The sequence below is a fragment of the Astatotilapia calliptera genome, chromosome 23 (assembly GCF_900246225.1).
Source record: "Astatotilapia calliptera chromosome 23, fAstCal1.2, whole genome shotgun sequence".
NCBI classification, from domain to species: Eukaryota; Metazoa; Chordata; class Actinopteri; order Cichliformes; family Cichlidae; genus Astatotilapia; species Astatotilapia calliptera.
Genome location: NC_039323.1, coordinates 20,494,145 through 20,716,448, shown reverse-complemented (window position 1 = coordinate 20,716,448; position 222,304 = coordinate 20,494,145). Strand labels below are relative to the sequence as shown.

Below are 222,304 nucleotides of genomic sequence, written 5' to 3'. Positions count from 1 at the left end.
CACATGTAACAAACACAGCATATTTCATGCCAGAAATAAAAGGTCAAACATTCTGGAAAATTATTCTGAAGTGAAACAAACCTTATTTCATGGCAGAATCATAACTAATGCACTTTTGTCAGTTATTTCAGCTCCTAAACAGTGGCCGGAGGAAAGAATTGGCAGAATTTCCTTGTAGATACTCTGTACAAATATTAAAACCATTAAAATCATAGAATTATTAACACCTGTTTTGAATTTCCCCAAAAAGACAAGAATGATCACAAAAGCAAATCAAATATAGACCAGAGTCATCCAGCTACATATAGATCACTATCTTTCATAGATACTGATATTAAAAAACACCGTGTTTAGTAAAAGTCATTCCAGCACTCAATAAAACACACACACACATTCCTCCCCATCCCCATGTGCCTCCTACTTTCCGCTCCACCACACCCACCCACACATGCAGAGCCTTGGGGTGCAGGTGTGTCACCAGGGTGGAGGGGAGGCATTCCTCAGCACACACAACACACATTCCCATACCGAGTTTTTCACTGAGATGAGACAAAACCTCACAGCAATCATTAAATAATGGATGAATTGTATTTCGTATGCATTATTTATTAATCGAAGAAGAGTTCAGTCTTTTTTTTATTACACAAAGGTTTTCTCACATTGTTTTTGATCAGTTTGTTATTTGATGATATAAAAAGTACACACAAATTATATACACAACGTTAGCGCAAAATAACCACAGACCAGCTTTTATACACGCTCTCTACTTTCCTCTGCATCTGGAGGGCTGTGTTGACGGAGCTCATGCTCCAAGTTGACTCTCCTCTATCACATTTATCTTCACAAAAACAGACTGAACATCCAAATGATGTTTACCAAAGCAAAGGTAAAATAATTCCTGCTTATTAACCACAAAATATCTTCACTGATGACCTGACTGACCGTGTCCTCCAGAGCTACCCTCTGGGTATCGTTTCTAACTGAATTCTCTGTCACACCAGTGCTGCTGACTGCGGGTGGATGTGCAGATATCCCTTATGTATTTTCCCATGGTTGTTTTTCTGCAGTCGCCTCACACTCCAACTCACACTCACCGTACATCATATGCAATCACAGATGCATTTCATCTAATACTCTGTGTCAGTTTTCGCTTCTCTTGTTCTTTGTTCATCCTTAAATGTTTTCTCTGAGTGGCCGGAATTTGTGGGGGTTTTTCTTTTTTTAAATTAAACAAATAAGCAAAGAAATAAGGAACAGGATCTGATTCCAGTCAAACCAGCAGGATACAGCAGATTTCACTTTGCATATGTTAAAAGTCTGCATGTTGGATGCATTCCTGTTTTTTTGAAGTATATGGATCTACTGCTTGTCAGTCAGCCACTGTTGTCAACAGTAACAGGCAGCACAGGGACAGCTGCCTCATTCCTCTCAGAGTCATCCCCATCATTCTTCTTCTCTTCCTTCCCCTTAGCTTCTAAACCAACCCTCAGAAAAGATGCCAAGCACGGCACTAGATGCACCTCGCCACTTTCCTTTAAGAGCTGGACACAAGTGTAGAAGTTTTGTGGTGAGTGGCTGGTGCTGAAAGTGAGTTCTGGGACCAGGACAGTATTGGGACCACAGGAATATTGCATCATGCTGTAGTCAGTCCCGGGCAGTGATACGATCTTCAGCATCGGCCATGGAGAAGGAATACTCCGAGGTTTGGTGAAGGCTTCAGTGGGAGAAGAGCTGTAAGGCGGCACACTCTGCACAATCAATGTAGGGTTTGGAGCCGTGAGCTGATGGTGGGCGGACACTTCCATGGGTGCCGGGTTGCAGGGAACTAGTAAGGTGTCCCTCTCTGATTCTGTAGGGTTGCGTGGGTCGCTGTTGTCCTTTGGTGTGTTTAGATAGAGGTCATTGGCACTCACATGGTCCCAGACGTCCTCGGAGGAGCTTGGAGGCCTGTAGCTGTGGAAGTTACTGAACTGACAATTGATTTCATCCAAGTTCCCCTTCTATGGATGGAGGTGGGGGTGGGAGGAGGAATGAAAGACAAAATTGAAAAAGTAATGAAAATTAAGATACGGAAGAAAGTGGGAAAAGAGGAAGAACAATAATCTTAAAGGAAATTACAGGAAGACAAAGTGATAAAATAAGAGGAGAATGGAGCAGGGAAAAACATATATGGAGTGAGGCATGAGAATTAAAAAAGAAGCGTCCTGATGCATGCTCAGGTAAGTAAATCCCAAAAAGTTGATTCTGTTCATCTGGACGTAGCGTTTTCAGTGGGAGAAACATTTCGTCACTCATCCAAGTCACTTCTTCAGTCTGAGCTGACTGCAGGTTTCCCCAATCGTATAAAAAGTATATTTGCATAATGACTGAAACCAACCCACTGAAGGAGCAATGGATCAGTATTTAACTCATTCACTGCCATTGACGTCTATAGCCGTCAATAGCAGTGAATGAGTCAATGGGTTTAACTCATTCACTGCCAATGGCTGGCAGTGAATGAGTTAAGGTTTGACTCTCATCATCCACTGGAGCATAAACTGGATGTCATCAGGACGCTACAACACAGAGCGAACACCATCCCCACAGACACAGCGGCCAGGAAAGCAGAAGAACATCAAGAAGGCCCTGAGTAAAAGTTGCTATCCAAGCTGGATATTTATGAAAGCTGGGAAGGCGCCAAAAGAAAGCTCCAGCTGATCCAGGACAGAAGGACAACTGCTGACTAAGCGAAAACCTGTAGGGATCCCGAGTATCGGAACAGTTGAGATGCATTTTTTCTAAACACCGTGTTTCTGTGGCTTTTAAATCCCAAAATACGCTGCGCCAAAAATTGGCCCACCCCAAGGATCGGGTCCCCCGACACAAACAGCACAGAAGAGCTACCTCATCAGGCCAGGACTCTGCAGTCTATTTACACCTACAGGCCAGTGGACACTCTTTCAAGGATGAGGATGTACACATCCTGGACAGGGAGGAACAGTCAGGGAGGCCATTTACGTGAAAAGGGAAAGACCATCTCTGAATCAAGGAGGGGGCCTAAGTGTCCATCTTTCACCATCTTACAATGCTGTGATTGCAGCCATTCCCCAACTCTCTGTGAATGGTACTCATGGCCATTGATCAGTGGGCTTTGGTCAGTGGTTGTTCATCAATGGTCATGAGAATTTGCATAATTATGATTAAGGAACTGACCTCCCAGCCCATTGTTCCTTCAGTGGGCTGGTTTCAGTCATTATGCAAATGTACTGTTTATAAGATTTGGGGAAACCTGCAGTCAGCTGAGACTGAAGAAGTCACTTGGATGAGTGACGAAACGTTTCTCCCACAAAATGCTACGTCCAGATGAACAGAATCAACTTTTTGGGATAAGAAAGGAGAGAGAGATGAGGGAGGATATGGGGAAACAAATTAGCCTTAAAATGTAAATATAAAATTAAGCAAGAGGACATGGGAAAATTATGGAAAAGAAAGAAAAGGGCAACAAAACTGGACTTGACAATACAATTAGAAAAAGGGGGGAGAAGAGATTTAAAAAAGAGACAAATGGAGGGAAGAAAAGAAAGGAGCAGAAGTACAAGGTCAGAACAAATGGCTTAAACCCTGAAAGCAGCGCTGCACACAGGCAAGTTACCTTCAAAAGCACGGGGTCAATGCCAATAATCTGTGATTTTGGAATGGCCGGCAGGAAGAACTCTTTTATTCTGAAGGTGAACGCAGACAGGGAGGAGGGTTGAAAATAGCAAAAATGAAAACAAAAACACACAACACATTCATCCTCCAACACTGTGACTGTGTGACAGCAGTAACTTCTGCTAACTGAGGTTCTAAGGGTTCTAAATAAGGTCATTGTAATGTTATAGCCATTATAGAGATCAAGGTAAGACCAAAACCAAGTTAATGACTAGCATTTGATACAAAGTCAGCAAGTAATTTTATTTTGAAGGAAAGATGTGTTTTTTCTCACCTCTTGGTCTGTAGAACAAGACTAAAGGCGATAACAAGCAGAGCCAGAACACCAACTCCAGTCTCCAGAATCAGCACCAACAGTTTACCTGCACAGGTAAAACACATTTACTCAGCTTCTGTTTCCTGCTCTCCATCAGCTTTATGACACAGTGACACATTTAACTGGAAAAGTTACAGTTCTTATAGAGATTCTGTGTGTAAGAAGCTGTCATTTTTTATTATTATTTTAGCATCTATAATGCATGTAACAGAAATGTGCTTAATGCAGTTACATAACTTATCTTTTATTAGTCTGCAGGATTAATGTCTTCTGTCGAGCTCTACATGTTTGACACATCTGTTCTTTCCTGCCACAGCACAGCTGTCATGGACTTTGTGTTCAAAGGATTTTGTTTTAGGTGATTAATGTCTAAAAATTCTGTGCACAAAATGCAAAGGGATTTTACGCCTGCTTAATAAATTTTAGTTAAGCACTATCATAAAAAAGTGCCTACATCTTTTTTATGCATAGCCAAATTGGTTTTACATGGACATAATGAGAAAAAATATCAGAAATTTATAAAAACCAAACATTAAAAGTAGAAAGACAACTGTATTCACTACAATTAAAACTAAAATAATGGTAACAAATAAAAACAACTTACTAATCATCAAAAAGTATGTAAATCAGCACCATATTGCCATCTGCCTGCTGACATACCTGCAGACGGTTTTGGGGGGATGCTCATCACCAGCGTGGTGCTCCAGTCACTCCACAGCTTGGAGTGCTGCGCACGGCAACGAACTCGGACCACGTAGTCGTCAACAGAGAGTCCAAGCAGCTCCACCTGAGGCTCACGCAGAGGATACTTCACCTGCAAACAGATAGCATGTTTTATGACATGCAGACTATAATGAACTACTTTATTCTTGAAAATATGTCAGCAGAAAAGTAAAGAATTCAGTCTAATGAATACATTTTTTTAAAAATCTACGTTTTTCATTCTCTCTTTTTCAAAGTCTTAGTCTCTCACAGTTCGGGGTTTCTTTTGTATTTTGCTTATTTTTTGTTTTATTTTATGATGCTGAGTTTGGGGTTTTTGTCTGTATGTTATTGAGAGTTTTTTGTTTGTTTGTTTGTTTGTTTGTATTTTATTGTTTTTGTGATGTTTCTTTATACTTGTGTTTGTTGATTTTTGTGGTATTGTGACTGTGATTGTCAGTTTTGTGATATGTTATGTATTCTGTTTTGGTTTATTTTTACTCTTCAAGACTCACAGATCTTCCTCTGTCTAACCTTTGTTGTTTCTTTTATTATTCCCCCTTTTTCTCCTTGAGACTTTGTTCATCGAGTTAAACATGCTCACTTTTTTCACACAGCACTGATCACAGTTTTTAGAACTTTGATCTTTATACATAGTTGTGCTTATCATCTTCTGTGCAGATGTTACTGTAGAATACCCAACATCTTCCTCACAGCCGCATCCTGACTTCAGTGAGCTACAGTAAACTCTTATTCATCCGACACCAGAGTTAGAGTCAATGAAATTACTGTCATCTCACATCTGAATGGGTTTTCTGCACAAATGCAGAAATGAATACGTTGAAGACTAATTTAACCAGATACAAATACAGAAAGGGCTCAAATGTTATGTTTTATATTTTAATGTTTCTTTTAGCATATTTAAAACCTTAAATATCTGCTGAAAACACCTTAAGCCTCTTAACCCAGATCTTAAATATAAATCTTACTTAAGAAATAGCAACATCAGCTCTGACGTTCCTTGATTGAATAATCAGATTAAATTTAAAGTCCAATCTCTGCCCCTCCTGGAATCGCTACCTTATCGTGGTGGAGGGGTTTGTGTGTCACAGGGATCCCAGGGGCTATGTTGTCTGGGGGCTTTTGCCCCCTGGTAGGGTCTCCCATGGCAAATTGGCCCTGGGTGAGGGACCAGACAAAGAGCGATTCATAAGACCCTTATGAAAAGGACACCGAGGGAACAGTTTACCCTGCCCGGGATAGGGTTACCGGGGCCCCGCCCTGGAGCCAGGCCCGGGGAGGGTGCCCGAGGGCGAGCGTCTGGTGGCCGGGCCTTAGTCCATGGGGCCCGGCCGGGCACAGCCCGAAGAGGAGACATGGGCCCATCCTCCCGCAGGCCCACCACCCGCAGGAGGCGCCATAGGGGTCGGGTGCATTGTGTGCCGGGTGGCGGCCAGGAGCGGAGGCCCTGGCGGACTGACCCCCGGCTGCCAAGACTGGCAATAGGGACATGGAATGTCACATCTCTGGTGGGGAAGGAGCCTGAGTTAGTGCGTGAGGTTGAGAGGTACCGGCTAGATATAGTCGGGCTCACCTCTACACATGGCTGGGGCTCTGGAACCAGTCTCCTGGAGAGGGGCTGGACTCTGTCTCAGTCTGGAGTTGCCCCTGGTGAGAGGCGGCGGGCTGGGGTGGGTATCCTAGTATCCCCTCGGCTTGCTGCTGGTACGTTGGGGTTTTTCCTGGTGGACGAGAGGGTTTGTTCCCTGCGCCTTAGGGTCGGGGAACGGGTCCTGACTGTCATCTGCGCGTATGCGCCGAGTGGCAGTTCAGAGTACCCAGCCTTCTTAGAGTCCCTGGGCGGGGTGCTGGAGGGTGCTCCACCTGGAGACTCTGTTGTCCTGCTGGGAGACTTCAATGCTCACGTGGGTAACGACAGCGAGACCTGGAGGGGCGTGATTGGGAGAAACGGCCTCCCTGATCTGAACCCGAGCGGTGCTCTGTTATTGGACTTCTGTGCTAATCACAGTTTGGCCATAACGAACACCCTGTTCGAACATAAGAGTGTCCATAAGTGCACGTGGCACCAGGACGCTCTAGGCCGTAGGTCGATGATCGATTTTGTAATCGTATCACCAGACCTGCGACCATATGTTCTGGACACTCGGGTAAAGAGAGGGGCTGAGCTGTCAACTGATCACCACCTGGTGGTGAGTTGGATCAGGTGGCGGGGGAAGACGCTGGACAGACCTGGTGCACCTAAACGCGTAGTGAGGGTGTACTGGGAATGTCTAGCAGAGGCCCCAGTCCGCGAGATCTTCAACGCACACCTCCGGCAGAGCTTCAACAGCATTCCGAGGGAGACTGGGGACATTGAGTCCGAATGGACCATGTTCAGCGTCTCCATTGCCGAAGCTGCTGCATTGAGCTGCGGCCGCAAGGTGGTTGGTGCCTGCCGTGGTGGTAATCCCCGAACCAAATGGTGGACACCAGAGGTGAAGGGAGCCACCAGGCTGAAGAAGGAGTCCTATCGGGCTTGGTTAGCCTGTGGGACTCCGGAGGCAGCCGACAGGTATCGACATGCCAAGCGGAATGCGGCTCGGGCAGTGGCTGAAGCAAAAACTCGGGTGTGGGAGGAGTTCGGAGAGGCCATGGAAAAAGACTTTCGGACTGCCTCGAAGAGATTCTGGCAAACCGTCAGACGTCTCAGGAGGGGAAAGCGGTGCTCTACCTGCACTGTGTATAGTGCTGGCGGAGCGCTGCTGACGTCGACTGAGAAAATTGTCAGGCGGTGGAAGGAATACTTCGAGGACCTCCTTAATCCCACTGACACGTCTTCCGAGGAGGAAGCAGAGTCTGGGGATGAGGGGAATGACCCGCCAATTTCCGGGGGCGAGGTCACTGAGGCAGTTAAACAACTCCTTGGTGGCAGAGCCCCTGGTGTTGATGAGGTCCGCCCCGAGTTCCTGAAGGCTCTGGACGTTGTAGGGCTGTCCTGGTTGACAAGCCTCTGCAATGTTGCGTGGAGATCAGGGGCAGTACCTGTGGACTGGCAGACCGGGGTGGTGGTCCCCATCTTTAAGAAAGGGGACCGGAGGGTGTGTTCCAACTACAGGGGGATCACACTCCTCAGCCTCCCTGGGAAAGTCTATGCCAGGGTGCTGGAAAGGAGAGTTCGTCCGTTAGTCGAACCTCGGATACAGGAGGAACAATGCGGTTTTCGTCCTGGTCGCGGAACACTGGACCAGCTCTTTATCCTCTCCAGGATACTTGAGGGTGCATGGGAGTTTGCCCAACCAGTCTACATGTGTTTTGTGGACTTGGAGAAGGCATTCGACCGTGTCCCTCGGGGTGTCCTGTGGGAGGTGTTGCGGGAATATGGGGTGTCTGGCCCATTGCTACGGGCCATTCGATCCCTATACAACCGTTGCAAGAGCTTGGTTCGCATTGCCGGCAATAAGTCGGACTCGTTCCCGGTGGGTGATGGGCTCCGCCAGGGCTGCCCTTTGTCTCCGGTTCTGTTCATAATTTTTATGGACAGGATTTCTAGGCGCAGCCAAGTGGCGGAGGGCTTTCGCTTTGGTGGCCTCAGAATCTCATCTCTGATTTTTGCAGATGATGTGGTTCTGTTGGCTTCATCGGGTGAGGGCCTCCAGCTCGCACTGGAACGGTTCGCAGCCGAGTGTGAAGCAGCGGGAATGAGGATCAGCACCTCCAAATCTGAGGCCATGGTTCTCAGCCGGAAAAGGGTGGAGTGCCCACTCCGGGTCGGGGATGAGTTCCTGCCCCAAGTGGAGGAGTTCAAGTATCTCGGGGTCTTGTTCGCAAGTGATGGGAGAAGGGAGCCGGAGATCGACAGACGGATTGGGGCTGCAGCTGCAGTAATGCGGACGCTGCACCGGTCCGTCGTGGTGAAGAGGGAGCTGAGTGTAAAAGCGAAGCTCTCAATTTACCGGTCGATCTACGTCCCTACCCTCACCTATGGCCACGAGCTGTGGGTAGTGACCGAAAGAACGAGATCGCGGATACAAGCGGCAGAAATGAGCTTCCTCCGAAGGGTGGCTGGCCTCTCCCTTAGAGATGGGGTGAGAAGTTCGGCCATCCGGGAGGGGCTCAGAGTAGAGCAGCTGCTGCTCCACATCGAAAGGAGCCAGCTGAGGTGGTTCGGGCATCTGACAAGGATGCCCCCTGGGCGCCTCCTGGGTGAGGTGTTCCAGGCATGTCCCACCGGGAGGAGGCCCCGGGGCAGACCCAGGACATGCTGGAGAGATTATATCTCTCGGCTGGCCTGGGAACGCCTTGGTATTCCCCCGGATAAGCTGGAGGAGGTGGCTGGGGAGAGGGAGGTCTGGGCCTCTTTGCTTAGGCTGCTGCCCCCGCGACCCGGCCCCGTACAAACCGGATGAAGATGGATGGTCCAATCTCTGGTCTCACAGTATAAATTTAAATTTATACCCATTAGAAATACCTGCTTTTACCTATAGACACCACCTATGAACCTGAATAATGTACCCTCTAACCACAAAGACAATGTTTTTGTAATACACTATATTTAGTGTATTTGTGTGTATATTTTACACTCAATATCACAATAATTATAAGTATTTGTGCAACAAATCTTCATAAATGACCAATTAAACGGCCAAATTTGACTCAAAATTTGACTCAAATGTTCATGTCCCCTGTGAATGTTCATGTCCCCTGTGGGACGTGAACATTTCTTTTCTCCCCTAAAGAACGTTACCAGAACAGGAAATGCAAGCGCCTTTACCCAAGTCCATTGTATTATTTTTATGACATAAGACTGCCACAGTAAAGAGAAGTCATATTTGTTCCTCTCCATGTTTTCTCCCCATACCTTCCAGTTGTCAGACTCTGTAACGTGTCTGTACTGCAGCTCATAGACCAGTGTGATCCAACCATACTGCACGTGGCCGGGCACCGGGTAGGTCCAGGAAATCAACGCGTTTTGGCCCATTTCATCGCTGCCTGCATTTGTCAAGTTGTAAGTCACGTTGACTGGAATTTCAGTCTGAACTGTTAAACACACACAAAATGTGTTTTGAAACATTAGCTGTGTGTCAGTAAATAGTTCTAGTTTCTATTTCCTGTCTTTGGTGCTCAGGAAAACAAAAAAAGAACATCTATAATGAGACGACAAATTTTGATGCTAATGTTGAAACTCCAGCTTTCTCCTGCCGATGCTTCCAGACATCCATCCTTGTTGAGACTTTTTCTAACTGCAGAGTCATGAACTTTAACATGTAACATGCTACATGAGGCCTGTAGATTCTTAGAGGTAGCTCTTTGTTTTTCTGCAGCTTTTCTGAGCTGTCCACTCTTGGCATGATTGGCAGCAGTTTCTAAGATCATTGTTGATGTCTGTCCTCTTTGGCTTTATGTGAACACACACCTGAATCATCCAGATCAAAAAACTGCAAAACCACTACTTTTACAGAGGTGCTCACATTTTGTGATCATCAGTTAGTCAAGTGATTTTTCACCTGGCTTCTACTTGTCCTCTAAATTCCTATGGAAGCAGTAAGAGTGTGCATAGTTTTTCCACACACTGCTTCTGCATTTTGGATTATTTTTTGTCAAATTAATAGTGTCAATGTCTAATATGATATAGTTCATCTGAGGTTGTATTGAAAAAAATCATCCCCCGGCTTCCAGTGTTGCTATAAAGTTTGCGATTTGGAGTTTAAAAATAGTCAAATAGTTAAATAGTCAGATATAATGATAAAAGAGGTGACCGGCTAAAACACATGTGCATAGTTTACTCCCAAGGCTAATTTAGAGCAAGGAAAAATCCTACCATTCACTAAAACCTAAAGGTCACTAAAGGTCTGCTTGCACTAAAAACATATCAGATGTGTTTTTTTGGGGGGGGACAGTCATGGATATGCAGACAATTATACATGGATCACGGTGACAGTAAAGAAAAGTTAAAGACACACACAGGAGCACAGATTTTTTAGCTGGTTGGCGGAGCATGAGGACTCGTTTCTGGTTTAATTAATTTATAGCCTCGAACTTACTCTTTTTTCATCTGTTTTCTTTGTATCATTTTGTTCTTCAGTAAATAAGCAATAACAAGGAGAAATTTGCACTAATATCTGATTCAATTCAGAATCAAACTCAGAACAGAACCGCTTTGGTTTGTTTTTTGGGGTTTTTTTTGTTGTTGTTTTTTTGCTAAATAACAAACCAAAAACTAACTACAAAAAAGAAACTGAATTTTGTGTTATGGAGTAATGGAGGTAGTTTGAATCAGTATTGATAAGCCAATATCATCTCCATCTTTACCTATTTCTGCCACATCCAGGCAGTGCTGCTGGGAGGTGTAGTTTCTGTGGGTGGTTATGGCAATCACGGTCAAACAGTACACCGTCCATATAGACGTATGGCTGCTGTCGAAGTGGCAGCTGTTGGGGCCGCCAGTCACATAGTCTGGACATTCAAGGTTGGATTCCTGCCTTCAAAAAAATCAAAGAAAAAACACATTTAGATAAGCACTAACACACAAAAAGGAAATCAGTAAATTAACACTGGACATTTTTTTATACAATACCTTTCTTTTGTTTTGTTTTTTTTCACACTTTTTGTTTAACTTCTAAGCAGGTGTGCAGAGTTTAGTGGTGTTAGACAATTTGATATATAGCCATCATGAAGCCATTGTTGTAGCTTCACTCTGCAGTTCAGAGATCCACCCAGAGTCCTGAAGAACTGTTTACAACCAAAAGAAAAACAAGGAATCCCACAACAGATGGTCTCACTCCTGAGGACCTGAGGTTAATTTGTCTGAGACTGAAGTGATGCTCAGAGACGTTTTCCATCATACCTCAATACGAAGACTAAACCAAGTCGCCACCTGGTTTTCCCAACCTCTAAAACCAACTTAAAACCAGTTTCAGAACTAGTCCAAAGACAATGTCAAATCATATTCCAAATGCAAGAATGTCAAGGAACCTGTCTTTAAGTTTCCAAACTTTTGTATATGGAGCATAATCCCAAAATTGTGTTTAGCCTCATTGACATGCAGCACAAACATCAGTGGTGAGGTGTGCCTGCAGAGTGTAATCTCCCTCTCTGAGCTGTGACTTTATTCCTAGTTGCTTTGCTGTTTGGTGAAATTTTGTCTTTTATTTGTCAGATAATCACTGATCTACATTTGTTTTCCCAAACAAGCACTGGTGGGTGCGCTGAAGCCACGTGGAAGTCAAAAGCACAATCCAATTTCTCCTGATTAGTGGAAGTGTTTTCTTTGCTGTGGCTGCCATCTGGGCCAGCTGGCATCTGTTTGAGGCCACGTCTGCGTTCAGGACTTCAGAGTAGCTAAAATGTGAACGCTTCCCAGTGACACGAAGCACGAGAAATCAAACTGCACAAACTCACCTGACCCAGAAACTTCAGTGTGCTGCTGATCTGGGGCTTCTTTTATAGTTTCACAAGGCTAAAACAAGGCTCTTATTGTTTGTTATGGACTCTGGCAGATGCCAGTGCTTCTCACTGGGCTCTCCTCTCAGAAATCTGTGCCCAGTCTTCAGTGAACTAATATTGCTGTCTAGCCTCCACTCTCCTTGTCTGGATCCTTACTCCCCTGTTCCTCATTTGCTGTTCCATGGAGTCCAGTGCTGCCTCCAGCTCTTGCTTCTGCTTAGCCACACCTCTAACCTGTACTCAAAGGACTTACCTGGATACATCCAGATTCCTGCTCTGCTCGGAAAACCTCCTCCCTAAACTGAAACCTCTCTATTCACAGGTAAGGCTATTTCCATCACTTACTCCACAATCACATCTACACGAGCTTGCCTCCACCTAACCTTCTCCTCTCCTCCCCATCACAGATCTCCCAGCTGTTTGTCTTTGCTCAAACTCTGCACCAGTTTTCAGTACGTCATTAGTTGTCTTTTCAATAAACCTTTTATTTAAAGAGTTTGAATTCTGAGTCCTAACCTGCCAGCATGACATGTATAAAAAATCTCTAGGGAAGTTTGATTAAAACACATTTAAAATTTATACCCCAGAATAAGTTTTGACTTTGACATAGCGGGTTTATGCCTCTTGCATCTTTGCTTTTGTGGAGCATTTCCATTGAGTTCAGTTCAGAATTTTGGAGAGCCACATTTGTCAGTTGGTATAATATCCTGCCATCCCTGTAGGATGTATTTTTGTATATTTCTATGTATTTTTTACAATGTGGGCTAGTTTTACTTATAAAATATTTTTAATGTGCAGTGTTCATACTCTGTAGAGTAGGTGAGGATGTGGGTGACTTGCTCGCCATCTGTCAGGTTGCTGAGTGGATGCCACCAGCAGGTGAAGTCCTCCATGTTGGGCGAGCGGCAGAAGTAGATGTGAGGCATCACTGTGGGGCCACCGGTCGCCTCTGTGGAGTCAGACACAGGTGGAGTTACAAGCAGCATGATGCAGTAACACTCTCTGCCAATTATTCATATTTTGCTTCCAAGAAAGATCCTGGGAGGTTTTATTTTAGATTTATCTTGTTACTTGCAGTTGCAATACTTTTTAGTTGTTTTTTGATTCTGATGGAGTAACTTTGTATTATCAAAAAGTGGAAAAATGTTAATTTCTCTTACTGTTATCTCATTTTGTGTCAATTTATCCGCCTTTTAATCTAATCCCTTTTGATTATCCAGCCTTTTTTATTTCAGGCGTCCACTTTTTGTTTAATGAAGCAATGAGGCAGAAATCCCCTGCCTCCAAAAAAACAAGTAAATCACAGTGTTATAATTGTAAAAATTGAAAGTATGCTACACAGATTCTTAAATATAGGATTAGAGGTTGTGTATGAAAGGTTTCTGCAGTCACAGTGCTGTTAAATAATAATCAAAGCTCTGATAGTAACGGATGCACACAAACAGCAGAATGAAGTTTGTAACCAGAAGAAAAGTAACTTCTCTGATACTGCAGCACATCTTTACCCTCTGGAGCTCTTATCTACTGGTTGCTGGTCAGGCTTTTGCTGCTCCTCTTCCCTCAGCTGTGGAACTCCTACAGAGTTTATGTAAAGATGGGCGTAGCTTTTGGTTTCTGGATGCTGTAGTTTGAATCCTTTTGGTTGCTGTTGTGTTGGTTTTATGGATCAAGAAGTAACGATATGTGTATGAAAGAGTGGAGTACTCAGTTATCAGCTAATCTATAAAATGTATGAATGCAACACCCAGACTGAGATACCTGCCAAGGAGTAACTTCTGTGTCCTGTTAAAGATTTATTACATAAAACATGGAGACTTTAAATATAATTTTGTGCTGGGTAACTGTTTCACTGAGTTAAAAAAAACAAAAACAAAAAATATTTAGGCTTTTTACTCGAGTAAAAGTTACAATCCTAGTTAAATAGCTTAAAAGTAAACAAGCTCTTAGAATCAAAGTAATTCGTCTTGTGAGATTAATATAAGTGTCTATGTATCAGTCTTAGCTATAAAGAGCATTCTGTTTATGTAAAATGACCATTTCATATACATTAATGAGCTATATGAAATGGTCATTTTACATAAACAGAATAACTTTACTGCTTTACAGCATAACTACCTCTAGGCAGTTTAATTCTTAGCAGGGCCTCAGTGTGGTGATTAATGTAGTGAAACCCTGCGTGCCCATCAAGATGATGCCGTGGGAAGTGAGCAGTAATCCATTGGAAAATCTGTGGCGCTTCAGTCTGCAGCAGCAGGGAAAAAAGGGAAGGCCATATGTTTGCATCCAGTATGCAGTTTTATGGCTTTTCCCTTTGATTTTCCCTCTGAGATTTCGCCAAAATGCTGGAATAGTTTGTAAATATAGTTTTGTATAGAATAGTTAGTACATAATTATTATATACTATGATTAGATAGTCTTTGCACTTTTAAAATGAAGAGCCACCAGTTGTTGTTCCACGATGCCTGTTGATACTAGTTTTTTACAAATTGGTGAAACTGCCTTTATTTGTGCAGGAGTTTCACACCCTGTGAGGTTCAAAGAGAAATTTCTAAAGAACAGAAAGAATGGAGGGATGACTTAAAATAATCATGCCCTGGATTGATGTGAATCCTGTCAGAGGATTTACAGTAATAAATTTTAAGAAACACATTTTTCCTTAAAAACGTTTTATTCCTCTCAAATTAAACTGTTATAATTTCAGCACCATGGACCGCACACACAGTTTTTATGTTGATCTCATAAGCAGTCATCTTACACTTGACTTTTGAGTAGTGGACCTAACATGCACAAAATAAAAAGAAATCACCAGTTTGAAAAACCGCCAGTCTTAAGCAGTTGCGCTCAGACTCACCATGGTCGTGTCTTTCTGTGTGAGCGATGTTCTTGGCGACGATGCTGCCATTGCTCACTGGAGGAAGCAGAAAGAACAGCAACCACAACATCTCAGATCTATCTGGTAACCTGTCAACACAAACAAATAAACATTCAAAGATGAAAACTGGAGAAAACGCCACTGAACCCCTAATGCTCTTAACACTCTTACTGTGATTTTTTACTGTGATTGAGTCTCAGTGTCCACTTGTGTCTGTGTCAGGCCAAGAGGCCAAGTACATCTAAGATTTTCTTAGGTTGTTTCAAGTTAGTGTTTGAAAGCTGTACTACCAACCAAAAGTCAAGAAACAACCTCACTACTAGACACTGGACACATAATATTGGCACCATGTTTTGAAATTTGAGGGCTTTTTGCCTATGTGTCAAGTAAGATACTGACCATTTCAAATCCAATCTGATGGGTTCATTTTACCACAGCCAATATTACATTACTTAAAATCACCTAACTTCTTAACTCAGACTTAATTATCACTCCAAATACTTTAAGTTGCTTTAAAAACATATCTTCTGTGCATTTAAAAAAAGAAACTTGGTGTATATTCCCTTTCAAATTCTGGATGATTTCCAAGCTGTTGTCTTTTGTTCTCCTCTGTAACCCTGACAACAGCTGCTGCTCATTAGCTCCAGCTTACATTCAGATCTTTCTAAAAGTTAATAACCCTGCAATGTTTCATGAACTAAAAAATATTTCTGAGAAAATATCATTGCCTTTAGATTTCTGTGTTCAATCATTTCTATCAAAAACATCAGATATTAGAGGTTCTGTTGAAAGCTTATTATTTTAAACAGCTTAGTCCACTGAACTGCTTCCTCAGGCTGGGCATGTGCAAGAAGTCATAGATGCACATTTACACACACTGTTGAAGGACCAGGAGAGTGGACTTGTAGAAAAACCACTGTATTTCCCTCAGCAGGTGGATGCGGCGGCATTAGAAGTAGATGAGACTTTAAACCAGGAGTCTCGGACATTTTCCTTTGCTTTCTTCTCCTCTGTTTTATTTTTTTTCCTTGTTTGTCTTTTTCCATCCTTACTCACTTTCCTTTTCATCACATTCCTCTTCCTTACACTCCTCCTCTTCTTTTTCCAACTTTTCCTTATTAATCTTTTCCTTCCTGTTTTCCTTCCTTCATTTTTAACTCATTTTTTTCCTCTCTGTGCTTGCCTCTTCCTTTTCATCCTTGCACATTAAAATGTTCAACCTTTTCATCCATCATTTCACTGTCCCTCCTTATTTCTTCCCTTCCCTATTAAGTCCTCACTTTAACCCTTCATACTTGCTTTTCAGCAGTCCTTTTCCCTCCTGACCTTCTTTTCTGTCCTTACTCCTGCCCTGCTTCCATATAATCACTCCTGCTTATTTTGTTTCTTTACGTACTTTTACCCGTCTTTTCTTCTTCTTTATGTACTTTCGCTATTCATCCCATTGCCTCCCTTTTTCCTCTAAATCCCTTTTTTTACTACTCATTTTTATTCTCGTTTTTCAGTTTCCTCTGATCTGTCCCACTTCATTCACCTCTGTTGACTCTGCCTTTCCAGCTCATTCTTGTCCAGCAGCTCAGCTCTATCCTGGAGTACTAAGACAACAATTACCTCGAATAATCCCCACCTTGATCTCACAGGATTACTGCGAAGCCTTTTTGGGTTTTATCTGGCAGCCTCGGCTCACACTGACACGCCACAAGGTGCAACATGACTGCCTCAAAAAGCACAAAAAAGAGTGTCTCGTCCTTCAGACTGACCCACGTCAGCAAGCACGCAAACTTCTTCTGCAGGTTTCTAATCCCTTGGCGTCCCTCACCAAACATCTGACCTACAAAAAGCCAAACACTTGTTTTAAAAGCTTCAGATTTTATGTTCCCCAAAATCAAACCCCATGCTCTGTCTTGTAGAATTTAATAGGTTTTTTGTATTTCTTTATGAGATTTTAATATTTATGTAACAGCAACATGTAATTTGCTACAGAGAAGAGGGCTATCTCTCTGCTCTACTCATCAAAGAAAATGAGTGATATGAGTTTGACACACCGATGTGCTTTGCTTTGAGATGCTGACAGAAAGTAAAAACCCCAGACTAAATCCAGTTATTTGGATCTTTAAAATCCAAAAGCAACAGGAGGAAATTTTTGCTAATAACCCAGTGAGCTCATAGCCTAATTAGAGGGGGAAAGTCTTAATTGACAGATAATTGCATTTGAAAGCTTTGTCACTCAAGCATGACCCACCTGGAACTTGTTCAAAATGCAGCCGCAAGGCTCCTGACGGGTACTAGAAAGAGAGAGAATATTACCCCAGTACTCGCATCTCTACATTGGCTACCAGTTAAACATAGAATCGATTTTAAGGTTTTACTATTTGTTTTTAAAGCTCTCCATGGTTTGGCTCCAGGTTACATTTCAGATCTTCTTAGCCTGCACTTACCCACTCGATCTCTGCGCTCCTCCAGTCAGATGGTTTTATCAGTTCCACACTCCCAGCTCAAATCTAGAGGTGACAGGGCTTTCTCCATTGCCGCCCCGAGACTCTGGAATAGTCTTTCCCCCTTCATAAAATCCTCTTCATCCTTGGAAGTCTTGAAATCGAATCTCAAGACCTACTTATTTTCCAAGGCTTTCGGATCTCTTTGATATCTTTTTTATTCTGTCTATTTGGTCTCTTATCTTATTGGATGGTGTTGTATGTGTATATACGTTATGTTCACATATGTGTGCTTGTGTGTGAATGTGTACAGTTTTGTATATGTATGTGCATATTTGCATGTACATTATATGCTATATACTCTTACATGTCTTACAATTCTTTTTTAAAATGTTTTCTTTCTATTTTAATTCTTTTATTATATTATCCCTCTGTTCAGCACTGTGGCCGACACTTGATGTCTTTTAAATGTGCTATATAAATAAAGATGACTTGACTTGACTCCAAAATGAACTAATGGCACAAACACGCCTAACAAGATGAAGTTACGTAATGCCAATTAGAAGAGATGAAGGGCAAGACAGTCCTCCTCTTTAAAAAACACTGGTACTCACACTTTAAGGTGAAACAAGCATCGTTATGACTGAAACAGCTGGCTCTGATGTAGAAATAATCTGAACTTTCCAGATATTGTCACTTTAATATATCAACACAATTTTGACACTTTTTTAAATCAAAGAAAAAAAACCAACAAATTAATTATATGTAAATTTTCCATTGTTTTTTGTAAAATGTTACATTTATTGGATTCGGGTCAAATGAAATGTAATTTATTGATTGGCATACATTCAGTTTATACCTTCTGAGTGCACTCAGTAAATTATAATCCCCGCTGGTTTCATTGATGTCTCTGAAATTTTTATGTTTTTTTCATCAAACAGAAATGAAAATTGGACTCTGTGCGATATTAAAAAGGTCAACCATGGAACCAAATAATTATAAGAACTTATGGGTAGATAACTAGTTTAACTCCACTATTTAATTAAATTAAACATGTAAAACAAAGTGTACACTCAGCTGGGAGAGGATCCAGAGTCCTACTCAACATCAAAACTGGATCAGCGTCTACAGTTTGATCAAACAGACAGTCTGAGACACAAGTAACAGATTCACGAACAGGCTGAGCGGGTGTACATGTGTTAGTCAGACGGCAGTTTCACTGTCCTGTTTAAATTGATTAATTAACTAATTAAAACTTGGGTTGCACTTTCGGCTTTGCCTTAATAGGTTATTGATATGTTATTAAATAGAAACAAACAGTTTTGAATTTTGCAGCACTGTTTCCTGCATATTAGAAAGAAATTACCCCAGGTAAATGAGTAGTAATTACTCAGAAATTACCACATTATTAAATTCTTGTTTCTTCCTTGTTACCCTACTACTACCACTTTATTAGCAAGCTGTAGTTCCATATCCTTGCCCCCAGTTTTAGGGCCCTTATTCTCCAATCACACACATTTCAGCATAATACTGTAATCACTGGTACTACCATGATATTACTTGGATATTAAGTGGTTATTACTTTGGTAAATTTATGGTAACAAATTAGAAATTAGTACATTAGTACATTATTACATTCTTATTTCCCCTTGTTACCCTACTATTACCCCTTTATTACTCAGCTGTAATAGAAAGTATTATTATTTATATGAACTGTTAATAGATCAGCATGTGCTGTTAAATTGCAGCACACCAAATAACATCGGTTTTATAAGTAATTTGATTTCTTGTCCTTAAAAAAGGTCCATGGTCTAAACGAATTGCTCCTGTGACGCTACACCAAATAATAAGATGTTGTAGTAAACAGTGGCTTGCTGCTCTAAACACTTAATTAATCCTTCATTAGTTCGTAATGTTAAGACTTTAAGGCATTTTGGATCTGGTTTAAATTAAGTTTGTAAACTGGGATCTTCTTGTTAACCTTACAAACTAGCACGTTTGACTAGCAGATTATAAAGCAGGAATCCATCTTACCAGGAGTAAGCCTCTTTAACGCCTCATGTGGCGCGATTCCTCAAACATGAACCCACACCGGGAGCAGGAACCGGCTGGAGGCCCGTCGATGGATGAAGTCCGTACAAAGAGTCGGGACCTGTTCTAACAGCTGCTGATGCTGCTGCTTGGTGCTGAAGTGCCATCCATGGAGCAAGTGCGCCTTTCACCACTCTGTCACAGTATATCTGCCCCCCTCCCCCCCATAAGACGCTTTTCCTCCACCTGATCCCGCGTCATAAACACCAGCTGGAGCTCCGGACCCCAACCCTTCCCTGTGTGTGTCTAGCACTGCCAATATTAGAGTATATAAGTGGCACGAAGTAATTAAAATTATACTGTAAATTTCAGAATAATTTAGGTACAAATATAGTAATATAGTAAATGAAAGAGAAACAAACAAGACTATTTTACAGTATGGTTAATGTAAAAATCTTTAAAGCAGGAAAAAATCATGTAGCAAATGTTGCTTACAGTAAAAGTACTGTAAATTTCTTTTACTGAAAATTAGTTGTAAACTTAATTTAAAACAAGATTTTCCTTGCTACAAATTACTTTCACAGATGATTACTGTATTTTCTTTTACAGTAACTTACTGACACCGAGCTGCCATTAAGTTATTCTAATATTACAGCAACCTGTTTACATGAAATTTTGGAAGAACAACTGTGTGTGTGAGAAATATTAATAATATTAAATATTAACTATAACCAGGAGATGTCATGTAAATCAAATAAAACAATAGCGAGAGACAGCTGGAAACAGTGATGATGTCTAAGCATAAACTGTGCTCTCCCGCTCCCCCTACACACCAAAAAGCTTCAAATTTATAAACAGTTAGCAAACTCTAAACCTGCTTCAAAAAGTCCAGATTTAAGCTCAAAAGAACACAAAAGAAGAAGATGTTGTAGTAAATAGAACACAAGATCCACTTAATGGTTAATTCATCCTTCATTGGATTATAACGATAAGACTTTAAGGCATTTTGTCTTTGGTTTAATTGAAGTTTGCAAACTCTGATCTTCTTGTTAACCTTACAACATTGGCATTTGACCTGCAGATTAAACAGCAGTAAACCATCTTACCTGAAGTAAGCCTCTTTAACACCATCTGTGGGGAATTTCCTCAAAAGTAAACCCACACTGGGAGCACGACCGGCGGGTAGCCTGCCGGTGACCTGCCGATGGAGTGGATAGTGTGGCTGAACAGACGCTGACCTCACAGCTGCTGCTTGAGGACATGCAGTTATCAATTACTGGTTAAAAATCTGCAGTTTTTTTTATAAACTGTTTTTATTCATTATCAAGAAAAGCATAAAACATGCAGACAAGAAAGAAAGAAAGAAAGAAAGAAAGAAAGAAAGAAAGAAAAGAAAAGAGAAAAAAACCCAAAGGGAATATTTCAAAGTCATTATATACCTGTACAAATATACATATGGTGTAAAGAGGAGAGAGAGAAAAAACAACAACAAAAAAAACATATTTTCGCTCAATTACCCACAGATTTAGAAAGAGAAAAGGCTAAACTCCAAGAGTGAATTATTGTCCTTTACGCTTACTTCCTATTTAACTGAGAACATCTTAATCTCAACCATCCCCCCTCAACAGTTGGGACAAATCATTTGGCAAATAAGAAAGCAAAGGGGACCAAACATTGAGACCCTCATTTCCTCCTAAAATAGCAGAAGTTCTTTTGTGAGGAATAACTTTTAATCTGTACCACAAAGTCACAGAGGGGGTTTATCCTTAACCCAATTAATTAAAATACATTTCCTAGCTACCAGCAATAGTTTGTCACATAATTTGCACTGCAAGTGATTCATCTGCAGTTAAAAAGAGACAAAACTGCAGGACTGGCAGACATAGGGAGCTGAAATGACATTGGAATATTAAGCATTAGATTAGATTATTTAGCTTTATAATTACAGGCCCTGGTAAAACTGTGGCATCAGTATAATATGAGATTCGTGAATTAGCTGTATTAAGAGTATTATAGTGGTTATATGATGCTAGGAGAAAAGCTGTAGCTGTAATGGAGTGAGATTTTCACATATCATGCTGCAGCAGTCTTGCCTTAATGCAGGGCTGGGATAGATTTGGATGAAAACAACAAAAAAAATCTGCTGAAAAAAGCCTAACAAATTGTACGTCTAATGTGTTTTGTTAGGTTTTGTGCACACAACATATATTGTACAATGTAATGCCATGTTTTAATGCATTTTTAACCTGCTACTGACAACTCAAAAAATAGAATTTGCAAAGTGTTTTAAAGACACATGTAAAAATAAAAAATAAGAATACAAAGATTTTCATTGCTGATTTCCTGCTTTTTCACTTATTGTCCGTGCAGTCATCATACCTGACCATTTGCCTTAACAAACAAACAAAACAAGCTATAAAAAAAAAAGACAGACAGCTTAGCAAATAACCCATTTTAGGTCCTAAGATACTGGCAGCCAGCCACATCTGTGACAGATCTTCTGACAGATGGTGATCATCCTGAGACTCCTCCTGTTTATTTGGGATCTCTTCCTGCTTAGAAGTAAGAGCATCACCTTTAGCACTAGTGACTTTGTCGGAAGGCTGAATTTTCCTGGATGTCCTCCTTCTGACTTTGTCATCTTCTCTGCCTCCTGCTAAGAGCTCCATCATGTCGGACTGGAGTTAATTCAAAACTGGAAACTTAAGGTTTTGGATATAGGACTTCACATAAATGTCGAGAGTCTGGCTGTTTACTGCCATCATCTGTCTTTTACTATTTTCTACCCTAATAATCTCCAGTCACTGGCGCAGAGAAGTTCATGGACCAATGCCAGCAGGGGTTGTTCTAGTTCTAGTTCTGCTAATCAGCTTCTCCTGTTTATGTAGTAGGATCCTGGGACCTTGATGCTGACATGGATCGTGCAGCAGAAACAGCCTTACCAGGCTGGATAGATATATAAATGCAATCCATTATTATTATTATTCATTTATTTATTTAAATAAAGACTCCTAAACTTCTGCTGTGCTGATTGAATCCATGGTTAACAGGGTCAAGCTACAATGATATTTCCTCTTACATTGTGAAATTAGAAAAAAAAATATCAAAATAACAGATGGGTTCACTTCTTGTTTACAGTGGTAATAAACAGGTTGACAGCTGAGTTCAGGCAGGAGTTTCTGTGGACTGATGTTTGTAGAGACACTGTGAGCTATAGCGAAAGAAGAGGGCCTGGCGAGGTGGAGGTAGGAGAGCAGAGAAATGAAAGTCAGCAGAAGTAAGACAGAATTCGTATGTGTGAATGAGAGAGAGACAGGTGTAACAAGGAGAAGATGTAGTGAGTCCTGCCATGATGTACAGTTTGGAGACAGTGGCCCTGACAAAAAGACAAGAGGCAAAACTGAAGATGATCAAATTTTCATTTGGAGTGACCAGGAGGGAAAGGATTTGAAACGAGTACATCAGTTTTTCTAATCAAAGACACAGTCAGTTCATTTCTGTATAATCAGAATCAGAAAGGGTTTTATTGCCAAATGTTGAGCAGGTTTACAGCATTAGGAAATTGCTGCGGTGCTTAGTGCAAACATACTGTCAGATAACGCTTAAATAGACATAAAAATAAAAATTAAAAGTGCTAAGTAGATAGATATATACATGAGTGCAGGTGGTGATCAGTGCAAACATGGAATGAAGCAGTGAACACAGCGTAGGGTCATGTGTTAGGGGTGGGAACAGTCATATGGTTATTGTTCATGTTTCCAACAGCAGAGGGGAAGAAACTGTTCTTATGGGGAGAGGTTCTGGTGCGAATGGACCGGAGCCTCCTGCCTGAGGGGAGCAGGTCAAACAGACTGTGTCCAGGTTGAGAAGGGTCAGCTGAGATCCGAACTGCACGCCCCAGTGTCCTGGAGGTGTACAGGTCCTGCAGAGATGGGAGTCTGCAGCCAATCAAGATGAAGACTGTATTTTGATTTTCTTAATGAGTCCTAAGTACAAAAAAACTCTTCTCTCCTCTTTCCTAGGAGTCTGTAATTGAAACATAACCTTCGGTCCCCCTCCTTAAAGTTACGAATCACTGCCCAGAGCTGTCTGTTATCATTCTTCATTCAGCCTGTTTGTCTTACATGGAGAATCAAACATACTGTCATCACTTGAACATGAACAGGAGATATCTATGTATGTTTCCTGCATGATAAGGTGATACTGATGAGATGTACTTTGAGAAACAGTAGCTCCTTCCTAAGCTGAAACCCGCCGCTGGCAGCTTCCTGTAGTTAGATGGTGGAGGCAAAGGAGTTTTTAGTTTGCTCTGTCCAGCTGAGTGATTAGTGTTAGAAATATAGAGTTTTATCTTAGCTGTCATTATGTTGAGTGTCTTTAAAAGTCATAGTATGGGCCAGTATTTCACCAGAAGGTTTTATTGAACATTTCATCTGAAAATCACTCAGGGTACCAGCATGTTGGCCAACTATCATAAATTTGGTGATTATGGAGGCACTTCTGTAGATACATTTTACAGACAAACCCAAAAGTAAAGAAACAGTTATTTGGTTTTTAAGGAGAAATTACAGTTTTTTCTGAATGCTTAAAACCCTAACTGTGATTCTTATAGCACACTTTCAAAAACTATTGATACTTATAGCAAAACCACTCACTGAGTTTGTAAAACTAAAAGCACAAACACTGCTTTGCACTCAGTTTGCCATTTTGTAACACACACTTTGCAAACCTGTAGCTACAATCGACTGCACAGCACTCTTTTTGCAGAACTGTAAACACAACTCACTGCTTTACACTCAATTTCCAAATGATCAACGCACTCCTAGCAAAACTATACACATTTACGGCCATTATTTATACTATTTTGCCAACTGTCTGGCACACTGTCAAATGTGAAAACTGTTTTAGATAATTAGTTCACTTTGCAATCAGCCTAAGCACTATAATACAGGTAAGCTCTGTGTGTGGAGTACAATGGAGGGAGCAGAAAGAGTGAGAAGTAGAGGAGGCTGAGGAAGAGGACGTGGAGGTGAAGAAGTATAGGATGAAGAGGACGACAAGGACAAGGAGGACCAAGAGGAGGACGAGGAGGGGGGAGAGGAGGATGAGGAGGGGGGATAAATGAAATTTATATCTAAATTTATATAAATTACTTATATCAGCCAGGGTTTCGGGTGAGCTCATTGTGAAACCTGGCCCCACCCGCTTCAGATCTAAACTCCGAAACCATCTCAGAGACGAAACTCACCCTCAGGTCTGATCCTAAACACCTTTTTACACAAAGGACACTGACACCTCTCACTGATATCTCAGTGTTAACTGATGCAGTTTTTGCAGAAGTTGTGTCCACATGGTGTGGAGACTGGATCAGTGAAGACATCCAGACAGATGAAGCACAGAAAATGTCTTCAGATAGAAGACAGCTGGCAGCAGACATGTCTGCACTCTGAGTGAGAAAGAAAAGAAACTGATTTTATTTAAAATTCAGTTTTCATTCTATTTAATGTGGACTTCCATTCTGCTTTTCCTTCTTTCCTGCCACATATGTCCTGTTCCAGTGGTGGATGTTCATGCTAAACATGACCAAAGTTTTAAATAATGTAATCGAGTAATCCGTGTGAGCCCAAAGTTTACACTTCAGACTGCTCTAAAAACTCAGTTTTACACAGTTTTTTTTAAACTGTTAGATCTGTTTGATGACAACACCAGTTGTGGGTGTTAGATAGTATCATGAGTCCAAAAGGGTGATGTTGAATGTTGTCAGTGTAAATACTCAACAGTCAGAAGAGAAAGAAGAATTCTGGAGTAGGTGGATTAAGTGGTACAGGGTGTCTCCAGTGGGGGAGAGAGTGCTGATTGGAGCAAACTTTAATGGACATGTAGGTGAACGGCATAGAATTATAGAGGTGTTGAGGAGATGCTGGATATTTATGATGTTAATGAGAGAGAAAAGGAAGGACAAATGGTGGCGGAGTTTGTGAAAAGGATGGAAATATTTGTGAACACATATGAGATGAAGGAGGAACAAAGGAGTAGAGGAATATGTCCACAGTTAGACTACATCATAGGCAAAAGGTTCAATATGAAAGGGGAGACATTAGGGGAGAATGTTGATTGGCAGCAGTGGTGACTTTGGACACCAAGAAGAGGAAGAATGTGAAGGTAGAGCAAAGTACCGAATGATGGAAGTTGAAGAAGAAAAAATGGTCCATCTGTCCTCTTGCTGTGTTGTTGCTCTTTCTCTTCTTTTCCTCTCCTACCTTCTTCTACCTGTTCATTCTGTGCAGATAACCTGGAGATCATTGATAAGGAGACTTTGGTTTCTGAGAGATTCTGTGCAAAAAGGAACTGTTGAATTGTCTGTGTGTTTGGAACCTGGACTTGACTATGCAAAACTTTTACCTGAGCTTTTGTGAACCTTAAATTTTAAACAGAACTTTGTTAAACTTTTTTCTAGAGTCCTGCATTTGACTCCAACCTGTTTGGTGGCCCCGAAATAACAATATAGCCAAGATATGGATCTGTGACTAAATGACAACGTTAACAATGTGAATGAACAAAGTGAACTGAAGATTTGTGCTGTACCAGTAAATTATGATGAGTTGCACTTACCAGTGTTTGTAAAGACGGCTGCGTTATTGAGGAAAACCCGTTGATCCAGTTGACCCTGAGAGTAGACATTTAGCTGCATGCTTCTTTGTCTCTAGATGATGATCCACATTTGGACTTTCAAACTGTTCAGTCATAATTATCTGTACTCACCAGTGTTGGAGAGAAGCTCCGTTGTGCTGTTATGAAAGGATCAGTGAGCCCAGTTTAATGTTCCTTTGGAAAGAAACTGATTCTTTTCAAGTGAAACTCTGTTGTGACACAATTTCATCTGGTAAATGTTGGAATGCCATCCATCTAGAGTTTTGTGTTGACTCATGCCGCACCTTTGCTGGCTGGTTGGATTCCTCCTCAGAAACATTTGCAGTGCTCAAGTCAGTTTATTTTAATGGGAATTAGAATCTCAATCCAACATTTACAATGCACTGCATCAGTTCCTAAATTGTTGAACAACTAAAGACAAAAAGTTAATCACTTTTAAGCCAATCACAGCTCAAGATTAACTGTAAATTATTCAAATGAGAGAATTCATGTTTGTCAAAGAAGTGGACTTTGCTTGTCTTTGTATTCTTTGTTTGATTCCTAATTTGTGAAAGAGGAGAATTTACATTTGGTCTTTTCAACCAGCATCATCATGATCACCTGTGTTGGACAGAAGCCCTGCTGTGCTTTGTAGCAAAATGTTCAATGAGCTCAGTTTCTCATTCCTCTAAACAGAAACTGAATTTCTTATGCTGCATCTCTCGCTTTCAGGTTCACTTCTGAATTTCTAGTCAGGTGAGACCCAGTGTTTACCAGTAAAGATTCAAATGTAGTCTGATTTCAACTGAATTTCAACCTCTGCCTATGGTGCCTGCAGGTATTTATGGACCTTCAGCTGTGGAAAGGAGTTTCAACTCATCATGGCCATGAATCCAATGGTAATCTTATGCTTTTAATGATTTCCTTGAACTGTATGTTTTTGTTTTTTTAATGATTGTACAGCATACACCTTTAATAATTTCAAAAACCAAGAAGTTTCAATTTATTTTCGATTTTCTCTAATTCACATATGGTCAGAAGTTTACATACAGCCTCAAATATGAACATACATGCCCATTAATATCTGGTTAAATTTTTAGCAGCTGCACCTACGGCATCAATTTCATAATCCTACATCACCTTGTTCTTGAGTGAACATTCAAAAACTTTGGTGTTTATGCTGTCTGCCTGCAGAGCAGGGTGACAACAATATTTCATCAGCCTTTTACAATGACGGGTAATAAAAACAATTTAAAAGCTTATAAAATGGGAAGAATTTTCCTCCACTTGTCCTTTAAATCTATTAATATTTAGTTGAAATTTGCTCTTCATTAGATACCTGTGACCAAGATTAAATTGAGTTTAGACGTCAAATGAATTCGTAGAAAACTGGACCTGGATAAAAAACACAAATGTTGTAATAAAGACAATAGAGAAAAGAAGTCTGATAGTTTATTTCAAGTTCTGCGAAATCTATCACAGGTGAAAGAGAACCAAACATGTAAATATATACAGTCATACACAGGGAAATAAACAGAATATAAATACTGTGTAGCATGAAAGGAAACTAACCAACTAAAAAAACCAAACTGGAGCCATGCACTGTAAGTCGTTTGAATGGGGAAAAAAAAAGCTTGAAGCGTATTTACAGCATCATTAAAAGGTTTTCTTCTCGCCTTCAGAAGCAGTGAATCATAGTGTTAGTACAGGTTAGTATTGGACAGAACAACCAGGTGTATTGCAAGAAATCTTTCCTCAAAGGCACTCAATCAGGAAATCAAAATAATGTTCTCAAATCTTAATTTCAAGTTGACTACATTTAACGATTCCTGTGACACACTCATGCAGACGCAGTTTCAAGTTACACTGTAGATTGAAATAAAGGGAACTGAGTTTTAGTTGCCAAAACTGTAGCCTAAACAAGCAAGTTTAACACCGGATCAGCACCACTGGACTGGACACGCTATGGAGGACTTCGACATTCAGTTCAGAGGGAAACGCTGATCAGATTCTCAAAGCTGAGAAGAGTGACAACGGCCACTGGTACAGTACATTTAACAGTCCAAGTAATGTGTCGGAAGAGATTCAGTAAGGCCTGGAAACATCCTTCACTTTTAAAGACATTCTGGGAAATGTTTGCTTTTTACTGAGAGTCAGATGTATATGCAGGAATGTGCAGAAATAAACACTGGGACCCTCGAGAGGGTGGGTATAGCATTTTGGAAGAACAGAAAGCATTTTTATTTCTACATGCATCCGACAACACACTACCTCTGAAGATGTAAACACAGATTCCATATTGGCTTCACTTTTCAGCCCCAGAGGTTGGAAGTAAAACTAATGCTGAAACTGAAAATCCTCTAATGTGTGCTAGAGGCAGTGTCCCCATAGACTACTGTGGTAAAATGTCCAAATTTATAGCTGAAGTAAACATCTTCACAGCTGCTACAAAAACAGTTTTGGTCAGAGCAAGAGCTGCAAAGTTTTGTAGGTATTGTAATTTCATAAAAACCAGACTGACAGACAAAGCTTGATTTCACTGAGAAATTCCACTAGTTTAAAGTAGAGACCATGCTACACTGGGATCACCTCTTTCACATGTATTAAGGCGTGGCCTATCTGCTTGATGGCCAGATGGTGTGTCACAGGCAGCTATAGGTTTTAGCTGTCTGGTAGACTTCACCTCAGCCTATTGGAGTTCCTAAACTGGACCTCTGGCTTGAGGTGATTAATATATTTGGATAATAAATAGAATCACATCATCAGCATGTAGTGGCAGTTTGTGCTCAGTCCCTTTTGGAGCATTTTAATGCAGTTATCTGACACATGATATGCATTGTGTTGCTGTGATTAGCTGTTCAAGAAGTTTTCGTTTTACGGAGTCAAATTCTAGGATTTTACTTGGATGTTCCTTAGCACTGTCTACTATTGTATGTTAGTTAGTGAAAATGTAGTTAAATTAAGCTAAATGCTTAGAAAAATCAGATAAAGTTCTGACATTCTTGTAAATATCTAAAATTTAGCTTGTAATGATGGATGATCTGTAATGTTCGGATCCCCACGCAAGCCATTTCTACACAAGGGAAAAGGGTCCAAATTTACAGAATGGAATCTCTGTAATCTCATCTGACTCTCAGCAAGAAAACAAATCACTTTGCTGGAAATGTTGGATTATTTCTCATCTTCTGCCCCCTCTGGAGCATTTGTTTGGACTCACTTAGTGTGCGTGATGGGCGGAGTTCAGCACCAGGAAAGTGCAATCAGTCAGTCGATCAATCACTATTAAAAATTTCAGTCGTTTTTCCATCGTCATCGCTTCACCTACACTTCCTGCTGAGATAAAGTACATACACCAGAGTGGTTAGGCGCGTTTGTTAGTATTATAATAAGCAGCAGAAGGTTTAATTATAGGTGCGCTTATTTGAAAATGACACTTTTTTACACTGACCGGCGGAGCGTCTCAAAGGAGGACCTAAATGGGAATCTACAGTGTTTCCACAAGGAAATCCCAGCTGGATTTCTTGAAGTTTATTGCTAATGTCCACTCTGTTTCTTTTTTTACCACTGGCACTTCACCATTCAGCAGTTCAGCATTGTCGCGCTCATGTAGTAGCATCTAATGATTCAGATCGTCAATCTTTCCCACAGGTTTGTCATTCACATTTTAAAGGTCAAAAAAGTGACTTACATTCGATTTGGGAGCCGCTGATGCAGAGAGCACGGCCGCTAATACTATTTCTGAGATATTTAGGCCTTTATTTTGACCTTCAGCTTGAGCTTTAATATATATATTACAGTATTTTGGAATGAAAGTCCCCTAATCACAGTAGTCTAAACTTGACAGCAGTCATCAAAACTAATCAACTCCCAGTTTAACCCAAGCTGGGCCGTTCAATTCACAGGAGAGAGCAACACTGCTGTCATTACAGTGGTTTTAATTAGGAGCTGATTGACCTTTTAGTTTTTGACAGCCACTAAAAACCCACCATAGCTGAAAAAAAAATTAAACTTATGTGACACTCATCAGCTTGATTTTCCATTTAAAACTCAATAAAAGACAATTTAATCTTTTTTGTTCGTTATATCAGTCTCATATTTACGTAGGACGATGAGAAGCTTTCTACCTTTGGCCTGAAAAAAAAAAAAATCATAAATCTGTATTTAATTATTGTCTCCTTTTGGTCACAAAATGTGCATTTTTTTTATTAACATTTACAAAGTGAGTTCAGTCTTTACGTTGTCTAACATAAATTAGATGATGGTGAGGATATTTACAGTCCAAATGAGTGAACGACCAAAGCAATCACCAAAAATATGTTTTCTTTGGAATTTTTCTTATTGTGGTCCTCAGTCTGTCAAGCTGACAGTCATTTTTTACATTTTTTAATAAATAAATACTTCTTTTTTTTTTTTTTTTTTAAATAAGAAGATGGATTAGTGCTATACTTGAAATTAGTGATAATATTTAAATGTTTGTGTGTAATTGGAAAGTATTGCTTTAAGTGTCCTGGTTCTTATATCTACTTTTATGAAAGTATGCATTTAAAGTTCTGACCGGAAATAGGGGAAAAGAAGAAAAGCTCTCCTTAAATTTAGGATCAACCCAAAAAAGTACTGGGCAGACCATCCATCCATCCATCCATGTTCTACAGTTGTGTGCAAAATTTCCTTCCTATCACAACTTAAAAGAAATCTTTGTCTTTCAATAAATCTGCCTGCTATGTTCACATCAGCAGAAATGCTACAGAGAAATCGACACGTGTTTAGGTCAGTATTTTCTGCTGCCGAGTTATCTTTGTGTCATATGTAGAGATCTGTAATGAAAGCTTAAATGAAGTCACATTTTATGTTGATAACTGGAACACATATTTAAACATAAATATTGATAATTTAACGATGATTTAAAGACTAATTACACTATTTTTCAAACTTTTTCTAACAATTAGAAATGAAGTCCAACGCAGTATTTTAACAGCTTGTTTCTCAAACACTGCAATATATTAAAACCTTCTTAAAAACAACATTTATATAAATAAAAGGCAGCATTAAATTTCAAAACTTCCTAAACTAAAGTTAAGATTACTTAAATCCTACAATCAGCTCTTCAACATGCTTCTGTAAGCTGTTTAATCAGCTGAAATTTACCCTGCTGCTGCTAAAGCTTTTATTGTGAAAGTCACGTATACAAGAAAGTGCTGTTCACGCGCATGTAGGACAAATCTAATTTCCAACACTGAATATTAAATCTGTGCAGAGTGGTCTGTCTCTTTCAAACCTCCACCTCATCTCCAACAGCTCATTTAGACAGCTAACTAAAGCAAACCTGTGATTTCAAAATAACTCTCACTCACAAGTCTAGTTCTTCATCTAAAAACACGGCCGTTTCCATTTGACATTTTTTTTCCAATTCAGGTAGAAAACTGTGATCTGTGAGGTGAAATATTTAGCCTTGACTATTAAATGGAAATCTAACTGATGAGTGCCACAAAAACAGAAATAATTTGTTCCTTCTTTTTCACACCTTAAAAAATGACTTTCAAATATAAACACTGCTGTTTTCTGCTGGTTCTCGGGCCCAGAACAATAAAACTTTGCTGATTTGTAGTGCTTAAAATCATTGGCCAGCCAAATGATCAATCACTGTAAACTGAGACGAGCTTCACATCTTTTGAAATAGATTATTCCAGGACTGAGTGCAACCCCGTCGATTCTCCCATCGCACTCACAGAGGCATGAGCCCATTTTCAAAATAAAGCTTGTGTTGATCTTTCGATTATCTCTGGGATTCAGCCTTTTAAAGACCGTAGTGCCACTTTCTGTAACAACTCATTCAAATGTTAAAAACTGGAAAACGTCCCATCGATGAGGCAGTAGTTCACGAAGGAGACTCGCGCTCACTCAAAGCTCTTTACATTCAATAAAAGGTTTGATGTGTCAAAGCAAAACAGTGTCCAGGAAGTGGATTAAAGGTACTAAAAAGGAATAAAAATACTGACAGAAGGAGGAAGCTACACTGCAAAAACTCTCCTCTTCAGGTCCTTCATGGTTCCACGATCTCCTCGGCTTCAAACTGCACCTCACATCCAGGAGATTAAAGACGACGATGATGAGATGAGGAAGAGGAGATCTTGGTTTCAGGCACACGGCCTCTAAAAATTGATCATTTCCATACTGGAAGATGGAAGATGAAGTCTTAAGGCTAATGCATCTAGTGGTGGATCTTCATGAAACGTCTCAAAAGCCAGGGTCACCCTACCTCCAAAAAACGAGCTGAACTTTATGGATGATGGACATGAAACTGGAGCCGTGACAGCATGAGCTCCTCAGGGACTTCAGCTCCATCAGCAGCTGAAGGAATGAGATGGAAGATGGTTTGGGAAACAGAAGCTGGTCAAGAAGATGAGGTGCCAGGCACCTGGTCCTACAAAGAAACTGATGATGATCCCACTGGTGGTGACGTCGCCCCTCAGGTCGATCACCGGCTGATGGAATGAAACCGTTTATAAGCGTGTCTGCGAGGATGGAAGCTGCAGGAGTTAGTAGGAGGAGATGTCGGAGGAGCTGCTGCTGTTGCTGGTGGAGGTCTGCGCCCGCTTGATGTACAGGTTCAGCAGCTTCATCTGCAGGAGGGAAACAGCGGCGCGGTCAGAGGACTCCAAGAGCTCTGCAGATAATCTAAAGCTCACTGCTCTTTAAACACTATACTAAAGTTAAGTTATTGTAACAAAACTTGATTTATATGACAACATTCAAACAGGTAAACACAGTTTAGGTTAGTTCACAATTAAGAAAAAAAACACTGGGAAATTTATGAAAAAAAAATATAAAAATGCAAGAAAAATACTGTTAAACAGATAAATTTATGAGAAAGATTTACTAGAAAAAATTGTCAAAATTATGAAAAAAGAGCAAATATCTGTCAAAAATTGAATATTATTAAGAAAAAATTTAAAAATTAAAAGCTTTTGTCAAACTTACAAGAAAAAGATTTACTCACAAAAATAGTGAATTTAAAAGAGGGGAAAAACAGGCAAACTGCACGATTGCAAACGCCCTTTCACTGTACTTTTAAAGACTTAATATTTCTGCGGTGAATCGTCTCTACGTGTAGGATGCCGTTTCAGCTGTGTAGTCTGAAATACCTTGCTGCCGGTCAGCTGAGCCAGGTAAGGCTTCAGCTCCTCTCCGATCACAGAGTAGATGGCCACCAGGCAGAAGACGCTGGCCTTCCTCACGCTGCTCTCAGTGTTGTCGTAGCCCTGAAACAGCAGAAGGAGAGACTGATATCAACACAATTGAAACAAAGAAGAGTTTATCTCACCGATGACTGTGTGAATAATTTCTGGGATAAAGCTGATCATACGGCAGAGGAAATTAAAAAGATATTTCAATATGTGTCTAAATTCAGTCTTTTCAGGTACAACATGAAACACACGAGTGCTACTGACACTAGTTTTATTTCAGTATAAAAAACTGTCTAAAGGCAGTCTCGGTCTATTCGTGTGCTGCATGGTTATCTTACCTGTACAAGTCTCTGGATTTTAACCATATTGTATTCTTGTGTTTGTAATAACACAGTTTAACCATTTTTAAGTGTTTTCATTTACTCAAACATTAAATACATTTCAGTTCACACATCCTGCATCCTGAGCCCAAATGGTGGATACAAGTCCGTAACATGAGCTAATCTTGCGTGTTCATGAGCAGTTAAAGCATCTACAAATTTAAAGAATGAAAAACCTGCAGGAGTCCGGGGATGATGTCGGGCAGCAGCTGGTGCAGCGGCTCTCTGGTGATGCGTTCGATGGCCCTCGTCTGCATCTTGATGGCGGCCAGGTTGATGGGGTAGTCGGCCGTCTGCACGATGGGGCAGAGCACCTTGATGCACTGCTCGGGGTGGATGGAGCCCGCCAGCGTGGAGGCCGCCTCCTCGGCCGCCCGCACCACCTTCAAAAGAACAAAGGAGCGCCATGAGGGTCAGAATCACAGGAAGACCGGAGGAGTGGCCTCTGGTTTCTTTTTCATCCTCACCTCCTTGTGCGAGTCTTTGTGGGCCTCCAGCATCTTCATGATGGTGAGCTCAGCGTAGTTCTTGAAGCGGGCGGGCTGGTTCCTCAGAATCTCCTTTAGGACTCGCAGGGCGAGTGCCCGGATTGTGTGCTGGGACAGCGAGAGGAAACAAGTCACTCACAGGACATTTACAGCAGTGGGGAAAAAAAATCAAAAACAACGGAAGCCTCGCGTCCTCACGTCTTTGTCTCCCAGCGTTTCGAGCAGGAGCAGCAGCATGGTCTTAAAGTGCTCTTCCCACACCACCAAGCTGTCCTCCCGGGCCACCTTCAGCATCTCCAGCAGGGTCCCCCGGCGCTCCTCAGGGCCCCGCTCCCCTGCCTGGCCCTGGGAGAGCTCCTTCAGCAGCTCTCCGACCAGCTCCAGCTGCTCAGCAGCCCCGGCTGTAGGTGGAGGGGAAAGAGGTAGTTTTTAAAAAAAAGTGAGAACAAAGATCAAATAAATAATTTGTTCACCTCTGAGGTTTTCTGGTGAGTTTACCTGGGAAACCTTTGGGGTTCAGGATCTTGTTTTCCACACTTTCCTGCCGGCGGCCTGCAGAGTGGGACGGGAAAGACAGAAAAACTGAATCTTTACCGACGCAGCAGGACACACACTCCTGCACAGCTTTTGTCCTAAGGTCCCACCTTCTCGCAGCTGCTCCACAGCGTCCTCGTACAGCGCCTCCTTCAGCGCAGCTTTATCCATCGTACTGATGCCGTCCGTGTAGTTGTATGGGTTGTACTCTCTGAAGCGCGGGCCGGCGAAGGATCGAGGAGACGGCGTGTTCAGCAGAGAGGTCTTGTTGTCCAGGGCAGTGCGCCCGCCCTCCACTGCATCACCGCTGGGACGAGGTTCGGAGTCCGAGGAAGCCCCGCCTCCAGTCTAAGATTCAGTGACAGCGGAGCAGATGAGTTATTCTGGAGTCTTTACTCCAAAATAAAATAATCTTTTTTTTTTTCTTTTTGACCAAAAAAAAAAAAACAACCCAAAAAAAAATAATCTGTATTTGAATATGTTTAACAGTTATTTCAGTTATCTGCCCTCTGGTTCCTCCCTGTAACTCCTCACCATAACGCCATCCTTCTTGCCGTCCCGCCTCAGCGGTTCCACCAGGTCCTCCTGGCTGCGGAAGCTGAAGTTCTGGATGGCCTCGGTGACACCGCGCAGCGAGCTGTAGATCTCCTCGGAGTTCAGGTTCTCGCTGTCGTACTCCAGCATGCTGCAGCACGAGACAAGTCCAATGGGCATTTTAGACAGGATGTAGGCAACATCGTCAGGGGATCGTCACTTAAAGGGAGAGTTCATTGCTAAATCAGATTCACATGTTTTTCCTCTGGCCTGTAGAGCGTGTTATCCATATTTACCTGGAGCTGTAGAGGCGTCGGCCCCAGCACTAAATCGCCCTGAGCTGCTCCAAGCACCAAAAACACATTTGGAAAACTCAGCAGTAATGACTCCAGACCTGTTTGGGCTTTTTGGTTTTTTATATCCCCAAACACAGAGGTACTTTCATCCATTACATCATGTTTATCCAGGATCTTCAAAGCAGGATTTTCTTGTATGCAATTGGAATTTAATGCTATAAATATTTTTCTTTCCCTACAAACTAATAGTTGTCCCCATTTTACTTTGGTGGTCAGTTAATCCACTCGAGGTTTGAAGAAAACTGGTGTTTAGATCAGACTGTGCTGTGTTACTTTTTGTTTGTCTTGTAATAAATTTCTTAAGAAAAACTTTAAAGTTACAGTTTGTAAAAACTCACCACTAGATGTCAGTAGGCTGCAGAAACTGAGTTCTGTTTTCTTACCCCTGACATGTTCAGTGCGTAATTCTAGCTACAGTGGCCACTGTAGGACAAACAGCTCTGTCTGCTGATCATCTGTAGTGAGTGTAGGCTGTCAGTCAGCCTCAGCTGTCGATATGTGTCCACATCTATTAACTCTGGAGGAGGGTATAAAACTTGTGTGAAAGTAGTCCGATACGAGTCGATATAAAGGACATGTGAAACTTGTCTCTGTCTCCTGCTGCAGTTAGCTGCTGCTAGTAAAACTTTGAACTTTGAAGTGGAGCGTTAATGTTAACGCTGTCTGGCAGGTGTGAATGCCAGAGAGGCCGAAAAAGATGACTGGAAAGTTACTGAGGGCTTGTGTCTGTTTACAAGGAATGAGAACCTCGATCAGCGCAGGAGACGTGTGGGAACAGTCGATTAAATCAGAGGATCACTGCCCACATAACTGCTTCTAGAAGGACATTTAATCATCAATATATCCAAAGCATCAAAACAGTGGAGATGAATAAAGAGCACCACAGGTCAGAGGAAGAACGTGTGCCTCTGTCTTTGAGGTGGACTGTCCCTCTAAGAGACGGGTGGAAGTACAGAGGCTCTTCTTCTTAACAGCACCTATGATCCCTTTAATGTCAGCGACATGAAGCAGCTCCATTTTCATCTTGAAGATTGTGAATGACGACTGAGGGCATTTTCCTTGACATGGATCAAACACAAAAGCATCTGCGTGCCAAACAAATTAGTCAAATCTTGTACCAAGGGATGGTTTGTCCATGACCAGGAAACAGGAAGTGCAGAGCCGTGCATGTTGACGAGCGCACGCGGACAGATGAGAGACAGAAGGAAAGCCACCTTTCAGTCACCATGACGACAAAAAGAAAAACAGACACACGAAGCTGATGGAGGCACCGAGGCAGCAGAGGTGACGACAGACTGATGGAAGCTCGAGGTTTCACAGAGAACTCCAAAATATCTTTAAAAATAAGCTTAGAAATCCATTCATCACTACAGAGACAGATCCAACTGTTAAACTGTGAAACCCCGTACAGAGGAGGGAGGAGGAGGAGGGGGAGGAAGAAGGGTTACCTGGGTGAGTAAGCTCGCCGCAGGGCCTTGAGGGAGGAGTGGGCAGTGGGTGGAGGAAGAGGGGAGGGGAAGGGTGGAGGAGGGAACTTGGAGAGGCCGTCTGCGCTCCAACCCCACAGCCGACTGTGACCAGCCGGGGAGGAAGAGGTGGAGGAGGAGCCCGGAGAGAAGAAGAGATGTGAAAAGAGTGGAAGATAAGGAGAAGCAGTGCTCTCAGTCAGAGTTAGTACAGGCGGAGGGATCATTAGTATGACAGCTGTGAGGAAACCTGCTGATTGGCTGAGAGGAGAAAACGTCTTAAATCACACGAAGCTTCAGGAAGAGACGCACGGAGCCGAACATGAGCCTAAAATTCTGACGTTCATTTAAAACAAAGCATCAAACCGCAAGTTTAGACTTTGAGCTTTGGCTCTGATTTTGAGCTCTTCAATGGCTCCACAGTGGAGTGGTCAACATCTAAACTCTGTGGCGACCCCTCAGTGCAGCTTTACACTCCTCTGTTAACGAGCGAACAAAGAGAAGACACGGGGAAATACGCCCGCTGCGTTATAACCTGAGCTTCAAAATAAAAGTCTGGACGATGGCAGAAATGAAGGATGAACTGCTGAAGCCACAATTTTATCGGTGTGGATAAAATTATACACAGGAAACGTGGTTTGAATTTTAGGTGTGGCGATGGCGGGGCCGTTTCTGTACCTGGGGGAAAGGCCGCCGTGGGAGCAGTTTGTGGGGGAGGTCAGCGGGCTGCTGCGGCTGCTGGGCTGTCGCAGGGGCGTCCGACCTGCCGAGTTACTGGGAGACGCCTGCGGATCCATGAAACACAAGTGTCTGGATTTAATGTGAGAACATTCAGAAAGCCACAGCTGTGATGATGTAAGGATAAGAGGAACAGCACACATACAGAAACTACTATATTTATCAAAACAAGTGTGTTTGTGCATCTATACAACACAAACAACAAAAAAGCCTAAAACTCTTCTTTAAAATGATTATTTTGTCTAATCAATAATCTTAAAGTCAATTACAAACATCTACAGCCATGTGACATATTTATTGTTTGAGTTAAAGTCCTAAAGTGTGTTACGATATTAGTTATCAAGGTCAGGCTACGATGATTTATCAATATATTCTGGTATAGATCAATAAATAAAGGAATAAGACCTCCTGGAAATAAAATCTTTAAAAAAACATCCTGAAAGAATGTTGTTTAAATGAATCTGAATGCAAACATCTCCATATTTGAGCCTGTGTGTGTGTGTGTGTGTGTGTGTGTGTGTGTGTGTGTGTGTGTGTGTGTGTGTGTGTGTGTTTTACCATGCTGATGCCGCTGTTGGCACTGGCGTTCCTCAGGTGGTTGTGCAGCAGCTTTGTTGTCCCGTCCTGGAAGGTTTTGGGCAGAGCACCCAGCAGCATGGTGAACTCTGGAGTGTTCAGCTCAAAGAGGGCGATCAACACCACCTGGGCTGCCTGCACACACAAAGAAAACATGTTACACATCACTTTACTGACGTTTAATGACTGTCACTGCACTGATTTTGGCACTGAACATGAAGAAAAGCTTTCGCTCTGTTATAAAGGACAGCCAGAAGTAAATTAACCTGTTTGAAATAAAACAAAATATTGTTTTGCAGCATTTTATTGCAACAGTCAGCCGCACTGAAGCACCATGCAGACGTGAATGATACCAGATAATGCTGTAGTTCAAAATAAAAGCTTCCTGTTAGTCACAGGAATTTTACATGATGCTTCAGTTTCACTTTTTCCAAAATAAAAGCATCTAGCTATTCATTGCATGACGCTTAGGCTACGTTCACACTGCAGGCGAAAGCGAAACTTTTTTGACTCTATGCGACCCATATGCGTTCATGGCATGACAGTGTGAACAGCACAAATCCGATATTGTCAAATCCATCCTGGGTCACTTTCGTTAAAGAATTTATTCGTAAATCAGGGTGGAAAATAAGTATTTGGTCACCTCAAACAAGGAAAATCTCTGGCTCTCACAGACCTGTAACGTCTTCTGTAAGAAGCTTTTCTGTCCCCCACTCGTTACCTGTATGAATGGCACCTGTTTGAACTCATCATCTGTATAAAAGACACCTGTCCACAGCCTCAAACAGTCAGACTCCAAACTCCGCCATGGCCAAGACCAAAGAGCTTTCGAAGGACACCAGGAAAAGTATTGTAGACCTGCACCAGACTGGGAAGAGTGAATCTACAATAGGCAAGCAGCTTGGTGTGAAAAAAATCAACTGTGGGAGCAATCATCAGAAAATGGAAGACATACAAGACCACTGATAATCTCCCTCGATCTGGGGCTCCACGCAAGATCTCATCCCGTGGGGTCAAAATGATCATGAGAACGGTGAGCAAAGATCCCAGAACCACACGGGGGGACCTGGTGAATGACCTGCAGAGAGCTGGGACCAAAGTAACAAAGGTCACCATCAGTAACACACTACAACGGCAGGGAATCAAATCCCGCAGTGCCAGACGTGTTCCGCTGCTGAAGCCAGTGCATGTCCAGGCCCGTCTGAAGTTTGCCAGAGAGCACATGGATGATACAGCAGAGGATTGGGAGAATGTCATGTGGTCAGATGAAACCAAAGTAGAACTTTTTGGTATAAACTCAACTCGTCGTGTTTGGAGGAAAAAGAATACTGAGTTGCATCCCAAGAACACCATACCTACTGTGAAGCATGGGGGTGGAAACATCATGCTATGGGGCTGTTTTTCTGCCAAGGGGACAGGACGACTGATCCGTGTTAAGGACAGAATGAATGGGGCCATGTATCGTGAGATTTTGAGCCAAAACCTCCTTCCATCAGTGAGAACTTTGAAGATGAAACGAGGCGGGGTCTTCCAACATGACAATGATCCAAAACACACCGCCCGAGCAACAAAGGAGTGGCTCCGTAAGAAGCATTTGAAAGTCCTGGAGTGGCCTAGCCAGTCTCCAGACCTCAACCCCATAGAAAATCTGTGGCGGGAGTTGAAAGTCCGTGTTGCTCGGCGACAGCCCCAAAACATCACTGCTCTCGAGAAGATCTGCATGGAGGAATGGGCCAAAATACCAGCTACTGTGTGTGCAAACCTGGTAAAGACCTATAGTAAACGTTTGACCTCTGTTATTGCCAACAAAGGTTATGTTACAAAGTATTGAGTTGTATTTTTGTTATTGACCAAATACTTATTTTCCACCCTGATTTACGAATAAATTCTTTACAAATCCTACCATGTGAATTCATGGATCTTTTTTTCACATTCTGTCTCTCACAGTTGAAGTGTACCTCTGGTGCAAATTACTGACCTCTGTCATCATTTTAAGTGGGGGAACTTGCACAATCGGTGGCTGACTAAATACTTTTTTGCCCCACTGTATGTGGTACTGAATCCGATACATATCTGATGTTTTAGAAAGTGACTGCTGTTTGAACGGTCAAGTCGCATTAAATCCGTCTTTTATGTCAGTGACACAAGACAGACGCCAATTATCAGCACCGGAGAAGACATTGTGAACGCTTCCTGGCCATCCCGTGTAGATGTCAGTGAAACTGTTGGGAAGACAACGTTGGAGAAATGTGAACATTTTATTTGTGCTGTATAATCTGCAGATTCTGACAGAAATCAGCAACTATCCTTTGAAGCACCGCTCCTCTCTAAAACAGCAATAAGGATCATTATTAGGCCATATGTAAATAACAAAATAACTTTATAACTTAAAGCAAAATTGGGAAACGAAACAAACATCCGAAACAAGTCTTTATATTAACGGCCAACAGTCAAACAATACTGTTTGCTCTGAGTCTAAACAGAGCACGTTGTGTGTGACGTCGTCTTTTGTGCATGCGGGCCGCTTTGAGGGTTCACACTAGAGCGTGTTTGCTGTCACATTTTATTTGCAGTGTGAACAAGCAGACAAAAAAATCAGATTTGATCAAAAAATCGGAATTGAGCATTAAGACCTGCAGTGTGAAAGTAGCCTTAGATACTTCAGTGTTGTGGGACTTTTAAAGTAAAAGTCCCCAGTTAATTTTAGACCTTTAGACCTTCAGACCTTCAGAATAAAAGCCTTCAATTTCATGCACAAGTTTATCAGCATGCTTTAATGCCCAGACCTTTTTTTGTTTTTAAGTAAACCTGTTTACCTCCAACCTTTCAACAGTTAGTAACAGACAAAGTCCAGCAGTAACAAAAACCGTACCACAATTTCTCCACAAATTAAGACAGAGTGCTTTCAAAGATTAAATCCTCGCACAGAGAAATCAACTCTGAGTAAACATGGCTTCAGCAGTGTTCACTTATTATAACCCTGGCTTCCACTTTAAAGTGGACCTATTGTGCACCATATTTTAATTCTGGGCTTTGCATGATTTACAGTTCAAAATATTCTTTGTTTATTTTATTTTAGTTTGTCCACAATTAAGCCAGCTTTTTTCTGATTGGCTGCCCTTTGCAAACTCAAGGTTTGAACAGCAGGTGGATGGAACTTCTGTGACAAAAAAAACCCCAAAAACTGAGAGTTTGGAGCAATTTGACCTCTTGTTAAGTGCCAGGATTTATACATCGGGGAAACCAAACAACCTCTGGCGAAGCTGATGGCACAACACAGAAGAGCTACCTCATCAGGCCAGGACTCTGCAGTCTAGTCACACCTACAGGCCAGTGGACACTCTTTCAAGGATGAGGAAGTACACATCCTGGACAGGGAGGAACGCTGGTTTGAGCGAAGAGTCAAGGAGGCCATTAACGTGAAAAGGGAAAGACCATCTCTGAATCGAGGAGGGGGCCTAAGGGTACATCTGTCACCATCTTACAATGCTGTGATTGTAGCCATTCCCCAACTCTCTGTGAATGGTACTCATGGCCATTGGTCAGTGGTTGTTGATCAATGGTCATGAGAATTTGCATAATTACGATTAAGGAACTAACCTCCCAGCCCATTGTTCCTTCAGTGGGCTGGTTTCAGTCATTATGCAAATGTACTGTTTTTAAGATTGGGGAAACCTGCAGTCAGCTGAGACTGAAGAAGTCACTTCGATGAGTGACGAAACGTTTCTCTCACTGAAAACGCTGCGTCCAGAGGAACAGAATCAACTTTTGGAGATTTGTACAAAGACTGCGATTCTCTGAAACTTTGACCATTTTAATTGGAAGAGGAAAAAATATAACAAGAAAAATAAAAGTAATAGTTCTGTTAACATGCAGCATGTCAATTGAACTTGTTAAGCAAAAGCTAAACGAAGCATTTATCACTCAGTTTCCTTTCAAATGATTCGAATGTTTCATGTTTTACTGTAAAGGTTAAAGGTCAGATTCATGCCTGATAATAAGAGAAATATCATAATGGTCGGCAGAGTTAGTCTTAAAGCTGCACTCAGCTGCAGCATCTCATGCACACACCTCAGGTACACAGACACCTCTCCACCTTTTTCACTGTTTGCCAGCAGTTAGTGCTGAAAAGCATTCACAGAACCCGCTCACACTCTCAGGTTAATGTCCTCTGTACGCGGGCCTGAACAAACACGCTCACAGCAGCTTCCCGCTTCTTTGTGACCGGGTTAGACGAGGTTATTCACGCTGCGCATGCTCACTGGTAGAGGATCTACCTGCTTGCACCTCTCCTCCAGGTTGCCCTCCCCGGGCAGAGAGGCCACGGTGCTGGTTCGGCCTGAGAAATCCTCCCCTGCCCAGTTATGAAGGGTCTAAGGGTGAGGTGGGTGGAGGAAGGACCATTAAGGGGGAAAAATTTAAGACATGAAAAAAAAACAAAAAAACAGAACAAAAAAACTGAAAATATAAAAAAAATGAAACATTTAGAGGAATTTAAAGGGATGAAAAGGGGGGAGTGTTTTAAGGAAGACGGAGGCTGACATGCCCTCCTACCTTGCGGACATCGGAGCTCTTGGGCTCGGTGGTCCAGGTGATGATGCGGGAAACGGCGAGGCGTGTCTCGCTGGAGTTGACAAAGTCGGCCGGGTCCATCTGCCTGGCCAGAGCTTCGATGTAGCGCAGGATGGCCACCTTCACCTTCAGGTTGGGGGTCTGCGTCTGATCCACGATGAAGCGCATCAGGATGTTGAACTGCTGCTCGTATGGGAAGGACTCCCTGCATGGAGGCGGGAAGGAGGAGAGAAAAACATGGTCAGAACACGAGATGAAGTTACACCCTCTTTTTTATTGACAACAGCTGCTCTTGCTTCAGTGAGTTCACACAACATACTTTATATTATATTTCCACATATTCTAAAGTAATTTATAAACTTTAAAAAAAAAACATTTAGTGCAAAATATCTCCTGTGCTCCACCTGCAGGACCAAATTAAATAACAGGATCACTTTCCCCTTTACTAAAACTGTGACTCGTTGCTCTTTTGTGTTATTTCCTGCACAGAGTTTGGTTGATTGGAGTTTAATTTGCTGCAGGATAGAAGCATACAGGACTTTTCTTTAATGATGAAAAGGTTTCAGTCTTAACCTCGTGACATCCAGAGCCTTCTGGACTTTGGCCTGGACAGAGCCCAGCAGGTCGGCGCCCATCTTCTTCAGCAGCTGTGTGAGCAGGACGAAGAGCCAGTCCAACAGGTCGTCCCTGTGCAGCACGATGAAGTCCACCAGAGTCTCCAGGAACATGCTGAAGACCTGTCACAGAGTCAGGGGTGATGATGAGGAGGAGATGTTTGAGTGTTTGTCTGCACATGTTGGTCTGAGACGAGTACACACACAGTGAAATATGACAGCAGACAGTTCTCATGTGAGTGAGAGCAAACACTTACTCTCTGGTGTTTGTTAGAGTCCGCAGCAGCGAGGAGGCATGCAACAAGAAAACACACACTGTTAGTTTGTCCTGCTGTTAGTGACGACACGAGAGCAGTGAAATCAGCCACGACGCTCACGTCCCAGCTTCAGAGTCACAACAAACTCCCAGGTTTATCCCTCCGGCTCTCACTGTCCCCTCTCTCTCCACAGAAAGTGTGAACTGCTGCTTTCTGACGTCGGCTTTCACTTTTAATAAGAGTACGTGTGAAACATGCTGCCGTCTCACCTTGCTGTGAGGGTCCGCAAACATCCTGGTGAAGATCTCACAAAGCCTCTTCAGCTCCACACGACTGAAACAACAGGCACGGTTATTTTGTTGCCAACAGAAAGCTTTTATGTGCAGACAGAGTAAAGAAACAGGAAACATTACAGTTCTCTATTTTACTGTAGCTTCATTAGATAAACTCGACTTTGGGAGGAAGAGAAAATAGTGAGGTGAGAAGCACACTCATTTTCTCATATCCTTTTTTGTTTGTTTGTTTTAAACCAGAGGAGTCGCCCCCTTGCATAAATAAAAAAAGACCAGGGGTCATGAGAAACTTGTATCTAGTGATGGGTGTGGCTTTTTAGACTAGAATACATGTCCATCACTATATACAGTGTATAGCTACAACAGAGCAAGTTCGCTGGAGATCATCTCCTGAACCGCGCACAGTGCATTTCCAGTAGCTGAAACAGATCTGAACAGAAGTAGGAGTGTGCTGAAAACACAGCCTCTGGATCTCAGCCTGGACTGACCACTAAAATCTCTCTGCTTTAACCTTTCTGCTGACTGCCAGCATCAAGGTACAAGGTTGATTAGAAGTATACAAAGACTACAAGGTTTCTTTTATTAAACCCTTCTTTAACAAAACTCCTGACATTAAACTCATAACCCAGCATGTTTCTTATCCACCGCCCCTTTACATCAACCAAAAGTCCTCAAACCTGCAGAGGCGGAGCTTTTCAGACCTGTTTTCCACTGTTGGCACACCCACCTGAGCATCCTCTGGCTCTTGAGCAGGTTCTGCAGTCCCAGCAGTCCCTCCTTCCTCTCGGACCAGTTGGCGCTGGCACAGTGGTTCAGCACCTCCGCCACGTCCTCCGTCTGACGTAGGTAGTGCGGCGCCACGCCGCCGTTACGTGAGCTGTAGGAGCGCTCAGAGCAGGCGCTGGAGGCGTCGCTGTTGGCGTCGTCGTCTGAGTACATCCCCGGCGACTCGAACCGCCGCCTCACTGGCCTCCGCTACATCAGAGAGGAGATGAGAGAGGCTAAGTGTAAAGACGAGACTTCACAGGGTAAATGTACAGCTGTCAGAAGAAGTAGCATGCAGCTACACAGGCAGACTCATGGATGCTTCTGGTGTCATCGCATGAGATGGATGAGGTTACTTTGGGGTTTTTCCCCCCTCTCTTGTGAGTCCATATCAACATGCTGCTTTTAATGGAGCGATAAGCAACTTTTACCAAGCTAAAACAACTTGAAATAAAGCAAATCACTGCATCCATGTTTAAAACGTTAAAGTCAATGTGCACAGCTCATGCTCTGCATGCAGTCACAGGTGAGATCTACCTGTACCTTACTCCTCGAGTCTCCTAAGAGCTGAAATGTACAAAGTCCAGAGAGAAAGAGCAGAGAGGGCATTAACAGAGCTGAAAGAGCTGCGACAACATCTTTGATTCACATTTGTATTCACATTAAGGCAAAAACAGTTTTCTGTTCTCACCAGAGCATCGGCGACCGCAGCCTCGACTTCGGTGCCCGTGTTGAGGATCCTCATGGCATTGACTGAGGCAGAGATCCGAGCCTGATGGGACAGCCGGTCTGATGGGAGGAGGTCAGAGGAGGAGAAGCAGTTTGATTAGAGGCTTTAAAATCCACAGGCACGCCTCAATATTAAACAGAAACATCTCCTTCATGTAGAACTGATGATCAATAACAGTGACGTGAGTCTTGGTCCCGTTTTTGTGAATTCAGACAATTTAATGAGTTCAAATTACATGAGAAGAATTTGTGTTATTTACCTGTGCAGGTTGCAAATTTTTAAGTAACTGCTTTAAACCAGACCAAACCCACAGTGATGAGCAGAGAGGCTGTTTGAATGTAATATAATATAACACAAGTCCAGATCTGAGCAGCGAACAGCCTGTTTAATCAACTCAAATACAAAGAAACAAACTCCATAAACTGCATGAGAGAAATAAACTTCATGATGCTCTGCAAAAAAACAAAAACAAAACACCAAACTGAAGGAGAAGCAAAACTTTATCTTCAATATTTACAAGCGTGAACTCCTGTTTCCTGTAGCCGTTTCATAGCAACAGGTAGGGGTGTAACGATTCACCTGATCCATAGTCAGGTTAATTACAAAACATACGGGCAAGTATTTGCTTTATCACGGGCATGATCAGCTGATAATGAATTAAGTATTCCCAGTTTTCTCTTTACTTGAAGCATCTTTAGCTTTCACCATGCTAACAGCCCACCGACAGCCCAACTCATAATGATGAGTTTAATAAACAAAAACGAGGAACTTTGTTAGAGAATCTTGACTGTTTTTGTGAGTATGTTGTACTCTGGCACAGAGTATTCCACCTTAAAGCTGCACCAGCTTATATTTATCTGACAGATTTACTGGGTGGAGGCAGGAGACTGCGGACGTTTGCACCCTGATTCAGAACCGTTACACCCTTGGTAGCGATAAACATGACAAAGGCAGCTATGACTGTAAGGACCAGGCCAGACTGGTTTAGTACCGCCCCCTGTAGGTGAATGAGATGTACTGCTTTACATGCACCAGAGTGGGAAACTTCACTTAAGCATCTTTAAGGTTTATCTGTGGCTGGAGGCTACATCTGATTGCTCTGTAAAGGTTTCCAATATCTGACTGATTATTGATTACTTCCCACTCTGACCACAGGAGGCAGAGTCGACTTTGGCCATGCAGGGTGAGGCAGGAAGCTTTGAGCCGCTTTTGTTTTCGTTATCTGTTTAAATCTGCTCCACTGGTCACCTGAGTAGCACTCTGCAGAGGACAGGGCGCTGGTGGAACGGGAGTGACGGCGGGACGCTGAAGGAGGACGCAAAGTTAAGGAGAGACCAGGAGTGAGGATGTTATTTTACAGAGGAACTTAAAAGACAACAATTAGCTGCACTTTAAAGGATTACCAGCAGACACAACCTGGACAATTAGACAGAGAGCATGCAGATAAAAAAGCAGGAAAAGTAAGGATTTAGTCAGACAGACGTCTGAGATTGTCTCAGCCTTCAGTTTTTGATACCATACTCACCCAGGGGGGAGAAGCCCCGCGCCGGGCTGGTGTCGCGGCTGCTCTCGCGACTGGTTTCGCGGCTGCAGCCCTGACTCATGCTCGGTCGAGGGATGCGACTCCGGGCTGCAGAGGCGGACACACAGACAGACAGAGAGCGGTGCAGGGAAGAGAGGTTAGGCAGACATGACACACCTGAAGCCCAGCAGAGACGGTTAGTGAGTCAGGCAGGCGAGCGAGACAGAGACAGAGACAGAGAGGGGGGAGGCAGCAGGTGTTAGCATCAGGAAGACGAACCAGGAAGGTCTTTCGCCTCCAGTCGAGCGTGCAGGTCGACTCACATACAAGGAGTCCGATCTGCCAATTCTGACCGGCTTTACTGTTTCAGACAGCATCATATTTATACCAAGTTCTCAGATTTTTACTTTCAGTAATTCTTTTTCCACTTTTTAACTTGAACTTCTTCACAAATGCTCCCAAACCTGTGTTTTAAAAAAAATGCTTTCATTTTTAAATGTGTCTGTCTTCCCTCCCATACCCGTGCCTGATCTGGTGGGGCTGGTCTCTCGGCTGCAGCCCTGGCTGCGGTGACCTCGAGGTCGGCTCTTGTCGGTCAGGCTGGTGGAGGTGCTACCCGTGGCGGCGGCAGTGGCACCGGTGCCCATGGTGGGCCTGGGGATCCGGCCATAGGTGGAGCTCAGCAGACGCCCGGGAGAGCCTGACCGACTCCCAGCTGAAACACAGGAAGACATATTTCGGTGAACCAGTTCATATGTCTGTCACACCTTTGTTTAGGTTTCCAAATAAGTGGTAAGATTAGAAAAGTATGAAAAACAGTTACAAATCCATTTTTTAGTCACAGAAATGTTATTTAAGAAAAACGTTTATATTTTCTCTATGTATTTGAACAGACTGATATCTAAATTTGATCTATATCACTAAAAAAGCAGCAGAGTTACTCACGCTGGGACTGAGAGACGACTTTCCCTCGACTCCGGCCCCGTGTGTCTGTCACTGACGGACCGTTTCCTGAGCTTGTCCTCCTTGTTCGCACTCGACCTGCAGAGGCAGAGACGCAGGAAGACAAAAGCTCAAACACACTGAAGTCTTAAGACTGCTGTGACACTTCCTACATGTGTGCTTCATGCAGCAACAGAGGGACTGAGACTGAAGGGAGGAAAACCATACAGATCATCCTGAAGACCAGAGAAACACAGAGTCTGTCATCCATGAACACGAGCTTTAAATCCATAAAGACAGCAGACGGTAACATTAAAGGTGTTTTGGTGGGTAGCAGGGGTCACATGACAAGCATTTATTGGTCACTGAGAACAAATTGTTTCTCTAATGTCTCAGCTGCCAGATTCAAATGTGGAGACAGAAACAGATGGAGGAGATATAAAGACGCCACAACATTTACAGACTCGGAGAGGAATCTGTGCGTCATGCAGACGGAAGTCTCAACACGTCACCAACAACCTTTCATTCCGGGTTAACGAGCTGTAATGTGAGTGAACTGGTGCAAAGACTCAGGAACAATTACGTTATAAAGTTCACAGTAAAGGAGAGACACGTATACACACACATAGTAAATACAGCTGGCGTTGGTTGGGAGTCCCGCCTAACTCCATCTGGGTCACATGTCCTACATTTGGGTCCACTCAGCACCCCATCACCTCCTCCTCTCCTACATTAGGAGCTCTGCGTGTCTATGGGCTGCTTCTGTTTGATTCGTCTGCCTGATCAAATACGAGCAGAGACACATGACTGACTGCAGTCCTGCTTTTGTACATGTCTGTAGATGCAAGTGTGTCCTCTGCTTCCAGGAATCACTAGAAAGTCTGAGCAGCTGCTTCATGCACTGCAGAGAAAGCTTTTTTCCCCTAATCTGTGGATACAAACATCCTGAGCTCTGACATAGAACAACAGAGGCCATGTCGTAACAGCTGCACAAGCCAAGAAGTGGAAGAAAACAGAAAGCAGGACAGTTTTTCATGGTCTCCATGTTCGCTGATGGGCAGGTGTTACAGCCAGACGAGTGTCAGAGCCTGGGTGACAGAGACGGGGTGATAAAGCATCCACCAGTGCCCTCAGGAGGTCGGCACTGCTTCTGCTTTGGAGGCACAGCGAGGATCAGGAGACTCTTTTGTGTGTTTTTTTTCTGTTGTCTTTTCAAGTATACATCAATCACAACGTGTGCCCGGGAAGCCTTCAGCCACAGTGTGCATCTGCGTCACAGCCAGCGATGAAGTGCTTTCTTCATCAGTAACTAGGCCGGTCTCTCTGTTCGCTTTCTGTCAACACAGACTGTGGAAGTTTAACCATGGCCGAGGCCACAGAGACGCACGTTTGTGAAGTCTTCCAAAAAAAAAAGGCAGCAGGAAAATATCTGTAAGTCAGTTACTCACAGGCTGAAAGGTTAATGTGAACAGTAAAAGGAGCCACAACTGCACGTAAAGCTCAAACGATGGCTACAGCGAAGAGTTTTAGGTTTATTTGGTTTCAAACTAGACACAAAGAAGTGAATTCAGCCTGCTCTGCAGCTGAGGGCTGAGTTAAAGGAGCCACAACAGCCACAACATCACAGGCTGTTCCTCTTATTTCTGACAGATCTGACACCACCATGCAGGGATGTGAATTACAGGATGAAACCCTACCGACACCAGCACAGGAAGGTATTTTGTTTACTGACCACATGGAGAGCAGTTCAAGCCTCCACGTACTGACAGCCAGAGCGGGACTTCAGAGTCAGTGAAGTCTGAGCTGTTTGCAGGCCGACTAACAGAGGACTAACACTGCACTTCTCAGGACAGGAAACGCTGATTTTTTCATTCTAATGCTTTACATTTATCTACATGTCAAAACTACAGCTGAGGAGCAGAATCAGTTATTTACACAATCAGCTGACTCTGTTCTCAAGCAAGGAAAAACTGCATGTGATCGTAAAACAACTTCAGACTCAAAGCAGAAGCTACGGCTACTTTGTAACTCTGTCATCATATTTGTCTTTGTAACCGCACAGGTTGGTAGTTTTCCAGGTGTGTGTGTGCGTGTGTGAGAAACTGGAGTAAACCATGCACAGACAGTCCATGCACTGATTACAGATGACCACCATTACAGAACTGATGGAGGTAAAACACCCACCACACCCACACAGCTTACCGTCTGCGTTAACAGACCACGAACCGTCTGACAAGCGAGCGAGGCCGGGAGAAACACAACAGGGTTTAGGGTCAACAGGTTAGGCTTTAGAGGGGCGGAGGAGGGGTGGTAGTGGGAGGGGGGCATACACAGCAAATTTGATTTGGATGGTGAGCTTATGATCAGATCAGATCAACCTGAGACAAATGCATGAACGGCCCACACCAATTTATTTATTTGAGATTGATTCAGTAATCGTATTATCAGCCAACATGACAATTATATAATGAAAAAATAGAAATAGCATCTTGATCCTGATCATAAGACCTCCTGCCTGAAAGACATCAAATTATATAAAAAGCAGCAGAATCTGAAGCTGAATAAATGCAATTATTCAAAGTATTTGTTTGGGTTTCATTAGCACCAAACAGCAGATGGTGATTTTTTTACTACAAACTGTTATTTTAGTTTTTGTTGTGTGAACTTTTGAGCCATCTTTTTGTTTTTTGTTTTTATAAAGTGTGCTCTGTGATTTTTGCATAAATCGGCCTGTGCTCGTGGTCGTGCTTTTAGGTTAAATACGTTGCTATAAGTGGAGCTGCTGGTCCAGTTTGCAGCTAGAAGCAACAGCAGAGTGTGGAGCAGGATAACTGCAACGTGAGCGGCTGTCTCACCCAGTGAAGCGTAGGATCCAGGAGGCAGCGCCGAGGCAGAGCTGAAGGGCGAGGCCGACGACGGCACAGTGGAGGGTACGGCAGGCATCCTCGTGCGGGCGGTGGCGCTGGCCGCAGCGTTTACGTCCACGTCGCTGCGGGAGCGCTGGAGTGAGCCGGGGGAGGAGGCGGCAGCCGGCATCCTGGAGGTGTGGGCGGGTTTGGCTGGAGAAGGACAGATAAAGTCAAACTGTTTAACGGCAAATCAACTTGATCAGAGGCAGATCAGATTAGATCACCTCTGGTGCCTTTTTTGCTTTAATAAATCGAATTTTCTTGCATTTAGGTGATAACAGAGCTTTTATTGAGGAACACACACTAGACAAATACGTGCTCCTCTTAAAGCTCAAAGAAAACATGACAGGAGATCATCTGCTGCACGCAGATTTAGGTTTTTCTAAATGAACAGAAGAGCCAAACAAATAGTCCTTACATCGGGCTGAGCTGCTCCCAACAGTGCTTTTTGCAGACAGAGGTCGACTGTGGAAGAAGCGAAAGAGAGAAGCTTGTTTAGAACAGCAAAGAAATGGTAAGTGTGAGATATCAACTGTCACAAAATCATTCAAGACTTCCCCCAAAAATCTGCCAGTGCTGCTCCTTTGTGTCAAAACAAAAGCCCTTTGACATGAGACTGAAACACTGATTGACCTGCATTTACAGCTGTGGAAAAGTATTCACTGTTTTCCTGATTTCTTTTTTTAAAACTAATAACTGGTTGTTCCACCGTTGGCAGCAAGAACTGCAAACAAGTGTTTGTGATAGCTGACAATGAGTCTTTCACATCACTGTGGAGGAATTCTGGCCCACTCTTCTCTGTAGAATTGTTTTAATTCAGACACATTGGAGGGTTTTCCAGCATGAACAGCCCGTTTAAGGCCAAAACATTTCAATCGGATTTAAGTGCAGACTTCGACTCGGCCACTTCTTCAGTGTATGAATTGATTACTTCTTCACACAGGGCGAGGTAGGTTGGATACATTTTACTTTAATAAATGAAATCATCATTTAAAAACTGCATTTTGTACGTATTCAAATGTGTGACAGAATACCACACTGTAATATCACAGTCCCACCTCATCAGCAGGACGGCTTAGTTACATTAGTTACATTAGTTACATTCTCTGCTGCTGTAAATCACATCTTTTAAAAAAAGACCATCTGTGACAAACAGCTCATCCGCGGCGCACACACACATCAACACAGCAGCTTTTTATTAGACGTGGACGGCACAAAGATCAATGAGGCCCTGAACATGTTAATGAGACAGGAGTCAAGTGACAGAGAGGAAAGAGACGGGAGCAAGAAAGTGATCTGCAAAGGCAGAAATTCATTCGAAGCGAATGAGCGGGCTGGTGTGGCAGCAGCACTACTGTATGTGACTACAGGACAAGTTTAAGCTTAAACCGCTTAATGCAGTCATTTCTATTCAGTCTATGACAGCAAAAAGATCAATAATCAGTCCAGGAGCAGAAAACTACACATAGATTAGATGTTTCCATTATTTCTACATTAAAGATATGTTATTGGGTGAGAACTAGTCTTCCATCCTTGTGTTTTCCTCTTTGTGAGAAGATAAAGAGATGTGAGTTAGTCAAAAAACTAGATGAAGGGCCACAAAGATTAAAACCTTTTCTCCCTTTATGACTTTAATCAATAAACTGATCAATCGGGGAGGAGGAGAGGAAGTCTCACTTGAGGCTCTCCTGAGAAGAGGAGGAGGAGCGGTCAGAGGCGGGCAGCGACATCAGACTGTCTCCGCTCCTCAGGTGAGCCTGCAGAGCTTTCTGATAGGACGACTCCAGGCCCTGGAACAGCTGCTCCGCCTCCCGGCTGAAGTGACTGTGGAAGCTCCAGTAACACCTGCAACATCAAGCCAGAGGGCCACAAACCTCCATTAGGGCACAGGCTGATAAACATTCTGCTTTTACGTCCTTTTCCTTTGTTTCTGTAGGTTTAAGGTGCGAGTGCGCTCAGACTTACTTTCTGGCCACAGAGCGAGCCTCAGCGTCTGCATCATGGATCCCTTTCTTTATAGTCTCCATTAAAACTGTGCCGTGCCTGCAGGTGGAGGAGAACAGGAAAACTGTTCGCGTACCTGCTTTCATTGAGAGGCAAACAATGCTTGAACATGCGCGTGTTTATTTGTGTGCTGATTTCTTTTCTCCATCCTCAGTGCTCCTTGTTGTTAAGATGTGTTTTATACATACATACATATATGGTGTCGACAATACCCAAAGCCTTTCAGGCTGAAAATAAGCAGGTTTAGGGACACATGGTTAGCTGAATGAAACGTTTATAAAACTTTAGGGTTTTGCCACCCTAAAACCTTTAAAGTTTGATCTAGGATATTTTATTAATATTTATTATTTTATCAGCTTAATGACTGTTACAGCTGCTTTAGCTTTGCTGCCACTTTTGCGTCCCACTGAGATCACTGTGGCTCAAAGTTTCAGTGGCGTTAACATTAAGTACAGTCAGTGAAGATAAAAACAGGCCAAACTACTCTGTCATTCAGCATGGTCAAACTCAACCACCATGCATGCAGCACTATCTCACAGCTGTAATGACAGGAAGAGTCGCAGCCTGCACACGCCCCAGCATTAACTGCAGCAGTGACCTTTAAACTGCCATCTGCTGTGCAGCCTACACTCCATCAGCTCTGCTGGCACTTTAGTCTCTTACGGCTCTATTAATCAATATTTAGGGATGTTGCTCAGATTGTGCTGAATGTGCAACAGGAGGCAGTTGCATAGAGAACTTTACCAAATAAAGCACAAAGTGTGGATTTAAATCTGATGGAAAAAGTAAAACGATCACAGCTTGTGACCTTTTTTTTAATAACAAAACCTAAAGAAAGGTACTGAGGTTCAAATCAAAGACCTAATTTTCTCAAATTAAAACATTTTTAGTCCTTTCTCTTAGTAAAACTGATTTGTAGCTCAATGACTCAGATCCGCACATAGACAGCCTCTGACTGAGTGATCGATGAGAACCAGAGCGCTCCCCTGACACTGAGGGGTCAGCTCGGGTTTCTCCCTGGCGGCGGCGGCTGCAGGAAGCAGCCGGGTGGAAACACAAAGAGCTTTTTGGTGGCAGACAGAGATCCCCCGGCATTGCCATGGAAACCGCTGAGACAGACCTTGACCCGGTCGGTGTCGCATTTCCTCACAAGGTAGCATGTAGGGCTCCAAGTGTCCCACAAATCACTGTCACTGCTATTGTTTTGTGTTTACTGCATGGCTCTCTGCGTATTCCACAGTTTACACACAGTTAGTGCTGAAGGCACGCCTCAGATACTACTAACCATTAATCCAACTAAAACTGTGAACCCCTGCCATCAGCTGACCCACTGTTCTATTTTTCCTCACCTCTCCAGACAGCTCGTCTGCCATTCCTGCAGCAGCAGGTCTAAGAACTCGAAGCAGCGCCTGCAAACAGGAAGAAAGCAATCAAATTATTTTTGAAATAATCATGAATATTAAAATCTAAATTAATGTAAAAATGAAGCAAGAAAGATATACATAAAAAATATTATAAAACAAATAAATATAAATAAAATTGAAATATATATAAAATAAAGCTAAATTAGAAAAAATATTAGAGTGAAATGAAAGAAAAAAAAGTTGATAAATTCACATTTAAAATGTAAACAAATATTAATAAAATATATGAAAATATAACATAAACACATGAATATAAATGTAATAAAAAGCTTAATTAAAAGAAAATACTGGGATGAAATTAAAACAAGAAATGAGGAAATAATAATAATAAAACATGTTTATAATTAAGAAAATAAATAAGTATTAAAATAATATAATTTACATAATACGGACTTACGGTATAAAAATTACTACTTATAAAATAAAAAAGGAAAAATACTTAAAAAAGAAATTACATATGTATGAAAACAAAAACAAAATATAGAAAACACAAAAATAAAGGAAAAAACTAAAAACACAATACTACATATACAGATAAAAAGAAATTAAACAAAGACAACATGAATCAAAAATAAACATGATAAAAAAAAATATCATCAACAATAATAAATTAATGATAAATATAAACATATAATTATAATAATAAAAACTATAATAAAACAAACTGAACTCAAAGAAACTGGAAAAAAATAAAACCACACTAAAATATTATGAAACAATTATAAAGACAAAAACGATCAAAGAGAAAATGTGAGTGTGTCTCACCTTCGCACAGCCACAGATTTGGAGGTACAGTTGCTGGTGATGATGGGGATGAGGCGTGGGTAGTGTGTGTGCTGTTGAGAAAAAGGCAGAAGGAGCTCTCTTAATTTACTTCAGACAGACAAGCTCCTGCATTTGAATTCATTTAAAAAGAAATTTGTTCCATCTGACAACAGTCAAGTCTTTTCTTCTGGACATGAAATGTGATTTGATCAAATTTTCTGTGAAATCCATCCTGTTATGACATCAGGCTAACATTGTTATGTCTGGAGAACATGTTCAGATCAGATAGAGCAGCTAAGTCAGACCATGCATGGATGAAGATTTAATAGGTTTAAAGTTAAACTTTTTTCTTCCTTGAATGTCATAGTCAGTGATCAGCATCGAAACCGCTCGCAGCCTCTGCTTTATCGCACGTACTCTGAGGATGAGATGGATGGCGGCCACGCCGGACGTGGCCATGACTTTGGCACTGTTGGGGACCAGGTTGAGGAGTATTGGCATGATGGCCTCTGCTGCGTGATCGAACCGGTTGCCGAGCACTGACGACAGGTGTCTGATGGATGGAGAGGAAGACAGATGGATTCATTTCAGCTGTGCACTAATGACAGGCAGGAGGAGACGATCAGCCTGGTTTTATTTTCCTTTTCTTTTATCTTGTGAGCCATGTGCCTTACCCCAGAGTGATGCAGGCCTCCCTCACCACCTGAGATCGCAGGTCCTTGGCAGACAGCTTGAACGCCGCCTCCATGAGACGCAGCTGCTGCAGGAAGCCGTCGAACTCTGGTGCACCGGCCAGTAGCAGCGAACGCACTTTCTTCAGCTGGTGGAGCACAAAAAAAGTTCAGTACACACACACCTTCACTGATATTTCAAACTGAGGCGAGGGCCAAGGTCAGGACATGTCCTTACAGCTGCCACTCTCAGCTCCCAGTCCCGCTTGTCGTCCGACAGCACGTCACGAATCTTCGTCATGGCTTCCTCCACCTCCCTGTTAGAGTAGATCTGATGGAGGAGAGAGAGAGGAGAAGGTCCACACACGAGCAGGAGTCTTACTCCCTGCAGATGGAGACGGTCAGCCGTTTGAAGTACATGTCACATATGTACTAACCTGCACTGTGGGAACATCTTCAAACGCCTGGATGAAGTCCTCCTCATCCACGGCTCCAGCACTGGACCCGTCCCTCCCTGCAGAAAACACAGCAGAAAGAATTACAGATCCACAAAACGCAAAAACTGTCATCTTATTTTTTTTTACATCCTCATGAATAAATTTGGGTGGCGATGCGGTGGTTCTGACCTGCAGACTTGCTGCCGGGGGCAGGGCGTTGAAATGAACCCATGCTCACCGCCTTCCTCCCGGACAGCGAGGTTCCTTTGGACGAGGACGAGGAGCGGCCGCCGTCCACCGAGTCATCGTCCTCGAAGTTCTTGTCTGTTGGGGAGGAAGAAAAGAGAGGGACAGTCATGTGACTGAACAACAAAGTTCTCACAAAGAAAAACGCCACTGCTGAGCATCCAAACAATGCGGCGCAGCAGGAGGACTCTGACATTTCTGCGATTGGACTTCAGCTGACGCAGAGGGCATAACTCGCATTCCTGTAACACCGAATTAGCGAGCTGGTAATGGCGAGGAGGGCAGCAGGTCAGAGACACAATGCCCTGACAATAAAGACAACAATTAGCCCTGTGTTCCCAGCCAGAGCGACCACAGGAGGACCGACTCACATCCTCAGGGCAACCATCTGAAAACTGACTACATTTATCCTCCACACTCTCAGATTTTATGATTATTATAAACAAATAAAAGCTTTGCTTCATCAGAGAGTCACACTGATGGTTTCCCTTATCTCCCCTGCTTGATACTGACACATTATCGCATACAAATGATCATTTATGAGACAATCCGCTGGTTTCAGACACTCCAATGTGAATATTTGTTGCTGTCATACATCATTATAGATATGATAAATGGACACGGGTCATACTGAGTATTTTTATTACTTATCTTTAACAAACAAATGTTTTAGTCCAGCTAGTTACACACTGCTATAATGCCAAATATATATTTAATTAATGATGTCAGTGTATGTACACATAAACCCACTGAGCCTCAAAGTTCTTTACGTGCTCAGTTTTTTTCTACTCTAGGATCTGAACATGAGACTGATCCCAAAAAAAGAAGCATATATCCCTAATTATACAGACACCTACCTGCTGTTTACAAGGCCCCGTTTTGAAAGTAAAAAACGTTAGAGGAGGAGCTAAAGCATGACAGCCCAGTATAAGACAAGTATGGATTATTTTGAATTGTGAACCATGCAAAGCTACGGTAGCATAGTAAATGAATACACTAATAAAATAATTTGTTGCCCTTTAGAAACAGGAAACAATCATTCTGAGTAAAATGCAGCTGAAATATATATTATCAAAATTAATCATTAAGGGAAATGTGTTTGGTATAAACTGAATATATGCTAAATAGTACATTTCATTTGATCAGATTCCACTAAATTAAATATTTTACATTGTTCTTTTAAATAAAACTTACATGTAATCTAATTACTAATTAAAACCAGTTTTCTGAGAGTAAAGATTGTGGATGTGGAAATGAGCAGAGCACATGGCGATGTCTTTGTCTTCTCTTCCTGTCATGTAAAACAAACAGGCAACAAATCCTCACAATTCAGGGGCCAGATCTGGAGAATATCCAGCAAACCATCTGTTTCACCTCTAATCATTATAAATATAATCTATTACATTTGAACTGATCAGTAATTGAACCAAAATACAGCAACAAGAAGCAGCTGAAAGAGGCCCAGCCCTGTGCAGATGTCTCCTGCGGTGGACGCCAGAGCGCCACGTGAGCCCCCCTCAGCACAGGAATCTGCCAGGCCAGCAATCAATCCTTTTTCATTATTTAGAGTTTCAACACACACACGCACACACAAACACACACAGAGCAGCAGGGAGCTGAGCCAACACATCAGTCATGTGACATCAGGTTGGAGGTCTTCCTCACAGCATAACACACTGTGAGTGTGTGTGAGGGAAAAACACAGCCTCACCTGTCACCTCAAGTTCAGCACGCTAACACAAACAGAGCGCGACACCGAGAGAGGACCAGGACGGTGACAAACATGTTAGCACCAGATGAAAATCCAGCCACAGCAGCTCTGAAACTACAGCTACTAACAGCGTGACATAAGAAGACGTTTGGACGGCGCTTTGCTTTCTGTCGATCGATGAATTTAATCTTATCACGGCTTCTCTGAGAGGGGTATCATCATCACCAGTGTGCTGTCTTACTGTTAAAAAGCCTTGTAAAAGCCTCGGGTGATGTTTCATAAGGAAAAAAGAAAAGCCTGCGTCGGTAAAGCTACTTTCTGATCAACAATCTGTTTTCATATGTTGCAGGTCGGACATTAGCCGGTCTTTAACCTGCTTGCTCCTAATTACAGGAGTCTTTTCTTTTTACTTTAAACATCGCGGCTTTGACTCAGAGAGGGTCATCTGTTAATCGAAACTCTGGAGGAGACATATGCCGACATATGTCAGCAAAGATAATGACTCGAGTGTGAGGTTAAAAGGGCTTAGGTACAGAATAAAGAGAGCACTTGTATGAGCGTGTGGGTGAATGAGGCTTATTGTAAGCAAGTACTATAAGTGTTTAATCTGAGTAGAAGATGGCTGTAAAAGTACCAGTCCATTCAAACTCAACACAGGCACAGGCTCTTGAAACACACAGACGATTTCCAGCAGTGAGAATGTGTCTGAGGCAGAATATTTCCTGCTATTTTACATGAAAATAAAAGATTGTTACCAAACGGTACAGAAAAGACGACAATTTCAGTGCATCAGTCCAAACATCCACCTGGCTAACAGTGAACCACTGAGGTTACATTTTAGCCACAACCTAAAGAAGCACAGCTTTGAATCAAGCCTCATAATTCTTCAGTTCTAACCTCTGCCTGTTAAGTAAAGGAACAGACGTGACCATAAACATAAGAGTAAACAGGCCCTCGGTGGATTTCAGAAGTTACTTACTGTACTTGTGTGAGGATTCTTACAAATGCCAGAGACAAAGAAAACGAGGTGACAACAGCCCTCAAAGTGCACCACAGACATCATTTACAGAATCAGAGGAGGATGGGCGACAGAATGAAGCCTTTCACATCAGATTTAACCTTCACGGCTGAGTTTTTATCAGCTCGTCCTTCCACTCTGATCACACACAAGTAGATTAAAAGTTTCAGTGTTTACTCATCACACTTGCTCCTGCAGCTTCCTGACCTGAACCCTAACACACATCACTTCCTATGCATTGTCCACACAACAATCCAGCAGAGAGCAGGCCAGGAAAAGACAAAATCCTGCTGTGTTTACGATCGAGACCAGGCACACGCGTTCCCCCTGGAATCACAGCTGTACCCGCACCGCACCTTCATCACCGATCACGGCTGCGAATCGATATCGATATTTGATTTAGTCCAGAGGAAGAGGAGCTTACAGGAGCAGATCCGCCTGCAGACCAGTTTCCTCAGCATGCCGGCAGACAGACAGGCAGACAGACAGACAGTCAGGTGGTCCTCCGCTCCTCTGTGCTCCTCACATCTTTTCCTCCAGCTGTGGAGGGAAAAGAGGGGAGGGAGAAGCCGAGCCTCCCCCCTCTCTCCTGTCAGGGAGCATGTGCTCCCAAACGCTCTTCCTCTGCGTCTTCGTCCTCTAATTCAAACACGCTCGCAGTGAGGACAGAGGATGGAGGAAGAGGAAGAGAGGGGATACAGAGGAGTGATAGAGGTGGGAGGGGAGGAGGGGAGGAGCAGACCAATGGGAGGAGGAGAGGAGGAGATGGGAGGGGTCGCTTAGGGGACAAACCCCTGCGGTTTCTGAAGCGGAGGCGGTGCTGGTGGGCGGCGCTAGAGATGAGGGACAGCTACGGAGCCGTGATGACTCAGGAAAGAGGGAGGAGGGTGGGAGGGTTGGTCTCTATAGGAAGCCGGTCCCCTGTCGGCGTTAACGTCAGGCGTGGAACCTCCACCAAGGTTCCTCCGTCAGCCCACAGCAGCAGCAGCAGCTTTATCTCAGCAAGGTCACTGCAGCTCCACACGTGTGAGAAACTTCACTGTTAGCGCTGAGGTGGAGCAGGAGGAGGCTGAGTGATGTCACAGAGTCTGTGTGTAAAATAACAGTTTCTAGCGTATGTCATCTGATCTGGACGAGACCCAACGCTGTTTTTAGGTTATACAGATTTATTGATATTATAATTGACTTATTATTATATTTGTGTTCTGACAGGAGCTGAGTACCGTAACTGTAGTACAGCATAGCTTTACTTTTTAAATCCCACACTATACCCACTATACACGAAATCTTGTGACATAAAGTGAAATATGAGGATCAGATTAATCTGAGAAAGCGTGACTGAAGGCCTGAAGGAGGAGCAAATAAACTTATGTGCGATTAGAACTCGGCCATCAGTGTGAAATCAATTTTGATGAAGTCGCATTAAAGGTGGACCTAAAATTAACTGCGCATAGAAATAATGATAAACCATCAGGTTTCTATTACGAAGTAATAATAAAAAGAGAAATTCTTCACATGTTGTTGTTGAGAGGCCCGTTTTGTTTCACTTCACATATCTGTGTGATATCATATTCCTCTTTTAGGTTGTGTTGCGCTATTTTGTTCAAGCATTTGGCAAGAAGGGAAAATCCTCCTCACATTCCTGCTCAGATGTGACTGACAGAGCTGATCCTGTCCACTCATGACAGCTCTCGTGATTCCACAGCTCTCTGTTGTGACCGTTTGTCACAGAGAGCTGCTGAGGAGGGCAGGAAGTCAGACAGAGGAACGGCAGAGAGCATCTGGTCTTTTTTCAAAATAAAAGACACTATGAAAAATACGTTTGCTTCTGAAGTTCTCTCAGTGCGATCTGAAGCTGCGAGAAGCACCCAGTTAACCCAGCACCATCACAGTGATGTAAGAGTTGGTTTTTCTTTAAGTAACCAACCAACACTGCTGGTCTGCATGGATGATGCTTTGAGCCCTGACTGCACAAACTGTAACGCCATCAAAGCATCACAATCATTCATAATCATGTCTGAGGAGAGCCTGACCTGCTGTGGTCTTCATCTCTGAGCTAACGTATCATACATAGACCAATACTGACCGACCTGACTGTTAAATGCACCCTCTGAATGCAAGCAGAGCACCTCCACCTTTAACCCCTCAGGAGAAAACACACAGACACTCCCCCTGCTGTCACCGTCAGCTTCATTTATATTCATCAGCATAACCTTGAAGGTCAGACAGCAGAAACTGCTCAGTCCGGTTTAAACAGTTTTCCGATCAAAGGAGATACTCGTGCACATTATATGTCAGAAAGCTGCTCTGCTTCCACAAGATGGCACAGTTACCACACTTAATGCTGACAGTTAGAGCCATAACACATTTCCTTTCACATCCTCGTTCTTCTAGTACACGGGCAGGGAAACAGGAAGACAGCGCGGACATGCAGAAGGTCAAGAATAAAAATAACAAAATATCAGTTCTTCAAATACTTAAAACAGTTTAAAGAATCATTTCCTACATTTCTTACTCTATCTTCTTCTTGCACTGTTGTCGTGTTTTTGCTTCATTTTTGAAATATCTAACAATCTCAGCGGCCTATAAATAAATGAACTGCCTCAACAAGTCTTCATTCATATAAATAATAATGGATTGGATTTATATAGCACTTTTCAAGGCACCCAAAGCGCTTTACAATACCACTATTCATTCACTCTCGCATCCACACACTGGTGGAGGCAAGCTACAGTTGTAGCCACAGCTGCCCTGGGGCAGACTGACAGAAGCGAGGCTGCCATATCGCGCCATCGGCCCCTCTGGCCAACACCAGTAGGCAAGTAAGGTAAAGTGTCTTGCCCAAGGACACAACGACCAGGACAGCGAGCCCAGGGATCGAACTGGCGACCTTCCGGTTACAGATGCGATTCCCAACCCCCTGAGCCACGGTCGCCCAGTAAATCTGTCCCTTCACGCTTTTTCACAGTGATGCAAAACAATAAGCCCTCAGTATCACTACATGCACATCCTGAATGTATGCTTAAGAAACACCATCTTGAGTTTAAACAGAGTAAACAGAAACGCTCAGAGGATGGACACAGGATGAAAAAAAGCACCAACACATAGTTCTTTACACACAGAGCAGCTCTGAGATGTGTCTAGAGCAGGCATGGGCGAACTACGGCCCGGGGGCCACGTGCGGCCCGTTAAACGTTTTGATCCGGCCCGCCAAACTTGAAAAAAATTTAATAAATTAACCTTGTTAATGTTTTATTTCCCCTGCAATTCTGATGTTTCCTCACTAGATGGCGCACTCTAGATATATTGGCTTTGTTGAGGTGAAGCGGCGTAGGCCTATTACTCCACGTTTGCACTTTACCCTGTGACCTACCGCCCCTCTATGAAGATGAGCGGTCCCAAGAAAAGGAAAGTGGACAGAGAATGTCGAGTGTTCAAAAAGGAGTGGACAACTAAATATTTTTTCACTGAACACCGATCATCTGCTGTTTGCCTGATATGCCAAGAAACTGTGGCGGTTTTTAAAGAGTATAATATTAGCCGTCACTTTGCCACAAAGCACGCAAATTATGCTAGCAAGCTCTCAACAAAAGAACGGGAATCTGCTGCTGAGAAGTTGGCAGCTAATTTGAAGGCTCAGCAAAGTTTTTTTCACCGTCAAACTGCCATTCAAGAGTCAAGTACCAAGGCCAGTTTTATGCTTTCATTCAAAATAGCAAAGGCCAGCAAACCACTGTCAGAGGGCGAGTTTTTAAAAGAATGTATGGTAGAGACAGCAGGTATTTTGTGCCCGGAGACCAAAGACAAATTTGAGAAAATCAGTTTATCACGGCGGACAGTGACTCGCCGTGTAGAACTAATAGATGAAGATATCACCAGCATATTAAACAAAAAGGCGAAGTCATTCACTTTTTATTCTTTAGCACTGGATGAAAGCAACGATGTCAAAGACACTGCTCAGCTCCTCATTTTTATCCGAGGAATCAACGAAACCTTTGAAATAACGGAGGAGTTTTTGACAATGGAGTCTCTGAAAGGACAAACACGGGGAGAGGACTTGTTTGAACGAGTGTCTGCTGCCATCGAAAACATGAAGCTTCCCTGGAGTAAGCTTGTTAACGTCACCACAGATGGATCTCCAAATTTAACGGGAAAAAACGTTGGCCTGCTGAGGAGAATCCAGAATAAAGTGAAAGATGAAAACTCTGACCAGGATGTGATTTTCCTCCACTGCATCATCCACCAGGAATCTCTATGTAAATCGGTGTTACAGCTGAATCATGTTGTGAATCCTGTGGTGAAACTTGTCAACTTCATACGCGCACGGGGACTTCAGCACCGTCAGTTCATTGCATTCCTGGAGGAAACTGATGCGGATCACCAGGACCTGCTTTATCACTCCCGTGTCCGCTGGTTGAGTTTGGGCAAAGTGTTTCAACGAGTGTGGGAGCTCAAAGAGGAGATTGGCATGTTTTTGGAGCGGCAGGGGAAGACTGATGAATTTCCTGAGCTGAGCAACAAGAGCTGGATGTGTGACTTTGCGTTTGCTACAGACGTATTTTCACACTTGAATGAGCTCAATGTGAAACTGCAGGGGAAGGAGCAGTTTGTGCATGACATGCACACAAACGTGAAAGCCTTCAAATCCAAGCTGGCTTTATTCTCCAGGCAGATTTTGAACAAGTCATTCACTCATTTTCCTACACTAGCCACGCTGAAAGAGGCCCGGAGCAAAAGTAAAGAAATACAGTGAGTCACTGGATGCACTGCACGGAGAATTCTGCCGTCGGTTTTTGGATTTCGATAAAATTGACAAGTCACTTCAATTGGTGGCCTTTCCTCTGTCACAAGACCCCGAAACAACTCCAGAGGAGCTTCAGCTCGAACTCATCGACCTTCAGTCTGACCCTGCCTTAAAAGAGAAGTTCAGCTCTCTGAAACTAAATGACTTCTATGCTTCACTCAATGATGCCGCGTTTCCAAATCTAAGGCGAAGAGCGCAGATGATGTTGGCTTTGTTCGGCTCTACCTTCGTGTGTGAACAGACATTCAGCGTCATGAACATCAACAAAGCCAGCCACAGATCCAAGTTAACAGACCTACACCTCAGATCAATCCTGAGAATCGCCACAACAAAACTAACTCCAGACTTTGATGCGCTGGCTAAAAAAGGAGACCAACAACACTGCTCCCATTAAAATGTGTGTCTCTCCGTGATACGCACGTTGTTAAAATGAACAGTGCGCGCAGATCAACTATAACGCTTCACAGACTGACTTGCTGCAACTGTTTCGTCCTTGCACTGGTCGTTGTTGACTTTTGGCACCGGGGAAACAAATTGAATAAAAGGAACAGGACAAGTACATCTGCATCTCCTACCGTTTTTGGAAAAAAAAAAAAGAGTTAGGAGGAGAGTGATGTGATATTCTGAAGGATAACAGAACTTTCAGTGCTTTAAAATAAAATATTCATTTATTTGATTTTCAGTGTTTAAAGGCTCATTTCGAAGTCAGAGATTTTATTGTAATGCTTTTCTTCATTTTCATTGGAAATTAAAGCACATGTTTTCTCCATATCCCAAGATGTGTATTTTTCCCCCAATGAGGTGATGTTTTCAAAGCATGCCATCTATCTACTCCTGTTCCGGCCCCTTTGTCAAATGTTAGAACTCAATGTGGCCCACGAATCAAAAAGTTTGCCCACCCCTGGTCTAGAGTATCAGTCGGACTGATGACTCCCAAGGGTTTAATGCAAACTGCTCCACTGAGAGCAGGAGGACAGTTTAGATGGATGAACACTGGTGTGTTTTCTCAGTAAAGAGATCTCTGTTAGCGTCCCAGGACCTGGCGTCCACATATGTGGACATCACATTTTGGGTTGTCTAGACCAAAATACTAAATTGTGCTCTACAAGGGCGTGATATCCACTTACGAGGACATTATACTGCCACTGTTTGAAATTTAATGTGAATGTCCTCATATGTGAATCTCATTTTTCTCAGAAACAAAAATCAGGTAAAAAAAAATAAAAAAATCACGTAATTCTTTGTTTTTACATTCATCAGGTTCCAATCAGCCCAAATAGCAAAGAGAAATTAAAAATGCATGCCATGGAAGAGTTCAGGTCTTACATATACATATGAAATATGTGTAGCTGTATTTGTATTTTTAAGCTTAGAACAGAGGCGGAGCTGCTTTCTTAGAACCAACAACATTTCTGAAGTGAAAGCTAAGACTACAACTTAGAGCCAAGTTTTTCATTTCCAACAGTGAGTCAGCCCCCATAGACTCCCATGTTAAACTGTTAAATTTCAGCCTTCATAACAATCGCAAAGGAGGTGAATTTATTCTAATTCACCTGTTCAGGTGTATCAAGGCTTAAAGTGTGTATTATTAGGGCGAGTGACATCTTTAACTGACAGAGTCAGCTGACAGTCCCTGAGCTGGATCTCTGGAGCATGTTGTTGCTTTCTGGAGCATTTTATATACAAAAAATTTAAAATATTTTACAATTTCACTGGTGTCAGTGGGCTAAATGATCCATCGTTTGGACCATTTGGGAGCCAAATCTCACATTTTAATGGCTTTACTTTGCTAAAAACAAAACAAAACCCCTCAAATCTCCATTTTTTTTCTTGGGTTTTGTACTAACAGTTTCATATAAAGAGAGTTTTGGGAGATTACATGAAAAAAAGTAAATAGTGTTTGACATGTTAAATATGTGAAGTTCGCTGTTACTTTTACAGCTTTACCACAGAGATATAAACAACTGCTCCCACCTGACAGATCCACACTTACGACTAATAATCATAATCGAACAAATCTAACAAAGCGACTGTGACTAACTATGCACCTCCTCGCCACGCCAGGTCACAAGTTTCCCTCCTGGCAGCGTCTCACAGTCTTCGGGGAGCTTGGACACTGATGGGGTCTGACAGCTGATCGCCCTGATGCAAATGCACAAAATGACCGGGGAGGAGGTGAAGCGTTTACGAAGGGAGGTGTTACATCACAGACCTGGGAAGAAACCTGAGACTGGGGAGCGTGGGAGAACAGACTCACAGCGGGTTATCCCTTCCTGCACGGATCAAATCAGCCTTTTTAACCCCCCGCCCCGCCTTTGGAGGCTTCAGCATAAAAAAAAACCCCAACAATTACATGATCAGGCAACCACAGGCTTAAGGTAACACTTCAACACCTCCCTGCCTTTCACCTGCAACAACAGTGGGAGGAGCATTCCCACAGAAATCTCAGGCTTCGGTCACGTTTTCTCATCAGATTACAGCCAAGAACACACTGTGGAGTTACAGCGTGTCAGAAAACATGTCTCACCTTGAAAACACAAAGAAAAGCAGCAGATCTGTACATCTGAGAGGTCGAAGAGGTTAAGGTTGAATATTTTTGCTTCATATTGCAGCTCAGACTGCTGCTGGTCTGTGGATGAAGCTGAGGAACCACAAAGAGGCCTCTGCCATCTTCATTTTAATTCTCTCAAACTGAGACAAGAAGTGCTGGGAAAAGTTTGTGAACAATTTTTAATATTTTTGCATAAATACAAACTAAAACATCATCAAATTTTTAAACTAGTCCTGAAAGGCCCCCTGCATGCTGTCAGCCATCAGCAGTGTCTGCTTCATGCTGCGCTTCTTAAGCAAAGCTCAGTTTTTCCAGCTCACAGTTTGATCTGCAAACAGATTAATTCATGTTTACTGAAGCAGAAAGTTAGAACTGCCTGTTTCTTTACCTCCGTTTTCTCCTGTTTCTTGGGATTAAACTGCTTTGAGTTACTGTCCCCATCCTTTTTACATATCACGCTTCACTGTTTAGACCCCTGTTTTAGCAGGAACTCAGTCACATTTTCAGGCGGGTGTGCAACAAACAGATTCTAACTAAACAAACTGAATTCAAATGTTATACTTGGAAACCTCTTTATTATGAAAGGTCTGAACATGCGCAGCTATGTAGATGTTTGTGTGTCGGGTTTTGAGGGTCAGCCAGTCTTGATTCCTGTTGGGAGTGAACATTTCCTGTCTGGTGTCCTTGTGTCTTTGTGGAGAGGACGGTTCCTGTTGTGTCGTTGGACAAACCCTCAGAGCTCCAGTCAGATAATTTTAAAGTCTGGAAAAACTGCATCCCTGCACCTCTGAATGTTTGTGGTGTCAGAGGTCAAGGCCCAAACCTTTAAATTAACAACCGATCTTAACCGATCAGGTCAGTACTACAGCACCCAGCAGCGAGTTAGAGGCTGTGAGCCCTCGGTCTTTGTTCTTTTATTATTCTGTTTTCCAAACAGCCGGGGGAGTCTCTGCGCTGCACCGTGTCCTTTCTGTCTCTGCACGGCCTTCATTATTCACGAGCTTTCCAACTGTGCAACCCAAGTCCTGCTGGCAGCCTGTACCTGGCCTCGTCTGTCAGCACCTCCCACCTGCGGGACCTCCTGCGTCACGCAGCGAGGTCAGAGATAACACATGAAACCAAAAAAAATCCCAGAGCAGGAAAATGAAAGCGTTCGTCCCGACCGCAGATATGACGATCTGACATGCAGAAGGTTATTTATGCGCACTGTGTGAGCTGCGGGGCTTCGGTAAAACTATGTAATGAGATCACATGCTCAGGATCAATGTTAACATCCCTTCACTGTGTTATGGCTGCTTTAAGAATACAGCCATAAATCAATTATTCATTCATAAGGGTTTAAATGGACTTGCCTCGAGCTCTGTCTCTGATTTATAACAGCTCTAATGTACAGGAGAGCAAAGTGATCAGAGAAGCAATGAGATCTGGTTGATGTCAGTTTTTAAACCACTAACACTTTACCTCCTATTTATCTGCTTTTATGACTTCTTTAAGCCTCCTTTAAGAAACAGAATTTGTTTCAAATCAGGTTCAAGCCTGACTTAACAGGTAATCTTCCTTTGAGAAACGCGAGTACTTCAACAACAAGCAGAACAGAGGCAGAAAGCAGCAGTTTTCCTCAAATTAAAGCAGTCATTTCTCCCAGGATACTGGGAACGAGTGAAATGCTTCAGCAGGAGCAGAGCAGCAGGATTACACACATCAGCGCGCTTCAGCTACTTGTGGCATTCGGATCCTAATTATGATGTAATTATGAAGGATTACAGAAAAAGTCGTTTCGTTAATCAGCTCTCACATGAAGACAAACATGCAGCTCAGATCAGATGTCCTCCCTGAACTCTGCAGACGGTTACAGCAGGCCTGTAGGTTTCACAGAAAAATGCTCCGACTTGTTATTTACCTGCAAACGGCAGTCTGCTTGCAGAGGCGACACCGTCCCCTGTGGATCTGCAGGAGGACAAATGCTAGCGTCCTGTCAGCCACTCCGAGCTAACGCACTGCTGCCTGCCTCCTCCCTTCCCCTCCAACCCAGTCTTGTGACTGTAGGGACGACAGCTGACACTGCTCTTACAAAATAAGAGCCCTGGGCTCTGAGAGTAAAGGCACTTCTTCTTTGTGACTGACTCCCACTTTGTTTTATTATTCCTTTCTTTTCCTGCCTGTCACTCTGGTCCACTTCTCTGCTCTCTGTGACTCCCGTCCCTGTTTTCCAGGTCAGTATGAAGTTTCCTGCTCCTCTGCTGTGCGGCTGAAACACACTGATGAACACAAAAACCTTCCTAATTAGTTTTTTTTAAGTGACACCTTTCCCTGAAATAGATATTAATAGGCTGGCCGCTCTGTAATCTTCACCAGTCTTCATCAACAATCAGGCCGCGTGTCTGAGGAAAGTGAAATAAGTCCTCCGTATCAGTTCAGCTGACAGACAGGGCCCAGCACTACACACAGGAGTGAGTCTTTATCAATGTCAGGACTCGTTTAGTCATTAGCTGTTCAGTCAGCTTTTAAATGTGACATCATCACTTCTGAAGAGCAGCCAATGTCATCAGTCCAGCTTGTCTGCTTGCCAGCAGGATTACTCAGTAATCAGAACAGATCTGCGGGGGAATTTGATCAGAGCTCAGTGCGGTTTAAAGTGATCAATCTTTGAAGTGCAGCTCAGAGTCCAGTAGTTTTTGGAAGGATCCATTACAACACTGCCCTGTGAGACATCAGCAAACTGAAAATTTTCCATAAGAGCTTTGCAAAAACAAATCACACTGAAATAAGAAAAACCGTCTGCTTTTGTCTTGAAGTTCTCAGGAAGATATCACAATCTAATCCAGATCCAGAGATCCTTCTGGATCCAGGGGTCAGTGTGGTACTAGATTTCATTTACTCGTGCATAATGCCCATTTATGTTCATTGGATGGTCAGAAAATAACAGAAAAATACACAGATTTCTGTCAGGTAATGTAACACAGACTCATTACAGGTGCTGTGTAGTTAGCAGTCATGCTTACGTCACCTTATAAATTAATCAGGATAAACTGTTTACTAAAACCAGAGAGACAAAGTGATTCTTAATGAGTCAGATTTAGTGAAGATGTAGAAAAGTCAGAGTTTCATCTCTTGTGTTTCTGTTCCTGTTACCTGAAACAAACCTGGTTATTTCACTTCAGTTTATTATATTTATACACTTAGATAAATGAATGTGCTGTGTGATGAAGTTTCTTTTTCTTAAAGATTAAATCTGAGCAGACTTAAGGTTTATAAATATGACGTGTGTCAGCTGCTGTTTTTTCTCTGTATGTAATCATCTATAAACACTGGGTTTTGTGGGCCTCTACATGAATAACAAATACGCGTTTCCTTCTGTTACAGTAACGCTGAAACATCTTGGGACATGTTTGACCTCAAATATGGCAGATATATTCATTAACAACAAAACCTGGGATGAATGATCATCAGGCTTTCCTAAAGGAAGGTGGTTGTGCCTTTTCTTTTCAAGGCTGAGCACCTCCTGAGATGAAAGCTGACCCATGTGACCAGAGATGGAGCGAGGTAACGAGTTCATGAGACCATCAAACCAGTTTAATGTGACTCGCTCCGGTCTGCTAACCATAACCTCTGTGCACAGATCACACAGAGACAAACAAAACACACCTGCTCAGAAACAATATTCATCCTCTTTAATGACTGCTCAGCAGTTTTCCCTGTCCTGCCACACAGCCATAGCACTAAACATAAGTAGCTGCTTTTCACTGTGTAAACTGTCCCGTCTGTGTTCTGCAGGGTCACTTTTCCTGCAGCAAAGTGACTGAAATCTGCTCATTTCAGTCCACAGGAACAAAGAAGGCACTCGGGTTTCCTTCTCACTGAAAGACAGCACGCACAGCTTTACACCATGGAGAGGGCTTCCCAGCAGAAACACTGAGACTCACTGATGAGTACAACGTGTACTTTCTCTCACTTTTAGATTTACAGCCTCCATCTGAATCCCACAGGACCAACAGAGACAAAGAGAGGAATAAATCCAATTAGCAAATTAAATCTTTTTAATGGGCCACAGAATTGATATGTGGGTTTTTAATTTTTGTATGAACTTATTTTTATGAGCAAAATATTATCAGAAAGTGAAAATTACAAAATTCAAACATGCTTCCATGCCAGGACATCCCCGGATATAATTGCACGTTTGCTGTAAAACATGTGTAAGGAACTTTGTGTGCTACCTTAAAAAGCGAACACCTTCTTCAGTGGGAAAGTCTTTCCCCTCAGTTCCTCCTTATGAAGCAGAAACTTCTTATAACTGAGCAGAAACTATTGAAAAGAGCATTAATGGTGTCACACATTACTGGGCCTGTGTGTGTTTCAGACATCTGAGCCACATCTCTGATTTCTTAAAGCTCCTCAGGCCTTTATGACGCAGTCAACATTATAGAAATGAGACAGATGGTCTCATCTGCAGTACAAAGAAATCACAGTTATCTTAGTTATTAACTGTAATCTTGATTATTTAGCATCATTACTTATTAACTTACCAAACACCAAGTGTTTGTTATGTGAAAGTGAAAAGAGAAACCAATAAATAAACAAACAGAAGAAATGGGTATGCACACAGGACCATCCGTTATTGAGTCAGGCGTCTGGCTAGCGAGTGTTTCAGAAAAAGCCCACTTTGAAAGGGCGACCACTGTTCGCTATTGGCCGTCAGAGTCCAGATGGACAGATGAGTGGAGAGCCGACCAGCCAATCAAAACTTTGGTCAGGCATCACCAAAAAGGACACGGAGAGAGATCGGAGACGAAGGCAGCTCTACCAGTTAATAATCCTTCACAGGTTAACTTACATAAACATCTTACTTCCTCTAAGCAGATCTTGTTCACCAAAATCTTTCCATCTATTCATCACCAAACCAGTCCAAACACGTCTTCATGATTTGTTCCTTTCAAGAAATTCATAAATGTTGGTCTTTTTTTTTCTTTTTTCTGATCAAAGGACACTCAAAGTGTATCAGTATCATTTTACTTGAAGACAGAGAACTGCAGCTGTTTTCTACTGATATGTCTAACAAGGTTTCCTGTTTTCTGCACTGAAACACAAGACAAACTCAGAGCTTTGTAGGGAAAAAGAACAGACAAAAGAGAAACTGTTTTATCTCCAGTTTTATCTCCATTATCATGCTTTCATAATCACTGAAAGCCAAGATTATGATTAAGATTAACCTCTGATTAATGGTCCAACCCTAGATTCGGATGTTCTTTATCTCTGGATGTGAAAACATAAACTGTGTGGATAATATCCTGCTCGCTCACAGCAGAAACCATCAGGCTTCAGTTTTCCTCAGTTTTGCAACTTTGTAACTTGATATGAACTCTTTGTTAACTCTGTATTATACTTTTTAAAAAACATCGCCCAGGAAGCTAAATCTGTGAAAACATCTCGATAACATCTCAATCATCCAGGTAAGGAAGTCCCCAAAACACGAGAGGAATGAGAAGCACCAGCTGAGTATAGTGTGAGAGGACAAAGTGACAGCCCTGTTTGTAGTTTTCTCCCTGACTGATTGATTTTGTGCATAAACACAGATGAAACCACAACACAGAGATTATCTTTGACTTATAAAAATGAATTCCCCATCCCAGCAGCGCTGGAAAACACTGGAAATATTTCCTGGTACCCAAAAACAGCATTCAGGACTTTCCATGGACACACTCAGTACATATAAACCATAAACTGGGTGCAAGTCAGCTGGTGATCAACAGGAGTAACTCGGATGCTTCTGGATTTATTTATGAGGCTATCATGGAGTTCAGTAAGTGTGCACATACAGGGCTCTAGAGTGCGACTTAATTTGATCACATATGCAACTTCATTTCGCAATGGTGCGACAAAAAAGAATCCTCTCCAAGTCTGAAAGTCTCTGCGTGGTCAACAACAGACACACATTATGCCCATATCGTTGTCTAAACCAATGAGAGATAGTCAGGGGCGGGACCTCTCTGATTGGCCTGATTGGTCCCACACACGTGTATGTTTGAAAGTGCAGGCAGATAGAGAGAGGTGAGTAGCTTTAATAAAGCGATATCGATTCATTAAATCCTGAATCTACTTTTAAATATAAACGTATTTTGCCAGAAACGCCAGAATCTTAAAATTCACAAAACTATTTGAAAAACAACCAAACAGCTAAAACAGCAAATGAGAGCAGAATCAGTGAGATGTCGGCTTTTTTTTTTTTTTTTCAAAAAAAGACCTCTGACAAGAAAGTCTCATGTCTGCTGTTTAATAGCACAGAAACGTAAACTTTTTTAAATAAAGCCAAATTGCAAACCGCTTAGCTGTGTCTCTAATAGAACCTCTGTAACTTTGCTCTGCTTCACTTCAGCAGCATCTTTATATGTTCACTCATGGTTTTCTTCAGTTTTTGTTCTACTGCAGAATATTTTTAAGCTTATCTGCTATAAAAAGCCAGGCCAGGAAAATATTCTTCATGTTTTTCTGTGTTTTATCCTCAGTTACTTTGACACAAAGGCATGTGGTGTGATGCTTACACCTCTGATAAAGTCTCACAAGTGTCAGTACTGATAAATGATCAGAATTATAGTATTTCTGACTGTCTGAGTCAAAATTGAATGGAATTGAATCGGGACTTTATTAATCGGAATCGAATGGATTATAGTGAAACCAGTGATGATACCCAGCCCTAGTGAGAAGCCTAGGCCTGACATAAGTGGATGTAGCTGTGGGTAATGAGAAAAGATGAAAAGACCTATTGATAAATTTTTTGTTAAGTTAAGGCCTGACCCATCAACCTCTGAAGGCTGAAAAAGCACAGTGTATCCAGAAAACACATTATATGAAGCGATAAATGCACTGCCTATGTGTCCCCTCTCCCCACTGCCTTTCAGCAGCAGGCAGCAGCAAACAGGTCGTCAGAGGAGGCCGAGATGATGATTAAGTTTAACATTGTCTACAATATTGTACTTTAAGCACAAGCACTTTTTGAGTAACTTCTCTTTCTTGTAGAAATGTGCTCCAAATAAAGACAAGATCAATATTGTCTGTATGGACAGCAATTAAAAAATAAAATAAAAAGTGAACATGTAAAGCAGTGGGGTTCAAATGCGGTTGAAAAATTTGGGTGCACCTAACTTTTGTGCTGGTGCTCCTAAAAAAAAAGTAAGTCTAGATCCCTGACATGGACAGACAAATTTGGTGCAGTTTGGGAGGGTCACATGTCGCGTGTCTTGAGGCTGCTTTCAACAATCGACAATAGAAAATATTAAATAAACAAATTAACGCTGCCATGACAACAGAAGCATCATCATAAAACTGCCCCTGGCACCATAAACCAAACTGAGCTCATCAAACGCTGCAGGACTTACCCGACAAAGGTGACAGGACCATGTTCCCCGACCTCTGGACTTCATCGAACTTACTGAAGATGACGTTCAGCCTGCACACAGAGACGGAGCAGACAGTCAGAAGCAGCTGGTGTTATGATGTCAGGAAAGCACCAAGTTAAAAAAAAAAGAGGCCTTGCTGGCTTCAAGCGTGCAGAGTGTCCTCTGAAAAACAGAAAACTGGCTCATTTCAGGCTCCTGGGAGAGTGTTTAAATAGGCCAAAGTAACAGCACAGAGTCTACAGCCTCCAAAAATACACAGACGACGGCAGATATTATTAGAACAAACACCAAGAACCACAATGTCACTGTCACATCTGCTGACCTGATGGAGGAGGAAGCACCCATCACTCAAAGGACGAGCTTTATTGGTAACAGTCAGTTACTGTTTGTGTGATTAAAATGAAAACTATTTCCTGATTATTCAATTAATAACTTAATTATCTGCCATTTAATCAGACACTGATCATCAGATTAAAGCTGAAGTTAAAAGTCAGTTAATTAATAAGATCATCACTGCCAATCTAAGCAGTGAAAAAACCCAAACATCTAACCACAGGAGCCTGAGATGAAGCATTCCCTCCTCTGAGTTTTCACTAATTCACTTTGCTTGTTGAGGTTTTTCATTAACAGCTGTAACTTCCAGCAGACAGCCACTCTTCCTCTATAGCTCTATCTCATTACTGACATAAAACACATGTAAGTGAAACTCTGGCGTAACAGGACACTCTGCTGATCAATGAGGCTTCATAGATTTTCTAATATTTTCTAGATTAAATAACCAATCAATCAATAAAAAACTAATCAGAAACAGTGTTTTTGAAGGGCTGTGAATGCCTTTCCTTCTAATGTGAAGAACAGTTATTCAAAAGGCTGTCACTTTTCTACATGTAACTGAGTAATGTGAGTGTGCACCACCAGCAGTACCACAGAGCCCTTCACATGATGAGATTTACAGGGAGCTTTGAACGCACCGTGACTGAGGCAGGCCCTTCTTTCCCAGGTCGATCCGCACTCGCTCTCCGACGTGCCGGTAGATCTCCACCAGGCAGTTCATGGCGCCATCACGCACCTGTGGGCCGACAGGTAAACACATTACTTGAACACAAAGAGATTGCTTGTTTTAAATCATCCTGAATATGTGGTCGACACTTTAAAAACAATTAAAATCATCTCCCATGATGCTCTTTGGCTGCTGTCACAGCAGAAAAACACATGACTGTGATGACATGTTTAACGCTCCAGGTGTCTTTCTTTCTTTACTTTGTGTCCTGGTGCAAATCCATCTGTGTGTGTATCAGCATTTACAGTGACGTGTCCACATTGATGTTCTCACTCTTATTTTGAAAGAAGCTCTACGTTACACCGGTTTAAATCGTTCTCTTTGTTTTCGTCTAGATGCAGATTAAAAGCAACAATAAATACACACCGACTTTAAACTAAACATCTGAACTGTGTTCAAAGCTGTGACTTTTTTCTCTCTGCAACTGATTAGTGATGAAATCAAACAAAGACTATAGACTTTAAAATCTGATAAGGGTAGCTGAAGGCCTCACTGAGCATGCGTGAGTGTGTTTGGCTTTGGAAAGGGAAGTTCATGGGCACGGCTTCCTGTCCTGAGGAGGAAGTGCGATTCCGGCGATGACGAACCAATCAGTAAACAGCAAACAGAGAGGGGAGCAGACAGATGATAGCTGAGGATCCTGATGCAGAGCTGGAGGATCACAGACTTCATCCCTGTACAGCGGTGTGGGTCTGACATCAGCTAAAGCAGGTCTGGTGTAGTGTAATGTTTGAACTCCACCAGCAGAGGGCAGTCAAACACCAAGATTACTGCAGATTAAAGAAACTGTTCTCCAGCTGGATGTGGAGGAAGTTGGCTGACCTGCACAGTACAGCTGTTTAAAGCCATCACACGACTGCCGCTCAGCTGCTGTCCTGAGTGTTAAGTCCTTTCACTTGTTTCTGAAGCACTCCAGTATGTAAGTCTCAGATACTGACTGCATATGAACCACTACAGCCCCTCAGGCCTGCTAATCTCTGCTAGATGAGCCAGAGTTTAGCAGTAAAATGATGACTGGTGAGGGGGTTTTAAGTTTTCACACAACGGCTGGAAGCAGCAGAAATCTTTCAACCTAAAACATCCTCAGCCTTACTTTATTAAGTAGCAGCTTGTCTTTTTAAGACAGCATTATTCTTTTCACTGATTCACTGCTGAATTATTGCACATTTTAATATATTTTCTGTCTTTTTAAAGTAATTCATCTAGCGTTACCTGGTTTGATGTGAGAACATGTCTGAAGCGGACATTTTCCAACTTCCTGTGGAAAACAATCCGACTCGATCCTCAAGAAGCTGCTCACAGTGCATGTGTGAAAGCGGCTCAAACCACAGTGTAACCTGGTGTGTGTGTGTGTGTGTGTGTGTGTGTGTGTGTGTGTGTGTGTGTGTGTGTGTGTGTGTGTGTGACCGTGTGAGTGAGCAGGCATTGTACCTGGCTGGTGGGGTCTCCGAGGAGGCTGCAGATGTGAGGAACGATTTTACTGAGCGTCAGACTCTGAGAGCCAAACCTGAAAGATCAAAACACAAAACTGACTAAAGTCAAGTAAAACTGGAGGTGAGCTCAAAGACACATGACATCATCAGTACGCTTCCTTTACTATGAATAAAACTTCCAGTTTGTGCTCTTTTATTTTGAAAATCACCCACACACTCATTTCTGCATTTTTTAAAAGCAAAAACAACAAAAGCGTCTCTAGCTTCTCGCACGTGAAGGTTTGCAGCTTTTCTTTTATCACATGAACCAGTTTTAGGTTTGAACTTTTGAAATAAAAATCAGATGTGACAGTTTTATATCTGAAGCTGTGATAAACCTCTCTGAATATTTCCTGAAACTTTAGAGCTAAATAAACAAACAAAGAGTTAACAGAGTCCCAAATATAAGCGCCAAACCTGCTGTTACATTATAAATCAGTTACTGCTTTCAATAATATTAATAACTTACACGTTTAAAGTTGAGATGAGACACAGGCAGAGTCCCTCTCTGGTCCTGTTGTTCTTGTGCTTGAATCCTCCCATCATTCGCTCCCACACATACTGAACACAGGGAGAAGACAGAGAGACATTAACATGTCACCTGTAACGTTATGGTGACGCTCTGTTGGAGGACGACACAGTGGTGGATAAATCCAAACATGCAGGTGGAAATGTGAGTGTTAGACTAATTTACTTTTCTGTGAGTTTAAATTTGAATTTAAATGCCTGATGGCAAAATTTCTCCTGTGCCGTCTTTTTTCCCTGTAGTTTGCAGAGTTATGACACCAGATGTTATAGGTCAGCACCACCATGAGGTTATTATATCGTGCAAAACAGTTGTTTGAATGAAATATCAGCTCCCGAGATGCACTTAAATTCAACAAATGTTGATGGTAATTGAACATATTTCTGCTAAGGTGGATCTCCTGTGACCAAAGGTGTGAAAAAGGAGATAAGATGAAGAGTGAGTGTACCTGTGGGTTTGCAGCCTGGTCCATGATCTTCAGCAGAAGTGCCTGGTCCTGCTCTCGGACTTGATCCTTGGCGTCTCCCAGTCGATCGATAAGACTGGGCAGGACTGAAACAGGAAGCGAGAGTTGGTGTTTACAGCCTGCAGTGATATCACAAAGAAAGCAAAAACCTCCATGTTTGGATATTAACGCAGTGTTTCTCAAACTAGGAGAAATATAGAGAGAATCTAAGCTTTGGTCAGGAAAATAAAATCATCTGTTGAAGCTGAAACTGTGGGGTGTGAACTCTGAGAACTGAATCAATTTTCTTATTGCTGCACTCGTGTCATCTGATTATAGAGATGACTTCCATTACTTCCATACAAGCACAGACAGTAAGTTAAGTGAAAGACTGAAAATAATGGCTGTGATATAAACATTAAGTCTACGGAGGATTATTAAAGTTTAAATAAGAGGAGCACAGAGTAAAATGGGATTAAAATCTGTGAGCCACATGAATGAAATCCTTCCTGTATCGGTGGTTTTATCATAGTAACAGTGAGGAATGGGAGGAACTGTCTAATGCAGACAAATAAATACATTTGAAATCAAAAGTACTTCCTCACAACACTTCAAAAATAACATAAAACGCGTGTTTGGCCACACTGTATCACAGAGTTTGGCTTAAAGTTTCAAATAATTTTTGTAGAGGTGAGCACGATGTGTGAGAAAACTAGTTAAAAACTAATTCTGCTGAACTCAAAGCCTTTAAAAAATAGTCTGTATTCAGAAAGACACAATTAGACAAACATGACACGTGTTCATGATGCTCAGCCTTTAAATACTAAAACTACAAAAGAACCAGTTAAACACAGGAGAAGACATGATGATGGACACAAACCCCTCTACTAGAAATAAGGTCACACATTTGGCTCTAACAGTCAGTCTGAGAAGCTGGTTCCTGTAAACTGTTTTTAACTGTTTGCAGTGTTTTCTCTTTTACTGATTCAAACTGTTGTGTGTTTAATGTGAGTAGCAGGCTCTTTTCTCTCTAACAGGTCTCACTATCACTTTATAAACCCTCTTGCTGGTGTCCTTCTATCACACACCATCGTGTAAATGTAAGAAAACACAGTTCTTTCATTTTTAAGTGTGTTTTTTATAATTGCAGTGTTTGATATTTTAGTATATGTAACTATCATTCCAGCCATTTCCTCCTATGAAAAACAATAAAGTAACATTAACCTTAAATAATAATATAAATTACATTTAATACGCACATGTAGAGATTTGCAATGAAAACATAAAATAAAAGACACTCAAGGTGCATCAAAATGTAAATTAAATATTTTTAATTTGGGAAAAATGTAAAAAATACATATTTATATACATTTTGTAACATTTCTAAATATTTAAGAAAATAACAGATTTTTTTAATGCACAAAGTCTTATTTTAGTATAAATACATCTATCTAAAACTAACAAAAACAGCTTAAAGTCATTTTTAAAAGTAAGCTGAAGCTCATGTTGTTGTACTGTTATTATGTGTGCAGTAAATAACGAGGAGAGGCTCACCAGTTCCAACCTGTGTCCTGAATCTCTCCTGCAGCCGGCTCACCAGAGCCGACAGGATATCCATCCCCAGTAAAACCACCTGAAACACACACACCATCACACGGGCGGTTAAACTGATCCACAGTGACTCCTCCTTCAGCGCCGGCAGCTCCACAGCGCCGCAGCAGCACAGTATTTGAATATGAGCCGCAAAGGCTTATGGGTAACACAGAAAGCAGCGGTTTCAGCTCTAAAAAGGTAGAAAAAGGCCGAATAAAGGCTGCTGGTGTATCTGTGATGTGAGCTAACAGTGTGAACTGCGGTCCTGTGCGCTGAAGCGTTGACCTGATTATGAACCGTGAGTGTAGCCACTGTGTAGATCTTACTATCAGCGCTTCCGGGGAAGAGAACATGACTTTCCTTGTCATGGGGTGGTTCGGGAAACTCAATGAACGCGTAGTGAGAGCTTCCCTGCTGACACCATATCAACACATACGCACCACCTGAACCGCGAGTTCAGACCACGGTGCAATTTTTGGAAACTCTCAACAACAGAGAGCGATTGAGCGTGACTAATATAAGGGTGACTGAAATAAAACGACCGCCTCCGCTATGGTGCCATCTGCTGGACGGAGAGCGGAACGACACTGACGTAGATATTTGAACGAGTTAATTACAATCTATTTTCATTGTGTAACAACGCCATTCTTCTTCCAAGGACTTTATTTAAATTTATGAAGATACTTCGTTTTTATATATTCATACTCAAATGTGTTACATATTTACCTGTAAGCTCTTATATACTTGGAGTGATATTCACTGAGCGTCTTTTAAATTTTATATAATTTAAAACAAACAAAATTATATATTTATATATAAAAAATTTATATAAAATTATTAAACCAATTATTGTCTCAAAATTTCATGTTACTGACTCAAACTTTGGAGAAAATAACTTGAAATTTTGCATTATTAAGTCACACTTTTTAGATAATAACCCAAATTTTCATATTAGCTGTGGTTTGGTTTTGTTATTTCAACTAATGATTGTTTGCTTACTAATAAATCGACTGTGTATCTATAAAAGAGTAAAAGATGGGTATTTTCACTGATTCTGACAAAAAATATTAAATACATCATGATGTTAGAAGTGACTCAAATGATTAACTGATAACAGTTTTTTTTCCTGCATATGAAATCTGTTGGTGTCCACTAAAGGAAAGCCACTGAGGTCACTTATTTTGGGGTAGGTCTCACTTACATAAAATACACCTTTGTTTATTAATTGTGCAATGAATTAATTGTGAAATATGAGGAAAATGCTTTGACATCTTATAACTAAGGTATTATAGACTCACTTTTATAACCGTATGCAGACTGATGGAGATTTGTGGTTCATTCTGAGTGGGAATAATCTGGATTAAGAAAAACACTTTCAGGTTTACAGGGATCTGTTTAAATTTTTCTTACTTGCTGTCACATGTCTCCCGAATAAGAAGTGGGGATTCATATTAAACATTGCCAACACTTCAAATATGTAAACGCAATCCCAGAGAAGCTAAAGCTCAGGTTTCAGACTGCTCTGAACACTCAGTTTATCACAGTGTTTTCTACTCTCAGCTCCATATCATATCACAAAGAGCAGATATGTAGTCCAAAATATGACCTTTAACCTTTAGATCACCCAAAAACATCTGGACATGAGTATGTGAAGAAGGAGAATTGCTGCTTTTCGACATGATGATAAAGTGAATATCTTTGGATTTTGTGGTGACATTTGAATAATTCGACTACTACAAATAAAATGAGTGTTTCTGACATTTGATCCACTAAAGAGAGGAAGAAATCAATGTGGAGATGAATCTAAACATGTGTCCATTATTCATATCATCTTAAATCCCTCCCTCATGTTTAAGCACTTCACTTTTGCCATAAGAGGCTGCCCATAAGCAGCCTGTATTTACAGCTGGCTGGACAGCCTTTTAATTTACATCAGAGGCCTGTGATTGATTAACACGAGCCATTATCCTAACAGCTTGTGAAAGAGCCCTCCTCCATCCTTCACACTCAGCGCTGGAAGGTTTTAGTGCCCTGTTAACGGCAGCGACTGGCTGGAAGCTGAGTCTCTGTCAGACCTGCTGGCTCGCTCACACAGAGCAGGAAACTGGGCTAATGGGTGCTGGTAAATTAAGCTTGCCTCTGCCGTGCTCGCCTGGGAGCCTCGCCGTCCTCGTTACGGCCCCACAGACATCACCAGGACGGACAGGAGGCTGTGTTTCCAGGGCAGCGCGGGATGCAGCGATACGATTGGTCCGTATGTGTCTGCTGCTCTTACTACTGAGTGAAATGATGCCACACCAGACTCCAGTGAAAAATCCGGCATTTTAGTTAATAAGACTAAAAGTTCAGCAGCCGTTCAGGAGCTGTGATTCACATCAGAGGGTTTCCTTTGGTAGACAATGGTGCAAACATCTATTTTGTAAAACAGATGTTTATAAAAAAAACAAACCATCTGGTCTTCCACCAAAGCATTTTTACCATTGGGGGTTTCATTCACTGAATATTAACACCGTTTGTTTTGTTTTTTTTTGTCTATCAGACAGGAAAAAACCTTCTATTAAATCAGGTAACACAGACTCTACCTATATCAGAAACAAATCCATAAATTTGTCCTGACTTCCTCCCCTCAACTCCAACTAGTCGTACTGTTAAAAGAGAGTTTTTCCTTCCCACTGTCGCCAAATGTTTGTTCATAGGGGGGCCGTTTGATTATTGGGGTTTTCGTTGTGTTAGTATACGGTCTTTAACTGAATGTTGCTGTGAATTGCTGCTATATAAATAAAAGTGAACTTAACTGAACCCAACAAAAATACGACCATGAGAAGAACATATGTGAAGGAAACCTGAGAGACATTACAGAAGCCTCAGATATGTTGGACGGTTTGTTCCCACAGTCTGGCTTTGAGTTTTAAGGCATTTTTAATAAGTAATATTAGAAAAGAACTGGGTAGCTACATGTAGTTTGTATAAGAAGCAGAGCTGGTGAAAAATGGCAACAGTTGAGTAAATCCATCATCAGGGTCAGGAGCTCTGTAACTGTCCTTAGATGCTCTATGATTAATCAATTATGTGCTTTTATTCAGCATCTGTTTGGCTAAGTCTGGCACATTTACCTTTCTATCTGACCGGCGTGAAACACGAGGGTTCATTGACAGTTTCGTTTGTTTAAACTACACAAACTTAAAGAGCAGATGGTTGTTTTTGTTTTATTTTGCATATTTGTGGAGTCAGCACGACTCTGATTTGTCCTCTCTGGCACCGTTGCATTAAAAAGTGACATCATCAGCCTAAAGCAGCTCTACATTACTGTGCACTACTCCCATCTCTATTGATTAACCAGCACCAGCGGCGGCGGCAGCAAACGTCCATGTACAGCATGCTAATCGAGCAGCACGGGGAACCGGGCTGACTGCAGCTGAAGGTAAACAGGCTGGTGGGTTATTCATCAGCTCTCAGACAGAGCAGCGCTCCACGAGGAGCTGCGGTAATTAGCATCGAGCGGTTTCAGGCTCAAACACACAAACGAGGTGGGAAATAAGAGGCAGGAAGACTTAAAGTACCACCTTAAAAAACGACAATAAAAGAAATCAGAATTCTGGACTCTATTTTCTTCTATTTAACAGAAAGGATGGTTAGATCTCCTTCAAATGGCACCGTACACTAACACAATCTGAAACCAAGAAGCACTGAAAACTGCTCAGCAGGCTTTCACCATCATTTTCAAAGCTTACCCCAAGAAGACTTTTGCATATCACTAAGTTGTTAATAACTTATCCTGGTCCTAAAATAACCAGAAATTCAACTCTTAACTTCAGTCATTTCTCAGGACATCAGCTGACATTACAAAGATGTGTCATTTGTCAACAGGAAGCCAAACATTACAACACATCTGGAGGGTAAAGATAACACAATAAACACCACACTTGTATTTAGTGGGGCTTTGTTTGGCCAATTCTCTATTTTATCGAGCTGTTTAAAGCCATGTTATTACAGGTCGGTTTTAATATTTTTGGTTTCCACAGCTCAGGAATTCCCCACCTTCTCAGAAGGAATACAGTGGCTCTCATCGTGACTTAAACTGAGTGTTTCCTTCCCAAAACGACCAGCCATTTCAGCTCTTCTTTTATTAAAGACACTCAGTGAGGGATGAGAAACCTAATGAAATGGTGTGTTACAGTTAACACACCCAGCCAACACTCTAAATTAAGGGCACTTCTCCAGCCGAGTTTCACAACTAAATAAAAGCACCACTCCCTCTGTACTGCAACAGCTGAGGCTGAAGTGCTGTATTCACAAGCACGCTGACAGATGTGAGGACTGGGATCTTTTTTTTCTTTTTACCCCATCTCACCCTCCAGCTGCTGCTGCTCTGCTCACCTTGAAGTTGCTGGAATTGACCCAGGAGCTGGCCACGCAGTCCACCATCCTGTCCAGCATGCTCTGGTCCTGCTCCAGCTCCGGGGACCTCTCCTCATCCAGGATCAGCTCCATGACCTCCTGGCCCACCTGGAGCCTCTTCCCCAGGTCCTTCTGCGTCACCTGCTCCAGCAGGTACTCCATGCTCACCGCCTCCACCTCCTCCTCCATGGCTGCAGGAAGCAGACTCCCCCAGGTGGTCTTGTTTTCCCTCCTCGCTCCTCCTCACCTGTGGTCCAGCAGAGGTGTTACAGTTGGCAGGACCTGCAGCAGGATTCGTACACGGCGCTTGTGCTTAGGAGGCAGCTAATGTGGAAGAAGGAGAGAGCTCCAGGCTGTCCTGCTGCGGAGGGCTGTGCCCGGCATTGGGCTTCATTCTCCTGCACAGCTTTGCTGTGATTTAATGAGGGGGAGAACAAAAAAGGCGAGAATTAGAGCCAAGTTTCCACAACTATCACCTCCAGATTAAAAGACTCCAGCCTGCTGACCTCCAGATCCTAGCGTGGTCTTAGCAGTGCCTCTGTGCTTTCAGCTAACGGGCCGTTAAGGGGCGCTAACACAGGTGACCATTAAGTTAGGTGTCAGGACAGTTTAACTGAGCTGTTAGCTTCAGCTGCTAGCTCGCTGATAGCCTGCTTTCTATCCAAAAATACAGCCGAGCTGGTGCTAGCTATGCGGGGAAATTCAACCCTGTTCTCCCCGCAGGAGAGCCGTGAACGCCTCTAACCTGTCTCTCGGACTCCTGGCGGCTTAATTAACTAGTTATTAATTCAGCGACCGGCTGTAAATCCACTCACCGGATGGACTGACTCGTTCCCAGGGAAAAAAGTCAGAAGTGGCGATGCTGCCTCCGGCCACAAACTACCGTTACTTTCCTCCGTGGGGCTCGGCGATCACTTCCTCGCTGGTGAAATCTTAATCTTCTGGCAGCTCACGCCATCTCTGCGCTTCTAACCTCTCACCTCTCTAACTGACGAGCTGCCCGCTGCTAATGAAAAAGGGGAAGATTATTATTTGCCGTAGTAAATCAAATCATGACCCCTGCCAGACGCCGTAGAGTCCTGCAGCGAGTCGAGTGAAGCCGCATAGTCGCGACACCTCCCGGCAGAAGCGCGCAACTACAGCCGGAGGAGGGCGTACATGGTTGGGAGGGCTCTCCCGTCAGCCTCAGGTGACCCCTTTTAAAAATTCAAGGTGTGCCTGTCAGAGTCAAGAGGTGTCATCCGGGCCCAACTTGGCTCCGAGATGACAACAAAAATTATTTATTTATTTTTATGGTGAATGAGAAGTTAGAGAGAACTGAGTTTGGAGACCACTGCTTGTTGCAGATCTCAAAGGTTAGAGACAGGGCCTGCATTTTGATCCGGTTGTCTAAAAGTCTCAGAAGAAGTCACTATGCGCACTGTGAACGTAAGGGCTGTATATGTGCTGATTTCTTAGATTTGTTTGGCATATTTGTCACACTTGCATGTTTCAGATCATCAAGCAAATTTTAATATATTCTTTTTAAAAGATAAGCCAACTAAATATAAAATGCAGTTTTGAAATGATGATTTTATTTATTAGGGGGGGAAAGCCATATCTGGCCGTGTGTGAAAAAGAAATTCACTGCAAATTAGCTGTGATTAACCACATTTTTGGAAAACTGAGTTCAATTTGAATTAAAACAGAACATGTATGACAAAATGAGGCAGGCTAAAAGAGTTGAAACAGCTACAGAAACAGCTGAGAAACAAAGTCACTGGCATCTATCAGTCTGGAAAAGTGTTAAAAAGCCATTTGTAAGGCTTCAGGAGTGCAGTGAACCAAATAAAGAGCCATTTTACACAAACGGAGTAAACTTGAAAGAGTTGTGAACCTTCCCAGGAGTGACCGGGTAACCAAAATTACTCCAAGAGTGCACTGATGACTCATCCAGGAGGTCACAGCAGAACCCAGAACAACATCTACAGAACTGCAGGGCTCACTTGTCTCAGTTAAGGTCAGAGTTCATGATTCAACAATAAGAAAGAGACTGGGCAAAAATACTCTGTGGACTGATGAGACAAAAGCTGATCTTGAAGATCCTCCACAGTGATGACTCATTGCTAGTTATCGCAAACACTTGATTGCTACCAAGTCACACAAGAACCATTAATGAGGTTTATAGGGCAATCACTTTTTCACACAGGGGCAGGTAGGTTTGGGATAGCATTTTTCACTCAGTGAAGAAATAATTTTGTATTTACTTGTGTTATCTTTGTCTAGTGTTAAATGTGTTTGATGATCTGGAACATGTAAGCATGACAAATACACAAAAACTAAGAAATCAGGAATGATGTAAGTAAGTAAGTTTCCGTGTTTCATGAACGCCCCTGCAGCTTCAGAGTGAGGGTCTGACCTCTATGTGGTTAAAAGAGCCTCGTCCATCTCAAGAGAGTCATGAATAAGCCATGTGACAGCCAGGGCCCTATCAGGGATAAGTCTTCACATCAGGGAAAAATAACACCAAAGTGAAACTAAAATACTGTGGAACAAGCTGGATAGTTCACTCATTACAATAAACAGTGAAGGAACGTTTTACTTCACCATCCTTTAAGATTTAGTAGCTAAACCTTTAATAATAAATCCCTTTGGAAGACTGTCACCAATAACAATGTGAGTAAGCATAATTATGACTTATTATCTCTTAATTACAAGGTAGTATCTCACAGGTTTGATGGAAATTCTCATAACAATCATTTAGTGTCTCATAAGAGATGACTTTAGTATGATAATGAACTTTATTGTCATACTCATGAATGTCTTTCTTTTGATATTTGGACCTCATATACTTATAAGAAGCGATGCCTTCATCATATCTTAAAATTAGGATTTAGCATCTTCTAATTAATAATTAACAATGACTTAATGCCTCATATCAGACAATAATGAGCTTAAATATCATAATTATGACTTGCTCACTCTTTTTTTAATTTGTATCCAGCGATGTAATACAAATGCTCAAGGTTATGACTTAATGTGTCATTATTGTCATATTTTTGTCATAATATAAAAACGTTATTAAAGTGTCATAACAACAAGTTTCACTTGTATTATTAGTTCATTTGTGGCCAGTTTCTGAGTGTGCTGCCAGATAAAGACTCCAACACCACACATGTAACTGCAAATTAAAGAGCTGTTTATGTAATAACAACATAAATATCAGTCAGACTGAGGATATAACAGGTTTTTATAAACATGTAGTTGCTTTATTTTGCCTTTGGGGGCAGCACTGAGTCTCTGTTGCTGTATGTCCCTGCAGGTGATGGAAGAAGCGTGAGAACATCTAAAAAAAACAAAAGACTCCCATCATTGACAACCGGTCAGTGCCAACCCACATAAAACACACTCTCACACACATATACTGTGCTGCTGCTGACAGGCAGTGGGGAGAGGCGGAGATGCTGGTGCTGCTCCAGGTCATGTACACCGACCTGGACTTCCTGACGGAATTCCACATGGAGCTGCAGAATTTCCTGTTTGAGAAGTACTGTCTCTGTGTCACCCAGATGGCTGGAAAACCAGGAGGGAAACACCTTTACCTCAGAAACATAAACATCAATTAAATTCAGGAGAAGTTGGTGTTTTTATATAAAAACTGCTGTTGGTGCGTCTGTGGACTCTAAAATCAAACACATAAAAAAGCCTGAAATGGAAATAATATTGCAGTTATGTATCTTTTAAAGTGTAGCTTTGTGTAGGGCTATTACTGACAAACACAGCTGATGTCCACATCATGGACCACATACAGGAAGTTCAAAGGAAGTCTACACGGTCAGGTTTATAAACATGGCGGTCTTAACATCGGGATGTGTCTCCCTGTGGTTAATGTGGATTTATCTCAAATGCAATGCTCAGACCATCTTGGCTCTGGAGAACCACCGCTGTGCTGTCACCTCTGTCCGCGGTACATCAAAAGCACGAGTTCAGCTGTTCATAGCTACAGAGAAAACACGTTTTAACTGTGAATAGTAATGACACAAGGTAAAAGCAGCAGCTTTAAGTTTGGCTCTAATAAACTGCACCATGTTAATCTTACTGCTTTGATGCAGAAGCAGTTTTGTGCAGATCAAAAAGTTGGTATTGAAACACCGAATGAAACGTTTAATATGTAAAGATATTAATGTGCTCAGACAGTTCTGTTTGCATAAGAGATAATTAAAGATAATAAAAGCAAGATCCAAATGAAAAAAACAAGCAAACAGAAAAACTCTAACACAGTGCAGAGGAAGAGTTTTTATTACAGAGTTGGAGAGAGCCACCAAAGAGGAGGAAGTGTCCAGTCCACAAATTGTTGACTCTTTCTTGAAAGATTACTGGCTGTGTTGCATCAGAAATCTTAATAAATACAAATGTGTGGTGTTAATCTTACAGTTTTTATGGCGTTGTTTGGATTCAGGCTGCTTTTAATGTTTGATGATCTTTAAGAAAGGAGTTAATGCTTCTCACTTCAGAGCAGACTGTCTGTTTTGATCGATTGTATCTATTTTGTAAGGTCACAGAGGGGCTGGAGCGTATCCCACGGCGACAGGTGAAGTCAGAGAAATAACCACACTTAAATTAGGTGAAGCTAATGTGGACGTGTTTGGACTGTGGCAGGAAACAGACAGGCTTGTCAGGAGGTCTGAACGACCAGCGCCATCTGGTGGACTAATCCAGTTCATTTAAACAGATGGATGCTTTACTGATCCCCCTGACGTGAAACAGTGAGTAAATATTTTTAATATTTTTTTAAAAATGGATCCAGTTTTGATTAAATTACTGTTGATTCTGTGTGATTAGAGTTTTTAAAAGCTTCTAAGTAAAAAATAAATAAAAAAGGGAGTCGAGTTTATTCTGAGGTTAAGTTCAAAGTTTTCGTTTGTTCTTCAGTCCCTTTATTTCCAAAGCCCACAAACAAAAGTGCAGATGTGTGATTTCTACCTCATAACCACCCACCATTCAAATAAAACGTGGAGTTGATGTTATCCTGTCTGAAACGCACTAACTTAACAAACGCTAAACGTTCAGTATTTACAGCACAGAGAGCTTTCCGGTACATTCTGTTGGCATTTGTCAAAGAAAACACTAAACGGACGAGTTTTCCTCAAAGGTTCTCGTCTGTGTGGAGTGTCAGCAGCACCCGTGTCTTTCCACACCAACACAAACACAACGAGCACTGAGCGCGCTCAGATCAGCTTTAAAATGACCTTCGTGGACACATTATCACATCCTCACATGGTAACAGTTAGTTAATGTCAGTTTACATAACGGGAGCTCACAGTACCTTAAAGTGTTAAAGCAGCATCAGACTGGTGGGTATGAAACCGCTGCTGTAAAGGCTCACACACGCAGACACACACCGTTTCTCTGACTTAGCTTCTCTTAGATGATTCACTAGAGTGAAAAGCAAAGCGTCGCTCACATGGCCTTTAATTATGAGTGACTTGGCAACATTTTCCCTTTGCTTTGTCTTTAAATCCAGTTTGTGATTAAAAGAAAGAGCTCGATTAGCTTATTTGAACTAGAACTAGGGCCTGTGAGTATGTGTGGGAGCCTTTAGAGCAACTAAAGCAGGTTTCATATTGTTAAATAGGAACTTAGAGGAGGAAACGAAGCTCCTTCCATCGCCTCCTTGTGCAGCTCTGGACCGCTTCCAGCACCACTGATATTTGGACACAGCTCGCTAAAAGTCCTTTAGTGACTATCTTCTCTTTAAACGAGTCAAAACAAACACCTTCAACACTGAATAAATAAATAACATGTCAGATGTCTTCAAACCATTTCCTCAACAAGGAGAAGAAAAGAGTCTTTTCAGCTGCTTTAGGGGTAAAATTTGCTGCAGCCGCCGTCTCTCCTGCAGATTACAGCTTTGATCATTAATACCAAATATAAATGTAGTACCAAAGAAATAATGTGGATTAAATGCCTCAGCAGCAAATAAAATGATGAAAATTAGCTTTTTTCCCCTCCTGCAGTGCAGGAAAGAAACACTGAGCTGCCTGCTCTGGGAGCTGTTCTAATGGATGCTGTTTGCTTTTTAAGTTTTCTGGTTTGGTGTTAAATTAGATGTTAAATCTTTGTGCAATCAGGTCAAACATGACAACCACAGAGCATTTTAACTTGTTACTCACTGAAATTCAACCAGGATGAAGCCTTTAGCTCTTCTCTGATCTGATAAACTCGTGAAAACCCCAAAACTATTCTAAAGGCCATCAAACCACAACTTTATGGATATGTACCGAGGTCAAAGCTGGTCATTCAGGGTCCAGGGGAGGTCGTCTCTATGAGGAAAACAGCTGAGATGACTGGAAGCGGTTCAGAGGTGCACACCCATCCTCTAAGATCAGGGTTGCTTTTTGATTTTCATGGGTGGAGTTTAGTTGGAGAGCTTTGTGATTTCCTCTCTGTGCAAAGAATCTGATTGGCTGGTAATTAGAAGAACAACCAATGCTACAGTAAAACAAACAAACAAACAAGGTTTAGTGTTTGAGGGAGCTGGCATGTCCACCAGACGCATGAACACAGGCAGGAGTAATATATAAATATGGCAGCAACACGTACAACAAAAAAAGACAAAGTGCAACAAAGTCCTCAACTTCAAATAAAATCAGCTCCAGATGTGTGTGACCCTCACAGCTGGTCCCATTTCACCTCCAGATTTAAAGATACACATGATCATTTTCCAGTTATAACTGAATATCATCTCATTCAGAAGTGTGTGTGTTTCATACATACTTGTAGTGCATTTTCTTAACCGAGAAAGTTGAATTTGGATTCAAAGAAGAGCTAAACTTTCTAAATATGTTGACGTTTCGGGCCTGAAGATCACTCAACAGGTCTGGATCTGGATATTTGGGGAATAGCACTTCACCAAATATGTTAAAACTTTATAAATCTTTATAAAGTCTGAGTGTTTTAGGGCTAAATATACACATCTAACACACAGAGCCGTTTGAGCTCTAAAAGAGAGGAAAGCTAGGCAGAATAAAGACACCCTTCTGAATGAGATCATCTCTAAAACCTACACCATGAATCAATAAAAACAATCATCACGGAGCCTCAGAGGTCCAAATTTCATTTAAATATGATCAGAGATGATCGTTAACCCTGCGATTCACTCCATACACACACACACCGCCCTGAAGTCGCAGTTTCCCTTCATCTGAATCTCTAAACTGAACGAGCAGCAGCAAATGAACGACGTTAAGGTGGATTCACTATGTTTTAAAGCCTTCCTGCCACTGCGGGGGTGGGAGGATATTGAGGGAGGTGGGAGGGGCTTTTCACAGGTAGCAGAGCAGCGTGGCGTCATCTTTCCAGTTTGACATATTTACACCATCAGGGCAGTAAACCCGCCTCTCACGCTAGTTGAACATGATGGACTCTGGATCCTGGTTCATCATCTGGGCCATGTGACGCAAAACGTCCTTCTTGGTGATGATGCCCAGGAGACGCCTGCAGAGGAGGGATGCAAACAAAGGTCAGAGGTCGTTGCCCATGTGATGAGTAAAGGAAGAATGTGCAGATTAGAGGAGACAAACTGAAACTGCAACCAGATCAGCTTGACAGCCACTCTGATCACACAGATCAATCAACTACAGGAGAAAGTTGAGTCTAAGACCCAGCTTCCTTTGCTGTTGCTGTTCCTGGCAGAAACAGCAAAGCATGGACACTGCGGGCTGGATCACAAAGTGTCCTGACCTCTAAACACCAGCTGACCTCTCATATAAGTAGGGATGGGTATTGATAAGATTTTAACGATTCCGATTCCATTTTCGATTCTGTTTAACGATTCGATTCTTTATCGATTCTCTTATCGATTCTTTTTTTTTTTTAAAAAAAGGAGAACACTAAGGTCGATTAGCTTAGAACTTTGTTTTATATCTTCTCTTTGAACAAGATAGAAATTTAGGAGTAACATGGCCTTACAAACCCAACAGTGAGATCTTGAGAGATCCAGCCTACGGCTCTTCAATGGGGTGTCACAGGGTCCCCAGGAAAAAAAATTGTAAATGTAAAATAATAAAATAAATATTCTTGTGAGACATATCACATATTGACGGGGTCGGGTTATGTTAAAAAGTATAAATTGTTATACTTTGTTCATTGGTTCAAAGGTACCCCACACTTCTTTTTTTGTTTGCTTGTTTGTTCTGGTGTATTTTTCATTTGAACTGTTACTCTGCCAGAGTACTCATATTTACAAGATGGCATTGAACGCCCCATTGGTGTATCAGGAAAACTATTTTGTACGTATGTTCCTTGAAGGGGATTGAAGTCGTTCTTTTTTCCACCGCAGCGAAGGGCTAGGAATAGGAGAGGAGCTGCTGTATGTTTTTGTTATCGAATCGATCTGATTGTGAAATAAAGCATATGCAGTGAGAAAGCAACTCCAGGAGTCATCCCTGCCTTAAAGCTGCAACATTCTTCTGTAGCAATAACAAAGTATAACATAAATTGTTCTGTGGCAATTACACAAGAATATCCAGTAATGTCCCTGCCTACAATTAAACACATTCACTTACCAAAAATCGGGGGCATCTGCTGTGGCAAATGGGTGCAAGCCTTTGACCACAAACTTAGACACTGCTCGGTGACATTAGTCTATCCTGGCCTGAAAGGAGACGCTACCGGTAGACTGCAGCGAGAACTGTCAGCGAGCGCCAGCCAGACTCTGTCTGTCTGTCTCTCTCATCATGGTCACCTACATGTACAGTAATGGCAGGTCTTGTAATAAGGCAGATTGCGCTAACATAATATGCACTGTTAGTTGATTATTTACCTGCCGCATTAACGGGAGAGGACGTGCAAACGTTAGCGCTGCTGCTGGGTTGAGAGTCACGAGTCCGGAGCGGAATTAAAAACGCGTGTCATCGCGTGTTTTGTGAGCAAATGCTTTTGCATATTCGTAGTGTTTCCTCCCTTAAATGAAATATCTACTTTGCAAGTTGCCCTGTTGTCATCGGTTCTCATAAAGTATAATCAAACTTTTGAGCGTTTGAGCCGCTTAGGCGCCATGTTTCCTGCCAGGTAAATGACGCTCCGCAACGTGGTGACGTCATTCGGGGCGACTGGAATCGATAAGGGAATCGTTTGAAAAAATGGCAAACGATTCCAAGGAATTGAAACAGTGGGAACCGGTTCTCAACAAGAACCGGTTTTCGATACCCATCCCTACATATAAGTGAGTAAACACTAGGGATGGGTATCAAAACCCGGCTCTTGTTGAGAACCGGTTCCCATTGTTTCAATTCCTTGGAATTGTTTGCCATTTTTGCAAACGATTCCCTTATCGATTCCAGTCGCCCCGAATGACGTCACCACGTTGCGGAGCGTCATTTACCTGGCAGGAAATATGGCGCCTTTAAGCGGCTCAAACACTAAAAAGTTTGGTTATACTTTATGAGAACAGATGACAACAGGGCAACTTGCAATACTTGAAAAGTAGATATTTCATTTAAGGGAGGAAACACTACGAATATGCAAAAGCATTTGCTCACAAAACACCCGATGACCTTAAATGAATGTCGTGTTTTTAATTCCGCTCCGGACTCGTGAATCTCAACCCAGCAGCAGCGGTAACGTTTGCACGTCCTCTCCCGTTAATGCGGCAGGTAAATAATCAACTAACAGTGCATATTATGTTAGCGCGATCTGCCTTATTACAAAACCTGCCATTACTGTGCATTTAGGTGACCATGATGAGAGAGACAGAGTCTGGCTCAGATGCTGGCAGTTCTCGCTGCAGTCTACCGGTAGCATCTCCTTTCAGGCCAGGATAGACGAATGTCACCGAGCAGTGACTAAGTTTGTGGTAAAAGGCTTGCACCCATTTGCCACAGCAGATGCCCTCGATTTTCAGTAATGCGTTTAATTGTAGGCAGGGACATTACTGGATATTCTTGTGTAATTGCTACAGAATAATTTATGTTATACTTTGTTATTGCTACAGAAGAATATTTATTTTATTATTTTACATTTACAATTTTTTTTCCTGGGGACCCTGTGACACCCCATTGAAGAGCCGTAGGCTGCATCTCTTAAGATCTCACTGCTGGGTTTGTAAGGCCATGTTACTCCTACATTTCTATCTTGTTCAAAGAGAAGATAAAAAACAAAGTTCTAAGCTAATCGACCTTAGTGTTCTCCTTTTTTAAAAAAGAATCAATAAAGAATCGAATTGTTAAACAGAATCGAAAATGGAACCGGAATCGTGAAAATCTTATCAATACCCATCCCTAGTAAACACTGAATACATTTGGGTTTATTTAAATCTTGGTTATAGGAGACCTATTTTCATTTTTATTTTTTTAAAATAAGTAACAGAGGTAATAAAGATGTAATAACGATTAAAGAAGTCATAAATTAATTGGTTTTAGGAGTTTTAACAATTATTTATGTCACTTTGCTTCATAACTATTAAGACAAATGATCTCATTGAGTCACTAGAGGGAGCCGTTTGCCCTTAAAATAACCTAATGAAAAAGCTGCTGATCTCTTTGATCTAAGCTAAGCCGGCTGCTGCAGAAATATGACCTTAAAAACTTCAGCCCAGCTTCACCTTCCACATCTTTTTTTTTTAAACTGTATATTTAGAAAAAGACTGGCACATAGAACAGAAAACACTGCACCGAACACCCGATCTCTATTATTCTAGATAAAGCCCTGAAATACTGGCTGCTCTTACCAACAGAGCAGCCAATGACATCAGAGGTGAGCAGGAAACATGAAGCTGCTGCTTCTCTGTTTCCTGCAGACTGGAGAGAATCCTTCTCTGACATTTTAAAGGAATGATACAGATCAGCTTCTGAGCTACAAACGGTTTCAGGGTTTTTACTGATGAACGTCACTGCTAAAGTCAAGGTATTCACAGTATTTTTGGTGGCAGGACAACTGCAAATGATCCAGTTTGTCACCAACAAAGTGAAACTATGTTTTCAGGACTTTGTAGGTGCATGAAATCTGACCCCGTTTCAACCCTCTAGCAGATCATTACATGAAGGCACCTTTTGAATACAAGCGCGCTCATGCTCACAGGTGTACACACGGGTGCTCACACACACAAACTACACCCTTTTTGGCTCCTACCTCAAAGCACACTGTGTGCTGTCGATTCTATGTGCTGCACAATAATATTCAATATTTAGTATTTGCTGTTATCTTCACATAGATCATCACGATGATGTTGTTTATTATATTGCTCTCTTTTTTTGCTTGTTTTCTTTTTTCTTTCTCAACAGGTGATCCAGGTGACTGATATATGTATTTTTTGTCTGTTTGTTTTGTTTGGTTTGGTTTTTGCCTTTCATCACCGTTCCTCTTCCCTGCTGTTTTTCTTTCCCCCAGTCATGTCTGTCCCGTGTGTAGCAAGTGAAAATAAAATAAAATAAACAATAAAAACAAAGGTCAATCAAACAGACTAATACGGCAAGGCCAGGATGGTCCATTTGGTAAAGTAAATGCATTGGGCATCTTTCTTTGCCTTTAGACAACAATTCTGATGGCAAAAGAACATAAATGGGACAGGCGAAAAAAAAAAGAAAAAAGAGAATTTTCAACCGTTTCCATATTTCAGGCTGTAACAGCAGATGGCATTTGGCGTGCTCTTACCCGCTCCTGGTGACCAGACACTGGCGCAGACCAAGCTTGCGGAAGATGTCCACCACGGTCTCCATGGGCGTGTGGTCGGTGACGGTGAATGGGCTGAGGTTGAGGATGCGTCGCAGCTTAAGCGGCTGTGGGTTGCTCGCCGGCAGCTGCGGTGCGTCCTCGGTGAAGTAGACCACTGAGCTGCTCACCACGCCGTCCTGCTTCTGACGGGCGTTCTCTGTGGATGGATCGAGGGGAGGAGTCAGTGGAAACCTTTCGATCGGATTCACTAAAGACTAACGTGCATTTGCGGTTGACTTACTGATGGCGAGCGTGAGGTCTCTGCGCTGGACGAAGCCGATGAGCCTCTCTGACTCTCTGGACACGACCACGGGGAAACCGTTGTAGTCCGTGTCTTTGATCAGCGTCTCCACATCCTCTACTGTCGTGGAGTCCTGCGTGAGGACAGCCAGCGGTGGGTCGTTCCTGCGGGGACGCATCACGTCGGTGGCGAGCGTGCGGTGGGTGAACTCGTCCCGCACGTCCAGGTACGGGTAGCCGTTTAGCAGGATGTGTGACTCGTAGATGCCCTCCTTACCGAATGCATCTGCCACCCACTTGCTGGTGACAGCAGCGGCCATCAGGGGGACGATGTACTCCAAGCCGCCGGTGAGCTCAAACATGATGACCACCAGCGAGACGGTCATCCTCGTTACACCGCCTGAAGCAACACAAACACAGCTGCTTCATCACAGGAGGAGACTTAATTCAACCATTCACAGTGTGAGAAGTTTCTGCTGTTTACCAGGGGCAGCCAATCAGAACAAAGCTTGGGTTAAAAGGGGAGGAGCTAAAACAGCTTGTTTCAGGCAGGCCTGACACAAGGCCTCATCATGTCTACATCTTAAAGCTTCTAATGGGTGAACGGTGCACTCACCCAGGCAGGCGGCGGCTCCCACCATGGCGTACAGTCCTGGCGTGACGCAGTCGGCGCCGGGCCGGCACCAGTTCTTGAAGATGATCCAGTCGTGGTGATGGTAGGCCATCTGCTCCACGGCGATCCCGACGATCCGCCCGGCGATGGCCCCGACCGCCATGCTGGGGATGAAGAGACCCGAGGGGATCTGAGGAGGAAAGAGATCCGCTCAGAGAAACAGAAACAGGAAACAAACACCGACTTCCAGCCCATCGTCTTCCTCGCACTGACCTTCATGCCGAAGGTGAAGATGGTGATAACGATCTTGAAGATGAGTGCGAGGGTGAGCTGCCACAGGGCGTTGTAGACACCAGGTCCCGCTGGGCGGTCCGGGATGTCGTCCACCGGCCGGCTCATGTTGGGGTTGTTGACGTAATCGCAGAGCTGCGACGACTCGAGCGCGCCACAGTCATTGAAGAGCTCTGAGATAAGCTCGCTGGTGCTGCGGCGGGTGTATGGGTTGGGGTAAGCCAGAAGGGCAGTGATCCCCGTCACGGCGATCACCTCCAAGACCGGGTACTTCCCCAGCTGTGTGGTCTTCCTCCGCCGGCACCAGGCGATGTTGGCCCGGATGAAGAGAGTCCCCCAGAGGCCGCCGAAGACGCCAAGCAGGATAAAGGGCACCAGCTCGGCCATGTACCACGGCGTGTGGTACTCCACATAGAAGAGCACCAGGCGGCTGTTTCCAAATGGGTTGATAGAGCGCAGCGTGAAGGCTGCGACCAGTGCGGCGAAGAAGGAGCGCCACAGAGTCTTCAGAGGGAAGTAGTAGCTGACCTGCAGGAGGAAGCACAGGACATCGTTAGGAGAGAGGAGGAGGAGCTACAGATACTCTGTGTCCAGGCTGATAGCCAACCTCTTCCAGGCTGAACAGGACTCCTCCGATGGGCGCGCCGAACGCCACCGACACTCCAGCTGCCGCCGCCGCCGACAGCACCTGCAGGAGGCAGACACACATACATCTACGTGACTTTTCCTTCATCGAGGGGAGAGCGTGCACACTGTGAGGAAATCTTACTGCCCTTAAAAGGTCAAAGGTTAGGAGTGTTTTTTCCGCAGCATACCTCTCGCCTCTTGCCCTCGTTCTTGCTGTACTTGGAGAAAAGGCTGCAGAAGAGGTTTCCGCAGCAACACGCCACATGGACCAGAGGACCCTCCTTCCCCAGGCTCAGGCCCGACGACACGGCCAGCACCAGCGTGACTGTCTTGATCAGCAGGGTCCACTTCCCCAGGTAGCCCCGGATGATGAAGCCGCTGAGGATCGTCTTGATCTGCACAAAACATGCAAACAGACGGAGACATGTGAGAGCGAACGCACGGCTGAAAGCGCAATCAGACTCCATTTAAAAAGTCCCACAGGAAAACTGTTAAAAACCATCTGTGTCATGGCTTCAGTTCCTGTATCTGCATGGGGGCGTGGCCTAATGCCACCTGCTGCAAGTAACACACCTCATTAGAAGCCTGCTCAAATGAACTGAGCCAACTCCAACTGATTGAATTTGTTTATCCAGTGAAAAAGTTTGTTACCTCCGGGATTCCCGACCCGCAGGCATACGGAGCGAACACTCGCACCAGCGACACCGCCAGGAAGGAGAAGAGCAGAGCCCATAGGATGTACAGGAAGTAGTTCAGCACGTACGCTCCGGCTCCCTGAGAGAACACAGAGTTAGCTCATCACTCTGTCCACTCATTGAAGAAACACACACAACCACTAAAAGCGGGCAACTCAACCTCGGCGTGGCCTGTCATCAGCTCCGCCCACTTCTGCCACTGTGGGCACTTGTCCCGGTCGTCAAACGTGGTCTCGTTGGAGGTCCAGCAGCACTGCTCATGGCTGTACCAGAACGCCGAGAGGCACACACCCTCCTTCAGGTCCGTCATCCAGTCCACGGCGAGGTCGATCACGCCGGCCAGCGTCCCTGTGGAGGAGAAGGGGAGGCGTCATTCCACCTCAGAGACACCTTCATCACTCTCAGATTGCTCCTGTTTCTCTTCCGGTGTCGCTCGGACATCCAGAGAGACGTCTGCAGCTTCAACAACAGAGTAAGAAACAGAAATAAAGGTAAAAAGGAAGCTAGATAGATGAAGCCTGGGAACTTTAAGCCCAGCAGCACGAAGAGGAGGAGGAGATCAGAGACACAGCGAGCCTGACCTGAGAGGAGGCCGATGAGCAGCATCACCACCCATCCCGACCAGGCGTCCAGCAGGCTCTTAATCAGCTCCCAGAGGGACTCTTTGCTCTTGCTGGTGATCTGCAGAAACACAGGATCAACTTACAGGTTTGCAGTGTGGATTTCAAATAAAAGCTCACGCGTCATGTGTCACGCCTCACAATGAGGAGGGAGAGGAATAGATGAAGCACACACCTTACGGTGGCGGTCTGTGTCCCTGGATTTCTCTCTCAGCCAGTCAATGGTGTGGAAGTCCTCGTACGTGCTCACATCGGGGAAAGGCTCATCCAGGAAGTCCATCAGGTTCCCGGCACCATTCATCTCCTCCGTGGGCGTGGCGGCACTCACACCTGGAAGAAAGTGAGGACGTCATCAGTGTTAATTTGATTTATAAACACTCACTGTTTATTTAACGTTAATGTCCATGCTCATCGGTTTAATGAGATTTCACCTGCTCAACACATTCATATAAATAAGAATAAAAGCTTAAATTAAAGATCCACGTGTTTTTAATAATATGCATTTCTGTTTATACTGAGGAGGAGGAGCCGGGTGCAGTCAGCCTTTACTGAATTCAAAGATCCCGATGAGTTAAAAGGAGGGGGGGGGGAAGCATTTCACCTGCCTCATATCACAGGATGAGGGCAGATCTCCTCACTTTTACCTGAAGAACAACAACAACTATCTCCTCTGACATGAATGCAATCACCACCGAGAGTCCCCACTGTGTTTGTCAGACTTCGCACCTGAAATGATCCAGCAGCACAAACAGCACTGCGGAGCCTTTAATTACGTTAGCTCCTGAAGCTAACCAGGCTAACTCAGCATCATTTCACTGGCTGTTGTTGTTGTTTACCTTCAGCGACCTCCATGTTGCTCCGTGCTCACCGCTGCGGGTCTAAAATAAAATCTCTTCAATTATTAACTGATACGTTGTCAAATAAAAATGTCATTTTAGTAAAATTCAGCGAGAGAAAAATAAATAAAAGCCTACGGAAGCGTCGCAGAAGGCTCCCTGCAACCTGCCAGTATCGCGATACTTCGGGATCGCGCTTTGCTTGGACCACCTCAAAGCTCGTCGTGTTTCAGGTGTTTGGAGTCTTTTCTGCCCTCTGGTGGCCACGCGTGGGAATTACAAGAAAGAGTAAAGTTTGAAAAATTACAAACCAAAGTCAAAATCAGAATCAGAATCAGAAACTTTATTGTCATTGTCATGAGAACAACGAAATTAAGAATGGTCCCCGATCATTGCATCATCCCTAGCAATATCAAAATATGAATAAAACAATAAAATTCAATAAATAAAATAGATAGAATACTTAAAATACTAATAAGATATAACAGTAAAACATTCACATACATTCCCACACACATGCTTCAGACCGTGCATAGATTAACACAAGAGTGGCGTGATGGACATTTCTGATTCTGATTCTGATTCTGAAGAGCAACCTGCCCTTCTGGGCCAACTCAGAATGGCTGTGGTTCGGTTCAAAGGGAAAGGTTCGCCATCTTCCTCGTCAGGAAGAGATCCAGGTCTCACGATCCCATAAAAAAACCTAGCCTGTAAACAACAGGACTATTACTAATTCAGTTCACACTCTAATGATATACATGGCCATGTGTAAATAATGTAAGTGCTATAACAAAACAAGCACAAAACATTAATTCTAATTTCTAACTATAGTCTATACAGTGCATCTTAATCATGAATGCAATCTTTAAGTCACAATCAGCTTATTCTATCATCAATGTGCACATTTCTATCAGAAATCAGAAATAAACCATAAACTATGGTAGATTTTTTTTACAGTATTGCCCTTTAACTGAATTAAAGGAGCATTGCTTTACACTGCATAGCAATGAAGCAATATATTATTTACACTCAATGTACAGAATAAAATTATGAAAAGAATATACAAAAACCCACAGGCTGTAGTTTTACAGTATGTGGTAACGTATCAGCACAGTAAGAATACACACAGACATCTATCCAGTGCCGCTCGAGCATCAAATGTAACAAAATAAAGTAGATTCATGACCTTTAAGATCAACATTAACTTATTCCATCATCTAATTTTAGTGCATTTAATATTCAACAAGTAATACTAGAACATCATCAGCACACAAGCTGAGTGCTCAAAATGGCTGAACTCCGTGAGAAACCCCGTGTCACTACCCGATCCGTACCTCTATGCATACAATTCTTCTGTAAGTACATCACCATTATTGTAATACTGCTTAATTCCATTTTGTATTGTACTGATGTTTAAATAAAGATTTTGAAAAAAAAAAAAAACCCGATCCGTACCGGAAACCCGATCGGTACCCCGCATGCGCGAATCTTACGTCACTTCCTCTCTGCCAACATTGCGACATCCAATATATTTGAATGATACGGTTAGCGCCCAGTTAGCTCCTAGCATTTCTCAACAGCTCTGCCTCCTTTTCGACTGCCCGGGACATTTAAACAATGAATAATCGGTATACAAAGAAATTCATGCTTTTCTCCTCAACAGAGAGTGTCCCCCGATTGAGCAACAGCACCGTAAAATAAGGAGAATGGCGCCTAATTACAGAGTTAATAATGCAGACTTTGTAATATCTCACGTGTAGATTCAGCAGCCAGATGAAGTGTTTACTGACAATTGACAGTGATAGCGCACATCATAATCATCACTATTCCAACAATCCTCTCCTCACAGACAAGCATAAAAACACTCGACTATCGCTAAATCAAATTTAACACACGTTTGTAATGACGCTAATTCAGTTTACAATAGGGTTTATTCGCTCGGTCAGCAGGTGGCGGTATCCTCGTACACTGGGGAGTACACTGCCATTAAACGAACAGAAGAAGAAGAAAACATCTGCACATGCGCGGTACGGATCGGGTAGACTCGATTTGTACGGTCAGACTTTACACATGCGCAGTAAGGATCGGGGAGTCCTGATCCGTAACTATCTTTTTATTTTTCGTTTTTGTCTACATTGTACTGAAATGCTTCATTATTGCAAACATTTTAAGATATACTTGTTATTCTTAACATCTTAACAGATACTCTGACCTTTAACTATCGTAAAACGCTACGACCGGAAGTAGAAACCTTTCGCGCATGCGGGGTACCGATCGGGTTTCCGGTACGGATCGGGTAGTGACACGGGGTTTCTCACGGAGTTCAGCCATTTTGAGCACTCAGCTTGTGTGCTGATGATGTTCTAGTATTACTTGTTGAATATTAAATGCACTAAAATTAGATGATGGAATAAGTTAATGTTGATCTTAAAGGTCATGAATCTACTTTATTTTGTTACATTTGATGCTCGAGCGGCACTGGATAGATGTCTGTGTGTATTCTTACTGTGCTGATACGTTACCACATACTGTAAAACTACAGCCTGTGGGTTTTTGTATATTCTTTTCATAATTTTATTCTGTACATTGAGTGTAAATAATATATTGCTTCATTGCTATGCAGTGTAAAGCAATGCTCCTTTAATTCAGTTAAAGGGCAATACTGTAAAAAAAAATCTACCATATTTTATGGTTTATTTCTGATTTCTGATAGAAATGTGCACATTGATGATAGAATAAGCTGATTGTGACTTAAAGATTGCATTCATGATTAAGATGCACTGTATAGACTATAGTTAGAAATTAGAATTAATGTTTTGTGCTTGTTTTGTTATAGCACTTACATTATTTACACATGGCCATGTATATCATTAGAGTGTGAACTGAATTAGTAATAGTCCTGTTGTTTACAGGCTAGGTTTTTTTATGGGATCGTGAGACCTGGATCTCTTCCTGACGAGGAAGATGGCGAACCTTTCCCTTTGAACCGAACCACAGCCATTCTGAGTTGGCCCAGAAGGGCAGGTTGCTCTTCTCTCACGAACAATTGCAACAGTGCGGTAGGACGAAATCGCACCAATCACAAACTTTTGACCTATTGGATTTGACTTGACTGAACACTGACTATTAAGCCGGCAAGACTGACATATCTGAGCTGAGATAGGATTCTGACTGTTATTATTATTGCTGTCACTGTATTTTATTTTATGTTTTCATTCCTGTTCATGAAATGCTGTTAAATTGTTGCTAAATAGTTTAATACAATTCATAGCAACTTTACCTGTGGCTCCAGTCATTCTTCTCCACGCAACTCACTTTATCCCTCCTACGAATCTAGCTATTGGCCCATTCTCTCCATCTTACTTTAATTTCCCCTACCCTATCCTGTACTTGGCTACAGAAACCTCAAGGCCACTGGATGTTTGAAATTGCTACATGATGATGTGTTTCCCTCTTTATGCACTGAAGCTGGCACGTTCCCTGAGTTTTTCCAGCAAGATGGTGCACCACCACATTATGGGTGCCAGGTCTGAGCATTCCTAGATGAACAGTTTCCTGGAAAGTGGATTGGTCATGTCATGGGCCAGTTGAATGGCCCCCAAGATCTCCCGATCTGACCCCCTTAGACTTTTATCTTTGGGGTCATCTGAAGGCAATTGTCTATGGTGTGAAGATACGAGATGTGCAGCACCTGAAACTATGGATACTGGATGCCTGTGCTGGCATTTCTCCTGCGGTGTTGCTATCAGTGTGTGAAGAGTGGGAGAAGAGGGTTGCATTGACAATCCAACACAATGGGCAGCACATTAACCACTAACCCTCCTATGCAGGGAAAGACACATACACCGGTGGCGAGGCGGCCGCCGATCGACCGGTGGTGGCTAACGTGGAGCTCAATCGTGGATAAGGGAAACCGAAGGCAGGAGAAGCAGGCTGCTGCCGGTCCGAGCGTGAGGTGAACTGAATTTCAGGTAAGAAGTTACGAACTGCACTCTATTTGGGTCAGATATAAACCGAGTTTAGGTGTAGTTTATTTTCGTTGTGCTGACAGTTACAATAACTCGTTCTGCGTGCTAGCTAGCACGACAGCTGTGTGCACCTAAGTTACTGATGTTGAACTTTATGACAGCCTCCCCTGTCATTCTCTCGCCTGTTGAAACTTCAATCATGAAACTGATCAATGATCGGCTTTTCTCTCGTTTGTTCATTGCGCTAAACAACAGCAGCACGGTTAAGCTTGATCAGCTGTTGTTAGAATTCATTTAATTTTAATTTCTAGTATCAGCTGATGTTTGCTGGAGCCACAGCTGTAAAAAAGGGCTGGTCGAAACCAGGAGATGTCCTTACTGAATCATCAGAGCTGAACTGGTGATGGAGAAACAGGTTTACCTTTTAGGTGACATGAATGAGTTGAAGGAAAGTTATCAACTGTTTCTGAGAGACAAATAACACCAAGCTCCTTTTTTTGTGTAGCTGACAGCTGGTAACTGTGCAGGGGTGGATCTAGCAAAGCTTTTGCCAGGGGGCCAGGTAGGGCATTAACAGGGAGAGGGGGACACAAAGATATACTTTTCTTTCTTGCTCTCATATAAAATATTTACCTTTTATTAAATAGTTATCTGAATCTTACAACCAAAGTTTGTATAATAATACACAAGATTGGCTGTAGACCATTGTTAATCATTCAGAACACTGTGTAAAAATAACAAAAAACAAAAAGTGAATGCAAAAGTGCATAAATATTTATTTTACGTGTTTGATGTGTGTGGCAGGGCGTGGTCTGCAGTGCCGCTGCAGGGGAGGTGGACCCACGGGCGTAAAGTCTGTGCTCTCTCGGCTGGTTTTTTTTTTGTGTGTGTTGGGCTGTGAGTTGAAAAGCTACAGCTGGCTGTGTGGGTACACCAACCATGTGTGAAAAGTGGTCCATAACGTAATGCTTCAAAGCGTGTTCATGCAAACATTGTTGGGTCTGCCGTGGTACAATGGGACTTCTGCTCATGAACCTCTGTGCACAGCGTCTGCAAATCGGGGCTGTACGAAGTCACCTCATCTTTACACAAAACTGTAAGCTGTCATCTGTGAGGCGCGAGCGGTGTTTGTTTTTACCATAGTTCATGGTGGAGAATGGCTGCTCTGCTGAGTTTTGCTCTCTGTAGCCGTATGAATGGCAAACTACACTGATTAGCAGCAGCATAGGCAGACTTAAAAATTTTTCTGAAATTTTCGCTTTCTAGTATTTATTTAATATTTCTTTATGTTATAAAAATGACTTTGAATCCTGATAAAAATTCAAAATCATGGGTTAAAAATGAAAACAAGAGAACTAAGAATGTATTAATATTTGTTGACAGAAAAACAGAAACTGTATATGTGCAACCAAAGTGCCGTTTTAATTCAGATGAAAAAAAAGGGATTTATTCATTCATTGTCCATTCAGGATCTTAAAAATGTGATAATAATAATGAAATAATACAAATAATGTAATAATAAGAATGATGTAATAATAATTAATGTAAATCTAAATAATATTGTCCTTCAGAGAAATAGTTTGTAGTCCTGAAGATGGAGAAGTTTACTCCCGCAGAGCGACTGGGACTGTCTGTGGTCATGATGGTTGAACCTCCAACGACTTTCCCAGCTTAGCCTCAGAGTGCTGCTGCTACTGTAGCAGCCACTCTTCTCCTCTGTACTCGTCAGGACTTGCATTGTCACATCTGGGGAACCCAGGCCCTGCTGGAGAGGAGAGCCTAGTCTGGATGCTGACCTGCTGCCTGTAATTATTAGCCTTTTTCAGGCTCTTGTTACGTTCTGGTCCCGGCAAGTAAATAAACGTAACAAATAGTTTGCCCCACTCACTTCCCACCCACGCACAAACCCCAACAACGACACCTTTTTCAAGTATTTAAGCAGCCATTTATTTTCATCGGCAGTGAGCAATGCCAAAACAATAAACAAAACTCCCTATAAAACAATCCCTACTCTTCCCTACACCAAAATAAAAAGAAGCCAAAACAAAAGACAAGTCACTTAACTAACTATCTAACGAAAAACAGGAGAAAACTTGTTCAACAAAAGAAAACGGCTTCTCACGGCTACTAGGCTGCGACAATGAAAGTTATACAGCAAAGGAACAAAAAGTGACCGCCACTTGTTAACTTATTTACAATTATTTACATGGCAAGGCTAGAGGTACACGTGAATACTCCAGCCTGCACTACAATGACACAACACACAACTCCCTGCTCATGGCAAAAAAAACACACGCGGTTCTCAATGGATGAGGGGATGGCACGGCGGGTGCCCCTTGGAGACCATCGGGGCGGGCTACCGGAAGACGGAAAACTGTGAGCAGGAACCGAAAACACCACTTTGTGTGTCAACACAAACTCATCAGCCCGTATAGCAGCAGCGGCGAGAGTCGTAACCTTCTGTTCATTTAAGTAGGTTACCACAGTGTCTGGTAGTTGGTTTTTAAACTCTTCCAACGTCACCAACTCACCCAGGTCATTCAAGGTTTTTACTGCTGTAGCATGACACCACTTATCAAACAGAGTTTTCTTTTCTCTGGCAAACTCCACATAGGTCTGGTTGGCGGATTTTTTCCCATTCCTAAATCTCTGCCTGTAAGCCTCTGGCACAAGCTCGTAAGCACGCAGGACAGCAGCCTTCACCATATCATAGTCAAAACTGTCCTCCAGAGAAAGAGCGGTGCACACCTCTTGAGCTTTCCCCACCAATCTACATTGGAGTAGAAGAGACCACACATCTTTTGGCCAGTGCAGCGCACCTGCGATACGCTCAAACACTGTGAAATACGAATCCACCTCAGTTTCCCGAAACGCCGGCACCATTTTGATGTGTTTACTCGCATCAAAGCCACCACCTGGCATCAAGGCCGGTGGCTGCGGAGATGGCGACTGCGGGGATAATGACTCCGGGGAGGGTGCCTGCGGGGATGGTGACTGGATGGTGAGCCCTGATCCTCAAGTGCATAGCTTCCACCTCCAACTGCTGTTTCTTTAGCTCCACCTCCTTAATGCGCAGCGTTACCCGCAGCTCCTCCGCAGAAGGGCTAGGTGGAGAAGGGAGATTTTTCAGTGGGGCAAAAACACCAGCAACAGACACACACACAGCCTGCACTACAATGACACAACACACAACTGACCGAGTCAACGGGGTTCCAAAAAGCACTCCCAGGTGACTGTCATCCGGACGTTAAGTACTGGAGGTGGTCCATCAATTATCCAGTCCGAAGATATGTAGAGACTCCACCCAGATACCTAGCAGCCACGCCCAGGTGTCCACCTCCTAGGAGAGAAAAAAGGGAAAATACCGCCAGCCATCCTCCGGTGGGAGGCACAACACCAACAAACACATCACTGGGTCATAACAGTTTCCCCCACCCAAAAAAAATCAAACATCCAACCCCACACAAAGATGTTTGATTTACGACCTAGAGAGGGCATCAATTCAATTCAATTCATCCATCCATCCATCCATCCACTTCCGCTTATCCTTTTCAGGGTCGCGGGGGGCGCTGGAGCCTATCCCAGCTGTCATAGGGCGAAAGGCGGGGTACACCCTGGACAGGTCGCCAGTCTGTCGCAGGGCTAACACATAGGGACAGACAACCATTCACACTCACATTCACACCTAGTGACAATTTGGATTAATCAATTAACCTATCCCCACAAGCTGCATGTCTTTGGACGGTGGGAGGAAGCCGGAGTACCCGGAGAGAACCCACGCAAACACGGGGAGAACATGCAAACTCCACACAGAAAGACCCCGGCCTGATGTTGGAATTGAACTCAGGACCTTCTTGCTGTGCGGCAACAGTGCTAACCACCGTGCCACCGTGCCAATTCAATTCAATTCAATTTTATTTATATAGCGCCAAATCACAACAAAAGTCGCCTCAAGGCGCTTCATAGATACAGAGAAAAACCCAACAATCATATGACCCCCTATGAGCAAGCACTTTGGCGACAGTGGGAAGGAAAAACTCCCTTTTAACAGGAAGAAACCTCCGGCAGAACCAGGCTCAGGGAGGGGCGGCCATCTGCTGCGACCGGTTGGGGTGAGAGAAGGAAGACAGGATAAAGACATGCTGTGGAAGAGAGACAGAGGTTAATAACAGATATGATTCAATGCAGAGAGGTCTATTAATACATAGTGAGTGAGAAAGGTGACTGGAAAGGAAAAACTCAATGCATCATGGGAATCCCCCGGCAGCCTACATCTATTGCAGCATAACAAAGGGAGGATTCAGGGTCACCTGGTCCAGCCCTAACTATATGCTTTAGAAAAAAGGAAAGTTTTAAGCCTAATCTTAAAAGTAGAGATAGTGTCTGTCTCCCGAATCCAAACTGGAAGCTGGTTCCACAGAAGAGGGGCCTGAAAACTGAAGGCTCTGCCTCCCATTCTACTTTTAAATACTCTAGGAACAACAAGTAGGCCTGCAGAGCGAGAGCGGAGCGCTCTAATAGGGTGATATGGTACTACAAGGTCATTAAGATAAGATGGGGCCTGATTATTTAAGACCTTGTATGTGAGGAGCAGGATTTTGAATTCAATTCTGGATTTAACAGGAAGCCAATGAAGGGAAGCCAAAACAGGAGAAATATGCTCTCTCTTTCTAGTCCCTGTCAGGACTCTTGCTGCAGCATTTTGGATTAGCTGAAGGCTTTTCAGTGAGTTTTTTGGACATCCTGATAATAATGAATTACAGTAGTCCAGCCTGGAAGTAATAAATGCATGAACTAGTTTTTCAGCGTCACTCTGAGACAGGATATTTCTAATTTTAGAGATGTTGCGCAAATGGAAGAAAGCAGTCTTACATATTTGTTTAATATGTGCGTTGAAGGACATGTCCTGGTCAAAAATGACTCCAAGGTTCCTCACAGCGTTACTGGAGGCCAAGGTAATGCCATCCAGAGTAAGAATCTGATTAGATACCATATTTCTAAGATTTTCAGGGCCGAGTACAATAACCTCAGTTTTATCTGAATTAAGAAGCAGAAAGTTAGCGGCCATCCAGGTCTTTATGTCTTTAAGACATTCCTGCAGTTTAACTAATTGGTGTGTGTTATCTGGCTTCATGGACAGATAGAGCTGGGTGTCAACTGCATAGCAGTGAAAAAGTATGCTATGTCTTCTAATGATGCTGCCTAAGGGAAGCATGTATAATGTAAACAGAATTGGTCCTAGCACTGAACCCTGTGGAACTCCATAATTAACCTCAGTGTGTGAAGAGGACTCTCCATTTACATGCACGAATTGGAGTCTATTAGATAGATATGATACAAACCACTGCAGTGCAGTACCTGTAATACCTACAGCATGTTCTAATCGCTCTAATAGGATATTATGATCAACAGTATCGAACGCTGCACTGAGGTCTAGCAGGACAAGCACAGAGATGAGTCCACTGTCAGAGGCCATAAGAAGATCATTTGTAACCTTCACTAAAGCTGTTTCTGTGCTGTGCTGAGCTCTGAAACCTGACTGAAACTCTTCAAATAAACCATTCCTCTGCAGATGATCTGTTAGCTGTTTGACAACTACTCTTTCAAGGATTTTTGATATGAAAGGAAGGTTGGAGATTGGCCTATAATTAGCTAAGACTGCTGGGTCTAGAGATGGCTTTTTGAGTAAAGGTTTAACTACAGCCAGCTTGAAGGCCTGTGGTACATAGCCGATTATTAGAGATAGGTTGATCATATTTAAGATCGAAGAATTAATTAATGGCAGGACTTCTTTGAGCAGTTTTGTAGGAATGGGGTCTAAAAGACACGTTGATGGTTTGGAGGAAGTAATTATTGAAGTTAACTCAGAAAGATCAATTGGAGAAAAAGAGTCTAACTTAATATCAATGGTACTAAGAGTAGCTGTAGATAATATTACATCTGTGGGATGATTATTGGTAATTTTTTCTCTAATGATAAAAATTTTATTTGTGAAGAAGTTCATGAAGTCATTACTAGTTAACGTTAAAGGGATGGTTGGCTCAAAAGAGCTCTGACTTTTTGTCAGCCTGGCTACAGTGCTGAAGAGAAACCTAGGGTTGTTCTTATTTTCTTCAATCAGTGATGAATAGTAAGATGTTCTGGCTTTGCGGAGGGCTTTCTTATAAAGCAGCAAACTATTTCTCCAGGCTAAATGATGATCCTCTAGATTTGTGACACGCCATTTCCTCTCCAGATTACGAGTCATCTGCTTTAGGGTACGTGTTTCAGAATTATACCACGGAGTCAGGTACTTCTGATTTGAGGCCTTAGTTTTCACAGGAGCTACAGTATCCAGAGTCGTACGTAGTGAGGAGGTGAAATTATTAACAAGATAATCGACCTCTGTTGGGGTAGCGTTCAGATAGCTACTCTGCTCTGTGTTGGTACAGGGCATTGAAGATGATAACAGTGGGTGGATTATATTCTTAAACTTAGTTACAGTGCTTTCAGAAAGACATCTACTTTGATAAAGTCTACTCTTCACCGCTGTGTAATCAATTATTGTAAAAGTAAATGTTATCAGGAAATGATCAGACAGCAGAGGGTTTTCAGGAAACACTGTTAAATGTTCAGGTTCGATGCCATATGTTAGAACAAGATCTAGAGTGTGATTAAAGTGGTGGGTGGGTTCTTTTACATTTTGAGAGAAACCAATTGAGTCTAATAACAGATTAAATGCCATGTTGAGGCTGTCATTTTTAGCATCTACATGGATGTTAAAATCACCCACAATAATTATTTTATCTGAGCTCAGAACTAAATTAGATATAAAGTCTGAGAAATCAGACAGAAACTCTGTGTAAGGCCCAGGTGGACGATAGATGATAACAAGTAAGACTGGTTTCTGAGTTTCACAGCTGGGGTGGACAATGTTAAGCATCAGGCTTTCAAATGAATTAAAAGTCTGTCTTGGTCTTTCATTAATTAATAGGCTGGTGTGAAAAATTGCTGCCACACCGCCCCCTCGGCCTGTGCTTCGAGATTTCTGGTAGTTAGAATGGCTCGGGGGTGTTGATTCATTTAAACTAACATAATCATCCTGCTGCAACCAGGTTTCTGTAAGGCAGAGTAAATCAATTTGTTGATCAATTATTAAGTCATGTACTAACAGAGACTTGGAGGAGAGAGACCTAATATTTAATAATCCACATTTCACTGTTTTACTCTTTGGTTCAGATGTGGATACTGTATTGTTCTTTCTTTGTGATTGTTTATGTTTAAGTTGTTTGTTGCTGGTTTTTAGTTTGTTTTTTGTCTTTTTGGAAGCTGACACAGTCTCTATGGAGATGGGTTTTTGGGGGGGTAGCAGGAGGAGAGAAGCTGCAGAGAAGCGTGTAAGACTGCAACTCTGCTTCCTGGTCCCAACTCTGGATAGTCATCAGCCATAACATTCTCTAAGCTCTTATATATCGGATCTCAATGTTGAAATCCTGTAGGAGTAAGGACCAACGCATGAGGCGCTGGTTGCTGTTTTAGAAATTTTCTAGAAAAGAAACAGACTGGGTGGTCAATGCCATTTCCATCCTCCTGCACGAGCACTGCACCCGCCCCCAAAACACTGGCGTCCACCTCTGAATCCTTGGCCCCTCAGGAACCGCCCAGGGACACCAAAAGTCTCCAGATTGCACTTTCGCTCCTCTGCCCACGTCAGTCTGAGCCCATTATCAGATGAGAAGTTGTCAAAGAAAGACTTTGCTTTGTCATAGTAGCACTTTGGACCAAAATGATCCTCCCCCGAACTCAGCTGCAACCCCACCTTTTCTCTTCCCTCAGAATTCCCATCTTTTAGATTCAGCCCCTCCTGTAACTTCTTCTCAAGCGCCTCCTTAATGAATTGCGCGTTGGAGGAATCAAAATCAAAGTCTGTGTCAAATTTAAGGGGTGGGAGATGGAGCATTAGCCACCATCAGCTGGCCTCTTCTGCGGTTCCTGCGCCGTCGAGGTCCTTGTCTTTTTCTAGCAGGTGGCCTGGTTTCAGCATTTTGCTGCTGACTGTCCTGAAAAGTGACTCTACTTGGGTCTGATTGCATGGTGGCTTCAGTGACCCTTGTGGTTTGAATATTTGTTCCTCTCGTCCCCTTGGGCTGCCTCCTATTCTGCTGCTGCTGTTGCTGGGATCCACTCGCACCTCTCCTCTGCCTAAATGTCTTTACACTGACGGTTTGAACAGCCTTTGATGTGGCACGATCGAAACCACTGTTATCTGTAAGTGGTATATCAACTACTTCTGGCGATGGAAAAACTGTGCCGCCAGCTAGATCGTTTCCCAAGATGATGTCAATACCTGCAACCGGTAACTGGGGTCGCACCCCAAGCTTAACCTCACCAGACAAAAACTGAGATGAAAGCTGCACCAAGTGTAAAGGAACCCGTATTACACACATCCTAACTCCCCAGGCTAACACATCCGCCTCACAACAGGATTGAGCTGAAAACGGTAAGACCCCCTCACGAATGAGCGACTGTTTCGCACCAGTGTCTCGCAAAATACTGACAGGAGTCCGCCGATCTTCTCCTATCAAGGAAACAAAGCCGTTTGACACAAACGGCTTAAACTCCTTATCTACTTTATCATTTTCGGGTGCCATCACCTCCCCCCAGGTAGGAGAGTTTGTCTGTAGAAGGATTATTGGGGAAGGAGATGTACCCTCCCTGGTCATTTCTTTTCTCTTCAGAGCAGGGCAAACCGCAATAAGGTGTAAGGCAGAAACACCAGCAACAGCCCCCAGCTCAACCTCCCCCGCAGGACCCGGCTCACCAAACAACCCCTTGTCCGTCAACTGGACACACAGGAACTCCCTAAGCTCTTTCTTCTTCGCAGGACGCCTGTCTTTTTCAGGCTCTTCTCCACAGGACGCCTGTCTTTTTCAGGCTCTTCTCCACAGGACGCCTGTCTTTTTCAGGGACAATCTTCACCCACAAATTCATAAAGTCCTTGTGAAGGGTCAGTTTCTCAATGATTGTTCGCCCATGGTACCTGTGGAAGATTACAGTTGTCATTAATTTTCATTAATTGTGTAAACTCACAGAAAATAAAACATTAATGCACTTCAAACCCATTTAAAAGTACCCACCTGGCTTCAGGTGCAGCATCCCCTGCCATTCTAGAGGCAGCAATTAGAAATCTTTCAGTGAAGGTTCCTGTTTTCAGGGTGACGGCTGCTCCAAGTTTGTCAGCCAGCTGGTGCAGGTGTTGAGCCGTGCTATTCCTCACTGCAACACAGCGATGGCTGAGCAAGGACAATATTAGACACACAACTCAGTGAACATGATCTCTCTTTCATGTCTTCTAATAAAATCACTACAGCTTCTTCTCTCCTCTTACGTCAGTCCTGTGTTAAACAGAGCGCTCAGAATCCGTCCATGGCTGCAATTTTCCACCATGGCATCAAGCGCCAGATTGACCTCCTGATGTAGAAAGTTGTTGTTGGTCATTGCAAGCTTCAGCAATAGAGCTCGGCCTGTTGTTTCAACTTCTGGGTCCATTGTTCTCTGGAGCTGAATGTAGAGCTCATTGATGGCATGTATGGCCTCAAAGGCTATTGCTGAGCATTGGTTTTTCACCTAAAATGTGAGTGAAAATCATCAGTTGAGGCTGTAGTATGCACTTGAAGGGAAACTAGCTGCATGAAACACATATAAGAAACATAAAGTGTGCAATACCTCCTCAATGAGGACCAGACACACTTCATGTAGTTTAGTCTTCAGGATGTCCGAGTGGTGCTTTGCCAGAGACTGAATAGTTTGCAACCCCTGTCTTTATTTCTTTATTTACACAACACAACATTGAACACGACTTCAGGAACACCACAAATAACACAGCCACATTATGCAGCACTGTTTCTGTGCAGTATTTAATGTCTCCTTACTACGTTTCTTACCAGTCGTCTGAAGACAGCAGACTAAAGCTGTGGGACAGGCTCTCTACAGATGTAGCTACAGGCGGGAGTTTGACCCTGCTCTCTCTTGGATTATTCTGACTGCACTGACTGTCTGCTTTCTTGTCTGATAATCAACGAGGTTAGTAAAAAGAAACTGTCATTTCTTCTAATTCGAAGCATGATGCAGTGATTAATTGTTCATTAAAATCTTTTTAAAAAATCTCTTAATTTAAAGTTTGATTATTCAGCGTCTTCTACAGTTACTGAGGAAAACCACTTACTGTCTATAGGGACGACTTTTGCACGGCGCAGCAGCGTCCCAGGCCGAGGTCCTCGTTTTTGCGGTATGGGAACTGTTGGAGGTTTTGGAGTCAAAGGCTTTACTGCAGTAAATGTTTTGGTTGGTACTGTGTGTCCAGGTGAGGTTACAATCCCATCCTGGAAATGCTGCAGTTTTTCCAAAATAGGCCCAAATTTGTCTTTTGCTGTCAAGACTCTTATTCCACGAATGACCTTCGTGTCTGTTTAGACAAAAAAATAACTAAATAACTACAAATTGACATCTTACAAAAACAACAATAAACATTTTTCTTCCTGATTTTTTTTCTTCAAAAAAGCATATAAAATGAATGGACAGCAAGAATGTGTAATTTAGCATTAAAATAGATAATCTACAGTGTCAAATTTTAAAATCTAAACTAACTGATTAACAGCAGGTGTAACCACTAAAGAAAAGCATCACCTTTGAACCGACCTGCTCCTGAATGTTTAGCAGAGAAAACAGGCAATTGCGATGGACAAGCTGCTCGAGGAGGTGGAGGAACTGGAGTGAGCGGTGTCATCTCAACAGGACTAACAATGAAAGGAATGGCCCTCAGATCACTTGGTGTGTGTGTGTCTGCAGAGCTGAGGCTACTCAGACTTCTTTCAGGGTCCTCCTGATTCCAAAAGGGGTCATCCAAACAGTTCCAGCTTCCCTGGACTATCTCTGGAGAGCCTGCGCATTGCTCAGGTAAAGGTGGGAGTTGCACAGCATAACCTCTGGGTCTCTGTGCGATATGCAATGTGTCTGCCTGTTGAAAGAACACATTTGTGAAGGAAATTGCCATCCCGGGTTTCCTCCGTGGCGTGAGCGATAAGCAGAGTTTTGTCCTTTCCTTCTAAGATTCCTAATTATTTAAAGTAACACTCAGGTATGCCGTTCAGCTGGGTTAGTTACAGCGCCGGGAGCAGCTTGGGAGAACAAGGAAACACAGACTGCTTCAGGTTGCCTTCCCAAATCAACTCAAAGGTTTATTTGATACACAGCAGTTTATATAGATGAAAAAAGGTTCGTGTGTCAGCTTTCCCAGTTCAAACCGGTACAGACCAAATAAGGAAACGTCTTCCTGCCTTGTGAACAAAGAAGTATCCTGTGTGTAGTTTATCAGCTCAGCTACAATTTATGATCATCCCAGCAAAATACACTCCTAGACATAAAATACAGAGTTCTTTCATTAGTGAATTCTGAAACGAACCACCTAGCCTTTAACGAGCCTTTTCCAGGAGATAAGGAAAAGGGAGGATGGGAGTAAAGAAGTGGTCTCATCTCTGTGGTGTTTTCGACCTTGAGGTACCAGCTTGTGAGTCTCACATTAATTCTTGGGTCACAGAGAAAGAGAAAAACAACTAGTAGATGGGCCTTATTGAGCAACTCTTTTCTGTATAAAACAATCTTCTGTAAATGCTAACCGTGGTACTAAAATACCTAACAGTTCCCCTCTTTTATTATTTTTTAAAAATAATAACTCAAATAGAAAGGAAAAATCACAAATGTAATAACATAATATAAAAAGCAAATCATAAAATGTAATAGTTCACAACCTAATGTTCAATATACACATCAGGAACATCATTGGTAACATCTGGCACATCCTCAGGATCAATTTGTGCTAATTGCAAATACATTGAAGTGGCTGTACTGGTAGCTATATGGGTTATCATTGAAAATGTGGCTTGCAGAAATGTGAACAGGGTTGCACTTTACAATATGAAATAGTAAATAAAAATCCTAAGGTTAATGCAGTAGATATGATTAATAACCTAAATATATAAAAAAGACAGTTCTTCAGTCGTCTTCTGGCCTGGTCCCAGGTTCGAGAGACATAGAATAAGCGTCGTATGATGACAATGGGCATTTCATTTTCTCCATTATCAGGATGAAATGAGTCTGGCTTTATCAGGTTAGACATCATGTGGTACTTTTGGCTTTCTGTTCCTGCTGGATGTTTGAGTACCTTGTTGTTGCTCTTTCAGACGTTGTGTGTTAATCAGTGATTGTGTGTGTGTACATTGGATCCTGGCGCTGGCTCGCCGGAGATGTCATCTACCCGTGTGTGTTTATTTGCTCTAGTTCCGGGCGCTGGCTCGCCGGAGATGTCGTCTGCTTGATCCGACGCCTGAGATGGTCCGATTGGGCTGGTCTTAACCCTGCTGGCATGAATCCACTGAGGTTGTCCGTCTGTGAGGATGCTGGTTCTTCGTCACTGCCAGTACAGTCTGGGGGCTGGAACACGCGCGGCCTCCCAGAGAGTCCTTGGTTTTAGTGGCTTCTCCAACATGCATCTCCTTGTCTCCACTGGTGGAACTGTGGAGGGGAAAAGCTGAGAGAGACAAACTTTCTGATAGTTATTATTCAGTTTTTCTATCAGGTTGTGAACATCAGTGGACAATGCAATATACATCACCTTCTACTAGCGGTGCCCCTCTGGAAGCTGACCATGGTCTTGGAAATAGTCTTATTTCAAATGGAAATAATTTGGTTACTTCAGATTGAGTCATTCTAATCTCACACAGGACTTGAGTAAGTAATTTGACACAGGTCATTAAAGTTTTAGCACACTTTTGAATTACTTCTAATGTGAATGAAGATCCTCTATCACTGTTAATCTGGTGAGGTATTCCGAATCTGGGTATTATTTCATTGCTCAACTTTTGACAGACTACTTCTGCAGTTTCTTTTGAGGTTGGATAAGCTTCTACTCATTTACTAAATTGATCCACTATTACCAGTAAGTACTTGATACTTCCTTGTGCTGGCATATGTGTAAAATCAATTTGTAATGTATGAAATGGAAAATCTGGTTGTGGTAAATGCTGATGTTTTGCTTTTGAGCTACCTACATTAGTTCGCGCACATGTTAGACAGGTTGCTAATATGCTTTTTACTGCATGCAATGTTTTCTCAATTACAAATCTTGATTTTATTGCCCCTATTACCCCTCTTTGTCCGACATGACTCACACAGTGAAAATGTCGGGCAAGGACTGGCATCAGGGAATATGGGAGGGCAATCAAACCCTTAAGATTTAGTATAGGCCATCTCTGTCATCTAAGGTGCAGTCATTATTCTCCCAATAGGTGTAATCACATGCAGAGGCTTGCTCTTGTATGAATTTTAAATCAACATTTGTTTCTAAATAGTCTGGGAGTGTAACAAGTGGCAGCTGTAGGGGCACAGATAATACTTCCTGCGGAGGTGGGAGCTGTGATGCAGCTGCAGCCTTGGCTGTCACGTCTGCTAAGGCATTACCTGTTGCTTCGTCTGTGTCAGCTGTACTGTGTCCTGTCGTTTTTACAACTGCAACGGCCGATGGCAGCTGTATAGCCTGAAAAAGTCTTTGAACAAAATCACAATTTAGCAATTTATTTTCCATCAGCAGATCTAAATCCTCTCTGTCTCCACAATGTGCCAAAGTCATGCACAACGCCAAATGCATAGCGGCTGTCTGTGTAAATCGTCACATGCTTATCCAAATGTAGCTCACAGGCGCGTATTAAAGCCATGAGCTCTGCTTTTTGTGCTGAGTGAAATGGTAATGAGTGAGCCTCTAGTATGATGTCAGGCACTGTTACCACTGAATAGCCACAAAGAAATGAGTTGTCACTCGGCCTTGAACAGGACCCGTCCACATAAACCGTGGCTGAGTCTGGGATAGGTGTTTGCTCTAAATCTGGACGTGGTGCTGTGGATTCCTGTATACGTGTCATGCAGTCATGATCGTCAAGCCTGTCTGAGCCATCCTGTCGGTCAGAAGAACACAGCATAGGATCAATAAATGTGCTGGCGAATCAGGTGTGCTGCTCGCTTTTATAGTGAGATTTGCATATGTTGTTTAGTTATGTTTGCTACAATGGTCGTGACCTGGTGATTGGTGTGTAGAATAGTGTCATGTGAGAGTGTGAGCTTCTCGCAGTCCCTTATCATGATAGAGCAAGCTGCTACTGCCCTCAGGCAGGCCGGCATTCCTGAACAACCACGGACAGCACCTTTGAGTGGCGGAGGTCGGCACTCCCTTTAATGCATTGAAAGAGGCAGTCATTTCTGTGGACCACAGTATTCGAGGAGGCTTGTCTTTTTTTTTTTTTTACAACAGTCACGCAGAATGTGGTCATGAAAAGAACAGTCTGGTATCCACTGTCTGCAATAGTTCACCATGCTCAGGAAGGACAACATTTCCTTCTGTGTAGTGGGACGAGGGACGGAGGTCACAGCTTTGACCCTGTCTGCAGTCATGGAACGTTTTCCGTGAGACAGTGTGAATCCCAAATATTGAACACAAGTCTGACAGTACTGCATTTTCTTTGCAGATGCTTTGTGGCCAGTCTTTTGGAGGTGCTGGAGAAGCATGTGTGTAGCAGTTTGACATAGTTTTTCACTTTCAGCACAGAGGAGGAGGTCATCCACATGTGGATCAGAGTACAGCCCTCAGGAGGAGTGAAGCACCATTGAGAAAGCAGCAGAGCTGTCTATCATGCCTTGAGGCAGACGAGTGCAAGTGTACTGCTTATTTCTATGTGTGAATGCAAATAACGGCTGTGTGTCACAGGTACTGAGAAAAAGGAGCGGAGCATAAATCCACCACGGTAAAATGTGTATGCAATGCATGTCAATATGTTGTGAACATCTGAAACGAGAGGTGGCAGAGGAATGTTGACTGCATTAATTTGCCTTAAGTCTTGTATGAAACGCCATACGCCAGGTTTGTTAGGCTTTGGCACAGGATTGACAGGAGTGTGGGCTTTATTGCTCCTGTAGTCAATAAATCTCCTATGATGACATCTAGAGCTGCGGCTTTTTCCGTGGAAATGGGACATTGCCTGACATATACTCGCTTTTTGTTTTTTTTTTTTTAGCTGTGCGTGATAAGGTATGCAGTCAATAAATCCTATATCATTCTCACTTTTAGACCATAATGTCATATTCTGGTATGCAGCTGGCAATGTAACTGCAGAAATAGTACAGTGGATAGGGTAGGTTAGATCTATGTGACGACATATTTCGTAACCTATGTCTGAGTTATGTAACAAAATCACTGTTTGACCTTCACTTGTGTGAGCAGTTATCATGTTGTTGAACAGTGTGAGAGAAACAAAAGTGTGGCTCCCAGTCATGGGATTACCTGTTAGTGGCGTCTGTACACGTTTTTTTTTTGGCACAGTGTGTGACATAGAGTACCGGACAAAAAGGATGTTGAGTTCATTCTCTGCTGAGGGTCCAGCTGACACAGAGGATGTTCCTTCTCCATCATGTCGGTACATAGGGCAGAGAAAACATAAGCTGTTATCAGTGTCAGCAAACATTTCACCCTTTATGTTAAATGAAATACACAAATTTATTTTTGCCTTGGGTGTCTGCGGCTGCTGGAAAACTGAGCTGAATTTGCACCTCTAGCTTGTCCAACAGTGCATAAAGCGTTTTACGAATACTAGGATAGATTCATCAGGCTTCTGTTTACACATAGTTACTGCATTTAAGTCAATTTTGTCTCTGGACATTGTTAGCAGGAATTTCTTTAGATTCTTAAAGAAATCGGCGACTTTGTCATTATTTACCCTCCTTTTGTCCATAGCGGTAACATTTGATGCATCACGTCGCGGCATTCTGTCATATATTTTCTACAGGACTTTTTAAGCAGACTACTTTTCTTATCACAAATGATATTCAACATTTCTACTGACCTGTTTTCTGGCGATAATCGTTCGGGATAAGGCTCCGGAAAGAAATTAGAATGCATTGAACTTCTTAAGTTGTAAACAAAGTCAGTCACATAAGCACTCCCGCATGTTCTGGATACGTGATCATGGACGTCTTCACCGATTCGCGGACGTAGGTTACACGTAACCGGAAATGGGAGTTATACTGAGCCGTTATTTGAGACTTTATTTTGTATTTTATTAATTTTTGGTTTTATAGGTACTTTAGATTTTTTATCGGACCTGTCTGTGGTCTTTGAATTATTCTGACCCATGTTCAGTGATTTCCAGAGGGGTTTACACGCTAGGAGGATTTAGGTTAGTATTTTCGCTGCGGCACAGCTGAGGTTACTTTAAATTTATTGCTAGCAATTTTTTTTGTTTGTGTGAGCAACTCTCACTTAGCGAGCAACTTCTCGCTTAACGAGCAACTTCTCGTAAAACAACAGGCAACTTCCTGTGTCTTTCTGCTTTTAATTTACTGCTTTTAACCCTTGTATGGTAATCGGGTCTGTGAGACCCGTTTTCAGTTTTCTTTCGTTTTTTTTTTTTTTTAACAAAATTAAATTTAATTATTTACTAGCTTTCTGTGAGTGAGCAACTTCTCACTTTTTAACGTACGTTTCAAGATAACAGGCAACTCCCTGTGTCACTCTTTGATGAGCAACTTCTCACTTAACGAGAAGTATTTAAGACAACAGGCAACTTTCTGTGTCACTTTTTCTGAGTGAGCAACTTCTCACTTTTTAACGTACGTTAATTATTATTATTATTATTATTTTTTAAACAAAATTAAAATATTCAAGACAACAGGCAACTTCCTGTGTCCACCAACACCACACAAGGGTTAATTTACTTTATTCGGGGACTGAGGAAGTCAGTCAGTGTATCTCTCTGGATCACTAAGTGAAACTTCGTCAGCATATCCCGTTTTTTTATGGATTCGGGGACTGAGGAAGTCAGTCAGTGTATCTCTCTGGATCACTAAGTGAAACTTCGTCAGCATATCCCGTTTTTTTATGGATCAATCACTGAGAGAGGTATAATATGGTCTCTATATAAATATGAAAGACGCATATTTACCTTCTGTCAGGGATCCCACTTCTGACACCAAAATTGAAGGAAATTGCCATCCCGGGTTTCCTCCGTGGCGTGAGCGATAAGCAGAGTTTTGTCCTTTCCTTCTAAGATTCCTAATTATTTAAAGTAACACTCAGGTATGCCGTTCAGCTGGGTTAGTTACAGCGCCGGGAGCAGCTTGGGAGAACAAGGAAACACAGACTGCTTCAGGTTGCCTTCCCAAATCAACTCAAAGGTTTATTTGATACACAGCAGTTTATATAGATGAAAAAAGGTTCGTGTGTCAGCTTTCCCAGTTCAAACCGGTACAGACCAAATAAGGAAACGTCTTCCTGCCTTGTGAACAAAGAAGTATCCTGTGTGTAGTTTATCAGCTCAGCTACAATTTATGATCATCCCAGCAAAATACACTCCTAGACATAAAATACAGAGTTCTTTCATTAGTGAATTCTGAAACGAACCACCTAGCCTTTAACGAGCCTTTTCCAGGAGATAAGGAAAAGGGAGGATGGGAGTAAAGAAGTGGTCTCATCTCTGTGGTGTTTTCGACCTTGAGGTACCAGCTTGTGAGTCTCACATTAATTCTTGGGTCACAGAGAAAGAGAAAAACAACTAGTAGATCGGCCTTATTGAGCAACTCTTTTCTGTATAAAACAATCTTCTGTAAATGCTAACCGTGGTACTAAAATACCTAACAATTTGTCTTACTGCTCTGAGCTTTGTGAAAGTCCAGGATCCTGGACTCTGTGGTGAAGCGCTGACAGTTGCTCTGTCTACAGTGACTTACACAAAAATTACACTGTGCAAAGCAGCAAAATATAACACATCTCTCAGAAACATTTACATTTGATCAGCAGAGAAGTCAAGAATGAGTATGTTTAGTTACTTACATCTCCACCTGTGCGTCCCCTTGTCCGTCAACTGGACACACAGGAACTCCCTAAGCTCTTTCTTCTTCGCAGGACGCCTGTCTTTTTCAGGCTCTTCTCCACAGGACGCCTGTCTTTTTCAGGCTCTTCTCCACAGGACGCCTGTCTTTTTCAGGCTCTTCTCCACAGGACGCCTGTCTTTTTCAGGCTCTTCTCCACAGGACGCCTGTCTTTTTCAGGCTCTTCTCCACAGGACGCCTGTCTTTTTCAGGGACAATCTTCACCCACAAATTCATAAAGTCCTTGTGAAGGGTCAGTTTCTCAATGATTGTTCGCCCATGGTACCTGTGGAAGATTACAGTTGTCATTAATTTTCATTAATTGTGTAAACTCACAGAAAATAAAACATTGATGCACTTCAAACCCATTTAAAAGTACCCACCTGGCTTCAGGTGCAGCATCCCCTGCCATTCTAGAGGCAGCAATTAGAAATCTTTCAGTGAAGGTTCCTGTTTTCAGGGTGACGGCTGCTCCAAGTTTGTCAGCCAGCTGGTGCAGGTGTTGAGCCGTGCTATTCCTCACTGCAACACAGCGATGGCTGAGCAAGGACAATATTAGACACACAACTCAGTGAACATGATCTCTCTTTCATGTCTTCTAATAAAATCACTACAGCTTCTTCTCTCCTCTTACGTCAGTCCTGTGTTAAACAGAGCGCTCAGAATCCGTCCATGGCTGCAATTTTCCACCATGGCATCAAGCGCCAGATTGACCTCCTGATGTAGAAAGTTGTTGTTGGTCATTGCAAGCTTCAGCAATAGAGCTCGGCCTGTTGTTTCAACTTCTGGGTCCATTGTTCTCTGGAGCTGAATGTAGAGCTCATTGATGGCATGTATGGCCTCAAAGGCTATTGCTGAGCGTTGGTTTTTCACCTAAAATGTGAGTGAAAATCATCAGTTGAGGCTGTAGTATGCACTTGAAGGGAAACTAGCTGCATGAAACGCATATAAGAAACATAAAGTGTGCAATACCTCCTCAATGAGGACCAGACACACTTCATGTAGTTTAGTCTTCAGGATGTCCGAGTGGTGCTTTGCCAGAGACTGAATAGTTTGCAAGGCGTGTCTTTTCTTAATCCTGTATTTACACAACACAACATTGAACACGACTTCAGGAACACCACAAATAACACAGCCACATTATGCAGCACTGTTTCTGTGCAGTATTTAATGTCTCCTTACTACGTTTCTTACCAGTCGTCTGAAGACAGCAGACTAAAGCTGTGGGACAGGCTCTCTACAGGTGTAGCTACAGGCGGGAGTTTGACCCTGCTCTCTCTTGGATTATTCTGACTGCACTGACTGTCTGCTTTCTTGTCTGATAATCAACGAGGTTAGTAAAAAGAAACTGTCATTTCTTCTAATTCGAAGCATGATGCAGTGATTAATTGTTCATTAAAATCTTTTTAAAAAATCTCTTAATTTAAAGTTTGATTATTCAGCATCTTCTACAGTTACTGAGGAAAACCACTTACCGTCTATAGGGACGACTTTTGCACGGCGCAGCAGCGTCCCAGGCCGAGGTCCTCGTTTTTGCGGTATGGGAACTGTTGGAGGTTTTGGAGTCAAAGGCTTTACTGCAGTAAATGTTTTGGTTGGTACTGTGTGTCCAGGTGAGGTTACAATCCCATCCTGGAAATGCTGCAGTTTTTCCAAAATAGGCCCAAATTTGTCTTTTGCTGTCAAGACTCTTATTCCACGAATGACCTTCGTGTCTGTTTAGACAAAAAAATAACTAAATAACTACAAATTGACATCTTACAAAAACAACAATAAACATTTTTCTTCCTGATTTTTTTTTTCTTCAAAAAAGCATATAAAATGAATGGACAGCAAGAATGTGTAATTTAGCATTAAAATAGATAATCTACAGTGTCAAATTTTAAAATCTAAACGAACTGATTAACAGCAGGTGTAACCACTAAAGAAAAGCATCACCTTTGAACCGACCTGCTCCTGAATGTTTAGCAGAGAAAACAGGCAATTGCGATGGACAAGCTGCTCGAGGAGGTGGAGGAACTGGAGTGAGCGGTGTCATCTCAACAGGACTAACAATGAAAGGAATGGCCCTCAGATCACTTGGTGTGTGTGTGTCTGCAGAGCTGAGGCTACTCAGACTTCTTTCAGGGTCCTCCTGATTCCAAAAGGGGTCATCCAAACAGTTCCAGCTTCCCTGGACTATCTCTGGAGAGCCTGCGCATTGCTCAGGTAAAGGTGGGAGTTGCACAGCATAATCTCTGGGTCTCTGTGCGATATGCAATGTGTCTGCCTGTTGAAAGAACACATTTGTCTTACTGCTCTGAGCTTTGTGAAAGTCCAGGATCCTGGACTCTGTGGTGAAGCGCTGACAGTTGCTCTGTCTACAGTGACTTACACAAAAATTACACTGTGCAAAGCAGCAAAATATAACACATCTCTCAGAAACATTTACATTTGATCAGCAGAGAAGTCAAGAATGAGTATGTTTAGTTACTTACATCTCCACCTGTGCGCTTTCTCTGAATCAAATCTTCAAAGCGATGGAAAAAGTTATCTGATGTCTTTTCAGACATGCCTGAGATAAAAAGTGAACAAATTGTTTAGAAATAGAAAGTTAGTGAGTGCTGCTCAGTGTGTGAGTGGCAAGTTCTAACTGAGCTGCTCAGTAAATAACTGTTATGATGTGGAACTCACAGAGCATTTTTTGAAAATATTCATATATATACACTATTTTGTGTTTACAAAAATATCAGACATGTCTAAATCAAAGGCAGGTTATGATCTCTAATTATGATCTTTAATCAACAAATTTAAATAGACGTCCTAATCACAGCTTCTAAAACTAGACAACACTATACTGATAAATTCATATAAAACAGCAAAAAGGAGATAAAAGCACTGTCATAAATAGAGAAATAAGTACAGTAAATAAATAAATACAGTTTTTAAAAAATATAGAAAAAAAACATGTGTCATTTGTTACAACGACAACAAAATAGCAGCTTGGACAAAGCTGTTTCTTCAAGCTTCGCCTGCATTTAGGGTCTGCAAACCTCTGTCCCACAGGAAGAAGCTGAAATCCTCCAATAAGGGGTGGGAGTCATTTAAAGTAGAGTAACTCATCCTCTACAACTGCCTAGTATTCAAGGACTCTATGTTAAGATGCTCTAACATGGTACAGTACCTTCAGAAACGCCTCAAATTTCTTAGATACTGAAAATTAAATCTCTTCTCAGGAACCTTTTCTCCATTCAGTAGAAGTAGATCTAGTATTCATTTTAAAGTTCTAATGAAGACAGCAGACTAAAGCTGTGGGACAGGCTCTCTACAGGTGTAGCTACAGGCGGGAGTTTGACCCTGCTCTCTCTTGGATTATTCTGACTGCACTGACTGTCTGCTTTCTTGTCTGATAATCAACGAGGTTAGTAAAAAGAAACTGTCATTTCTTCTAATTCGAAGCATGATGCAGTGATTAATTGTTCATTAAAATCTTTTTAAAAAATCTCTTAATTTAAAGTTTGATTATTCAGCATCTTCTACAGTTACTGAGGAAAACCACTTACTGTCTATAGGGACGACTTTTGCACGGGGCAGCAGCGTCCCAGGCCGAGGTCCTCGTTTTTGCGGTATGGGAACTGTTGGAGGTTTTGGAGTCAAAGTAGGCCCAAATTTGTCTTTTGCTGTCAAGACTCTTATTCCACGAATGAACTTCGTGTCTGTTTAGACAAAAAATAACTAAATAACTACAAATTGACATCTTACAAAAACAACAATAAACATTTTTCTTCCTGATTTTTTTTTCTTCAAAAAAGCATATAAAATGAATGGACAGCAAGAATGTGTAATTTAGCATTAAAATAGATAATCTACAGTGTCAAATTTTAAAATCTAAACTAACTGATTAACAGCAGGTGTAACCACTAAAGAAAAGCATCACCTTTGAACCGCAATTGCGATGGACAAGCTGCTCGAGGAGGTGGAGGAACTGGAGTGAGCGGTGTCATCTCAACAGGACTAACAATGAAAGGAATGGCCCTCAGATCACTTGGTGTGTGTGTGTCTGCAGAGCTGAGGCTACTCAGACTTCTTTCAGGGTCCTCCTGATTCCAAAAGGGGTCATCCAAACAGTTCCAGCTTCTCTGGACTCTCTGTGGAGAGCCTGCGCATTGCTCAGGTAAAGGTGGGAGTTGCACAGCATAATCTCTGGGTCTCTGTGCGATATGCAATGTGTCTGCCTGTTGAAAGAACACATTTGTCTTACTGCTCTGAGCTTTGTGAAAGTCCAGGATCCTGGACTCTGTGGTGAAGCGCTGACAGTTGCTCTGTCTACAGTGACTTACACAAAAATTACACTGTGCAAAGCAGCAAAATATAACACATCTCTCAGAAACATTTACATTTGATCAGCAGAGAAGTCAAGAATGAGTATGTTTAGTTACTTACATCTCCACCTGTGCGCTTTCTCTGAATCAAATCTTCAAAGCGATGGAAAAAGTTATCTGATGTCTTTTCAGACATGCCTGAGATAAAAAGTGAACAAATTGTTTAGAAATAGAAAGTTAGTGAGTGCTGCTCAGTGTGTGAGTGGCAAGTTCTAACTGAGCTGCTCAGTAAATAACTGTTATGATGTGGAACTCACAGAGCATTTTTTGAAAATATTCATATATATACACTATTTTGTGTTTACATGGCAACGGGAGGAAACAACCCGGCAAAATAACACATGACAGCGAGATAAATTTATATTGGCATGTGTATTCAGAGTGTTACCACTATTCTAGGATTTCTATTGTCAGAATAATATTTGTGACTTTAGACCTTTATTTAAACTGTAGACTTGCTTGAACTTAAGAAAGTAGAAGGTTGGTTTGTTATGCTTCAAGGTTGGATTTTATTAATGAAAACATTAAAGGGAAAAATGTTAACAAGCAAACAAACCTTACTAAAAATGTTCATGTTATTCATTGCATTATACAACATAGTGAAGAAAGCTGCAAGCTTGACTAAAATTCAAGTATTAGAGAGCTCCATTAGCATCTAGTCTGGCTTCACTCTACAAGCCAGGACAGGTTTGCGTGACTGGAGGCTCAGACTGTGTATGCAACCCATAAAACTGGATGGAGCATTGTTTGACATATAATATTAATTCAGCAGTGGAGTTCTCTGCCAGGGCATGACTGACATTTATGAACATCGCTGTGAGGCATTTTATCACTCTTGGAGCCATATAGAAAATATTGCAGCTCCTCTCCCTGTCAGATAATGGCACTAATTTCACCAGCATGGTTTAAACCTCTGTGACTGCTGAAGGGCAAGAATTACTGGTTCTTTGTGCGTCTTAATCCTTACCAAATAATGAGAAAAAGTCTGTCATTTTTCACGGCTTATAATTCAAAAGGTGGGCTTTTTCAAACCCCACATTAAAACAAATGTTTCTTTTTTTGGCATGTATTCATTTATTTATTTATTTTTGATGCATCATTCCAAAGTAGTTATGCAATATAGAAAAACATCTGCAATGAGGTAACCAAGAAGGTCACCAAGGGACAGTCGCCATGGCATTTTGTCCTGATTGTGTCAAGAGCGTGGCTGTAAGCATAAAGGAAGAAAAATTCCATCCATCCATTCGCTTCCGCTTATCCTTTTCAGGGTCGCGGGGGTCACTGGAGCCTATCCCAGCTGTCATAGGGCAAGAGGCAGGGTACACCCTGGACAGGTCGCCGCTCTATCGCAGGGCTAACACATAGGGACAGACAACCATTCGCACTCACATTCATTTGCACATTCACACCTAGTGACAATTTGGATTATCCAATTAGAGGCTTGTTGCTACCTAGTTAGCGATGCTACACACCTGTTACTGTGTATTTTTCAATGATTCAGCACTCCTTGGATTTTTAGACAGTAATGAGATCATGTGCACACTCCACAGAGGTCCAGAGTCCAAATGTGACCTCTAGCACCAAACGCTTGCTGCAGTTGTTGGTGTCAGAGGTGACACACAAGGTATCAGGTTTTCTGTGTGATTACTTTTTCATATAGGACCAAGTATGTTTGGATAGCGTTTTGCCCTTGAAAACTGCCGTTGAATATTAGACATTGTTGTCTAATGTTATAAATGTATTGATGTGAAAGGTGTAAGTGTGACAAATATGGAATAAGATAGGAAATGAGAAAGGAGGCAAATACTTGTTCACAGGGCTATAGTCTGTAAATGGTCTTCTTTTGGCTATAGTAGATCTTTTACTTGTTCATTTTTTAATTGTTTGTTAAAATAGTTTTTTCCATCATATTGAGTATAGAGGAATGCAACTGTGAGCTTTAGCAATTATCCCGCTTCAACAGGACCGTGATCCCGATGTGTGAGACAGCAGGGTGCTGCCACTGGTGTTGTAATGTGTGATTTAGTTCCTCCTAACATTTCAGTTTTCTTCCAGTATCTATCCTCTGTGATTACTGGCTCTTTAGACAGATTTAATAGAAGTGTGTGAGCTATTGGCTCAGTATAAAGGGTCAGTAGTGTTTTCATGTCACCTATCCATCCTCCATTTAGTCACCCAAAGCATGTAGTAAATACTGCTCACTTTTATTCATCTTCTCTTAAATCCAGAAAAATTCCCACTTGTTAACGTTGAGTGTGTGTGTGTGTGTGTGTGTGTGTGTGTGTGTGTGTGTGTGTGTGCGTGTGCGTGTGTGTGTGTGCGTGTGTGTGTGTGTGTGCCAGTTGCAGCCTCCAAGTTGAACACCATCACCAAATCCAACCTGGGTCAGTGTGTCAGCAAGTACGACCTGCTGGTCTGGTTTGAGATCAGCGAGCTGGAGCCCACTGGAGAGTGAGTATCCATCTGGAGTGTTATATTCACGCACAAGCTTTAAAGGAACCATAAAAATGATCTCCAGGAAGAATATTATAAGTTGGGATGTTGTGTCACCTCCTCCCTCCATGCACAGGTACATCCCAGCCATCGTGGATCACAGTGGAGGCCTGCCCTGTCATGGTACCTACCTGCTGCACCAGGTACAGGATTGGTGCACATGTTGTTTCCTTATTACTCACACAGTGGTAACTGCTTCCTTTGTACACAGTTGAATATCTTCTTTTAAAGCGTAATGTTGCTCTAGCTGTGCTCACTGTGATCCTGAGCTCCTGTTATGTTTGCTGCAGGGGATCCAGCGGAGGATCACAGTGACCCTCATCCACGAGAAAGGCAGCGAGCTCCATTGGAAAGATGTTCGTGAGCTGGTTGTAGGTGAGCAGCCTGCCTTTAGGGTCTAGTCGTGCTATACCTCTGTGTAGAAAACAAAACCCCAAAGCACCGAAACAATGTTTTATAGTGTTTGTGTGCTTTTGATAGAGGAAGACAGGACAGAACATCATTAAAGGGATTTGACTTTGTGAGATCACCCTGAAAACGCACCACTCGGTTCACTCTGAGATATTTTCAGTCTGGAAAGATGAATCTGTCGGGCTTCAGGCTGCTTCTCACTTTAAGCAGTTCATGCTGTAGCTGATGGACCAAAAATGACATTTGATATTTTAGACATTCAGCTGCTGACTCTGAAGCCAACAGGCTCTTGAGTGTGGATGATTGTGTTGGTACTGGATGCTGTGATCAAACAGCTGTTCTGATCTGTCTTCATTCATGCCTGTTGTTATTAAGCCTCCTAAGCTCCAAACCAGTAAAAGCAATCTTTGGAGGCAACACCCTTTTTAGTACTTTGCTGTATTTGTTTGTGATTGTGTGACACTGAACCACAGTGCTATGTATATCCTCTGTAACACTCAGACGTTTCCAGATCAGTGTTTCCCCCTCAGCTGTTTCTCACTATAGAGTCTTTCCTCTGTAACAATGAGGCACCAGCAGAGCATATCTGGCTCCCAGTCTGTGGCTGATAGTCCCCCCTGCTGTTAATAACAGGAACAGTGTAACCTTGTATGGAGCTCATAGTGATGGTCTGAAGATTGCTGCTGCAAGGCAGTAATTTGTATCCATGTGTGCTGTCTATTCTGAGCATATGCAGTTATGTGAGCTCTCAGGTTTTATGTATCAGGACATAATTAAAAACAATCAGGTCCTTAGTAGGTCTTAATATGAGGTAAATGCAACCTCAGATGAACAGCACAGAACACATTATACCAGGTCATTATTTATTTAACACACACTGAGCCGAAATTCAGATGTTTCAAAAACTAAGACATCCAAGACTATTTCCATAATTATTTAAGAGGGTCAGTATTAGCCAAGTGCTAATCAAGTGCACTAGATCATCAGTAAGTGTAACCACTACTGTCAGTTTGCTGGTGTGGCGTATTCAGGTAAGTGGTAACATACTGAGGAGGAGAGAAGCAGTTGTTGATACCCATGAATGTGGGAAGGCTTTGAAGTCGATCATTTTACAGCAAGAAAGATTATTCGCAAGTTAAAAAATCAAAAATTATCTTATATCTTATCTAACTATGAAGATGATGTTCTGGATAATCTCTACATGGACTTTTGGTATGTGTTTTACTATAGAAGATGATCAGTAATCTGTCTCATTCTCAGGTTTTGCAGCTAAACTCATCTGATTTATAACTAATTTACAGATAATCTGGGATGGAACAGATGTTGACCTGGATCCTCAAACTCCTGGAAAGCCACTGACAGGTCAAAATAAGTAAGCATATAAAACATGAAGTGTTTGTGAGGTTCATCTGCAGCACCTTTGTCTTTGTGAAATGTTTGCTGATTCAAAATTTTCCCTCCTAAACAGGAAGGAGTTTGTGGAGGCCTATGTGAATCATGCCTTCAACACATCAGTGGAGAATCTGTTCCAGGAGTTCAAGCGAGGCTTCTTCCTGGTGTGTGAGCAGGATTTGGTGAGGCTGTTTTGACCAGAGGAGCTGCAGGGAGTGCTGGTCGGCCAGGACGTGCATGACTGGGAAAAGTTCAAACAGGTACAGTCAGCCAAACAGACACAGGCTGTAGTTTCACAGCTGTCCTGTAGCACAATAACTGTGTACTGCATACTGTCAAAAGCATTCAGTCGGCTGCTTTAACACAAATATGACCTTGAGTCACATCTCAGTCTTAATCCAGACTTTTGTATGATAGTATAATATAATAGTCAGCCCACCCTTCGCAGCTATAACTGCTTCCACTCTTCTGGGAAAGCTTTCCACAAGGTTTAGGTGTGTTTATGGGAATTTTTTGACTATTCTTCCAGAGGTGCATTTGTGGTGTCAGACACTGACGTTGGAGGAGAAGGCCTGGCTCACAGTTGCTGCTCTAATTCATCCCAAAGATGTTCTATCAGGTTGAGGTCAGGACTCTGTGCAGGCTAGTCCAGTTCTTCTACACCAAACTCACTCATCCATGTCTTTATGGACCTTGTATTGTGCACTGGTGCCCAGCCATGTGCACACATGCCCACACTTTACACTTGGCACAGTGCAGTCAGACAAGTACTTCTGGCAACCACCAAACCCTGACACATCCATCGGATTGCCAGTCAGAGAAGTGTGATTCGTCACTCCAGTAAACACATCTCCACTGCTTTAGAGTCCAGTGTTGAGATGCTTAAATCACTCCATCTGACGCTTTGCATTGTGTTTGTCAGTGTAAGGCTGGGATGCAGCTGCTCAGCCATGGAAACCAATGAAGTTTGGACATCTGTAACAACAGCAGACTGCAGATATTGGTGACTTAAGTGCACTATGAGCCTTAGCATCAGCTGACTAGCTGTCATTTCCAATTACTTCCACTTTGTTATAATATCACTAACAGCTGACTATGGAATATTTAATAGCGAGGAAATTTCATGACTGGACTTGTTGCACTGGTGCATCCTATCACATTACCATGCTGGAATTCATTCAGTTCCTGAGAGCGACTCGTCCTTTCACACATGTTTGTAGAAGTAGTCTGCATGCCTAGGGACTTGATTTAATACACCTGTGTCCATGGAAGTGATTGGAACACATTAATTGAATGATTTGGATGGGTTAGGGAATACTTTTGGCAACATAGTGTATGCCTGACCTTACAAACTCTATGATTATAACAGTCATTTTCACTGTTTTCAGAACACAAGTTATGGTTGGAGATATCATGACTGCCACCCCACCATACAGATGTTTTGGGAGGTATTTGATGAACTAACTGAAGAGCAGAGGAAAGATTTCCTTCGTAAGTACTTGCTGAAGCCTCCATTATGATATGTTACTGAAATCACACTGTATCATATAAAACATTAGATTTTTCTGCGCTTTACCAAGATACATTAGAGAGCAGCATTGTTCTGATTAATATACTGTAAAGCTGCTTCTAGCTGGTGGACTGAGCCGCCTCACCTTTCACCTGGCTCACGTCACACACCTGGAGAGACTCGACCTCCACCTGTGTTGCCTCACGCGAGATGATCTAGAGGCTCTGAGTCAGTTGCTACCAATCTCACACGCATGCTCGCTGCAGCAGTCATGTGACTCGTTGTTTTTCAGTCCAGGTGCTGCCCTCTCTCACTGCACTGACCGAGCTTGATGTGTCATCCAATAAGGAAGTGGGAGGTGTGGTCCACCTGCTGGTCTCCGCCCTCCCTGCGACACAAATGAGGAGGCTGCCATTCAACAGCTGCTACATGAGCAACGAGTCCTTCACTGCTCTGGGTAACACACACACACACACACACACACACACACACACACACACACACACACTTGTTTATTTATAGAAGTTTTCCTTCAAGTCATTCTCCCTGAATACCTCTTCCACCCTCTAGCCTGAAATGGTGAAAACTTTGTGTTTATGCATCAGCCCTGGCGGTGTCCTATCTGCGCACGGTGGATATTTCCTGGTGTAAAGTGGTTGGCGGTCACTTGGCGCTCCTGCTGGATGCTCTGCAGCCATCAGTCGTCAGCGAGCTCCGTCTTTGCAGCTGCGAGCTCACCACTGATGACATGCAACATCTGGGTAACTAACACACAATGACATTATACTTTTTCTTTTTTGGTCTGTAGTGGATCATTAGGCTGCATAAATGTATATTAAGACAAGTAAAGCCTGAAGGAAATTGATATTTCTTTCATTTATTTCATGCTGCCAGCATCTGTAGCTGTCGTATAAAACAAAACAATGAAACTATTCGGTGTTATTTTTGTCTCCATCAGAAACATTGTGAACAAAACAGTAAAGTGAACAGGCATAAAGTGATCAGTTATCAATGGGTCCTCTTCCTCTGTGCAGCTGCCGTGTGCAGACGGGGCTGTCTCTCCTCACTCCGTGCACTGGATCTGTCCTACAACAGCTTGGTGGGAGACAACGGTTGGTGCAGTCTGTTTGCAGCAGGAGGTCTGGGCTCTCTGGAAGACGTGGATGTCAGTTTGCGACCTTCAACCTCTGCTCCGTGCTCAGCCTGGCTGCCCGCTCTGCTCCGAGCTCTGCCTCAAATGCCGGCGCTGGCTCGACTGGCCATGCAGAGGTGGACAGCTGACTGTCAGGAGAGAGAGCAGCTCAGGTACTGTCTGAAAAAGAGGAGCGTCCTGCTGGAAAGGGATCCAGATTTACAAGACACATCATCAACATGTAAAGGGAACAGTCAGGAGAGCCTAGAAGAGAGTCAGCCTGAGGAGATTGGAGCGGACCGCACTGGAATTTACTGTCAAAGAGCGACCCACTTTGTTGCTTTATTATTATTTTTTTAAGTCTCTGTTACCACAAGAAGGTCAGTGTTGACGTCAGCTGCATCACGTCTGATGTAAACTGTGTCACATGTGATGGTTTCAGGGAATACTGGGAACTTACAGAGTTAAGCACAGCTGGTGTGGGTTATCATATTTGTCGTCTCTCACCTTGGCTGCAGGGTCTGGGTCTTTCGAATGCAGCAGTCCTAACACTTGAGACACACATGCCGAGAAGTGGGGATACCTGGAAATGGACAAAGGCTTTCAGCAGAGTTTTAAAGCAGCTATTCAGGAAAAGAGCTGTGAATTATCTGCATACCTTGTTAGGTAATCAGCTATTTTGGGGTTCTTTAACAAATCAACCAAAAGGTCGACTGAGTATTTTCTCGTCAGAGTACCTTCACCGTTCACGATGATGTTGAGCACAAGCTGGAGCGTTTGATGGATGTTCTTTGCATCAAAGAGCTACGAGGAAATCCCAGAGATTAGAGACAGGATATTATGTGAATCAGCATGAATGTTGTTTGTTGTTCAACAGATAAAAACAAGAAGAGAAAATAGAAACAAAGTAAAAAAGGAACAATTGTTTCTGCCGTTAAGAAAAAAAAAATTGAGTCATGGCAGAGACCTGCAGAAGTCTTGAGTCTCATTTGATGACATTTTGTCAGATTGCCTTGTAATTTAAAAAAAACAAAACTGTTTTTTGAGCAAAAGTTCTCCAGGTTTTTTTGGAGTTCTTTCAAAGTTTTCTTATTTTTGGACGTTAGCTGCTTTTTCACTCTTTTTCAGTCCAGTCTGTGCATCTGAACATTTACAGAAAGATTTCTTTGTTTCGTCTTTAGACACTTTGTTAAACGCAGATCCCAGCAGAGTTCACCTACCTTCTCTCCAACCTTCTCAGGTTTTGTGGATATTATACATGGTTATGCTGAGGATATGTCGGCTACTTTCCACTGGAAATGCCTTTTGGTTAAACTGTCAGCGAGGAATTTGCACTGTTACATTTTTATATAACTTTAATGCAAAAAAAACAGCTGCTTGTTTAAGTGAAAATACACTGATGGGGTTTTTTTCTATTCATGAACAGGAGTGTGATCAGTTTAATAAAAGAAAAAATAACCATAAGCGCGGCTACCTGGGAGTCACTCACGCAGTCCGGCTGGCGCATCTCCATCTGAACACCCCCGGCGTCGCGGCGCGGGCATCTCAGATGGCCAACAGCCCCCAGTGGCACCTCCTCTCTCCACGCTGGTCCTCGGGGATTCCATCGTCAGGAACGTGCGGATGAGGGGGGCGCTCACGCTGTCGTTCCCGGGAGCCACTGTTGTTGACATAGTGGACAGAATTCCCAACATTCTGGCATCCCACCCACAGGTTAACCGGCTCATCATCCACATCGGCACCAATGACATCCCCAAACAGCAATCTGAGCTGCTGAAGTTGGACTTCCTCGAACTCTTCAGCCTCCTTGGTCAGTTGCAGGTGAGTGCTTTTATCTCTGGGCCCACCCCCACCTGTGGCAGAGGGATAGGCCGTTTCAGCCGGCTGCTCAGCCTTAACACCTGGCTTTCCTCCGCCTGTGTCTCCCACGGCGTGGGTTTTATTAACAACTTTGATGCCTTCTGGGAGAGGAGGCATCTTTTTGGGGCAGACGGGCTCCACCTCAACGCCTGGGGACGCCGTTTGCTGTCCGCCAATTTGGCATTTGGCGTACAGCACTGCCGCACATCGCCCTGTCACTACCCCAAACTGACATTACCTGCTGATCCGTCTGCTACTGACTGATGTTCCCCTGGTCCCAGCTCCTATATTTGTTCCACTTTTAACAGTAATACACAAAACTCTGGACTAGGACCTCTCTCTCCCACAGTCAACACAATACCCGTCATAATCACAAACAGAGAGCAACAGAATTATCATAAATCCAGTAACTCCAAAAATATTAATAACCTCCGGCCTCTTCAAAAATATCAACATCCATCCAACTCTATTGTCAAAAATCCACCAGTCTCAATCAGTATGGCACTTTTAAATGTACGCTCTCTGTCGAACAAGTCTTTTATTATTAATGATTTAATTTTAGATAATAAACTTGACTGTTTATTTTTAACTGAAACATGGCTGGGTTCGGATGCACCAGTTGTTCTCACTGAGGCCTCCCCACCAAATTTTAATTTCTCTTTTTCTATTAGAAGTGGTAAGAGAGGTGGTGGGACTGCATCTTTAGCCAACAACACACTCACCACCAAACAAATTTTACTTGATCATTTTACCACTTTTGAATTCCATGCTATTGTTTTCAGCAGCCCTCCAGTTTTATCTGCCACAGTTTATAGACCACCTAAAGACAGCGCTGCTTTTATCAAGGAATTCTCAGAATTTTTAACAAACATACATTCAAAATATAATATGATAATTTTAACCGGTGATTTTAACCTGCACATAGATAATCCTTCTGACCCTGCAACAAAAGAATTCTTAAACATTCTTCACTGTTTGGATTTTACCCAGCACGTCACGCAGCCGACTCACAACAGAGGACACACTCTGGACCTGGTCATCACCCATGGGCTGTCCACCAGCGTGTCCTCTGTTGTTGACTTGGCTGTCTCTGACCACTACTGTGTGTTTTTTAACATCACCGGTTTTATTCAGCGGGAGACCTCGGTGCGAACTGTGAGGAGGCGCTATCTAACCTCTGAAGTGGCTGCAAATTTTACCAGGGTTTTAGACGAATGCCCCCCTGTGATTTTACCTGCATCCTGCGATTTGATTTTTAGTTATTTCAACAGCAAACTGAAGAAAAGCCTTGACTCCGTTGCTCCACTCACCACCAAAAAGATTAACGTAAAACATTCATCACCCTGGAGAAACGAAGAAGTGAAAAAACTCAAAAGAAATTGCAGGGCAGCAGAAAGGAGATGGAGGAAAAATAAAAATACTATCAACCATCAAATATTTTGCGAGCAACTTAAAGTGTACAATAATACATTAAGGAAGTCAAGAAATTCATACTTCGCCAAAATAATCAGTATTAACAAAAATAATCCCAAGGTCCTCTTTTCCACCATAGATCACTTATTTAACCCTGACTTTAACAGCTCCCAAAGAACCCCCACAGACTCGCTCTGTGAGCAGTTTGCAGACCACTTCAGGGGAAAAATCAGCGCCATCAGATCTGGTATTTTATCTAATCGTGATATGATTTTAAATACATCTGAGGGCTCGATTGTACCTGAGGAGACACTGGACAGCTTTGTCCTGGTTAATGCTGAGAACTTTCAGAAGGTTTTCTCCACAGTGAGACCCACCACATGTCTTTTAGATCCAATTCCTTCTTCACTCTTTAAAACACTTTATGGATTTTTTGAGGCTGAGCTTTTATGCATGATGAATTGCTCTCTTCAGTTGGGTGTCTTCCCTGCTGCCTTTAAAACGGCGGTGGTGAGGCCCCTTCTGAAGAAGAGCAATTTGGATTGTAATGATTTTAATAACTACAGACCTGTATCCAACTTACCATTTTTAAGTAAAGTCTTAGAAAAACTTGTTTTTACTCAGATTACTGATTTTCTCAATGATAGACAGATCCTGGAGATATTCCAGTCTGGATTTAGGGTGAACCACAGCACAGAGACGGCTCTCCTAAAGGTTTTAAATGATCTTAGATGTAACTGGGACTCCCAAAAGCTCTCAGTCCTGGTGCTACTGGATCTAAGCGCAGCCTTTGATACAGTAGACCACGCTATTCTTTTAAACAGACTGAAACACATGGTGGGCCTCTCTGGTGCTGTACACAGCTGGTTCACTTCCTATCTCTCTGACAGAACTTTTATGGTGAGTATGGATACATGCTCCTCTAAGATCCATGAAATGACATGTGGCGTGCCTCAAGGGTCGGTTCTAGGCCCTGTACTTTTTAATTTGTATATGCTCCCTCTCGGCGGTGTCATCAGGAGGCATGGAGTGAACTTCCACAGTTACGCTGATGACACGCAGCTGTACATCTCCGTGTCTCCTGATGACACCAGACAAATGGATGCCCTCTTTAACTGTATCTTGGATATAAGATCTTGGATGGCAGAAAACTTTTTACAACTTAACCAGGACAAAACTGAAGTTTTAATTGTCGGTCCTGAGGCTCAGAGAGAGAAACTCTTGTCTAAATTAGAGGCCTTTTCACTATGTCCTTCGCTACAAGTGAAAAACCTGGGTGTTATTTTTGACTCTGAGCTTGGTTTTATCCCACATATTAAACATGTAACTAAAATTGGATTTTATCATCTAAAAAATATAGCCAGAGTCCGCCCTATTCTCTCTCGGGCCAACACGGAGATGTTGATGCATGCTTTTATTACCAGTCGCATTGATTACTGTAATGCCCTGCTCTCTGGTCTTCCTAAGAAGAATATTTCAACTTTACAACTCTTGCAAAACTCGGCAGCTCGTGTGCTGACAAAGACCAGAGGGCGGGCCCACATTACACCGGTTTTAGAATCGCTGCACTAGCTCCCCGTGTGTTTCAGGATCGATTTTAAAGTTCTTTTATTGGTTTTTAAATGTCTTAATGGTCTTGGGCCTTCTTATCTCTCAGATCTGCTTTTACCATACGAACCCTCGCGGACCCTGAGGTCCTCTGGTACTGGCCTTTTGATTGTCCCTAAAGTCAGGACACATACTCACGGAGAGGCAGCGTTTCAGTGGTATGGTCCTCGTCTGTGGAACAGCCTGCCGGAGGAGCTCAGCCGCAGAGAACGTACATGTTTTTAAGAACAGGCTCAAGACCCACCTTTTTAATTTAGCTTTTACTTAGCGTTTATTTATTTTATGCTTATTTATTCTATCCTGTTATTCTATTATTAATTTAGGATTTACCTAATATTTGTTTGATTTTATTCTTATTCATTTTTTAATCTTCTTATTCTATTTATATTTGTTACAGGAAAAATGATTCTATGTTTCTTTACCTTCTTTTAAATGTACAAAGATGCCTTTTGTCTGCCCTCTCCCTATGGTTAGATTAGTTTAGAATTATCTTTTTAGACTTTCCCAGCAAACACATCTTGTTTCTGGGACATATTGTTTTAGATTGTTTTATCTTCCCTAGCTCTCTGCTGACGAGACTAGCACCATATATGGAGTTGTTTTATTTTATCTGTTTATTATTTGTTATCCTGTTCTCACTGTCTCTGTGCTCTGTGCCTATAAAAATTACCAAGCCACTGTGCATGGTGTGAGTTGTTCTTAGCAGCTCACCCGTGTACACGTTTGATAAAGAAAGTAACTTTGTCTCATTGTGTCTTTATTTCTCCTGGGTCTTTTACAGAGTTTTCCCCCAACATTTCTTGGTCCTTCAGAGCCGGAGCGCCTCCATCGTGTCCCATCTCCGTGACCAGTCCACGTTGTTCGTCTGTCGACAGCCCACACACTAGGTGTGTGGTCAAAGACCAAGGGCGTTAAATTCGAGTCTTGGCCAACGTTCTTAGAAAGCGACCCACGGTGGTGGGGCCCGATCGAGGTGGACCAGACCCGGCGACACTGACCAGGTAGATACAGACACACTGACACAATCTTGCGTAAAAACGTATTTTAAATTCAGGGAATTTAAAATAGCGAAAGTAGCTCGTTGCGACTGGAAGCTCCCCACTTCTGTGGGTTTAAAGTAGCTCGTCGGCTGGTAGCTTGGAGCTCGTCGACTGGAAGCTCCCCACTCTTGTGGGTTAGGTTTGGAGCTCTGGGTAGCTCCCCCAGCTGGGTCAAGGGAATAAGTAGCTCGTCTACAGAAAGACTGGCAGCTCCCCTTTATTATAAGGGTTCCGATCGCGCGAATAAGTGTGAATGTGAATGTATGCGTGTGTATTGTTGTAACTAACGGAGCAAGCTGAATTTTCACGGTCCGATAAGAGACTGAGCTGCTCCTACTGTGTTTTTCTTTTACTGCTGTTCACTGACGTGCTGGTGAGTTGAGAGAACGGTCGAGTTCCGTCTCGTAAAGTTCACACCGCTTTTGGAAATAGTCCGAAAGTAGAAGGGCGTGTGAGCAACCACTCTCGTCTCTAATACCAGCGAAGGTGATAGCAGCTGTATTGTGTATATATTACTTAAACAAAAATAAGTAAATACATAAATAAGATGGGTAATCAAGCAAGTGAAATTAAAACTCACTCCTGCTGACGAGCAGTGGTGAGAAAAGAAAAGTCCAGACGCCGGACAAAAACAGTGTCTGTAAACTGAGAGATTTAAGAAAACAAAATATAAACAGTCGGGAGAACAGAATCCAACTGCCAGTTTAGTAAAACCAGAAGACGAGACACTGTGCAGTTCCCACAATCCTTTTAGTAAACCATCACCCATACAGGAAGAACATAATAATCCCTTATTAGGTGAAAACTAGAGATCAAAGTAGTTTGAAGTAGTTTAAAAGGGTTGAAAACAGACCCCACTGAGTAGATATAAATATAAAAAGTACGAAATAAAGATAAACAAAGGGAAAATTACAGTAGAAATGATCTTTAGAGTATTTGAAATTAATAATAGCAAGGATAACAACCTGTAAAGTGATATTAACAATGAAACACAGTTGGCATGATGACCATGCCCAGCATGTATAAAATGAATATAAAGCAAATAATTCACACGAAAATATTTTAATAAAATAAATAAGGTATATTAAGGCTGTGTCATTGTTCAGCCAAGGACAGTGTGTGAAAAGGTAACTGTCTCCACCCTGGGAAAAGGATGATTCTGCAGGTCATCTGAAGCCCTTGATGGATACAAAATAAAATATAATATATTATAATAGAACTGCCTGGTCCGCCATGCAACAGAGAGAACAAATGTGACCGCAGATTGGATGAATTCTAAATTATCTGTTTGCTGAATAAGATGATCCTAACTAACAAATTGGCTCAGGAGTAGTATAGTGGTACACACTAATAAAATATTATGCTATTGCTGTTATATAAGACAAAGAGGATAATATTAACAATGACATAATATTAATATGAAGAGGCACCTTAATCGGTTATGATGTGAGGTGGATAATTGTTAAGCAGTAGTCTGCATCAAGCTTAAGGTTTGCTGAAACTCAGTGTAATGACATGTGAGATGAAGACAATACAGAGAATAACTAAACTAATGAAGTGCATAGAGGCACTTGACCAGCTTGAAACCTATCATCCTAGAATGACACATTGCTGAGATATAGAGCACACCTATAATAACAACCAATAAGCAAAACCCTGTAGACAACAGCTACAACTACAGGATTGAGAAGCTGAATTAAATATGTAGACACTGCTAAGCTGATGAGCATGTTACACATTTTCTTTTCTTTTTATTTATTTGTTTCTTTTAGAGCAGAAGCTGCTGTAACACACCCAAAGAAAGACTCTAGGTCTGACCAACCGTCTCAGTCGTGGGCAAAAAGATGACAGTCAATAAAATTCTAAAAGATAATTTATTGACAAAAAATATATCAAGAGATAAAAGATAGAACAGTCCAGTGTCCCACTTATGAATTGTATAAAAACACACAGTCCCAAGGCCAGAGCCAGCTATGCCACACAGCCAAGTTGCACCCCACATGTTGCCTTTAACAGGGTTAGAAGTTGTACTTGGAGACCCACCACCCTGCAAGCATATAGTCAGTGGTCACTCAAGCCTCTGCAACCCAGCTGCCTTTAGGCTGTGGCATATAATAGGCCCTGGACTGCACAGAGAGACAAAACGACACACTTAATATAAAATTCATAGCGCAAAATCCATCCATCCCAAACATATCTGATTTCATCACATTACATACCTGCACAGAGAGACAAAACAAAACAGCAGTGGTTGTAGTGTGGGCTATAAGTAGACCAGTGTATCAGTGCAATCAAGTACACCTGCCTCTAATTAGTCCAACCTCATTCCAGCCATTGGCTCACCAAAAATGTGACACACACAAAACCACTCCCAACCCAGTGAAACTTCACACAATAATATGGAGCTGAATTAACACAGGCACATTAGTCTAGTATGTTACAAGCTGCATGCTATTACAAGCCAACATATGCAGACTTCTGCCTTGTTCGGGTGGCAGCATTTTTCTTTTTTCTTTTGTGTCCTGACACGTTTATGTTTTTTGTTTTTGTTTGATTATTTTGTTGGTTTTGGAAACGAATTTAAACGAACTTGTGACCATACTTGAGAATCACAGTGACACATAGTGATTAGGCATATGATTGAAAAATGCCTAGGTTTAGAGCTGTGAGCTATGAGCTGTGAGCAATGCAAAGTTAAATATATATATTTGTATAAATGGGAAACAACCCTAACTTGAAAGTTTGAAATGTGTGAGATCCATGCATTGTTTGAAGAACTAGAAATTATCTAAAACTGCCTTAAGTGAAAATGTAGAGTTGCATCTATTCTCCCAAACAAAAAAAAAAAACAAAAAACAAAAAAAGGGAGAAGCATTCTGTAACTTAAAAATAAGGCTGACTGTTGACAACAGACTAAAACACTAATTCGCAGGTGGCTATCAGGAACAGAGAGGCGAGCAAAGTCACAAACACCAAGGCTGCAGACAGCCACGCAGAAACAGCAGATAACATAGAGACAACGCCTGCTAGAACCGTGGATTGTTGCGCATGTGAAATACACAAAGATAAACAAATAACCATTTATATAGACAGCCAGTATGTTTTCTCTGCTGTGCATCATTTTGCAAAAAATCTGGAAAACCAGAGGAATGATTACACCAACTGGCAAACCAGCATGCCAACCTCTTACAACGCCTACTGACTCTTTCATTACTACAGGCAACAATTTTGCTGACAGAGCAGCAAAATAGGCGGCACAACAGGCAAACATCACATTGATGGCAGTGAACACACATCAGATTCCACTGGATGTGTTGAAAAATGAACAAAAGCAGCAAGCACAGCAGAGCAGGCAAAATGGCTAAAACACGGTGCAGTTCTGACAAACGACTTAATGATGTGTTATGGCAAGCCAGTGTTGCCAAAATTCCTCCACAAAATGGCGGCATTAGTGACTCATGGCTGTACGCATTTGTCAACGGGGGGACTGACCAGTATTGTCAACTCTCATTTCTTTCTACACTGTAAATTCTACACTGTAAATTTTGAAACCTCAGCAAAACAATTTGTCAGAACATGCATGACGTGTCAAAAATGTAATGCTCAGGGAAACCTGAGACCACACAATCCATATGGACTTTATTGAGCTAAATGAATCCCAAGGGTAAAAATACACCCTAGTGGTTATAGATGTATTCTCAAAGTGGCCAGAAATCTACCCAGTGAAAAAGGCAGATACAATTTCAGTAGCAAAATGTATGTCTAAGTTGTAGGAAAATAAAGAGATGATTGTAAATGACGAAGAATGTAATGATGTCTATCAAGTGTCTTGCAGATCACAGCCCGGTGACTGGGTTCTGATCAAAGTGCTCCAAAGGAAAAACTGGAGCTTGCAAAATTGCGGAACGACCATCTTGCATCCATCAGAGCCAGTAAGTGAAGCCATCTAAACACAGCTGACGGCAGGCTTGCCCACTTGTTGTGATCTCGCCCGGTGGAGGGGTCAGCTTTCCTGGCCGGGGGGTCTACTCGCGACAGGAGGGTGTGTCCCGTCGTCATGAGGTGGTGGCTCTTAACAACTGCAGCGGCCCTGACCATGGCCGGGCTCCTCATCTTTGCTTCCGTGAGGGACAATAAGTCACGTTATATGGAGAAAAGGCAGACACTGTATGACAAAGGAAAGTACACCAAGTTTCCCCATGGCTATGCCACTAATTTCTGGTGGCAGTTTATGAACACTACAGCTTACTTGAATAATAAAACTGACTGCTATGCAAATACATATACACTTTCTGCCCACCAAGGAACGAGAGGAAGTGTATGGACTGTTCACTCAACGAAACCTGTGCCAGTAACGCGACACTGATGAGCCTCAACTGTCGCTCCAACTACAGCTACCGAATGATACTACAAACAAAGACTCATTACCAGACAGGATGTGCACGGACGGCACCAAGCAGTAAAGGAACCAGAGTTTCGCATCTGAGGAGGAGTGAAATTCTTACAGAGCTTGATCCCCGGCATTGGAGTTGCCGAGGTGCGGGATCATGTGGAAATCAACCGATATGCTCTGCTACGACACATCAACTTGACTAAGACCCTGGGAACCGCCTTAGCAGGAGAACAGCAGGCCATCAGAACGATGGTGCTGCAGAACAGACTGACACTAGACCTGCTAACAGCATCACAAGGAGGAGTTTGCAAGCTGATCGGGGAAACATGTTGCACTTTTATCCCTGATGGATACGAAACTGGAGGAGACATTTATGAAGCTTTGCAGAATTTGTCCATTCTGCAAAAATATGTCACTGACCACACATCTGGAGCAGCTACACCGCCATGTCTAAGAGTAATGATTTCAAAGATGATAACAACTACAATGACTGCTTATGTTGCCGTGCCTAAAGAAGAACAGCATCCCGTTGCAATTCTGTTAGAGGAGAACTTGTAATAACTGCTAATGAATGACGTGGTGATTAAAAATGACTTCTGCCTTTTTCAAGTGATCATGCACTGATTAACACATTAGTAGTTTATGCAGGTACAATATAAGGTTTTCACCCTTTTATTTTTTGAAGTTCTCATCCTTTATTTTTTGAAGTTTTCATTTTAAATATGAAGTTTTCATTATTTTACATATAAAGTTTTCAATTTAAGGTTTGCATCATTTTAAGTATAAGGTTTTCATCCTTGTATTTTTTTTGAAGTTTTCATTTTACATATGAAGTTTTCATCATTTTTAAATACAAAGTTTTCATTTTAGTTTTCATCCTTTTATTTTTTGTAGTTTTCGTTTTAAAATATAAGGTTTTTATCTTTTATTTTTTGTAGTTTTATTATTTTTTCTTGTTTATTCCACTTGTTATTTCAATTACTATGATTTTCATTTACTATGTTTTTCTTTTTATTATTTTCTTTTGTTTTATTCTTTAGACCAGATGACTTCCATTTCTGCTATGCTGACATTTTGAAAATTAAAAAATTGCTTAAGATACTTAATAAATAACCTTCACAGACAATTGTTGTATACATTTAAAATAAGTTGAAACAGGAGGGAATGTTACAGGAAAAATGATTCTATGTTTCTTTACCTTCTTTTAAATGTACAAAGATGCCTTTTGTCTGCCCTCTCCCTATGGTTAGATTAGTTTAGAATTATCTTTTTAGACTTTCCCAGCAAACACATCTTGTTTCTGGGACATATTGTTTTAGATTGTTTTATCTTCCCTAGCTCTCTGCTGACGAGACTAGCACCATATATGGAGTTGTTTTATTTTATCTGTTTATTATTTGTTATCCTGTTCTCACTGTCTCTGTGCTCTGTGCCTATAAAAATTACCAAGCCACTGTGCATGGTGTGAGTTGTCCTTAGCAGCTCACCCGTGTACACGTTTGATAAAGAAAGTAACTTTGTCTCATTGTGTCTTTATTTCTCCTGGGTCTTTTACAGAGTTTTCCCCCAACAATATTTATATTGTATCCTGTTCTTATTTATTTTATCATTTTACCCTATATATATTGTATTGCGTCATATCTCCAGTGTTTCCTCGGAGGGCGCTCTCTGCACCGGGGCTGTTATTGACCGTGGCTGCTGGGTCTCTGGGGTCCTCTCAGCCTGGCTGGGGGGCTCCTTTGCCTCCCTCCTGCTGTGTGCCCAGCCTGGAGGCTGCGGTCTGTGACCGGCTCCCGGTGCAGACGGCTCCCTGTTATAGTGTTTCCTCACTTGGCTCATGCGAGCCCAGCCCAATTTTTACTCTTTAAGTGTGCGCGTGTGTGTATGTGTTTGTGGGTGGGGGGATATATGTGTATTGAGAGTGTGGGGAGTGAGTTGGAGGGTGGGGTGGGCTGCTTTTAACTATGTAAAGCACTTTGTGCTACATTTTCTCTGTATGAAAAGTGCTTTATAAATAAAGATTGATTGATTGATTGATTGATATGAGGGGAAATCTTGGACAAATACAAGCAGACTGGAGCAGCCAGCGTTCAAAACACCGACGTTCAAGGTAACAGAAGGTTCCCGAGCCACATCCACCCAGCTGGTTTCTGTGTTTCTTGTGTATTTGTGTACACTGTGACTTCATGGCTGTCTTGGGCTCCAGCTCTTGTTTTGGTGTCTCATTAATTTGATTTAATGTCCTGCTTAGTGATAACATCACTCTTGGCCTCCCTGCACTGGCTTCCAATTGAATTTAGGATTCATTTTCAAGTTCTTTTATTGGTTTTTAAATCTTTAAATGGTCTGGCACCTGCTGAAGCCCTATGTCCCCACTCGTTTGCTCCGGTCAGCTGAGCAGCTGTTGCTCTCAGTCCCCAAATCACGGCTGAAACTGAGAGGAGACCGAGCGTTCTCTATCGTGGCTCCTAAGCTTTGGAATAATCTTCCTCTTCACATTAGGCAATCGACATCAGTGCTGGTTTTTAAATCCAGATTGAAAACGCATTTTTATTCACTGGCTTTTGACTCAGTGGTTGACTGACTTGTATTTTATTGTTTTTCGCTATGTTTATTATTGTATCGTATTTATTATTCTTATGGTATCTATTATGTTTCTATTGTTCAGCAGTTTGGTCAGCCTTGTGTGTTTTTAAAGTGCTATATAAATAAACAATGATGATGATGATGAACATAGTAACGTGTGTTGGGTTGCTCTGTCTTCAGACTCACTGTCAGACTGATTAGACAGTGAGTCTGAAGGTGAGAGTCCTCACTGCCCACGCATGTCTTTGGGTCTGACCAACACCGTTTCCTGTGTGTCATTCCTCCCTCGCCTTCCCCCCATCCGTCCTGTCTGCACTGACCTCTCCAATAAAGACAAAAGGCCTCATTTTCTGAAACTCTTCCTATCCCATCACCTTGCGAAGAATCACTTCACCATGTTGATTAATAAGGACGGTGGGAATGGTTTGAAGTCTCGTCACAGAAAATGTGCCAAAGGCAAAGAATCTGAGCTTGAAATAAAATGAAATGAAAGATCAGCCCCACACAGGGGTTAAATTCAGATGGAAACTCTTATCACACAAAGAGAACAAGCGAATAAATATATCTGAGTGTGGCCCCTCGACTGTCACAGTGTAGCTGACATTTGATCTTATCATGTGTTAAAGCTATTTTAATTACTGAAGAGAACCAGTGTCAAACTCAGCCCAAGTATGGTTGTACGTTAATCCTTAAAGCAACAACGTTTTTAAAGTTGCAGCGTCATTTTTACACCACACCTAAAATCCCACTAATCGTCCGGGCTCTTCACCCTATGACCACACGCTGGGGTATCTAACACCACATGACCCAAATGGAAACTATGTCAGCTGAAAGAAACCCATCGAAATGTGCAACACTTAAAACTTTGCCTGATTGGAGCATGGCTTCAAATACAGCCCTGAAAACAGACAGGCGGTCGTTGGCATTTCGTTACAAAGTTTCCTTGTTCAAAACTTCTGCTTCATTATAGCAACCGAGTGACTGGGATCTACGAGCTGAGCTTGTGTAAGATGTCTGACACTGGAAGCCCAGGTGAGCGGCCATGAAACATGTTTAAAGAACGGCAGCTGTTTTATCATAATTCTGTGGAGAGCTTCATCCTAATGAGGGCTCATGTCCTGAGCAGGGATGCAGAGGAGGAGGAGGAAGGTCCTGGACACATCAGTGGCTTATGTGCGTGGAGAGGAGAACCTGGCCGGCTGGAGGCCCAGAGGAGATAGCCTCATCCTAGAGCACCAGTGGGAGCTGGAGAAGATGGAGCAGCTGCAGGAGGTGGGGCCTTAAAAGATTCATAAAGAAATAAATCTGTTTAATATCGTAGAGGGAAAAATGACTTTTCAGCTCAAAGACCAAAGTGCTATTCTAAAAAGTTTTTTCTTAGAGTACAGACTTTACATGACTAACCTCCCCTCTTCTCCCCACCTCACATTCGCCCCCATCTTTCGTCCAGGTGGAAAAGACCCGTCACCTTCTGGGAGAGGCGGCTCCCGTGGGAACAGCTCCCACCACCAAGTCCCTGAGTGAGTCTCTGTCCCCCAGCGTGAGCTCCGGCACTCTGTCCACGTCCACCTCCGTCTCCTCGCAGATCTCCAGCACCACCTTTGAAAGCGTGAGAAGGAGCTGGCCACCAAGGTGAGAAAAACGTGGGCTTAGTGGGCGTTCTTGTTGCTGCCTTCTTCCTTCTCTGCTCGGAGCTGATCGGTCTTGTTCCTGTTGTGTTGTAGTGCCTGCGCCTTCTGACACACACCTTCAATACTGAATACAAGCAGCTGGTGAACAGCATCAGTGACTGCAAGGTGAGAAATAATACAAAGAAATAAAAAAATAGCCTTTCTGTGTCACATCAGGGAGTTCCTATATTGACGTCTACCTCATCCTGCTGTTGTTTCACTTCAGCTTTCTCTCATCTCACCGATCGGACGTGATCCATCCGTGACGAGCTTCAGCAGTGCCACCCTCACCCCTTCCTCTACCTCCCCCTCTCTGTCGGACTCCCGCTGTGGCTCCATGGGCCAGAAGTAAACATATTTTTAGGAACATTGACCTCGATCTGCAAACGGTTATTGACAGGTTATCTATTTGATTCTAACTTGGTGTGATTTGTGTTAAAGGACCCCTGAGAACAGCTCACGTGCCTCCAGTCCCTCCTGCTCAGACTGTGAAAACTTCCCGATGGTTCCCACTCTGGAGACCTCCTACCTTGCGCGGGCTGCAAAAGAACGAGTTCCTGAACTTGGTGCCTGATATTGAAGAAATGCGACCAGGGTGAGTAATGCCATATTAACCCAAATACTGTCACTATGACATGTGTCTCACAGACCAAATGTAAGTCGACACTCATGTTCTCTAGTTCAAGCAGAAATGATGTGGATCGATTCAAATTCCTGAGCCTGGATGATTTCAGCTGGAAACAAACCAACTCTGCTTCTTCCTCAGATAATTCAATTCAATTCAATTCAATTTTATTTATATAGCGCCAAATCACAACAAAAGTCACCTCAAGGCGCTTCATAGATACAGAGAAAAACCCAACAATCATATGACCCCCTATGAGCAAGCACTTTGGCGACAGTGGGAAGTAAAAACTCCCCTTTAACAGGAAGAAACCTCCAGCAGAACCAGGCTCAGGGAGGGGCGGGACCATCTGCTGCGACCAGTTGGGGTGAGAGAAGGAAAACAGGATAAAGACATGCTGTGGAAGAGAGACAGAGGTTAATAACAGATATGATTCAATGCAGAGAGGTCTATTAATGCATAGTGAGTGAGAAAGGTGACTGGAAAGGAAAAACTCAATGCATCATGGGAATCCCCGGCAACTATGCAAGTTGTAAACAGTTGTAGGATTAAAGATTATTGAATGTACAGAATGATTATTTACACAGAGCTATACAGTAGTGCAGTTAAGATAAGTGAGGGTGTAGATAGTTTCTACAGAGGCTATATAAAGTGCTAGTGGTTGTGAGTGGTGGTTCAGTCCATGTTATTATTGTGTGTTTGAGGGTACAGTTGTCCATTGTGGGGGTGTGTATGTTCAGTGCATGAGTTTAACGTGGGTCAGATGTCAGGAGGCAGAGTTCAGGAGTCTGACAGCTGTGGGGAAGTAGCTGTTCCGGTACCTGGTGGTCTTAGTCCGGAGGCTCCTGTGGCGCCTCCCAGAGGGCAGGAGGGTGAAGAGTCCATGTGATGGGTGACTGGGATCTTTGATGATTTTCCCAGCCCTTTTCAGACACCGCTTCCTGTAGATGTCCTTTATGGCAGGAAGTGGTGCTCCGGCGATGCGCTGGGCAGTTTTCACGACCCTCTGCAACGCCTTCCGGTCCGAGGCAGAGCAGTTCCCGTACCAGACTGTTATACAGTTGGTCAGGATGCTCTCGATGGTGCAGCGATAGAAGTTCACCAGGATGTCTGAGGACAGGTGGTTCTTCCTCAGAGTCCTCAAGAAGAAGAGGCGCTGGTGAGCCTTCTTGACCAGCTTGGAGCAGTTGGTCGTCCAGGTGAGATCCTCGGAGATGTGGACTCCCAGGAACTTGAAGCTGCTCACACGCTCCACAGCCGTCCCCTTAATGTGGATGGGTGGATGTGGGTCAGCATTCCTCCTGTAGTCCACGATGAGCTCCTTGGTCTTCTCGGTGTTAAGCAGCAGGTTGTTTGTGTCGCACCACTCAGCCAGACGATCCACCTCCTCCCTGTAGGCGGCCTCATCGTTGTCACTGATGAGGCCAATCACCGTGGTGTCATCTGCAAACTTAATGATGGTGTTGGAACCATCAGCAGGTCTGCAGTCGTGGGTGAAGAGGGAGTAGAGGAAAGGGCTCATCACACAGCCTTGTGGTACACCGGTGTTCATTGTGATGGTAGATGAGCAGCGGTTATCCAGCCGGACATGTTGGGGGCGGTTGGTCAGGAAGTCCAGTAACCATTTGCAGATGAGGGAACTGATGCCCAGGTCTGTCAGTTTCCTGATGAGTTGTGAGGGGTGGATTGTATTGAATGCTGAACTGAAGTCTATAAACAGCATTCTGGCGTAGGTGTTGTTGTTGTCCAGGTGTGAGAGGACAGAGTGCAGTGCGATGGAGACTGCATCCTCTGTGCTCCTGTTCTGGCGGTATGCAAATTGGTGGGGGTCCAGGGTGGGGGGGAGACAGGATTTGAAGTGTGCTAGGACCAGCTGCTCTAAGCACTTAGCTATTTACAGTTCATAACAAGAGACAAGGCACCATTTCTCTCCTTTGTGTTCCAGTCATCACAGCAGATTAAACTTTTAAAATATTTGCAAATAGTATAAAGAAATATATAAAGAAGTAAAACACTATTTTATTAATACTTAGAAATACTAAAACTTACATTTGTCAGCAAAAACTGCTGCCATCTGAACCGAAACGTTACAAACCAGCTTACCCACAATCTGTGTATTTTTCTATGCTGGCTACTTAAATTGGCATCCAACAAGCTATTTGCTTTAATCTTTTATTAGACAAAGGCTGACTGGTTAGTTCAAGCTTCAACTGCATCCAAAGGACTGAAAATGTTTTAACACAGTGACTGAACTTGATTGAAGTCTCCGTAGTTTGTTGAATCTGTTTCGAGTGACTTATTTTCACAATTCCAGGAATTTTTAAAAGGCACCAAAAAGCATTACAACGCTGAGCTCGAGTCTGTGGACTTCAAAGGAAATGCAGAGGAGGCCAGGGTCCACATCAACAGCTGGGTGGAGAAGCAGACACAAGGTAAGCATAATGTAACTTTAAATGATCTCCACTGTAAATCCTTGGGGATCAGTTGTGTTGTGTTCAGTTGAGACATTATTACCGGATTGTCCACCGTCCACATTATTTTCTGTTTCCAGTTCTTCCAGTCTAATTTCTATTCAGTATTAAGCAGCACTATCTCTGGGTTTTACTGTTTGGTTTCATGCTATTAATAAAACCATGAAACGTATGTTGCTGTAAATAGCAGGCCAATTCTTCTATTCTTATTATATTATGTGATGGGTACTTCTACTTTGATCACTTGTGTCTTTAACATATTTTTATTTTTCAGGCCCATTTAGGATTGGCTGCTATTGATTCTATATCTTTATATTATCTTAAGTGCAGCAGGAAATTCATTCATTGTTTTTATAAAAGCGCGATACAAATACAGGCCATTTATAAATCTACCATCTATAATAATAGGATACAAGGACTTTCTATGAGGGTTATAGGACTGTGGTGCCACCTGCTGGAAATGAGACAATCTTAATCCCAGTTGAAAGAAGACATTATTTTTGTAGGAGCCATTTTTGGGTTGATACCTCATGTTGCCGCTAGAGGTAACCTTTTTAAGTTTTTTCTTTTTTTTTTTAAACTTTATTTAATAAACAATGAGTATACAACATACGAACAGATGAAGTATACAAAACAACAGAACATGAACACAAAAAGCCAAGAGTAAAAGAAAAAGGTAACAATTATAAGAATACACATACATGTATTGTTTTGAGAGCCTTTGTGTTGGTGGAGTCTGATATTGATTGTATGTACATTTCCACATCCTTAAAATAATGACAGAAATATGGTGTTTTGTTAGTAAACTTACATTTATGGATAAAAAATGTAGCTAAAAGTATGAACAAATTCATCATAAAAAACATTTCTCATACTTCTTGGGGAACTTAAACAAACAGAATAAAACATTTTCCCATCGTAAAGAAAACTCCCTTAAAATATGGACAATAACAAACCTGCTAAATTCCTTCCAGAATCTCTGTGTAAAAGAACAGTACCAAAAAAGATGCGTCACAGTTTCTGGATGATCCCCACAGAAAGTACAATTAGTATTTATGTCCCTTTTACATTTGACCATGTAGTGACTGGCTGGATAACATTTATGTAGAATTTTAAATGAGACTTCTTTCACCTCATTTACAATCAAATATTTATGGGGGACCATCCAGACTGTCTTCCACTTGATATCTGGAACATATCGGTTCCAATAAGATGTTATATATGGGAGAGAGACGATATCTTCTTGGAATAAACTACGTATTCTCTTATTGCTGTTACCAAGTTCCTGTGAAAAGCAGATTTTTCCTATTGGTGACTCAGCTGGATCAGGGAGAGTGACTGAGGCAGATATTGAGCTGCCAGTGTTTTTATATAACATTAAAGTCCCTGAGGGTGTGGCACCAAGCACCACTGAGGATTCCACCTTTTTAAGTTCCTGTATGGTAGGTTTATGTAAGGTATTTAAGGTGGACGCACGTAATCAGTGTCAGGTGTGTTGTTAATCATAAGAAGGCAAAACGTTTGTGACCGCTGCGCTTTTATCTAAAAATGTTTGGAACAAAGACCAAAAAGGACAAGATAAGTACTGCTGGAGTTATTGGACTGTTTAATTAATTCATGCATACCAGAAGCATCGCGTCACCCCCGCTAACAACCACCTCAGTGGCTTCAAGCCTACGCTGTCTACTACCCAGCTGCAAACGGAGCAATCGAACGGTTTCATCGTGCCCTCCGCACCTGTATCCAGACATCAATCCAGCAGTCGAAACCATGGAAGGCGACTGTGCTGGATTGGCTTCAAGTTTACTGTGCAACACCGCATGCAACTACTTCCCTCTACTTCCCTCTCCCTAAGAACTCCTGTGTGGCAGGAAGATGTGTACTATACTGGATGTACTCCCTTTGCCTCCTGCTGTGTCTCCACTGGATACGTTGCACGTCACTCAGTTCAGAAATATCAGTTGAAAATGCAACGTTACACTGATGGTAGGCGTCACGCACGGAAACCTTCTTTTCTACCAGGAGAGAGTGTGAGGATAAGGAAACCCCACCATGTTCCCAAAGGACATCCCAGATTTACCCCTCCTGTAACAGTAACAAAAGCCAAAGGCTTGAATGCCTTCTTGCTGAGTGATGGAAAGAGTTGGAATGCCACTCATCTAGCACGCTGTCGCCCAGTGACTGAAAAGAACGCTGACACTGTGTAAAAGTAAGTAAAGTGTAAAGTGAGCTTGTTAGTCCCCATAGGGAAATAATTCCTCTGCATTTAACCCATTCACCCAGTGAAGCAGTGGCCAGCCACCAGTGCAGCGCCTGGGGAGCAGTGTGTAGGGACGGTACCTTGCTCAGGGGTACCTCAGGGTAGCCGTTCAGTGGAGTCGAACCCCCGACCTTCCGATCATGGGGCCACCACTCTACCTACTGAGCTGCTAGGCTGCACCACACTCAGACTGGCTCACCTACTGCCAGAAGACTGCCACGCGTCAAGTACAAGCCTCGCTGGCACAAAGACTATATTGTAGCATAATAGGTTGCTTGAAAAAGAACATTAGAGAAATGTTATTACTTGTTCTATCTTGAGTTTAAAAAGAACTGATTTTCTGCCACCAATGCACTAAGAAAAAATTGTCATGGAAAAACTGGAATAATAATTTCTTTTCATTTTACGTAGGAGTGCAATATAGTTTCAGGCTTATTAAACTTTGCTAGCTGTAGTATTCTGATGGTATAACTATTGCGACATTTAAGTTCACAAGTGTATGTGTGACTTGCTAAACAGTGAATTACTTTATTTCTGTACTACGCTATTTGGTGAACTCTTTTCATAAAGAGAGAGGAGATGTTGTCCTGTAATGATCGTACCATATTGCACCACTAGAGGGTGGTGTCGTGAAATAAGAGTAAAGTGGAGTTGGAAAAGTTTTAGAGTTAGAGTATAGTTAGATGGCTAACTGATAACTTGTTGTGTCTCCCTGTTACCTCTACGATGTAAAGTCTGTGCTGAATTCATTAAAGAGCACTGTTCCTTTATGAGGACTGGTTTATTACCGGCCGCTACTACACTGTTCTTTAAGGATGTCTGCATTTCACACAACTGTCTAATAGGATAAAATAATTGACATTGTATACCCAAAGGTCAAGTCTGGATAAACGTGTATATGATCTCCAACTTGAGTGCAAAGCCAAGGCATATAATTGTGGTGTGTTGCTCTAATTTGTTTCCTCTCTGTGCAGGGGGATGACTGAAGGGATCACCTTGCTAATCCTTGCTGTCCAAACTGGCCTCATTGAGCTGCAGGTCATCCACAGAGCCTTCCTCCTCTCTATCATCCTCTTTATTGTTGTTGCTTCCATCCTGCAGTCCATGCTGGAGATAGCTGAGTCCTAGCCCTGGGAGCATCTAGAGGCAATTAAGATAATATACCAAAGACTTTTTTCATGTGTTTATTTTTAAGAAAACTCTGTGTCCCACTGTTTGTTTTATTTTGTACTGATCATAAACAACTATTAATAACTATGGGCAGTTAGTTAATTATCACAGAATTCATTATCTATGGTCATCAGTACAACTCATGCTAACATCATAAGTTAAGTAATACTACGGTGTACTGTCCTTCTTTCTTCATTCTTAAACAGGCAGTTTGTCTTTTTGACATCAATAAATGTAATCTGACTGAATGTGTGTTTGCAAAGCCTGTTATCAACCTGACTGCTTTCTCATACGCTGGTTTTGCTGCCCGTCCCGTAGGAGTTTGTGGAAGCACTTCCGTGCAGTTTCTCTCTGTCCCTTCCTGCTGATCTTTCCAGCGTACATGGCTTTTATGATCTGCCAGTTCTTCCACACGGACTTCTGGCTTCTCATCATCATCTCCTCCTCAATCCTCACCTCTCTCCAGGTAACACACAACCGCATCGCAGTGTGCAAAAACATTAAATTAAATAGTTTAAACTTGCTCTACCCAAACAGTTCAGGCCAATAATAATTAAACATGTATATTTGCTTGTTTTTTAATTCCATAATAACTCTGAAACACTCTACCGCCAGGTGCTTGGCACTCTGTTGACCTGTTGTTCTCTTCATGGTGGAGGAGTTTCGTAAAGCTCCAGTGGAGAACATGGATGAAGTCATATATTGTGTAAATGGGACCTACAGATTGCTGGAGGTTCTGGTATGTGTCACACACACGTACAGCAACTCTTTGCTAAGTTCTGACCGTAAACCAACACTGTCATGTAATGCATCAGCACTGTCTCTGCCTCACTGTCAGTGATTTGTTACCTCACCAGGTTGCGGTGTGCTGTGGTGCATCAGAGAGTGTATTTGGCGAGTGGAGTGTGATGGGAAGCACCATCATCTTGGTCCACTCATACTATAACGTCTGGCTCAGAGCCGAGCTGGGCTGGCAGAGCTTCCTGCTCAGGAGAGATGCTGTAAACAAGATAAAAAGCCTCCCCACAGCTAGCAATACACAGCTGGAGCAGTATAACGACATCTGTGCTATACCTTGTGTGTCACCTCTGACACCAACAACTGCAGCAAGCGTTTGGTGCTAGAGGTCACATTTTGAGTTTGTGAAGCTATTTAAGGTAGACACACGTAATTAGCGGCAGCTGTGTTGTTGATCGGGAGGAAGCAAACAGTTTGTGACCGCTGCGCTGCTGTTAAATCCTAGAAATAAAGAATCTGAAGGACAAGATGAGTAAGGCTGGAGTTATTGGACTGTATCAAGTTTAATAAATTCATGCATACCAGTGACATCGCGTCACCCCCGCCAACGAACACCCCAGTGGTTTCAAGCCTGGGCTTAGCCTCTACAGGAGAGGTTTCAGCCATGTGTGTCCATCACAAGCCCACCACCATGATCTCAGGCCTTGAGGCAACAATCATGAAAACTAATCTTAACTGAGAGTGTTGGATGTCCTCATTGTTGCAGAGCACATGGACAGCTTACTCACCTGGTTCTGTGGGCCAGCAGCACATGTCACACCATTCATCACCCTTGTCATCACATTCAATCTTGGTCTGAGAGAAACCTGAAGACAGAAACATTCAATGATAAAAACACACAGTGGAATAAAATTGTAAGACGTCATCAGTTGATGCAGTTTAAGGACACTTGTTGTTCTGTGCAGTCTCACCTGGAGCTCACGCTTCTAGTTCATGCCATCATGACCAAAGATTCTTCAATTAATAGTTTAAAGATGTCCATGAATGCACTGCTAACTGCTCTTCACCCTGATAAAAATCAACATGCATTTAGAATAAGAAACACTTTTACAAAACCAAAAGCTTCACTGTACTTAGTGATTTATACGTCTACAAAACAGGTTCAGTTTGTAACTGAGAGAGCGGCTCAGTGGCGCTGAATTATATTTCCAATAGAAACACAATTTCATATGTTGTAGTAACAACACACTGCCACAAGATGTCAGCCTAGGCCTACTTTAACATGCTGTTCCAGTACAAAAGAAAAAGTGACAGAGCCTTGAAAGAGTGACAGAGACACTTTTTATGAACTCATCTGTAATGTGTCACCTTTTCTGTAGGATGAAGAAGTGCTTCCCTTCTTTTAAAGTAAATACAGGCTTACAAAGATCCTCTAAACAAAAAATCCTCGCCTGCAGAGAGCAAAATCTCTTAAATAAATGGGGGTAAGCGTAAGCTGAAGCCATCTGATGTTTATGTTCATGAATATAACACACTGAAACATTTTGTCTTTGTTTTTATTGTTTATTAAAATACTTTTAAATGTCTAGTTTTAGTTTAAGAACCATCTAGTCCAGCAGGTGGCGGTAATGCACCTTAAAGCTCTAACCGCCAAAGAAAAACCCCAAAGAAGAAGAAGCCGCGAAGTTCCCGCTTCATTGTGTTTGTGTTTTAGTTTATTTTTCTTCCTCATCTAAAGTGAAGCACTAAGGTAACTTTGATCTGAGTTCAGTCAATCTTGAATTTAGCTCCTGAGTGAAGTTTTCTGTTGCTCTCCTCGGTCTCTGTTGTCAGTTATTTGTGAACCAGTTGAAAGAAAAAGCCTCTACATCAAGTCAAGCTGCTATAAACTAATTTACAAGAAAATATTAACAAATGCTAATGAAACACAGAGAAGAAAACAGTGTTATTATTAGAAGAAAGCTTTTAAATTAGCTAAGTGTAATCAGAGTTTCTATTATTTTATTAGTCTGTTACTAAGCGCTAGTTAGCATCTCTGTCACTGTGTGGCACCTGCATAGTTTTTGAATGCAGCGTGCTATCCAAGCTAGCTAGCTAGCTAGCTAACGCCAGCCATCATCAATATAAGGTCACTTCCAGCGCCAAAAAATCCAAATATGTTGGCGGTAAAAGTGCTATAATGAAATCAATTTAAAAGAAAGGTAAAAAATAAATGTATTCCAGACTAAAACACAGCTGCCTTTGTCTTATCAGCGCAAAGTTGTGTCAGCCCACAGGGCATGTGATTGTAAAAACTGGCCTCACTCTGAGAGGCCTGTTGTTAGAATCATTTCAAAGATAATTTGATAAATTCTGATCAGTATTCAGTAAATGAGCCTGATTAACTGTTAGCAAAATAATAATGATAGGCCAGAGATACCAGAGATTCATTTTTAAAACAAATACAGCCTCGAACCCCAAGAGGGGATCTGTGTTTTAAAAGTACTGCAGAGTTTTTAAAATAGAATAGAATAGTCTTTTATTGTCTTTGTACATATTCAACTAAATTGTGGGTGCTCCACACCAACTGTGCATGGAAAACAATATAAATAGTAAGACAGTAAGAATAAATTAGAGGACAGGTTGCAGAATGCTTGAAAGTAGTGCAATGGACTTGATATAAGTAGAGAATCGGAGTGTGACTGAGTGATGAGGGTTACTCAGATCATGGCTCAGATTTCTACACCCACTCAGATAGGATAATCTTCCACGGCACACCTGATCAGTTCTCACGGCACACGTATATATGCCGCGGCACAGTGGTTGGGAAACACTGTACTCGTTTATGCAGGTCCATCGATTGTTCTGTTTTTGTTCTTTGCCAGGGCTTTTTTTAAAGAGGAATTGCTCTCCTGGTACTGGTGTGCCATACTGCTGAATTTGGTATCGGTGCTCAAACCTTTTGTGTATGTTTTAAACAAGTTGCTCACCCAGGGAAGCTAAAATTTGTTGTTTGTGCTCTCAGATGAACATATGAGACACTTTGACTCTTCAGTGCAGTGTGGAGCCTAACAAAGTTCTGTTTTGTGTCCCAGCTGATCAGGAGGAGGAGAAGAGTCTGATGGAGCAGCAGGGGAACATTTACGCTACTTGGACTCAGCTCAGCCACTGCAGAGAAAACAATGAGTTCGACAAAGAAGGTGACAGATACTAGTGTTAAGAAATACTCCATTAACCCTTTAAGGCCTATTGGAGCAGGAATGCTCCGTTTTGCGTAACAATTTTAAAATCCCGGTAGAACTGCACTTAAGCTAACACAATTATTTTATTTAGGAATAGTTGTACTTACATCTTATGCCATCAGCTTGCCCTAGGTCACGTTTCCTTCCACATATGTATTTGCAGAAATTGCATAAAAAGCACTTGCAGCAAAAAAAACATAATATACCAGAAACACGCTTTGCTGTTCATAGCACTTCCTATGTTGGAATAGATGCCAGCGCGAACTATCACATGTCCGACTTTACCTGCCAAAACCTGCCTTCAGCGACACCTATACTGGTGTTTTTAAAAGTCATGTTTGACTTTATTCTTTTCTGTATTGTTTCTGGGATGCTTAGAACTCAAACTGCACTGTTGGTAATAGTTTATTTTGATGCACATGCTGTTTGTTTGCAAATTTGCATTATAATATTTATTTTTGTTTTTCCTCAAAAATGCTCAAAAACAAATTTCCTGTGGTTGGAAACAATGTGCAACTTTTTTAAATTTACAGTTTTGAGGGATACAATTTTCTAACTACAAATATGTGTAAAAAACAAAACAAAAACAATTTAAATTTTTTTGTATTTTATTGCAGTTTTTTTGCACTTTATGTAGTTACTATGGACTTAATGCATAGATATTATTAACATTTGGGATATAATGGTCATATTGATGTATAGCAACTTGAAATGCTCCCCAAAATGGCATTAAGGCAGGGCTCTAGACTAACTTTTTGCCGGTACGCCTAACTTTAAAAAGTTAGGTGTACCAGCACAAAAGTTAGGCGCACACAAATTTTATAATAATTTATATAATATAATGTGTTTTTCTGGATACACTGTGCTTTTTCAGCATTCAAAGATTGATGACACCGTGTCAGAGCACTGGCTATGAATTTCAGAAGGATCAGGCCTTAACTTAACAGAAAAGTTAGCAATAGTTCTTTTCCTATTACAGCTACATCCACTTCTGTCGTGCCTAGGCTGCTCACTAGGGCTGGGTATCATCACTGATTTCTATAATCCATTCGATTCCGGTTTTCAAAGTCCCGATTCGATGCAACTTAGCCTCAGACAGTCAGAAATATTATAATTCTGATCATTTATCAGTACTGACTTCTTCAGAATTGTGAACATCACAGCAGATGCCTTTGTGTGAAAGTAACTGAGAATAAAACACAGAAAAACATGAAGGAGATTTTCCTTGTCTGGCTTTTTATAGCAGATAACCTTCAAAATATTCTACAATGTTCTGCATATAAAGTTCGCAGGTCGCATTTGCGACCAAATTGGTCGCACTCTAGAGCCCTGCATTAAGGGCATGTAAAAATTAGAGATGGACCGATCCGATATCACGTATCGGTATCGGTTCGATACTGACGTAAATTACTGGATCTGATATCGGAGAGAAATAAAAAATCTAATCCGATCCATTAAATTTCAAAAAAGCACCTCACAAAACTTGCGACATGGCGTAACTCGGCTCATAACCGTAGCACGTCGGAGCAGTGTGCTCACGTGATAGAGCGGCTGTGTGTATTTGTAGCCTCGCTACCAATCCGGCATTTCATCTCCGAGGAAGTTATCCCAGAGAGAAGTAAAGCAAGTGTGTAAGTTCGTCTCTGAATGTTTGTAAAGCATTCCTGCGATGGAACATATATGGAGCGACTGCCTCTTCTCTCTCCCTCCCTCTCCTGCTGCTACTTCAGTCATGAAATCATGATCAGCTGATCGGCTTTTCTGTCGCGAGTCCGTCTCTCTTGTTTGTTTATTGCCCACTTCGCGCCAGAAAGAGGAAACCAGCAGCTGAACAACAGCAGCACGTTTAACCTTGATAAGCTGTTGTTAGAATTTATTTAATATTACTTTCTACACCAGGATCCTTTTCTAGCTGACGGCTGGTAACTGTGCAGGGGCGGATCTAGCAAAGTTTAGCCAGGGTGGCCGATAGGGCATTAACAGTGAAAAGGGGGCACAAAGACATCCTTTTCTTTCTTATTCTCATTTAAAATGTCTAGATTTTAATAAATAATTATCTGAATCTTACACCCAAAGTTTTAATCTGATGTAAAATGTATAGAAGTCCATGACTGTATATAGTAACTAAGCCTAATATACCCTAGTAAGCTTTACTACTTTTTCCTTTGGGAAGGTACCATCTGTGCAGTCTGCAATTCTGTTGAAGAAAGATGTTGAATCTATTTAATTATTCTTGAAAAATAATTGATTTCTGTGAATCTTTTTTCACACTGCATCAAATTAAAGTTGATTATGTTGATTAAGCATCATGAAGTGGAGGGTGGGTGATTCCCTATCTATTTTTTTTTTTTGCTGGGAGTTTTAGAGCCCTATTATTTAGGTTACTTACTCCTTAAAATACCAGAATAGGGAGGATGGAGTAGGATTAAGTGTATTAGATTGATCACTATTACTGAACTATGAAATATTTGGGTGCTGTGTATTTTTTGCATACAGGTATAACAGAATAGCTTTAGTGTTTTGTTTTTTAACTTGAGTATGAACTTATACAAAAACAGCAAGATATTTTAAAAAAAAACAGTTCTGTTGATTAAAAAATACGGATTCATATCGGTATCGGCAGATATCCAAATTTATGGTATCGGACATAAAAAAGTGGTATCGTGCCATCTCTAGTAAAAATATAAACATAAGCTCTTGGTTCTATGGTAGGTCTTAAAGGGGTAAAAGATGAAGTACTGATATATATATTATGCAAAACTAACTGAACCTTGTGCTATATTAATGTAATGTAATATTCATGTAATAATACAATGCCTACATTGTAGAGGGTGACTTTGCCTCTAAAGAGGAAAATGGGCAGGGAAGAGGTTAAAGTGGGATTCAGCAGGATTCAACCCTAAAATCAGCTGTAGTGGCTCAGTGTGGGGAAAAGAGTCACAGCTCACAATCATTTCTATTGAGAGCTCCAGTCGATGCTCTTAATGTACAGGATGTGATCAGCTGACCTGCTGCTCTCTGTGGATGTACACAACTGAATTCAACCAGATGTCTGCAGATGTTTCATGAGTTGTCCTGGCTGATTTCCATCCTCTACACCAGGGGTGTCAAACTCAACTGCACAGGGAGCAAAACTCAAGGCACACTTTAGGTCGCGGGCCAAACAAGATAAACATTTATTGAACACACTAAAACCATGTTTTTTAAACAGAAATATGAATAAAAACAGACAGGAATTTTATTCCAGAATAAATAAACTTAAAAAATCAACTTTAACTTTAAATGTTTTGATCTTCATAAAAATATATCCTGTCAAAATTATGCAAGTTAGAAATATGAACATGCTGCAAAAACCCCAGAAAAAATAAATGAAAACATACACAAGGTTGGAGCTGCATGTAGACGGAGCTGGGGCATTGCTGCAGGAATGGAACTAATAAACTGTGCAGGCCATTCAGTGTCGTACTTTGCCTTGAGTGTACCATTACACTGCAGCTCCATCTGAATCTGCACAGGTGCAGTTTCCACGTAAAGAAGAAGCTTGAAATTCTCTTTTTGTGCTTCACAGTCACCAAAGCGCCGCGAACTCAGTGCGCTCAGTTTATCAGCAAAGTGCGCCGACTTGGTTCAACATTACTTGGCAACAGGGAAAGTGAGACAGGTTGCACTGGTGCATTTGTGACAGCTTCACTTGAAATGCCTTCACTGCATCATACATGCCATGTCCATTGTTAAATCTCCCAATTCTTTTGATCTTTGGGCTGAAGGAAGGACAATACTCGGTGTATAAATGCTCAATCAACAATCTTTTATTCCATACAATTCAACACTTTTGAGCATAAACCATCCGGAGGGGAGATGAGCGCGGGAGGGTGTCCGCCTGATCTCGAAGCGTCTGAGTGTTTCTCACATTCTTATAGCTTCAGCCCCCCTCCACCTAGTCATAAAACCTAAACATTCACATTCTTTCTCTCTTACGGCGCCTAAGTGACGGCCTTGGCTCCCTGTTTTATCTCCTCCTGATGAGATGGGGCAGAAAACCTCTCCGGTATGCTCTGTTCTCTTCTAATCAGACAAATAAGGCCATGACTCTCTGAAAACAGTATTTCTTATACCTCAGCAGTATAATGCATCATAAAACAATATCACTCATTCACAATAAATCAGCAGTCTAATGTAATACAAATCAGTTTAATAACTGTAATAGTTGTCACCTTCTTCAAAGTCAGGAGAATAATGCAAACTAAAACTACATAATAATTTCACTATCTTTAATTAGGGGTATAACGTGGCATAAGATAATATAATAATCTCACACCATGAACTGACAGATTTCCTTGCTGAGCTCAAAAACTCTATTGAGAACTTTTCCCCAACTCAGCCAACGGAACTCTGTATGATAAGGATGTCGCCAAACTCTGAATCATAGAAGGATGAAATTGATGGTGATTTAAACCTTTAAACTCAGATAAAATTTACGGTTTGTGTTACAGTGATCGTTACATGCTTCATTTATAGGACTTTACCACACAGCCTGGTGTATGATGCAGGATTGGATTTCATGTGTTACTGTTTAGGCTCAAATCAATTTGATCTTTGATGCCCGCAGTGATGAAATAACTCCCCTCAAATGACTTAAACCAAAAGTAACAAGCCTGTGTTGAAAATGTAAGGAGTAGAAAATACAGATTTTTTTTTTTTTTTAATGTAGCGAGTAAAAGTAAAAAAAAACGTCAGGTTACAGTCAGACTCTGACATCATCCTTCACTGAACCAAGCTAGTAACTGTTACATATGATTTATTATTATCGAATAAATTATACAATTATAGAAATATATAATAGGAAACAAACAGGAAATATAAAAAAGTACAGACCTGGTAAACATTTATTACTATTCTGAGTGTGTTAGCATTAATATTTGTGCACAGGCAGGAGGGATGGGCATGATTTTAGAGTGTTTGAACAATGATTAATTATCTTTAACAGCAGGTTGGATGTAATGTGTTACTACTACCAGTAGGTGGGGATAAGAGACCTTTAAGGTGTTTGGTGCCACACTCCACCTTCAGGTTTAAAACTAGTGTTAATGGAGGGAGTTTGAAGCTTCAGTTTGTTTAATGACTGCATTTCACTCACTGCCTCTGTTTGTATCTCTGTCACTGCAGGACCAACGTGGACCGAGAAGTCAGCGCTCTCAGGAGGCCGACAAACCTCACAGAAGCAAGAGAGAGAAAAAATACACCTGTGACGAGTGTGGGAAGGATTTTACCTGGAAGTTTAAACTAAAACAACATCAGCTCATCCACACTGGAGAGAGACCGTTCAGCTGTGACTTGTGTGGAAAGTCGTTTTCCTGGAAGAATGCCCTAAAAACACACCAAGTCGTCCACAGTGGAGTTAAAGCTTACAGCTGTGATCAGTGTGGCAGAGCTTTTACTCACAGTAGCCACTTACAGAGACATCTAGTTACCCACTCTGGAGTTAAGGCATACAGCTGTGACATCTGTGGAAAAACGTTCAGCCAGCTAGGGTACCGAAATATACACCTACGCATTCACTCCGGAGAAGATGTGTACTGGTGTGATCAGTGTGGCAAATACTTTACAACAGACGCACAGTTACAACGCCACATGTTTACCCACACTGAGGAGAGACCTTATCAATGTGACCTGTGTGAGAAGACTTTTAAAACTCCACAGTACCTGAGACAACACCAACAGATCCACACCAGAAAGAGACTCTACAAGTGCAGTTACTGTGAGGTTTGTATTTTTATTTTATTCTTGTAAGTTCAGTCTGACTGTTTGGAACAAGTCTGCTCATTAAATTGTGTTAGCATGTTAGCACTTCTACTGCACCGAAGAGTAGCTCTGAGCCATTATTCAGGTTTTCATTTCATTTAAGTGTAAGTCAGCTGTTACTGTAATATTAAATAAGTATTGCTGTAGTATTATGGTGGTAGTATTGTAGTTATTGTAGCCCAGTAAACTGAGTGTGTTAATCGAAACAGTAAAATGTAACTGGACGTCTGCTCTTTATTTCAGGCGACTTTCAGGATAAAAGTGTTGAAGGACTGACTTACACGGTCTTTGTGTCTTTGTTTAGAAGCAGAGCGACACAGATGGATCCACTTCTCAACCCTGTCATCGCTGTGGTGGTGGGAAAGACTTTCGTTGTGACATCTGTGGAAAAACTTTCAGTCTGCAAGCCGGCCTAAAAATACATCAACGTAAACACACTGGAGACAAACTGAAATACTGCAAAGAATGTGGGAGAAGCTTCCCCACATCAGCTGAGTTAAAACAACATGAACTCTTTCACAGTGGGGTCAAAAAGCACCTCTGTGATCAGTGTGGGTCATCCTTCACCACTGCAGGTCAGCTTAAAACACACAAACGAGTCCACACAGGAGCGAAACCATACAAGTGCAGACACTGTGACAAAGGCTTCTCACGTTCAGGTAATCGTAACGAGCATGAACGTACACACATGGAAGGAAACTACAGCTGTGAGCAGTGTGACAAGAGCTTCAGTAATCTCAGTTCATACTCTGCACACAAACGATCCCACGTTACTAATAAACTGTTTCACTGTTACCACTGTGCCAAAACATTCACTTCATTATCTGCTCTGTGCAAACATCAGCGCGATCACGCAGGGCTGAAACCGTTCCCATCACAGGACGACAGCGAATCTGAAGAGAGAGAAACATCCTCTTCTGGTTTCAGAGTCCAACTTAAAACCCTGGAGATCAGGCTCCACAGAGTTCAGGTCGGCTCTCCTTAAGTTTAAGTTAAAGTTCAAATGAGGCTGTGAATCAAACTGTTCCTATAGTTCAATGTTAATCTTTATAAATTGTTCTTCTGTTTGTGTTCAGTCGTTACCTTTTTTTTTCAGTGGTTGGATTAAAAATCAGTTTCAGTTGAAGTTTTTATTGAATGTATTTTGTTAAATAAAGTTAAAAAAATGTTAAATAAAGAATTGTTTGAACGACAAAGATTTTGAGCCATGATGTCATTTCCTGTATTTCAGAGTAAAGACTGAAGTGACAAATGGAAACATGTTTACAGTCATGGAATAAACACTGATGGGTCATCTGTAGGAAGTTCTATTGCTGACCTGACAGACTCGACCTTGTTTACAAAGAAAGAAAGGAACTGATGACACGTGTCAGCAGAGGCTTTCAGGGTTGTTTAGAGTAGAGCTGATAGTCTTAAAGAGAACACGGCGATTTTGACAATTTAACACAATGATCTGAGAAAAATGTCTGTTTCTCTCATTTTCACCGTATTCTGATCAAATTTCCAACATTCTTTTAACATGACCGGTACCGGTCCGTGAGTCGTTTGGTACCGGGCCGCGAGAGTTGAGGCTCAGGTGTGAAATGTATGGTTTTCAGGGTTTTTATCGGTTTTCAGTGTTATTTTGTTAGTGTTTTTATCGTTAACTCGGTTTTCCTGGGTCTTTTCACGTGTGTTATGAATAAATCTTCTTTTTTTCGGTATCGGTACTAGTTTTATTTTGTTGAATTTATCCGCAACACCTTAAAGGCCGGTCCGTGAAAATATTGTTCCGTGGCGCAAAAAAGGTTGGGGACCGCTGCTGTAAAGTATAAAAAAAAACTCCTCCCCCTGCTACGCCTCAGTAATCTAATGTATTCATCAATTGTTCTCTTAATTATTCAAAGTTGGTTCAACTTATCATGTTCTGGGTTCTATCCTTTATGTATTTAATCTTCAATTTTATTTATTTGTGTAAGCGATATTTTTGACAACCTTTAACACACTTAAAGAGCCGCTTTCACCGTCTTCCCTCCAGCTGTTTCCTGTTGCTCGCTCTCTTCTTCTCTTATCTGATCATCTCGAGCACGTCTTGTACAACACTGTTACTTTTGCAGGCACACATTCAGTTACAAGCTCAACCACATTTTGCCCTATATACAGTGGGGCAAAAAAGTATTTAGTCAGCCACCGATTGTGCAAGTTCCCCCACCTAAAATGATGACAGAGGTCAGTAATTTGCACCAGAGGTACACTTCAACTGTGAGAGACAGAATGTGAAAAAAAAAATCCATGAATCCACATGGTAGGATTTGTAAAGAATTTATTCGTAAATCAGGGTGGAAAATAAGTATTTGGTCACCTCAAACATGGAAAATCTCTGGCTCTCACAGACCTGTAACGTCTTCTGTAAGAAGCTTTTCTGTCCCCCACTCGTTACCTGTATGAATGGCACCTGTTTGAACTCATCATCTGTATAAAAGACACCTGTCCACAGCCTCAAACAGTCAGACTCCAAACTCCGCCATGGCCAAGACCAAAGAGCTTTCGAAGGACACCAGGAAAAGTATTGTAGACCTGCACCAGACTGGGAAGAGTGAATCTACAATAGGCAAGCAGCTTGGTGTGAAAAAATCAACTGTGGGAGCAATCATCAGAAAATGGAAGACATACAAGACCACTGATAATCTCCCTCGATCTGGGGCTCCACGCAAGATCTCATCCCGTGGGGTCAAAATGATCATGAGAACGGTGAGCAAAGATCCCAGAACCACACGGGGGGACCTGGTGAATGACCTGCAGAGAGCTGGGACCAAAGTAACAAAGGTCACCATCAGTAACACACTACAACGGCAGGGAATCAAATCCCGCAGTGCCAGACGTGTTCCGCTGCTGAAGCCAGTGCATGTCCAGGCCCGTCTGAAGTTTGCCAGAGAGCACATGGATGATACAGCAGAGGATTGGGAGAATGTCATGTGGTCAGATGAAACCAAAGTAGAACTTTTTGGTATAAACTCAACTCGTCATTTGAAAGTCCTGGAGTGGCCTAGCCAGTCTCCAGACCTCAACCCCATAGAAAATCTGTGGCGGGAGTTGAAAGTCCGTGTTGCTCGGCGACAGCCCCAAAACATCACTGCTCTCGAGAAGATCTGCATGGAGGAATGGGCCAAAATACCAGCTACTGTGTGTGCAAACCTGGTAAAGACCTATAGTAAACGTTTGACCTCTGTTATTGCCAACAAAGGTTATGTTACAAAGTATTGGGTTGTATTTTTGTTATTGACCAAATACTTATTTTCCACCCTGATTTACGAATAAATTCTTTACAAATCCTACCATGTGGATTCATGGATTTTTTTTTCACATTCTGTCTCTCACAGTTGAAGTGTACCTCTGGTGCAAATTACTGACCTCTGTCATCATTTTAGGTGGGGGAACTTGCACAATCAGTGGCTGACTAAATACTTTTTTGCCCCACTGTACTTGGCCAATAAACACGATTCTGATTCTGATTCTGATTCTGAGATGTATATTTGTGAATGTGGAGATGTTATATTGGTTTCACTGGTAAAAATAAATAATTGAAATGGGTATATATTTGTTTTTTGTGAAGTTGCCTAATAATTATGCACAGTAATAGTCACCTGCACACACAGATATCCCCCTAAAATAACTAAAACAAAAAAATAAAATAAAAACTACTTCCAAAAACATTCAGCTTTGATATTAATGAGTCTTTTGGGTTCATTGAGAACATGGTTGTTGTTCAATAATAAAATTATTCCTCAAAAATACAACTTGCCTAATAATTCTGCACTCCCTGTAGGTCTGTTGACAGAGCTCTGTACAGGTCTGCTCGAGCTGACCTGAAAAGGGGTCCCACCTGTCCAGCAACAACACATGGCATGGAATAATAGACATCATAAACCACAGAGGCAGAACTGTGAAAACAGAAAACCTGAGTGTGCAGCTAGCAGAGGACATAAACAGCTTCTTTGCCCGCTTTGAAACACCACAACAGCAGCATTCATCTGCCTCAGCCCTGCTCCCATCCTCATCCTCACCTGGTTCCTGCACCGCTCCATTCACTGTAACGGAGCACGATGTCAGATGAGTGTTCCTAGCAGTGAACCCCAGGAAGGCGTCCAGACGGAATACGTGGTAAAGTGCTAAGACCATGTGCCCACCAGCTCACCCTCATCTCCACCAGAATCTTCAACCTCTCACTGGATGAAGCAGCCATCCCATCCTGTCTAAAATCAGCCACAATCATCCCAGTACCAAAGAAGTCTCCCATCACCAGCCTGAACTATTATTGCCCTGTGGCCCTCACACCGGTAATCATGAAATGCTTTGAGAGACTAGTCCTTCAGCACACCAAGGATTACCTCCCCCCAGAATTCGACCCCCACCAGTTTGCATACCGTGCAAACAGATTCACAGAAGATGCCATCACCCTCCACTCGGTGCTGAGTCACCTAGAACAGCGGCAGAGCTACGCCAGAATGCTCTTTGTGGACTACAGCTCACCCTTCCACCACTCGCCCATTGAGAGCCTACTAACTTACTGCATCACAGTATGGTACAGCAGCTGCACTAAGGCGGATAGAGCCACCCTCCCAGCATGTTTGCAATGAGTAGGAGATGCTCTGTATCTCACTGTACAACTGTATAGTGACAAAGGTATTGGGTTCTTTTCTAAAAATTGCTATAAACAGAGGAACCCAAACTGATGAAAAGTGGTGAATATTTTTTTTCAAATGACTATTTTTAGTGGATTTTTGATATAGAAGCAGAATGACAGAATGTTAAAAGAAGTTACTTTTAGTCATTCTAAGCTGGGCATTGCGTTCTCTGGCTGTTCAAAGCCATGGAACTTTAGACTTTCCAAGCAAATAATGATGGCCATACTGATGTTCTTTTCAGTACATTTTACTTTATGTTCATTTTCATTTTTATGATGTTTCTATTTTTACATAATTCCTCCCACATAGCAAAATTGGTATGGCCTGGATCTGTCCCACACAATGTGCTTACACATGGCCTGCGTACCGCAAAGAATGACGGCCCTATGGTGGCCCAGATCTGGTTTACCAGAGGTGGCCCACACATGAGCCAGCACAAGGCCAGTTGCAGACACACTGCTGGCCCTGTGCTGGCCCAGAACAGTTTCAGCTCTGGCCCCAGATGTCAGCCTAATGTGTACCTTAGCCATGTAAGCCATGTAATAACAACATGTGCTGGAACATAATAGTGCAAAAGTGACATGACGAAACTCTGTTCAGACAGTGAATGGACTGATTCTTATACAACACTTTTTTACTTGCATTGGAGTCACACTGGGTTAAATATGTACACTTGGGTTTTAAGGGGTATTTATTATTTTCTTCTTTTTTTTTGGGTTGTATGGAAGCCCCAAACACAATTTCATTGTTCTTGACAATGACAATAAATAAATAAATACTAAAATAAATACTAAATACTCACTCATATTACTCAAAGTGCTCTATACAACATGTCACATTCACCCAATCAGGCCAAATGTGGCATGCCATCACATAAACAGTGCCATCTTACCATGCCAGAAGTCAGCCAGCAGTGCCGGCTTGACACCAGATCCAGGCAAGACCCGTCTGCTATGTGGGATGACTTGTTCTTTTGGCATTTTAGTTGTGGATTATGTTTGGACTGTGTCTCTTGCCCTTTCAGTATTGTTTCCTTGTGCTTCTAAGTGTCCCTTTGTTTCTTTTTAGGTTATGTAGTATGGGTTAGAGATATTTTGTATGTTGTTTTTGTTTAATAAATCTGCCTTTTGGATTATTCCCTGATGTGCCTGAGTTCTGTTATTTAGTATCACTTTGAAAGGACACACATCCAGCATTGACATATAATTGTTCTTTCAATTTTTGATAAAGATTACAGTGAATTGAGATGTAACATGGCCCAGAGGTACGGTAGGACGCCCAGAGTAAGAAAGTGTTGAAAGTTGGACCTCAACTATTATGGATGATTTTTAATGAATTTTTGAAATTTCCATAATTGTAGTGTATTGACTGTATTGAATTGAAAAAATGTTTCCATTAATTTCTGAGGAGTTCTACAGTAAATCTGGATGAAAATTGGCACACAGGTACAGTAGGTGTCCTAGAGGAGGGATGTGTTGAAAGTTGTACATCAACTACTCAGGATGATTTTTAATGAATTTTTGAAAATTGACATAATTCTACTGTATTGGCCGACTGCATTGGATACAAGTACCCATTAATTTCTGAGGAATTCTACAGTAAATCTGGCTGAAACCTGGCACACAGGTACAGTAGGTGTCCCAGAGAAGGGATGTGTTGAAAGTTGTACATCAACTACTCAGGATGATTTTTAATGAATTTCTGAAAATTGACATAATTCTATTGTATTGACTGTATTGAATTGAATATAAGTTTCCTTTAATTTCTGAGGAATTCTACAGTAAATCTGGATGAAAATTCGCACACAGGTACAGTAGGTGTCCCAGAGAAGGGATGTGTTGAAATTTGTACATCAACTACTCAGGATGATTTTTAATGAATTTTTGAAAATTGACATAATTATAGTGTATTGGCTGACTGCATTGGATACAAGTACCCTTTAATTTCTGAGGAATTCTACAGTAAATCTGGCTGAAACCTGGCACACAGGTACAGTAGGTGTCCCAGAGAAGGGATGTGTTGAAAGTTGTACATCAACTACTCAGGATGATTTTTAATGAATTTTTGAAAATTGACACAATTGTAGTGCATTGGCTGTATTAGATTGAATAAATGTTTCCATTAATTTCTGAGGAATTCTACAGTAAATCTGGATGACACTTGGCACACAGGTACAGTAGGTGTCCCAGAGGGGGGATGTGTTGAAAGTTGGACATCAACTATTCAGGATGACTTTTAATGAATTTTTGAAATAAACATAATTGTAGTGCATTGACTGTATTGCACTGAATATGAGTTTACTGTGATTTCTGAGTAATATTACAGTAAATCTGGGTAAAAACTGGCCCAGAGGTAAAGTAGGTGTCCGAGAAGAGGATTGTGTTGAAAGCTTGGCATCAACTTTTAAGAATGATTTTTAATGAATTTTTGAATATGCAACCAGACTGCCACGATGGCTGTATTGGGCTGTTCCATTGTAATTTGTGTGCGCGCGTGCGTGTGACTGTTCACGCGCGTGCATGTGTGCGCGAGTCTAGGCTTTCAATCAGGATATAAAGCGAAAAGGCGCTACCGTAAAGACTGGTGTAAAAGCGCAAGGAAATTTATGCGGCGGATAGGAGGCGGCTGGCTTGACCGCGGCTCACAAATGACGGCTCACTTTACCGCAGTCAAAAATCGGCTCAAAATGGGCCAAAAATCGCACAGTGTGAGCCCAGCATTAGATGCGGGGACGATCCGGAGCTGTGGAAGCAAATTTATGCCAAAACTCAGGCGACAAAAACATAATCATTAGCAAATAATTTCATGTCAAAGGTGTTTTAGATTTAATGATGTTTCACATTAACTGGTGTTCAAACAGATGTGTCGCAGATTCGCTTTTCCGGAGCCGCTACAGACAAAGCAGGAAATAAACACTGAAAAGGATGTCAGTGACAGTTAGGTCAAACCCAGTCTGTCATTGTTGTTGCTCTTGACCAAAAAAATATTTAACATGCCCTTAAGTTTATCTGGTAATAATCCCGTGCACGAGGCGACTGTGAAAACTGCAAACAAAACCAAACCGATGCTGTTCAGAATACCATGAAAGTTACCAAGAATCTTGTTGTTTTTGTTATCAGTTTTACCATATTTTATTACTCCCATGTGATTTCCTCGTTGTTGCCTGTCTGCACTCAAATGTGGTCCAGTCCACTAATGCCACCTGTGTCCAAGTGCCATAGCCTACAATCAGATTAACTTGTGATACATCTGCATCTGACTCTATCAACACATTGAGTAGAAGCTGATTGCACTCACACTTGAAGCATTTAAATCGACCCACAAACATCATTTTCAAAGATGGTTTGTTAAGACTGAAATCAGTCATTAAGCAAACAACAACAAGGATCATTTATTTCTGTTTATTTAAAATGTGTAACATCTGTAATCGCTTTCTGCACAGGGGAAGTCCACGTGGTTTCACTTTCCACAGCAGGTCCATTCAATCATTCCATTAAAAGACGCAACAAATGAAAAACTTCATAACGAGGATCAGGAAAGGAAGTGTGCCTCAGGACCTGGCAATTATAATTTGGCCAAAATACCTTCACCCATGAAATATAATTATTTGCTTGTATTCATTTTTTTCCTCGCATGCACGATGAGGCTAACTAATAATAAAAAAGGATTAATTAAAAAAGTTAGTATTTTAAAAAAGGCTTCACAGCCTAATGTCATTGAAATAAATTATTATAAACTGTGTTTAGAGCTGTAAGAACTTTGACCTCAGTATTTGAAACTTGGGTCATGTTTAACCTAAACATCCACCAGTGGAATTAATAAAATCAGTTTCTCTTCTTTCTCACTCAGAGTGCAGACATGTCTGCTGCCAGCTGTCTTCTATCTCATGACCAGTTTCAGTGCTCCATCTGTCTGGATATCTTAACTGATCCAGTCTCCACACCATGTGGGCACAACTTCTGCAAAAACTGCATCAGTAAAAACTGGGATATCAGCTACAGGTGTCAGTGTCCCATGTGTAAAAAGGTGTTCAGGATGAGACCTGAGCTGCACATCAACACTTTCATCTCTGAGATGGTTTCTCAGTTCAGACATGAAGCTCAGCAGAAAGTCAGCAGCAGCAGCTCAGAGCAACAAGCTGCCAAACCAGGAGAAGTTCCCTGTGACATCTGCACTGGAACCAAACTGAAGGCCCTGAAGTCCTGTCTGGTGTGTCTGGTCTCCTACTGTCAGACTCACCTGGAGCCTCATCTGACAATGAAAGGCTGAAAAGACATCAGCTGATTGATCCTGAGGAGAACCTGGAAAGCAGGATGTGTATGAAGCATGATAAACCTCTGGAGCTGTTCTGTAAGAACGATCAGACATGTGTCTGCATGCTCTGCTGTGTTTTTGACCACAAGACTCATGAGTTTGTTCCTCTGAGAGAAGAATATGAAGGAAAGAAGGCAGAGCTGGGGAAGACTGAGGCTGAAATTCAACAGATGATCCAGAAGACATGGCTGAAGATTCAGGGGATCAAAGAGTCAGTGAAGATGAGTAAAGATGCTGCAGACAGAAAGAAAGCAGAAGGTGTTCAGGTCTTCACTGCTCTGAAGGAGTCTGTTGACAGACGTCTGAACGAGCTCATAAAGGAGATTGAAGATAAACAGGAAACAACAGAGAAACAGGCTGAAGGTTTCATCAAAGATCTGGAACAGGAAATCTCTGAGCTGATGAAGAGAAGCTCTGAGGTGGAGCAGCTATCACGCTCTAAAGATCACCTCCACCTCCTCCAAAGCTTCTCCTCTCTCAAAGCTGCTCCAACCACCAAGGACTGGAAAGAGGTCAGTATCCATCCACCATCATATGAGGGGACTGTGGTGAGAGCTGTGGATCAGCTGAAGGAAACACTCAATGAAGAGTTTGAAGACTTGTTTGAGGCTGAGCTGAAGAGGGTCCAGCAGTATGCAGTGGATGTGAGTCTTGATCCTGATACAGCACATCCTGAACTCGTTGTGTGTGACGATGGAAAACAAGTACAACGTAGTGACAATAGGAAGAAATGTCCACACAACCCAAAGAGATTTTTGAAGTTTGTTTGCGTTTTAGGAAAGCAGAGTTTCTCTTCAGGCAGATTTTACTTTGAGGTTCAGATTAAATACATGACCAAATGGATATTAGGAGTGGTCAGAGAGTCAGTCAACAGGAAGGAAGCCATCACACCGAGTCCTGATGAAGGTTACTGGACTGTAGCGGAACATAAAAACATTTGTGTAGCTCTTGATAAACCTCAAGTCTGTCTTTCTCTTCAGTCTGTTCCTGAGAAGGTGGGGGTGTTTGTGGATTATGAGGAGGGTCTGGTCTCCTTCCATAATGTAGATCATGCAACTCTTATCTACTCCTTTACTGGCTGCTCCTTTATGGAAAAACTCTGCCCACTCTTCTATCCCGGTGTTAATGATGATGGTAAAAACTCTGGACGTCTGATCATCTGTCCTGTGATGGTGGGTGATGGCATCAGTGATGATGATGAGGATGATGATAACTGATCATCAGTCAGTCAGTCTGATCTTTTTTCATGAAGAGATTGCATCAATTAAAGATTAATCGTAACATTAAACCAACACAGAGAAGAAGTCCTAAGAACAGAACTGAGCAACTCAAACCTGCTGATGAAAACCATGATATTCAGTCAGAACCGACAGGTCAAGTCAGCACGCTGAACTTTAATTGATTTGTTTGTTTTACTGTTTTCAACCTGATAACAGTATAACCCATTTGTGTAATTTCAGTTTGAAAAAGACCTTTCCTTAATTTTCTTCCACGGTTTTAAGGCACAGATGTTGTGAAATATCAAACAACAGGATTCAGAAACTCTTCTGCTGTTTTAAGGTGTGCACTTAAATAAAAATAAAAAATAAAAATCTGAACTTTTGTTTTCTCCTTTCATGTTTTTTGATGATAATCAGCTGCTGAACTCTAGTCTTCTTCCCTGTAATGTGGCAGCAGCATATGAGGTGAACAGTTTGGGAACAGGTTCGTGTCTCTGTTCTCATGGAGAAAATGATCCATTTGAGGAAATTTCATTCTGAGAATGCCGAAACTCTCTTCTTCTTTCAGTTTTTACGAGTGCAAACATTCAAACATATACTGTTCACAAATATGAGTACAAATGTTAATATTTAATTATTTTCAGGCCTGCAGTCAAACAGATTCATGTCTTTGTTCTCCTCGTCAAATTCCAAATCATCATTAATGAAGCAGATTTAAACGTTACATTTAAATGGGAAAAAATAGCTTCTAACTGTTAGTTCAGGTTTTATCAGGTGGCACCAACACATTCGTCTGAAACACATTGACGTGTTTATGATTTGTTCCTGTAAATCTGTATTTCTTATTGATGCTCAGATCAGACAAGCCCTACAGGACAGCTTTCTATATTTCATCCAATATTTCAATAAAATTGATCTCTGTTCATTTTAAAGTGGTAATGTTTGGAAAGTTTGAGATATTTCCTAATGTTGATGAACAGTTTGAGTCTTGAAGACATAAAACTATTGTAGTTATAAACTGTAATGAATGTTTAATGGCAGCAGAATCAGATGTGTAAAAACTAAGATGTACTGTTCATCTGAAGATATCTCACGCTGTTCTTCATCTGTTTTGTAAATAAGACTTTCTACTGTCTGCTCTGTTTCAAGGAAGATAAATAAAGACTCGTCTTTCACTTTGGGCTGCTGGTTTCAGATTTTTAAAATCTGTTACTGTGATGCTACTTTCCAGAAATCTGATTAGTGAGTTGGTCTGGTTTCTGCTCTGGAGCAGGTTAGGTCCACCGTATAGGGATTAAATCTGAATTTAGGGTAAATGGAGAAAAATCCCACACGTCTGATATGTTTTTACAATATCTTTTTATTAACTCCAGTTGCGATTTATTGTCAAGAAGTGTCAGTAAACTAATGAATGTACTAACCAATTAAAAATTAATTCAAGTCCAGTTTAGTTGACTGTCTTCATTAGAATAAATGTGTATTGAGTCTCAGTCACTGAATAAGGTGACTCCCTTTAACGTAAAAGCTTAATAAAGTTTAAAATGCAGAGGGAAGCCCGGTGTCGGCGTGCTGATGCCGCGCCCGATCGTTTTTTTCTGACCTGGTGAAAAACCAAAACGAATGACTCGAGACAGACTTCTTCAATTCAGTCAACTTCTTTATTTCAACCCCTGCACAGGAGGGAATCAGGTCAGCATAAAGTCTCTTGCAGATTCAAAGGGCAGTCCTTCTAACTGTTACATTTATATTATTCCAAAGTTCCTTATTTACCTCCCACCTTTCCTGTTATTCTGATATCACGTTCGCCTATACGACATACACAGTTTTGATCAAAACAACTTCTTCCTCATCTGTCGTCTTCTACCTTTCCTTTTAAGGTCTTGCATCTTTAACCCCATTCTTAAATGCATGTCTTAATTGTTTATGTGTGTGTGTGATGTACATGTCTGATCTGCAATGTGTGTGTGTGCGGGTCATGTCAAGTGTCTTGAGTGTGCGCTTTGTAGGTGTTAAGTGTGTTGCGCCCGGGGTTTACGCTCTCCTCCTTAGTTCTGCTTTTCTAGTCTATACTTATCCAAAGTGTTAGACTGTTCTTAACGCTGCCCTTTGTCCCCCCCCTCCCGTTATCTACTGCAACTTCTGTACTATTTCTTAGTATCTCGCCTATGCATCTTTTTCCTGTGATGTTGTTTCAACTATTGTTGCTCCTAAGGTCACACAGGGGCCTGCTTAAAAGTATAATGTTTAAACAGCATAATGCTAAAAAGCTATATAATGCTACAGTGGGGCAATTTGATTTTATTCCTCCCAACAAGGTATGTAAATTTCTACAGAAGATGTATTTTCATGATACTGATGGTGCAATACAATTTATGTTGAGCTGTCTTGACTTTTGTACAAGGTGAAGTGTTTGCTATGTGCCAGGGAGCTGGGATATAACAACAACATCCATGCTTAGGCACTACAGAGCTTTGCATGAGAATAAGGGGGACACCGATCGTGGAGCAAGACCAGGTGAGCCATCAAATGCAATGATAATATAGCATGCAGTAATGTTACTAAATGATATAACAATATTATACAACTGTTATAAGTTACGTGTGTGATATTTATATTTGTGCTTTGTCTTTATTGTCTTTCCTCAGGAGAACAATCTCAAATAGATGAAGACCTGGTCAGCATGGTGATTGAGGACTCCCAGCCATTTAGCATTGTGGAGGACAAAGGATTCAAAAGATTTGTTAAATCATTAAATCCTAGCTATGTTCTCCCCACTAAAAAGGTCATAAAAGTATTTAGTCAGCCACCGATTGTGCAAGTTCCCCCACCTAAAATGATGACAGAGGTCAGTAATTTGCACCAGAGGTACACTTCAACTGTGAGAGACAGAATGTGAAAAAAAAATCCATGAATCCACATGGTAGGATTTGTAAAGAATTTATTCGTAAATCAGGGTGGAAAATAAGTCAGCCGGAGAGGCACTCTGTGTGCGTTTGTTCTTCTTACATTTGAGGCATTAGTGACACAAACATTTGAAAAGTTATGTCTGTAAGTGGGCAGAAGGGATGTTATGTGGTCATTCGCGGCTCAAGAGTTGGCAGTTCGTCTTGTAATCGGAAGGTTGCCTGTTCGAGCCCCGGCTCCGACAGTCTTGGTCGTTGTGTCCTTGGACGCCAGTGTCCGGCAGCCTCGCCTCTGTCAGTGCGCCCGGGGGTGGTCTGATGAATTTGTTTTTTCTTTTAAATAGAATCACTGTGATAAGCAGCTAACCTACATGTTCAAAATCACAAGACCCACAAATATTATCCACAAATCTTATTCACAATTATATTAATGAAGTTTGTGCCCCTGTTGTACGAGCAGATGTTGATCAGTACTGTTTGAAATGTAATAATTAGGATCAATAAGTAACCTCTGATTGTGTTATGACCAACGGTGACAAGTCCAAACATATAGGGTTAATTCAGCTTGGCACAGCTACGTGTGCACCTGGGACTCTTTCTCTCTCTGCGCTCATTTTCATTTCCTGTCTGTCATTTTGTGTGTCTCTGCTGTGTGTGCTTAAAGTTATCTACACCCTGGGGTTACCTTTGCTTCACTTCGCTTGCTTTCTATGTGTTGTTTTATTGTAAATGCACAGGGCATGTTCATATGACACTGTTTAATCAACTCAGTTCCAAGAATTCTACTCTTTTCCAGAGGACCTTTTTCAGTGATTTAATTTTAATTGAATCTGAAAAGCTGGACTTCCACAGCGTTGGTGGGATAAGGTTATCATATTGACTTCAAAGTTCGCGACCCCACACAGTCTCATCTCTTTATGACGTGGATTACTTCTACATGAACACTGGATTACAGACTAGGAGTAAAAACAAACAAACATAAAGGCTAACCACAATTTGCTGCTTTGACAACTGTGACTCTTCTAATTTAAAAAAAAAAAAGAATTAAGATTTAATAAAAAAATAAGAGTTTCTTATTTTTTCTGGAGCTTTGAACGCTAAGTTATTTAAGGACTAGTTTATGTCAATGGATGAATTTACTGACTGACGCGCAGAAGAAATAGTTCTTTATGGAGCCCAGATGGTGTGAATGATGAGACCAAAAACTGCAATGTCTTGTACCAAAAATATATTGAATAAATAGGGGAAAGGGGAAATGGAACAAAATAATTAACACAACACACAACGTAAATGTCCACAATTAAATAATAAATCAGTGCTGTGATTTTTCTGTGCAAGAGTCCTTTTGCTAAGAGTCCTTTTTTTGGTCCTTTTCTTTTTAAAGTTCACTTTTAAGGTATTCCTCCTTAGGGTCCAGCTTCATACAAGGGGGAAATATGTCCGTAATCCAAAGACGGCTAAGTGGGGGAAAAGAAAGAATGGTCCTACCGGCTCGCCACTTCAATATGAAGAAGATCAATTCAAAGAGGGAAAAAAAACCTGACCTGTAGGTCAGAAAAATGTCCATTAGCACATCAAGTTCGATTCAGTGTACCGGTAAACAAATATATTCTTCTGCAAGTCTAGGTAACAATGCAAATCATAAATCATCATCAATCAATGTACAACAGTTAAATCATTAATCATCTTGGCTACGTAGCTTAATCTATACATTCCAGTAGCGTTCGCTACAAACAATACAAAAACAACAATAAAGAAAAACAACTGTCTAACAGACAGCATAGCCGAATTCAAGGCAACACATAACAATAATCATTCAATCGCACTTTGTTTCAAAGTAAGCCCATAAAAATGCTTAAGTAAAGAAAGTGTTCAAAAACAGCGGTTTTTGAACCGGAGTTCTGCTTGCGGTGGGAGCGCTGCCGCACAAGGTCATTTTTTAATCGCGAAAACGATCGGCTGGTTACTGTCAACCAAAGGTTGAAAGATATTAAGGACACTTACCGCTGAGTTTAAAGTTTAAAGATGAATTGAGGGGAGAAAACGTTTTGTTTTCCAACACCGTTCTAAATGCCATGAGCTCACAGCCACAGCAGGAGTCGAACCCGGAAGTATCCCTCCACAGCCGGTTTTCAGAGTTGCCGCGACATGGAAGGAGCCAATCAGAAGAGGGACCTCAAATCAGCTGACGTGGGTCATGTGACAGGGAGTAGTTGATATGGGTTACAGGTTCCCCCCTCAATCTCATGTACGTCCCTGTACATGGTGGTTGGGTCCGGATGACAGGTTGTTCAGTGGCAGTAAGCAGATGGTCCTCTTCATCCTCCAGTGCATGAGTAAAGGCAGTGGTTAAGCCATGGACTAGTGCCTGAATACTCTTCAAGATGGGCTGACCAAGCGTAGAGTATTGTAACCGGTCCGGAGGTTTCCTGGTCCGAGTTGATGTTCTCAGAGGTTCTAGTTCAGAGCTGGAGGTGTCAGAGTTAGATGGTAGATCAGCAGCAGAGGACATACTGGACTCAGTCCGCAATTCAACATTGGTAGGTTCAGCAGAGGACAGACTTAATGTAGCTCTTTTCTAGAATTGACTTCAGGTTCTGGACATATTGCGAATGAGTCAGTTGATTGCCGTCCACAGGCAGTCCAAAGACCAGGTCAATCGGGAGGCGAGGTTGTCGACCAAACATGAGCTCATAGGGTGAGTAGCCAGTAACATCACTCCGGGTGCAGTTGTATGCGTGGACCAAGGGCTTAACAAAATCTTTCCAGTGAGTTTTCTCTTCTGTGGTGAGTGTTCCGAGCATATTCAGGAGTGTTCTGTTAAAGCGCTCGACTGGATTTCCTCGTGGATGGTATGGTGTAGTTCTTATTTTGTGAATTCCAGCCATTTTGCAGAGGTCTTTTATTGTGCGTGACTCAAAGTCTCGTCCTTGATCACTATGGAGCTTTTCTGGGATACCATAATGAACCAGAAAACTGTCCCAGAGACATTTGGCGACAGTCTTTGCTATTTGGTTTGGAGTGGGGACAGCGACAGCGTACTTGGTAAAGTGATCTGTTATTACCAGGATGTCTTTGGTTCTGCTCCTGTCGGGTTCCAGTGATAAAAAGTCCATGCAAACCAGTTCCAGAGGTCGATAACTTCGAATGTTCACCAGGGGTGCCGCTCTTTCAGGTAAGGCTTTTCGTTTGGTGCATCTCTCACATGTCTTCACTTTATTCCACACATCATTGGCCATTTTTGGCCAGTAGAATCTTCGATGTACGAGGTCAAGAGTACGTTCGATGCCCAAATGACCCATCTGGTCATGGAGTTCTGACAGTACTTCAGCCCGAAATTTCTGAGGTAACACTAACTGGAAACTCAGAGCCACCTTCAAGCGAGAGCAATATTTGGATCCTAAGGAACCACTTGCCAGTCGCTGGACTCCTGCATGTCAACAAGCCTTTGACACAATTATAAAAAAAACTCACGACAGCACCAGTACTTGCTTTCGCCGATCCCCAGAAGCCTTACCTTCTCCATACAGATGCTAGTTCTACTGGGCTAGGAGCTATTCTGTACCAGGAGCAACAAGGACAAAACCAGGTGATTGCTTATGCGAGTCGGGGTCTGTCGAGGTGTGAGTCCAAATATCCAGCTCACAAACTGGAATTTCTGGCTCTCAAGTGGGCTGTTACGGAGAAGTTTCATGACTATCTCTACGGCACCAACTTCACTGTCATTACTGACAGCAACCCACTCACCTATCTACTTACCTCTGCTAAATTAGATGCCACCAGTTACCGTTGGCTCTCTGCTCTTTCTACATTTTCATTCAAAATCATAAGTGTCTCGATTTTATCTGGATCTGTCTGCACACCATCCTTTGACACAACATGCCCCAGGTATTTAACGGATTTCTGGAAAAACATGCACTTTTCAACTGAGAGCTTGAGTCCAAATTCCCTCAGACGGTGAAGGACTTTCAGTAGTCTCCTCTCAAGCTCTTCAAGCGTTGGTGCAAAAATAATCAAGTCGTCAATGAAGACCAAGACTTCTTTCAAGTTCATTTCTCCCATGCACTTTTCCATTAGTCGTTGGAAGGTACTGGGTGCGTTTGTGACTCCCTGGGGCATTCTGTTGAACTCATAGAATCCAAGTGGACATACAAATGCTGTTTTGCTCTTGTCTTCCTCCTCCATTTCAATCTGATAATAACCAGATTTAAGGTCAAGGACTGAAAACCATTCTGATCCAGAGAGAGCTGTAAAAGTATCCTCCAACTTTGGCAATGCATATGCGTCTTTGATGGTCTGCAGATTTAGTTTCCGGTAATCAATGCAGAGCCGCACACTCCCATTCTTCTTTCGCACCACGACAATGGGTGATGCAAAAGGTGACTCTGACTCCCTGATGACCCCAGAGTCAACCAGCTCCTTCAGGTGTTGGCGCACCGCATCCAGATCTTGAGGATGGATTGGTCTTGGGCGCTGTTTGAAGGGAGTAGGGTCAGAGAGCTTGATCTGATGTTTCACTTTGTTGGTTTTCCCAAAGTCAAGGTCGTGTTTTGCAAAGACATCATGGAGGGCGTTTAACTTCTCAGTAATACGACTCTTCCATTCCGGTGTTAAGGGGGAGTTACCAAAGTTGAAGTTGAACCCAGAGGTCACAGGGTTAGGAGGCATACTGTCATGACTCCTTTCCTGACACTGAATAGACTGAATGGCACTGATCTCCGCAATGATGGCTTTGGCTGGGAGGGTTACATCATGATCAGACTGGTTGCAGATTACCACAGGTAAGTGGTATGGCTGGTGAGAAGGGAAATCCATGACACAAGACGGGACCATTAAGCCACCTGGCAGAGGTGACGAAGTCGGATGTTCCACCAACACAGCCTTCTCGGCCTGGAGGCAGCGTCCGCAAATTAACCCCTCCAAGGCAACAGTTTTTCCAGCTGGGATGGTCTGTGGTCCGTCAGTGTGCAGCTTGATGATTCCGTGATGGTTACTGTTGGCCAGTCTGTATCGTTGCTCAAGGATTTTCAGCACCGCTCTGTATCCATGTGGCGCTGGAATGGAGGGTTGTTGGTCTGAGAATGCTTTCTCATATGCCAAGTCCATCCTGCTTGTAACTGGGACATGGGTCGACTGCAGCCTCCGTCTGTCCCTCCACAGAGACTGCCTCTAGTTTGACGATTTGTGATTGCTGTCCCAAGCCTGCTGTCTTTTTTCAAGTTGTTTCTTCTTTTTCAGAACCAGTGTCGGGTTCGGAGGGTTGGCGCATCCTGCTGACATGTGCCCATCCTCTCCACATTTAAAGCAGTAGCCTGCTCTAGGCCGGGAACTGGTTGCACTGCTGCAGGGTCTTGGTTGTGCTGATCTGAGTTGAGGTGGTGCTGGCTTGGAGAATTGAGATTTCTGTGAGAGAAGAGCAGCCATTTGACTCTGCAGTTTCTGCATCTGTTGCTTCAGCTCATTAATAGCCTTTGTGTCTGAATGGCTACAAGCACGTGCTCTGCGAATGAACAGCGGCACGAGGCTTGGATGCAGTTAGGTGCTTCTTCATGAGATTCTCCTTGGCCAGCTGTCTACCCTCCTCAGTTCGAAGCAGTAGGAGGAGCTCTGCAAAATATGGGGGATCGCTCCTCAAGTTCTCCAACTGTAGTTTGTTTAGGATATCGCTATCCCAGCATCCTCGACAAAACTGCTTGAGTAAATGTTTGTTGAAGTCTGAAGACAAGATACCACCTCTTTTCATCACAGTGTTCAATGTGAGTTGTAAACGTTGCAAAAAAGCAGAGGGTTTCTCACCCGGGTCCTGTAACGTATTCAGGAATTGAGCAAACAACTCTTCACCATCTTGTACTAAAGCAAAAGCAGAATCCAACACTTTTAAATAGATGGATGGAATTGTGTTTGAGCCCAGCCCTTTCACAACATCTGCTGCTGGAGGTAGCAAACTTTCAAGGATGCGACGAGTGATCTGTAGAGGTGCCAAATTTGGATCTGCTAACAGCAGTTCAATGTGAGATCTCCAGGTCTCATAATCTGTTTCGTTGGCTGGTTTGGGGATCTTCCCAGAGAAAGGACGAAGTCTAAATGCAGGTACGGTGTCTGTTTTTACAACATGCTCCACCACTACTTTTTGTATTTCTGGGGGGTTCATTTCAGTCTGTGACAGTGAAAATCTTTGTGGATGTGGCAGTGACCCTTGTTGGTCAGGTGAGGGATTGCTGGTAGCTGTCTCAGGGATTGTGGAGTGTCCAGACAACGACCCCTGCTGGCCAGGCAGAGATGATGCAGGCTCCACAATTTGGACTGAGGCTCCCTCTAAGTCACTGTCTTGTTCGATTCCTTCCAGATGCTCACTAATTTGTCCCATCATTTCCCGCAAAATATCTGGAAAATCCCTGCCGCTGCGGCGTGCAAGTTGCTTGAGCTCGCCGAGGTAATCTGCAGGGGTCCTGACTCCTCCTGTGGCTGTGCATTCCGCGGCAAGCGATCTTACACAAAAAGTCAAAGCCGAGTGATTCTTTGACTGATGAGTATATGGGAAAACCGTATTAAGAGCAGTTAACGCAGAACTATCACAATATTCAACGATCAGGTTTTTGTAAAAAACACTATTTGCGTCATCCACGAAAATAACCGTTTTTATACGACCGTATTGTTTCAAATAATCAAGAATTTCCTCATCTTTCTCAGTGTTCGTGGCACCAGAAACAATGACAGAATGTGCAACATTGACCCCACTTTCCTGAATAAACTTCACTTTTTCTTGTCGCGGACCTTATCAAAACCACAGAAAATACTGAATATCAAATTACATCAAATAACACAAAAAAAACCCCACTCATTCACCCATCAGGCTCCTGGCTGGTTCGCCACGTGTAACGCTAAGTTATTTAAGGACTAGTTTATGTCAATGGATGAATTTACTGACTGACGCGCAGAAGAAATAGTTCTTTATGGAGCCCAGATGGTGTGAATGATGAGACCAAAAACTGCAATGTCTTGTACCAAAAATATATTGAATAAATAGGGGAAAGGGGAAATGGAACAAAATAATTAACACAACACACAACGTAAATGTCCACAATTAAATAATAAATCAGTGCTGTGATTTTTCTGTGCAAGAGTCCTTTTGCTAAGAGTCCTTTTTTTGGTCCTTTTCTTTTTAAAGTTCACTTTTAAGGTATTCCTCCTTAGGGTCCAGCTTCATACAAGGGGGAAATATGTCCGTAATCCAAAGACGGCTAAGTGGGGGAAAAGAAAGAATGGTCCTACCGGCTCGCCACTTCAATATGAAGAAGATCAATTCAAAGAGGGAAAAAAAACCTGACCTGTAGGTCAGAAAAATGTCCATTAGCACATCAAGTTCGATTCAGTGTACCGGTAAACAAATATATTCTTCTGCAAGTCTAGGTAACAATGCAAATCATAAATCATCATCAATCAATGTACAACAGTTAAATCATTAATCATCTTGGCTACGTAGCTTAATCTATACATTCCAGTAGCGTTCGCTACAAACAATACAAAAACAACAATAAAGAAAAACAACTGTCTAACAGACAGCATAGCCGAATTCAAGGCAACACATAACAATAATCATTCAATCGCACTTTGTTTCAAAGTAAGCCCATAAAAATGCTTAAGTAAAGAAAGTGTTCAAAAACAGCGGTTTTTGAACCGGAGTTCTGCTTGCGGTGGGAGCGCTGCCGCACAAAGTCATTTTTTAATCGCGAAAACGATCGGCTGGTTACTGTCAACCAAAGGTTGAAAGATATTAAGGACACTTACCGCTGAGTTTAAAGTTTAAAGATGAAATGAGGGGAGAAAACGCTTTGTTTTCCAACACCGTTCTAAATGCCATAAGCTCACAGCCACAGCAGGAGTCGAACCCGGAAGTATCCCTCCACAGCCGGTTTTCAGAGTTGCCGCGACATGGAAGGAGCCAATCAGAAGAGGGACCTCAAATCAGCTGACGTGGGTCATGTGACAGGGAGTAGTTGATATGGGTTACAATTGGGAGAAAAAACATCTTCTGTTCTTTGGCTGTTGAACCCTTTAAGACATGATGCAGTGCATGCTAAATGTTGGACTGAAGTTCTGAATCTCTTATTTTAACTTTTGCATTAAAATAAAACTCCAACTGTTTCTGAGAAGGAATCCAACCTGACAACAAAGAAGCAGAACAAAAGTCTGGATGGATCGCATTCCAGCATTTATCAGATGAAACTTTTTGTTTCACAGCTGATTCAGTGGGGAAAAAATCAGTCTGTCCTCAAAGGAACCTTAAACTGAGCTCATCCAGCCTTTTTCAACAGCACAGCAGAGCTTCTATCCAGAGGTGTGGACTCGAGTCACATGACTTGGACTCGAGTCAGACTCGAGTCATTAATTTTATGACTTTAGACTTGACTTGAAAAAATGTTCTAAGACTTGTGACTTGACTTGGACTTTTACACCAATGACTTGGGACTTGAATTGGACTTGAACCGGTTTACTTGAAAAGACTTGATATTTCACCCCAAATATAAAATTTAACATGCATATTATATAGAGATTGAAAATGTGACGTCATTCACGGGTAGAACCGCAAAGGATTCTGGGAACTCGTGGCAAGCGGTACTAGCGCACGCAGGCTTTCAATTAAAATCAGTCACACAGCGATAAAAAGAAACACAAAAATGTCAAGAAGCTGTTGTATTATTAACTGCAATACCCGGTCGCATGACAGCCACGGGAAGCCGACGGGTAAAGAGATCGGTTGTTATCGGATTACGTCGTTGAAGAGAAATTGTTCAAACCATGTTTCCGAAGTAACAAAGAGGCGACTGGATTGCAGCCATTCAAAGATCAAATATAACATCCCAGAACACTCCAGCTCACAGGTTAGTCTGCTCCAAGCATTTACACAAAGGTCAGTCTGCTGTTGTAGTTAATACGTCATTTTTCTTAACATAATTGGTGATATAGGTTACAAGCAAGTCTGGAGCTGAACAGAAATTGTCGCGCTATGCTCCTGTGTTTATTGTGCATAAATAGTGAATTGTCCTGACACAATATTGCGTTTCGCTTCTGTTATTATGGTACATTGACAAAAACATATACTTTTATTCACAGGATAAAACAGGTTTTTTGTATCACTAATTGTCCAGTACGATTACAGCATACAGTATTATTGTCACTGCTACATTTCTGTGATGCTACCAGAAATTATTTCCACTACTAATTAATTACCGTTGAGCTCAAAGGTCCTATTAATAAACGGTTAAGGAATGTGTATTTATGACGACAATTTGTGAGACTGGTAAACTTATGATACGTACGATGGTCTTTACTTTCTACACGGTGCATTTCAAGGTCCTGTACCCATCCGTCGGTAAACTGTACCTGGGCTTGTTGCAGTGACCTGAAGTTACTAAACTTCATGAGTGTATGCACTCACTCCAAGAACCGTATAATTATAAATATGCATATAAATATGCTAAGATGAGATAGCTGACTTCATCTAACTAGCAAATGTTGTCCAGGCTACGTTGGTGATACAGTTTTTTTAATGTGTATGATATTTTTGTCATGCGATTTTAAAGCCGGTCCTACAACCGCATCCAAGAATAACATGCAGCTTATCTCAGAACTGTCGGTGAAAATTATTCTTGGAGCTAGGTTTAATTGAGCTGCATTTTAAAGAGGTGCAATTTCACAATTTGTGTATATTTTCTAAGTTCACTATTTTGTCATGTGTTGAGAAAAACACAAATTTAAAAATTACATGGTCTAATATTTACATTTAGCATAACTGCAACATGCTTTTTTTCGTTTTTTTTAATGACTCGAAAGGACTTGAAATTCAAAGTTTCAGACTTGTGACTTGACTCGGACTTTTACACCAGTGACTTGAGACTCGACTCTGACTTGCCTGACATTACTTGAGACTTGACTTGAGACTTGAGGATAAAGACTTGAGACTTACTTGAGACTTGCAAAACAATGACTTGGTCCCACCTCTGCTTCTATCCAACACTGGTGAGTTCAAAGCATCACAGTCACTCTGTTTTAAATTTAAACTCTCTCTGTGTCAGGAAACATAATTATAACACTGCTGAAGCTGGTGTGTTTTCCTATCACCACTCTCTCCCACTGGGGACACTCTCTGCTATTTCGTCCAAGTTACTCCAGACTTCCTCTTTCTCTTCTAACTGACATCCAACCTGTGAGGCATTCACACTGACAACATTCAACATCACTCCTTTGATTTCTAGTTTCAAACTCATGATGCCGTCTAACACAAGATGGCTGGTATTGTCATCATACTTGGAGTAAATAACCTGTGAAACAGTGTTCAGAGCACACTGAAATGGGAACTTTGGGCTCACAAGGACTACTTTCACATACACTGACCTACTTATGAGTATGAATGTGTATGAATATTAGATAGAAAGCACTTAAACAGAAAGAGCATCGAAAAAATACTTGTATGAATGGGGGAATGAGGCAAGTTGTGTAGTGCTTTAATTACTATATGAGTACTATCTGGTTGTTAAGTGATGACGTGATTATCTCAGTTGTTCTCCTGATTGAAGTTTGGTCTGTTTACAGCGTCCTGCAATGCAGTTGCATTTGTCCCTAACCACTGGGAACCCTTGCGTTAACTTTTATTGAGTGGAAAAACGTTTGCGTTCATCCTTCTTCTTCATGTGTTTACATTATGCTTGTCACGGTCAGTGGGAGCTGACTGTATGTAGAGTGAATAGTGGGACCCAATTGCAGACATGGAAGGAGACGTAACTTATGTTAAACACAAGGCGAGCCATTTATTGAGGCTGAAAAACATGAAACAGAAAACAAGGCTCAACCAGGGGAAAACTAAACTGAAACCTAGACAGGGAGAAACTATGGTTAACTATGACACGGTGACATGAACACGAGTATGCGAGAAACTATGAGGAGGTAACAAGAACAAGAAACATGAAACCTGAGCTGAGTCGTGAAAGACTTAATCCTGACATGACGTGGTGGGAGGTAACACAGACGACCAGACAAAGACTGAACAAAAACATGTAGACTAAATACACACAGGAGGTGATTAGGGGAAGTGGAAACACAACCATTCCCAACCATTTGGAGCCACGGCACATATTTCACATTAGAAAAATTACAGGGCACACCACCAAACAAAAATGTCACAAAAAGGCTATTGATAATTTCCCCCCACGCACCAGATATAGTGGGATTGGCTCAGTTTGTCCCCAGTATACCGTTTTTTGCTTTCTTCTGACCACTACTCATGCTAGGGCCTTCATCTGGATTGGAATTTTCATAATCATAATCTTAATTCTAACCAATATAGAAATTATCTATTAGATTACATTAGTCTTGATACAGCCTCTGCCACCACATCAGATCAATTGCTCTGGGCTACTTTGATCAGCTCCATCACCTAGTGGGGGTGGGGGGTCATAGTTTGGTCCCGCCTTCACTGTTGTGATTGGTGTGGGGGTAGGGACAGGCTTAGGGCGTCGGGGGGTTCCCCGGAGGCATTTTCCTTGGGGGGCTCAACCCGGGGTAGCGGTCATGTCCGGTTAGGGGCTCTGTTGGCTCTCAGGTGACTGTTTCCTCGCGGCTGCGTGCAGCGGGACTAGGGGAGGGTCTGTGCTGACGGACGTGGGTTACTGACCTGGTAACCTGGCTGCCCCTGGGTGGGTCCGGGATGGGCGTGAGGTTCTGGGGGCGCTCCGTCTCTGGGCTGGGGCCCGGGCCGGGCCTCGGGGGCTTGGGTCCTGGTTGGTGTGTTGCCGGGGTTGTGGGCGGGTGGGTGCATGGGGGCCCAGCCCTGGAGCAGGGTGCCGCCGGTGCATCGAGCCACCTGGGGGGCTCTTCAACTGGTGGGGAAGATTGTCACATCTTGCAGGAGCTTTCCTCTCCTCAGGGGCTCTCTCTACAGGAGGGGGAGATACAGGAGAGGTGGAGGAAGATCTCAGCCTGGGTGTTTATTGTCTTATGTAGTCTGGAAGAAGAGTGGATGGTGGGGTGGGTGCAGTTTTCTCTGTGGTGGGGTTGGGTGGACTGTCCTGGGCTCTGTGGGGCCGGGAGGCGCTGCTGCGCTGGGCCCCGGTCTGGATGGGCCTGGGCCCCCTTTCCCTGGTGGGTCGCGGGGTATGGGGGTGCCTGCTGTGGTCAGCGGGGGAGCTGGCCCCAGGGAGGGGTCACTTGCCCCTCCCTTCCTTCCCTCCCCATCTCCAGCTGCCTCCCTCTTCCTGCTCCACCACAACCACCCACACATGCAGGACCTTGGAGTAGGGGTATGTCACCAGGGTGCAGAGGAGGCCACCCCCCCCCCCCCGTCCCCTTCTGGCTGCCTCTGCCTCAATTTTATCCCACAACTTAGACATTCACATTACTCACACTCTCATTACACATACATATAGGATCTTGGGGGTGAGCACACTACACGGAATCCAAAGTACCATCAGGGTGTACACCCCACCCCTGGCGTCGTTGCCCACCTCTCAATGTTAAATACACGTAGACATTGAGGGCCAGCAGGAGGGACCATGCGCTTACCTGCTGCTCTCTGGCAGGTAGCTCCATGCCCTCCTGGATTTTAAATGCACCTTAGAACACACATGCATCAACACTACAATGAGCGGGTGGAGGGAGGTTTGGAGTCTTCTCTCACCCCCATTCTCTGCGACCTGCTGGAGCGGGGGGGCTAGGACTAGGAGGAGGAGTTGGCCGCCCTCATCTGGGACTCTCCTCAGCTCTTTCTGGGACAGTGGCGCTGCTGCCCCTCTGTTGGTCTTCCTTGGTCTCTTGTGTTCTGGGGGCCTCTGGATGTCTGGAGTTTTGATCTCCTCCATACCTGCTGTGGCCCCCCCACACCCTCTAGCAGATCATTACATGAAGGAACCTTTTAAAAAACAAAAAACAAACGCGTCCATGCTCACAGGTGTACACACGGGTGATCACACCCACAAACTACACCCTTTTTGGCTCCTACCTCAAAGCACACTGTGTTCTGTTGATCTTATGTGCTGCACAATAATGTTTAATATTTAGTATTTACTGTCATATTCCCATATATCATTGTGATGTTGTTTATTCTATTACTCTTGTTCTCTTCTGCTTGTTTTCTGTTTTCTTTCTCAGCAGGTGACCCAGGTGATTGATATATGCATTTTTTTTCTTCTTTTTTTTCTTTTTCTGCTCATTCTGTTGGTTTTTGGTTTTTGCCCTTCTCCCCCGTCCCTCTTCTCAGCTGTTTCTCTTTCCCTCTTTCTTTCTCCCCTTCTTTCCCCCAGTCAAGTCTGTCCCATATTCAGTAAGTGAAAATAAAATAAACAATAAAAGGTGAATCAAATGGACCATTATGGCAAGGCTGGGATGGTCAATTTGGTAAAGTAAATCCGTTGGGCATCTTTCTTTGCCTTTAGACAACAATTCTGATGGCAAAAGAGCCAAACGGGACAGGCAAAAAAATAAAAAATAAAATAAAAAATGGATTGGAATTTTCTCCAGGACCCGGGTCAGGATGGCTACTTTTTCTTTTCAAATATTTATCTATTGCTATTACACGCTGTGTTGTCTGACTCGAAGAAAGACTATTATGTAATTTCTTCTTCATCTTCTTCTGTTTCACTGGAAGGTGGCAGCTCATTTAATTAGAGCAGGTAGTTACTGCCCCCTAGTGGAGAATGTAATTGTTTTCCCAGTTACTCATGCCTGTCACTTAGAGCAGCGGTCCCCAACCCCTGGGCCTCGGACTGGTACTGGTCCGTGAGTCGTTTGGTACCGGGCCACGAGAGTTGAGGTTCAGGTGTGAAATTTATGGTTTTCAGGGTTTTTATCGGTTTTCAGCGTTATTTTGTTATCGTTTTTATCGTTAACTCGGTTTTCCTGGGTCTTTTCACATGTGTTATGAATAAATCTTCTTTTTTTCAGTACCGGTACTAGTTTTATTTTGTTGTATTTATCCGTGACACCTTAAAGGCCAGTCCGTGAAAATATTGTCGGGCATAAACTGGTCCATGGCGCAAAAAAGGTTGGGGACCGCTGACTTAGAGTGCTAATCAAACGGAACCAGATAATCTTCCAAGACACAGCTGATCATTTCTTACAGCACACCAGGTCGCAGTGGTTGGAAAACACTGACAAAGGGAAACAGCTGACACAAATGAACCTCATGATACCACAGAGAAAAGTAACAGGAAACATGGAAAGACGTAGACATAACATCACTGGCTTGACAACATGAAACACACAGACAAGAAATACCTGACATACTGACACAGGAGACAAGAACAGATTTACACATGAAAACCTAAACTGCAATAAAAATTCAACTAAATCCTAACCAATAATACCAACACAAGAACTTTTCATACTTTCAATATAATATAAGAAATTAGAAATACAAAATGAACTCAAAATGCTCAGTCATAGACCCAGCCCATGACAATACTAACCATAGCTGTGTAGCTAGCCACATTTCTATATACCAGCTAGCCCAACTTCAGTAACCCTACAAACGTCACTACTGTTTAGTTTTCTGTCTTCATTTATGTCGGAAGTGGTAGCAGAGCTGTACGTTTTAATTTTTCAGAAATCCCTCAGTCAGAACATGCTATATTATGTTTAGGTGTAAGCTAGCGAGCAAACTCTCTACTGACTTTGAAGTCCATTAAACTTCATAAATTCTGTTTTCATGGATGCCTGGATGTTAAACTTAGTGGTTACACCTGGTAGAGCAGCCACACTAATCACTTTATTTAAGATGAAAGAATTTAGACAGTTCATAGCTCTCAGTGATGTTGCAGTGTTATTTTGACTTTGGGACCTGAAGTGGAGTTTGAACCCGGAAACAGCTAACGACATCAGACTTAAAGACCGGATATATAGCTGTATAAAAACAGGTACATTTACAATTATTTGAAACTCTGGTCATTTTTAGCGCGAAAATCCACCACTGGAAAGGGAGATATGTGACAGAAGAGAAAGAAAAGCAAAATAGGTTCATTTTAAATGTGACTGCGATTTAAAATAAAATCATTTTCTTTTCTTTCTCACTCAGGGTGCAGACATGTCTGCTGCCAGCTGTCTTCTATCGAAAGATCGGTTTCTGTGCTTCATCTGTCTGAATGTCTTCACTGATCCAGTCTCCACACCATGTGGACACAACTTCTGCAAAAACTGCATCAGTCAACACTGGGATATCAGTGACAGGTGTCAGTGTCCTTTGTGTAAAAAGGCATTTGAAGTCAGACCTGAGCTGCACATCAACACTTTCATCTCTGAGATGGTTTCTCAGTTCAGACATGAAGCTCAGCAGAAAGTCAGCAGCAGCAGCTCAGAGCAACAAGCTGCCAAACCAGGAGAAGTTCCCTGTGACATCTGCACTGGAACCAAACTGAAGGCTCTGAGGTCCTGCCTGGTGTGTCTGGCCTCCTACTGTCAGACTCACCTGGAGCCTCACCTGACAGCTTCACGTTTGAAAAGACATCAGCTGATTGATCCTGAGGAGAACCTGGAAGGCTGGATGTGTATGAAGCATGATAAACCTCTGGAGCTGTTCTGTAAGACCGATCAGACATGTATCTGCATGCTCTGCTCTGTTATAGACCACAGGACTCATGAGTTTGTTCCTTTGAGAGAAGAATATGAAGGAAAGAAGGCAAAACTGGGGAAGACTGAGGCTGAAATTCAACAGATGATCACGAAGAGACAACTAAAGATTCAGGAGATCAAAGAGTCAGTGAAGATGAGTAAAGATGCTGCAGACAGAGAGAAAGCAGAAGGTGTTCAGGTCTTCACTGCTCTAACGAAGTCTCTCAGGAGATGCCTCAACGAGCTCATAAAGGAGATTGAAGATAAACAGGAAACAACAGAGAAACAGGCTGAAGGTTTCATCAAAGATCCGGAACATGAAATCTCTGAGCTGATGAAGAGAAGCTCTGAGGTGGAGCAGCTCTCACGCTCTAAAGATCACCTCCGCCTCCTCCAAAGATTCTCATCCCTGAAAGCTGCTCCAACCACCAAGCACTGGACAGAGGTGATTATCCATCCACCATCATATGAGGGGACTGTGGTGGGAGCTGTGGATCAGCTGAAGGAGACTCTCAGTAAAGACATGAAGAAGCTGTTTGAGGCTGAGCTGAAGAGGGTCCAGCAGTATGCAGTGGATGTGACTCTTGATCCTGATACAGCACATCGGAAACTCATCCTGTCTGATGATGAAAGACAAGTACACTGTGGTGAAGAGGAGAATGATCTTCCAGACAACCCAGAGAGATTTTCTGTGGAGCGTCTTGTTTTAGGAAAGCAGAGTCTCTCTTCAGGCAGATTTTACTTTGAGGTTTGGGTTAAAGAAAAGAGAGACTGGATTTTAGGAATGGTCAGAGAGTCAGTCAACAGAAAGGAAGTCATCACACCGAGTCCTGCGAATGGTCTCTGGACAGTAGGAGCATATGAAAACATTTGTGGAGCTCTTGAAGATCCCACAGTCCCACTCTCTCTTCAGCGTGGTTCTGAGAAGGTGGGGGTGTTTGTGGATTATGAGGAGGGTCTGGTCTCCTTTTATGATGTAGATGATGTAGATGTGATCTACTCCTTTACTGGCTGGTCCTTCACTGAGAAACTCTACCCATTGTTCTGTCCCAAAGTTAATGTTGATAATGATGATGAGAACAGTTGTGGTAAAAAAATTAAACCTCTGATCATCTGTCCTGTCAATCAGTCAGTCTGATAGTTTACCATGTGGAAACTGGACCATATACAGAATCATCTCAACCTTTCAGCTGACACAGAAAAGAAGTCATAAAAAACATAACTGAGAAAACTGCAGCTGCTGATCATGATCATGATATACAGTTAGAAGCTGCAGATTCGAGTCAGTTGAGTTTTTGTTAAACTGTTTTCAAGTTGAAAAAAAGATTACAACATAACAAAATAGAAACTCTCCTTTTCTTTTGCTTTCAGTGTTCAAAGGCACAGACATTAAAGCATATACTGTACACACGTTTGAGGAAACATGTTAATATTTTATTATTTTCATTCACCTTTTCTTAAATATCAAAATCAGGGTTTCTGAAAATATTTTTTTAATATGTACACCATGCTTTTTCAGAATACAATAAATACAATTCTAAACTTTTATTTCTTCTTTGATGATTGTTAAGGTTCACATATTGAGGAAGGAGAGTACAAACAACTATGGTCCAGAGCTTGGTCAAACAATTGATTTTAATGAATGCACGCGTGGGAAAACCAGTCTGTACGCAGACAGGGATTGATCTTCGACTTAATCAAAGCATACACAGATTTTTATAGCATCAGGGTTTGAATTAATGACGCCCATTCATACGTCACAGACAGAATATATACATACGTCCAATTAAAACCACAATGCCTTTTAACACGGTTTAAAAGAACATCGTCTGGAACATGAGCCCCACATCCTGCCAGACGCTGTTCCTCTTTCCAGAGACAAACATGACCAACTTCTCACCTATAAATGAGTCTAACGAATGTATGTGTGTGTATGTGTTGACCTTACATGCTCTCTCATCTCACCCGTTGCACTTCTGACCTTTCACCAGAACAGAGGCTCATCCTTATGTGTAACAACCTAACTGAAACTATATGTACTATATTGAATAAATGTTTTAATCAAGAACCTCTACTAAAAGCTTAATAAAAGAATATAAACGTATAACAGACAGTTTGAATAACCCAGTAATTCAAATAGCCTCGTCTAACCTGCTCCTCAGAATAACTTAGACTCTGCTTTCACTTCTGCAAACTCTCTGCAACTTCCTGTCAACTCCTGCCTGCAACTTAGTCTTTCTGAAAGACACACACTGTTTAAACCTCTGAATGCAATATCAATGAAAGACATCATTTTACAAACTATAGACCAATGTCAATACTCTCCCAGTTAATGGAAAAGATAACGGAATGTATGGATAATAAGAGGTATGCGCTCGGAGTTTTCTTAGATCTAAAGAAGGCGTTTGATACTGTTAATCATGAAATTCTATTAAAAAAACTGGAAAAGTACGGGTTTAGGGGAGTGGTTTTGGAATGGTTAAAAAGCTATGTAGGGAATAGGCAACAATATGTACAAATAAATGAATATAAATCTAATTTGATGGATATAGCTTGTGGAGTACCTCAAGGTTCAGTACTGGGTCCAAAAATGTTTATTATGTACTTAAATGATATCTGCAGAGTATCGGAGATTTTAAAGTTTGTAATATTTGCAGATGACACAAATATACTGTGTTCAGGTGTGGAGTTGCCACAGGTTTTGGAAATGATCACACAGGAATTAACGATATTAAAGAAGTGGTTTGATATAAATAAATTATCATTGAATCTAGATAAAACCAAATTTATGTTGTTTGGAAACCAAAAGAAAAATATCGAAGTAGAAATATGTGTTGACAATGTATATTTAGAAAGAGTAAATAAAATAAAATTTCTTGGGGTGATCATTGACCACAAGCTCTGTTGGAAGCCACACATTACTTATGTTCGGGGGAAATTGGCACGGGGCATTGCCGTCCTGGGGAAAGCAAAGCATATGTTGGATCAGAAAGCACTGCACATTTTATACTGTGCTTTACTACTGCCATATATGAGCTACTGTGTAGAGGTCTGGGGAAACACATACAAAAGTAACACACAAACAATAACTATAATACAGAAAAGGGCCATTAGATTAATAAATAATGTAGGGTACAGGGACCATACAAATGCACTCTTTGTCAAAATGCAAGCTATCAAATTCCAAGACTTGGTGAAGCTTAAAACAGCGCAAATAATGTATAAAGTCAGAAATAAATTGCTTCCCAAAGAAATCTGTAAATTGTTCATAGAAAGAGAAGGTGGGTATAACTTAAGAGGGAAATGGAATTTAAAAATACAAAGTGCTAGAACAACTTTAAGAACTATGTCTATCTCAATTGCAGGAGTTAAATTATGGAACAGTCTAACAGAAGAAATAAAAGACAGTCAAAACATAAAACAGTTTAAAGTAAAATATAAAAACCTAATTTTAAATAAGTATAAGAATGAAGAAAACGGGGTTAACCCAGGACGGTAATGTTGCTGGTAATGGTGTTGCGGTTCTTTTTTGGTTGTTTTTTTGTTTTTTGTTTTGTTTTGGTTTGTTGTTTTTCCATAACTTGTGTATCTGCAAATATACACATTCTGTATTTTTTATATGAAAGAAACTATACTGTGGTGGGGCTTGCTAATTTCTTGTTTTGATTTATGTATGTTATGTTTTGTTTTACTTCATATGTTTCATATGTTTCATATGTTGTTTGTTTAATTTAAGACAAAAAAAATTAAATGAATGAGAGGTAAAACTTGAGGGGGTAGGGACAAATAAGTAAATACTTCAGCCTACTCCTTTTCAAACAAATAATGGAATGATATTTTGTAATGATTGTGAAGGCACATGTTTGAAATTGTTACAGGAAAAATGATTCTATGTTTCTTTACCTTCTTTTAAATGTACAAAGATGCCTTTTGTCTGCCCTTTGCCTATGGTTAGATTAGTTTAGAATAATCTTTTTAGACTTTCTCAGCAAAGACATACTGTTTTGGGACATATTGTTTTAGATTGTTTTATCTCTCACAGCCTTCTCCCAGCTCTCTGCTGACGAGACTAGCGCCACATATGGAGTTGTTTATTTTATTTGTTTTGTATTTTCTTATCCTGTTCTCACTGTCTTTCCTATAAAAATTACCAAGCCACTGTGCATGGTGTGAGTTGTTCTTAGCAGCTCACCCGTGTACACGTTTGATAAAGAAAGTAACTTTGTCTCATTGTGTCTTTATTTCTCCTGGGTCTTTTACAGAGTTTTCCCCCAACATTTCTTGGTCCTTCGAGCCGGAGCGCCTCCATCGTGTCCCATCTCCGTGACCAGTCCACGTTGCTCGTCTGTCGACAGCCCACATACTAGGTGTGTGGTCAAAGACCAAGAGCGTTAAATTCGAGTCTTGGCCAACGTTCTTAGAAAGCGACCCACGGTGGTGGGGCCCGATCGAGGTGGACCAGACCCGGCGACACCGACCAGGTAGATACAGACACACTGACACAATCTTGCGTAAAATCGTATTTTAAATTCAGGGAATTTAAAATAGCGAAAGTAGCTCGTCGAGACTGGAAGCTCCCCACTTCTGTGGGTTTAAAGTAGCTCGTCGGCTGGTAGCTTGGAGCTCGTCGACTGGAAGCTCCCCACTCTTGTGGGTTAGGTTTGGAGCTCTGAGTAGCTCCCCCAGCTGGGTCAAGGGAATAAGTAGCTCGTCTACAGAAAGACTGGCAGCTCCCCTTTATTATAAGGGTTCCGATCGCGCGAATAGGTGTGAATGTGAATGTATGTGTGTGTATTGTTTTAATTAACGGAGCAAGCTGAATTTTCACGGTCCAATAAGAGACTGAGCCGCTCCTACTGTGTTTTTCTTTTACTGCTATTCACTGACGTGCTGGTGAGTTGAGAGAACGGTCGAGTTCCGTCTCGTAAAGTTCACACCGCTTTTGGAAATAGTCTGAAAGTAGAAGGGCGTGTGAGCAACCACTCTCGTCTCTAATACCAGCGAAGGTGATAGCAGCTGTATTGTGTATATATTACTTAAACAAAAATAAGTAAATACATAAATAAGATGGGTAATCAAGCAAGTGAAGTTAAAACTCACTCCTGCTGACGAGCAGTGGTGAGAAAAGAAAAGTCCAGACGCCGGACAAAAACAGTGTCTGTAAACTGAGAGATTTAAGAAAACAAAATATAAACAGTCAGAAGAACAGAACTCAACTGCCAGTTTAGTAAAACCAGAAGACGAGACACTGTGCAGTTCCCACAACCCTTTTAGAAAGCCATCACTCATTCCTGCAGCCGCATCTGCAGCAACACCCATATCAGGAAGAACATAATAATCCCTTATTAAGTGAAACTAGAGATCACAGTAGTTTTGTAGTAGTTTAAAAGGGTTGAAAACAGACCCCACTGAGTAGATATAAATATAAAAAGTACGAAATAAAGATGAACAAAGGGAAAGTTACAGTAGAAATTATCTTTAGAGTATTTGAAATTAATAATAGCAAGGATAACAACCTGTAAAGTGATATTAACAATGAAACACAGTTGGCATGATGACCATGCCCACAATGTATAAAATGAATATAAAGCAAATAATTCACACGAAAATATTTTAATAAAATAAATAAGGTATATTAAGGCTGTGTCACTGTTCAGCCAAGGACAGTGTGTGAAAAGGTAACTGTCTCCACCCTGGGAAAAGGATGATTCTGCAGGTCATCTGAAGCCCTTGATGGATACAAAATAAAATATAAATAATATATTATAATAGAACTGCCTGGTCCGCCATGCAACAGAGAGAACAAATGTGACCGCAGATTGGATGAATTCTAAATTATCTGTTTGCTGAATAAGATGATCCTAACTATCAAATTGGCTCAGTAGTAGTATAATGGTACACACTGATAAAATATAATATGCTATTACTGTTATATAAGACAAAGGATAATATTAACACTGACATAATATTAATATGAAGAGGCACCTTAATCGGTTATGATGTGAGGTGGATAACTGTTAAGCAGTAGTCTGCATCAAGCTTAAGGTTTGCTGAAACTCAGTGTAATGACATGTGAGATGAAGACAATACAGAGAATAACTAAACTAATGAAGTGCATAGAGGCACTTGACCAGCTTGAAACCTATCATCCTAGAATGACACATTGCTGAGATATAGAGCACACCTATAATAACAACCAATAAGCAAAACCCTGTAGACAACAGCTACAACTACAGGATTGAGAAGCTGAATTAAATATGTAGACACTGCTAAGCTGATGAGCATGTTCCACATTTTCTTTTCTTTTTCTTTTTTGTTTCTTTTAGAGCAGAAGCTGCTGTAACACACCCAAAGAAAGACTCTAGGTCTGACCAACCGTCTCAGTCGTGGGCAAAAAGATGACAGTCAATAAAATTCTAAAAGATAATTTATTGACGAAAAATATATCAAGAGATAAAAGATAAAACAGTCCAGTGTCCCACTTATGAATTGTATAAAAACAAACAGTCCCAAGGCCAGAGCCAGCTATGCCACACAGCCAAGTTGCACTCCACATGTTGCCTTTAACAGGGTTAGAAGTTGTCCTTGGAGACCCACCACCCTGCAAGCATATAGTCAGTGGTCACTCAAGCCTCTGCAACCCTGCTGCCGTTAGGCTGTGGCATATAATAGGCCCTGGACTGCACAGAGGGACAAAACGACACACCTAATATAAAATTCATAGGGCAAAACCCGTCCATCCCAATCATATCTGATTTCATCACATTACATACCTGCACAGAGAGACAAAACGACACAGCAGTGTTTGTAGTGTGGGCTATAAGTAGACGAGTGTATCAGTGCAATCAAGTACACCTGCCTCTAATTAGTCCAACCTGATTCCAGCCATTGGCTCACCAAAAATGTGACACACACAAAACCACTCCCAACCAAGTGAAACTTCACACAATAATATGGAGCTGAATTAACACAGGCACATTAGTCTACCATGTTACAAGCTGCATGCTATTACAAGCCAACATATGCAGACTTCTGCCTTGTTCGGGTGGCAGCATTTTTTTTTCTTTTTCTTTTGTGTCCTGACACGTTTATGTTTTTTGGTTTTGTTTGATTATTTTGTTGGTTTTGGAAACGACTTTAAACGAACTTGTGACAATACTTGAGAGTCACAATGACAAATAGTGATTAGGCATATGATTGGAAAATGCCTAGGTTTAGAGCTGTGAGCTATGAGCTGTGAGCAATGCAAAGTTAAATATATATATTTGTATAAATGGGAAACAACCCTAACTTGAAAGTTTGAAATGTGTGAGATCAATGCATTGTTTGAAGAACTAGAAATTATCTAAAACTGCCTTAAGTGAAAATGTAGAGTTGCATCTATTCTCCCAAACAAAAAAAAAAAAAACAAAAAAAGGGAGAAGCATTCTGTAACTTAAAAATAAGGCTGACTGTTGACAACAGACTAAAACACTAATTCGCAGGTGGCTATCAGGAACAGAGAGGCGAGCAAAGTTACAAACACCAAGGCTGCAGACAGACACGCAGAAACAGCAGATAACATAGAGACAACGCCTGCTAGAACCGTGGAGAGGAAGGTCACTTCACACGAGATTGTAGGAGTAGAGGACAAACTAGTTGTAAAGTCAGCTTCAGGCCACACAACTGTACAACAATTAACTGCCCTTTTAGAACTAGTACACACAGCAAGTGGCCGCAGGTGCTTTATTAAATGCATATATGACCCGTCGTGTCCAGTAAATTTGCTAGGTAGAGACGCTCTGACAAAACTTAAGATAGCAGTCATGCCATTCTTTTCTGGTATTACACCTGAGTGCCAGAAACCGACCGAGTATCACAACATTCTGAGATTTAAACAAACCCCAGGCCCAGATCCACCTTATGATCAGCAAGTGTGGAAGCTAGGAGAACAGCATTTGACCTTACAGCACAGGCCGAAATTGTGTAGGTTATGCAGTAACCACAGATAGTAAAATAATAGAAGCAAAACCACTTTCTTCTTCATGTCCTGCACAGAGCGCTGAGCTGATAGCTGTGATACGCGAAAGCTAAATACAAAAAGACAAAATAATAAACATACATACAGACAGCCAGTATGTTTTCTCTGCTGTGCATCATTTTGCAAAAAATTTGGCATAACAGAGGAATGATTACACCAACCGGCAAACCAGCATGCCAACCTCTTACAACGCCTACTGACTCTTTCATTACTACAGGCAACAATTTTGCTGACAGAGCAGCAAAACAGGCGGCACAAAAGACAAACATCACATTGATGGCAGTGAACACACATCAGATTCCACTGGATGTGTTGAAAAATGAACAAAAAGCAGCAAGCACAGCCGAGCAGGCAAAATGGCTAAAACACGGAGCAGTTCTGACAAACAACTTAATGATGTGTTATGGCAAGCCAGTGCTGCCAAAATCGCTCCACAAAATGGCGGCATTAGTGACTCATGGCTGTACGCATTTGTCAACGGGGGGACTGACCAGTATTGTCAACTCTCATTTCTACACTGTAAATTCTACACTGTAAATTTTGAAACCTCAGCAAAACAATTTGTCAGAACGTGCATGACGTGTCAAAAATATAATGCTCAGGGAAACCTGAGACCACACAATCCATATGGACTTTATTGAGCTAAATGAATGCCAAGGGTAAAAATACACCCTAGTGGTTATAGATGTATTCTCAAAGTGGCCAGAAATCTACCCAGTGAAAAAGGCAGATACAATTTCAGTAGCAAAATGTATGTCTAAGTTGTAGGAAAATAAAGAGATGATTGTAAATGACGAAGAATGTAATGATGTCTATCAAGTGTCTTGCAGATCACAGCCCGGTGACTGGGTTCTGATCAAAGTGCTCCAAAGGAAAAACTGGAGCTTGCAAAATAGCGGAACGACCATCTTGCATCCATCAGAGCCAGTAAGTGAAGCCATCTAAACACAGCTGACGGCAGGCTTGCCCACTTGTTGTGATCTCGCCCGGTGGAGGGGTCAGCTTTCCTGGCCGGGGGGTCTACTCGCGACAGGAGGGTGTGTCCCGTCGTCATGAGGTGGTGGCTCTTAACAACTGCAGCGGCCCTGACCATGGCCGGGCTCCTCACCTTTGCTTCCGTGAGGGACAACAAGTCACGTTATATGGAGAAAAGGCAGACACTGTATGACAAAGGAAAGTACACCAAGTTTCCCCATGGCTATGCCACTAATTTCTGGTGGCAGTTTATGAACACTACAGCTTACTTGAATAATAAAACTGACTGCTATGCAAATACATATACACTTTCTGCCCACCGAGGAACGAGAGGAAGTGTATGGACTGTTCACTCAATGAAACCTGTGCCAGTAACGCGACACTGATGAGCCTCAACTGTCGCTCCAACTACAGCTACCGGATGATACTACAAACAAAGACTCATTACCAGACAGGATGTGCACGGACGGCACCAAGCAGTAAAGGAACCAGAGTTTCGCATCTGAGGAGGAGTGAAATTCTTACAGAGCTTGATCCCCGGCATTGGAGTTGCCGAGGTGCGGGATCACGTGGAAATCAACCGATATGCTCTGCTACGACACATCAACTTGACTAAGACCCTGGGAACCGTCTTAGCAGGAGAACAGCAGGCCATCAGAACGATGGTGCTGCAGAACAGACTGACACTAGACCTGCTAACAGCATCACAAGGAGGAGTTTGCAAGCTGATCGGGGAAACATGTTGCACTTTTATCCCTGATGGATACGAAACTGGAGGAGACATTTATGAAGCTTTGCAGAATTTGACCGCTCTGCAAAAATATGTCACTGAACACACACCTGGAGCAGCTACAGCACAAAGCTGGCTGGACTGGCTGTTCAGCGGTTCATGGCTGGCTGCTGTAGCAAAGCCATTTTTCCTTCTAGGTCTCATCATGATAGCACTGCTCATATTAGTGTTGTGTGTGTTGCCATGCCTAAGAGTAATGATTTCAAAGATGATAACAACTACAATGACTGCTTATGTTGCCGTGCCTGAAGAAGAACAACATCCCGTTGCAATTCTGTTAGAGGAGAACTTGTACTAGCTGCTAATAAATGACGTGGTGATTAAAAATGACTTGTCAAGTGATCATGCACTGATTAAAACATTAGTAGGTTATGCAAGTTTTCATGCTTTTATTTTTTTTTTTTTGAAGTCTTGACTTTTAAACATAAAGTTTTTCATTTTTATAACGTTTTCATACTCTTATTTTTTGAAGTCTTCAGTTTTAAACATAAAGTCTTCATTTTAAATATGAAGTTTTCATTATTTTACATATAAAGTTTTCAATTTAAGGTTTGCATCATTTTAAATATAAGGTTTTTATCCTTGTATTTTTTGAAGTTCTCATTTTACATATTAGGTTTTCATCATTTTCAAATATAAAGTTTTCATTTTACTTTTCATCCTTTCCTTTTTTGTAAGTTTTCGTTTTAAAATATAAGGTTTTTATCCTTTATTTTTTGTAGTTTTAGTTTTATTATTTTTTCTTGTTTATTCCACTTGTTATTTCATTTACTATGATTTTCATTTACTATGTTTTTCTTTTTATTATTTTCTTTTGTTTTATTCTTTAGACCAAATGACTGCCATTTCTGCTATGCTGACATTTTGAAGATTTTGGAAATTAAAAATTGCCTAAGATACTTAATAAATAATTTTCATAGACAATTGTTGTATACATTTAAAATAAGTTAAACAGGGGGGAATGTTACAGGAAAAATGATTCTATGTTTCTTTACCTTCTTTTAAATGTACAAAGATGCCTTTTGTCTGCCCTTTGCCTATGGTTAGATTAGTTTAGAATAATCTTTTTAGACTTTCTCAGCAAAGACATACTGTTTTGGGACATATTGTTTTAGATTGTTTTATCTCTCACAGCCTTCTCCCAGCTCTCTGCTGACGAGACTAGCGCCACATATGGAGTTGTTTATTTTATTTGTTTGTATTTTCTTATCCTGTTCTCACTGTCTTTCCTATAAAAATTACCAAGCCACTGTGCATGGTGTGAGTTGTTCTTAGCAGCTCACCCGTGTACACGTTTGATAAAGAAAGTAACTTTGTCTCATTGTGTCTTTATTTCTCCTGGGTCTTTTACAGAGTTTTCCCCCAACAGAAATGTTTGAAATAAAAATGAACTGAACTGAACTGAACTGAATGCTGCAGATTATATTATTAATACAATAGTAATGATGATGATTATTTACCAATAGCAGTAAAATAATTTCCCTGATCCACATGATAATCAGCCGGTGAACTTCAGCCTTTTTACCTCTGAAGTGACAGCAAGACCAGTTCTTTTAGAAAGACCCACATTTACGCCAGTAGCATGAAATCTATCATACATGTCATAAATAAATTTGGAAAATGCAATTCTTTAGTTGCATCTAGTCAGCTAAGTTTTCATTATTTTTTCTCTCTGATGTTCAGCCCGGATTAAGATGACAAAAATGCAGCACTTTAAGTGAAAATGCAGCAGAGGGCGCTCTTAGCCAGGCCCAGTTCTTTATTTAAAACATTTAAATCATTGTGTGTGTTTGATTAGTGATGATTCAGCTCATCAGAGCTGCTTCAGTGCTTCACTCTGTTTTTTCTTTATTCCAGCTTCACTGTGCAGCACATGTTGGCTTTATTTTGGAATTATTTTCTCTTCTCCTCTAAGACATCTTTGAACTAATTTTTGTGTTTGTCATGGTTTATGTCCTAGTTCTATATTAGTTTTTCTTCAGCTCAGTTTTCCACAATATAGTCTCTGTCTTTCAGCCTTCCCGGTCACAAACCCATGACTGTCTGTTTTCTCCCTAGTCCCAGTGTCAATCCCACGTGTCTTAGTCATGCTCTCAGTGTTTGTACTTCCTGCTTTGTTAATCTTCTATCTCATGTGTATCCGGTTGTTCAGTGATGACGCGACGAATCCTACTTCCGGGTCTAAAGTAGTCTGCGTCTAATATGGCTTTTGTGTTGTTAACATGTTTAATGTTATGTATTTTCTTCTATTTGATCTCAAAAAGCTCCTAAAACAGTCAGTGATCCCTGTTGACCTCCCTCTGCGTTTATTACCACTAATCATTTATTTAAGCTCAGTTTTTAAAACCTTAGGATGTAACTACAGCCCAGCCCATGCAGCAGTATATGAATGACTAACCTCGTATTGTGGATGGATTATCTCAGTTGTTCTCCTGGCTGAAGTTTGGTCCTTTTACAGCATCCTGCCATGCGATTACATTTGTTCCTGACCACCGAGAACACTCACGTTAACTTTTATTGAGTGGGAAAAAAAGTTCGCTTGTTTATATTATGCTAACATAGCTGTGTCGCTAGCGGTCACGTAGCACATCATTATATACCAGCTAGCCCAACTTCAGTAACCCTACAAACGTCACTGCTGTTTAGTTTTCTGTCTTCATTTATGCTGGAAGTGATAACAGAGCTGTACGTTTGAATTTGTTTCCAAAACCCTGCAGTCAGGACATGCTATATTGTATTTAGATAGAAGCTAGCGAGCTAACTTCCTGCTAACTTCTAACGCCGTTAAATGTCATAAATTCCGTTTTCATGGATGCCTGGATGTTAAACTCAATTATTACACCTGGTAGAGCAGAACGCTGATCATTTTATTAAAGATGAAAGACTTTAGACAGTTTTTCAACTCTCAGTAATGCCATAGTGATCGTTTGATATATGGACCTGCAGCGGAGTTTAGGCCCAGACACGGCTAGTGACGTCAGCCTGAACAATCGGATTCTGTTCAGTTTTGCTTCCCCTGCGCCATCATTCAGTTTAGTGTCAGCTGTGTTCCCACCTGTGGCCTGTTCCCTTGTAGTCCTCTTTGTGTGTATATTGTCTGCATTTCTCTCTGTTGTGTTCTCACTCATGCATGTGTCCTCTCTTTCAGTATGTGTTTCATGATATCACAAAAACATGACTGGTTAACCTACAGGTTGATGTAAGAGAACAACCACAAGTGAGATTGTTCGGCAATCAGCTGAGCCAGCTTCATATTTTGCTGGACCAACTGGACCTGAGAATTAAATAAGTTACTAACTTAAATATTTGAGTCATCAAAATTTCTGTCAGCTGAATATTTTGAATCGTGAACATGGTACAAAAAAATAAATTTAAAGTTCCATTAATGTAATCGTTTTGCACCCCCCACCAACCACTGTTTTTTCCCTTTTACTTTCACTTCCACCAATCCTGATCTGTGACAGCAGAGATAAGGCTGGTTGGGGGGAAGGTCTGAAACCGCTCAATTGCAGCTGTTTCACAGTAGCAAGTGTCGTTAAGTAAATAAACGAGAAATAGACTTCAAGAATCAAGAGACTCAGAAAAAAAAGACAACAAAATAGAAACAATCCTACTGTGTGTCAAACACTTCCTTAGCTTCTTCATTCAACGTGTAGAATTGCAGCTCTGCACCTAGGCTGCCACAATCTGTAGAATGAAGAAAGTGCATGCATGGTTCGCTGGCTTTGCAGCTGCTGTGACGGGCTGATAGAGAGCAGCCAGACTTCTGTGTCTAAAGATTAATCATCAGCTGTGTTGTTCAGTGTCAGAGCCTAGAACACGGTCCTGAGCTGAGACATTGTCACATATTTATTCGCTCTTAAAGCTGAAACTAAGTACAGGTAAGTTTCCTTCTTTGCTGTTCAGGTACAAGAAAAAACAGAGAGCAACACAGGGGACTTTCAGTCTGTGGCACAAAAGCTGTGAAACTTCCAGCTGACCCTGTGGACTCATTTAATGAGCAGTTGAAAACTTCTCTGTTTAACCAGGCTTTTATTATTGCTTTAAAGCCTGTTTTTATACCTAATTTTAACACATTTGTATTGCTATTAACTGTGTTTTAAGTTTTGATTTTATTTTATTGTGATTATTTCTAGTTTTTACTTACATTAAGAAATGTTTTAAAGGGCTGCAGAGGATAGAGATATTATGGTCCTGGGTCTCTTACCCAGCGTTCTGTGTTTTTTGAGCTTTGAAGTTTTATTTAGATATCTTTAGATATTAGTAATATTCCTAAGCTTTATTCAGCTTTACGTTTCTTATTTATCACCTTGTATATTTAACAGTAAAATACTGGCAGCAGGCTGAATATTGTACTCAACACTAAAACTCTTAGAAATATGGTATCTAACCACATATTTTGTTTGCATGGCAATACTGTGGCCTCCAGTAACATTGTGAGGAATCTTGGAGTCCTTTTTGACCAGGATGTGTCCTCTAGTGTGCATGTTTATCACTTATGTATGGCTGCTTTCTTGCATTTGCATAATATCTCAAAAATGACAAGGCCGACCCAAAAAACTTTCTAAAACTGGAATAAAAACTGAAATCTACAATTGTGTAATTACATTCAACTTTCATTTAACAGGCGAGTGAAAAAAAGAAAGGATTTTCAGTTTTTCCCATTAACTCAGTGAGCTTTTACCCAGAAAACACTGATGTTTCTGCACAAAATTGTTATATTGGTTCCTCTTTGCACATTTCAGCTTTAGGCTGCATTTCTTAATAAAGCTGCGGATTGTGATATTGTACAATGACTTCTGAAGTACATCTAAGGCCATGAGGCTCTGTCAGTCACAATAGCGTGATGGTTTTGAACGCAATACCTCCTAAGTACTTAAAGGTCACGCACATTCAGCAGTGGTTTCCTTGCTTGACCTTTATGCACAGTGATTTCTCCCTGAATCTCTTCACAATGTTATGTACCATAGATGATGAGAGAAACAATGTTTTTATATTGAAAGATAATTTTCTCATGAAGTTCCACAAACAGTGGTGAGCTACAACCCCTTTTGCAAAGACTGAACCTTTGGGTATAAAAGGATCATCCACTAATCTTGAAAACCTGCACCTGATATCAGTTAACCTGCTAATTGAGAGCTTTACAGATTGTTACTTGTCACTACATTTACAGGGTTATTTTGAATCTGTGTTGAGGGCATCATTGTCTAAATTTGTTTATGTTTAAGAAATAAAACACACTCAAGTGCATTATGTGCACTGAGAGTAAATACATTTTGTATACCAGAATCTGCTGACTCAGCAGCCATACTGGTTGATCCTGACATAAAAACAAAACATGCAAAAAGCAACAGAGACAGTGGTACCAAAATTTCAAAGAAACTAACATGGTGAATGTAAAAACCACTGTATGAAATTCTTTGTTAGAGTTCTTGATAGGACAGGAACACAACTTGTGTTCCTTGGTATAAAACAGACGTACAGACTAAAGCAGATTACGGTCTGGAAGGATCAGAATCAGAAACTAAATAAAATCCATAGATTTAATTAAAACTCAATTTAAAATAAAAACATTTTCTTTTCTTTCTCACTCAGGGTGCAGACATGTCTGCTGCCAGCTGTCTTCTATCTGAAGATCGGTTTCTGTGCTCCATCTGTCTGAATATCTTCACTGATCCAGTCTCCACACCATGTGAACACAACTTCTGCAAAAACTGCATCTGTCAACACTGGGATATTAGTGAAACCTGTCAGTGCCCCACATGTAAAAAGGTGTTTGAGACCAGACCCGAGCTGTACATCAACACTTTTATCTCTGACATGGTTTCTCAGTTCAGACATGAAGCTCAGCAGAAAGTCAGCAGCAGCAGCTCAGAGCAACAAGCTGCCAAACCAGGAGAAGTTCCCTGTGACATCTGCACTGGAACCAAACTGAAGGCTCTGAGGTCCTGCCTGGTGTGTCTGGCCTCCTTCTGCCAGACTCACCTGGAGCCTCACCTGACAATGAAAGGTCTGAAAAGACATCAGCTGATTGATCCTGAGGAGAACCTGGAAGGCTGGATGTGTATGAAGCATGATAAACCTCTGGAGCTGTTCTGTAAGACCGATCAGACATGTATCTGCATGCTCTGCTCTGTTATAGACCACAGGACTCATGAGTTTGTTCCTTTGAGAGAAGAATATGAAGGAAAGAAGGCAAAACTGGGGAAGACTGAGGCTGAAACTCAACAGATGATCCAGAAGAGACGACTGAAGATTCAGGAGATCAAAGAGTCAGTAAAGATGAGTAAAGATGCTGCAGACAGAAAGAAAGCAGAAGGTGTTCAGGTCTTCACTGCTCTGAAGGAGTCTGTTGACAGAAGCCTGAACGAGCTCATAAAGGAGATTGAAGATAAACAGGAAACAACAGAGAAACAGGCTGAAGGTTTCATCAAAGATCTGGAACAGGAAATCTCTGAGCTGATGAAGAGAAGCTCTGAGGTGGAGCAGCTCTCACGCTCTAAAGATCACCTCCACCTCCTCCAAGGCTTCTCATCCCTGAAAGCTGCTCCAACCACCAAGGACTGGACAGAGGTCAGTATCCATCCACCATCATATGAGGGGACTGTGGTGAGAGCTGTGGGTCAACTGAAGGAAACACTTGATGAAGAGATTGAAGACTTGTTTGAGGCTGAGCTGAAGAGGGTCCAGCAGTATGCAGTGGATGTGACTCTTGATCCTGATACAGCACATCCTAAACTCATCCTGTCTGATAATGGAAAACAAGTACACGTTGATCAAGAGGAGAATGATCTTCCAGACAACCCAAAGAGATTTTCTGAATTTCCCATTGTTTTAGGAAAGCAGAGTTTCTCATCAGGCAGATTTTACATTGAGGTTCAAGTTAAAGCGAAAACCTTTTGGATGTTAGGAGTGGTCAGAGAGTCAGTCAACAGGAAGGAAGAATTCACATTTGAGTGGACTCCCAAGAAAGGTTACTGGTGTGTTTTTAAGGCAAATGAAAATCTTTGTGTAGCTCTTAAGGACCCTCCAATCCGTGTTTCTTTTCAGTCTTATCCTGAGAAGCTGGGGGTGTTTGTGGATTATGAAGAGGGTCTGGTCTCATTTCATGATGTAGAGGATGCAACACGTATCTACTCCTTTACTGGCTGTTCCTTCACTGAGAAACTCTACCCATTCTTCTGTCCCGGTGTTAATGATGATGGTAAAATCTGTCCACCTCTGATCATCTGTCCTGTGATGGGTGATGGTGACAACTGATCTATCAGTCAATCTCTCTTTTCCAAGGGGAAATTGAATCAATTACAGGTTAATTTCAGCATTTAAACCAACACAGAGAAGAAGTCCTAAAAACAGAACTGAACAAACTGCACCTGTTGATCAAAATCACGTGACATAGTTAGAAGCTACAGAAAAAGCTAGTAAGCGGAACTTTAGTTGATTGTTTTTTGAAATTGTTATAAATATATAATCAATCTGAGGAATTTCCTATTAAAAAGAACCTTTCTTTAATTTTCTTTTAGAGTTAGGGTCTGGTTTCCTTTCATGATGTAGATGATGCAGTTCTTATCTACTCCTTTACTGGCTGCTCCTTTACTGAGAAACTCTACCCATTCTTCTTTTCCGGTGTCGATGATGATGATGATGATGGTGGTGGTGGTAGCTGTTTCTCTGATCATCTTTTCTGTCAGTCAACCAGTCTGATTAATCTGTAATTGATCCAATTACAGATTAATCTCAACGTGTAAACCAACACAGAGGAGAAGTGACCAAACTACACCAGTCTATGTGGTTAGAAGCTGCAGAACAAGGCAGTAATCTGAAATTTAGTTGATTTATTTTATTAGACTGTTTTCAAGTTGAAATGTTTTTTTTTCCTGAAGTCCAGCCTGAGGAGGTAGACACTCTACAGGGTGGTCCATTTATATGGATACACCGTAATAACATGGGAATGGTTGGTGATATTAAAGACCTGTTTGTGGCACATTAGTATATGTGAGGGGGCAAACTCCTCAAGATGGGTGGTGACCATGGTGGCCATTTAGAAGTCGGCCATCTTGGATACAACTTTTGTTTTTTTAATAGGAAGAGGGCCATGTGACACATCAAACTTATTGGTAATGTCACAAGAAAAACAATGGTGTGCTTGGTTTCAACGTAACTTTATTCTTTCATGAGTTATTTACAAGTTTTTTTCAAATTGGTGATATGTTGTGGGGAACAAAGACCAAACGGCTTAATTTATTAAAACAAGGAGAAAACGATCACCTCTTCACTGGGGTGAAGAATTGGGCCGCTACGGCGTTGATGTACAAGAATAAATGAATTTACACATCATATTCATATGAGTACGGTCCTATTAACCCTCATGCTGTACAGCAACCTTTTTTGCGCCACAGAGCGGTTCATGTCAGACACGGAGCTGCCTTTAAGGTGTCGCGAATAAATACAACCCCATAAAATGATCCGACCCAGACAAAAACTGTGGTATTTTGTAAATATAATAATAAATGTCAATGTACTATGTAATTTTGTAACTTTATTAGCAGCATAGTCCTGTGGACAAATGATTTCAATGTTACTTATTATCTGTATTATCATTGTATTAATTAACCTTGTATTAAGTCATTATCATTGCATTAGAACCACATAACAAGCATTGCATTAAAGCATTTATTGAAGCTGTTGATATTACATTAAAGTCTGTATTTCAGGTGTTAGCATAATCACATAATAATCTTTCATTGCAGGTGCAACTGTAATCATTTTATACACATCGCATTTTGGTGCTTTTAAAGAGTTGAAGCGCGGTGAGTTAATTGATGGTCAGAAGCTTCGTCCGGCGCGAATTCCGGCCGATCTATTGAGTAAAGTGACTTAGAGCTATGGAAAGGTTGCTTACACGCTTACAAAACACTTATACCATATTATTCAGTATGATCCTTTGTTCATTTATGTTTTTTATTAAGCTTTAAGTAGGGCCATTTGATTAAAACATTTATTCAATATATTACATGTATACTTTCAGTTAGGTTATTACACACATGAGAGTGGCCTCTGTCTGGTTGGGAGCTTTAGTAGGCGAGGTGAGAGGTGAAACAGAGTGCAATTGAGGTCGGGACACACATACACACACATCGTAGGTAGATTCATTTCTAGGTAAGAGTTCAGACATATTTTGCAAGCTTGCAACTGCATTTTGTGCCTGCATAAGTGATAGTTTGTTGTAGGACGTGCTCTGAGGTTTCGGAGATAAGCGAGGGTAAGATGAGCTACCGGATGCGCCTGGCGTGGAGACGGAGAGAATGTTCTTTTCAAATGTGTCAAAAGTCGTTACCAGAACATTTGTGGTTTTGAAGCTTATGCATGTATTGTATCTGCTTGACGCATGAGGGGGCGTCATAAATATTACCCTGATGTTATAAAAACAACTGCTTGTGTATTATTGGGCGGAGATCTACAGCTGATGTTTTGCAGTGTACATCTCCCCACACGTGTGTTCATTAAAATCATCATTTGACCTAACCCTCCTGGACCAGTGTTGTGATTTGGATTCCTCCTGTATCCCTCCTCGATATTTGAATCCGTAACACATCCTCCTCTCTGCCGCTTAATGCTCCCTGGTCGCTATGGTAACGTGTAAATATTTCTTTCAAAATAAGACACATCTACAACAAGGGAAAGACCCAGGGAAACCAAATTAACGATAAAAACCCTGAAAACCATAAATTTCACACCGGAGCCTCAACTCTCGTGGCCTTGTACCAAACAACTCACGGACCGCTGCTGTACAGAACTTCTGATGTCCAGACGGTGTTCCTCTGGCGTCCTGCTGTGAAAAGTTTTGGGTCTAGGGATTAACATAGTTGCCATGGTTTCCTTTCTTCTCTTATTTGCTGTGTGTGATCAGGACAATTCTGGAGAAGATGGGCCGTTTCTTCCCGGAGTAAACGCCCCTGTTTTATTCAAAAAACATCGGTTTTACGTGGCCTATCAACACAATTTAAAAACTGGTATATAGTGTGAGATTATTATATTATCTTATGCCACGTTAGACCCCTAATTAAAGATTGTGAAATCATTATGTAGTTTTAGTTTGCATTATTATCCTGACTTAGAAGAGGTGATAACTATTAGATTTATTAAACTGATTTGTATTACATTAGACTGCTGATTTATTGTGAATGAATGATATTGTTTTATGATGCATGATACTGCTGAGTTATAAGAAATACTGTTTTCAGAGAATCATTGCCTTATTTGTCTGATTAGAAAAGAACAGAACATACTGCACAGGAAGCCAAGGTCATAACTTAGGCTGACTGAGAGAGAGAAAGAATGTGGATGTTTAGGTTTTATGACTTTGGAGGGGGGCTGAAGCTATAAGAATGTGAGGAATGCTCAGACACTTCGAGATCAGGCGGACACCCTCCCGCGCTCATCTCCCCTCCGGATGGTTTGTGTTGAATTGTATGAAATAAAAGATTGTTGATTGAGCATTTATACACAGAGTATTGTCCGTCCTTCAGCCCAAAGATCAAAAGAATTGGGAGGATTTAACAATAGTTTAAGGTCCGCACGTTCGACCCAAATTGAAATGGAGACCGGGCCCCCAGAGGGTTAATCAGAAAGCTTTAATTTGGCTAGTTATGTATCGAGTGTCATGTATTTAATATATAATCTTAATACTTATTTGCTGATTAGATTGTTTTATGAGACAAGGGGATGAGAGGCCCAGTGTTTGCCTTTAATATATGTAATGGAATTGCCTCTGGAAAACGAGTGGCAGCGCACATTACCGTTAACATGTACTGGTGGCCTGATTTTGTTTTTGGCAACGGGCCCACACAGTCCAACAGAACTCTCTCAAACGGCTCACCCAGCGCTGGAATCGGATGAAGAGGAGCTGGCGGAATCGGTTTATTTGGCTTTCCCACTACCTGGCATGTATGACATGAGCGACAATTTTGATTTTGATTTTAGTCCAGGCCAAAAGAAGTTACGTAGTATATGGTGATAAGTTTTTTTGACCCCAAGATGTCCAGCTAAGCTGGCATCATGTGCGAGACTGAGAATCTGGAGTCTATATTCCTTTGGCACCAGAACCTGACTTACCCTATGTAAATCAGTTGAGTCAGGAGACCAAGATCGCAACAGCACACCGTTCTCAAGGAAATATTTCACTGGAGCCTTAGATCCCTCTCTGTCCACAACAGAGGTAAAACAAGGCACCAGTGAATGATCACCCTGCTGTGCTTTGATCAACATTTATCTGGTCATATTCAAGCTCTGATTAATGTCCTCAGAAATCATTTCAGGAACGTCACATGTGGAGACTTTTACAGAATCAATGGGTGACACGAAAGAGTCGTCTTCATCAAGCGTAGCCATAAACGACCCCGACAAAACCACAATCTCACCCATTTTACGAGCCTGAGCACGAGTAATTGCGCACGCAGGAAACACCTCTGAAGCAGTGGAGTCTGAGTCAGCAGCAAGGGCGGGAACATCAACAACTTCTGGCGGGGGAAAAACATGCCCACCAGCTAGATCATTACCAAGAATGAAGGAAACTCCTTCGATTGGTAATCGCTGGTGCACGGTGACTTTAACGTAGCCCGACACTAACGGTGAATGCAGGTGTACCATATGCAGAGGGGTTTTGGTGACACTCATTTTTATTCCCCACACTAGTATGTCGGAACCACAGGATGTTGTTTCAGACAAAGGCAGCACAGACTCTAGTAAGAATGAGTGGTACGCACCCGTATCTCTAAGAATCGTGACTGGCACTTTATCATTTTCTTCACCAATCCCGGGTTCAAATCCTGGACGAGCCCCCAATTATGTTATGGCCCATCTAGGCGCGGCCAGACCACAACATAAAGGGTGATCCATCCCCGTCCAACCCCAAGCAGCACATCACACACTTAATATTTTGTGACAGTGATTTATTTACAATAAGTGCAGTTAAACAAAGGAAGGGAGCATATCATAACTTCAGGGTGAACCCAAGGCCAAAACAACAAACAAAAGATAACCTATCTCAGGAATAAACACAACTTACCTACTCAAAAGAACTAAACCAAACGACAATCACTTTCCTCCCTGCCTAACAAAAAACAGGAGAAGACTGATCAAACAAAAAGGCGGTCCACCCCTACATGCTCTTACATTAACATAATGACACAGTGACAGTCTGCCGGTTGGGTTGGGCCAAGGATGAATGAAGTGGCAGTCCCCGGCGGTCTCTTCTTATCCGCTGCCTCCTGGTTCTCAGCCAATCGGTGCGAGCCATCCACCCTGGATGCACCAATCCCGGAGGAGCACCTGGACACTCAAATTCACATATGATTACAATCACAGTCGTAACACCCCCTTTCCCAAGAATTAACATTACCCCCAAAATGTTTAATTCAAGGAGAAAGTGCTCTAGACACAGTATCAGCCAACACATTCTCTTTCCGTTTCTTGTAATTGATCTCCAAGTTAAAATCTTGCAATAACAAGGACCAGCGCATAAGTCTTTGATTGGAGTTGCGTGTTTGGGAAAGAAACACCAGTGGGTTGTGATCGGTAAACACCTGCACAGACAACACACTTGACCCAACACAGACCTCAAAATGCTTTAACGCAAGGAGTAAGGCAAGAGCCTCTTTTTCAATGGTGCTATAATGGGTCTGGTGTCTGTTAAACTTTTTCGAAAAGTAGCAGACGGGATGATCTACGCCATGACCATCTTCCTGTAACTGAACAGCGCCTGCGCCACACGAGCTGGCATCAACTTCTAGTTTAAAAGGGCGCTCAAAATTCGGTGCAGCTAGCACTGGTGCACTGCACAACAATGCTTTGGCAGATTCGAATGCCACCTGACACGCTGGAGACCAAATAAAAGGCTTTAAGGGGCTAACAAGATCGGTTAGGGGACTAACCACATCAGAAAAGTTTCTGCAAAACCCTCGATAAAAACCGACCATTCCTAAAAAATGACGCAGAGCTCTTTTTGTCTGCGGCACAGGAAAATCAACAATGGCCTGTACTTTCGCAGCCACAGGGCGCACTTGCCCCTGTCCAACCTGTTTCCCCAAATAAGTAATGGTGGCTTTACCAAACTCACACTTAGAGAGGTTTAATGTGAGAGAAGATTCACAAAAACGTCTGAACACCTCAGAGAGCGTTTCGAGATGTTCTGACCATGTTGGAGAGTAAATGACAATGTCATCCAAGTATGCCTCACAGTTTTTCACTCCAAACAATGCCTTCTGCATCAGACGTTGAAATGTTGCAGGTGCGTTTCGCAACCCGAAGGGCATTACAGTGTATTGGAGGAAATGATCTGGAGTTACAAATGCGGAGACTTCAGAAGCTCTGGGGGTTAACGGGACTTGCCAATACCCTTTTAACAGGTCTAATTTAGTGACGTATGTAGCTGAGCCGACACGATCAATGCAGTCCTCCATTCTGGGGAGAGGAAAAGAATCAGGTTTTGTGACTGCATTAACCTTTCTGAAATCGGTACAGAAACGTGGGGTGTTATCTGGTTTAGGCACCAAAATACAGGGTGAACTCCACGCACTGTTACTGGGCTCAGCTAACCCATGTTCAACCAGGTATTCGACTTCCTGTTGCATTAAAATCCGCTTGGTTGGATTTACTCTATAAGCATTTTGTTTTATTGGCTTATCAACTTCCACAAAGATATCATGAAACAGCACAGACGTCTGCCGAGGATGGTCAGAGAAAAGCAGCAAATTAGCTTCAATCAGATCAAGGATATCTTTGCGGGCGGAATCTGACAGATGCGACAGAAAGGATTCTAAGTTCTAAAAACCGGCAGACCGTCACTGTGTCATTATGTTAATGTAAGAGCATGTAGGGGTTCGATCAGTTTTCTCCTGTTTTTTGTTTGGCCTCCATGTGCACCTTTGGCGAGCAAGCGGTTTTAATCAAACCCACCCCTGCAGGGAATTTAGTGCCCCTCGCTTCTTTTCTTTTTAATACTGGACATGCAGCAATCAAATGTCCTGAGTCATGACAGTAAAAACATTCTCGACCGTTTGATCTAGCAATGAACGCTGATACATTTTTACGCACTGCTTGTGGTGACTTTTTTCATTCAGAGAAATTTTCCTGAAACGAATTCTGTGCACAGAACACACTTTTGTGCGTTAAAACAAACTCGTCAGCCAGGAGTACCGTGTTAGTGAGAGACGACACCTTTTGTTCGTTTAAATAAGTCACGATGCGTTCCGGCAAACACTTTTTAAACTCCTCCAGCAAAATAAGAGTTTTCAACTCTTCCACGGTTTTAACTCTACATGAACAGCACCATTTCTCAAACAACACATTCTTTTCTCGCGCAAACTCAACAAAAGTCTGGTTAGCAGTTTTATTAAGATTCCTAAATTTCCGCCGATATGCTTCAGGGACCAGTTCATATGCCTGCAGCACAGTTTTCTTAAGAATTTCATAATCTAAACTCTGCTCAATAGACAGGCTTGAACACACTTCTTGGGCTTTTCCCACAAGCTTACATTGGAGCAAGAGGGACCAAAACTCTTTCGGCCACTTCAAAGCAGCGGCTATGCGCTCAAATGCACTAACACCCAGACTTGACTAGGTCACAGGCTGACAGGAATCTGCATGTTTTTTTTTTTTGTTTTTTTCTAAATGACATCAGAAACAGCAGTATGCGACATTACGTGATGCAGAGCTTCAGTTCATCCTTTGTCATTTTTTTTTTTTAATAAATAGGACAGGGGAATGAATGAGAGAGAGAGGGGAGAGAAAGAAAGAAACCAAAGGGAGAAGAGACGGTGAGAAGGGGGGGGAAGAGAGACAAAAAAAAAAACAAAACTCCTGGTCACCTGTATGGAGAAAAAAACAAACAAACAAACAAACAAAACAAACAGAGGAGACAGCAAACAACAAAGAGCCAACATAATAATAGAGAAAACAAAGCACCATCACAATAAACTAGCTAGTCATAGATATCAGTATTTACTAAGTAATAAACGATATTGTGCAGCACGCAAGATAGACAGCGCACAGTGTGCTTTGAGGCAGCAGCCAAGAAAGCTTTAGTCCGCGTCTGTGAATACCCATGTGTGCATACCTGTGTGGATCAGCATGCTTGCATTCCAAAGGTTTCTCCATGTAATGATCTGCTAGGGAGTGTGGGGGGGCCACAGCCCCGTCCTCCAGGGTGTGAAGCGGGTATGGAGGAGATCAAAACTCCAGACATCCAGAGGCCCCCAGAACACAAGAGACCATGGAAGACCAACAGAGGGGCAGCCGCGCCACTGTCCCAGTAAGAGCTGAGGAGAGTCCCAGATGAGGGCTCGCCCAGCAGCCGCGGAGCAGAAGTCAGGGGGAGTTGTAGTGACGCGCCCGTGAGCTCCGCCGGCCCCCAGCTGCGCCTGAGTGACCGAGCCCTAGGCCGAGAGGCCGGGGGCACCCCACCTCCAAAGGGGCCCGAGCGAGCCCCAGGCCCCAGGCCCCGACAAGCGGCCGCCAAGGAGTGAGCCGGTGTGTACCCGGACGCCCACCCCCAGACACAAAGAACCACCAACACACCGACACCTGAGGGAGTCCGCCACCGGCAGGGGAAGTGGTGGTGGGTGGAGATAGGCCTCCAAACCTTGGAGGGCCTGAGGTGTCCCCAGAGAGGTGGCGTCTGATACCCAACCTGACATATAGACACAGACATACAGGCACACACAGACACAAACATCCATTCCCACCCTCATGCTCTCATATGCACTCACTCCACACTCAACCAACGTGGAGACAGACATAAAGAGACGCTGTACACACAATCACACTCCCCAAGCGTACTCTACAAACCGGGTCTAGGTACCCTTGCCCCTGGAGGGGGGAATTGCACCCAGACCCAGGTGGTGTTACCCTTTTCCCTGCGGTGGGGAGAGGCAGACCACCCCGACTCCGCAGCAGCAGGGAGGCCCCACACCCCAGACCGCAGTCGGACGGCCAACTCCTCCTACTAGCCCTCCCGCTCCAGCAGGCCGCAGAGAATGGGGGTGGGAGAAGACTCCAAACCTCCCTCCACCCGCTCATTGTAGTGTTGATGCATATGTGTTCTAAGGTGCAATTAAAACCCAGGAGGGCATGGAGCTACCTGCCAAGGAGCAGCAGGTAAGCGCATAGTCCCTCCTGCTAACCCTCAATGACTAAGTGTATTTAAAATTGAGAGGTGGGCAACGACGTCAGGGGTGAGGTATACACCCTGATGGTGATTTGGACTCCGTAATTGTGCCCACCCCCAAGATCCTATATGTATGTGTAATGAGAGTGTGAATAATGTGAATGTCTAAGTTGTGGGATAAAATTGAGGCAGAGGCAGCCAGAAGGGGACAGGGGGGGGGGGGGGGGTAGCCTCCTCTGCACCCTGGTGACATACCCCCACTCCAAGGCCCTGCATGTGTGGGTGGTTGTGGAGGAGCGGGAAGAGGGAGGCAGCTGGAGATGGGGAGGGAAGGAAGGGAGGGGCAGGTAACCCCTCCCTGGGGCCAGCTCCCCCGCTGACCCCAGTAGGCACTCCCACCCTCCGCGACCCGCCAGGGAAGGGGGGCCCAGGCCCATCAGACCGGGGCCCAGTGCAGTAGCGCCCCCCGGCTCCACAGAGCCCTGGACAGTCCACCCAACCCCACCACAGAGAAAACTGCACCCACCCCACCAACCACACATCTTCCAGACTACATAAGACGGTAAACGCCCAGGCTGAGATCTTCCTCCACCTCTCCTGTATCTCCCCCTCCTGCAGAGAGTTCCTGAGAGAAGAAAGCTCCTGCAAGATGTGACCATCCCCCCCACCAGTTGAAGAGCCCCCCAGGCGGCTCGATGCACCGGCGGCACCCTGCTCCAGGGCCGGGCCCCCATGCACCCACCCGCCCACAACCCCGGCAACACACCAACCAGGACCCGAGCCCCCGAGGCCCGGCCCGGGCCCCAGCCCAGAGACGGAGCGCCCCCAGAACCTCACGCCCATCCCGGACCCACCCAGGGGCAGCCAGGTTGCCAGGTCAGTAACCCGCGTCCGTCAGCACAGACCCTCCCCTAGCCCCGCTGCACGCAGCCGCGAGGAAACAGTCACCTGAGAGCCAACAGAGCCCTCAACCGGACGTGACCGCTACCCCGGGTTGAGCCCCCCAAGGAAGATGCCTCCGGGGAACCCCCCGACGCCCTAAGCCTGTCCCTACCCCCTCACCAATCACAACAGTGAAGGCGGGACCAAACTATGACCCCCCACCCCCACTAGGTGATGGAGCTGATAAAAGGGGCCCAGAGCAATTGATCTAATGTGGTGGCAGAGGCTGTGTCAAGACTAATGTAATTTAACTGCATGTTTTTGCAGAGTATGAGCAGCAGACAGAGTGAAACTAAGTTCAGACGAGGGGTGACAGGTTGCCCTGGCAACAGACCTCAGAAAGGGGAAGTTATTGCAAAGTGCACAGGAAGTTTTAGTGCACAGGCATATTAATAAATCAGGCACAGAAAAGAGGAGCTGAGTAGAAGGAGTTTGTTTGTAATGAAACTGTGTCTGTCACGTATGACGTGTGTGACGTCTGAAGTACCGAAATAACACCATATAAGACAAATGTTGAGCTTGTAATGTTAGAGATCCTGCAACTGCCTTTGGGGTGTGCAGGGCTCTCTCTTCCGGAAGATGATTGAATAAATATATATAAATGTCATGGAGATCAAAGAATCGGGTTTAATATTTGGTGTTTCCGCCCGGTTCCCTTTGCAACAGAGAGAACAAATGTGGCCAAAGGTTGGATCTGATATGAGGCGAACAGAAGACTGGTCTAAAAAGATTTAAAGGTAGGCACAAACCTGTTCAAAGAAAAAGCAAATTTGTGCACATTGGATGAATTCTAAATTATCTGTTCGCTGAGTTGACGATCTTAACTATTAAATTGGATCAGTAGTGGTAAAACTAAATTCTTGAGAATGAGAAGCTTTGAAGTAATGATAATGAAACTTCGAGAATGACAGTACTGACTTAAAGGTAATATGGTATTTCATGGTAAAAGAGAAAAGAGACCAATGTATGTTTAAAGTAACAAAGGATAAATAGGTAATTGGTCATTTTATGGGTTTAATAAGTGTCAAACTTATTAAATTGCCTCCCATTTAGAGACGTCTAAAAGGGGCCTCGGGAGTGAGGATTATTCCAGGTAGCACCTGCCAAGACTTGGGACCTTGGTTAAAAATAGCTAATGATCAAAGGATCATTTTTTATGCACTTATTTGGTCAGTAGAAAAGCTGTTTTTGGACTTGGAGGTCCGAGAAATAAACCTTGGGTTGGGCAAGGTTTTCTTAAGTGACTTAGAATAGAAAACTGTTGATTTAATGTTGATGAATATTACGGGACCCGCCGTAGTCTATGTGATAGAATCTTTCTGATTCCAAACAGCATGTTTGATGAAAATAGTCTATCACAAGCATGTTTTGGGTGATTCTAAGTGTGTGAACATTGTGGGTACTGCATCTGAGTGATTCTGTGGGATTTGTACAAAATAATAAATAAGTAATAATAACACTACTGGGGTAAGAATCGTGGGTTCATAGCAGAGTGCGTGAAAAGATGAAGTCTGAGAGAAGAGAGTGTGTGTGTGTCTGGCAGGAAGTGAACAATTTTGCATGTCCATAAAAGGAACTGGCTGATGTGTGTGAAAATGATATTAAATAAGTGTTTTAGTGTGTTAATACAGGTGCCCATGGACTTACTCAACCTCAAAACATGAGTACAGCGGCAAAATGATAGATTAACAGAATTGGGACGACAAACAGGCCAGCCTTCGGCTTAAAATTTTTACAGCTTGACCTCTCATTCTGTCCTCATCTGGAGAAGAAGCTTAAAGGACAGTCAATCTCCTGATGAAGACAGAAGACAGACAGAACGCCGTGGACTTGAAGAATTAACAGCAGGCAAAAGACAGTGCAACTGACCTATAACACTGAAGACTCCAGCAGCAGCATGTAAGAAAACATTTGATGGAAGATGAACTCTGAATTACATGCTGGGAAGAACAGTGGGATAAATAATTGCGTGAAAGCACTGGACAGCACTGGAAACTGAGTTTCATATTTGCCATGCTGGGAGTAAACCTGAAATAAAGAAAAGACTGAAAAGATCAAGAGAGAAGCAATGGAGAGAAGAAATGCCTGATTTGGGCCTGTGTTGACCTGCGAGGCCACACAGGAAACTGTGAGAAGAGGGACAAGGACCAGTGAGAGGTCATGCCCGGACGAGTTCGAGTGAGAGCGTATGGGGAATTGGATTGAAAATTGAGTCCAGAGCATCATAACAGAAAGGTAAAAAAAAAGAAAAAAAAAAGGGAGAGAGTAAGAAATACATAAGCTACTAATTACATGAATGAATAGAAAACACACATGCACAAATTGTTACATGTGAAATTATTTTTGGAGAGAATCAGAAGTGAGATAGTTTGAATCCAGAGCTCAGTGCAAAGATGCACGAATTAAACCTGATTATAAAAAACACATCGAGGCAATGAAGATCAGCTTACACTCAATCTTAATATGAATACAAATACCGGTACATAGACGCAACAAAGACACGCTTACACTTGTGAATGTGAATACATGACATAAATTGGTGTTTCTGCCCAGAGAGAGAGATGCGTGTTGTTTAAGCAGTGATGATAATAATGAAATGTCTTAGTTTTGTCACTTTTAGGTGCAAAGCAGACCTGGATCAATTTTCCACATCCAGCAGTCGGAAGAAAGTTATAGGTTAACATAACTGGAAACGTTCAGGCCAAGTTTCTGGTTGAATTGTTTACAGTGCCATGTGTCCCTCAACCTCACAAGCGAGTTCTCACTCCTGGCTGAAGACAAGGAATGCAGTTCCAAAGAGCAATAATGTGGCAGTTAAAGAGAGACAGTGGAGAATGCAGGACAAAGCGGAAAGAGAACTGCCTGGCTTTGGACTGTTGAAGTGGGAGAGGACAACGGAGTGAGAGGAGTACGTGATAACACAGTGGAATGCTGTTATTTAATATGGGAAATCAAAATGTGGGTTAGCAAACCTGGAAAAAAGAAAACTGACTGCTTAAGTGGGAAAATTGTGAAGGAGTCTGAAACACTGCAAAAAGAAACATATACAAAATCACACACACGAACAGAAAATATATTAACCTTACCAACACTTCCAAAAACAAGAGAGCCCATGAAGATTAGACAGCATCTTGAGCATGTGAGTCTGTTTATCATCTTGTCCAAGTCGCTTAGTGTGATGAAAAATTGATACAAAGACCATCGGACTAATAGCTAAGTAGTTAAAAAATGATCCAATTATAGCAGAGAAATGTGTAGGAAAGGCAGCTTTGAGAACATGCCCTGGTGGATCTGCAGCTCCACTGCACAGACATCGATTTAACCTGACTAATAACACACACACATGCAATGAAAATAAGCTTACTATCTTTCATCAGTGTTAAAATAGTGTGAATTTAACACACTTAAACCCTGAACTTGAGGAATAACTCAGGGAAGTTCCATGACAATAGAGTGATTTTTGTGAAAAGGAAAAAGTGATTAAAGCTTAAAGTAGTTTTTAGAATAGTGAATCAGAAGTGTTCTTGTACAGATTG

The 222,304-nt window shown here is 42.2% G+C and overlaps 10 protein-coding genes, 3 long non-coding RNA genes, 1 other non-coding gene and 2 pseudogenes across 49 annotated transcripts; 8 read left to right on the top strand and 8 right to left on the bottom strand.

Annotated features, from left to right (window-relative positions):
- Positions 1-628: 628 nt before the first annotated feature.
- Positions 629-19,639, bottom strand: LOC113016634 (prolactin receptor-like). Of its 2 annotated transcripts, XM_026159615.1 has the most exons (10): positions 19,493-19,639; positions 17,266-17,308; positions 15,003-15,112; positions 12,959-13,100; positions 11,018-11,187; positions 9,567-9,745; positions 4,667-4,820; positions 3,965-4,052; positions 3,632-3,701; positions 629-2,000 (listed from the first exon to the last, which is right to left on the bottom strand). In XM_026159615.1, exons 3-10 carry the CDS (start codon positions 15,091-15,093, stop codon positions 1,374-1,376), a joined length of 1,521 nt encoding a protein of 506 aa, XP_026015400.1. In that variant the 5' UTR covers positions 15,094-15,112; positions 17,266-17,308; positions 19,493-19,639; the 3' UTR covers positions 629-1,373. The 2 variants fall into 2 exon arrangements, with proteins under 2 accessions (XP_026015400.1, XP_026015401.1); XM_026159616.1 differs by lacking the exon at positions 19,493-19,639 and having other exon boundaries at positions 15,003-15,059; positions 17,266-17,922.
- Positions 19,640-27,558: 7,919 nt separating this feature from the next.
- On the bottom strand, positions 27,559-84,683 carry LOC113016628 (CLIP-associating protein 1-A-like). Of its 22 annotated transcripts, none has more exons than XM_026159577.1 (43): positions 84,311-84,683; positions 83,475-83,906; positions 79,059-79,137; positions 77,508-77,611; positions 77,003-77,094; positions 76,493-76,568; positions 74,973-75,070; positions 73,981-74,051; positions 56,470-56,604; positions 56,281-56,357; positions 56,082-56,174; positions 55,847-55,992; positions 55,590-55,725; positions 55,173-55,243; positions 54,333-54,392; positions 52,945-53,022; positions 52,657-52,824; positions 51,398-51,444; positions 50,926-51,129; positions 50,273-50,299; positions 48,074-48,169; positions 47,649-47,843; positions 47,132-47,236; positions 46,855-46,911; positions 45,568-45,665; positions 45,414-45,443; positions 44,839-45,086; positions 44,088-44,151; positions 43,819-43,821; positions 43,521-43,684; positions 42,930-43,152; positions 42,653-42,748; positions 38,358-38,510; positions 37,740-37,846; positions 37,044-37,166; positions 35,240-35,390; positions 34,816-35,053; positions 34,670-34,723; positions 34,370-34,572; positions 34,151-34,279; positions 33,860-34,066; positions 33,262-33,378; positions 27,559-32,739 (listed from the first exon to the last, which is right to left on the bottom strand). In XM_026159577.1, exons 2-43 carry the CDS (start codon positions 83,682-83,684, stop codon positions 32,656-32,658), a joined length of 4,917 nt encoding a protein of 1,638 aa, XP_026015362.1. In that variant the 5' UTR covers positions 83,685-83,906; positions 84,311-84,683; the 3' UTR covers positions 27,559-32,655. The 22 variants fall into 22 exon arrangements, with proteins under 22 accessions (XP_026015362.1, XP_026015364.1, XP_026015365.1 ...); XM_026159579.1 differs by having other exon boundaries at positions 45,420-45,443; XM_026159580.1 differs by having other exon boundaries at positions 47,655-47,843.
- LOC113016644 (uncharacterized) lies at positions 71,712-76,543 on the top strand. Its single transcript, XR_003271280.1, has 3 exons — positions 71,712-72,655; positions 75,002-75,084; positions 76,484-76,543. It is a non-coding gene; the product is annotated as an uncharacterized LOC113016644 (long non-coding RNA).
- LOC113017026 (U4atac minor spliceosomal RNA) lies at positions 79,452-79,580 on the top strand. The gene has a single exon (XR_003271358.1). It is a non-coding gene; the product is annotated as a U4atac minor spliceosomal RNA (small nuclear RNA).
- Positions 84,684-87,755: 3,072 nt separating the features above from the next.
- On the bottom strand, positions 87,756-99,328 carry clcn4 (chloride channel, voltage-sensitive 4). Its single transcript, XM_026159603.1, has 13 exons — positions 99,247-99,328; positions 99,109-99,150; positions 98,448-98,602; positions 98,234-98,333; positions 97,813-98,000; positions 97,609-97,731; positions 97,146-97,352; positions 96,938-97,018; positions 96,313-96,858; positions 96,043-96,229; positions 95,428-95,826; positions 95,127-95,343; positions 87,756-90,971 (listed from the first exon to the last, which is right to left on the bottom strand). Exons 2-13 carry the CDS (start codon positions 99,122-99,124, stop codon positions 90,881-90,883), a joined length of 2,310 nt encoding a protein of 769 aa, XP_026015388.1. The 5' UTR covers positions 99,125-99,150; positions 99,247-99,328; the 3' UTR covers positions 87,756-90,880.
- A 3,600-nt stretch (positions 99,329-102,928) lies between these two features.
- On the top strand, positions 102,929-133,769 carry LOC113016637 (leucine-rich repeat-containing protein 31-like). 6 transcript variants are annotated; one of them, XM_026159618.1, is made up of 10 exons: positions 126,843-127,007; positions 127,726-127,834; positions 127,953-128,019; positions 128,167-128,251; positions 129,756-129,939; positions 130,209-130,682; positions 131,068-131,170; positions 131,482-131,646; positions 131,795-131,950; positions 132,224-132,744. In XM_026159618.1, exons 7-10 carry the CDS (start codon positions 131,116-131,118, stop codon positions 132,679-132,681), a joined length of 834 nt encoding a protein of 277 aa, XP_026015403.1. In that variant the 5' UTR covers positions 126,843-127,007; positions 127,726-127,834; positions 127,953-128,019; positions 128,167-128,251; positions 129,756-129,939; positions 130,209-130,682; positions 131,068-131,115; the 3' UTR covers positions 132,682-132,744. The 6 variants fall into 6 exon arrangements, 5 of the variants coding, with proteins under 5 accessions (XP_026015406.1, XP_026015403.1, XP_026015405.1 ...); XR_003271276.1 differs by lacking the exon at positions 126,843-127,007 and adding an exon at positions 133,748-133,769 and having other exon boundaries at positions 127,699-127,834; positions 132,224-132,987; XM_026159620.1 differs by lacking the exons at positions 126,843-127,007; positions 130,209-130,682 and having other exon boundaries at positions 127,699-127,834.
- LOC113016636 (protein LSM14 homolog B-like) lies at positions 110,488-112,698 on the bottom strand (annotated as a pseudogene).
- LOC113016631 (TOG array regulator of axonemal microtubules protein 1-like) lies at positions 112,927-131,407 on the bottom strand. 6 transcript variants are annotated; one of them, XM_026159607.1, is made up of 16 exons: positions 130,843-130,906; positions 125,445-125,521; positions 124,939-125,236; positions 124,565-124,717; positions 123,500-123,576; positions 122,961-123,291; positions 122,498-122,737; positions 122,217-122,340; positions 121,995-122,100; positions 121,657-121,895; positions 121,406-121,561; positions 121,222-121,308; positions 121,126-121,189; positions 120,985-121,061; positions 113,742-114,072; positions 113,485-113,520 (listed from the first exon to the last, which is right to left on the bottom strand). In XM_026159607.1, exons 1-13 carry the CDS (start codon positions 130,889-130,891, stop codon positions 121,135-121,137), a joined length of 1,992 nt encoding a protein of 663 aa, XP_026015392.1. In that variant the 5' UTR covers positions 130,892-130,906; the 3' UTR covers positions 113,485-113,520; positions 113,742-114,072; positions 120,985-121,061; positions 121,126-121,134. The 6 variants fall into 6 exon arrangements, with proteins under 6 accessions (XP_026015390.1, XP_026015389.1, XP_026015392.1 ...); XM_026159605.1 differs by adding an exon at positions 112,927-113,123 and having other exon boundaries at positions 113,281-113,520; positions 113,754-114,072; positions 120,985-121,308; XM_026159606.1 differs by having other exon boundaries at positions 120,985-121,189.
- Positions 132,771-133,846, bottom strand: LOC113016641 (protein CIP2A-like). The gene is made up of 3 exons (XM_026159628.1): positions 133,796-133,846; positions 132,980-133,125; positions 132,771-132,904 (listed from the first exon to the last, which is right to left on the bottom strand). The coding sequence occupies exons 1-3, from the start codon at positions 133,832-133,834 to the stop codon at positions 132,778-132,780; spliced, it is 312 nt and encodes a 103-aa protein (XP_026015413.1). The 5' UTR covers positions 133,835-133,846; the 3' UTR covers positions 132,771-132,777.
- Positions 133,847-144,638: 10,792 nt separating this feature from the next.
- LOC113016638 (kinesin-like protein KIF1B) lies at positions 144,639-150,132 on the top strand. 3 transcript variants are annotated; one of them, XM_026159626.1, is made up of 8 exons: positions 144,639-144,745; positions 146,192-146,253; positions 146,348-146,493; positions 146,672-146,853; positions 146,991-147,017; positions 147,118-147,239; positions 147,333-147,486; positions 149,831-150,132. In XM_026159626.1, the coding sequence occupies exons 1-5, from the start codon at positions 144,678-144,680 to the stop codon at positions 146,995-146,997; spliced, it is 465 nt and encodes a 154-aa protein (XP_026015411.1). In that variant the 5' UTR covers positions 144,639-144,677; the 3' UTR covers positions 146,998-147,017; positions 147,118-147,239; positions 147,333-147,486; positions 149,831-150,132. The 3 variants fall into 3 exon arrangements, with proteins under 3 accessions (XP_026015411.1, XP_026015409.1, XP_026015410.1); XM_026159624.1 differs by having other exon boundaries at positions 146,946-147,017; positions 149,831-150,130; XM_026159625.1 differs by lacking the exon at positions 149,831-150,132 and adding an exon at positions 147,572-147,657 and having other exon boundaries at positions 146,946-147,017.
- Positions 150,133-153,511: 3,379 nt separating this feature from the next.
- LOC113016635 (zinc finger protein 271-like) lies at positions 153,512-164,537 on the top strand. 2 transcript variants are annotated; one of them, XM_026159617.1, is made up of 5 exons: positions 153,512-153,883; positions 154,033-154,156; positions 157,230-157,334; positions 162,543-163,139; positions 163,483-164,537. In XM_026159617.1, exons 3-5 carry the CDS (start codon positions 157,317-157,319, stop codon positions 164,161-164,163), a joined length of 1,296 nt encoding a protein of 431 aa, XP_026015402.1. In that variant the 5' UTR covers positions 153,512-153,883; positions 154,033-154,156; positions 157,230-157,316; the 3' UTR covers positions 164,164-164,537. The 2 variants fall into 2 exon arrangements, 1 of the variants encoding a protein (XP_026015402.1); XR_003271275.1 differs by lacking the exons at positions 153,512-153,883; positions 154,033-154,156; positions 162,543-163,139; positions 163,483-164,537 and adding an exon at positions 155,467-155,905 and having other exon boundaries at positions 157,230-157,389.
- Positions 164,538-171,691: 7,154 nt separating this feature from the next.
- LOC113016766 (E3 ubiquitin-protein ligase TRIM21-like) lies at positions 171,692-173,373 on the top strand (annotated as a pseudogene).
- Positions 173,374-177,637: 4,264 nt separating this feature from the next.
- Positions 177,638-179,533, bottom strand: LOC113016888 (uncharacterized). The gene is made up of 2 exons (XR_003271324.1): positions 178,284-179,533; positions 177,638-177,823 (listed from the first exon to the last, which is right to left on the bottom strand). It is a non-coding gene; the product is annotated as an uncharacterized LOC113016888 (long non-coding RNA).
- A 3,888-nt stretch (positions 179,534-183,421) lies between these two features.
- Positions 183,422-184,283, bottom strand: LOC113016889 (uncharacterized). Its single transcript, XR_003271325.1, has 2 exons — positions 184,068-184,283; positions 183,422-183,607 (listed from the first exon to the last, which is right to left on the bottom strand). It is a non-coding gene; the product is annotated as an uncharacterized LOC113016889 (long non-coding RNA).
- Positions 184,284-191,352: 7,069 nt separating this feature from the next.
- On the top strand, positions 191,353-193,014 carry LOC113016778 (zinc finger protein RFP-like). Its single transcript, XM_026159903.1, has one exon. It carries the CDS (start codon positions 191,353-191,355, stop codon positions 193,012-193,014), a length of 1,662 nt encoding a protein of 553 aa, XP_026015688.1.
- A 12,416-nt stretch (positions 193,015-205,430) lies between these two features.
- Positions 205,431-209,023, top strand: LOC113016351 (E3 ubiquitin-protein ligase TRIM39-like). The gene is made up of 2 exons (XM_026159120.1): positions 205,431-205,542; positions 207,257-209,023. The coding sequence occupies exon 2, from the start codon at positions 207,266-207,268 to the stop codon at positions 208,919-208,921; it is 1,656 nt and encodes a 551-aa protein (XP_026014905.1). The 5' UTR covers positions 205,431-205,542; positions 207,257-207,265; the 3' UTR covers positions 208,922-209,023.
- The last annotated feature ends 13,281 nt before the right edge of the window (positions 209,024-222,304 follow it).

Coding starts and splice junctions, on each gene's coding strand:
- LOC113016638 (XM_026159624.1), top strand. CDS start 144,678: ATGAGGGGAAATCTTGGACAAATACAAGCAGACTGGAGCAGCCAGCGT. Junction 144,746..146,191: donor TCAAAACACCGACGTTCAAG/GTAACAGAAGGT, acceptor GCTTCATTATAG/CAACCGAGTGACTGGGATCT. Junction 146,254..146,347: donor GTCTGACACTGGAAGCCCAG/GTGAGCGGCCAT, acceptor TGTCCTGAGCAG/GGATGCAGAGGAGGAGGAGG.
- LOC113016351 (XM_026159120.1), top strand. CDS start 207,266: ATGTCTGCTGCCAGCTGTCTTCTATCTGAAGATCGGTTTCTGTGCTCC.
- LOC113016631 (XM_026159605.1), bottom strand. CDS start 130,891: ATGTGTGAAAGGACGAGTCGCTCTCAGGAACTGAATGAATTCCAGCAT. Junction 123,577..124,564: donor AAAAGTCGTCCCTATAGACA/GTAAGTGGTTTT, acceptor TTTTTATCTCAG/GCATGTCTGAAAAGACATCA. Junction 121,309..121,405: donor GATGCTGCACCTGAAGCCAG/GTGGGTACTTTT, acceptor AATCTTCCACAG/GTACCATGGGCGAACAATCA.
- LOC113016628 (XM_026159577.1), bottom strand. CDS start 83,684: ATGGAGGAGGAGGTGGAGGCGGTGAGCATGGAGTACCTGCTGGAGCAG. Junction 44,152..44,838: donor AAGAGCCAGAGGATGCTCAG/GTGGGTGTGCCA, acceptor CTGTTGTTTCAG/TCGTGTGGAGCTGAAGAGGC. Junction 35,391..37,043: donor CGGCGAGCTTACTCACCCAG/GTAACCCTTCTT, acceptor CTCGTGCTGCAG/CATGCTGGAGTACGACAGCG.
- LOC113016641 (XM_026159628.1), bottom strand. CDS start 133,834: ATGGAGATGCGCCAGCCGGACTGCGTGAGTGACTCCCAG. Junction 133,126..133,795: donor ACTGCGTGAGTGACTCCCAG/GTAGCCGCGCTT, acceptor ATTTCCTCGTAG/CTCTTTGATGCAAAGAACAT. Junction 132,905..132,979: donor ATAGCTGATTACCTAACAAG/GTATGCAGATAA, acceptor GTCCATTTCCAG/GTATCCCCACTTCTCGGCAT.
- LOC113016778 (XM_026159903.1), top strand. CDS start 191,353: ATGTCTGCTGCCAGCTGTCTTCTATCGAAAGATCGGTTTCTGTGCTTC.
- LOC113016637 (XM_026159621.1), top strand. CDS start 131,116: ATGTTTTGGGAGGTATTTGATGAACTAACTGAAGAGCAGAGGAAAGAT. Junction 131,647..131,794: donor CGAGTCCTTCACTGCTCTGG/GTAACACACACA, acceptor TTTATGCATCAG/CCCTGGCGGTGTCCTATCTG. Junction 131,951..132,223: donor TGATGACATGCAACATCTGG/GTAACTAACACA, acceptor TCCTCTGTGCAG/CTGCCGTGTGCAGACGGGGC.
- LOC113016634 (XM_026159615.1), bottom strand. CDS start 15,093: ATGTTGTGGTTGCTGTTCTTTCTGCTTCCTCCAGTGAGCAATGGCAGC. Junction 13,101..15,002: donor CACAGAAAGACACGACCATG/GTGAGTCTGAGC, acceptor CTGACTCCACAG/AGGCGACCGGTGGCCCCACA. Junction 11,188..12,958: donor ATCCTCACCTACTCTACAGA/GTATGAACACTG, acceptor ATTTTTTTGAAG/GCAGGAATCCAACCTTGAAT.
- LOC113016635 (XM_026159617.1), top strand. Junction 163,140..163,482: donor ACAAGTGCAGTTACTGTGAG/GTTTGTATTTTT, acceptor GTCTTTGTTTAG/AAGCAGAGCGACACAGATGG.
- clcn4 (XM_026159603.1), bottom strand. Junction 98,334..98,447: donor ACACAGACCGCCACCGTAAG/GTGTGTGCTTCA, acceptor GTGTTTCTGCAG/ATCACCAGCAAGAGCAAAGA. Junction 97,732..97,812: donor TGATGACAGGCCACGCCGAG/GTTGAGTTGCCC, acceptor GTGTTCTCTCAG/GGAGCCGGAGCGTACGTGCT.